The 234,923-nt window shown below is 41.5% G+C and overlaps 8 protein-coding genes and 1 long non-coding RNA gene across 20 annotated transcripts in view; 5 read left to right on the forward strand and 4 right to left on the reverse strand.

Annotated features, from left to right (window-relative positions):
* The window catches only part of VCAM1 (vascular cell adhesion molecule 1), a 10,463-nt gene extending 6,080 nt beyond the window's left edge, over positions 1-4,383 (forward strand). Inside the window, exons 5-7 of the mRNA XM_054981010.1 lie at positions 1-83; positions 1,739-1,996; positions 2,765-4,383. The exon at positions 1-83 is cut by the window's left edge and continues 184 nt beyond it. Of these exons, the coding sequence (XP_054836985.1) occupies positions 1-83; positions 1,739-1,996; positions 2,765-2,922 (499 nt within the window). The 3' untranslated portion in view covers positions 2,923-4,383. The remainder of the gene's footprint in view (positions 84-1,738; positions 1,997-2,764) is intronic.
* A 36,187-nt stretch (positions 4,384-40,570) lies between these two features.
* RTCA (RNA 3'-terminal phosphate cyclase) lies at positions 40,571-57,258 on the reverse strand. 2 transcript variants are annotated; one of them, XM_054980632.1, is made up of 11 exons: positions 57,155-57,258; positions 55,150-55,250; positions 53,507-53,650; positions 51,994-52,117; positions 51,414-51,472; positions 49,798-49,939; positions 46,619-46,743; positions 44,695-44,753; positions 43,351-43,445; positions 41,609-41,713; positions 40,571-41,123 (listed from the first exon to the last, which is right to left on the reverse strand). In XM_054980632.1, exons 1-11 carry the CDS (start codon positions 57,179-57,181, stop codon positions 41,025-41,027), a joined length of 1,080 nt encoding a protein of 359 aa, XP_054836607.1. In that variant the 5' UTR covers positions 57,182-57,258; the 3' UTR covers positions 40,571-41,024. The 2 variants fall into 2 exon arrangements, with proteins under 2 accessions (XP_054836607.1, XP_054836606.1); XM_054980631.1 differs by lacking the exon at positions 57,155-57,258 and adding an exon at positions 56,077-56,213.
* Positions 57,259-57,490: 232 nt separating this feature from the next.
* Positions 57,491-86,072, forward strand: DBT (dihydrolipoamide branched chain transacylase E2). Its single transcript, XM_054980908.1, has 11 exons — positions 57,491-57,545; positions 61,484-61,607; positions 62,197-62,272; positions 63,331-63,512; positions 66,032-66,159; positions 68,435-68,678; positions 69,777-69,943; positions 80,387-80,464; positions 81,269-81,460; positions 82,106-82,177; positions 83,968-86,072. Exons 1-11 carry the CDS (start codon positions 57,495-57,497, stop codon positions 84,133-84,135), a joined length of 1,482 nt encoding a protein of 493 aa, XP_054836883.1. The 5' UTR covers positions 57,491-57,494; the 3' UTR covers positions 84,136-86,072.
* Positions 86,073-88,076: 2,004 nt separating this feature from the next.
* Positions 88,077-102,957, forward strand: LRRC39 (leucine rich repeat containing 39). The gene is made up of 9 exons (XM_054979894.1): positions 88,077-88,165; positions 88,499-88,710; positions 89,627-89,732; positions 91,170-91,326; positions 92,146-92,282; positions 95,306-95,451; positions 98,710-98,862; positions 100,710-100,849; positions 102,873-102,957. Exons 2-9 carry the CDS (start codon positions 88,586-88,588, stop codon positions 102,911-102,913), a joined length of 1,005 nt encoding a protein of 334 aa, XP_054835869.1. The 5' UTR covers positions 88,077-88,165; positions 88,499-88,585; the 3' UTR covers positions 102,914-102,957.
* On the reverse strand, positions 101,893-114,557 carry TRMT13 (tRNA methyltransferase 13 homolog). 4 transcript variants are annotated; one of them, XM_054979890.1, is made up of 11 exons: positions 114,365-114,557; positions 113,694-113,740; positions 112,443-112,509; positions 111,827-111,889; positions 110,765-110,834; positions 110,373-110,479; positions 109,099-109,266; positions 108,762-108,828; positions 107,357-107,431; positions 106,365-106,773; positions 101,893-103,388 (listed from the first exon to the last, which is right to left on the reverse strand). In XM_054979890.1, exons 1-11 carry the CDS (start codon positions 114,497-114,499, stop codon positions 103,193-103,195), a joined length of 1,404 nt encoding a protein of 467 aa, XP_054835865.1. In that variant the 5' UTR covers positions 114,500-114,557; the 3' UTR covers positions 101,893-103,192. The 4 variants fall into 4 exon arrangements, with proteins under 4 accessions (XP_054835865.1, XP_054835864.1, XP_054835866.1 ...); XM_054979889.1 differs by having other exon boundaries at positions 110,765-110,837; XM_054979891.1 differs by having other exon boundaries at positions 110,765-110,837; positions 113,694-113,736; positions 114,365-114,522.
* On the forward strand, positions 114,509-143,574 carry SASS6 (SAS-6 centriolar assembly protein). 2 transcript variants are annotated; one of them, XM_054979888.1, is made up of 17 exons: positions 114,509-114,679; positions 123,044-123,104; positions 123,599-123,678; positions 128,482-128,586; positions 129,694-129,865; positions 130,236-130,313; positions 130,694-130,813; positions 130,918-131,109; positions 131,366-131,560; positions 135,682-135,771; positions 135,858-136,037; positions 136,429-136,510; positions 137,043-137,164; positions 137,708-137,833; positions 139,126-139,220; positions 141,824-141,926; positions 142,015-142,107. In XM_054979888.1, exons 1-17 carry the CDS (start codon positions 114,612-114,614, stop codon positions 142,021-142,023), a joined length of 1,878 nt encoding a protein of 625 aa, XP_054835863.1. In that variant the 5' UTR covers positions 114,509-114,611; the 3' UTR covers positions 142,024-142,107. The 2 variants fall into 2 exon arrangements, with proteins under 2 accessions (XP_054835863.1, XP_054835862.1); XM_054979887.1 differs by having other exon boundaries at positions 114,510-114,679; positions 141,824-141,918; positions 142,015-143,574.
* A 2,576-nt stretch (positions 143,575-146,150) lies between these two features.
* Positions 146,151-174,523, reverse strand: MFSD14A (major facilitator superfamily domain containing 14A). 2 transcript variants are annotated; one of them, XM_054981353.1, is made up of 12 exons: positions 174,295-174,523; positions 162,907-163,002; positions 160,249-160,311; positions 157,726-157,853; positions 155,712-155,826; positions 155,154-155,372; positions 154,764-154,877; positions 154,344-154,415; positions 150,575-150,687; positions 149,921-150,018; positions 148,032-148,195; positions 146,151-147,636 (listed from the first exon to the last, which is right to left on the reverse strand). In XM_054981353.1, the coding sequence occupies exons 1-12, from the start codon at positions 174,379-174,381 to the stop codon at positions 147,430-147,432; spliced, it is 1,476 nt and encodes a 491-aa protein (XP_054837328.1). In that variant the 5' UTR covers positions 174,382-174,523; the 3' UTR covers positions 146,151-147,429. The 2 variants fall into 2 exon arrangements, with proteins under 2 accessions (XP_054837328.1, XP_054837329.1); XM_054981354.1 differs by lacking the exon at positions 174,295-174,523 and adding an exon at positions 167,837-167,959.
* Positions 174,524-174,740: 217 nt separating this feature from the next.
* On the forward strand, positions 174,741-184,920 carry LOC129331252 (uncharacterized). Its single transcript, XR_008597112.1, has 2 exons — positions 174,741-174,807; positions 184,590-184,920. It is a non-coding gene; the product is annotated as an uncharacterized LOC129331252 (long non-coding RNA).
* Positions 184,921-187,630: 2,710 nt separating this feature from the next.
* Positions 187,631-229,221, reverse strand: SLC35A3 (solute carrier family 35 member A3). 6 transcript variants are annotated; one of them, XM_054981167.1, is made up of 9 exons: positions 229,200-229,221; positions 212,643-212,764; positions 205,078-205,282; positions 203,995-204,149; positions 203,784-203,906; positions 199,163-199,334; positions 194,949-195,067; positions 192,621-192,754; positions 187,631-188,782 (listed from the first exon to the last, which is right to left on the reverse strand). In XM_054981167.1, exons 3-9 carry the CDS (start codon positions 205,262-205,264, stop codon positions 188,692-188,694), a joined length of 981 nt encoding a protein of 326 aa, XP_054837142.1. In that variant the 5' UTR covers positions 205,265-205,282; positions 212,643-212,764; positions 229,200-229,221; the 3' UTR covers positions 187,631-188,691. The 6 variants fall into 6 exon arrangements, with proteins under 6 accessions (XP_054837142.1, XP_054837140.1, XP_054837141.1 ...); XM_054981165.1 differs by lacking the exon at positions 229,200-229,221 and adding an exon at positions 222,619-222,712; XM_054981166.1 differs by lacking the exon at positions 229,200-229,221 and adding an exon at positions 222,332-222,603.
* Positions 229,222-234,923: the final 5,702 nt, after the last annotated feature.

The raw sequence follows: 234,923 nt of genomic DNA on the forward strand, positions 1-234,923 counted from the left end.
CCGTGATGATGCTGGAAGCTATGAGTGTGAAGCAGCAAATGAATTTGGGAGGAGGAAAATGGCAGGAACATTAAGCGTGGAAGGTAAGTTGTTCTTGTTGTGTATTATTATACTAAGCATTTGATATAGCATTTCTCCATGTAAAAGTACTTCACAAGCACAATTCTGCTAGGTCTTACAACAATCCTTTAAGGTAGGCTGGAGTTACATCTGTTTGTGTGTTTGTGTACACTGAATGCAGACATGGGAATGGTAAAAAATTGCATCTACTTGGCCCCATCCTCTGCTTCTTCCTTATTCAGCATCAAACTAGCACACAGTTTATGTGTGTTATTAACTGCATGTGTGTCAAGCTCCGTATGTAATCAGGAGCCCTGTATTTTCAGGGCTGTTTGTTGTGAGGGTGGGGGCGTATAATCTGTGCTGGTCCAAGCACTAGATGCAGCTTGGCTGGGGGTTGAGCCAGAAGTCACAGTCCTGTTCCTGCTATGTGCCCATTTGTTCATATGTATAATCTGTACAAGCTTGAGTTTAGATATAGCCAGGGCTTTTTTTCTGGGAAAAGAGGTGGTGGAACTCAGTGGGTTGCCCTCGGAGAAAATGGTCACATGGCTGGTGGCCCCGCCCCCTGATCTCCAGGCAGAGGGAAGTTGAGATTGCCCTCCGCGCCGCTCTGTCTGGAGATCAGGGGGCGGGGCCACCAGCCATGTGACCATTTTCAAGAGGTTCCGGAACTCTGTTCCCCCGCATTCCCCCTGAAAAAAAGCCCTGGATATAGCAGGCTATGATGTATTGCTTTAATCAATTAAACATTAATTTAACATTAATTGTTCTAAAAGGTGTTGTTTAGATAAATAAAAATTTAAACTTTCTTCAAATTTTGCACATTCAACCATATTTTAAATATATGTGAAATTTCATTTTTGTTTATAACACATTTCTGCCTTCTTTAAGGTGTGGCAGCGTCTGCTGCCTCATTTAATGTATTTTAATATAAAATAGTTCTTTGAAGAACCAGAGGAGCTAGCTGTGTTAGTCTATAGTTGCAAAATAGTAAAAAGCCCAGTAGCACCTTTAAGACTAACCAACTTTATTGAGGCATAAGCTTTCGAGATCCACAGCTCTCTTTGTCAGATGCATCTTTAAAGAATGCTCTCTCTTACGTTGAGAGGGAGAGAGGATATTCTAGAAGTCATTTCTTGCCTGCAGCTACAGAGGAAGGAATTGAGCAGTAAAGAGAAATCAGATTTTAAAATGCACAAAAAGAAGGTTGTAGAGTGTCCTCCTGTTATCATAAATGAATCTTCTGTTTAATACATTTTTATGTCGCTCTTCCTCCAAGGAACTCAGGTTGGCATGTGTGATTCTCCCTTCTTCATTTAACTTCACAATGCCTCAGTAATGTAGTTTAGACTGACAGCAAGCAACAGTTCCAAAGTCACCCAGTTAGTTCCATGACTTGGTGGGGATTTGATTGAACCTGAGGGCCAAGCTACACATGACGAATGACACTTGAACAGCAAGTGTATTTCTCCCTGTTCACTTGCCCTCCACTCAATCCACTTGCTGTTCAAGTGTCATTCGTCATGTGTAGCTTGGCCCTGAGTCTCCTAGATTCTAGTCCAGCTCTCTAACCATTACACTACAATGACTCGCTTTCTTCCTTTTCGATGATCAGATGTTTATTATTTAATTAGATTGATTTATTAACACCACTAAATATTTTTTTTCTTCTCAGCTCTTTCCTCAACTGCCATAACATTGACCAATCAACCAGAAAATGTTACTGAGGCAGAGGATTTTGATATTAAGAGTGCAACCTATAATACGCCACATCCAGAATATGAGAGTGACATTCCGGAAAAGGAAGATTCGCTTACACCAAAGACCAAAAATTTCACATTGTACAGATTATCAAAAAATGATACCATCACATATGCAGCGGAGGTTCTTGGTGCTGTCACAAATGGTACAGAAGAGATTGAAATTATCATAGGTATGTCATTTTGTGCATTTCCCCTGGGTTTTGTGTCCTGAATAGTTTCTGTCCATAGATCTCACTTATTCTGTTTCTATCCTGCCTTTCTTCCGTCATGGGAAGCAAAGTAGACCCTGCAGGAGTTCCCAGGAGGTCTTCCATCGAGGCACGAATCAGACCTTTACCCACTAATCTTTAGCTAGGTGCCTGTTTGATATCCCTTTAAACTGTACCCAACCCCTTGCATTCTGCCCTTCTTTCAAGGAACTCGGGCTAGTTAAGCACATTTTGCACCTATCTCCAGGTCATGCCTGGGCAAGTGCTCCCCTTTTCCTGTGCTAGTTTTACCACTGGAATACAGAACATTGATAGGCCACAATCTATCCCAAACCCCTATGACCCCAGGATCCACCCTTGGGTTGCCAATTATGGGTTGGAAAATCCCTGGAGATTTGGTGGGTGGAGCCTGCAGAGAGTAGGTTTGTGGAGGGGAGGAACCTCAGCAAGGTATAATGCCGTAAGGTCTACCTCCAAAGTAGTCGTTTTCTCCAGGGAAACTGATCTGTGTTATCTGGTGATCAGTTTTAATTCTGTGAGATCCTACTCTACTTCACCCTCAAATCTCCAGGAATTGCCCAACCCAGAGTTGGTAACCCTATTTCTGGCTAATGATTATAGCAGGAAGTTTCCTGTAGTAGCCTTTGATCCTAGTGTAGAATGGCAAATGTAGGAGTTTTACCTTTTTCACTTATCTTTTCTCATCTCCTTTCCCCTCTATTTTTGCAGTCAAAACAGAACAGGATTATGTGACACCTGTGATCATCGCAGTTTTTTCTTTAGCAACAGTAGCAGGCCCCATGGCAGCAATATTGGTTTACATTTCTAGGAAGGCAAAGATTAATGGATCCTACAGTCTTGTAAGCTCACTGAAACCACAAGTATAAAGAAAGATCAAAGTGACTACAGATTTTCGAGAAGCTCAACAAAAGGACAATGATGTTATTGCTCTGAGCCTTCAGTGTCATTCAGTGTGAGATGCCTTGACTTCCTCTGCCTTGCAAAATCATGCACTTTAATAAGAATGTAGATTTTTAATTAAGGAAACTGAGTGGGAGGTGATCCGTGGATGAGAAGACTGGCGATGAACAACAAGAGAATCCTTTCCTAATAAGCTGTCGGCAGAGAACTCCAGAGAGCATTCAACATTCTTACTGTATAGTGTATACAGAAATTTTACAGAATTTCCTGAACTTATTTATCATAAAATGCACAGAACTGAAAATACATTTCAGAACTTGCAAGATGCCTGTGACTACTGTACATAGGAAGTGTCTTCTATGAGAACTGAAACAACAGTTGACAAAGTTCAGAAAAAAAGCATGATGTTTTAAATTGTTATGGAGTGTTTTTCTTTCGAATATGGATGCAATCCAGCCTAGATGAACACACTAAAGTCCCATTGGTTTCAGTCTGAGAGATTAAGTATGCACTCAGTTCCTCCACTGAGATCAATAGGTCTTTACAGTACAGAACATTGGCCATCTATGTCCTATTAATATGAGTTCATAACAAGCTATCTATATACATATCCATTCTCTCCTTCATTTGCAGTCCTATAATTATAGTATTTCCAGAAGTTATGGCAATATGAGCTACAGTTCTCTAAGAATTCTAGCCAGGATTCTTTAGGGGAACCTACAACAATTAAAACTGGTATAAAACTGATAAGTTTTACAGTGCAATCCTGAGTAACTCTGCATAGGATTGCACTATAAGTGTAGGTGTTTCCTATTGTTTCTTTCTACATAGGTGGCTATAAATAAAGCTGGAATCCCTCTGAAAGTGGGATTTACTTCTAAATAAACACATACTGTTGCACAGCATGTATACTAAATGGAGCCAATATCACAGAATTAGAGTTTAAGGACAGATTATGTCTTTAAAGTGTAAAACAATTGAATTAACTGTGGCCAATTACTTTTGAAGTTTATCCTGTATTTTACAAAATGGAATTTACATGTTCTAAATGTGAAACTACCGTTTTGTCACCATTCGAAGGAATGTTCTCATTTTTTAAAAAAATATGATAACACTGTATGTTCATGTTTTTGGTACTTTTACTACTTGTACAATAATATTTAAATCTGTTAAAGTATAAAATTGTCTTCTGTGATAGAGCATACTGGTATGTTGTTTTTCTTTCATTTCCTGTATATTAATTACAGAATTGCCAACTCCCGGCTGGGAAATTCATGGAGATCTGAGGCTGGAGCCTGGGGAGGGACCTCAGTGGGGTGTAATGCCATAGACTCCACCCTCCGAAGCAGCCATTTTCTCCAGGGGAAGTGATCTCTCTTGTCAAGGGATCAACTGTAATTTCAGAATATCTCCAGATCCATTTGGAGGCTGGCAACCCTAGTCAATCCAAGTTTCTCCTGGGCAACAGAGTAGCCAAAATGCTGTAACTTGATGTTTTAGTTTTGTAAATTAAAAAATCCTTTCCTTTTAAAGATTTACTTTATTCTATGTGATTCATACTGTTTCTAGAGTTTCTAGGGTAATAATAAAAGGGCACTTTCCCCCTCCTGCCATGGGTGCCAAAAATGTTTTGAAGTGGCCTTGACAAGGATGTTTTTTTTAAAAAACATAATTAATTTTTAATTAATTTTTCAAACAAAAAAGAAACAACCACCATCTGAAATACAGACATAACAAACAAGATTATACAGAGAAGGGAAAAAAACATAGAATTGTTGAATCAAATAGACAATGTTGAATCAAGTTCTTGACAGCGGGCTTAATATTTAATACATTTTTCAAATTTATCTTGCAATAACTGCGAGTCTCTCTACATGAGACACCTGCGTGCATGTTCGTCAAGTGCCAGGATTGTAATGTTAGCCAGGAAGTGTAGTTTTAAAAGACAAAGACAATGGAGATCGCCTTGGAAGGGATGGATTCTCTCACAGCCCTCTGCTGCCTCTGGCGTGCCAGACTGTCTCCGCTTCGGGAGCCTTTGCCTACTGCCCTTGCTGCTTAAAACTTGGAATTAACCAATCCTCGGCAGGCCAAAGGTTCCAGAAGTGGAGACAGTCCAACATTCCATGGGCAGCAGCGGGCTGTGAGAATCCATCCCCTCCGGAGCGATCACAATCGGCTCTGTCATTTTAAACTACCCTTCCTGGCTAACATTGCATCTCTCGACATGTGAAGAACACGTTTCAGAAATTTTATGTAGAGAAACTGTAAAAGAGGAAATCATTAATGGCATTAATGATGATCTCCACCGGCTCTGTCATTTAAAACTACACTTCCTGGCTAATATAGCATCTCCCAACATGTGGAGAAAACAGATCCCTGTGTTTTTCTCACCCCACCTGTGCACTTAGAATGTGCCCTAGCTTTCTCTGGATACCAGAGATACACCCTTGGTAGTCTCTCTGTCTCCCAAACTTAAGTTATCAAAACCATCCTTCTGCTCCAGGTCAGCATGTAGCTCAACCTCTTGAATATATATCTGCGTGTATCTGAGAAAAGGTCTGGAGTCTGTACCTCACCTCCTTTTTCTCAATCTATATGCTAGCATGAGCTTCCAATGTAGAGTTTCCAATGTAGGACCGAATACCCCAGGGTATTCGGTCCCTCATCAGTTCCGAATAGGAGGCCGGGGGGGAGGGGTGGCAATCCTTGTTCGAGAGTCTTTCTTCTTCAAGCCACTCCCCACCCCTGAGATCTCTGGCATTGAATGTGTAGGCCTGGTGTGGGGTGCCAAGGAGAATTTGGTCATCTGTCTGGTGTACCAGCCACCTAGCGCACCAGCAGATACCCTGTCGCGCCTGCTAGAGGTGGTGGCGGGGTGGGCCTTGGAGTTCTCCAGAGTGTTGGTTTTGGGGGACTTCAATGTCCACGCTGAAGATGCCTCCTCTGTGCAGACCTGGTAGCTTCCATGGCAGCACTGGGACTCTCCCAATTTGTATCGACCCCCACACACAAAGCGGGCCACACACTAGACTTGATCTTCGGTATGGGGCTTGATGTGGATCTAAAGGCAATAGAACCAGTGCCATGGTCAGACCACTCAGTTTTGAGGGCTTGATTGGGGATGCCACACACCCCTCGCAAGGGCGGTGAGCTGATTTATGCTCACCCATGGAGACTTATGGATCCAATTGGTTTCCAGAATGCTCTGTGGGATCCTATGCGCCACAGCAGTTTGTTAGATGAGCTGGTGGAGGACTGGCAATGCCAGCTCTCCGAAGCCATCGACAAAATCGCCCCCCATTGCCCTCTTTGCCCCCATGCAAGACGGACTCCCTGGTATACAGAGGAGCTTTGAGAAAAGAAGCGGGAGCTAAGATGGCTTGAGTGAGTGTGGCGGCGATCTCGTGACGAAGAGGCAAGATCATCTTATAGGATGTTTATGAAAGCCTATGAGATGGTGGTGAAGGCTGTGGAAGAAGGAGTTTTATACAGCCTCCATCGCATCAGCTAGCTCACGCCCAGCAAAATTGTTCAATGTGGTTCAGTCATTAGTCTCCCTCCCAGGGGGAGGCCGCCAAATTCAGAATTCGGACATCAGCTGTGAGGCTTTTGGGAGCTTTTTTGCTGAAAAGAATTTGTCTCTCCACCATGACTTGCCAGCCACAGTTGATACAGTGAAGGAACTAGAGACCCCTTGGCTGTCTTTAGGGTCAATATTTGATCAGTTCAGTCTACTCTCTGGGGAAGAGATTGACAGGACCCTGCAATCAGGCCCATCATGTGCCCCCTGGACCCATGCCCATCGTGGCTGGTAAAGGCCAGTGCCAATGGTCTGCGGTCCTAGTTGGAGGCCATTATTAACACGTCCTTGGGCACCGAGGTTTTTCCCGGGCCGCTAAAGGAAGCTGTGGTGAGACCTCTCCTGAATAAACCATCACTGGACCCCACTGACCTGGTCAGTTATCGACCAGTCTCAAACCTCCCGTTTCTGGGAAAGGTGATTGAACAGGCAGCGGTGGAAAAGATACAGGGTTTTCTGAATGATTTCTTTTTCTTTTCTTTTTTTAATTTTTATTGGTGAGCCCAAATTTAAAAAATGTATACATACAATCAATCCCCTATTAATTAATTCTGACCCCCACCCTTTCCTCCCCCCTCCCTTATCGACTTCCAGCAGCTTTCCAACCCCTAATCTCTCTTATTACTCAACTTATTTTCATTAATATTCTTCCCTAATATATATCCTAACTCTTATTCTAAGCATATTCAAATTCTATTATATACTATATTATACTGTATTCTATAAAAATCCATTACAATATTTATTATACTTCTCATTAATTAACTACATATCTAAATAAAATTCCTTGCACATAATACTAACTTATATATATCCCTTTGTCTCATAGTTAATCATTCTATCTAGAATTTTCTTACACATAAAACTAGCTTAGATTCTAATAGTTAAATTCCCCCTTAATGGTAAAGTCACTTCTCTCTTTCATTTACAATATCTCATTTTAGTAGTTCTCAAACTGCCACAGTTCTCCTTTCACATCCCATTTTTTTTCTAAGTATTGTTTCAACTTCCCCCAGTCTGCAATGTATTGTCCTGGATCAAGATCTTTAAGTTTTCTTGTCATTTTGTCCATCTCTGCCATGTACAGCAATTTGTAAACCCAATCTTCTATAGTTGGTACTTCTTGCACTTTCCATTTCTGCGCATACAAAAGTCTTGCTGCTGTTGTCATATAAAATAGCAATGTCCTGTACTGCGTTGGAACACTTTCCATTCCCAAGTTCAGTAGCAACAATTCTGGGTTCTTGTTTATTTGAATTTGTAAAATCTCATTTATTACTTCAATTATATCTCCCCAATATTGCTTAGCTACTTCACAAGTCCACCACATATGATATAGCGATCCTTCGTGCTTTTTACATTTCCAACACTTATCCGACATATTTGTATTTCCAAGCGCAATTTTCTTTGGCGTCAGGTACCCATCTATATATCATTTTGTAGACATTCTCTTTGATATTGGTACATGTTGAAATTTTTAGCGTATTCTTCCACAAATGCTCCCATGCTTCCATTGTTATTTCTTTGTGAAAATTTATTGCCCATTTCACCATCTGGACTTTTACAGTCTCATCTTCAGTATACCATTTTAAGAGTATTTTATAAATCTTAGAAATTTCTTTCTTACCTTCTTGTAAAATCACTTCCTCTAATTCCGAGTTTTCCATCCTTATTCCTCCCCTTAGGCAGTCCGAATTATAAAGGTCTCTGATCTGTCTATATTGAAACCATCCATAACTAGGAGACAATTCTTCTTCTGTTTTAATTTTGGGTACTGAATGTTGTATCTGTATTATCTCCTTATAAGTTAAACATTGCTGTTCACTATCAACAGTTCTCGGGTCTATTACTTCATACGGAACTACCCATGAAGGAATTCCCTCTTTCATGTGAATCTTATACTTCTTCCAAATGGTAAAAAGGCTTCTCCTAATATAATGATGCAGAAACATAGAGTCCGCTTTTATTTTATCATACCACAAATACGCGTGCCACCCAAATATTTTTTTATGTCCTTCCAAGGCCAGCAACTTACGATTTTTCAACGTTATCCAATCCTTCACCCATGTCAAACATATTGCTTCATAATATAGTCTTATGTTGGGCAGCTGTAAACCACCTCTCTCCTTCGCATCCTGCAACACTTTCATTTTTACACGTGGTTTTTTCCCTGCCCACACAAAGTCAGAAATTTTCCTTTGCCATTTGTCAAATTGTTTGGAGTCTCGTATAATTGGAATTGTTTGCAACAGGAACATCACTCGCGGTAAGACATTCATCTTTACTGCCGCAATTCTTCCCAACCATGATAAATTCAGTTTATTCCATTTTATCAAGTCTCTCTCTATTTGTATCCACAATTTCTCATAGTTATTCTTAAATAAGTCTATATTTTTGGCAGTTAGTTCGATACCAAGATATTTTACTTTGTTTGTTACCTCACAGTCTGTAATCTCCATCAGCTCCTGTTGCTTCTGTTTAGTCATGTTTTTACATAATATCTTCGATTTCTTTTTATTTACATAGAAACCAGCCAGATCTCCAAATTCTTTTATTTTCTTTATTACCTTTGGCATATTATCAATTGGATCCTCTACTATTAACATTATATCGTCCGCAAATGCCCTGACCTTGTAGGCAAATTCCTTTATTTTTATACCTCAAATTGCATCGTCCTCTCGAATCTGGATCATCAATATTTCCAAAATTAAAATAAACAACAATGGAGATAGAGGGCAGCCTTGTCTCGTACCTTTACTTATTTTCAGTCTTTTTGTCAAGTCATCATTCACTACAATCGCTGCACATTGGTCTTTATAGATTTCTTTAACCGCTTGTATGAACTTTTCTCCCATTTGCAGCTTTTCCATAGTGGCAAACATAAAGTCCCAGTTCAAATTGTCAAATGCTTTTTCGGCATCTACGAAGAAAAAACCGACTTCCTTGTCACAATGTTTGTCATAGTACTCAATAGCATTTATCACTGTCCTTAAGTTATCCTTGATTTGTCTATTGGGTAAAAACCCAGCCTGTTCTTCTGCGATGAATTCCGACAACCATCCTTTTATCCTTTCTGCCAATACCTTTGCAAAAATTTTATAGTCATTGTTCAATAACAAAATTGGTCTATAATTTTTAACATTAGTCACATCTTGCCCCTCTTTCGGAATCAATGAAATATTGGCTTCATTCCACGTCTCAGGAATCCTTTGACCTTGCATAGCTCCATTCAACACTTCTTTTAAAAAGGGTACTAATTCATTAGCCATCACTTTGTAAAATTTTGCCGTTAGTCCATCTGGTCCCGGGGCCTTCCCTAATTTCGTTGACTGTATTGCCTCTTTTATTTCTTTCTCTGTCACTTCACCATTTAATTTCTCTTTCCATTCTTCAGAAATTGCCGGAAGTTTCATCTTATCTAAATACTCGACTATGGATTCTTTATTCACCTCTTTTCTTTGATACAGTTTGGCATAAAATTTAAAAAAGGCTCTACTGATGACAGCTTGATCCATAAATATTTTATCATCTTCCCGAATTCTAGTTATGGTTTTCTTCTCCTTCCTTTTTTTTAATTGCCACGCCAAGTATCTCCCAGGTTTATTTGCCCCTTCAAACGACTTCTGATTCATTCTCTTCAAGTTCCATTCTATTTCTTTGTTGTTCATTGCCGCCAACTGTTCTTGCAGTATTCTAATATCCTGATAAATTTTCTTTTTCCCTGGTCTTTTCTTAAGTTGTACCTCTTTGGCTTTTATTTTTTCCATAATTTCCAATCTTTTCTCCTCTTTTTTCTTCCTAGCTCTTGCATTCAAGTCCATCAGTATGCCTCTAATCACAGCTTTATATGTGTCCCAAACCTTATTAGTCGACACCTCTTTATTCAGATTACTTTGTACAAAGAATTTGGTCTCTCTCCGCAGCAACTTGACATTCTCTACCGATTGTAGTAGGTCTTCGTTTATTCTCCATCCTCTTCTTTTATTGTTTTTACCAAATCTTCACATGATTGGATTATGATCTGAGCTTACTTTAGGCATTATTTCCACATCTCTAGTCCACAGTGCTAGTTCTTTGGAAGCCCAGATCATATCGATTCTCGATAAAGTAAAATGTCTTGCAGAGTAAAATGTGTATTGTCTATTTTTAGGATTCTGTCTTCTCCATACATCTTCTAGAGTCTCTTGTTCCTTTAATGCAAAGAACGACTTTGGCAATATTCCTCTTTTCTTTTTCGCAGTTGTAGACTTCTTATCTTCTTCTATGTTGGTAACTCCATTGAAATCTCCTGCCAAAATTATCTGGTCATAAGACAACTCATCTAAATGTTTCCCCAAGTCTGTAAAGAAATTTTCTTTTGCACCATTTGGCGCATATATTCCAATCACCAATATCTTCTTTGAGTTCCAAATTATATCCACTGCTAAATATCTAGCTTCCACATCGCTTAACACTAATTTAGGTTGCAGCTCTTCCTTTATATACAGCACAACTCCCCTTTTCTTCTTTTTTGAAGCAGCTACAAACTCATTTCCTAGTTTTGCACATTTCAAATATTTTCTATCTTGCTTTTTAATATGCGTTTCCTGCAAGCACACTATGTGACTTTTTTGCTTTAATAGCCAGTGGAAAACAATCTTTCGCTTACAAGGTGAATTTAGTCCATTTACATTCCAAGATATAATTTTACACTCCATGATCAAATTCTCATGCGTTTTGGTAAGTCCTTTTCATTTTCCCTAATAAACACTTCCATCTCATGACCAGATCTGACAAATTTCCTTTCTCCCCCAAACTCAAAGGCCAGTCCTTCCAGTATTTCCCATCTGTATCTAATTTTCAAGTCCTTTAACATCTGGACCAGCTCTCTGTATTTTTTCCGATCCAACAAAACTGCTCTAGGTATTTCCTTCATAATTCTCACCACTTTCCCATTGATTTCTAATGGATCTTGGAATTGTTTGGTCACAATTTGCTCTCTTGTATTTCTTGTCGTAAATTGCACTATCATATCCCTTGGTAGCTTCCTCTGAGCCGCAATTCTTGAATTAATTCTGTATACCATGTCTAGAAGAGCTGCAATTTCCTCTTCTTCCTTCCCCAGGTAAGCTGCCAAAATTTCTGTGATCTGCTCCTGGGCTGTTTTTCCCTCCGTTTCTGGGATCGAGCGAAATCTAAGTTGCTTTTCCATTTGTTTACTTTCTGCGACAGCGATTCTCCCTCTCATTGCACTCAACTCGGTTTTATGCACGTCCTCTAGAGATTCAACCGTATTTTCTACTACATTCACTCTCTGCTGTGTAGCTTGTAGATCGTTGTGTATTTTATCCACACCTTTCGTCAACTCTGCCATCTCCGACTTAAGTGTCTCTTTAAAATCTTTAAACTCTCTTGCCATCTCTTGCATCATTTCCTTAAGCTCTTTATTTCCCTCTGCAATCGCCGCCTGCCACTCCTTCTTTGACATCGTGGGGCTAGCTTTGCTCCGCTCCCACGAGTCCGCCCTCTTTCTCAAATCCGTAGCGCTTGTCTAATATTTTCTACTATTTTTAAAAGTTCCCAATCAATTAAATCTTATCCAGAGCTATTTTACACTGTCCAAAATGTCGGGTGTTTTTTCTCTATGGTTTTATATGAAGCACTCACCCATACCTTCTCCAAGATGGCCTACTTCCATTTCCACTGAAGCCGCAGTTTGCCCTTCTGAAAAATGGCGATCTTCTACTTCCGGAATCCACAGAAAACCGCTTCTCTCAAGACTCTCTATGATCTTGACATACTTCCTGTTCCTTTACAGTTCACAGCAACTCTCGCGATAATAGAACTTTCCCACAGTCCGCTATCTCTCCGCCGCCGCAGGTATGTAAACAATAATCGACTTTCGGTGCTAACTTCACTTTACAATGTCTCTTTTTAAAATTTTTCCTTGCCGGAACTTCCCCTTTTAGTAATCAATCTGTTGCAGTTTTTAAATCCTCCTTAGTATTTTATTTCTTGTATTAAACTGTCCCGTTTTGAGAGATAGCAATCTTTACCTTCTTAGACGTTTCCTTGGGTTGTAATCGCTGCTTCTGTTATCAAATCAAATCAGTTCCCCTTGCTGCTTTGCCAGGGCTTGGGCATGTAGGTCTTATGCCAACAAGTATGACTCCAGAGCCACTGCAGAGATCTTAGCACACCTATCTTTGGGTGGGACCTCAAGGGCGGGTGAGAGTTCGTTGCGCAGAACCCCCCCCCTCGCCCGAGATCAACGCGCCCTCAGGTTAGAATGCGTACTTGCCTGTTCTCTGCCTGAAAGCAGGTGGCTGCGGGCTGACGGCGCCTCTCCAGCCTTCCAAACAGCGGCCCGGACAGCTCAGCTCTTAGAGCTGCGTCAGACCTCCATGGATCCCAAACCGGAAGTCCTGAATGATTTCTCAGCCCTAGATCCCTTTCAGACCGGGTTCCGGCCAGGACATGGGATGGAGACGCTGCTGGTCGCCTTCACGGACAACCTTCGCAGACATCTGGATGGGGGTGGTTCAGCGCTGCTGATATTGTTGGATTTGTCAGCAGAGTTTGACACAGTCAATTACAATCTTCTGACTCACCACCTCGCCAATGTGGGGATATGAGGGACTGCCTTACAGTGGCTTGTCTCTTTTCTCCACGGCCGGGGACAGAGGGTGGCGCTTGGGGAGAAATTGTCACCCCATCACCCATTGATGTGTGGGGTCCCGCAGGGGGCAATACTGTTTAACATACTGTTTAACTGTTTAACATACATGTGCCCCTTTACTGTTTAACATACATGTGCCCCCTTGCTCTACGCGGGCCTACCCTTGAGCCTGACCTGAAGATTACAGCTGGTGCAAAATGCAGCGGCATGCATCATTATGAAAGCACCAAATAGGGCGCATATTACACCAGTATTGTGTGAACTGCATTGGTTGCCAGTGGAGTATCGGATCAGGTTCAGGGTCTTGGTATTGACCTATAAGGCCCTGTGCGGACTGGAGCCCGCATACCTGAGGGACTGTCTCTCCCCGTATATTCCCCATAGGACCCTCCGATCAGGAGAAAAGAAATTGTTATCAGTCCCTGGCTCCAAGGAGGCCTGTCTGGCCTCGACTAGAGCCAGAGCTTTCTCAGTCCTGGCTCCTGCCTGGTGGAACGCTATGTCTACCAAGACCAGGGCCCAGCAGAATCTACTATCTTTCCGCCGGGCCTGTAAGACAGAGTTGTTCCGCCAGGTTTATGGCTAAGGTTGGGCCTCCGCTGGCTGGAGGATACAACATCTACCCCCCTCCCTGTGAGAGCTGCCCACCACTGTTCTTAAGCTGCTGCTATATTCACTTGTACTGTTGTATTATTTGTTATTGATTGTATTGCCACCATCAGGAAAAAGAGTGCTGCTATTCTTTATGCTATTTTGTATGATGCTTTTAAATGTTTTAATATGGAATGTTTTTAATGTTCTTAATGTTGTTATACGCCCTGAGCCTGCTTGTGGGGAGGGCAGAATACAAATACGATATAAATAAATAAAAATATCTTAAGAGGGGACTAATTTAAAAAATCTGTCAATCAAGGGATCAAGTTTTATTCCTAAGCACATATAAAAACAGACATTGAGATGAATCTACAGAAAGGTGAATACAGGAAATTTTAAAAACCTTGCTCTTCAGACATCTGTCCCCCTGAGAGATAGATCAGGTTTTCTTCCCAGCAAGCATCTAGATCTTGCAACAAAGACATAGGCACGCACCTTTGGGGCCCCTATTTCAGGGTTTCTGGGTGTGTGTCTGTTCAATACTCTTGCAAAAGCAGGTTTTAACCAATACTTTTTTCCTTAGGATCCTAGAGAGTTTTGTGCTTGGATTCAAGATGCTGAGGTGAGCTGAGTGGAGCGAGGAAGGGACTTCATGCTTTAGTATAGTTCCAAGGTACTTATAAATATTTTAAAATATATATTTAAAAAAAACAAACCCAATTTCTCGAAATGAGTCTTCCACAGGGAATTGACCTGGCTGCAACTGATGCATACATGATAAGTAATCAACTAAAGCACCTTTCCTGAAGCACAGATGACAATAAAGTAGGTCATGACCTTCACACTGTCTTCTGGAACCAGAAGGTTCAGATTTTCCACCAGGTAGAATGGGCGGAGTTTGATGGGAATAAAAGGGAGAATAATTCTTTTATTAGTAATCCAAGTTACCAGATGCTGGGAGGGAGGGGGAAACAACTGTCTTGGCACCTTCCTTGGCTGAAAGTGAAGGTGGATGTCATGTGACCTCTAAGAAAACAGGTCGTCAGGAGATGATTCACTTCTTAATACGGACAAAAAGATGGAAACTAAAATTTGGTCCTGCTGTTCTAAAGGATTCAAGAAGGGGAGCTTTGACTTGACAGCTTATACCCTGAAAAATCTCATTGGTCTCTAAGGTGCTGCTGGACTTAAATCCTGCTGTTCTACTGCAGACCAAAACTGCTACATACCTGAAACTAACATTTTTGGGGAACTCTCTATTCGACTAGGAGAGTTCAGTTCCTCCACCCTCTGATGGGTATTTGATAAAGCTATGAAGGGTCATATCCTAAAATGGCAGTAGACTGAGGAATATGAATACCCTTTTGATCTAGGCTCTGGCTCCCACCTTAAGGATAGACCTGTTTAAAGTAGTCAGACTCCAAACTCACAGCAATAACTTCTAGTGACAAGTTTTATTAGATTTCTATTTTATTTAATTAGGTCTATATTTCTATTTGAATATCCCTCCCCACTACTACCTTTAAAACATTCCTATTCTTTGGCTCAGTTGGGATTTATTAAGAGATTTCACACTTCCTCCACCACCACTGTTGAACTGGGACTTAGGATTTTTAACTCACTGTGATTGGACAGAGGGAAATGCCTTGTCCCTTTAATAAAAATTTTTATTAGTGGAAATGGACAGTTTGAACTTCTCATGGTGTGAATGACCAGATAATTGCTTGCAGATCAAGCTAATATTAAAGGCACAGCTATTGGGACCAGTTTAAAAGTTGGTAACCTTAGTATTAACTAGTTAAGCATAACTAGTTGATGTCTGTTTATATCTGAATTTTATATTTATATCATTATATTTCACACTGTACTTCCTGCATTTCATGACCCCTTGACCCTGCTTCTTCTTTTTTTCAAACTTTCCTGCATAAAATTACTGCATAGTGAGGATCCACCCATAGGATGCAATCCCAAGAACACTTCCTGGGAGTAATCCCTAGGAGTGAGCCCTGTTGAATAAAATGGGACTTACTTCTGAACAGACCTGCTTAGCACAAACTTTAAGATGCCACACGGCTCATAGTCTTTGTAAGGGGGATAAAGTTGGATAGAGGGGTTAATAAATTGTTCAGCTATGATATGCCTACCTTTTCTTCTATGGCCTGTTCAGAAACATGGAAGATGGAGTTAATTTGGCACCCACCACTGTTAAAGATTGATGGGGATTTGTAAAGGAAAATGGGGCTGCCATGTCCTCAGTCCTGTCTTATCTCCATCCATCTCAACACAACATATCCCTCTTGTTGATCTTCTACCTTCTCTCTGTATCAGATCAGTCCCCAGATATTTCACCTGAAACATACACTGTTGCTGTACACACACGAGGATTATAAATCCATAGGCAACTTTTAGACTATCTCAGACCTTCCATGTGATGATAACGGAAAAATCACAAACAGCCACAAAGCATTTGCGCATTCACATAAATGGCATTGGGTGCGAGAGTGATGGGTAGTGAATTCTGTAGTTGAAAAGTCAGTCATATTAGCAATAAGGATAGGAAGTGGAGCTGATAGTAAATTACATTTCTCTCTCTTTCTCACTCACTTACATGACTTGAAGTAGAAGGTAACAGATACCATTACAGCCATTTTCTTTCATGTACACTGTACCATTCCATGCCATTTATTTTAATACCTGCCAGCAAACTGATTTCAGGGTGAGTTTTGGTGCATATAATGCACCAAATCTTTATTTCTCCCCTTTTCTGCCATGTCCCATAAAAGGGGTAGTAAGGGTCTTTATTGCATTTTCTGGCAATTTACAGGCATCTTAAGAAAGTTTTTAACGGGAACAAATAAGTAAGAAATATAATTTGATGAATTTTAATGTAATTGCACTTATATTCCACTCTCCCTGCAAGCAGGCTCAGAGCGGATCACATCAGAGTATAAAAACAAGGTAGCAAAATAGATAAAACAATTCCATCTTATAAAACTCAGCAAAATTCATGTTGCACTGTCCCTCAGCAGCCAAAAACCATGGGGCTGGTGGCGAGCGATTAGATGTTATACAGACTGGGGGAGGGTGCAATGCCCCCCTCCTGGCAGGAGGCCAGTTTGCCTATTCATTCTGTGTAGTAACAAAGGGGAAACCACAAATCAGACTGTTCATGGCTCACAGAAAAGATGTAGCTAAATTCCAAGTATTCTAAACAAACAATCCTTTACAAAATATGTGCATGGGATATGTCAAAAGTTGCAGAGAGCTGATGCCAGCATCTTGTGAGATAACAGTGTTATCATTCACCCACCAATGTAGCAACAAAAACAACTCCTTGTCCAATGTGCCTGGGAAGGAAAAGGGGCAATAGTTGGCTCATAATTCCAGAAGCCTTCTGGCCTCCAGTGATGTTTTCCAATAATTCTATAACTATTAAAAGTTATAAAAGTCTGCAGCAGCAGAGGATGGGCCAGAATAATTCTCTTTCTGTATATATATATGCATGCTCTTCTACCAGCATCTGACACAAGATGCGATTTTTAATATGTAAATAACCTTAGTCCTGACAGTCTCTATGAATGTATTTACCCCCCCCCCCTGTGAAACTTTCTGACAATTTAGACCTGAAAGTGGGGTGCATTTACATTCCCTCACATTGATGGGATGGGAACCCAAGGCAAGGTTTCCTAGCTTTGGCCCAGCACTTTAAAACTCATTCACATGTTGTCCAAGACTGTTGGGTCATCAGACTGTAAAATAATTTTTAAAAAGATAATTCCCTGCCTCAGTCCATCCCTTCAGACTTGTGCAATCCCAAGGGGCTGAGAGAGACAGAAAACACTTTCCCCCACACCCTTCCTTTCCTTTAATTCTGGGCAGAAACCATTACACATCCACACAAGTAATGCCACTATCACACTGCCCCAAATAGGTTCTTTATTTTCCTACATCCAAGAGATCCTTAAGAGGCAATCAGTGTAATAAACAGTATCCAATGCAAACAAAAGCATTCACAGGCTCTTCCTCTGGGAAAACCAAAAGGCTTTATTGGAAGGGAAGCATCACTGCTTGAGAGGAAAGAAAAGGGGAGTGGGTAGGGTGATACACTATGACAATGCCCAAAGATAAAAAACAAAACTTAACACAAAGCTAATACTTTCCTTAACTTTAGTCCATTGATCTGAACACTGCCTCCCAAGTATAGACACATCCTTGTTTTCCCATTTTTTTACTCCATGCTGGACTTCCAGTTATGGAACACAGTGGGTAAGGCAGTGGAGAGTTCAGCTTCCTTGATATATGCACACTTTTTGTTGTAAAAAATTGATACTTATCCATAAACTTCTTTACATATGAACAGGGCTGACATGCAAATAAACCTGTTACATATGGTAGGGCCCAAAACATTCAATCATAAGGGAATAGGCAGTCCTTCAAGTATGGTAATCCCAAGCCATGTAGGGCTTTAAAGGTCAGCACCAGCAACTCGAATTGTGCCTTGAAACAGATTGGGAGCTGGTGTAAATGTGCCAAGAGTGGAACAATATGTTCCCTGTGACTTACTCCCTGGCTGCAGCATTCTGCACTGATGTTTCCAAACACTTTTCAGGGGCAGTCCTACATAGTGCACATTGCAGTACTCTAATCTAAATGTAACCAGGGCATGCACCACAGTGACCAGATTTTTTCTGCTCAGAAAAGGCCACAGCTGGCTAACCAGTTGAAGCTGGTGAAAAGTATTTCTGATCACTGCTGCCACCTGAGAGTGGGAGATTTGGCCTGCCTTGTATTCCTATTTAGCAACATACTGATTTTTCCTTTGCAGTCTTACAAACATTTATTCTTCTCTGGGGACCATAATTGTCCTGCCAATAAGCAGGTGGTCCCCAAAGTGAAAGAAACCAGAAGGTGGAAATTTGAACAGCATTTCAACACTAAGATGATTGGCTGGATTTTCTAGATAATATGTTAAGCTGAGGGAATGCAGAGTTGGGAAATCTGTTTTGTATCTTTGCATGCTGTCAACCAGGAAGAAAGGAAAAAGGTCAAAAATTGGCAACAATCCCATCAGAGTGAAGGTCTCCCTTGAAAGTTTGTACCATGCACCGGATATTTCACATTCATTTATAATAATATGAAGGTGGCATCAAAATGTATATGAAAAAATTGATAATAAATCTCCACATAGCCTCTGTTTCTATGTTTCCCTGCTGAGTGACAGAGATCAGAACTAGCCTCCACTTTGTCTTGGCTCAGAATATGCACCATGCTCAGGCCATAGTCACTTGCCCAGAAGCATAGGACATGTTCCACTACTCATGGAAAGTGCAGTGACTATTACAGGTGCATATGAAGTCATGGTGAACTTGCTGGAACCAAAAGAGCAAAGGACAGCCCGCCCCTATATTTCATCTGGACTACTCCTGACCCTGTGTATAAAGCATACAGCATCACTTGAACTGGCTCCCCTTCCTTCCAAGCCGCAGCCAAACCCCATCCCTTTCCCCTTCATGTGAGAGGGGTGGGGTGGAACAGACTTTCTTTGGAGTAGCAAAGGTCACAAGGAGATTCGTGGTCTCTTACGCCATAATAAATGTGTTAGTTTTGAACAAGCTGCAATACTTTTTATTCTTTCAGTTAATAAATTGTTCACCTTTCTTTTTCATAGGGCTGCTCACTTTCACTGTAGAAAGAGATCCATTTTTAAATTAATTAGTCAACCTAGCCCTTCTTGTGCATGTAACTGTATGAGCTGCATTCTTGTGAGTTGCATGCCCAGGACAGGATCCTTACATAGTACAATCAAACCATTAAACTCCCCATTTCTGTTGTCCCACTGGACTTGCTAAGGACTAAGCGTGTAGCTCATCCACACCTCGTACCACTTCTGGGTCGTTAGTGGATATCATGTGCCAAAATTGCTCACATTCTGAATTTTAAGGCTTGGACTCAGAGAAGGAAGTAGAGCCACTGGATCCTCTGCATCCCATAAACGACCTCCCTGCAGGCCCCAGTACCAACTGGCACACCAGGAAGAGGACATGAAGAAACCTGCCTGGGCAGCAAGACCCACAAAGCTGCCTTAGTCAAACAAACAATCCATAAAGGTCAGTCTTGTCTACTCTGATGGGCAGTGATTCTCCAGGACGAGAGCACATCCTTTACCACCTGTTGCTTTACCTAGAGATGCCAGGGATTGAAACTGGGACCTTCTGCATGAATACTAAATTCTCACACACTGAGCCATGGACTCATCCATAGGAACTGTTCCATCCTGGGAATTATAGGGGTTCCATCAACACTGCTGGGGCTCACCACCCCATTCAGGATTCTCCTTGCAATCGATCTGAAACACCCCAAGATCAGTGCAATGGCTAAAGCCCAGAGTAGAAGGCAGAGTGTTTGCTTGAGAGCATGAGGTCTTCTCGCTTTTATCCCACTTGGAGGACAGATGCCAGATTTGACTTCAGCAATACCAGGCTCAGTGCCATAAAGATGGGCCTGCAGGGCTAGCTATACAACATTTCAGTAGTCGCCTACACTCTGCTGCTGCAACATTTCCTGACAGTGGCTCCTGTTCTGCCCGGATAACCCCAGCTATTGGACTGGACAGCACCTCACCTGCTTCTTGCCTTGAACCTAGTTGGATAACTCCCAAGTGCCTTCAGCAGCTCCTTGCTTTGCTTGACCTGTCCTACCACTAACACCAGGACTTTGAGCTACCTATCTCCTGCACCATAAGAATGGGACAACACCCTGCACGTTCAGCTCTGGGGTGGGACAGGACAGATGGTTTGCTTGGTAGTAGATGGGCACAAACTTCTCACCCTAAGGTAATGGCAAGACGGGTTGAAGTGTTCTTGGCCTTATATATGGCTGGTTCAGTGGGGGGGAAGGGAAGTTAAGAGGAACCCTACAGGGATTCCTCAACATATGTTTACCTATGAAAGTTGGAGATAACAAATCATGCCCTTTGTTGTATAACTGGTGAAGGCCTATTTTAAAGGACAAAGTTGAGAATCAAGGTCACACTTGTTTATCTTTGACAAACTATTTCTGTTCTAATCTGTTACTGTAATAAGGAAGGAAAAAGAAACGACTAAAGATAGGAATGGCTGGTAGCTTGTGTTTTAAAAAACTGTAACTTAATTTTCTCAACATGGCACCTACACTAAACTTTGGGTAATATGCACGTTATCTAAATGCAATTGATGGATTAATTTGTCAGGAAGCAGATGATTAATCAACTACTAATTCATGAATCAATTGGCTACTGTTATTTTCTTTTAAAATACTTTGGAAGTTGGAATTGCAAGCAAGCTATACAACTAGAAAGACAATAATATGACTCAGTCCAACCTACTGACATTATTCAAGGGAAACAATATAAATCTTTAAACAGGAACAAAGAGGTGCTGAAAAGAAGTTGTTTTCTTTTCCTGACAGGTCATCACGTCCACTGTGGTAAATTGGACAATAGTGGAATTAGTTTGTTAAACTGTATGGGGGCTTGTGCTCTCAAAAATGCTTGTGAGAAAATATAAATTGTGACTATATCTAATAATACACTGGCTTGTTCCTGTACCAATCATGAAAGCAGCAAAACCAGACCACCCACAGATAAGATATGGGTCTGTACATTCTATAGGGATCCCCAGGCATGCAGAAGAATATGACTCAGCAAGTTAATCTAAAGAGAGAACCCAGATCATAGTCCAGGAGGCAGAGAATGTTGACAGCAGCGGAATCTCAGGGCCAAGCTCCACAATGTGCCTGACATATGCCAGATTATGGGTACTCAACCAGATCGCAGTCAGAGGTACATGGGGGGACCTCATCTTAAAAAGCACTTTTTTGCTCAGCACTGCAAGTAGAAAAGGAGCTTCCACTTTCCCTCCCACTTTCACCAGTGGAAAGGGTGGTGGTAGAGGGTGTTTTGCCTGCCACTCTTTCTGCTGGCAAAAACAGAGTGAGAGGAAAAAAGGAAGCTCCTTCTTTCCCCTCATGGCGCTCCTTCATAGTACTGGTGAATGAGAGCTTTTTAAGGTGAGTCCCACCCCCACCCCCGCCCAATGTACATCTAACTGCAAGTCTGGTTGTTCACCTGTGACCTGGCACATGTTGGGCGTATCATGTAGGTACACCCTTTGTGAAAGGGCAAAGGCTGAGGGAAGGAAAATGAGCATGGTCAAGCCACTGAAAGTATATATAATCCCTGAGGGAAAAATTTGGAGGTAGGTAAGTGGGTATTTCCAAATTGTTCCCATGATTGTTTCCACAGCCCCCTTGGAGCTTGTAATCTATAAATATAGGCCGTTTTCACACGTCTTACCGACTCCGGTACATTGCACAAAGCTCCCGCAAGGACAGTGTCTTCCTGGCACAATTTCTTGCAAGAACCGGGAAATCGCACCAGGAAGACGCTGTCCTTGCAGGAGCTTTGCACGATGGACTAGAGCCGGTAAGACGTGAAAACGGCCAATAACTCACATTCAGAGTATTCAGATTTATTATACAATCAAAGACCAGGGTCGAATCCACATTCACCCATTACCCGCATGTTTATCGGATATCTTCCATTTGCCTCCAATCCGCGATTTTTTCCTCTTCGTTCACATTCCTGCTTCCAATCCGTCTTTCTTGCGCGTCCCTCTGGTCACACGGCTGCTCGAAAACCGCTTTTTGGGGCGGGACCTTTTTTTCCCGCCCATTTTTTAAAATTATTTTGAGCGCACTTTTCCGTTATTTCGATCTTGCCTTATAAAGAAACATCATTGAAGATAACGATGCCTCTCTTTCCCCCCACTGACAGCACTGATGGCTCTCTCCCATTTCTTTTTGGGGAATTTGGAAGCATGTGGGAAGCTTTCGTGGGCATTTCCTACGCAGGACAGTTCAGTGCCTGAATTTTACTGAAGTTTCACTTCCTTGGAGTGTCATTATTTCAATATTTCATAATTTCGATATTACAGTAATATAAAATAAAAAAAATAAAAAACAGTTAAAAAGGAAGTTTTGCGAGTCCGTTCTGAGGATGGATTCACCCCAAAATGATTTTTCAAACTACCAGATTTGATTCAGAAACAGCATAATCAATAAATCCAATGCTATGAAGTCAAAAACAGTCTTTTGCAGACTACGGAGCACTTGCAAGTTGAATCAGCCAATAGGAACTCTCGGAACGGCCGGAGAGACAGGAAGGGGAGTGGTTTTTAAAAAAACCACGTAAATTGCGCATTGGCCCGTTCACAGCCACCGTGAAACTCCCGTTGAAAACCTGTGACCACATATTTGGGAGAAATGCGAATGAAATGCGTCTGTTTAATGAGGTAATGTGACCGGCACTCGGGATTGCGTGGGGAATGCGGGAAACATGCGACTTAGAATGAGTAATGTGGATTTGACCCAGTATAAAAGAAATACTACAAAATTACAGAGTTAAAATTATTAGTAAAAATAGCACAAAATTAAAAGAGTTAATTAAAACAGTAATATAAAGGGTGGTATATACATAAACTCTGATAATTATAGCATTTGACAGTTTTTATAGGCTGTTACACAAAGTTTTGTGACTGAGGTTGTAAACATGTCCTATATCAGCTGATCAATATTGCTAAAAGTGAATTTATGTTAAAACAAAGAAATACCTCATCTCTCCTTTTTAAAAGGTTGAATTGCTATATGTTGAAAAATGATTTTCTATTAAATGTATGGCTTGGATCCTAACAACCTTTCCCACTTGTGGAAAACACTTCCTTCCATATGTAGAAGAGGAAGAGGGTGATTTTCAACAATTCTCCGCTCCCAGTGCATGTCCCTCACTGTACCCCCCACTCTGTCCTTGGGTGTTCATTGTCCCATGAGGGCACAACTCTGAGGGGCACAACAGGCTACAACAGGAGCAGGGAGGAAGGAAAATTTCCTTTCTCATCTGGCATAGCTCTGCTTTTATTCCAGCTCTTGACATGTTGACATTTGTGAAGAAATAAACTATCTCAGTTACACACATTTTCAGTTGTGTCTATGCATCTCGATTTTGATGTAACATCGTGCTGTGATCCGGCATTCTATTAATGTCTTTAGGATCTCATGCACTATCTTCTCCCCCCAACCACTGAGCCCTCCCACTCTTCCTGGTTGTCAGCAAACCAGGAAGAATGGGAGGGCTCATCTGAGTGTTTCATCGGAACCATGGCTTGTAGCTCCTCTTCGAACCAAAATTGCAAACCATGACCAACATTGTTTGTAACCAAATCTTTTGTGCTTACTTGTTTGTGTATCTCTTATCGTCTTACTTTTACCAAACTTAATTTTTTTAAATACTTATATGACTGCTTTGTTCTGGTTTTACTATTGCAGTTTACAGTTTACTGGTTTTAGCTGCTGTTTCCTACCTGCCATTTTTATGGCTGTTTGTTCGTATCGGATTGTTTTGTAATTTACTATGAGCGGAACTACAAGTGACAAAAGGCACAGATTGGACACTTGTCAGCTTCCCTCAAGTTTTGATGGGAAATGTAGGCAGCTTGGCGGAACGTTGGGCAAGTGACAGTTGAAAAGTCCGTTGGACAGCAGTCAGAGAGCCAAACTGCAAGTCTAGGATGCCTACATTTCCCATCAGAACTTGAGGGAAGCGGACAAGTGTCCAACCTGTGCCTTTGTCACTTGTAGTTCCGCTCTATATTCCATTTTCAAAGTATTATACAGAGAAATGGCTTATCTTATATAATGGATCCTTTTCGATTTTGTTTGTGAAAAGGGAATCACAAACCATAGTTTGGATGAAATAGTGTGCTATGGTGTGCTGAAAAGAATCAAGAAATGGAAGAAGGCCAGAGGGCAGAGAGGGAAGAGTTGCGAGCCTGAAGCTCATTGACAAAGATTACAAGCTTTGGTTCTTGATTGGGCATTATATCTGAATCATCACTTGATGATCCTCAGTGGAGCAGGACTTTCTTTGCCTTCTGCTGTAGCCCAAAATGCTGCTTCTGAGGGACAGGAGACAAGAACAGCATGGGAAGAAGAGCTTAGTGATCTTCAGCAGGAGAGCAAGACTTACAAAAGTTGTCTCCTCCCCCTTTTCCATTAGTGGAAATTTCCACAGGATCCCACCCATAGGGTGCTGTCCTAAGAACATTTCCCTGGAAGTAAGCCCATTTTGTAAAACAGGTCTTACTTATGATCAGACATGCTTAGGATTTCTCCCAAAGATTGTTTATCGAGGCACAACATTCTTGGCATCCTACTTGCCCACTCAGCTCAGTCAAGTATAAGATCATGTTTTCAGAACAATAGGAATGCTTCTAGGATCCACAGAATTGTAAAAATTTGCTCATTATTTAGGATGCTAAAACTACGAAGCAGGAGCAGGACCCAGTCAAAGAGAAGTTCTATTACTTTTCATGGAAGTGAGTTACAATGCAGTGCTAAGCAGAGTTATACCGTTCACATTCCAAGTTTAAGCTTCCTTTAGACGGGATCACATCCCATAGTTTTTGTTAGGCTTGTAATTTGCAATTTAATTTACATCAGGCTAACTCTAGCAAATGTTTTCTGCACTCCACAGCTATTTTTGCTGATGTGCTGTAAAGCATAACTTAAAATGTTTGTGAGCTCCATATACACTAATTCACCTTTTCCAGTGCATATAATAAGTGTATATGCATGTTTATGTCTGACAGCCACCTAAAGGCCACCTTTCCAAGATTGCCTGTGCAGAAAGTAATGTTATTGGAAAAGGCTTTCATTGAAGAGGGGGAAACTTCTTTCAAGACCATATCTGGAATGATGTTCATCATTTAGAATGGAGAGCTCAGCATGTTTTCTCATTATCTTCCCTGGCTTAGAACTTTAAAAGGGGAATTACCAGTGAAAATGGCTTTCTTTGGAGTATTGTCTTGAGTTTAGAATGTAGTTTTAGTGCTGTAAGTATCTGGTTTGATAAAGAAGAAGCCAGGATCTGGGCCGTCGTCACACGGGCATCTCTTCCATTAAATTTACAGCATATAGCGTCCTACCTGTTATCGGCACAGTAACGTTTCTTTGGGTCACCTAATGGCTCTTCGCGCCACCAGCTGTCCACACCGAAGCACTCTGTTCTGTTCTCTCTAACCGTGCAGAAGCAGCTCCCCCCCCCCTTTTTTATCATTCTGGCGTTTAATTCCGCTATAACGGAATAACAGCATATAAATATTCCGTTAGAGCAAAACATTAGGACCCTTTTGTTTTTCCAACGTTGAAATTATATAAATAGCCCTTTGCCCGCAGAAAACTCCCTGTCTAACGTGATCCCCATCGCTGAAGGCTCTGCCATGGCGATTGAGTCATTTTTACTTTAGCAGAAAGTTTGCATTGTGTTATGGCGTTATGGCGTTATAAGGACATAATAAAATAAAAAAAAGGGGAGTCGTAGGAAGAAATGGATTCTGGGATTGAAGGGAGGGCATAGGACGTTGCGAGGTGAAATACATCGATGTGAGGCATTCACACTGAGGCACAAAATAGCGCGACTATCAAGCAAAAAGCAGAAGAGAGAAAATCGCTACAGTGTTGGAATAAGGTGGGTGTTTGCCGGGAAATAGCGCCATTTTAGCGCTAAATAAAAGCCTGTGTGACGACGGCCCTGGTCCTAGGTCATTAGAAGGGGTGTGAGTGCATGTGCGTAACAGAGACATCTGTCTGATGATACCTGTAAACAGTGTTCTTTCTTTAATCATCGATGTACCAAGCCAGTTCTAGCAATTCCCACAAGATGGGCTGAATATATCTTAAAGATTGTTTGTTTGTTTATTTATAGCCCACTTTTCTCACTGAGACCCAAGGCAGATTACAAAGTGAAAGTCAGTAAGATCAACAGCTAGGGCATTCACTGACAATTTTGTATGAAAAGCTTTCAGTTTTATTCAGACATCATGTTTAACTGCAATTAAATAAAGATCTGCACCAGTCTGGTTGGTTTTCTGGGCTCCCTCCCCCACATCTATTATGTTAACCTGAATGTAAAGCCAGTTTAGAATCTCACTTAACATAAACAATCCCTTAGAGTGGGATTGGAGTGGTCGAGGTCCTGTCAGTCATTTATGTATGTTTAAAAATCCCTATTTCATGTGAGAGACTGTTTTACCTTTTATCTAGTTTATTGAGTTTCTGCCCTGGTATAATTTCTATCATCACGGTTTTCATTTGCTCCTGAATTTATGATTGGGTACAGCTGCTGTTTTGGGCAAGTGCTATTTTGTATTGCTTTTTACCTAGACTCCAAGATGATGCTAATGTTTTGTGCTCCTGTTCTTTACTGTTGGAAATGCGTCTTGTGTACAGAGAAGGCAGAAGACACAGAATACCTGCAGAGGGACAGCAAATCTGACAGTTAGATAGCAAAATAAGATCCTTCTTTCTACCTCTGTTCTGTCCTTCTTGCATGTCTCCAACTGGTATTCTTGGGCTACTTCTTCCCGGAAGTCCCTTTCTCTCAGTTTAGTGAGATAGTATCTATTCTGTTTTTCTGCTTTCTATCAAAGTTGTAGCTCCTGAATAAACTCTCTTCATTCATTCCTTAATCAGACTCAAGATCATTCCTAAGATATACCATACCTTACATTTACTACCATTACAACAGCCAGTTTGGTATAGTGGTTAGATCCAGCCACCTGTTTTGCTCCTGTTCTTGTCAAGTCTTCTTCTTACTCCAACCTCTGTCCCATGTGGCTTTTCCTCATGCAGGTCCCATGATTCTCAGAATTGCTTTCTTTAGGTGGCCCAACGGGATCCCTTCTCCTCCTCATTTTTCAACATAGAAAAGGTGGCTGGATCCAACCCAGTATTATGACTAATAGATACAATGACTTGTGTCTGATTATATTTAATTCATTTTTTATTCTTTTACTTTTATAGAGTGGGTTTTATTTGTGTGAAGCCTTGAGGACTTTAGAAAGATAATGACACAATAAATAAACAACGCTCTAGCCAGCCATTCCTCAGCTTCCACAGGCCCCTTAGGTTGCTGTCAAGTTTAAAATCCAAGTGTAATTAACTTCTCTGGAACTTCTGTACCTGTCACCATCAGCTTTTGAGACTGCAAGAAGCAGAGTTCCCATCTTCTCCCATCTGGCAGGCTGTAAGCACAATTGTGCATGAATACAAAATTTAAAATTGAGTTAAAAATAAGCTGTTCCCATGGAGATGTGTCTCCCCCTCCCCCTAATCTATATTTTTATGCTTTCTTGTAGCAACATGGTGAAATCAAGGTTTTCCATAACTGATACTCAAGGGAACAACATTTCTAGAATAGATTCAAATGGGGTTAGACATTACTGTCCTGGCAGAGAAATATTATTGGTCCACTGTTTTTAAAAAACCCAGCATTTTGCAAAAATAATAGCAAAAAACCCAGCTATTTTGCTGTACAAGCTCCATAAAGTACATTTACATTGCTATACTACAACCATTCAGGAAGCACTATTATGAGCAAAAAAAGGAATATTTTACAGCACTGCTGAAAATTGCTGTTTGAGATTCATTCGCTTCAGAGATATTTATTATCAGGGCCTGAAATACAAGGTGCCTGGTTGCTCAGATGCATAGAAAAATGTTTCCGACATTTCAGGGAGGAAATAGAAATATTATTCCACCTGGGATGTAAAGTGTTAGTTCCTAAAAAAAAACCCTGAAACTTAGGAATCCAAAATGGGTATAATCTAGCCACAGCTATGTATTTTAAGGTCCCACTAATTTCAATGAATTAAACATGTGCTTAACTCTTTTTTCATAGATCAAAAGGGCTTGAAAATACCTGGTTTTAGTTCGATTGTGTATGTATTTTTCCATCTCTATATTGCATTAGTGTGCAGAAAGCAAGTGTTGTCCACATATGCTGTGTTCAGAGAAGGCTGCAAACCTGTCTATATAGGATTACTACTGTTTTCCCAGAAATTACTCTAGTTCTAGCTACTCAGTCCTTGCACATAATAATAATTTTATCTGGCCCTATCAATTTTTAATCAAAATTTGGTCTTTTTTAAAACACTCACTGTTATGCTTGTAATTTAAAGAATGAAAACAATGAGCCCTCCTCCCCCACCCTCCAGTACAGGTACTTGGTATAACTATTTTTACTGCATTGCTTCACATATATTTTCCAGTGAGAACAAGCAGTTAGAAAAAAGACAGAATTTTAGCCTAATAGTGCAGCAGTTCTCCTGGGATTCTAAGCGATCTCTAGACTACTTAGATCAGTTACCGTAGGGAAAAATGGCAGCTTTGAAGAGTAGATTCTATAGCATCACATCCCTGCTGAGCTCCCTTCCCAAACTCTACCCCCAGATCTCCAGGAATTTTCTATGTCCTACTGGATACACTGGGAGGCCTCAGAGTCTCAAAGGAGGAGGGCATCATGACTAAGTGGGATGTGGCCAGGTGATGTCATAGGTGGGGCGGGGACAGGTGATATGCTTCAGGGGTAGTGTTGCAAGGTGCAGCCTAGTGATGTCAGGGGTAAGGTCTGGTATAGTCCATTTATCTGCAAGCAAGGACCATTCTGGCTCATGTATCTTTTTGAGGTTTGCCTGTGAACCAGGTGGTGGCAGATATGGATTCCTAAGGAACAATCATGTGGGGCTGGAATTAGGATCAGTTTCCTTGTCATCCATAGCTGATTCTTTATCCCTGTTTTGACAGGCCATTAATTCCTTCTATTCACTTCAAGATTTGATTCAGAAGCAGAGAAGCTTCAAGGGGAGAGTACAATATGAGATTGCTGAATCTGAGCTCATATGCATATTTAAGACCTTCCTGGGGCTGAGCAGGAACTCAGGAGTCTTCTCTCACTACAGGTGCTAACTTCTGCTCCAGTCAAGGTGCATTATACCTTTGCATCTGGATTCCCTTCTTTGCAACACCCCTCCTACCTTCTAACTGGTATATAAAGGCTCAGGGATCTCCATTCCTACTTGTATCTGACAAAGGGAGATCTGACTCTCAAAAGTGTATACCCTGAAAATCTTGTTGGTCTTTAAGGTGCTACTGGATTTAAATCTTGCTGTGCTACTGCAGCTCAACACAGCTGCTACCTGAAACTATCTTCTTTTCACTTCAGAACTGTCATTTTTTTCTTCTGACAGCAGCATGTTCATACAGCCATCTGGACAGAACTTTAGAAGAGCAACCCATAGATATTTCTTTGAAACACATAATAACTTATTTATGAGTCACCCCTGGAGTGAAGGAATACTTCTATGCTTCATCTGAACACCTGCAGTGCTTTCTGCGTGAAATCGAGATTGGCACTAACTACCTGAGCAAATTCAGTGGCACGTTTATAAAGAAGGTGCCTCATTTCTCATGCTGAGCAGAAGGTTAATGTATTCTCTACACAGAGTTTAATCTTGTTACCCCCCCAATAGCAGATAGACAGTTTGGTTACCTAGGGATTAGGTATTACTAACTGAAAATCTTATACTAATACAGGAAAGTTTAGAAGTCAAAAAAGATTTATCAAAACTAAACTGTAGCACTCACTATGTTAATGCCAAATCAGTTTGCTTAGCCAAAGTACAAAAATATACAGCATGAATTCTAGAGAAATGCCCTTAGTTGGGCATGGTCCCATCAAAGTTAAACACTTAGAAGACTCATTGATTTCAGTGGGAGATACTTCAATAAGCATTTGACTTTCCCATTCCCACTGAAGTTAATGGGATATAAAATTGCATCACTTTTGGAGGATTGCATCCTGTGTGATTTGTGAGGGGCTTATGTAAAGGGCTCTGTTCTTGTTGGGCAATTTTTAGGCAAGGCCATTTGACTCAGCCTTAGTATGTCAAGGGCTAACAGAGATCTTAAACAGCAGCAAACAGCAGGATTCATGGGTTGGGTAGAGAAGAAATATTTCACATCTTGCAAAAGCAATCAAAGATCTGCGCGTCTGGCAAGAACGATCTGTATTCCGGTGCTGAAGCGTGTTTCTTCTTCCCAAAACCTTTTTTCCACATTAGGCTAGAAACTGGACAAATCCAGCCTGAAGAAACCTGCCAGCTCAACTACCCCAGTTCTAACTGATATCTTTCAACACTGGGCTGTCCCCAGTTACTAGTCCTTCAAGCAGCAGCTGCTGGTGCTACCAATGCTGTAACACTTGTGCTTGCCTGATGGTATGTGGACCTTGAACCCAGTGGTGGCTCAGTGGAGGGTACTACCTGAGGCCACCTTCATGGCCATCCCTCTGCTGTCTTCTCCCCTTCCTGCCCAGGAGCAGAGTAGCTGACACTCTATAGGACCCTGAAATGCCATGTGGGAGGCCGTGCATGCCCAATAGAGCATGTGTGGCTTGCTGAGCTATGTTTTCAACAGACCTGGGGAATGGGGAGGGATGGGCCATTCACTGCAGCTCCTGGGTAGGGTTGCTAAGAGCCACCATGGGCCCATGGACAAAAATTCCATCTCCCTCCCCATTTGAGTCATAGGGGGTACTAAGATATAACCCTGATCCAAACCAAATAGCTTAGTTTCCTGTTACTGTAAACAAAATGATAATTGTTCATTAGGGAAGAAGCATTAAAGGAAGAGAGACAGGATTATTAAAGAGCAGACTTTACTTATCAGTCTCTCTCAAGTAGTACTAAACTGAAATAAATACTTTATAAATGTTTTTTAAAGAAGGAAAGGGAAAACTGGGGAGACATGAAAAGTTGGTTTTATTCTCCAGGGAGAGGAAGCAAGTGAGCCAAGTCTTACATTCCCCTCCCCTCCTGCTGTTTGCTCCGTAGAGAGAGAGAGATAAAAAAGCCCAAGAACCAGGCAGACTGGACAATTGAAATGGCCCCAGTAATAATTTCCAGCATGGCCTCATCCATGCTTTTTATCAGATTGATCCTTAGCAGATCAAACGGTCTAGACACCTGACTAGATCTTTTGGGAGCAATCCTAAGCAGGTCTCCTTAGAAGTAAGCAATGGGCCTTACCCGTCTTCTGTTTCTCGTGCATATATGCTTTTAAAAATGTAACATATAATATCAATTATAAAGTATCAGAGCACCATAGCATGCGTTTTAAAAGGCATTACATCTGCTTTCCTTCATTTTTCCATGTGCATGGCTATATCTACAGATGAAAATTTACTTCATGCATCTGATTAAATAGATTCTAACCACAAATGCTGAATCGACAGTGTATCTTTTTTTAAAAAATGGTGGCTCAAGATTCCCTTTTGGTTTGCCACCGCAGACTAACATGGCTACCTCTCTAGAATCGGTCTCTTCTAATTAGTCAGTTTGTACCAAGATTTCACTAGGGATTCACCCAAGAATTTGTTCAGCATGGGCTGAGTTCTGGAAGAAAAGTACCTCTGTCCTTGCACAGATTTACAGAACGACTTTTCCTTGACACTGAAAAGCTGCCGTCTCTTTTCTTCCCACACACTTTAATAATTCAGTAGCATATTTAATGATACAGATGATGAAATGGGATCTCTGCATTATATTTTTTAATCCCTTCGTAAAAATGAGGATATGGCTCCATGCCCTGTACCCTTCATACAAATAAAATAAGAGGCTTTGCTGGATCACACCAGTGGTCTCTCTAGTCCAGCATCCTATTTCCCACACTGGCCGGCCGGCCAGCCAGCCAGCCAGCCAGCCAGATGCTTCTAGGAATCCCACCAGTAGAGAACAAACCCAACTCAACCCAAATAGTTGCCCCCAAAATTGGCATTCAAGAGTATACTGCTCCAGAACATGGAGGTTCTCTTTGGCTATCATAGCTAATAGCCACTCATGGACCTGTCCACCTCCACAAATCTAATTTTTCTGGGGCTGCCCTCGGCCATCTGCTATACCCATATACGGACTCCCAATATTTGTTTAAATAACCTGCTCCTGGACTATTTTAATGACTTTTTAAAAATTGATTTTATGTTTTTGTGACTTTTAATGTATTTTTTTAATGTTGTTCGCCGCCCTGAGCCCATTTGTGGGGAGGGCGGGGTATAAATCAAATAAAATAAATAAATAACCCCCTTTCTGAACCAGGGGACATTACCTCTTATAGTAGTTAACTCAATAAGCCAATTATGCAGCATGTGATATAGTACTTCCCTTTGGCTGTCCAGCCAGTGAGGCAGACATAAAAATTCTCTCTTCATTTTCTTCACATCATTCATGTGTTTATAAGCTCTATATTTATGTAACTTACGTATCTTTGCTTTGAAAGGAGGCTTTTGCTTCTTTTAAATGATCATCTGTATTCAGCGTACCTTGCACCTCCTGAGACCTTGCCACATATGGAAGCATCAGCTGTGCCAATACCCATAAATACAGCAGCAAACTGCACGCAGCCATCTCCCATTTTCTCATGCACGGAGAAGGTAAGAATATAGTACAGGCATCTGTGCATCCATTCAATACCAAGATCTACAAGAGCAAGTTTCTGAAGGCAGTAACCATTTTTCCCCTTTAGCAGAATTTTAAAACCGTTATAATTTGATTGCTGCTGGATGGACTGTTTGTCAGAATATAAACTCACTTGCACATGTGTAAAGGCTGTTGTGCCCTTTAACATAGAGCATAGGGTGAGTCAGCAATTTCTCTGACAGTTCACACCTGATCAATTAAGCTGGGATTGCGGCATGATTGCATCAGCCGTGTGCTGGTTGGCTGACTCCAACTCACCCTATAGGCTAGTGGACACTTAAAAGTCCAGCCAAAGGTTTGTGCATTGCTGATCTGCTCAGCTTGGTGCCTGGTGCAAACCTTTGTCGCTCAGAACAATCTTGGATAACTCTGGTAACTGACCTAAGGACTGGACTCTGGTTTTTGCTCTCTCTGTATGTATGTATGCTGAGCACTTTTGCACCTGTAATATATGGACTTGTATAATACACCATCTGCACTTCATCACAATGTCTTGGCTCCAGTGTTTTTGTTGTTGGGCAAAGCGGGTCACTTGGCAGCACTAATTACAGGCGGTTATTCCATCAGGGTTATGGGCCCAGCACGCTTCCGCTGCGCCAGTGTACCTGCCGCCTGCAACTGAACCTGTTGGTTTGCTGGAGCATCGTTTGGGTCGTTGTGTGGCAGCTCAAGGGTTGGAACAGACGCTGACTGGTTACAAGCCGGTGCCTGGACCCGTTAAGGCAGCTGTGAGTGCGGTGAGTGCATGGGAGTCCTGCAGAGTGCAAGATAACAACCATGGCACAAATGGCTCTCATGCCGGCTGAAAGGCTGGGAGCCGATAACTATTTTACGTGGGCAGTATGGATGGAACATTATCTAAAAAGGGAAGGGCTGTGGACTGCTGTAAGCAACCCTCCCGCTGCTCCCACACCTGCAGATCAGACTAACATTGAAAAAGCCCTGGCCACCATCGTTTTGAGTGTGGATAAGACTCAGCTTGTCCATGTGATGGGTGCTGCTTCTGCCAAAGCTGCATGGGACGCTTTGAGAAGGCTACATGTGAGGCAAGGAGCGGGCTCACTCATTACTCTGACAAGAAGGCTTTACCGGTGCTATCTACAGCCGGGGGAGTCGATGTCTTTTCACTTGACTCGGATGGAGGGCTTTTTCCAACAGCTGGCTCAGAGAGGAAAAATCCTGCCTGAACAGGACAAAGTCTTCGCCCTGCTCAGCTCTCTGGATGCCAGGTTTGATAGCCTCATTACAGCCTTGGAGGCAAGAGACGTGGACAGTTTAACGATGGGCCTCGTCTCTGGGTTGCTGCTTGAGGAGGAATCAAGGCAGCAAGAAGCGAAGACTGCTACGACCTTAAAGAGCTCTGCAATCAACAAACAATGCGGAGGAGTGTCCCAGCACCTGCCGGAGAAAACTTCCAGCGAGGAAACTGCACTGCGTGTCCGTCATTGCTTTGCCTGCGGTTCTACACAGCATCTAAGGAATGCCTGCCCATCCAGCCGGAGGAAGAAAAAGCAGCAGAAGTCAGCAGGAGTCGCAAGCAGTGGTGTGACCCAGCGTACTCAAACAGCACTCGTGTCTGCTGGACCCTCTGTGTCTGGTGGGAGTATCTGGCTAGTCGATTCGGGCGCTACACAATCTTTTTGTTGTGAGCGTGACTTGTTGGTCACTGAAACAGAGCCCAGGCTCAGCCATGTCTCCCTTGCAGACGGCAAAGCTGCTTCAACGGTCTGTCAAGGGGAGATTTGTTTTCCTGCATTGAAGCACTCCCTGGAGGGGGTGCTTTGTGTCCCATCCCTGCAAAATAACTTACTCTCTGTAGCTGACCTTGACAAAGCAGGCTTTGCTGTTTGCTTTGCTAATGGAGAGTGTACAATTTCCAGGGACGGAGTGGAGCTGCTGTCTGGACCACGAACTAACAATGTTTACATGGTTAAGAACTCTCCTACCATTAGCCATGTGAGTAACCGCCCTTACCACGATGGGTGTATACACTTTCTCCATCGCAGGTTTGGGCATGCTTCTTTTGGGGCTTTGGAGAAAACTTTGGGACTGCTAGGGGTAAAGGTGAAGCCTTGCAATGCTTTCCTAGACTGCAATATCTGCAAGGAAGTAAAAAGCAAGGCAGCCCCAGTAGCCAAACACAGCCAGAGGCAGTCAGCCAAGCCTCTTCAGCTGGTTCATATGGATGTGGCTGGCCCCTTTCCTCAAAGTGTGTCTAAGAACCAATATGTGCTTGTAATAGTAGATGACTGTACAAGGTTTTGTTGGGTGTATCCCATGAAACATAAATCCGAGGTTTTTAGTACACTCAAGTACTGGATGAGCAGAGTTCAGAGACAGCTGGACACTGCTGTGGTATCTATCCAGTCAGATAGGGGGGGCGAGTTCTGTTCAAACCAATTAAAGGCATGGTTGCAAAAGCAAGGGGTTGAACAGAGGCTTGCCAACACTATGTCTCCTCAGGAGAATGGTGTGGCTGAGAGGTGGATACAGACTCTCAAAACTAAAATGCAAGCCCTTTTGGCTGATAGTGGTCTGAAGAAACACTTCTGGGCTGAAGCTATGAAGGTTGCCAGCTATTTGGCCAACAGGACTTGGACTTCTTCCATACAGGACATTCCATACCATGCCCTGTATAAGAAGTACCCTAACATAAATCACCTCAGGGTCTTTGGGAGTAAAGCCTTTGTAAACGTCCCTTTGGGTAAGAGACGGACCCTGTCCAAGAAAGCCAGGGAGCTGGTTTTTCTTGGCTATCAGTCAGGTTCAAAAGCCTACAGGTTCCTGGGTGATAGAAATGAGGTGATCTTCAGCCGGTCCGCGGGGTTCAAGGAAAATTCTCGCTGGGAGAGGCTAAGTGATAGCAACCACTCACAATTGCTATTGCCTCTGGCCCCTCCACAGCAGGAGGAGAACGTCATCACTCCAAAAACTCCCAGCCCGAAGAAACGGCATGCTTCTGTGAAGCAAGAGGAGGGTGAGTCGGCTGTCAGCCGATCTCCCCCTCCTGCAGAAACAAACAGTTCCTCTCCCTCCTCCAGCCCTGCTCAAATGCAGGCTGTGCCGAGGAGGTCACAGAGGGAAAACAAAGGTGTGCCGCCAGACCGGCTGGGCTATTCACAGGCCATAAATTATGTTTACACCTCTGAGCCAGAGGATTTTTGGCAGGTTCAACAACTGCCACAAAAAGAGCAAGAGGGCTGGAAGGCTGCTATGCAAGAAGAATACCAGTCCCTCATTACCCATAAGGTTGTGTCACCAATGTGGCTACCCAAGGGTGAAAAGGTAATTGGGTGCCGGTGGATTTTCAAAAAGAAACCACTGGAGGATGGTTCTGTCAAATACAAAGCAAGACTGGTCGCTAGGGGATTCTCACAAGTAAATCAGATACACTATGACCAAGTCTTTTCCCCAACAGTAAAAACCGAGACTTTCAGAACTGCATTGGCTGTAGCAGGTTTCAAAGGGTGGAAAGCTTTCCATTTTGACGTAAAAACTGCCTACCTCAATGCAGATCTTGAAGAAAGTCTATACCTGGATCAAATTCCAGGTTTTCCCATGGGAGAAAAAGGTATGCATTTAAAACTGCACAAGGCTTTGTATGGGCTGAAACAGAGTGCCCGGCAATGGAACCAATGCCTGCATCAGGCACTAAAAGCTCTGGGTTTCAAGCAGAGCAACGCTGACTCATGTCTGTATACCTTACAAAGGGCAGGTAAATGGGTGCATTTACTGGTTTATGTAGATGATCTATGTCTCATAACAGAGCATGAGAAGCACCTAACATGGTTCCAGTGCAAGCTGCAGGAAAGGTTCCAACTAAAGTACCTGGGCCCCTTAAGACACTACCTAGGGGTGGAAGTGACCAGGCACTCAAATGGAACCTATGTTTTGTCCCAAGAGGGAAAAATCCTGCAGCTCCTGGACAAATTTGGCATGGCAGAAGCCAAGCCAGTTAACACTCCCATAATTACAAATAGCTGTGATGAAGAAGGTGAGCTTTTTCCTCACACAACATTATATCAATCACTAGTGGGATCTCTCCTGTATCTGTCCTCCTGGGTTCGGCCTGATATCGCGTACGCTGTACACCGTCTTTGTCAGAAGAATGCCAGTCCTAGGCAATCTGACTGGGTGGCAGCCAAACGAGTCTTGAGGTTTCTCAAGGGCACTAGCAACAGGAAACTAACTCTGGCAGCCAGCCATACAAACCTGTTCGCTTTTTCAGACTCCAGTTGGGGGGACAGGGAGCAAAGGAAATCCACCACTGGTATAGCTATTTATTTGGGTGGTGCCCTGGTTCAGTGGAAGGCAGTAAAACAAACGTTTATATCCCTAAGTTCCGCAGAAGCAGAATTTGGTGCTTTAAGTTCCTGTGTCACAGAAGTGGAGTGGTTTACTTCGCTATGCCATGATTTTGGTATAGCCCAAAACAAGGTCATTATACACTGTGACAACACGGCTGCTATTCAGTTAGCTAGGGAGCAGAACTTTAAAAGTCGCTCCAAGCACATAGGGATCAGGTATCAAAACGTAAAAGCAGCTGTTGACAAAGGGTTGGTGGACCTGCAATACAGCAACACTGAACAAAACATAGCTAACATGTTTACCAAAGGGTTGGATGTGATAAAACATAACATATTCACTGAACGGTTGTTTGATGGTGTAAATATGTAAGGTCAGCTGTGTATAATATATATAAATGATATGTGACATGTGGCAAGGAGTTTAGCAGGAGTGTCAGAATATAAACTCACTTGCACATGTGTAAAGGCTGTTGTGCCCTTTAACATAGAGCATAGGGTGAGTCAGCAATTTCTCTGACAGTTCACACCTGATCAATTAAGCTGGGATTGCGGCATGATTGCATCAGCCGTGTGCTGGTTGGCTGACTCCAACTCACCCTATAGGCTAGTGGACACTTAAAAGTCCAGCCAAAGGTTTGTGCATTGCTGATCTGCTCAGCTTGGTGCCTGGTGCAAACCTTTGTCGCTCAGAACAATCTTGGATAACTCTGGTAACTGACCTAAGGACTGGACTCTGGTTTTTGCTCTCTCTGTATGTATGTATGCTGAGCACTTTTGCACCTGTAATATATGGACTTGTATAATACACCATCTGCACTTCATCACAATGTCTTGGCTCCAGTGTTTTTGTTGTTGGGCAAAGCGGGTCACTTGGCAGCACTAATTACAGGCGGTTATTCCATCACTGTTAAAGTTGTAAGACTGTGAGATGCGTAATCCTGGTTAAGTTCAAATCAGAGTGGAAATCTTGTGTGAATAATGTAAGTAATTATCCCTTCCAAGGGAACAAATTATTTTTTAAAGACTGGTGCTTAACAGTACAATCCTAAACAGAATCATACTCTTCTGAATCCACTGAAGTAAATCTTCTGTGAAAGTTTTCTTAGGATTGTACTGTAAATCTCTAATTGGCTGCATTCAAGGAGAATTCCAAAATCAAGCTTTTGATCGCTTCATTTGTAATGCTATTCAACCATCTGGCAACCAATCCTTAGGCTCCTCTTAAATGACAAGTCAGCATTACAAGTACCTCTTATGTAACAAAAGGGGGTTCAGAGTTGTGCTTGTCTCATCTCAAAGCCCCTGGAACAAGGAGAGAAGTCCTTCATAGTGCGTACATGGTGCAACAGCTGGAACATTGGATAGGAGCCCAAACCTCATTTGAGAACCCCTTACGAATGCTCCTTACAACATTATCTGAGTCCTGGTCTGTTTTAAGGTTACTGCTCCCAGTGCTATGCATCATTCATAACGGCATTTTGACTTTACAGAGCATTTCTGCAGCCTCACTAACAAGCTTGTTAACTATCGGTAAAGGTCTGGATGGGCGTGTAGAGAGAGACTTGCCACAGATAAATTCACATCAGAGGCAGGCATTAATCCACATCCAGTGCTATATCCACTGAACAGTCCAATGGTAATAGACCCTAAACAAGGTAAAGGTCATCCCCTGTGCAAGCACCGAGTCAACACTGACCCAGGGGGGGACGTCGCATCACGTTTTCTTGGCAGACTTTTTGTTATGGGGTGGTTTGCCATTGCCTTCCCCAATGGAGCCTGCTTTCTTTCAAAACAAGTATCAAGGACATCTGTTAAGGTGATTTGATCAATATGAGGCCCTAAAGGAGATCAGAGAATTGAGGGGAAAACCTGAGTGTTTTGTGCCAGACAAGAACAGTACAATTGTTCATTTTGGAACTACACATCAAAAATATAAATACACTGTGATTATCTGCTGCCCCCATCAGGCAATCCCCAACATTAGAAATACTTCTGAACAGCTGATTCTTTTTGTTGCAATCAACTCAGCCTGTTTCTGTTACTGTGCTACGTGATGACATGTCAGGCAAGAGAATTCTGCCAAGCCTTGGGACCAATATTGGGAGATGGGAAGGGTGGCTGACACATGTGCAGCCACAGGACAGTTATGGGAAGGAGTTAGTCAGATAGATACTGCTACTGAAGCAGAAGTCATCATTCCTACCTCAGCTAAGTTAACTCTGGCTACCAATGGGATTAACTTACAGGGGATACAGAAGGCAAGCAGAGAGTGTAACACCACAATACATTTTACACCTAAAGGCAATCAATAGTCCCAGTGCTGGGCAGGAGTCAGAAGGTGTAAGAGTCAGTTTGTAACAGCTCTGAGGTTTCCCAGGGCACCTTACGGCCTCACATTCTACAAGCAGAGTGAAGGAATGGGAATTGACCATCAGCACCTCATATTTCATACTGGCTAAACCTACTGGGAAAAGAGACATGCAAGGATTTTTCATGATTAGTCCTGAGGTTGTTCTCTGTTTGCTTTTTGTTTTTTAAAAACAAATGTTCCATGCAGATATTTGTGGATGAAGACAGGCAGGTGAAAGATGTTCAAGTTTTTTATCTGCTGATCATATCTACTCTCTTGGGTTGAGGTGTTATTGGGCCTTTTCTGGTCACTTTTGTTACATTTCAGGATTACACGGGGTGCTATTTTACGATTATAATAATAATAAATAATAACATTTGATTTATATACTGCCCTTCTGGACAACTTAATGCCCACTCAGAGCAGTTTACAAAGTTTGTCATTATGCAAGTCACCTCAAATTGGTGGGGACCTGGTTAAATTTAAAATATTTCCTTTGTTCTAATATAGTAAAAAAATTCAGAAGAGAATGGCGGGACAGGACAGCTAGTTTCTGGGGAGGAGAGCAGCCACCTCTATACTCTGTGTACATTTTCACAGCCACTCTACACCCCTTATCTGAAAAATCTGACAAATGAAATAGGATACACACAGACAGTGCCCTTATCTGAAATAACCTCTGACTTTCAATGATAAAAAAACCCAGCAAACATATTCAGTTCACTTACTGAGACTGTTTTATTATTTTGTCAGATATTATGATAAACAAATACTTAACAGAAATAAAAAAAACATAAGTGGATGGATGCTTTTTTCTGTAAATGATCTTTTGTAAATGCATATACAGGATTTCATGCGATCAACTCTAAGGGCACAAGGGGGTGACAATCATTTTTAAAAGCTAAAATGATAATTTTCTCCATCTCTGCTGTATCTGTAGTTAACAGCTGCTCTGGGTTTTTTACTTCACACTGTCCTTTGTACTTGTGGTTTTCCACCCCCAGAAAATACAATGAGCTCTTGTCCTCTCCTCCCCAAATGGCCAGCCTTCATGGAAATTAATTCAAAACCACTACTAGGCACAGCTCCCATTTTTCTCAACCGTGTCAGCTGAAATGTAGTGCAATCCATCACTCAGATTATCATCTTTTTTTTAAAAAAAAAGAAGAAATGCTACAAGTTGGCATTTAGCATCCCAATTCCTTGGCACTCAATAAGGTAAGCATCCTTGGGTGCTTCTTCATCTTCTGATTTTGTCACTGTAAATTTAGCCTGCAACAAAATTATTTGAAAACTGTCATCCAAAAGCATTACTATTATATGAAAAACCTTTCTAAGACAAAGCAATGTGCAAAAGTTAAAATGTGAAAACTCTAAAACTAGCATGGCAAAATGCACTATGAAAAGAAGTGACTGAAAGGCAGCCAAGAACTCAGTTATTAAACGCTTGGGAAAGCAAAATAAAGTTCTCCACCTGTAGTTTATAAATTTGGAACATTATTTACTTCTTTTCTGCTACTGCACTGAAGGCAGTTTACAATCCAAATACCCACAATATATCACACATCTCTCTCTCTCAAAAAAAGAACAAAACGGAAGAGGTCCATGAGGAAATTAAGGCAGTAATGCTTAGGCTGGCCTCATGGACTCTAACCGTAGCAGCCCTATTGGAGAATCATAACCCTAAAACCAATCCTGACAATGGCTACACTTTGAATACTGACTCGCCAGCGGGCTTTAAATATGTATGCACTCACCTTTGTCAGCTGTTCTGCAAAGTGTATAGCAGTTTGTGTGTGAAGGGTAATCGGTCCAGTTTTCACTCTAGAGACGCCGTTTGCTAAAGCCATGAAAATTATCAGCTTCAAGAGGGAGGAAAAATGACGAATAATCATTACAGATACGTAATATTATGCTTCAGACAGCTAAAGAAAATCAAACTGATGTTCCTCGCCCATGATCCCTGGTAAGCCCAATTGGACGTGACAATGTCATGCCCAAAAGGGCTCAACTGGGCCTGCAACACCGCGGGATGAAGCATTCTTGTCCCCCCCCCCCTGCACCTTATCAAGTGTCACTTTCTGCACCCACCCCCTGCCTTGGTGCTTGAAAAGAGCTGAACGGCATTTAAAAAATGATTTTAAATGGTGGCAGCAGCCTCATGGCAGCCATGAAGATGCTGTCATGTCTAGTTTGGCCCTGAGAGCCTCGCCACAAGAGACATTTTACACATGAAGGATAAAGGATCATTTTCGCAAGTCTTTCTGGGAACTGAAGTTCCTCTCCCCCACCCTTCCTTTTGCTCCTTCCCCTTGCTGCCTGAAGAGACAGAGAAAGCCTGCGGCAACAGCAACTTTTGCAAATCGTTCCTCCATTCACAAGCCTGCTCTCAATGATCTTTGGGGCAGGCAGCTGCAACTTTCTCAGCTTTCTCCGGAACATTCCCCCCCCCCCCAACAAGATGATTTGCAAAAGCTGATGTTGCCGTAGGCTCTCTCGGTCTCTTCAGGCAGTGAGGGGAAGGAACAGAAGGAAAAGGGGTGGGGCAGAGGAACTTCAGTTCCCAGAAAGACTTGCGAAAATGATCCTTTATTCTTCACGTGTAAAATGTCACTTGTAGCAAGGCTCTCAGACTTCTGTTATCTCGATTAATTCTATCTAGATTTGTCATTCCTATTTATAGCAAGTGCCTTCCCTGAAGAAGTGGTATTATATTTAAAAATCAAAGAACTGACTAAAATCCACTAAAATCCACAGTTTTATCAGTTTAACCTAGGATTCCAAAATGGTAGTCCAAGCTTAGACTTACATGCCATTTCAAAGGGGGAAAGTCCACAAGAGCCATTTAAAATGCCTCTGTGTGTCTTCACTATTTGTATGGTTCCTTATGATTGTAAAGTAGGCTTGAAAGTACGTGTTCAATGCCCGATGAAGTCTCAGAAACCAGAAAAGAGACTGAATATGGTAATGAAAGAGATCTTAAATAACCTTGCTTAGTTTCCTGCCACCTAAAATGAAGTGAAGCAGAATAAACTATGCAAAAAGAAATCTTAATTTGCATAATATATACATGTTGTAGAATCTGCTTTTGCTTGGGGCTAGATTTTTTTGTATGGAATATGCACAGCCATGGTTATATATCAAAACTGCATATTTGATACACCAATTTGTGCCCATAAATTAAACAGAAAAAAAATTCAAATACTGATGTTGTATGTTTCCAAAATGCCAATCCTTGTGAAAAGAATTAATGATCTTTCTGATTTTGGTAAGCATCTCCACCTGCAGTTTTCACTAAGTAAGAGTACTACTATATTTATTCAGAAAACTTCTATGCCACTTCCTTAGGAAACCAGCCTGAGACAGCTTACAAAACAAAACATAGTGAAAATCTAAAACACTGTAATAGTTATTAATTGATAGTCAGCACTAAAACCCAGACAAAGCAGTTTAAAGTGAGAGTTACACATTTTTCCAGGCTCCTCTATGCAGTTCTTACTTGGTCTTGCAGATAATCATCCACAGCACCTCCATGTCGAAGGTTTCCAAGTAACATCTCAGCAGCTTCAATTCCAACTTTGTCAGAGTTTTTACCTAGGTGATAAAAAAAGTGCACAGAAATTTAGCAAAAACTCCTAAGTATGACTGCCTCTTTAAAAAATTAAAATTTTAATAGCAGACTGCAGCTTTATGCTGAATATTTTCAAATTGCAGAGCTTTGTCCAAGAGCACCTGGGGCGACACAGCTGATAGAGATGATCTTGCTCCTCCACAACACGTAATATCTGAATATATAGAAGTTCATCTTAACTGGTTCTACATCTTTAGCAGTGGGGGGCTGAAGAGGAGGGTTCTACTTGTGGCAAAAAGACTCTGATGCATAATAGCCATTTGTGGCATGACCAAGGGGCAGTGAGACATCTTAAGTGTCTTCCATGGTCAGAGGAGACTAACCCAGACTCAGTGATGCTCATTAAAGTTCCCTTTATTGACAAGAACTATGTCCACACAGGTAACCACACAAGCACAGTTCCCTTCATCCACCTGCTTTGCCCTTTAAACCCTCAGGGAGATGAGTTGTGCCTCTGCCATGGGGCACTTCCACCAAGCCTGTCCAGGTTGGGTTACCCTATCTTGACCAAGGCCTCACCTTCTTCGCTAGGCTCCTCTTAGTGCTTTCTCAGTCTTTCCCAACCAGTTTGCCTTCTTCCCCCCCTGCCTCTCTCACCTCTCTTTTTATCCCTGGGGGCTCCCTTATACTGGGCACAACTAGCACTGTTGCTTCCTCTTCTGAGCCTAGCTCATATCTGAACCCCTTCCTTTCCTTGCTCCCCCAGCTGGGTTTGCATAGGGCTAGTCAGAGCCCCTTTCTGCCCACCATGCCTCAAGCTAACACTGAGTTGACAAACCTCCTGCCCCCGCTGCTGTGCTCTGCAGCTGCTTTGAGCAGGAAGACTCTCCTGAAGGCGGCACACCCCCAGCTCCTGCTGGGGCTACTATGCTGCTAATGCCTTCTTGAGCAGTGCCCTGCCCTGTCCTGAAATGGCTGCTGCCTTTGGCCCAGTAGGTGGGGCCTCCTCAGCCACCTCTGTGCCCCACCATTTCACACATTATAGTTATCATGTGAAAACAGAATCCTGTGAACTGGACCTATTTTGGGAAACAAGCCCCGGAAGTGGAATTCTACTGACTATGGTTATTAAACCATATCGGCCTCTCACATGGATAAGGAAAAAGAAGAAGTCACCATTAAATATGTCATAACACCTCATGATGATGATGATGATTTTATTATTGCGGTCCTTAGACCAGACATACCTCATGATAATAACAAAATTCTCACCTCTTTTACCGAGTGATGAACCTGCCAGTAGGCAGCCTGTCGAAGTCTCTGCAACAATACTAAACAGGAAAAAAGTTGTTACAGATTAAAACATTTATGTGCAGAGTGCACCCTGTGGTAGGAACTAAAAAAAAAAAGAACAAAGGTAAAAAAATCTGAGTTATTCAGGGCCGAAATCAACTCCTATTAAAACCCAAATGCCATACATAATCCAATGAAGAATATAAAGCAGTTTCCACATGGAGACGATTCCCTACTCTGCTCCAATTGCTGCTGATCAGTGGCAAAGATACTTCCACATGGAGATTTACACCATGCTTCCAGTAGCAAAGATACTTCTGCATGGGGATTTACACCATGCTTCCCCACCCCTGCATTCCTCCCACCCTGCCAGGCTTTTTACCTTAAAAAAATACTGGTAGTCAGGATCTTGATAATTTTTTTTAATAAAAAGTAAAAAGCCTACCGGGGTGGGGCTGGAAGTAATGGTGCCAAATGCAGTGCTAGATAACAACAACAACATTCAATTTATATACTGCCCTTCAGGACAACTTAACGCCCACTCAGAGCGCTTTACAAAGTATGTTGTTATTATCCCCACAACAAAAGACTCTGTGAGGTGGGTGGGGCTGGGAGAGCTCCTAGAAGCTCCTAGAAACAGTGGCGGACCCAAGGTCACCCTGTTGGCTTCCAGTGGAGGAGTGGGGAATCAAACCCAGTTCTACAGATTAGAGTCCTGCACAATTAACCACTACACCAAACTGGCTCTCAGTGTCGGTAGGTGTGGCAATTCCACACTTTCCTAAACGTGCTTCTATATGAACTACCAGGAAACAACATAAGAAAGCAAGTCTAGGAAAACTGGCTAGAGAGCTTAACCTGGACAGTTGGCGGGAGCATGACAATGTCTTTTGGAAGTCCAACTGAAAACTGCTGCAACTGGGGCAGAGAGGATTCATTTGTATGGAAGTGACCTACATACCTCAACAAGTCATTGAGTTAGCCCTTCCACTGAGCTCAGCCCTGCCTCCTGGCTGCTCAGGCCTTTAGAAGGAGCTGCAGCCTGGTGCTCTTTTATACGTCATTGTTTGAATATTGGTTTGCATTTTGTTAGGATGTTTTATATTTATTAGCTGCCTTGGATGTTCTTTTTGAACAGAAAGGTGGGTGGGAAATAAATACATATATAAATGTTGTAGCTAGCTCTCGTTTTAATACATATTGATTAATGCATACTATATAATACTGGCACCAAAAGAGGCACTATTTCAAACATTATTTCATTGCAGGATAAAAAAAAATCTCCTCTTGACAGTTTTTAGTTAGGAAGCATAACCTTAGATAGTCACAGATCAAGAAAGCTGAGTAAGTAATTACAAACACCCACACCCAGAACTTCCCTATCATAGCACTCCACACCATTCAAAATGCTAAAACCAAATCTGGAGACCATCTAGAGTGGCTTCTGAAGTATGATGAACTGCATTCAGAAGACGAAACGGTATCAGCCTTGGAATGCACATATTGTATCTCTGTACAAAAAAGTTGGTCTATTTTGCTTTTTACACTAGAGACCCCAGTTATTCCCTTTTGCTAGGGATTGTATGGATTAAGAGAAGTGCAGTGATCAAATCAATAATCAGCATGCTTCTTTGGTTTTCCAATTACTCAGACTTTTCTTTAGTTTTTTGATGTACGTAAGTTCCAAGAAAAAAAATCAGACTACACATCGCCCTCTTTTTTCAAAACTGCCTACTACATGCCCCATGCCCCATAGAAGCTCGTTATAGTTGTTTAAATCCAACTATGTCAGCTCAACTTTAGACACCTGAGTTAGAATAAACCACTTTGCAGCCAAGGCTGAACTTGGCTGCTGACTGGCTTGCCCAATGAGCAGAACTGCAGGTAATTTTAATCTACTCACATTATTCCACTTCCAGTTCCAAAGGCCTCATTATCAGGTTCTCGAACAGCCTGAATGTTGACATAGATATCCCGGATTTCTTTTCTGATACACCTCACCGCTGCTGATGACATGTCTTTTGCTAACTAACACACCAAACAGAAATAGACCAATGATTACGTTGTGCTTTCGAGACCACAGCTGTTTATTGTATAACAAACATTTGGTACAGATGGTCATTTTTCAAAACAAAGAGTTAGCCACTGTCATTCATGCCTTGATAACTTTCAGACTGAACCACTGCAGTGCACCCGATGTAAAGCTGTAAACTTCATCGAATTCAAAATGCTGTTAACTGTATTTTGGCTAGTATAAATTGAAGGAAATGTGTGCTCCATCGGGATGCAGGTCGCTGTATGTTTGCCTCCAAAAGACAAACAGCTGCTCACCAGGGCTGTCTGTGGGAATGGCTAAATGTATTATCTGAAACTGGAAGCGTTAGACTTACTAACCTAGGTCTTAATCTGTAAAGAGATGCTTTCCAGCTTCTGCAGAAGATTTGCCACTTATTCTGGGATGTTGGGGAGGATGTACTGTGACTAGTAGCAAAGAAAGTGCAATTCCAGCATGCTCATAGCCACCCCATTAATACTCTCACATTTCTACTGTGTTGGTGCTTGAAGCACTTCAGCTCAATAATCCATACAACAACCCTGTAAGGGAAGCCAGTCTTCTTAACCATGCACTCTGAAGCTGAGGTAACAATTACTTTCTTAAGGCTGCTAAGTGATTTCCTATTATTTATTTATTTATTTGATTTATAGCCCGCCCTCCCCAAGCAAGCTCAAAGTGGGTTATAATAAGTGAAATACAGAAATACAGTAAAATCACAGATTTCAAACACAGCATTTCAAGAAATCCACCTGCTCACCATATATAAAAAGGGTGGAGGACTGGATCGATATCTTATGGCAGCTCATGTGTACGGGGAGGGGGGGCAGATGGCCATATAGCTCCCCCCAGGTAGGAGACCAGCAGGGAGGCTCATTGATGAATTTAATGTTGGCCTCAACCATATGCCTGGTGTAACATCTCCGTCTTGCAGGCCCACCGAAAAGATGGAAGATCTTGGTGGGCCCGAGTGTCTTCTGACAGAGAGTTCCACCAGGTCAGGGCCAGGACCAAAAAAGCCCTGGCCCTGGTCGAGGCCAATCTAGCCTCCCTGGGGCCAGGGACCACCAGCAGGTGTTTACCTGCCGATCTCAGCACCCTACGGGGCATATACAGGGAGAGCGGGCCCTCAGGTATACTGGTCCCAGTCCTTTTAGGGCTTTATAGGTTAAAACCAACACCTTGAACCTGATCCAGAACTCCACGGGGAGCCAGAGTAGCTGCTGCAAGGTTGGAGTTATATGTGCCCTGTAGGGTGTACCGACCAGGACACGTGCAGCAGCATTCTGGACCTGTTGCAATTTCCAGATCAGACTCACGGGAAGCCCTGCATAGAGCGAGTTACAGTAGTCCAATTTGGAGATGACCATTGCGTCATGTCGTTAGGTCATGGGTTGAACAATAGGGTGCAAGCTGCCTGGCCTGCCAAAGGTGGAAAAAAGCAGACTGGGCAACTGCTGCGACCTGGGCCTCCAATGAAAAGGAGGAGTCCAGCGTCACGCCAAGACTCTTGACCGATGGAATGGGAACAAGGGGGGCCCCATCAAAGGCCGGGAGCTGGATCCCCCACCCCCAACACTCCACAGCCCAAGTACAGGCCCTCCGTCTTCATGGGATTCAACTTCAGTCTACTCAGTCTTAGCTGACACAAGGGGATTTCCTAGCTACCAAGTCACTATACGACAGCAAGGCTGCATCCACACAAACTGAATACTGTGCTATCATTGCACTGACACTATAATTTGCAACTGGATTTCCCAATATGAATGACTGCTATAGTGCAATAACAGTGAAATATCCAACAATGTGGGGATGCAGGCCAACTCTCTCTAGATATTATAAATCGTGAGCTATGGCACTCAAAACAGGTAGCAGAGCTGAGCCCTGGACACATTGGAATTGTGTTACTCCTTATGGCCGCCCACTTATTAAGGACAGGTACTATTCCCATTTTGGCAACTGTAGCAACTGACTCACCTGGTCATATAACATACAGCCCACTACTATGCATGTTGACTGAAAAGATTCTCACGGAGTTTAACAAGCTAACTACATGCATGTGAGATAGAAAGCCAGTTTTTTAAAGAGATTAGTTAATAAGAATCTAATGATATTAAACTGATTTACAATTAGAGATGGGAACGAACCGCATTACGAACTTCAAAAACCCACGAAATCGGCAATTGCGCAATCGCAATCCGGCGGTTCATGATTGTCCACGGCCAACGAACCAGCATTTGGGAGAGGCCTGGTTCGGTGCATTTGGCTGCGGTTTGGGAAGCCAGACACTCAGGCGCCAGCAATCAATTTCCCTGGCAACGGAGCCGGGGGAAAGCCTGAACTCTGTCTGCGCTCCTTCTGTCACCCTGGAAACCCAAATGGAAGCCCAGCTTTCCTTGATTGGCAGGTCAAAGCGGTTACAAGTTAGGAGAAGACACCCAGGGAAGGGAGGGGGAAGGGGGTGTTCTGTAGCCATGGGCACTCCAGTCTCATCCCTGCAAACCCTGATAGGCAGCTCTGATGGCCAAACACAGACCTCCTGCGTTGCTCAATGGGACCTGTGCTTATAAATAGCCATGGGCTCCCAGGCTGGGTTTCACTTTCAGCGAGCAGTGGAGTAAGACAGAGCTCTTGCTTGCCACTTGCTAGTCTTTGGGGAGAGAGACTGAGAGTATAATTGAGCTTGGATTTTTGTGGGAGTTTCCTGGGGGCTTTGGATTGGAGAGGGTATAACTCCAAGATCCCTTTTGCAAACTTGTCCAAATTTGGGTGATGGCTGTAGGAGAGCCTGCAAAAGATTCCCTGGGAATATGGGCTCTCTAAGTACCACGGGGTCCATTCCGCACCCCACGAACCGCAAACCAGTTCGGCAACGGAAAATGTTTGTTGCGGTTCGCGACTTCGGGATCGTCGTCGGCACCGAACCATGAACCGCTGGTTCATTAAATTTTTTTAGTTCGTGCCCATGTCTATTTATAATATCTGTTTTAATACATGCTCTCCCTCCCAAGACTATAATAAACACTTACTTTAATTGGCAAAGCTCCAGCCACAAAGGCTCGTCCATGTATCTTGGTCACGGTGCCACGGTCAGTTAAATTGATTGGACTTAGCTGTTTAGTAGGTGATATTCGGACTCTTACTTCACCACCTCCTTTCGGGTAATAACCCCTGTTAAGCACAATAATTGAACGGGATTAAGTTGTCAGTCGAAGCAGATCAAATCACAAGTAGTTACAGTCATTTTATCTGACATGTTAAGCTTTTGATGTGGAGGGATTTTGGGGAGTTGTTGTTTTGTATGGAAGCGTGTTCAATTATCTGAGCTCCTGCTTGCGGGCAGAAATGGTATAGAACAGTCACCGATCTATCACCTCTGTGAGAATGAGGTCTGGGTGCTAAAGTAGCACAGGATTGATGCAGCAAGGCTGTTCTCAGGATCACAGCAATCAGACATTAATATAAATGGCACAAGAAGGCCAAAGGTAATTAAGTGTTCTGTGTAAAAATCCCTAAATATTTTGCTTGTTAGCATGGGTGTTTTATAAACATTGTATGAACAACACTGATGTGTATGTGGCTTTTGCCTCATAATGCATAGGCAAGAAATCTAAGCTAGAATGGCTATGTACAGCATACAACCAACAAAAGATACCCTTCAATTGATATCAGCGTTGTCAGAGCACTTCTAATGGTATACTGATTTTTGTGAATCACTTTTCTGTCCCGGCAATCAAAATCAGGCTTGAAAATAAATAATTTTTCTGGTCACCTGAAAAGTGAGAGTTCCCCATATGAACAGGCAAGGAAATGTTTCCAAAAGCTGGAGGGTCACACATTTTGATGATCGTTGGCAGGCAGGCAAGCAAAATTTGTTATGGTCTAAGCTGCAAGATGATTTACAACTAAGCCATTTTAAAGCAACAATTCCAGCACAATCGATCTATAACTGACATTGGCAGCAGGACAAATTTTCACACTTATCCAAGGAAGAGCCAGCATTACCATTTAGGAAGAGCTTCTTCTGCCACTGCTAACACACACATATCCCCAATGTCTGAATAAAATAATCTGACTAGTTGAGTCTAACATGTATAGAGCTTCTTCCTGATCTCATTTCTCTGGGAGCAGTATTACAAGCATATTACACGGTCAGCGACTACAGCCTAGAGTTGTTGTAACCCCTTAGCGGCCATGATTTATGACAACACAATTAACCTTGAGATTAAACAATGCAGTAAGATCCTTTCAATCCAAAGCATAACCATGTAACATTTTAATTGTAGTTGCATTACTAGGAAACAGATTTTTTAAAGTTAAAATTGGTAGTTTCTCTCATTTCTTTAACAGGTTATATTTGTACCACTAGATTTTTCTTTCCAAGGCTATGCAATTGTAGCTTGACAAAGCCTCGGCTGGCACAGAATCAATGACTATGTCAATGCCGCAAGTCCTTTGCCCTGGGATTGTAAATGCTGAAGAATTGGGAAATGAAACCCACGGTGCAGTCCTAAACAGTGTTACACCCTTCTAAATCAAGGGGTTCAAAAGGGTGTCAGTCTGTTTAGGATTGCACTGCCACAACTCTCATTTGTCATCCAGAGTGAAGGCATATGGCCTCAGGCCACAAAACACTGCAACTAACCTCCTCTTGATATCGCAGTCCAATGTCAAATTGAACTTCTCAATTATCGGTTTGAAGACCTAGAAAGTAAGTAGATAAGTTAGAAAACACAGATGTGAGTAGAAGATTCCCCCCCCCCAGCACACTACCAAAGGAAATGGAAGGAAACACTAGGATCTATAACACTAATCATTAACCCTTTTTAGGCGTGGCCATTTTCCCTTGACCTCTTTCACCATCCTAGTAGTAGCATCCACAACCCTTTAAATTCAAATATATTTCAGTATTTAAATAAAAATTAGAAGCATGTGTCTTTCAACGAGAACAGGGTTTCTTCCCCGCCCCCCTCTTCTAGGCCATCCATATACTACAAATGACAATATGTATAGCCAGGTGAACTAGTAAAATTGCTTTAGTAACTTCTGTGGGTTTACTTGCAATATGTCCTGTTCCTCCATTCATGCAATCATCTCATAATGATCTATTTTAGATTTACACCAAGGCTGAAGTTCAGTGACACGATGCAGAAGCAAATGATTATTTGACCTTTGTGGCTGAAGGGACAACATCAGATAAGCAGACCCCCCCCCCCCCGCCTTACCATCAGTGTATAGTCGATTTGGGGAGCCATTTCTGCATTAGTGCCACCTTTCAAATGAAGTTCTGAAAGAGAGTCAGCAAACAGCACACAAGGCATTGCTACTTGCATCAGCAGGCAAACGCTCCTGCAGAGGGAATGTGAGAGAGACAAAATGCTTTATTTAACATGCAGCTTGTTCACATGTGCAAAGGACACCTGCCACCCCTCTGCATATCCCATCCAATCCAATCACACCTGCTATCGTCATTTACTGGCTATTGTCATTCGACACCTGAAATCACTCCTCTCCGCAAGATATAAGAACAGATGGATTCATATTCTAGCTTTATCTGAAGAAGTGATCTGTGACTCACGAAAGCTCATACCCTCCCACTAATTTTGTTAGTCTTATAGGTGCTACTGGACTCTTGCTCTTTACTCAACAGAGGAAGGAGTCTTTTGGCGATGCTGAATTTAAAATATCATTTATTAAACCAAACCTAGCACATTATTAAAAGGAAAGTCCATCTTCAGTGTTCTCGCTCTCATTCTCTCTAAGATCAGAGTAGTTGATTAATTAGACTAGATTACTGCAACACATTGTATGTGAGACTGTCTTTGGGATGGTTTAGAAACTGGCAGCAAGGATTCTGAATGGACCCTGCCATATTGCTCCTGGGCTCTGTCAGCTGCACCGATTGCCAGAATGCTGGCATTGACCTTTAAAGCCCTAAATGGCTTGGGACCAGAATTTACTTGGACAATCTCCACCCCTATGACTCAGTCCACCAAGTATGATCATCTTCTGGTTCCCCCATTGCTATGTACCCTCGACAAAGGACGCAGATAGAGCAGTATACGGAGCACAACATTTTCAGTGATGGGCCCCAATTATGGAACGTCCTTCCTCAAGAATTTCGACATCTCTCTCCTAGCCTTCCTGAAGCTGGCAAAAGGCCTTTCATGTTCTCTTTGATTATTTTTTTGCCAACTCATTTTTATTGTTTCTGTGCTCATAGTGTTTTTATCTATGCCATATTAATTATCTCCAATTGTTTCAGATTTTAATTGCTATTGTTTTATGAGATGTTATGTTCATTTTTATTCCTGTTTATTAAGCATAATATTAATTGTTTTTATGGATGGAATTTATGGATTATACTATTATCTGCTGGCAGGGGAGGGGGTGATGTAAGTGAAAAGAATATACGTTCTTTTAAAATAAATACAATACACTTCTCTGTAAGCAGTTGCCTCCACATTGCTATTCTGTGAGAGATATAACTTAGGAGTTATAACCTAAAAATCTTATCTGTCTTTTACTTGCCTCATATGGGGAATAACTGTCCACCAAGATTACTAATACAAGGATAGTTCCAAAAAGCTTGTTAGTGTTCAATACTCATAGGGTAAAGCTAGAGTTTCTTGACCTTAATATTAAAGTCCTCTGGTTGTTGCCATTTTTAAGACATAAAATAAGGTTTCTTAAGAAGCATAACTGCTTTATCAGTACAATAAACACCCAGTCACATACCCTGCTGTTCTGGTGTCTGCTACGTGGGTTCCACCCTTGATCTTTCCAGGAGTGAAAGTGATTTCTGTTGACCCGATTTCACCACCTTCCAGCTGCCCATCACACAACTCTCGAACCATCTCCAGTCCTGACAGATGCTGAGGCCTTCAAAGATGGAATATGGAATATAAATGAAGCCTGCCTGTATGATCGCATCACAAAACATACTATCTTCTTGTGTTGCTTCTGTGGTCACTGCTTCAAAGATGTTATTAGTTACTGGTATACAAATAGAAAGGTTATTTATTTATTAAGCAGCCTCTTTTTGATGAGTAGTCTTTAGTTTCCTATATTTGGAAGGGAAACATGCCAAACACCCAGTCTATGAATCTCATAAAAAGAAATGTGTATTGCAAATTGCTGAAAAGTCTGTCCTCGATACACTTTGCCAAATCATTAGATGCTTTGCCAAATCATTAGAGCACTAACGCCAAAGTAAGTTCTCTTTGCAGTAGATATACAGAAGCTCCATTTATCAAGAGAAAAGCTGCTGATTTGCAATGGTGACCAGCTGATTTAAAGTGTCATAGTTGTGTCCACTGAGATATATTGACTTCTGAATAAATAAACATATGTATAATGATAAAGGCTGTTGAAGGATGAAGGGAAATAAAAGGGTGTTTGAAATCAGTCTTATAAACAGCCATTGGTCTGGTTTTCCTATGGTAAGATTCATCTCCAGACCACCAGAAGGGAAAATTCTCCCTGGGGTTGCCAACAAGCCTGGATAAAAATGTCCTGCCCTTTTACTAGAGGCTTCCTGTAAGGAAATGGGCAGTTGAAGCTTTTCATACTATGGAGGTTAATAACATCACCTGCTAAATAACATCTACTAAGCCTCCATTAAAGGACAGGACATTTTTCTCCAGGCCTACTGGCAACTCTGATTACACTCCAATTTATATAAGCTGTTTTTCTTTTATGCCACTGATGTGCCATGAACTACTGGCCCTAGGTATGTCCAGGCTGGTAACCTCTGTGGACTTATTGACAAGCCTGGGGAAAAGAAAAAGGAGAGAAGGAATAGGGGCATGTGGATATGTTCCCTAAATATATTTATGCATGAAATTATATGCTATGCTACACATACTATACTATCACAAAAATTCAGTTAAATATAAATAAGGTTCAATGGAACAAACCTCAGAGTTATCAGTTACAGAGTTCCATACAGCACAGAAGAGAATATAAAGGCCTCAAAAAGATGGAGAACCAGCTGGATCTGCTTTATACTCATTTCAGACTGTTGGCTGTGGATGCAAATGATGGAATGTTTTCTCCTGCCCACATAAGAAAAATTCCTGCACACAGAAATCTAGTATATCAGGGGGCAGACTAGGCTAGAATCTACTTGCCCAATATTTAATAACAGTATGCTTATTTCATTTTCTATACTAAAAAATATACAGGAATTTTCAATCATGCGAGCTTCTACCAACAGTCAAATGTGGTAGTCAAGATACAACTTTACTACATTAATGAGGCCTGAGAAAAAGATTTGTATCGACAAATATCAGCTTGTGATGCTATAACATCAATTTCTAGTTTTTCACAAATGAAAATGTCTCTGTTGCTTGACAACAATTTACTAGGCTGATAATCACCTCAGGCCTGGCTGACTTCTGCCGGCTCTGATATTTTTCACTTGCAAAGGTTTTCTCAGGAGGCAGCTCAAGGCAGTGGAAACACGCAGGATCTGGCCACCCTACAAGGGAAAGACATGATCAAACATTTATTCCTTTCTTCAGCTATAAACCACTGTTCTCCCCAACGGGGACCCAAAGCAGCTTACAATATCATTCTCCCTTCCTCTCTTTTATCCACACAACAACCCTGCAAAGTAAGTTAAGTTGAGAATGAGCCCAAGGTCACCCAGCAAGTGTCCATGGCAGGGTGGGGATTTGAACTATGGTCTCCCAGATCCGAGTCCAACGCTATAACTATTAAACTACAAGTGTGCCTCCCTGTGGACAGAAGTTGCTATTCACAGCTTACTCTGCCAGGGCCTTGTAAACTAGGCCCGATCACAGAAAGCCACCTTTATAGGTACATACATAGCAGCATCCTTGCTTCATTGTGGAGCAATCACCGCGTATATCGTCTCTATATTGTCTCACAATTAAGCCGCTAAGGTCCCAGGGCTTGACATCCCGCACTTCCCTTTGCAGATATTAGCCTGCACTCGCGCTGAATGATCCTTTCAAAAAGCTTTTCAACCACAAGTCTGTTCTCACGACACCCATGCGAAGTAGATCACTATTATTCCCACTAGGAAACAAGAGGATTCGAGACATTTCTTTTTGGAAAGACAAAGCCAGAAAGGTCAGTTTTCCAAATCCTCCCCGGGGGGCTCGTCTCAGAGAGGCGACTTTAACTCAGACCCCCTCGGAATCCAGTCCCGCGGGGGCTTTTCCGCCGCTGCCCCCGCCACCCAGCCTCCTTCCCTTCAGTCATTCATTCAGACCCGAGGCAGGCGCGACTGTTCCCCGCACGGCCTCGCTCCGTGCCTCGGCCTCTTTCTGCCGGCTCACCCCTTCCATAACGCTGCCATCTATCTCTACTTTGTCCCCGTCGCCCATGATGGGCCGCCGTTGGAGAAGCCGCAGCCGGCCCCAGCAAGCAGAGAGGAAGGCCCGCTGGATCAGCCCTTTCCCCAGGCCGCCGCAAAGCCCCGCGAAGGAGGCGCGGCTTAAGCTGCGTGGCGGAGGGAGCGCCGCCTCCCTCGTCTCAGCTTCGGCTTCGGCTGGAAGGCGGCCGGAGCGGGCGCGGAGCTAAGCTGCTTCTTCCTAGTTGCCCGCGGAGAGCTTCTTTGTCGGAGCAGCAATGCTGGATCCGCAAGTAGTTGAGCAGCAGCAGCAGCAGCATGCGAGTCCAGCGGCACCGTAGAGACCCACAAGATTTTCAGCGTGAGCTTTCGAGAGCCACAGCTCCCTTCGTCAGTAGCTGGATCGCTTTCATAAGTATTCCTCCTGTCTGGACAGGGAAATATCCAAATGGCGAACCTTAGCGCAACCACCTTTGGATTCAATTTACACTTAGGGCCAAGCTACACATGACGAATGACACTTGAACGGCAAGTGGATTGAGTGGAGGGCAAGTGAACAGGGAGAAATACACTTGCTGTTCAAGTGTCATTCGTCATGTGTAGCTTGGCCCTTAGTCACAGGAGGGTTTTCTGATCGCCTGAAGATTAAAATTCGTCCCCTACCCTCTACTACAGGGGAACCTTTTAGTTGGTGAATCGGATGCAGGGATGGAAGATGAGGGTCCCTGATGGGCCTTGGGAGTCGGTGGGGGGGGGGGGTCCCTGAAACTAATCTGAAAACAGTAACTAATGGAAACCCACGCAATAAAACAACGCACCATGCAATCCTAAATAGGCCTGCTTGAAAGTAAATCCAACTGCATTCAATAGACTTCTTCCCAGGTAAGTGCGCATAGGTCTGAGGCAGCTTTTGAGCACTTTAGAGACCAACAAGATTTTTCAAGGGTATATAAACTTTCGAAAGTCAAAAACTCCCCTCTTTTTCAGGTATATCCTTGTTAGTCTCTGAAGCGTGACTGGACTCAAATCCTGCTGTTCTACTGCAGACCAACACGGCTACCCACCTGAAGCAACCAGTACTGGCCTGCCATGTCGCAGCAGTCTTTTTATTAGGACAGGCATAAGCCTGCTTTTTTGGAATGCCTCAAGCCAAGCATTCTGGCTAAGAGTTCTGTATAGCTCGAGGGACAGACTTTAGCTACTCCCTGTCTAAACAACTCCGCTTTTTTTAGCCTGCCTTTCCAAACGAAGTGACGCTCCCCCCCCCTCAGCCGCTGATTGGACACTGGGGAAATAGGGCCAGGGCAGCCTTCCGATTGGCTAGTGGGTGCAGAATGCTCGATCCGATTGGCTTGCAAGTGGGAGGGGAAGGGGGTGTGTGGGGACCTTTCTTTCCGGGATAAGATGGCTGCAGTGTGTGCACTTAGGAGCTACTGCCGCGTCGTGGGGCAGCTGGTAAGGGGACGGCTGTGGAGTGCCGTGCCTGAGAAACGGGCGCAGGGGGCTGCTTAGCGGGTCGCAAGTCTCCGGTCTTATTTGGGTCTCCTTTCTCTGCGGAGAGCTCGGAAGATCTGCCTTGAGGGCTGCGGGGAAATCTGTAGTTTGTATGCACTTGGAATCATTGGGATTTCCCTCTATCCTGCTGGCAGAATTCGGCACTAAAGGGTTCGCTGCCCATCACTGCTCTCCTTACCTGTACCCTCGCCCTTCCTTGCCCTGTTTAGGTTGGAGTATCTCTTTATTCAAACCTTGCCATAGGTGCAAGGTTGGCCTTCGCTCATTTTTACAGCATCAAACGCCTTCCACTGTCAGTATCCCATATGCATGTGTCTGTTGATAGTTTTTTGAAAAGGATTAAAGAAATTAATAGATAATAGATCTCTACCAACACAACTCTTTGCTGTGATTTATTTCTGTGTACAGGGGTAGTATACCTTCGTGATCAGATGCTGGTACAAAATCAGGAGATGGTTATCATTTTCATGTTCTGGCTGCGAATTTCCAGAGGCATCTGATGGACTCTGTTGGAAACAGAACATTGGAGTAGATTTATGATCCATTGAGGCAGATTTTACATTCTACTCCATCTTGCCTTTGACATATAAGATGTGATCATAAGATCACTTAATACAGATTAGTTAAGATTTACCTAGTCTGCCTAGTTTATTGTTGAGATCAGAAAAGGTGGATTTCTTCTGCCTTAGATCTGAAGAATGGTAGTCATGATACATTAATGGATGCAAAACACAGTGGTGTGGTATTACATACGCAAAATTGGAGTCTTCTGGAATCTGTACATTTCAGCACGTCTGCTGAAATGACCTTGACACCTAATTGAATCTGTGATACAGTCTTACTTTAAAGAACACCTTTGTTACTCCTTATTTTTACAATTCCATGGTTTCCCCCCACACATTCCTAACTTCTGGGTTTGTCTTCAGCCATGCCCAATAGCTACTACAGCCTTTTTACAGAATGAATGACTGCTAAGGAAATCCCTGATGCCAGGAAATTCCTGGGATAATTGAAAATGACTCCTAGATCAGCTGTTTAAGCTACTGAATTCCAGTTATTCCAAACAGAACATCATAGAATAATTCTTAGTCCATAAAACATACCTTAATTTTGTAATAGAAGCATCAAAATGTTTGTCTTTGATTTGTCTGTAGCCTCATTTAAAATGTAAACATTGGATGGATTAAAAAATCCTGAATTCTTAGCTAAGCAGATAATTTTTATCAACATGGTTTTGTTCTTGATCAGCTCACTGAGTCTGCCTTTTTGAACCCCTTATCTTCTTGCACTCTTTGTACCAAGTTATTTCCAAGGTGGTGTTTTCAGCATAACTATCTTCTTCTGACCTCCGCTGTAACTGTGTATTCACTTATATTCAATGAACCATGCACAAAGGAAAGTGTGTGCAGGATTGTAGCCTGAGAAGCATCATCCCATATATAAGAATGGATATAAGCGCATGCATCAAAATGGTAGTTTCAGTGGGTTTAGGCTGGAGAAACTCTCCATAGGCTTGCACTACTCTGGATTTCTGAAGAGCTCAGAGCAGTTGACATACAGTTCCCAGACATTCTGTCATTCATTCAGTGCTCAGAGCACACCTGCTTAGGTATTTGATGGCTTAGATATATTTGTTATCTGGTCTGACTTGGACTATATAAAATATTTAGACAAAAGTTGATTCACAAAGTAGTAAATACACTTGTAATAGTATGTAGTGCTACCTTCATACATTGTTGGTTTGAGGGTATCATGTTTACATGTGAGAAATGCTTCATTGTGTAGGGATTAAAAGTTTTAGAATTGATGTTATGTTCTTATAAGAAACAAACCTCATCTTTTAAAGGAACAATTGGAGTCCTGTGAAAAAGCAGGTATGCACGGTAATCCTAAACACGATTACATCCTTCTTAGTCCATTAACTTTAATGGACGGAGAATAGTATAACTCTGCTTAGGACTGTTCTGTTAATTGCTGTTGAGAATGGCACTGATTGGCCATAAAATTCATGTGATCAGTAAACAAGGGCGTTACATTAAGACCAACCAGTTTTCACAAGTTATAAAGAACTCTTCTTCAGTACTTTCTTAGGTACTTTTGTTCCAAGCCATTGGTGCTGCAGAACTGCAATGTGAAGCATTTGCATAGCACATAGGCTCCCATCAATGGTGTAGTCTGTTTATTTTGATGAAATGACTGCACATAGCAGTCTCACAATATGGGGGACAACTTTGGCATATGATACAGTTATAATACGTAAAAAGTGTAACATAGCTGGCGAAACATCAGGAACTACAATGCCAAGACTACGGCAATACAGCCCGGAAAACCCACAACAACCATTGTAACATAGCCCTTTTCCTTAAACTGACAAGATTGTATTGTTAATATCACATATTTCAATGAAACTTACTCTCAAATAAGTGTACATAGGATTGCATCTCCATAATTTAGCTGTTCCAAAATCCAGCATAAAATATGCTTCAATCTTGTTGATTTCAATTAGCCAGCTGTGATTAAAATATGCACAAATTACACCATGTTTTCACTTAGAAACATTATTTTTCCCCTTAATATAACCGAACTTGGTGGATTTCTGTTGGTTAGTAAGTAGACCTATATGGTTCTGTCTTACTTGCCAAATTTAGGATGCTGTTTTGATTGCTGGTATAAGAATCTGAAATCGTGGAGAGTAGCATGAAATTAAATTTCTTCCTAGAATAGGAAAAGGTTAATGAGTTTAAATATCTTTACGTTAAAGGGTGAATTGTCGCATTAAGAAACACAACGCAATTGCTACCTTTCCCATACAGATACTCTGATTTCTGGATCTGCTAAGAAGCTCATTTCTAACTTTTTACTATCTGAAAGGTACATTGTAGACCCTGATATATTTTCCAGTAGAAATCTCAGTAATTTCTTTTTAGTAATTTTGTTGCCTTTTAAAGGTGATTTTAAAAACCATTTATCTTTTGAGAAGCTTTCCAAAAGTAGCTCTATGGGGATTGTGTAGTTTAAAATGAAAGACATTGCACTGAAAATGATTCTGCGGAGGTTCTTGATTGGTGGGTGACTGCAAAACCAGTGTGATTGTGGCGTGCCACTACCAGCTACTTCGCACAGTGGGTTAATTGACAGGGAATGTTGCATCCTTATGGATGATCTCTTCAGTGTATCAAAAGAAGAGATGTCATTGCATGGCTTGAAAGTCCTAGCCTAATCTCTTAAATTATCTTTTCGGGTCATTTAATTTAAGAGTAATATGCATATATGTGGAAATTCCAACCAATTAAAAATAAAAAGAACAATGGTGGCATTAAAATTAGTGAGTCCTTTAAAATATTCAGTGAGCCTCACTACTGAATAATTACATTGCATAAAATTGCCACTGTCACTTTGAATTGAATCACAAAGCTAAAGCAAGTGTGATTTCTTTCATATGATGAAGAGCACGGTACTGATTTAAAATGTTGCAAGTGCCAATCAAGATCAGGTTCCTAGAAATCTTGCTGTAGTGAATTTCACACAGGCTTCCTTCTGAAGCTCTGCAGGAATCTGAGTGATTTGTGAGCTACAGGTTGGCTGTCCTTTTCAATTTGGCTCTAAAGCATGCACTGGGGAAGAGACACAGAGGTGCGGACTTGCCATTCTCTTTGTTGAAGGATCTGGGGCACCTTCTGCGGAGCTCTAAGTTCGTTCTAAAGTGCATACATGTGCCAGTGATGGCAGTCATATGTTTAAAATTAAGATCTATATAAACTATACTTAACTGTCTGAGTTACTTAACTTATACCTTACTGAGTTGTCTCTGTCCTTTTAAAATGTTAAAAGAAGAGCTGTCATTAATAATAGTGATTTTTTTTTCTTTCCCCCTCCAGCTCTGTGCTCGCCATATTAGATTGTGTAGTAGCTTTCGTCTGCAAAAAGCGAAATACATTTCTGGGCTCAATAAGTCTACGTGGCAGGACTGGCATCAGCACAGACTGTTCAGAACAACTGTTGGTAAGTTTAGTTCTTTATTTGATACTGTTTGGACATTTATTTATTATTAACATTTATATATGTTAAAAGGCAGATAGCCCCCCCCCCCCATTTTATTCTATCTGATGTTCAGTCTTTTGAAATGTGAAATATTTTTGCGAAGCTTGAAAGTTTCCTAAGGTTGCAATTTTATGTACACTTACTTTGGAGTAAGCCTGCTTGAACACAGTGGAATTTACTTAAATGTAAACATGCACAGGATTGGACTATACATAAAATAATCCAAGGTGTATTTCCTACAAGCACTCTTCTTGTTTTTCTTTTCTGTTTTCAAAATTGCTGATGCTTTAATTACAAACCATATTAAGTCATTGCGGATTAAACACAGACCAGTTATCCATAAATCAAGTTTTCTATCATTCCTTTATACACTGATATTTTAGAAGCCCATTTTCAATATTTTCAAGTAGCCATTGCTGGCAGCCTATAGTTGTATTTTGGAAGAAACATACATAAATCAGTTTGATTTAGAACCACTTCATCCTCGAGTAACGCTTTAGTTGATTTTTTTTAGTTCAACTCTCTAATTTGTCCCAGTGTCTTTTTCAAGTTTCACATGGCCAGATTGTCCAGTTCAAGCTCTCTGATATTGGAGAAGGAATCACAGAAGTGACTGTGAAAGAATGGTAAGTTAACTTGTATTGGGCTGCAGAACAAGCCATACCCTAACCAATCAGCTTCTGCTACCCTGAAAACTTGTTATGGGGAAGGAAAAGAAAACCCCCATTTTATTGTTATGTCAGAGAAGGTCCATCAGTCAAGAAGAACCACCTCATTTTGAATTGATTTTTTAAAACCTCTAGGGAAAAGAGGTCCTACATCAATGTTGTTAATTTTGATGTAACTGAAAGTTGGCTGATGAGAGATTTAAAAAAATTATCTTGATTGGAAAGTTGGTGGTAAGGGTAAGAGGAATGAATTAGTATTATTATTATTCATTACGTGCATCTGTACTGGTTATCGGAGCAGGAAGCAGAATTGTTTAATTGAGCCTATGGATTGATTTTAAAAGCAGTAGATAAATTAGTAAATGTGGACGTTGGGGCTTTATCTAGTGGAGTGATCTAATTCTCTATGTATGATAGTGATGGTGTATTAGGACATTACGGAAGGATAGAGGGGGTGGAGCATGACAATTTATTTACGTGAGCACAACCAAATTTATTTATTGTAAGTGCTCTTTAATCCAAATTGACTTGCTGCATACCAGACCATGAAAATTCCAGTTTTCAAGCTACTTCATGGCATGGACAATGCAGAGTAGGCTATCCTTAAAATGGAAATGGGATATTCTCATCCAATCAAATCATTATTTGATACCCACCATCCTGTGAAAGCACATTCACAAGTGTTCCATAACCTGAATCTCTATTGGTTGTTTGTATGTGGAGATAGTATAGTGGTAGTGGTCACACATGAATCATGATTACTACAGCAGCCAGAGGGAGGGTGAGGCCGTGCAACCTGGGGTGAACCATTCTTGGAGGCTCAGTGAGCCACTGACATAAACTCTTAGTGCTTCAAAATTCTGCCAACCAATCTCTGTAGCATTCTACTTGTTTCCACTTGTGGTACCTACTTTTGAACACAAGCTTTCTCTTTCTATATCAGAGCACATCACGCAGCCTTTCCCGCTCAACCAAACTTTAGTGTCATGTATATTATTTCTTTTTTTCCCCCTTAGGTATGTAAAAGAAGGTGACACTGTATCTCAGTTTGACAGCATCTGTGAGGTACAAAGTGACAAAGCCTCAGTTACAATCACCAGTCGTTATGATGGTGTCATTAAAAAACTCCATTATAATTTAGATGAAATTGCCTATGTAGGGGCACCTTTGGTGGATATAGAAACAGATGCCTTAAAAGGTAACGATAACTAATTTTCATCATTATGTCATTATGCGATTCTGCATTGGTACCACAAACTTAAATATGGACAAACATGTATTTTTAAAAAAATAAGTTCTTGTTTCAGAATGCTTGCAAGTCTTCAGCTAATTTGGAGCTCTTCACTTGGCAGAGCAAAAGTAAAATAACACCATATATCTGTGTTTTGTGTGCAATTCATTTGGATAATATTGGGCCTTAGCCTCTAACACTAATTGTATCACTTAAGGTTCTAGGACTTTCAGTTTCCACCCATTAGGACTCTTGTCCTTTTAAAAATCTTTGAAGAGCAAGGAAGTTATGCTTTGTCATAACTGATTTTGAAGGTCCCCTCCGTTTCAACAGCAGTTTGCTTCATGGTGTGGCACGGCAAGCTGCTGTTGAGAAATACAAGCTCACAGTGACTTGGGATGCATGAAATCAGTTGAACAATTATTGGAGTCCTGATTAAAGGCATTAACTGAACAAGCTAAGAACTATTTTAGACTTATCTGTGATAGCTGGGATGTCACTTCTCCGTGATGCTTCCCCATGATACTGCGCTGGTGTGAGTATGAAGGAGCTACATGGCCACACAGTGTAATTTGGCAACCTCATTTCATTCATGTTGATACTGGTTTTTTTTAAAGCTTAAGATACTTACTCATATGTAGTGAACTTAATACAGGGAAGGGGCAGGTAAGGATGAAGCGTGCTCCTGAGGATTTGGTTGCCAGGGAGATGAGAGAATGTTGGGGAGTGACTGTTGGAAAGGGTTGTTTGGAGAGCTAGCAGAGAGGAAAGGAGAGGTAATCTCCTGAAGGAGCTGAGGACATTATGCATATACAAGTGGGGAGATGCAGGGGCAGGCGGGATCTCATTTCCCTTCCCCCTCCATGTCCTATTTCCATTTCCTGACCACTCTATAGCTTCTCTCCCTTTTCCTGCTTCCTTCTGTCCTTGTCAGCCACCCTATCTTCACCTTTCCTCCTCCTCCCCGGCAGCTTCTCCTCTATGGCTCAGTTGTATGGTGCCAGCTGAGCCAGGCCCAGTTGCATGGTGGGGGACCTTCAAGGACTTGGAGGGAATACTTCACTTTTCCTTGTATCCCCTTCCCCACATTATTTCCTCTTCTTTCTGGCAGCCTCCATATGCTCACCTTTCCCTATGCCCTTCTTTCCTTCAAACTTATTAACAACTTATCTTTTATCTCTCCCCCGCCACATTTTCATCTATATTAGCTCACATCATTCTCCTTGGCTCCATATTATCCTCACAACAATCCTGAGAGGTAGGTTAGGCTGATAATGTATGGTTGGATCTGGGTCTCCCTGAAAAGGGCTGTCCTCCTACCTTTTCCTGCCAGAAACCAAGCCTGGAATACTGGTTGAACTGTTATGGATGCCTAGCAACAACTCCTGAGGGCATCTAGTTAAAACTAAAGGCATTCCTTTTATCTTTTGGGGAGTTATTTATTCATTTATTTATTTTTAGATTTCAGATTTTTCTGCAAATCTGGGCATTTTTCAGTGAGAAGAAAGATCTGCCTTGTCCTTTCATGGCTCTGGATTTAAATACTCAGGATCAGGGCCACTTGGCTATTAGTATATAAGATAGAGGCAGATGTACACAAGTCTGACTTCCAGACAGTGGGCTGGGTCTGCAAGAACAGCAACCTTGTGAGATGAGTAACTGACACTGAGTTGCAAAGCAAAGAAGAAGCTGGGAAACTGTTGCCATCGGCTTGGAGAAAGAAAATGCCATGTCAGTTTAAAAAAATGCTTAATATGTTGTTATTTACCAGGTGATATTATTTATGCTGTTTACATTCATGCCATGAAAAGCTTCAGCTGCCTATTTCCACACACTAAAAGGACACGGCGTTTTTCTCCAGGCCTGTTGGCAGCTCTATAGACTGAGTCACAATGAAGCCGTTTGAACAAGGCTGTTGTTGTTATACATAGTATAATGTTAGATGATTAATACATAATACTCTGTAATTCCTAAGAGCACTTTCTTGGGAGTAAGCCTTATTGTGTACATTTCAGTCAGATTCTGAGTATACTGCTTTGGATTGCACTGTTAAAGTCTGGATTTATCCAGTTTTTTTTAAATCCCTACATTAGTAACATTGCCCTCCATCATTAAAAGACAAGATATATACATTCGGCTCCTGCAGGCCATTGTGACAAGCTATGAACATACACACACGCCCTACAAATGAAGAGAAGACTTACAAAAAGAACCAAGAACAGCAGGAAGCCACTACTCTGTGACGCTTTACCTTAACAGTGCAGTGAAATGTGCGTGAAGAAAATATATTTCCATACAGTGTAATCTAAATGTGAGAATAGATCCATTTAACTCCTTTTTATACTTAAAATTATTTTACAGTGCTTTTCTTTAGCTTGGAATGTTTTCTTATGCAGCTGTGAAAACTGATTTGTGACTGAGAATACTGTGTTCATGTTACATATGAAAACTATTTCCCCCTCCCCCTTTTTTGGTCCAATTTGCAGATGTAGCTCCTGAAGAGGATGTGGTGGAGACGCCTGCTGTGTCCCATGAAGAACAGACGCACCAGGAGATTAAAGGCCACAAAACCTTGGCAACCCCTGCTGTTCGCCGCCTTGCCATGGAAAACAATGTGCGTTTGTTTGGTAGGCCTTCTTCTCTTTGACTTCTCATAAATACAGGGTTGGATCGCACAGTTCCATTCCACTAGCAGAAATGCATTCTTCCAGCAGAAGGGACCTTCTTCTGATGCAAGATGCATTTCCTGTGTGTCTTGCATCAAGGGAAGGCTCCTTCTGCCAGAGCAAAGCACCTCCCCTAGCAGAACAAATCTGCAGGACCTAACCCTCTTTGTTATAGAAATTATGTGCTTATATATGATAATGATAATGATAGATAATGATAACAACAACAACATTCGATTTATATACCACCCTCAGGACAACTTACTGCCCACTCAGAGCAGTTTACAAAGTATGTTGTTATTATCCCCACAGCAGTAATCACCCTGTGTGGTGGGTGGGGCTGAGAGAGCTTCTAGAAGCTGTGACTGACCCAAGGTCACCCAGCTGGCTTCAAGCAGAGGAGTGGGGAATCAAACCCAGTTCTCCAGATTAGAGTCCTGCACTCTTAACCACTACACCAAACTGGCACATAATGTTAATATAAAGAGTTGGCAGCTTGATTGCGCTCTTTTCTTTTTTCTTCTATTTATCTTGACTGCCAGAAAACCCAGCCTTTTGGTAGCTTGGCATGCCACTACATCTTATATGGTAGACTTGGCTTGTGGTCAGCTTTTCTTACCACCTGATACCTGATGTTGAACACAGTAGGGAGTGAGGTGTTGTTGGAGAGATGTGGGCTTAGATGCTCCAGGTGGCCCACAATGCATGGTTAAGCTGCACCTCTACCTCCATCAGATGCTATATGGTTTTTATACGGCAAGCAGATGTTTTACTAGAAGGCTGTGTTAAATTATGGCGATTTTATCTCTGTATATTTTATTTATTGTTGTGATCCACCCTGAGCCCGCTTGCGGGGAGGGCGGGATATAAGTAGTAGTAGTAGTAGTAGTAGTAGTAAAGACACAAACATGGAACCCCTCTTGAGGATGGCAGGCAGCTCTTCTGCCCCTATTTACATGGCTAGCACAACACTGACCTTGTGCAGAACACTTAAGAGACAACAATTGTCTTGGTAGTTTAGCATATGCCTGTGTGGCTTTTGATTCTGGGTGCCTATGAAAAGCTGCCTGTGAGCACAGGACCTCCTGTGTGCCATTCTCCTCGAACCATTGGGCCACCTTCTCCCTCCCCCAATTTGGAGAACAACCTAGGAAGTGGCTTATGACTCAGTGCAAAGAGCTGTAGCCAGGCAGGAAAGAGAACTTGAACAAGCCCACCCTGATGTCCTTGAGGGCACTGAAGGAGCTCTTTGCATCACAGATCAGAAATTCTGCAGGTGCTTAATCTGAGGATGACAGAATAGTTTATCACTTAAGTAACTTAGGGATGCAGCCCACAGCTCTGCTTAGCAGCATCTGAAGCCTTCCTCTAGTGTAAGGAACTGTGGAGGAGTCACTTAAGTTACACTTTACACTTTACACTTCACACTTTACTGAGTGGTGTGGTAGGATACGGGTCACCGAGTCCAAGCAAACTCATGTGTGTGGATTCCTTCCCCTAACCTCTGCTACAGATTTCTTGAGCAAATGCTTGGGTTCCCTGCGCATGAAGTGGGTAAAATAGTATCTTGCTATTTACTCTGTCTAATTGAATGCATACATACACACCTTTTAAAAAGGCATTTTTATTATACTTATAACCCTGTGTTACGTGGCCCACTATCCAAGGGACTAGGCAGGTCCATATCTGCTTAGTTTCAGTAGCAATTCGGTCTTTGATGCTTCCAGACTGGATCCGTAAGGATGTAGTGTTAATTGAGGCCATCTAAGATGGCGTCTGCGTGTTGGGGGATATTGTGCTGTTGTAACACTGCATCTGTACAAGTCTAGTTGTAGTACAGCACTGCTGAAGATAAACAGGTTTGAACTTGTGAAAGTTACAACAGTGTTATATCCAGCAACCTGTGGATCTAGGTTAGGGTTGCCAACAGGCCTGGAGAAAAATGACTTTATAGAATGTGTAGAAATGGGCAGGTGAAGCTTTTCAGGCCATGGCGGTCAATAACACCATTTGGTAAATTGTACCCTATTAAACGTCTATTAAAGGGATAGGACATTTTTTCCCCAGGCAGTTGGCAACCTAATTGAGCCTAACTATCTGCACGTACATGTACCTCTTCTAATGCTTCACTGTCAGGCCTTGCTTTTCAAATCCAGTTCAGTAGGGTTTTCCTTCTTATGCTCTCTAGATTCAGAGTTCTTTAGCTCACTTCCTATCTTTCAGATAAAACTGAGCGAAGTTGTTGGGACAGGGAAAGATAACCGCATCCTCAAAGAAGACATTCTCAATTATTTGGCCAAGCAGACAGGAGCTATTTTACCTCTGTCACCCGAACCTGAGTTGATCCCACCTTCGCCAAAAAGGGACCCTGCACATGGCAAGTTGGAAGAAAAGACATCTAAAATTCCAACACCCGTTTCCGTACCCAGAGACATTTCAGGGAAAGATAAAACAGAGGCCTTATCAGGTAAAAGAAAAATCTTGTACAGTTTTATAATAGCATAAAATCAGTAAATTGTAATGTGATTGTAAACAATATTTTACTTTTTCAGTGACTTATCAGTTTCTGCACTCATATTGATTCACACAGTTAATGCTTTTGTCTTCTTCTGGGATGCTGAGGGCCCCATCACATGCATCTTTTCCCTATGATGAATTCAATGTTCGTATCAGAAGAGACATAGGAAGTACATGAGCAAGATTTGGGTCCTTAAAGACAACTAGATTTCCAGGGGATGAGGTTTTGAGAGTCAAAGCTTCCTTAAATGTCATCATCCTAATCCAGCCAGAGAGATCCATATGCTGGAGTAGATCTCTGCATATGGAGCCAACCCAGTTCTGAATCATGGTGCTCTTCTGGGCACCATTGGAAAAGCTGGGTGCATCTTTAGTGTCCATGAGGATGCATATCCCCGGTCTGGAGCCAATATTTGTGTGTGGCTAGAGGTGGACTTGAGACTGGTCTGTGTGTAAATGGCAAAGCAGTGGAAGGTTTGCTAAAGTGCATTTATGCAGCTGACATATGTAGTGGCTTCTAAGGATGGGAAGATGACATAAAACTGTTCCAGAAATAAGCAGGCATGACCAAATTTATTTCCCAGAGAATTAATCCAGGCTGGAAGACTCCCCAAGGCCCCAGTGTGCAGTTATATCATCAGTATGTGCCAGAGCCTGAAGAACAAGACGTTGCTGCAAGCTTAGACAGAAAAGTAGTTACCATACTACTTTGTGCTGCTTACTTGAGGTGGTGGGGGCAGTACCATTCATGGCTTGAAGGCCATGACAGGGTCCCAGGAATCTCCCATCTAGCCACTGATCAGCAGTACTGTAGTACTGGGTGCTCCCAGTCCATTCGGTGGAAAGAGTCGTTCTTAAGCATGCTGTCATTCATGTTCAGATGAATGTTTCCCTTTACTATGAGCTGTTTCATAGAGTTGCAGGATTAGTACCCTTTGCAGTAAGAAGACTGATACCAAAGGCTGATGGTTTTGATGGAAAATGGCTGAGATAAGGAGAATGGCTAGATATCATTTTCTAGAAGTCTCTTATCTTTTCCCTCTTCCAGGATTCCACAAGGCAATGGTGAAGAGCATGACTATTGCTTTGAAAATTCCTCACTTTGGTTACTGTGATGAGGTTGATCTAACACAACTCATCAAGCTGCGGGAGCAGTTAAAATCTGTAGCAGAAGCACGGGGAGCTAAACTCTCTTTCATGCCCTTCTTTATAAAGGTGAGCCATAATAACAGCTATAACTAGTGTATAAAGCAGCCTGATTGCTAAATTGGACCATTGAAAAGTGTTCAGATTAGCATGAAAAAGGGGACTGTTTTTTACCCCCCTCAATGTTATCCTTTGTGGAGGAGTACAGATTGAGTACATATTAAAAATGTTGCGTCACAATTTACCGTGCAGGTGGATTTTGTATTTTGATTCAGTATTTTTCTGTGACAAATACTTCAGATACATTGCATCAGCCCAAGATTACAAAATATCCACCTTCACCTCCTTTATTGGCAGTATCTTGATCATCCTAGAGTCATTCATCCTCTCTCCCGCTCTGTTATTTGCTCTAGGCACAGCAAGTGGCTGAGAGAATTTAGTTGCTGAGGGTGCAATTTGGTCTGGGATAACAGCCTTGTATGGGAAACCCCTCCCCCCCATCCACTCCTAGGTTTTGGAGTCCTCCAGTAGAATCTGCTGCCTTTCTCTAATATTCTGCTGCCCCAAATCTTCGTAGGGCCTTGAATCACCAAGAAGAAAGATGTGCATAAGCTTGTCCAAGCAATTAGACAGGTGGCCAAGGATTCAGTGCAATCCGAACACCAGTCACAAAAAGGCTTTTATATAACTAGTATATACTACTAGTGTATATGCATATTAAAATTCTAAAATATACCATATTATTTTTGATATAGAGAAACAGTGGTGTAAGTCATATGTCTAATTGAAATACAAATTTACAAAATAATATTCCAAAGAAAAATTGGCGTTATGGTTCACTGTTTTTGTTGTATTAAACTTGCGAGAATAAATGTGGCCACACAGCAGAATGTGATATTTTGGGAAGTTTACAAAGGGTACATTACTGAAAATGGCACATGGTAGTATTGGACTCTCAAATGGGAGGGCTGCATTGTAGGGATGGGGTCTCAGGTGCTTCACTAACAAGTTGGGGATCATAGACTTCATCACCATTTTTGCCTTATATATTATCTGCTGCTTTAAATATGTACTCCTCTGTGCAACCAGTGTTCCATGTTGTCTAATGTTAGTCCTAGAATTGATTATGTTTTGCTCCAGTATTTTTTCTACTCTGTCTTGGATCCTTGCTAATGCGATGTCTTTTAAACTTGTATCTGTTTACCTTATGGTATTGTATTGAAATGTACTTGATACTGATTATATTAACCTCATACTCGAGTCTCAGTGAGAAAGGCGGACTATAAATGACGTAAATAAATAAATAAAAATAAATAATAAACAGTGCAGCATCCAGTAAATGTTAGCAAATGGTGACAAAGTCTTAATGAGATCTTCAGCTATAGTCAATACCAGACCCTATGTCAGGGACCTCATCCTTGTTGCGCCTGTGGGCACTCTTGGACTTCTATGAGAGGACAGAGGGCACTAGCACAAAACAGCTGCCATGGATGGCAGGTTCAGCTCTTCACTTTGGGATAGAGGTTGGGAGGCTTAGTCTGCTCATGCACTCACAGTGCTGATTAGGGGTGTGCAGTTCGGGTTTTGGAAACCCGAAAAAAACCCGAATCACCCCAATTCAGGTTGATTCGGGGAAACCCGAATCGATTCGGGTTTTCCGAATCACCATAACCCGAATCGATTCGGGTTGATTCGGGTTTTTCAATGGGAAAATGTCTCCGTCTTCCCGGACGCCTGGGGGAGGCATTTTCCCATTGAATCAAGCCAAAATTGGTGGGGACCTTCCTCTAACTCCTCTCTAACAACCCCCCAAGTGTCAGACCGATTGGATTTTGGGGGGCCATGTTATGGCCCCCCAAACCAGGTCCCCCCATCCTCGCCTAAGAAAGGGAAAAGTGAGCGTCTTTTTAGCTTGCTGCTGCTAATCATCTTCATTATTTCCTATGGGGGAAAAATGAAGAGGCAGGCTTCCTTTGCCAGGGGTGGCATTTTGCATGCAAAATGCCCCCCAACCCTCAGGGGCCCTTCTCCCACCTCTACTCCCACCCCCCACCAAGGCTCAGCCTGCTCCCACTTGGGGGGGGCATTTCATGGCCTCCCCAAGTAGGTGTTCTTTTCTCTACTACTTACAGCTGGGGGAGACTTGTCTTGCCAGGGGTGGAATTTTGCATGCAAAATGCCCCCCAACCCTCAGGGGCCTTTCTCCCACCTCTACTCCCACCCCCACCAAGGCTCAGCCAGCTCCCACTTGGGGGGCATTTCATGGCCTCCCCAAGTAGGTGCTCTCAGCCCCCAAAGTCCACCCCCTACAGCCCCACACAAACCCAATTTCCCCCAGCTGCCACACACAGACCCAAAATCCCCACATTAGCCCCTCACAGACCCAAATCCACCCCCAGCAGCCCCACACCCATAACCCCAGGAACAGGCTGGCAAAGGCCAGCCCTCTCCCTTTGTTCCCTATGCTGGGAACTTCTAAACTCTCTTTCCCTGGGCAATTCTGCACAGCCCAGGGGTGCCACAATGGTGGGCACACTTCTGAGTGCCAGCTGGTCCCTGTGAAAGAGCACCTGAACCACAGACACCCTCCCTCAAATTCCCCCACCACCTACAGAGATGGCTGGCCAGCCAGCCCCATTGTTCCCTATGATGGGAACCAACTGCACAACAAAGAATAAAACAAGAACAACACAAAATAGAGTTTTTAAAAAATTATTTTCTCCCTTTCAAAGTACAAGTAGGCAAAGCATTATGACACATTACACCAGCAGTCCCCCACACAGAAAAATAACACAACTCACTTAACATCAGAGAATCACAAAAGCACAATTCCTGTCAAAAACACTTTATTTCTTGAACAGCTTTAGGTTACACAGCAGGGGGGCACACCAAAGGGCATTCCAGCATTCCACCTCACAAAAATAACACAACTCACTTAACATCAGGGAATCACAAAAACACAATTCCTGTCAAAAACACTTTATTTCTTGAACAGCTTTAGGTTACACAGCAGGGGGGCACACCGAAGAGCATGGCAGCAGTATCTTACACAAAAATAACACAACTCACGTAACATCAGAGAATCACAAAAACACAATTCCTGTCAAAAACACTTTATTTCTTGAACAGCTTTAGGTTACACAGCAGGGGGGCACACCAAAGGGCATGGCAGCAGTATCTTACTGTCTAGAACAGTGGATAAGTGGCTAATTAAGTGCACCTGGTGGTTGTCCTTGATTAGGCGGCTCCTCCCCCAGGCTTAAGAAAAGGCGGGGGGGGGATCGAAAAGAAAGGAGGAAGAGGCTGAATCACAGGAGCATGGAGGTTGGGTACCTATTTGTCTAGTGGGCTTTGTTTTAGCTCAGATTAGGTCAAGCTCTTTTTTTATTGCCATTGCTTTGCCTCAAGAGTGAGTATGGTTAATTTGACTGTTCTCTTGAGCTAATAAATAATTATCCTTCCTGTGTCTTGAGTGTCTGCTTGCTGTGCACAAGGGCTTCCAGCTAAGAACCCTGAAACCTGTGAGTCTGGTATAAACAGGCGGGGCATACTACTCTGGGAGAGCTTCTGGGGTACTGTGTGGCTGTTATCAGCACCAGAACCAGGCCCAGAGGGTTTGCCCACTCTTTACATGGTGGCAGCGAAAAAGGGAAGCTGGACAAGGTGTGGCACAGCAGTAGTACTCTTTCCAAGACTATAGTTGCTGCATAGCAATTGGCAGGTTTGTTATTTTGGTTAGATAAGATGAGTCAGGACAGAGACCTTGACCGGGCCGAGTCCTCGTTGGAAGCGGAAACTGGAGACCAGCCCTCGTCTGGAGAGAAAAGTCTTAGAACTGACTTGCTTCCTGAGAATATTGTCGGAGCAGAAGGAGGTGCTCCTGTGGATTACAGTTTACTGGCTTCAGTAAGTGTTTATAATGGAGAAGTTTTACATTTGGGAAGAGATCCCTTGTGGCAGGATCAAACGACAAGAACTGGAGGGATGCTGGAATGCTCCCCGCTTAGACACTTTTCAACGGCTCAAGAGGGCAGCCGGACATCTGGAAGTACTCAGCCGTTCTCCAGCCTGCATGGAACAGCCCAAGGCAGAGCGTCAGCAGGTGAGACCCTGAGGGGACAAGATCAGGCTAGAGCTCCAGGGAATGGGCAGGACTCAGTGCAGCAGCAGCTTTGTGCCCTGATGACTCAGGTGTTGGCACAGAATGCCCAACAAATGGCACTGCTTCAGACTCAAGTCACTGCAGGACAGCAGAACTGTTGGGCACGTATGAGATTCCCAGAATATCAGAAAGGGGAAGATATTAGTGCTTTTTTTCATCACTTTGAGGCAGTAGCTCAAGATGTGGGCTTGTCTGAGGACCAATACATGGGAGTCCTTAGACGTTCCTTGCATGGAGAAATATTGGAATTGATGGCGGGCTTAACAGTCCAACAGTCTAGAGACTATTGTTACTTTAGGACCTTGGCCTTACAGCATTTCGGCAGGTCCAGTGAACAGCTGCGGAAAGACTTCAGGAATGTTACTCCCCAGCATGGAGAGACGTATGGCCTGTTTGCAAGTCGATTGCAGAGGATGGCTGTTAAGTGGGTAGAGTCTGCTAATGTCCACACTTTTGATGGGTTGTTTGACCTGATGCTGAAGGAGCAGATGTATAAAGTTGTTCCAGCAGAATATGCTATGCTTGCTAGAGCTCAGAGACCAAGGACTGTGACAGAGTTGGCTCAGCTACTGGACGAAATTGTAGCTGCCAGTCAGGTTTCTGTGGAGTGCTGGCATTCAATTTCCAAGCAAGTGGTCCCTACTCCTCCAACACTGAAGCCCCGACCTTTGCCTGTGTCTGAAGTAGGAAGGAGGGAGCCAAAGTGTGGGGAAGGGCAGAAGCCAAGACAGAAAGAAACTGTGTGTTTTGGTTGTGGTCGGTCAGGACATGTGCGCTCCCAATGTCCTGATTTGCAGCTTAAGTCGGGACTGTGACAGCCTAGAATGCATTTTATTTCTAGTGGAATTCAAACAACTGCACATTCACGGGACTATGTACCTGAAGAAGATTGGGATTTACAACAACAAAGAGAAGAAGCAGGTACTCCTGATTCTGTTGCTTCTTCTGGAGAGATACTCCAGCCTCAACTCGTGAGTAGATGTGTGTCTTTGGAAGGGAAGTGGCCAGCCCAAGTTCGTCAGTCTAGAAGGGACCAGAGCCTGCCCCAAGTTGCCTCACGAGAAGGGAGAGAGAGGATTAATATGAGAACTGTTCGGATGCTGGGTCGTAGGGGAAGTGCCCCAGTGGACCTGAGTCAGAAGCATGTTGACTGCCAGGTGGAGAAGGAATTGGCAGAAATTAAAGAACAAAATTGCCACCAGCAGTTTCCAATAGCAAGAAAAAGAACTAAGTTTTTGCAAACAGCTGTTAAAGAGTTTCCAGTTATTACCAGAAGCAAGGCAAAGACGTTGCAAGAGATTGCTGTAGAGCAACCTGGAATCAGCAGCCGGCAAGCGGAGAGTCAAGCAGCCCCCACTTCAGGAATGTCCACCACCCCAGCTTCAGTTGTGGAAGCGAGGGGGAGAGGGGGGGAGGAAACTCAAGCTGCTGCAGAAAGTAAAAGGCAACTTTTTTTCTGTGAGGACAATAATTATAACACCCAAGAGCCTGTTAAGGGCATTCTGCCGTCTCACACTAAGCAACATCTAGCACGTTCCCCTGAGTTGAAACCATCTAATTGCATTAAACCCTTTGTGGTGAGAATAAATGCTTCAAAATGTGGGATAAAGGTGTTGTTGTTTCAGGAAGGCCTAGATAATCGTCTCTGTCCGATAGTGTGCCTCAGTCGTAAACTTTGGCCTAGAGAGAAGAGGTATAATTTGTATGAAATAAAAGCATTAGCTTTGATTTGGAGAATAAATAAACTTGAAACATACTTAAAGGGGACTCATTTCCATCTTGAAGTAGATTACAATCCTCTTATATTTATTCATAGGATGAAGAAGACAAACCCCAGAGTCATGAGGTGGGCTTTAAGCCTCCAGAACTTCTCCTTTGATGTTATTGCATTAAGGGGAATGATAATGTCCTAGCTTATGCCCAGTTGAGAGGTTATGATGATATTGAGTGAAGCTGTAATATGATTGCATGTATCCATCCTGAACAATCCAGTTATTTGTAATTTGCAGTTTGTAATCAGTTGTATTTCTGCCATATTTTAATTGTGTATTTTAATTTGCTGACCTTTGTATTGATAACCTATGTTGTCTGCTCACTTGTATGCTGCAGTTATATGTTTGGAGGCTATCTTGCCTAATTGGTTTGAATTCTCCACCATGCTCTAACAACCCTGTTGGAGAATTGGGGGGGATGTCTAGAACAGTGGATAAGTGGCTAATTAAGTGCACCTGGTGGTTGTCCTTGATTAGGCGGCTCCTCCCCCAGGCTTAAGAAAAGGCGGGGGGGGGATCGAAAAGAAAGGAGGAAGAGGCTGAATCACAGGAGCATGGAGGTTGGGTACCTATTTGTCTAGTGGGCTTTGTTTTAGCTCAGATTAGGTCAAGCTCTTTTTTTATTGCCATTGCTTTGCCTCAAGAGTGAGTATGGTTAATTTGACTGTTCTCTTGAGCTAATAAATAATTATCCTTCCTGTGTCTTGAGTGTCTGCTTGCTGTGCACAAGGGCTTCCAGCTAAGAACCCTGAAACCTGTGAGTCTGGTATAAACAGGCGGGGCATACTACTCTGGGAGAGCTTCTGGGGTACTGTGTGGCTGTTATCAGCACCAGAACCAGGCCCAGAGGGTTTGCCCACTCCTTAAACTTACATAAAAATAACACAACTCACTTCACATTAAAGAATCACCCCCAAAAAATAGCTGTCAAAAGCACTTTATTTCTTTAACTGCTTTAGGTTACACAGTAGGAAGGCACAACAGGGCATGAAAGCAGTGTACTACACAAAAATAACACAACTCCCTTCACATCAGAGAATCACCCAAACACAATTGCTGTCAAAAACGGTGAAGTGGGTTGTATTATTTTGTGTAGTACACTGCTATCATGCCCTGTTGTGCCCTCCTACTGTATAACCTAAAGCTGTTCAAGAAATAAAGTGTTTTTGACAGGAATTGTGCTTTTGTGATTCTCTGATGTTAAGTGAGAGTTGTGTTATTTTTCTGTGTGGGGGACTGCTGGTGTAATGTGTCATAATGCTTTGCCTACTTGTACTTTGAAAGGGAGAAAATAATTTTTTAAAAACTTTATTTTGTGTTGTTCGTGTTTTATTCTTCGTTGTGCGGTTGGCTCCCATCATAGGGAACAATGGGGCTGGCTGGCCAGCCATCTCTGTAGGTGGTGGGGGAATTTGAGGGAGGGTGTCTGTGGTTCAGGTGCTCTTTCACAGGGACCAGCTGGCACTCAGAAGTGTGCCCACCATTGTGGCACCCCTGGGCTGTGCAGAATTGCCCAGGGAAAGAGAGTTTAGAAGTTCCCAGAATAGGGAACAAAGGGAGAGGGCTGGCCTTTGCCAGCCTGTTCCTGGGGTTATGGGTGTGGGGCTGCTGGGGGTGGATTTGGGGTCTGTGAGGGGCTAATGTGGGGATTTTGGGTCTGTGTGTGGCAGCTGGGGGGGAATTGGGTTTGTGTGGGGCTGTAAGGGGTGGACTTTGGGGGCTGAGAGCACCTACTTGGGGAGGCCATGAAATGCCCCCCCCCAAGTGGGAGCAGGCTGAGCCTTGGTGGGGAGTGGGAGGAAAGGTGGGAGAAGGGCCCCTGAGGGTTGGGGGGCATTTTGCATGCAAAATGCCACCCCTGGCAAAGGAAGCCTGCCTCTTCATTTTTTCCCCATAGTAAAAAATGAATGAAGATCAGCAGCAGCAACCTAAAGCTATACCTTTTTTTAGGCGAGGATAGGGGGACCTGGTTTAGGGGGCCATAACATGGCCCCCCAAAGTCCAATCGGTCTGAAACTTGGAGAGTTGTTAGAGGGGAGAGAGGAAGGACCCCCACCAATTTTGGGTTGATTCAGTGGGAAAATGCCTCCCCCAGGCTTCAGAGAAGCCTGGGGGAGGCTTTTTCCCATTGAAAAAGCTAACCCGAGTCAACCCGAATCAACCCGAATCGGCATACCTGAATAGGTTGGGCGATTCGGGTTTCTGCTATAGCCGAAATGGCTTCTCGATTCGGGTTTGCCAGATTCGGGAAACACGAACCAGGGTGCCTTTGCACACCCCTAGTGCTGATGCAATGCTGTCACTTCCGGGAAGTGATGTCATCGCGCCGGCAGCAGGCATGCTCCCATGGGGTCAATTCAGCCCATTGGAGGCCAGAATTGACCCAGCAAAGCACAGGAGCCTGCCCACTTCCAGGTGAGATGACATAACTTGAGGAAGTGATGTCATCATGCCGGCTTGGAATGCACCCACTGCATGCTTGCCCTGGAGGTTCCTTACCTCCGAGGCCCTTTCTCCATGCTGTTCCCTCCCCACATGAAGGCAAGGGTGGGGACTGAGGTTGGGAGCAAAGGATTCCCCACCCCCACCGAGGGAATGGGATCCCTAGTATGGCTATAGGGAGAGGCTGCCTAACCCATAGAGTTCTGTTTCCATGGCCAAGTCATGACACACGTGTAGGATTATCAGGTATTGACTAGCAACCTGTGGGAGAGTTGGGGAGGGGAACAGTATCCCAGAGGAAAAATTTAAAAGAAAAATAAGTCCTCATCTACTTACAGGACGTTGTTATATAGTTTTGGCAATTCCTAGAGGTACTAGGGTAAGAACTTCCAGGTTTACCATGTAGCATTTCCTAGAGCTACCCTTTGTTACATCCAGGTAGCTCTAGGAATTGCCAGAACTCTCTGGTAAGAACTTTCTGTAAGTAGCTAGGGTTGCCAGGTGTCTGGTATTCACCTGGACAGTCCAGTATTCTCATGGACTGTCTGTGGGAAATGGGATTAAAATACCGGATGCCTGGCCAGCCAGCCTCACTCTGGTGCTCCACCCCTCAGTGAGGCCGGCTGGGCCAGAGAAGTAGCCAGAGTGGTCTGTACCAGTTTTGCTGTGCCGTTCCACCCCTTAGCTCTGCAAAACCACCCAGATTAGGGGATGGGGTGGCGGATGACGTCAGACATCATCACGTCAGGCCCAGGAGCACGCAGACTAGAAAATTTCTAAACCAGTGTCCTTCCCCCCCCACCATGCCATTTGGCAACTGTACAAGTAGATAAAGCCTTATTTTTCCATTTAACTTTTCTCCGGAAGCAGCATCAGGCAGTGAGACCTGGTAGTGGGGAATCCCTTGCCCCCACCAGGGGCTCGGAAGCCTTTCACATCTGGTTGGAATAACTTTTATTAAGCATTAATTGAAGTTTGCAGACTTGTTGTCAGTCATATTAACAAGAGTTTTGATGATCTTCAGTATGGATCTTAGAGGTCTGAATTTGTTATTAATAATTATGTAAGGGAGTGCAGGATTAATATTTATTACCATTTGTAATGTATTGTGCAACACTGATCTTTGGTAACTATCTGCCAAATAAACTTCAGTCCATTAATGGCTGTCATTATCATTGTGCTTGTCCTTTGGCTGGAAGCTGGGGTGATAATAACGACATTCTAAAGCAGCTGTTAAGTCCTCTTGAAGTTGCCATGCAAGCCCTAAATAAGTGGCAGCTGTCAGCATCATCATAGACCCTTGAGCATGTTTCTAATACAGTATATTGGCACAAGTAATTAGCTTGCATCCTTATCGTAGTTTATCATGGTTTTACCAGGAAAAAAAGTAGTTTACATTGGGCTATACACTTTAATTGATTAGTTAGTCAACTGAAGTTTTGATTAATTATGGAGGGCCAACTTTAATCAGTGAAGCCATGGGCATACTTTATTACTTGAAGTTGTTTTGGAGTAATTATAACATGGAGTGAAAAACAAATATTAAAGATCACTTTCTAATCAAGGCATGGTATTTTTGGAACCCCAGTCTATGTGTGATGATTCAGAAGTAAATCCCACTGGGATTACTTCCAAGTAAGGTGCAACATTAGATTTTTAAATAGTACCTTATATGTCATACTTTCCCAGTATCTCAGCAACTTTGTTGAAGTTTTGGAAATATGCAGGTGGACTAAAGTGGAAGTTGTTTAATTGAAGATAGATGATAATGAACCCCCCAAAACTTTAATCAGCAGGCAGACAAGTTTATTACAGAGCCTTATGTTGTCAAATTGCTGCCTTTTAATTTCGGTTTGACTCCGAAAGAGAACTAACCTTTAAGAAAAAAACTTAATTCTTTGATTCTCCAAAATATTTTAAAATCTTTAAGTTCGTTCTCTCTCAAAAATATTTTTTGCAGCAGATTACTAGATGGAGGATATGCAACATACATGATCATGAAGAATACATTTAAGTGAAGAATATCACTGATCAAAACACACACACAAATGAACACTCTGAGTACTACAAACTGAGGTATTTGGTTTATTGCTTCTTGGTTCTAATATTAAAATACATGTCTCTTATTTTTGACAGGCAGCTTCTTTGGGTTTATTACACTACCCTATTCTTAATGCTTCTTTGGATGAAAACTGTCAAAACATCACCTACAAGGTTTGTAGAAGATAAAGCATCCCAGTTACATCTGTGACTGCTAGTAAGCTCTTCAGCTTTGTTTAGTTTTATGAGCTTAAGCAAAAGTATGTTTATATTTGTACTGCAAGCAAGAAATAACCACAGATGGGGTGCCTTAATGTCCTCAGTGTAAGTTTTCTTGTCTTGTGTTTGGTTTTTGAAAAATCATCTTGAATAACTTCAGTTTGTCACCAGGGGCACAACTAAGTCTGGGGAGCGAAAAAGAGAATATATAGGGAATTAATGTGCATTTATTTCAGTTGCACAGACTTACGTATCGTTTCAGTAGGAGACTACTGAATGCTTTGTGGGAAAGATGGGTTTTAAAGGCAGAACAGCAGAAGTCTAGTCCCAAATGAGTTACTCCAAGTCTTGTTATGAGGGACAAAATATATCTTGAATGAAATTACCTTTAAAAAAGATTAGTATTTTATCTTGCCTGAAACAAAAAATAACTTTTAAGTATTATTTTTGGCATGTTAGCAGAGTTTGTTATTTTTAAAAATATTTTTATCAAGAGTTTTCCAGATAAGACAAAAATAAAAGAAGCATGGAAATTGAATAATCGAGAGAGTTTCTCACCAAGAAAGTAATGTATATAAATCAATATACAAGGCTATAAAATATTGCTACGTATATCGTACAAAATGTAGCATTGACCATATGGCCATAATACACATTTAAAGCAAGGAAAAAATGTAAAGCCCTTGATGTTTTCAATAAACCAGCAACAGTGTCCATACAAAAAGAACTCTTATTTTTACCCCTGAATGTGTTTTCCAGGCTTCTCACAACATTGGAGTTGCTATGGATACAGGACAAGGATTGGTTGTCCCCAATGTAAAAAATGTTCAGATCCGTAGCGTGTTTGAAATCGCTTCAGAATTAAACCGCCTGCAGAACTTGGGATCTGCAAATCAGCTGGGAACGAATGACCTCACAGGGGGAACTTTCACACTCTCCAATATTGGCACAGTGAGTTAAATAGAAATTGAAGTCTAGCTTTAAAAAAATCTTTCCATGTTTTATATTGTTTTAAAAATCAGGAGCATCTTTTTCCCCAGTGGGGAGAGGTCAGGAGCATGAGTTGCTTGTCGGTAGGGACTCCATAAGAAACTGTGCATAAGTGGGCCTTAGGGTTGCCAGGTTCCCTTACCCTCCAGGGGTGTGGGGGGGGGGGAGGCAGCACTCACCTTTCTTATTCACGCATGCTTGTTCCCAGGACTGTGCAATAAATAGCGTGGGAGCTCTTCCATGCCCTGCCAGGAGATATCACTCTTAGGAGGCCTGTTGCCTTGCCTCCCCCACTCCATAGGCCAGCTGAATGGTGGCGGGGGATGGAAGGTGGGAGTGGGGGATCTTCTGCCCCAGTGGACCTGGGATCCCTAGCGGGCCTTCTTTGAAGAGCGTTTATTGGGGTAGTGTAGGGCATACACTGTGTAGTTAGCCAAAGACCTGACTTAGTTCCAGGCCTTTTGCACAACTGCATCTGCAGGAAATGGCTGAGGTATGGATCATTTCTTTGATTTATTAGTTTACCAATTATTTATTGCCACTCTCCCCCCAAATTATGATGTTTTTTCCCCTGTACCTGCTTCCTCATCTTTGTTTATTTCCTAGATTGGTGGTACCTATGCCAAAGCAGTGATACTACCTCCCGAAGTAGCCATTGGAGCTCTTGGAAAATTACAAGTATGTTTATTTTTAACTACAAAGATAGAATTTTGGTAGTTTTCACTTGCCAAATGAAAAATTCCATTGGTTTTATAGCCTCTTTTTTGTTTTAAAGTATACTTAATGGCAGTCCACAAATATTTTTGAGTGAAAATGGTCTGTTGATATTATTCTTGCAAAGAAGCTCAGTAAAATTATTAGCCCCCCAAATCTCTGCCTGGTCCCTGGTTTGGCATAAAGGATGAGGCATTATTCTGCATGATATGATAAAATCTCCTCTACCGGCATACACATTTTATAAACCACAGTTTGTCATGTTTAATCAACAAGTGATGAAAATATGGAATTTGCTGCCTGAGGATGAAGTGATGGCCAGAGGCACAGATGCTTCAAAAGAGGATTAGGCAGAATCATGGAGGAGAGGTCTATCAGCAGCTATTAGGCCTAGTTACTAATGGGAAGCTCTCCACATTCTGAGACAGTGAACCTCTGAATACCAGTGCCAGGTGGCAACATCAGGGAAAAGCCTCAGCTTCTATGCCCTGTTGTTGGCCCTGCAGAGCAGCTGGTCAGCCACCTTGTGAGACAGGAGACTGGACTAGATGTTCCACTGGTCTGATCCAGCAGGGCTCTTTTTATGTTTTTAAGTATGATAAATAAAAATCATTTCCAGGTGACTAAGGCACAGTGAGTAAATTCCATTGAACACGGTTGGATTTGCTTCTAATAAACCATGCATAGTCCTGCTGCACATGTGATTAGAAATACTGGTCCTTTCCTCATGGGTTATCGGTCCAAGATTCTATACTGGTAGGAAGCAGTTTTTCCACCCCCTGCTTCCCCATAGCATCATGGTGCATTTGTGTATCTCCCAGGGCTTTCCTGGTCTTTCTATGATCTTTCTCAAACCTGCTTAACATTAACAATTAAAGGTAAAGGAAGTCCCCTGTGCAAGCACTAAGTCATTACTGACCCATGGGGGGGGTATGTCGCATCATGACGTTTTCTTGGCAGACTTTTGTTATGGGGTGGTTTGCCATTGCCTTCCCCAGTCATCTAAACTTTACTCCCAGGAAACTGGGTACTCATTTTACCGACCTCAGAAGGATGGAAGGCTGAGTCAACCTTTAGCTGGCTACCTGAACCTGGCTTCCGCCAGGATCGAATTCAGGTCGTGAGCTCGGGCTGCAGTACTGCAGCATAAGTTCTATTCTGATATTATACCTATTCTTATCTTTAACAATATTTATATTCAACAAAATTATCGTAAATAAAAGAATTTGTGTTTTTGCTACATTAATAATTTATTAATAAGCTAAAATATTCCTCTTTAGGAATCACCTGTAACATCATGTCATCATTACATGTTAGGTGTTCTAGAATTGGGAACCACAGTTCCAAAAATTGAGATTTGTATTCTTGATTTTCATACTGAGTACACGGTCTGCTAATTTCTCCATTATAAAGTTCCATATACAGCTATACCAATATTAGTTGCAATTTTGATGTTTTCTGCTAATTTGCTTGGAGGCCTCTTTGAAAAGTCAAAACTATCTTCTGAAGACCTGCAGTATTATTATCTGTTGATTGTATTGACCCACACTGTGTAATCTGCCTTGAGTTTCAGTGAGAAAGATAAATAAATAAATAAATAAATAAATTTGAGGCCATTAAAGTGGAAACACTCTGGTCAAATAATGACTGGAAGAATTTCAGGAGCTCTTATATAATGGCAGTAAAGTAATTCTCTGGTATTAATGCACAGTGAATACAAGTAATTTACTGTTCTTTTGTTCACTGATTTCTAGGTCCTTCCTCGATTTAATAGCGAAGGTGAAGTGTTTAAAGCACAGATAATGAATGTGAGCTGGTCTGCTGATCACAGGATTATCGACGGCGCAACAATGGCACGGTTTTCTAACTTGTGGAAGTCTTACTTGGAAAACCCCGCTTCCATGCTGCTGGATCTTAAGTAACAAGATGAATAGCTGTTCACATCCATTCACAAGTTGGGGATGATACCAAGCTAGCTGTGCTAGCAAGTATCCTTAATATACATTTCATAAATTGCTATTACATTGTGAGACTGACTGGTCCCTTTAGATCTCTGGTCAGTGTATTGATTTGCCATGTTACGTTCTGTTCAGATAATTATTTTAGCTGTAAGTTATTTGACTAGAAGTTGTTATAGGTCATGGGACAGGATCGTCCCTGAGTAAAGGCAGTGGGAAACTTAATGACGAGAAAAGTACTGTACTTCTGTAAACTGACATTATCAGAGGAAGACTGCTGATGTTATTTGCAGTATTTTTGTTTAAGCTGCTTGCATTGCATATAAAATGAATTATGCCAACAACTGACTGGAAAAGGACTATTTTTGACAAAACATTAAAAGGATGTTAGAATTTCTAATGCAATTAAGGGACAAATTATGTTCAAATAAAATGCCTCTGTGCTTGCCTTGAAATATTTGGGGATTGACTTTTCTCAGTAAATAATGGTGCTTTCTTGTTGTTCTATTTTTTAAATATCCTTTGAAAAGATAATTTTTGAGTTCACCATTAATTACTGAAATTAATTGCATCATGCCCAGACACCATGGATACCTATAAGTGTATAATCATAATGTATGAAGCAGGCAATTGCATATAAGGCTGTGGCAATTCCAAGGGATGTTTTCCTCCATCTTGCTAATGGCTAGTCCATGTGTTGTGTTTGCCCATATGAACGTGTACCTGAAGGTGTTGCTAGAAGGTTATGAGAAAGCAGGAGAGGTGTACAATAGTAGAAAGGCATTTTTTTAAAAAAATAAATACAATTAATACTAATCCCTGTTTTAAAATTCCATTGGGCTCAAAAATGGTAGCTGACATGATCAATTAAAAGATTTTTACACTGTAGCATTGGGATTCACACTCCTTTGGTCCCCTCCCCACATGCTCACTTGTAGACTTGAATGCATTCTGTGGGCTCTGCCTAAGAGTGGATGGAACATTGGATGCCGGAAGATCCTGGGCTGGATCCCGCAGATCTGTTCTGCCAGTGGTGGGACTTCCTTCTGGTACAAGGAACAGAAGAGGGAGCCTCTTGCATCGAAGGAAGTCTCTTTTTGCTGGAGGAATGTGGGACCCGAGCCAGTGTTTTCAGATAGCACACAGACTCTTGTAGGTCAAGATTAAAAGGAGCCTTAAAAGCCACTTATATTTGTTTACAGGCTACAAATAGAACTGCTGTGTGCCTTAGAAGAGAAAATTTACACTTCCAAGAAATAATATGGTAAATAGAATAAAGCTCAACAAAAACTTCATGTAATGCATTTGTAGGGGTTAGTCTACAATCATATTTGGCTCCGTAACCCTGTAAAGCAAAGAAACAAACAAAAAACACTGTGGTATAACTCGGTAGGGAAAAGTTGAAGCAAGGCTCCGTCTTTACACTTTACAAAGTCATCGTGCTTGTAGGGGAACAACAGGCGCCATTGTTGCTCTGTAATAAAAATGGGTAGCTATGCATAAGTTTCACAATGGAATGGACCAAATAGCTGCTCCATGGGACAGTCTGAGGACACATGAACACCAAGAGGAAGGGGAGGGCTACAGCCACTTCTCCCTGTGTGTTGTGATCGCAAGCAGGAAAGAGCTGGTATGCTCCTGGGAGAAACTTCATTACAATGTGGTACAAAGTCCTCCTGTTGTTGTCCAACAAACACAAAGACTTTGTAATGTGTAGATGGATCAGAGTGGAGAGTCTGGCCCTATTTTTGTTGCTGGGAAGAGCATGGGAATGAGAGGTCAGCTACTGCTTGTGTCTCCTGTACAGTCATGAAATCTTTATATTAGCTTTTACTGATTTAAACATTAATTATACTTTATAAATTTGTTCTGATTTCCGTTCTTTAATAAATCCTGTTTTATTACAACCTCTGCGGTTTGAGACTTTTATCTGGTGCTATTATAAGGCTTTGAAGCCTCCGGGAACATCAGTGGTGGTTCATGGATAGGAAAAGGCCACACAGTTGCTTTCTCTGCTTGTGAGAAAGCAGCTGTTTGGGCTCATTTACATAACTATTGAATGTTGGTTTCAATTAAAGGTTTTTCCACAACCCCATTGGGGTTTGACTCCCTTTCCCCTGTGCATTCAGTTGTAGTTATAGATTATTTATTATAGATAATAATTATTATAGATTATTTATTACATATTCCACTCCTTCCGAGGAGCTAAGCCGCTTACATATGGTTTCAAGGAGATCTCCGATCCACGTAGCGTCCTGGACAAGATGAGAATACAACTATCAAATAACCATGCGTGAACGCTCATTTCTCAAGCAGGGCTCTTGAACATTCAAAACCTGTTCCTTAAAATAAAAAAGATCACAAACATTCTGTGCATGCGCCAAAAAGGGGGCCTATGAGCCTACTGGGCGGGAGAGCTGTATAACTTGTCTCTGTTCTAGACTTGCTCATTTCACCCAGTTGACTTGCCGTTTGTTACATCATAAGATGGGTCAGGCCCGATTGCAAACACTTTGAGCATGTGCATTATCACGTTGCTTTCCTTATAGCTGTCCCCTTCTTCATCCTCCATCAGTTAACCACATGAGAGGACAGGAAAAAATATTAAGAAAAATATTAACTTACAAAATAGGTGCTTTTTTGGTTGTATCAATTCTAATGTTCTAGGGTGAGCCCATTTTGCCTCTGAGCTGCTTGACTCCCAAAGTGAAGTGAGTTCTATTTTAGTTAGATCATATTTGTGTGTTTTTGCATTGTTCTTGGGAATTGCAGTTCTGACCAGTAAGTTCTAAGCATGCCATTGACTGCTGAATTCCCTCAACTGGGCAAGTGCAAAACAGCTCATATTCTCTAACACGGCTGATTCTAAGTAATATATGAGCTGTCCAATGTGGAACATGCATCATATACAAGCCTATACATTGGGACCTTGCATCAGAGATTATGGCTGTGTTCTCCCACCCCATCCCCACCCCCACGCCATATAGCCCTGGCTTCTTGTGCTCCTTTGTTTTGTACAAGAGTTTGGGAGGAGCAGGAGATGGCTGGGAAAGAAGGATGTAGATTGGTTAAAGCAGTATGGTTTTTTTCCTCCCTTGCTCTATTCTGCACACACACAGTGAAGCACATTTCTAGGGGGTTCAGGAGACACCCAAAAAAAGACTTACCACTCACAAACTCAGGGTCAGGGTTGCCAAACTTGCCAACTCTGGCTTGGGAAATTCCTAGAGATTTGTGGGTAGTGCCTAGGGACGGTGGAGGTTCCCTGAGTCCACCCTCTGAAGCTGCCATTTCCTCCAGGGGAACTTACAGTATATCTGTAGTCTAGAGATCAGTTGTAATTCCAGGAGAACACCAAACTCCACTTGGAGGTTGGTAACCTTATCTCTGGGATAAGGCGGTGGCCTGAATATGAGCCACTCCTCTTCTGCTCCAAGCCTGCCACCTTTGAGATTTTGACAATCCAAAGGATTTGGGCTATTTTAGAGCATTAGAATAATATTTTTCTTTTCCAGGTAAAGCTCATTGAAAACATTACTTTTTCCCCATAAAGCAATTTATGTTTCTTGTTATGGCACACTGTATTTTACGGGTAGAAATAGGTTTTCTGTCCTAATTTTTTGTTTATTTGGATTCCTGTCACCCACACAACTATAGTAATATTAAATATTTTCTTCTTGGTCTACCATAGTTTCCTTTTTCTTGACTAGTGGAAACAGACCTAAATTCTAAAAAAAAAAAAAAAAGAGGACGAGAGATTCCAAGCAGACAATTCAGGGAGCTATGCAGTCTGGTCACGGCAATACTTGCTATTCTCAGCAAGAGTCACAGGTTAAAATTAGAACTCAGCTGGAGTTACATTTCACTCTTGTCATAGCCCACGTGTGGCTTGTTAATGGCTTTAGCAAAGTGGTCAAGATTCATGACCTCTTGTCGTTGCTGCACAGAAATCAACAAGCTATGGAAAACCAGCTAATATGGTCCAACACTTTGGGTAAGGAGTTATAAATTGCTTCTGTTAACCTCCAGAGGTGAATGTGTCAACAAAGGGGTTTGTTGACACATGGAAGGAGCTTGTTCTTTATGACTAAATCTGGCAGTGCTTTTCTGAAATGGCAGTTTCATAATGTAATTGCATTTGTTAGAGAAGAAGAAAGAAAAGTAATGTTTCTTTATGTTGCTTGAATGCCGAAGCCTGCATGTAAGGCCCCTACAGTTCCGGCATGCAGAGTTTCCTTCTGGCTTGGCCCCCGTTTTTGTTGTGGATGTTCCTATTGCAAGTCAGAGTCCCAGAGATCTAAGATATCGCTTCTGACACTTTCATCAGGGTTTCCTCTCTGATACATGAAGCTCCTGCATATGAGAGCAATGCAGAAAACCAAAACCTGATGCTGAATTGGAATGCTGAAGAGTCATGACTGAAACAGCAGCTTGTGCTAGCTCATTTACAGCTGTGAAGGCACTTTGGGAAGTCAGAATCCAAAAAATAAATGACCAGCTCCGGAAGGAACGGGAAATCAGCCAGAGGGCTGCAGAGAGGTAGGTAATAAGTAACAAAAGCCCTTTTAATCTTAATAAGGGCCTTAAGTATCCTTCGAATCTGATTTCTGTTTCATTTTTATCCCAACCTTCCTGCCACGAACTCACAGAGGCATACACAGGGTCCTTTTCCTACCCTTTTATATTTCAACGAACTTGTGAGGTGGGTTAGATTGAGCAGTAAATAACATCACCCAGTATGCTTCCCAGCTGAATGGGATTTGAACCCAAATGTCCTATATTCTAGCGAACACAACATATCTGCTCCCTCAGCAATCTGTTTAGTTTCTCAGCTCCGTAATGGGATTTTTAAATTTAACTGCCTGTTTAGCAGTGTAGGGTACACATGCAATGGAATAAAGTGAAAGAAAAGACTGCATTGCTTCAGACTGCATATGTAAGTTTACTTTTTTAAAAGCTCCCCTGTGTAAACCCTTCACCCCTCTGTCCCTGCAAGCAGAAAACTAGCACAGCAGAGAGCAAGTTGAGTTAGAACTTTGCTTGCAGTATTTTTTTTCATGGAAAATCTCTGGCATCTCCAGTTAGTCTCCCAGGCAGCCGGTATTAGTACAATTAGTGACATGAGGATCTCAGAGAGAGCTGCTGCTGCTGTAGCCTGATCTGCTGGATGAAGTAGCATAGTCCAGAATTCTGCATACTCTTGCATAGGTAAGGCCTAAGCTCTCATGGCAAAGGTTTTAAATGGTGTTTCACTGGTGCAAATTGGAAGAGTGGTCTGGGGATCTTTTCCCAGAAAGAGGCTGATGTCATTGCCTGATGTCATACAGGGGTAATGATAATGCATTTCAGGCTCTGTCTTTCATGTGTCTTAGATTTTGTTCCTTGGGACTGCCCATGTATCCAGTTGTAGGCAATAGATGGGATATCACAGTTGAAGGATTTCATTCTTTTCTAGGCTGACACTTGTTTGGGAAGAGAGGGTCGGTCTGACCAAGCTCAAAGAAAAAGTAATCACTGAAGATGGGAGAGTTATATTAAAAATTGAACATGAAGAATGGAAGGTATTTTTATTTATTTAACATAATTTATAGTCTGTCTTTCTCACTGAGACTCAAGGTACTAACACTGCAAATTAGTACAGTCAATTTCAAGGACATTTCAATAAACAATATAATAGGATATAAAAATGCAAATCTGCAAAGATTTAAAACCAGCAGAAACCCAATACACAGAGTTGAAGAAATGCTGAAATGGAGCATTAGAAATTCTAAGACTGACACAAACAACACAGAACTACCCAGTAGGATCATTCTTAGGGCAACAGATAGTATATAGTAGCACACAGTAAAGTCTATGATGCCTATCTCGTTATTGACGCATCTCTTTGAGACCCTTACAGTAAAGCCATCCTTTCTGAGTAAAAAGCCTCTTGAATAATTCAGTTTTGCATAGTTTTTGGAAAGGCAGGCGAGTGGGAGCTTTCCTGACCTCTTCAGGTAGGCTGTTCCATAAGGTGGGTCCCATCACAGAGAATGCATGTGTACAGGCAGCTGTTGATTTTGCCATGTGCGAGGTGGCACATACAGAAGGCCTTGTTCAGATGAGCAAAGCTGCCATGGTAGAACATAGGGAGAGAGGCAGCCCAGTAGATATGCCAGACCAAGACCATAAAGAGCATTGTGTGTGATAGCTAATACCTTCAATTGAGCCCGGTAGCTGATAGGCAGCCAATGGAGTGACTGTAGAATGGGAGTAATAGTCATGGTCCTCCTAGCTGCCGATAATAATCGAGCTGCAATGTTCTGTACCAGCTAGAGTCTCCGAGTTAACTTAGAGGGAGACCTATGTACAGTGCATTATAGTAGTCAAGTCTCGATGTTACCGTGGCCCAGATTGAGGTGGCCACATCAGCTGTATCAAGGTAGGGGGGCATCTTCCAGGCTAGACTGAGGTTGCTAATGAAAGATTTAAGCAATTGGACCCCATTATTTCATCTTTACTATTTCACTTCATAGGTTTAGACATATTCTTACATGCTCCCTGCTTTCTGAAGCAGCTGGGTTAAAGCAGAACTAATGCTTAAATATAGTCCCATTATTCTTTTTTGTACGTTTAATGCCATGCAACTGCTGAAGCTGCTTAACTCTTTGTCTGCTAAGAAAGATCATATATGTTCAGCTGCTTTTGCTATTGCTATCGATGGGGGAAAGATATGGGTAAGATACTGGGTCAGATATTGTCTTGCTTTGTGTGGTGGTGGGTGGGGAAGGGGAGAGAATCAGTCAGACACATATCAACATGTTTTTTCTCTTCATTTTACTTTGGTTCATTTTCTTATATTGTCTTGGTTGGTTTTCTGTAGGATTCTTTTAGTTTTAGTTTAAGGAGGGCATCACTTACCACTAGCTTTTCTGCACTAATTAAAAAAAAAAAACATGCTTGGTTTGGCTTGCTCAGTGATTTTTTAAAAAATGCATTCTTTGTCTTTGCAAATTTAGACACTGCCTTCTTGCTTATTGAAACTGAACCACCTCCAGGAATGGCAGCTTCACAGAATTAGTTTAGTAAAAATACCTGAATTCATCAGTCGGTTTCAAAACCTCATTGTGCTAGATCTGTCTCGAAATTCCATTGTGGAGTTGCCTAGGCAGATTGGTGAGTATGAACACCGTTAGTTGTTCTTTCCAATCCTTAATTATTGGCTGCTGCCTTCCCATTTGCTCAGATTAGGGACAGACAACTTGCAGCACCATGGCTCAGTTTGATGCCCAGGGAATTCCTATCTGTTCTGAGCATCATGGCAGATGGCAAAGACACTTGCTGGTGGGCAAGGGGCATGAGGAATTAGAAGCAACACTGAGTGTCCAAAGTTAGAACTGGCATGCCAAAAGGTCACAGACTGATAGTCCATCTGTCAGCAGGAAATGGTAAGTCATACATGCAGGTGGGCATGGAGAGTGAGGGAGCGCAAATTCTTACTAATTATGAGAACCCTGTATCTTACCTACCTCTGCTGCCAAGAATGGTGCATGTTCCATTGGCTGATAACCACTCCAATAAACCATCTCTTAGTGTACCCTGCTCTTGAACTTGCAGTTAGCTTGGAGTTTGGTTTGTTCTGTGGAAGGGGGATGCTGTTTTAGGAATAAAGTCCACATAAGGGTTGTTATTGAGGTTGCCAGCTCCTGGAGGCTCCTGGAAATTCCTGGAGGCCTGGAGAGGGTGCAGTCTGGAGAGAGGAGGGACCTCAACAGGATATAATACCGTAGAGTTCAAAGCAGCCATTTCTCCGTGTGTGTGTGTGTGCGTGCGCGTGCGCATGCGTGCATGCGTGCGTGCGTGTGTCTCCAAGCCCCACCTGGAGATTGGTAAGCCTAATAGTTACTTTACAAAAGAAAGAGAAAAATACTTTGTTTATTGGTACTTTGTTCACATTCTTGACATCTCATATGAGGTGATTTCTAACTTTTGCAGGTCAGTTGTCAAATCTCCAAGAGCTGAACCTCAGTTACAATAAAATTAAAACAATCCCTAAAGAGCTAAGCAATTGTGTCAGCTTAGAAAGACTGGAGTTGGCAGTCAACAGAGACATCTGTGAGCTTCCCCACCAGGTTTGAAAAGACAATTTTCTCTCTTTCTTTGGTCGATATGATAGAGGGCATATTAACCACTATGTGTTTAATTCCAGAGTAACAAGTATCAAGTCTATTCCTGCTTGAGAGTTCAGACTTTCAGATCTCCTCCTACCCCAAGCATGAGTGCTTCCAGGCATCCCAGCTTTGCTTTGCTTGCATCCAGACATGACTGTCATGGAAGCAGTGTGCCATTTATGAGACTGGCTTCCTCTTGGGGGCTGTACAGGCACTTACCACAATTTGACCAACTGCTGCAACTCTTTTCCAGGCATATTGTAGTAAGAGCACATACAGGCTCCTCACAAGAGGAACTGCTACATTATGCACTGTTCCTACAGAAGCCACCACATGAACCAGTTCTTAGAACCAGTTTACATATTACAGTATGAGTTGTCACTGGCTAAAGGAAGTGATTCAGTTAATGAAGTCTGCATACATTTTCATATTCAATAATAGCTTTAAAGGGAAATCATATATTATGGATGAAGTGTAATTTTATAGGAACTCTGCTTGTATTAAGAATAATTAACCCTTAAAAAAGAAAAAAAGTGTTATCCAATTAATTAGAGGCACTTTCCCCATCTATCAAAAGCTTTTAAAGCAATAATTAACTGTTTCGGTACTACCCTAAGTTACACCCTTCTAAATCCATTGAAATCAATGGGTTTAGAAAGTGTACCTCTGCTTAGGATTGCACAGGAAATATTTCATCCCTTACTTGCTTGTCTCCTCCTTTTTATTCTCACAACAACCCTGTGAAGTAGGTTAGGCTGAGTGTATGACTGGCCCAAGGTCACTCAGTGAGATGCTGGGGCAGAGGGGAGATTTGAAGCTGGGTCCCCAGATCCTAGTCCAACACTCCAACCACTACACCACACTGGCACGTGGAGTTTCAAGAAGAAAATGCAAGCAGCCCTGATCTTTCTGCTTGCTTCTATGTGAATCTCCCATGATAAAATCTGTGATGCCTTGATTCAATAGGGGTTCCGTTTTTCCTACTTTGTAACAAAGGTCTAAGTAGCTAACTAGCAGGTTAACTAGCTCATTTGGGGGGAGACTTCATAGAGGCTGACCAAATCCAAGGAAAGGCCTACAGTTATCCTGGAATTACAGCTGATTTCCAGACTACAGAGATCAGTTGCCCTGGAGGAAATAACTGCTTTTGAGAATGGACTCTGACATCACATCCCTTCTGACTTCCTTCTCCCCAAACTCCACACTCCCCAAGCACCACCCCCAAATCTCCTGAGATTTCCCAAACTGCAGTGCGCAATCCCTATTCACATATTTCTTTGTCGAAGTTTTTAGTTGTTTTTTTCCTTACCTATGTAAATGTATTGAACTTTGAAAAAGCATTTCCATATTCTCTGCATGTTGTTTTTTCCAGAGCTATGTGATTATGCAAAGGTTACAATCACATGGCAAACTGGTACCTGTGGTCAGAACAGGACAGACTAGATTGCTGGAGCAGAAAATCGCAGCAGATTACTCAGCCACCTGCTTCATAAGCACTCTGTAGTGTACACTTACATTGTCGACTAGATACAATACTAAAAGTAGCTCCACAAGAATGCAGCCTAACTATAATGTTTATGATTCTAGAATAGTGTTGTTGGCTTCTAAGGGTGTAGTGGTTCAGAGTGTGTGACTGTATTCTGAAGAACCGGGTTTGATTCCCCACTCCTCCATTTGAAGCCATCTGGGTGACCTTGGATCAATTACAGATTCTAGGAGCTCTCTCAGCCCCTCCCACCTCACAGGGTGTTTTGTTGTGGGGATAATTATGACATACTTTGAAAACTGCTCTGAGTGGCATTAAGTTGTTCTGAAGGGCAGTATATAAATAGAATGTTTACCATCATCATCATCATCATCTAAAGAAAGTGATTTGATGCAGGGATGGTAGCAGCCACCAGCAAGGTTGGGTACATAACTGGGGCCAATGGGTGTTTGAAGGCCCACATGTAGCTGCCTTGTACTGAATCAGACCATTGGTCCATCAAGGTCAGTATTGTCTATTCAGATCAGTAGCGGCTCTCCAAGGTCTCGGGCAGAGGAGTTTCACATCAGCTATTGCTTTGTCCTTTACAAACTGGAGATGCCAGGGATTGAACTTGGAACCTTCAACATGCAGAGGCTCTTCCACTGAGTCACATTCCCTCCCCACTGAGCTAAGTCCTGAAAATATTCCAGTCTTTAGGCTTCAATTCCTGATTCTCTCCCACTGCTCATAAGACCAGTGTATATGGGCATGGGGATGTGGTATTTTGTTCCCTTTATGAGACTTGTATATTGCTGCCTCACTGCCTTCCTTAGTGTTCCTCAAAGGCTTTTGCTGCCACCGAAGGCTCTCACCTTAGTTCTCTCAATCTATAGTATAGAAAAGCTTTATTATATTTGGTAGGGGTGGCTGTGTGATAAAAGGGGATCCTTTATTCTAGATAAAACAGACATTTTACTTAAAATAAGAGTTTATTTAGAAGTACATATGCATAATGGTTTCAGAGTAATTCATAAGTGTATTAGTTTCAGGGTAGTTCATAAGCATAATGGTTTCAAGATAGGTACAGGGCTTCAAACGTTTCTAAACAGACTCAGTCACAAAAACTTATTTCCTCCCAGTTGCTACTTAGCCTAATAATATCCACAAAGAAAAGAATATGCAGACCTCTCTCAGATTTCTGCACTTCTTCTCCCGCTTTCCCCAGAACAGTTCTCTACAACACTTGGACATCACACTGAATTATTTCCTTCTGATCCACTCTGACTAAACTGCACTTCACTTCACCCCTTTGGATACAGCTACCATCCAATCACAGCATACTTCAATCTCTCACATTACAGGGAAGATGATTAAAGATCACAGAAATAACATTAATAGTGTACCTCTCCTGGGACAAGGCCTAAGTCTGTTGCCCAGAATCCTCAAAAATTTGATCTGGCATGACAATTGCAGCCCATGTCCTATCTGACAGTTATCAGTTCCCTCTTTTCCTCAGCTCAGCAACCTGAAAAAGCTTTATCACATTGATCTGAGTATGAACCAGTTTACCAACTTCCCATCAGTCATCCTGGAGATGTCACATCTGGAATGGTTAGACATGGGGAGCAACAAACTGAAGGAAATCCCTGGCAACATTGACAGGTAAATATACATCTGGAGAAAAATCCTTCCTCAATTATTTGGCTGTATCCAGTATTTTACAGTAAGAATAAGAGCCACTAAAATCAAATGTCTTGTTATGCATATGGTAACATAGAAATGCAGTTCTTTTAAAGTAAGCTACATAACTGGACTATTTACCAGAAAGGAAAAGATGTTCCCTAAACTGTGACTGAAAGATCACATCAGACATACTTGAATTGAATCCATTTTAGTCCTATTAGTAATATTCCACTCATTTATGGACTGGGCTTACTGGTCTGTAAGAGCTGAGCCCAGTGGCACGTTTATAAGCTTTCAAGTCAAAGCTTCCCAACTCTCAAAAGCTTATACCCTGAAAACCTTGTAGATCTTCTAGGTGCTATTGGGCTTGGATCTTTCTTTTCTCCTGCATGTCAACCCAGCTACCTGAAACTGACCTATAAAATGGCACACTGGATATTTTAATCTCATGGGAAGGATAACTATATTGGGTAGGATCCAGCAGAAAAGCTCACAGAAAGACGTGGTGGACGGAATCTTTCTCATCCTTCCCGTAGCATCTTGTTGTTTGTCCCAGAAATCCTCACTGTAGATTGGAAGAGCATTACAAACAAAATCCACTGCTGCAGGGGACACTGCAGGTACTAGGAAGAAATCAGGTAAAATCACCTTCTCCTCCCTCTTCTGCTGATGCCCCTTCAAGATACGGCTTGCTAATTTAGTTAGCATTTTCAGGTCCATAAACCAGCAGGTTCCTAAAAGCTTTCTGGGATGAGGGAAGATGAGCTGGCGAATAACAACTATTGTGGAGGAAATGTATCATTGACCATCTTTTCTTGTAGAAAAAGTATAAACCTATCAGATCAGTTATAAAGACCTCTCACCCAGGCTGATTCTGCACACGTTGGATAATGCACTTTCAATGTACTTTATCAATCGTTTGAGGTGGATTTTTTGTTCCGCGCACAAAAAAATCCGTTCCAAATGATCTATAAAGAGGATTGGAAGTGCATTATCCAACATGTGCGGAATCACTCCCAGTAAGCTGGGGAATTTTTTTTTCTTTAAGAGCCAATGCAGTATAGTTGTTAGAATGCTAGGTTAGGACTTTTCCACATGGCCAATTTACGGCGATTCAGATTTCATTCTGCTTCTTAATTGCCAGAGTTACACACAAGAAAAGGAAGCATGAGATGCAGAATCAAATTTTCCCTGTCTTTTCCCCAACTTTTTTCCCCTGCGCACATAAGGCAACTTTTTTTGAAGCTACTGTTGGAGTCACCACTGACGCATCTTGTGTGTGTAAAATTCTTAGTCTTGTACTGCATTTCCCTCCCCCCTTCCTTTCCCTGAGCCCTGATTGGTTGGCCACCTGGTGGAAGCCACTTCCTTCCTCCCCAGCTTTGCACCCCCCTTTTTCTAAATGAGGGAAGGGTTGTAATGCTGCAGCATAATTTCTCATATGGCCATATTGGGAAATCAAGCCAGCAAATTCATAACCTTGTTAACTGTGCCCGCAAATTACATTTTTATTATCTGACCAACTCTTTGGCATTAGGAGAAGCCTGAAACAAACCCAAAATAACCAAGCATCCACCCCCCCCTTTTTAATTAGGGAAGTCACAACACTGTGATGTTTGCACATTGTACCCTTTTAAGCACAATGCCTGCCCATTCCCTGATGGCAATCCACATTCCTCACTGATCACTTGTTGGGTTTACTTTTTTATTTCCTTTCTTTACAACTAGCGCTTATAATCATGGTGATTTGGAAAAGGGGTGGAGGGAGGTTGACTCAGCTCAAGAATCCCCATCCCAGAACAGTCATGTGATGTGAGGAGGCCAATGAGACTGCTGTTTTCCTCAGGTAGCAGCATTTTAACGGTTTGCTCTGGCAGACAGGTGAGGTTTTGGGCCAAGCAGACAATTCAAACTGTATCAGAGTGATCACAAAGAACTGCAATGGCTACAACCTGCCAGTGCAACAAACATGAAACATACTTTGTAGGTTTCTCCCCAGAACTCTGCTGCCAACTGCCTCTCCAAAATTTTTTTTAAAAAGGTGGGCATGGTCTGCCCAATCAGTGAAGACAGAGAGGAGGGAGATGGTGCACACACTGGGTTCTAACATTGTAATGTTATGATGCATGTGCTGAATTTTTTTTTTAAAGTGACATTGGCTCCAGCCCCCACAAAAGATGGCTTCAAACAGACACATTTCAACATGTCTGGAATAAAAAAGTAGACGCCAAATTGCTTCAAAGTCATACAGTGCAGAATGCCAGGATCCCAAGGCAATTCATCACTAATCGGAGTGAATACTCAGAAGTTCTGGCTTAAAGTATACCATGCAGATTGGGCCTAAGAAGACCCCCCCCCTAAAGTTTACTTGGGCAATCTTGAGAAAGCCTGTCCTTCTTTCTCAGCCCTACTTTTCTCACAGGATTGTTGCAAGAATAAAATGAGTGGTGGGAGAATTATGTGTATCACCCTAAGCTCTTTATAAAATATTGGCACCAGTGCTCTGAGATCTCAGAAGTCTTTCTTCCAATTAAGATTTTTCATTGCCTTTTCACGTAAGATAGTAAATTTAGCAACTTCTTATCCTACCACCCACCTCTCCCCCCACCCTCTTCCCCAACACAGCCCATCATCAAGACAGCAAAGTAAGTGCTGCATACACTCAGGCTAGAGAGTAAGAAAAAAAAGGGGGGGAGGGAGAAAGGGCTGGGGGGAGGTGAGAGGCAGTAACATGGATCTAGCTGAACAAGGTGTGGAGAGGTGAGGCATCACTGCTCAAAGAGATATAGGAAATTTTGCCAGACGGAAGTGAAGATCTCAAGAGCTTCTTGTTTGTTACATACAATTCTGTCTCTTATATATAGATCTAACATATCATTGGCCCAATCATCTAGAGGGAGGAATACGAGAATTCCAGTACTGCAAGATAATTCACTTGGCAACCAAGGCTTCCCTTTGAATCCACAGCACTTGATGTTTGGGGAAGTACCTATAGAGATGTATATAGCCTAGGGGGTGAGGCATAATTTGGTAAATAATGTAAGATCAATCCAGGATATAACATCTTGCCAGAAATGTGCAATATTGGGGCTGTCCTAAAGCACGTGGACCAGATTGACTCGTGGAGTTTGGCAGCACCAAAGTTGGTCACGGGACTCCCCATCTGCGGACATACTGTTACAGAGATATAGCCAGAGTGCTGTCGTTCATAATTAATATAGCTGTTCTTCTTTACAGAATAGGAAATCTACATACTCTGTGGCTCCAACGAAATGAAATCACTGATTTGCCAGAAGCCATTTGCAAACTAACAAACCTAAGTACTCTTGTCCTCAGCAATAACAAGCTTCAAGATATTCCTGTTTGCATGAAAGACATGACAAACCTGAGGTAAAAGGACAGCCACTTCAAATGCTAGAATGTGCACAGCTGTGGGCAGATGCACACAGCCTTGCTGTTGCTTTTGCGGAATTAACATTTCTTTCCAAATTAATGACCCAGACTCCAAACCCCATTCCTTAAGCTACCAAAAATCAATGGGATCACCAATCAATGCATTTGTTTCCTTATTGGCAGTCTAGTCTAAAGTGTTCAAGGGGCATTCAGATTCGGGGGGTGGGGTGGCAAAGTCAGCATTTAACAGACTGTCATTCCAATAATCAAAAATCAAAAATAATAAAAAAATCAACTGATCTTATAGGCGAATGAAAGTATGATAATAGATGTTTCTTTCTTCACTGTTTCTACCAGTCACTGCTGACTCAGTGGCTGGGAGAAAACGGCTTTCTTGACTCAGAATAAGCAATTGCTCAAAGTTCCCTCTTATGTCTGAGCTAGTCCTGTTGTCTTTTGGGGTTATTTCTGGTGCTTTGCTAATTAGATTGTTTCTCCTTCATTTCCAGTGGTTGGCAAGTTCAAGACTCTCTTTCTGTGTTATGATTCAGTGTGTGGACACACACATACCTATTTACAAGTCAAATTATTAGCACCGAGCATTTACCCTCGGTTTTATGTAGTCTATCTTGTATGAACATGGGATGGAGAATTGGAGTTGCCCCTAGGTTCCCAAATGTAGTTCTGTAGCCAGCTGGCTGTCTTCCTGGAGGTCAAAGCAGGTCATCTGCCTCTCTGCCCCCTCTAAATCAGCCTTGCTTTCCTAGGGTACCCAAAGTGCCAGCCTTTAGGTGCTTACTATTATACTACGGCCTGTCCTGCCTTCCTTAAGGTTCCAATGTATTTATATTTACAAAACATACACCCTGCCATTCTGCCCTCTGCAGAGCCACCAAGACGGCCAACAGATTTAAAACATACATAATAAAAATCATTACAACCAAACAAAAACACATCATTAAAACAACTGAAATCAAGCTAAAATACATGTACAAAAACATAAAACCAACAAAACATGAAGCAGGAAGGAGGGATCACTTACAGAACGTCAGATGAAACAAAAATCTTCAACTGCTGGGAGAAGACAGCAGAAGGGGACAGATGAGAGTCCCTAGAGAGTTTCAGAGTTCTCCTAGGTTGCCACCCACCTGATCTCAGAAGACAAAGGAACACAAGGCAGGGCTTCAGAAGACGACTTTTGTGATTGGAGAGGTTCATAAGAGAGTAGGTGTCCTTCAGGTATGCGGGCTCATAGCCATGTAGGGCTTTAAAGGTCAACACAAGCACCTTGCATTGTGCCCGTAAACAGACTGGGAACCAGTCTAGATGAGTCAAGACTGGATTGATATGATCCCTACTACCCACTCCAGCATTCTACAATTGAAGTTTCCAGAGTTTGGGACCTAGTTGCCTGGAGGAGATCTGTATTCACTGCAGCTGAGCTTCTGTTTACTAGCTTGGCTTAAAACTGACTTCAATAGCCAACTCAGAATACATTTGCCTATTGCAAATGAATACAATTACATGAACAATTTCAATTCTATACTCAGTAACTATACTTATTATTTCTTAACTAGCCAAAGTCAGTTGTTATATAGCCTGGCTAAAAACATAAGGGGATCTTATAAGGAAGCGCAAGTTTAGAATGAAGTATTGGAATGGACATGATAAATGCAGGATACAATTCTATAAAAAGCTGAAGGTTATGCAGTACCCACACCTGATTCAAACAGGGCTTGTGCTGTGCTCAATTTCTCCTGAGTATCTGACCGTTTTGCTTGAAATTGTTCTTCCTGTTTTTTAATGCAAAATCATTGCATTAATGCATTCTCATAAATTACTAGATTTGTCAACTTCAGAGACAACCCACTGAAACTGCAGATTACACTCCCTCCGTGTGAGAATGAGGAAGAGGAGGAGGAACGAGAACTGTATGGAATTCAGTTCATGCATACATATATTGAGGAATCGCTCAGCAGAAAAGGTATCTTTGCACATTAAAATGAACTGAATTCTGGGAGGAAAGCAGGCACCTCTCTTTTGAGGTAATAGGACCACCTTTTTACTTGCATCTCCGAGTACAGCTCCTTTGGCCCCAGGAGGAAGTCTCCGCCAGCTTAGGTTGCTGCTGCCTCTTTTCCAATGCAGAAGGAATGTAGTACATTCTTAAATGCTTTTGCGGGGCAGACAGGGGAAACAATTTATGGTGCTAGCATGTACTACTTTAATGTTTTGACCTCTTAGGAAATAAGAGATTGAACCTCATCTAGTCCAAGCAGTGCTAGGTGAAGGAGAATGACCCCACGCTGTAGCCTGCTCTACATTGACCCCAGTGCAGAGAAGTGAAAGGCAAAGTTTCGTCTGGGATGGCACACTCACCAAAAATTGCCCCCCTCCCTACAGACAGGGTACGATCCAAGATAAGACTTCCCAGCGGGGGATGGGAAAAAACTAAGGAGGTGTGTAAGTACTCAGTTCACATTGGGTTGCAAGTTAAATGAACAAGTGTCTACTAATAGGAATGAATGTACACTGATTAGGGGTCAATCTACGTGCTCCTACAATTTTTCTCCATATAATACTAACGGTTTGGATTCAATACAGATTTCCAGCCACAAACTGAAAATTCCATGCTTCTCCTCAAAACCCAAAATACCCTCCAAAGACTGTTCATGGTAGAAAGGGAATACCAGGAACAGCATGAGGACAGTGCAGGTAAAAATCACCCCCCCCCCATCTGTGTAAATCCTCCATGGGATCCAAGCCACTGTTTCTTACTAGAAGATCAGGATCCTGGTACAAGATATTCTTCTTGACTTGTTCACTTCTAGGAGTCCAGAAACCTTAAAGTAGGATCTTGCTATCCAGGCAGGACTTCAGAGCAGTGGTTCCCAACCTGGCGGTTGGAGACGCTGGGGCGGGGGGTGGGGCACAGAGTAATTGTAAGGAGTCTACAAATGTGCACTAGGCATTGCTATTTTTATCATTTTGCCATTACGCATTTTCTCACTCAGTGGATACTAATAGTACAACTACTATCATGTTTATTTATTTACATTATTTATGGTCCATCTTTCTCACTAGGACTCAAGGCAGATTACAGAGTATAAGTCAATGCAGTTAACAGGATGACACAACCAATGAACAATGCAATAGAATTAGAACTGTTGAAGTCTGGAATCAACTAGAAAAAACAGAGGGTTGATTCCATTACATTTGTTGATGTTAAAAATCTCATAAAAAGGTTGGAAGCCAGTGCTTTAGAAATTTAGAAAAAGGTGGGTGTAGTAGCACACTTTTTCTCTCTCCCTCATACTTTCAGTTGGTAGTATAGGAGATCGGTATTGCTTAGGTACCAGAAACTAGTCAGCTCATGCTAATTAAAATGGTCTGGAACAAAGGAATTTTAGACGTGGTGCTGAATACTACTCGGTAATACTATCCAAGCCAAGTAGTGAAGAAAAGTACCCATCTAAGAAATCCTGCCTTTTGCTACATTTTACAAAATTTCTGGCGGTTTCCACGTGGAGGTTTTGCTCCAGTTTGGACACCAAGCTAGAATAGGGTTTTTGGAACACTAACACAGCATCACCCACCTAATAATCCACTTTCCATTTTTTCTTCTGCTTTGCTGCGGTATAGTAAAGAGTGCAGTAGCACCTTTAAGACTAACCAACTTTATTATAGCATAAGCTTTTGAGAACCACAACTCTCTTTGTCAGATACATGCAGTAGTTTCCAAACTTGGTTGGTTATGATCTTTTCAGAAGGACTGCGGTGTTTGTATGCCGTGTGTATAGGAAGGTCCACATTTTTTCAGGTTTTGTAGGCTTACACAGAATGCTTTAATTCAACGTAAGTGCACTCATGAGTTCAAAAGCAGTTTTTAAAAAAGGGAGTAAAATAATCCCTACAACATATATCTGTTAACAAGTTAGCTGAGACTGTAAACAAGGTATTGCATATAAAATGTGTGGATTCTTCTATTTCAACCTCTTGTCTTTCAGAAAACACAGGAAACAATATTGCTGCCATCAATAACAAGTGAAAATAATTCCTGCTACTCTGCTTTTTGCTACTACTGGGAGGTAACTATCATGCTTCTTCCAGGTTCAGGAAAACTGGAGAACACCCATATTTACTGTGACAAAAATGCTGTGATATTCTTTCACTGTGAGAGGAATGCTTTCGTGCTTTGTTCTTCTGCTTCCGAAGGCGACTGTAGAAGCCATATTGATTTGTTAAGCTCAATACCAGATGTTATCAAATCTAAAAAATGTCCACACTAGCACATGTTCAGCCATTCAAAAAGGCTTCCTCCCCCACTTTAAGAATCTGAGTGAGATAATGAAGACTGATGTGGTACTGCCGTCAAGAGCACATTTTCTAATGACACGTCAAGATCTGTGTAGTACTGCAAGACAGCATCATACCCTCTTTGCTGTAAATATTCAATCCGGCCATGATCAAGCAGCAGTTTACAAAGGCGACCTATCTGCTTTCGTTCCTCAGTGGTCAGCAGCCTAGAACCAAATGAAAAATGGTGCATTACAACATAACAATAACATTTAAAGGAATCAAAATAGTCAATCAGATTTAGAACATTTCAATGCAAGCACAAGGTCAAATTTTTTTAAAATGTAAAACCTTGTAATATCTACCTTCATTTTGACAGAGAAAATTGGATCTCAGAATCTAGAATGTTTCCAATTTGAAAGACTATCATTGTATGGCAAAGGCAGCAGCTCCTTCCTGGATCCCCAGGGGGGGCTGTCCTTTCCCCAAGGGTGTCAAAGACCAAAATTCAAAAACTGGCAAGTGAATCCTCACTGGCCATGGTAGGGTGCCACCACCAGCCTCAAGCCCTCTGGATATTAACAAACAAAACCAACTTTGCAAGGTAGGCTCTTGCAGGCTGAGTTCAGAAAACAACTCTTTGGGTAGCTTATGGCAAACTGGCCATAATTAAATCCAAGGTACTGGATTCAGACTGAAGCTGTAACAATGTATTAACTCCACATCAGTATAATTAATAAGGCTTATTAAAGGATATGCAAAAAGCATAGAAGAGTGAACTCAGGAGAAACAAAAAAAAACCCAGGCTAATTAGCTAAGCTAACATACACTTACAATCCCATTCCAGATGTTACTTTTCAAGCAGGTCTCAAGATCCAAATGGGAGATTTATGCTCTTAGGTCCAGAAGTCCAAAGACAGGATGAATGCTAGCTAAAGGACTCCACCCATGGCACAGCATTCAGAAGAGTTTGATCCTTCAAGCAGAAGCGGTCCCAAGGACAAAAGGTAGACTAAGAGACAACTTTTTAAAGGCCAACTGCCAGCAATATGGCCTCAGCAGCTAAATCAAAAAGGGTCTGTGGGGGGGGCGTGGCATCCATGGAGAGGAGGAAGGATACTTAGTACAAGAGTTCCGTCTCCCCCCCCTCCAATTCCCCTTTTAAAATCGTCACAACGAAAAGAAACGCATTAATTATGGGAAAGCAGATGTCCGATAAAAAGAGGCACCAGGTAAAGGCAATAAAAAACGTACAGAACTTTTTTCTGAACCGGGAAACAGCACTAGAGCCAGGGAGAAAGCAGGGAGAGGAAGACAAAATGGCGGGCGCAACTAAAACTGCCAAAATAAGCTCACCCTCCCAACAGGACAGCTTTTCCCGATTGATAAAACAAATGGAACAAAATCTGCTTGACAACATAAAAATGTCGTCACAGCAATTTACAGCGCAATTTGCTGAAATTAAAATCGAAATAAATAAAGCAACCCACAGTGCCAGTAAAGCGGTAGAAATAAACAATGCAACTCAGATAGAAGTCAAAGAGCTTCAGCGTAAAAATGCGTATCAACAGGAAAGATTATTAAGGTTGGAAATGACCATAAGACAGAGGAAAGTTAATTTCAGAGGATTTAAAGAAAATATTAATACAAATGAAGAGCTGCCAAACTTTTTGGCGTCATGGCTAATAAAGCAACTGCAGTGGAATGAAGACGAAGATGAGGCTATAAAAATAGAAAATGCTTATAGAGTGGGATCAAGAAGCAGCAGAAAGAACAAGTATCCCAGAGACATCATCGCTACCTTTCAAGATGGGAACATTAAGAAAAAAATTCTTGCAACTGCCAGAGCGAGGGCAGCTCTTGACTACAACGGAACCCCAATATTAGCCTTCACTGATTTACCACCAGAAGTACTGAGCAAAAGAAGAGAACTGAAAAGAACATCTGAGGCTCTAAAGAAAGCTCAAATCAACTATAAATGGACTAATCTTGTTCATCTAGAAGTCACACATCAAGAACAAATTTACAGAGTTATTGATCAAGAGTCTGGAGAAGCACTTCTTAGAGCCATTGGAATTGACCCCGCAATAGAAATGGAGAGGAACACTCAGAAAAGAAGAAGGTTATCTACCTTATCTCCCATTAAGAATAGCAAAATACCAGTTCGTTTGAATTAGAGGATTGTTCCCAATAAGCAGGACATAATTTTTCACGTTGTGAAGTTAATGAAAAAAACATTTAATTAAGATACCATAGGGGATTGGGGCGGTAGGGGGGATAGGGGGTAATTGCACTTAGCCCTCATTGTCTTTTCCTACACTTGGAATTGGTATTTTATACCAATAACATGTTAGGTATTACCTACAGGTCACCGTGTCAGGATTGTCTATATGTGGGGTCAGGGGAAGGGTAGAAAGGGGAGGGGGGTGAGGAGGAAGGGAAGAGAAAGTCAGGAGAATTTATGGTTGATAACTATCTTTAGGGGGGAAAGAAGGGGGGAGGGGAGGGAAAAAGGATTTGGTCTGGTAATGTTGAAATGATTCAATGATAGTTACATATTATTGCCTCTTTTCTAACTATTTTCAAGCCCAAGTTTATGACTAAAGTTTACCTTTTGTGAAACAATTTCAGACTATCTACTAGAAAGTTATCTTATACTGTAAACCACAAAAGTTTCACTAAGATTATTTAAAAGCTTTGTAACTATTTTGTATTGTAAGCATTATTAACATCAATAAAAAATTATTTAAAAAGGGGGGGGTCTGTGACAAAATGCTCTGCAGTCATTCGCCTTCACAGGTGTGTGTGTGGGGGAGAACTAATCACTCCACTCGCATAATGCCAAGCGTTAATGAGATGGAATGCCAGTGCCAACCTCTCTAAAGCTTTGTCCTGGGAGTTGTTAAAGCATTAGCGCCTGCAGCACCAAGGCCTCTCCTTATCTGGCTGGAAATTGACACTTTGACAGTACTATCCAGCTTCAGTGTCCCAAAAGAAAGACTTCTCTTTCCCCAGGGCTAATAAATCTATCTGCATCTCAGTTAGGCCCCAGGCTTAATAAATCCATCTGCATCTTTAGTAGTCCAAAAGCCTTAACCGAACTGTTTGAATTAAACCAGAAACAAGCTAGATAAGCGAGTTTCTTGATAATCACTTACATAAAACACATTTTGGGCAGAGTTGTATTGAAAATGGCCACATACCCTTGCAGACTATCTGAACTGCACTCCACACTTCTGTCATGAGGCTCATGTTCTTCGCTCTCTGTTTCAATTGTAGAGGTTAGGGGAGAACGTTCTCTCATGCCACACGTGGCCCAGCTTGTCATTCTTTTAAAATAGTTGAATTCCGTCACCCCGAGCCCTACTGTGGTAAAAAACTCTCGACCCACATAATGCTTCCAGTCACACCTGTGATGGCAACACAGCGCAATAACAATTCCAGCCACAGGACTCCAGTTTTCAGCTACAGAATCACTACACGTTTCACTGGGAGAATTAGTAGGAATTCTGCTGGTTCTCTCAATCTTCAAGCGTTTAGCTTCTGGACCTCCCCTTCTATCATCATCAGAAAGATTTGCATAGGTTTCAACCAAACATCTCAGAGCGAGATCTGTGAACATGTAGACAATCGTCGTCAGAATTGAGGCTCTTTTACTCCACAACATAAATAACATATGCAAACAATTGTTACAATATTTTAAGATAATTGTTGATGTTTGAAATATCTTCTTTTCTGATGTTATCTATACATATTGGAAAAGTTTGGCTCATTAACAGATTAATGAGGCAGCATTTTCTCGGTTCGCCATGCCGCTTAACAGCCAACTTCTGTGTATAATTGTTCAGAACACAGAACTGTGGGGTTTCAAATGGACTTTCTACCAAGTAAGTGTGCACAGAATTTCAGTCCACATAGATTGTAGTAATTTATTGTCTATCTTTAATTAGTATTTGGTAAAACTCATTACGCTGCTTCTTCAGGTTATTTATGGTCACCTTTACGTAAAGTTAATATAGCTGTTTTAAACAAATCCCATGCATTCAGAATCAAAAAAGTAACAGAAGAGCTAAAGTCAAAGCCTTCCCTGTCATGTGACCATATGCCCTTGTGTCATTTTAAGCAGTTAGCTTTCCCAACATGTGCATTCACCTGTCTTCCTTTCACAAATACTGATAGCCTGTGCAATCTGTACCTGTTGCAGAGCCACATACATGTTTTCCAATGCCTACTGCAGGTAGTTTCTCTTTTACAAGAACTGGTACCTTATCTGAAAGAAAGAAACCCAGTCCAAATCACTTAGTTTAGCCTGCCTCCTTCTGAATAGTGTAGATACAGCACATGCACGCAAAAGATAAACTACAGGTCGAAAAAGCAAAACAGAACAAGCACTACTGAAAACCTGTTCAATTAATCAACAAACAAATCAGACACAGGATCGTAATAAAAGATAACCAGTGTTCTAACTTGATAACAGCACCTTCAATCCATGTTGTTCAATGCAATTAGTTAATTTTAGGCTCATGAAAATATTTCACAATTATTATTTACAAACTAGGAATTTCTGAAATCAGTTAGAAAGTTCAAACTGATAAATACATTAACTCAAAACAGTTTCACCCATTTTTATATTTGACTTGGCTTCTGATTATTCAAATCTTTATGCTTCCTGTACAAAAACAACTAGCCCCTAAGGGTGCTTCTTGCTCTCAGGGCCTAGTCATCTGTTTTCATCAAGTGATTCTGGGCAGGATTCAGTTAATGAAATTTGTCGAAGGGAAAGACCATCAGGGCCACCATCAAGCAAAGAGTGATAATGGCATGTCCATTACCATTCCACTTAGCCAGTTTTGAAGCCTTCCCCCAGCCAAAGGAGTCTGCCTCCAACTTAACTGGCTGTTCCTCCAGCAGAAGGCTTCTTAGGCTGGAGGAAGTCCTCAAAATTGGCTACGTGGAGTGGCTACGTGGATTCATGTCAATGGCAATATCTGCCTCATCAACAGGCTTAGTTACTTGAATTGTGGCCAAAATTACTCTCCTAGGGATCAAGATTCAGAATTACCCTTGTAAATGAAAAATTGTTGCTTCATCTCAAAAGGCATTTACTGCAACATGGTCATATTATTATTTGCTTCTAGTATGCTCCAGTTCATGGAAAGGGAAGCATCCACATGCCAGCAATTCCTATAAGCTCAGTCCTGTTTTTCTTGCCTCTCCCCTCCTTCACTCCCTTCTATGCACCCACATGGATCACAAGGCACTATCAGAGAGAATGGAAAGTACATATGCGACTCCCAAACCTCCATCCAACATGCAAGTTATTCATAATTTAACATGCTGTCTGAAAAAAATAACTCTGAAACAAGCACAGCTGACAGATAATGTCAGGCATCCCAAGTCACCCTGGTAAACCTTTGAAATTGGCGCCCAAGTGCAAAACTCTAGTTACCAAACCACAGTGACTCTCTGTCTTAAACTGAGATTAATAAGACTGATCCTGCCTTAACCTGTTCCAAAAAACCCCAGACATTCTCCTGCATAGTTTTCTAAAGAAACACTGCTATGTAACTGAAGGTTAAATGAATAAGCAAACTACTTACTTAAGCACAAGTGCTGTATATCAACTTGAAGCCTTTCAAAGCCATTTTTTCTGTGCTTCCCATCCACCTGTATAGATAGAATAATCTGTGATTATAAAGTCAGAATCTTATTTAATATTCTACTTAGCAACTTCTGGTTCTATTTTATCACTAGCTGTTTGGAAACAAAAAAAATACTAAGCAGGATCAAATACCAAGAGTTGTTTATTACTATGATAACTTTATGCCTCTGAAATCACTTATTTTATTGGCAATTTTCTTTTCATAAAATAAACCAGTAAGTATAAGAGATGGCACAATGTCAAAAAAGAAAAGAAAGCTTGCAATAATGTTGTACCTTAAATCTGGTAGTTGCTCTTTCAACAAGGAGGAAGTGAACATCTTTAGCATCTTGTAAAGCTATATCGACCCAGTGAGACAACTTTCCTCGTCCAGCTCCAAATTCAACAAAACATCTCCGTGGTCCAAGCAAATTTAATCTTTCCATGTTACCTAATATAGAAGCCTACAGACTTCAAAAGATTATTTCGTAAACCTAGGAAACTAATTTTCTGTGATTTATGAAGGAAAATAGTCTCTACTATGGCTAGCTCTTTTTGAGTTTTTAAAGCTTTATACACAAGTAAACATCCATAGAAAAGATAAAGCAGATGTATACACACAAAATCAAATAGCAACTGAACATAGAATTTACTGAATAACTGTATTCTTCCAGACCTTTCTCCCATTTATAATCACCTTGATACCTTCAAATGCCATGAGTTTAAACAAAGTTTTAAAAATTCTTAATTTCCACCAACTATTCTTTATTAGGAATAACTCTGTTTCCAAACCTTCACAAAAACACTCTAGGAGCAGTTATATATAAAGCAACAACTTGTTCATCTCATGATAAAGAAACCACATAATTAAGGAGAAAAAACTCTGAGGTACATGGGATCAACACGCCTACTCCTGTCAATAACACAGCAGCAACCATATCCCAAAATTATTGGGCACAATGGCCATTCCATTGCAGATGTAAGAAATCAAGCTTCCCAACAGCTCAGAACTATCAACTTCCTTCCTGATTCTGATACATCCTTGCTGAGGCCAAGGTGATATGTGCCACTGATCTACTATAGCTAGTTCTGATGTTGCCTATAATTATGGGAGGACAGAGATAACAAAAATCTTTGGAATCATAGATGTCATAACTTTCTGTTCAGAATTTCATTAATTCCTGTGCAACAAGTCCTGTTACAAAGGTAGTCTCTTATTGGAGATGGGATTTCAAGATCAGATGACTACATGATTTAAGATAGTAATAAACTGCAGGCCAGTATCTTTTTGATTATTACATCCTTAACGATACAGCAGTTATTTTTAGCTTCTACTTTTAAGAAGTGGATTTATGGTGAAAACTCAGAACAAACAGAAAAATCACAAAAGCCCCATTAAAAAAGAAAATTAGATTCAGCGGCACTTTCATGACATCTGCAACTAATGCATAAACTGAGCATGAACTGTTAAAAGAGAAGTGGTTTAAAGGACAACGACTGGTAATGTGAATTGAGAAAAATAAACGCAGTGATAAAGTCAGCAACATTAATACTAAAGATGATACTCTACCTGCTGTTTCAAATGTTTAAAAGCAGCATCTCCATTTTTTGGGTCATTTAGAGCTTCCTGTAAGGCCTGATGAGAACAGGTTTGGTCTTTAAGAACAGATTTTATATCTGTAAAAGAAAATCTGAAGTATTCTTCTGAGCTTTATCTGACATAGTCACAATCCTGACACTCATATAAATATGTGACATTTGAAAACTTTCTTCAAAGTGAATATGTTTAAGTGTAAACTTCCTGGGCCAGAAATCATGAAAAGCTCAATCAGGTTAATGTATATTGTAGCTGTTGTTCTAGTTCTATCCTCACATATTTCTAAAACTACCACAAAATTTTAAGTATGCGATCTTCACTGGGCACTCCATATAAATTCAATGTAACAAATAAAGCAGACTCACCATTACTTGCTTTTCTCAGCTTTCTAATTAAATCCTCCAACTCTTCTTTAGAGAGAGCAAAAATGGGAACCTGCTGGAGAGGATACAGAAAAACATATACTATTCTTTTCTGCTTGTTTATATAACAAAAAGGAAGTTTTCCTGAAGATTATGGCTACCAGTACAGGACAATCAAAATAAAGTTCAAATAAGCAGCAGAGAATTGGGACAGATCCAAATGATGCAATCACCAGAAAGAGAAGAGCCATTTATATTCTGTTCCCTGGGCATGACACTCAATCTTTTACAATTAGACTCGGAGTCACTAGGAGGAAAATGAAACAGAATCCACACATTAAAACAGATGGAAGCAGTTCACCCAGCTCTAAATTGGTGAACTGGAGCTGGAGAGGGCCTATATAGCTTGTAAACGTTGGCTATTTTTGACAACAGTATGCTTTATTTTTGACAACAGTATGTTTTATTCTCCTTACTGCTTTTTTTTTTTAAAAAACCCAAACTGAAACCCAAATGTTGAGTGTACTGCATGCAAGGAGGACTGCACTAATCACATATCCTGCATGAACATTTACTTCTATTTAGAAATGCATAGGATTGGACTACCTCAGATCTGTAAAAGTCTCTGGACTGCACTAATCACATATCCTGCATGAACATTTACTTCTATTTAGAAATGCATAGGATTGGACTACCTCAGATCTGTAAAAGTCTCTGGTGATATGGGATGAAAGAGTCACAAGAACATGGGTGAAACCTGCTAGACCAAAAAGTCTATGTTCCGAACAATGAGTAAACTATGGATCTGTCCAAGAAAGAGCTCAATCCCAACCATTAAGAAATGGGACTTCCTAAACTTGCGTTTAAATAATGGGCAAGCTCAATCAATGTTATACCTTACTGTACTGCCAAAATCTTGTGCAAAAACACGATCATAGTACTGAAAAAATGGACATTACTGTCAACATCCATGAGACGGTTCTCCCCCCTATATTTATTATTATTGCACAAGAGCACACTGTAACTGACACTTGCAATAAACATGCATATAATATAATTATTCACCTTTTCCTCAGGCAGTCCTGTTGCCTCTTTCAATCCCGCATTAATATCTCTAGCAAAGTAGACCTTCAGAAAATCACAGGAAAGACATCATGTTAAACTCCAGTTATGACAGAACAGCATAACAATAAGCCAATCTCACTGTAAAAGGATAAATGGGTGGGGGGCTATTTATTTCACTGAAATAAAGACAACCACAATGGTCCGATTGATGTTGACAGTGCTCAGGGACTTTGCTGCACAGAAGAAGGTGAACAGAAGAGTATTTCTGCTTCATAATGAAAATAAAAAGTCCTTCCTGAGAACACAGGTCAATGCTAATTCATCTTTCATGGTGCGTTAGTAGCTGAATAAAAAAGATTTACAATTTATTCTTATTCAAAATGGATTTGTCCCTAACCCCATTTGTGCTTTTGTTTTAGCACTATCCCTTTTATTTTATAGGTTTCTTATTAGGTGCTTCTGCTTTCATCTCCTGAGGAAATCTCTGCATAATCCAACACTCTGTCCAATATTCCATAAATCTTTTTATTACTGTACACACAAATGACCATAACCACCAGGATGCGGTGTATCTGCCACTTTAATTCCTACAAACAACAAATCCAAGTACACTTACAGGCTTTGGTTTCTCTCTTGAATTACATTTTCTTAAGTGTTTTTGTAGCTGATCTTCATATACAGTGCTAAGAACCAAAACAGAAAGAAAATAAGATGTTATATTTATCATGTGTAGTTAAATACACAAACACATACACATATACACACTCTATGATTTCTGCCCCCCCCCTCAACTGGCCCAAAGTGAAATAAACGTAAAATAAAGATACAATATCAATAAAAATGCAATAAAAAGTAAAAAGACCATCAAACTAGATTAGCGCCTCTCCCCCCACAAAATTCTCTAGAAAAGAGCAGGTTTTGACCATCTTCAAGAGAAAGGGAAGTAGCCTACTGAGCCTTCCTAAGGAGGAAGTTCCTTAACAGGAAGGTGACAAGCAAAAAGCTATTGCTTTTGATGATTATTCATCTAGCTTCCATAGGAAGGTAACTTGAAAGGTTTGTTGGTTCATAGGTCAGTTGCTCACCTTTTTGCTGGAGCAACTAAGTTTGTGCAGATGACAGATAATTTTGAGGCATTGTTATGAGCTGTTTGTTTTTTTTCAGACTCAGTTCAAGGTGCTTTTAAAAATATGTTTAAAGCCCTTCACGACCTGGGACCCACATACTTTAGAGACAATCTCTTCTTGTATGAACTTGCACTCAACTACATATTTTGAGACAATACCTTCGTATGGTCCATCTCCTGGGGTTTACCACTTCTGCAGTTCCTTCATGGATTGCAGTAGCCCCCACCCTATGGAATTTATTTATTTTATTGATTTAATTTATGCCCTTTCTCCCCAATGGGGACCCTAGGCAGTGTATGTCATTCTCCACACCTCTGTTTTATCCTCACAACCACCATGTGAAGTAGGTTAGGCTGTAAGTGTGTGACTGGCCAGGATTAGCCAGCAAACTTCCATGGCAGAGTGGGGATTCAAACTTGGTCCTTCCAGTTCTTAGTCCAGCACTCTAACCACTACTGTCTCAAGAAATCCAAAGAATATCTTGCCTTTCTGTTTTTAGGAAGGAATGTAGGTATGATTTTTAAAGGGCCTTTGATGAAATTAACCGGTTGGAAGCTGAAGAAAATTTGTATAACATGAGTATTTCATTGCACTTTTTCACAGGTTTATGGAATTTTAAGGTGTCTTGTATTCGTTTGATGATGTAAACAGTCTTGAACCCTCTTGGGGAGATTAAAACGATTAAATAATAAAACAAAATGAGAACCACCACCACATTAACATATATTAAACTTGCTTACTGTTTTGAATCCAGAGGGCACTGAATTCTTTTCCTGTTATTTTCTTCCTGATTCAAAAGAAAGTTTTAAATTTGAAGTATGCAGTCACTCTTTTTAGACTACTAGTATGCAATGCATCTGTAAATTTCTGAATTCCAGAGTTATATATTAAGAACTGGCCCTGCCAGAAGTCTCCCACTGATGGGATGAAGCCACATCTACAAAATCAGTAGCTGTTGCTAAGGAGGCAGGAGTCTAGGCAGAAAAAAACTAAAGAGGTTACACCAAACATAAATCCAATGGCACTTTAAGATAAACAATATTTTATTTCAATACAAACTCTCGTGGATTACAGCCCACTTCTTCCAATGCGAAATCCAACAAAAGTTTATGCTGGAATTAAATTTTGTTAGTGTAGCCAGAGTTTATCGTGGCCACACTGGGAAGAGATCTGGATTTTGTGACGGAATAGAAAGTGACTGAGCATCAGCCCATCTTTATAAGAAGCGCTATGTTCTTACTGCACATTAAAACAAAAAACTAGCTGGGGTCCTCAGCAAAGTCTCGCTAGCGTCGCTTTTTCTATGACACCAAACCAGAATGAGGCTGGCGCCCTGGCCGCCTCTCTTTACAGCAACAAGCCCCGGGCTCGTCGGGTTGGCTGCAGCCTGTGCTTCACCAGTCGCCACTACCTCCAGGGCGCCGTGTTCCCCACAAAAACGCTTTCCGCGTGCCGGCACCATCTTGCAGAAGCGTCTCTTCCGTTCCACAAAATAAGCGCATCGCTCAAGCTGAGGGGAAACCGACGCCGCCAGCTTCTCCGCCATCTTAATTCGCGGCTGCCGCTGCTCCTCCTCCTAACTACACCGTCAGCTCGTCTTTCGGCCCTTCCCTCATCTTCCCCCCCGCGGGAATCCGGCGCCAAACTCAAAGCGTAAGATGGCGACGGAAAATCTCTTCAGCCAGGTAGTGCCGGTGCAAGTGAAGGGCCAGGGCTGCGAGGAGAGGTAAGGGGCTGGCGCGGAAGAAAGGGGGTCCCGTGAGGGCTTTGTTTGCTCGTGAGGTGAAAGCCCAGGAGCTGCTGCTTCCCTCGCTCGAGCTGCCCGGCGCTAGCGGCATGCCTTGCTTTAGGTGGCGGTCTGTCAGGCTGGGAGGAAGGCGGTTGGCCATTCCCTGTCAGGCACGGAGCAACTTTGAAGTGGGGAATAGTCACCTTCCTCCGCCAAACGCCGGCGAAACGTTCCAGCGCTACTTAGGAAGCGGTGGGGGTGTAAAATATGGCAATTCCTATGTGCTTTCCGGTAGAAGTTCCGTCCATAGATGTGCCTCTGTCTAACATATTGTCTGTCTTTCTGCCTGTTTTTTTTTATATAGCAATACAGACTCGGGTAATCTGGAGCGTATATCATTTGTCTGATAAGGGCCTCTTTAAGAATTGCACTATGAGCAGAAGTTCAGTAGTCAAATTTCTGCCTGCTGTGCAAACAGTTAAACTTAGTGCTGCCAGAAACAAATATCATAAAATACACTCAGGGTTTTCTGTTCTTGTTTTTGCTTGTTTGATTTGTTTAAAACATTTGTATGCCCGCCTTTTCTACCTCGACTTTTGCAAAGCAGTTTAAAAACGGAAATAAAATACGTATTTGTTGTTTAATTTACATTATTTATAGTTTGTTTTCTCACTGAAACTCAAGGCGGATTACACAGTGTAAGTCAATACAGTCAACAGGATGGCACAACCAATAAACAGTGAAATAAGACTTGGATGGCAGAAATCTGAAAAGAGCTGAAACGAAACCTAAATATTAACCTGAAATGTTAAACAATGCAGAAATTGAATAGTAGCATCATACATACAGGAACAGACAATATACTGTTTACAGTCTGTCCCTTTACCAAGCATCTTTCTGAACTATTTTTTTTATACTACAGTCCTCTTACCTATATAAAAGCCCTCCTGAATAATTCATTTTTGCATAGTTTGCAGAATGCCAGGAGAGAGGTAGCATTCCTGACCACATCAGGCATGCCATTCCATAAGGAAAGGGCCACAACAGAGAATGCATATGTACAGGCAGATTTTTTTGCCCATTTGCAGGATGGCACCTGCAGAAGGTCCTCAGATGAGCAAAGCTCTCATGGTGGAACATAGGAGGAGAAGTGGTCCTGCCCATATGACAGACCATGGCTGTGAACGGTTTTGTATTTGGTAGCCAATCCCTTGAATTGAACCTGGTAGCTGAAGTGCCAGCCAGTGGAGTGACTGCAGAATGAGAGTAATATGTGTCATAGATCCAGAGGAGTTAGCCGTGTTAGTCTGTAGTAGCAAAATCAAAAAGAGTCCAGTAGCACCTTTAAGACTAACCAATTTTATTGTAGCATAAGCTTTTGAGAATCAAGTTCTCTTCGTCAGATGCATGATCCGACGAAGAGAACTTGATTCTCGAAAGCTTATGCTACAATAAAATTGGTTAGTCTTAAAGGTGCTACTGGACTCTTTTTGATTTTAGTAATATGTGTGTTTGTCTAGCTCCTGGTAATAACTGATCTGCAGCATTCTGCACAAACTGGAGCCACCAAGTGACTTCAAGGGAGACATATTACAGGATAGTGTGTAACAGTAGTCTACTCTTGATGTTACTGTAACATGGATCCAGGTTGCCAGATTGGCTGTGTAAAGGAAAAGGACCATCTTCTGGGCTAGATAGAGTTGGAAGAAAACATTTTTTGCAGCTGCATTAACTTGCTTCTCCAGCAGTAATGTGGGATCCAGTGTTGGATCCCCAGGCTCTTGTCCAGGTCAGCGAGGGTCAGCGGAACCTCATGTGCTGTCTGGCGAGCCTCCCTATCAGTCTTCTGTTTGAGAGGGGGCTGTGTTATCATCTTGTCCTCCCTTATGAATCAGTCCGATTCGAATGTTGCCCCTGCCTTCCCTTTCTTCCCCCCTATGTGCTATTAACAGGGGTGGAGTCTAAGGATGAGGAACACCATCTTGGGGATTGCAAGCTGTACATTTTATTGTGTATTATGATTACCTGAATTTATTGTGATCTTATTCTGTATTTTATATCTAATGTAACCTGTCCTAAGCCCATTCGCAAGGAGGGCAGACTAAAAATTGAATAAAGTAATAATAATAAATAATAAAATAATTAAAAGAGGGAAGCAAAATATCCTTCAGGATCTCTGCCTTCCCAACCAGCATTACCTCTGTCTTGTCAGGATTTAATTTCAATTTGTTCACTTTTAGCCTTTTAACCATGTTAAACAGGCAGTGATTCAGGATCTTTATCGCCTCATGAGAATATTTCAGTAAGAAGATATAGAGCTAGGAATCATCAGCATATTGACAGCTTGACAGTGTTGTGCCATCTTCTGGGCATGGAGCAGGGGTCACTGGGGATGTGAGGAGTAGTTGTGAATCTCCTGCACTGTGCAGGGAGTTGAACTTGATGACCCTGGAGGTCCCTTCCAAACCTATGATTCTATGAAATCCAGAACTACAAATGATTTGGTCTAAGGGCTCTACAGAGAGGCTGAAAAGCACAGGGAATAGGAACCTCATGGGATAGGTCCTACACTGATGATACCTGGTTTGCAATGATAACCCTTTGAGTCCATTCCACAAGGAATGATTGAAACCAGTTCAGGGCATGTCCCCTGATACCTACTTCTGCCTTTAAACCCATCAATAGGATGGCATGGTCCACAGTATCAAAGACTGCAGATAGATCCAGGAGGAGCAACAGAGAAGCATGGCTTTTGTCTACATTCAGGCAGAGGTCATCCAGTAAGGCCACCAGAGCTATCTCTGCCCTGTAGCCTGACCTGAAACCAGACTGAAAAGGGTCCAGAGCACAGAAGTTATACAAGAAATCCTCAAGTTGGTCTGCTAATGGTCTTTCAATTACTTTGCCTATAAAGGGCAGATGAGAGACTGGGTAATAATTGGCCACATCAGTTTTGTCTAGGGATTTTTTTTTTAAGTAGTGGACAGATAACTGCCTCTTTCAGTGGCCAAGGCAAGGTGCCCTGAGTTAGTGATTGATTTATGATACACTCAAAGGGCTTATTGATGTGGTCCTTAGATTATTTTAGCATCCACAATGGGCATGGATCGAGGGCTCAAGTTGTGGCATTTATAGGTCTGTCAACGTTCACCATGAGAACTGGGTCAAAATGGTCGATAAGTTGACCAGCAAATGTATTAGGCATTTCTTCTCACGAACCTGTGTTACATACACAGGCATCCAGACCAGATTGTATTTGCGATATTTTATCAGAAAAGAACTTTATGAAACCATACAACTAATTGTCTTTTCTTGAGACAATAAAGGCTCAGATTTACAAATAAGCTGATACCAAGCTACATTTTACAACTGGGATGGTTGTGAACTAGCTGATGCAGGGCTAGCATAGAAGTATTATTTTTTGGGAGCTGTTAACTGCTGCTTCCATAGACTATAACACAATCTGTCCGATTCAGTATGAGTCTTCCACCAGTATTGTTCTAGATGTCTCTTGGCTCTCTTCAGAATGACCAGCTCCATGGTAAACCAGGGGGCCTGGTTCCATCCCAAGGATGGGAGAGGTTGATGAGGAGCAAGCTTGCCCACGTTCCACGATCCCACTGCAGCCTCAACAGAGTATGTGTTTGGAATCCAAAAATCCCCTACAGTGTTCTGGAATCCAGTAGGATCCATGAGCCTCCATGGGCAGACTATTTTAACCAGGCCCCCCTTTCCAGCAGGATGTCAGAGGCACATCCGATGTTGCCTTGAACAGATATATCCCACCTTTCCGTGGCTCAAGAGATCAATAATCAAGAGATCAACAGTAAAACTACTTTCTACAACTTGGCGAAGATCTGCAGCAATAAGTAAAATAAGTCATGATTTTGCTGAAAAAAACAAAAGAGCTTTTGGGGTGAACAACACCAAACAAGTAGTTCTGGGGAGAGTGATCCACAACTGAGGCACCAACACAGAGCAGACTCTATAGTTAGTTGTTTAACTTGAAAAGAGTGAACACCTGGAATCTGACTTCAGTTCATAATTTCATTGTGGGTTCATAAGGGAAAAGGTGGTGATTAATTTGGTATGGAAGGTCAGTATTGTTGAGTTCCAGTTATTTGCCCTTTAACATCCTTTCTCCTCATCTCTTACATGGTCAAGGTGGATAAAAGACAAGGAAACAATAACATTTTATCCTTTCAAATGCTTGCTTATGAATAAAGTAGACATTATAATCAGTATAAGTAAACCAATCAGTGGCATTTTGCATTAATTATAACTATTGTATAACTAAGAGTTAATAAGGTGTGAACTTCTACATGAGCTTACTTTACTACCAGCATGAATAACTTTTCCAGTATGTTTATTTTGGGGCAGTAGTGTTAGAAAGTCCAAAAGCTGTAGAGTTAGCAACTGCAGTTGTATTTGTGAACATTATAGTATCTAAAAATGTTGCCCAGGTGATAAGGAAATGTATATTTTGATAGCAAATATTTCAGAATTTCGATCCTAGTCTGTAAAGGCAGGAGAAGCTTATGTGAGGTTGTTAAATGTGTAGAAATAGTGAAGCTCTTCTTGCCATTTGTGAGAGGTTAGATAGAATCATCACCTCATTAGGCAGACAAGGCTTGTTCGGTCTGTTTACACTGTTATGATAGTATGAATATTGCTGTATCATTGAATGTAAACTAAATGTCCCAATTCTTAGCAGACACATGTTGGAGGCTAAACTTTTAGGAATCATTCTAAAGTAAGCTCCACTGAACTAACCTTTTCTGAAGGGTAGTGCTTTTGCAAGGTACATTACCATCCATTATTATTACATCCATTATTTATGCTTTAAATGTCTTATCATAACCTGATGTCTAGTGTGGTGGATTTACATGTTTTAAGTCCATATTAGTCTCCTTGAAAATTTTTGGGATTAAATTCTCCACTTGTACACATCAGCAGGGTTGCAGCCTTGTTGAATCTTATGGGAACATGTATAGAACTGAAATGCACACTTCTTTTTGAGTTCATTGTGACTTGGATCATCATATTTACTTAGAAGTCAGTGCCACTACTGCTGTTGTAGCACTTTGCAGAGGGGGCAGGTAGCCTATTTTTGTGGGCTGTTCTGGAATTATGCAGTTCCTGAGTTAATGAGTAACCTGCTTGGGAGAAATAAAATGCAAACAATGCTTTGAATTTTTTCACTTTTTTCAGATGTATGGAAATGATAGTCATTTAAATGTGCAATTATAATTAAAAATTATAATTAAAAATTCTTTTAAATTTCATCGCTATGCTTGACTTTATGCTTGTTTTCAAATTTCCTGCTACCGTACCCTATTGTATCTGTTCAGTGAACATCCTAACTGTTGTTCATTATGGTACTTGCTCAGTGAATGTCCTAGCTGTTGATTATACTGCATCTCACTTGCACTGTGTAATTCGCCTTGGATCTTGGTGACAAAGGCAGACTATAAATGAATTAATAATAATTATGACAGTTGGCCATTAGTGTGTTATTCGAATAAAGTGGAAATGACAACTGTGAGTTAATGAACTCCTACTAGAAGGTGGTTCTGTGTTTCATTAGATTGTGTAACAAATTGTTTAAATATTGTTGGTTATTCATATCCTAAATGCTTGGATTTGAAGAAATGCAAACAGAAGTCTAGGTGCAACAGATCCTTCCATGTCCCCCTAAAGACTCCTGTGCCTATGCTGTTCCCACATAGAATTTGTGTGGGGAGGCTTGGGAATGGCACAGAATTAGGCATAGGCTACTGCAGCTCTAGTGGGAAATATGCAGATACCATAGATCCTACAATTTTTGGGTTACTGGAAGTTTCAGCGGGGTAGTTGTGTTAGTCTGTATTAGTAAAACAGGTCCAGGGCACCTTAAAGATGAAAAACATTTATTCCAGTTTGAGCTTTCATTATTAGGAGCTCACTTCCTCAGATACAATGAAAAGAAAGAAAACAGATTTCTTCACTGTTACACAGAAAATTACAGAAGAAGGTAGGAAGGAGGAAAAATATTAAAGAGTCCAGTAGCACCTTTAAGACTAACTAACTTTATTGTAGCATAAGCTTTCGAGAACCACAGTTCTCTTCGTCAAACACGGCTAACTCCTCAGGAAGGAGGGAGGAGATGAGCAAAGACAGGTCTGTTATTATAGTTCAGTTGTGATTATGTCAGAGACTTGAAGTGCTTCAGTAGTTATAACTGATGAAGGAGGTCAGAGGTTCTAGCCTCTCACATTTGCTGAAGATAAACAAAAGTGAAATAAAGTATGGTAAATGACAAATTAATTGGAAGTGCCTTTTGTTTGTGAGAGGGCTAGTTTGAATCTGTTCTAATATCTACAAACTTTTTAAAAGATTAGTCTTGTATTGATAATTGCATGAATGAACTACACAGGGTTGCAATATTAAAGTAACTTTTAAAAGTGGCATGTAAGAATTATGAAGCCACCGCTCATAGGAACGTATCTATTATCTAAGCTTATTTTGTGTGACTCTGGATTTTAACAGAATTTACAATAATGCTGAGAGAACTCTCTAGCTTAATTCAGTCAGTCAGAATTTATTTCTATACTAGATCAGCTCTGGAGAGTCAGGAATGATGTTGGTGTTGGTGTTGATGTTGATGTTGATGTTGATGATGTTGATGTTGATGATGTTGTTGATGATGATGATGATGATGATAAAAATAGGAAAGGCAAATACAGAGCAATGAGTACAGAACAGTGATTGCAAATTGTGGGGGAGACAGAGAGATACCTTCCTCCGACAAGGAAGTAAGGTTATTGAGGATCAGTCAGCCACTTGCGTTTCCCACATGCATGAAGATAAAATTTTGCAACCTTATTAGTTATCTCCTAGGAAGAGTCTGCAAGCAGGAGGGAGACATAATGTTTTTCAGATCTTCCTGGAAACATTGATAAGATTGGAACTATTGGATGTCATTATAGAATGTGCAGTGCAGCAAAACATGTTCAATAGATTCTACATTCTCTGTATGGCATGGGCAAAGCCATTGAGGAAGTGAGACACAATGATATCTCCCAGGAGGGCTGAAGGTATAATGTTGAAGCATGCAAGGGTAAAGCTTCTCTGATATTTGGAGATTTCAAGGGATCTAAGACAATATGCTTGTTGAAAACATTTGGCACACTGCAGAGTAGTTGGATATTTCTGTATCTGTGCCCTATCTGATTGTAGGGCATGATCCCAGAGCCACTGTTTAATTGTTTCTTTTGCATTTTGGTACTGAAGATGCAGTAAGACTTGAGAAGAGAGGCCACGCTCCTGGAGTTTCCCTTCAATTGCTCTTGGCAAGGTTGAGGGTGACTATTGGCAAGGATCAGAGGTCCTAGATCCACCAAACTGAAGATGAGTTTTAACCAACAGGTGGATGCAAGTAGCCACATGTGTCTCCAAGGAGACCAGCCCAGTCTGTAGTCTATAGAGGGCATTCGGGATATACTGAAGAACTCCAAGGATTTTTTGTAGAAACTTGGGCTGTACTGCTTCCAGTGAGCACCTTTCTTTGTAAATACAGAGCTGGGAAACATATAGGAGCTGATATATGACCTTTCCTTGGAAGACCTTGATTGCTGCAGGGATAAAGGAGGCTCCTTTTGTGAAGCAGACTCATAGAATAGTGGAGGATGCTCTACTGGCAGTCTCTGCAGCGTGCAATGCCTGAGCTCTCCAATGTTCAGAAAACTGGAAGACTATTCCGAGATAATTAAAAGGTTTTGTTTGTTCAATGTTATGGCCCCTTATTTGCCATCTATGGATTTGATGTTTTTTGGTAAAGATGAGGACTTTTGTATTTTGGTAGTTTATCCCAAGCTGCTCCTCTTTACAGTATATAGTGAAGGCACAAAGTGCTCTCCCGAGGCCCACTTGTGAGTGAGATAAGATAACAGTATCATCTGTGTATAGCAAGTCAGGAATAATTTTGTCAGCAATCTTTGGTGAGTGGGAGCTTAAACTTCTTATGTGTTGCACCAAGGAGTTGATATACTAGTTAAAAAGTAGAGGGGCCAGGATACAACCCTGCTTGACTCCTTTGTCAAGTGGGATCTTATTGGAGAGATGGCCTTGAGGACTGTATCTTACTTTTAGGAAGTTTCTTTCATGCATCGAGTGAATAAAGTCTTACTCCAGTTTAATTTAAATAATTTAAATGCCCAGGCTTCAACTTCCACTAGTAGAATTTTATTAGCTTAGTTTTTCCTGTAAAAAGTTGATCCTGTAGACTGAGCTGAAGTGTAGATTATTTTGTTTGATAACATAAAGAATAAATCGCCGGTACTGATTCGGCAAGGTGCGATTGTTTTGTTTTGTTTTTTGCAGGAGAATAAATGTTCGTGTGAGTATTGAGCTCCAATCAACTTCGAATCCAATACATAGGAAGGTTTGTATCTCCTAAGGCTTGGGCCTCACTTGTCATGTCTAGTTTTTGGTGTAGAGGGTTCCTGCAGTTGCTTAAGCTTGTGATCGTGGTTACTTCTGCAAGTGGACTTGTTGATGTGGCAGTTGCCTCCAAAGTAAAGTATCTTGCCAAACAACAACCTTGTTGCAGGCAGTAAACTTCTAAGGAAGACTTTCAGCTTACCCCCCAAAACTGCAGTGCAACTTACAGATTTCCTAGTTATAGAATTTTTTTATGGACTCGCATCATTGCTGTCTCCTCTGGAACATTATGAAAGAGCATTTCCCTCAAATTTAATATTTGTTTGGCATTTTAATGTCATTTAATGCATTATGTTTGTGTATATATTACATAGAAGGTTTTCCCGCTTCTACTAAAAGTTTAGTAGGCAGTTACTCAGTGCATTAATGTATCAGTAATATGTTGCTCTGGCTAGTTTCATAGACTTTTAAAAAATTCTGAACTCTGTTTTTTAGGAATTGGTTGTTCGCCTAACGGAGGATACTGATCCCTTTTTTCTGTATAATCTTGTTATATCTGAGGAAGATTTTCAAAGGTATGCTTTCATATTAGATCTACTGATTAGGAAATGTTCGGTATAAAGGGTATGATCAAAGTAGAGATACACATTTTAAACGGTCCTGGCTATAAGGATAGGTCAAAACACTTCAACCTTTTGAGCTCAGAAGCTTATTCTACCTTCTGTGTGGCAACCATCTGAAGATAACATTACCCTCAAGTGTGTACTGTGCTGGCAGAAAGCAAGTATTATCTAACACTGGCATTAGAAGAAGAACTTGTGCCCTTTCTAAAATCCCTCTGGGTGAATGAAATGGGGGAAATCTACTTGTTTAAAAATAATTATAACACCTTATCTCCTTAGATTCAAGGCAGCATAAGCAACATTTTGCAAATGCATAAAACACAATAAAACAATCCATCAGCAAGGTAATAATATGAAAGATAAAAAAGCTAGATCTGCAAACTACTTACCCATCACCAAATGCCTTCCTGAATCCAGAAAGTGAAAGTGCCCTTCACTTTTCATAGAATCAGAATCATAGGGTTGAAAGGTACCTCCAGGGTCATCTAGTCCCACCCCCTGTACAATGCAGGAAATTCACCTCGCCCCCCCCCCCACATCCCCAGTGATCCTTGCTCCATGCCCAGAAGATGGCAGAACACCATCAGGATCCATAAATACAAATATAACTGTTATATTTATATATAACTGTTTATAATTTATAAATATAACTGTTGTCAAATGGACAGACCTGAGAGAGGGTACGAGGAGAAGAAGGGTGTCTGAAGGTGGCTCATAGAAGCATACCAGGTTTGATATTATGGGAGCTGTAGGCTGTAAAGCAGGGGTCCCCAGCCTTTTTGAGCCTGGAGGCACATTTGGAATTCTGACAGTGTACTGGGTGCACCTTTAGTCACACAGTGAAGATCCTTGTGCTGTGGAAGCAGCTTCTGCCAAAGTCGTATTTTTAAAAATCTGCATATTTACAATGACTAATCAGAAGCCATGCTTGACAAAAACCCCACCTGGCCCTACACACTTTCTAAAATTCTTGGTGGGCACCAGAAAAGGTGTTGGCAGGCGCGATAGTGCCAGTGAGCACCATGTTGGGGACCCCTGCTATAAAGGGTTTTAAAGATAATAACAGAAGCTGGAATTGGGCCCAGAAGCAAATAAGTAACCAGAGCTATTAATAGAGTGCTAAAGTAACATATTGCAAGTGGCTAATTCCAGACTTTGTACTAACTAAAGTTTGTGATTTTTCATCAAAAGCAGCCTTGCATACATTAGTTCAGTCTAGAGGGCATGGTACTGTGGATCAGCATGGCTAGAACAGTAGAGTCTAAATAAGGGGCCACTTACAAATGAGAGGTAATTGAAGAATGGTGCTCTTAACAATAGTGCCAACTAGAAGTGTGCACCCCCAAAAGATTTGCATTTCCCGCTTCATGTTTACCCAAAGTAGGGGAAAAAATCTGGAAAACCTGAATCCTGAAGCAGTTCGGGTATTTAAACAACTTCAGGGTTATTAGGGAAGATTCGGCCCTTGTTTCCAATGGGAAATGCCACTCCTGACTATCCAGGGGTCTGGGCGGTGGCATTTTCTTCCCTAATAATCCCAAATTTGCAGGGGACCCTCTCCTAACACTCCTCTCATGACACCCCATGTTTCAGGGAGATTGGACTTCGGACCCCAAAGAAGGTGCTCTTACATTTTTCTTTGTGTGATGATTCTCTGGTGTGAAGGTTGGTCCTCATGGGAAACAATATTGATTGGTGGTAGATAGGGGCACCTTCTTTGGGGGGCCATAACATAGCCGCCTGAAGTCCAGTCTTCCTGAAACTTGGGGGTCATGAGAGGAGGGTTAGGAGAGGGTCCCATGCAGATTTGGTGCATTTTGCTTGCAAAATGCCAACCCCACCCACCTAGGACCCCCCCCCCCCATTTTCCCCATATGGAACAATGGAGATAGCCGGTGGATAGGGGCACCTTCTTTGGGGGGGGGCGGTCACCCTCAGCCACCTATGAAACCCCACTAGCAGTGGAAGCACTGTTTCCTCTTGGCATTCCTTAGGAACAGCAAGAGAGAGACTGCTTTCGCACTACCCAAAGCTTAATGAAGCGTTCCAAAGCGCTTCAGTAAGCCTTGCTTCGGCTTTCCTGAATTGCTTCAGCAATGCTGAGGCTGATTCGGGAATGCCAAAACATCCCAAATCGGGCCCAATCCAGGTTAAAAATCTGGAACCCAAAGCGCACATCCCTAGTTCCAACCAGTTTAGCCATCAGGAAGGCTGGGTCCAAGAGCACCACCAAACTCCTAACTTGATCTATTAAGGAAAGCATCTATGTCAGTAAGTTAGTACTAACATCCTGCCCTCCAAGTTGGCTTCACCTTAGTCTTGTCTGGATTGAGCTTCAGCTTGTTTGACATCAGCTGTTTGAATATGGAGACACTGACTCAAAATGTGCACAGCTGCTTCTGGAAGCTTAGATAATGCATAAACGTGGGAGTCATCTGCCTGTTGGTGACAACCCATTTTTTGTTTCCTGTCTACAAAAAGAGAATGCAACCAGCTTAGGGCTGCCTAAACATTGATTGTATCCCAAACATTGATTGCAGTCAAGCCACCAAAATATTGTGGTTGACAGTATCAAACACTGATAGATCTAATAGTATCAATGGAATGCCTTCTCCAATTGTAGCCAGAGTTAATTAGCTACGGCCAGTACTTCTTGTGAGGCTCCCTGGGGATAGAGACCTCTGCCTACCCATCCATTGTGGTGCCACCACAGTCCCTGGCCCCTTAGGCTGGCTCCTGACCCTGGCTGCCTGGTTGGTCTTCGTTCCAAGGTTCATCCACCCATTGGAGGGCTCCCCTGAGTGAGATTGGATTGTGAACCCCTGAGAACTCCTTCCCACCTGAAAGGCTGCCTTTAGCAAGCACGGTCATCCCTCTTATCCCCAGCTGGGTATTTGAGCCCTCCTAAAATCTCTCCCCTCTAATGCAAACCCTGCCCCGCAAGTGCCCACCCGTATGGTGAGGCCCAACACCTGGGCTAGGGGCTGCCTCTGTTCCACTTTTGCACCCTATTGAGGCCTTCCTCCTGGCTTTGCCCCATGGCCCTATACGGACCTGGTTCCTGCTGGCCATGGCCAGTCAAGGGCCAGAAGTGGTTGCTGAGCATCACCCCTGCCCTTGGGTGGAAGCTGGGAGTGCTGGCTTCGGAGGCTGCTGTTGGAGGTGGATGGCAGGCTGGAGCTTTGCTGGCTCAACAGAGGTGGCAGTCTGCACTGCCAGGGGCCCCAGCAGGACTTCTCCCCAGGCTGCTGGGCCCCACTGCCTTGTTGGCGGCCTGGCTTCCCTGCTGGTGGCATCCCTGGGTTTTCTCCCTTTGTCAGCCATCGGGCCAGCCCTCACTGTCATTCTAGTCAGGACTGGCCTGGTGAGCCTTGGCATTACCCTGGCTGCAGGGCTGGCCCCAGACACTTCTGTTTCATTCCTGAATGTGGTTCTGAAACCAGATTGAAATGAGGCAGGGGCAGATGTTTCATTCAGAAATGTTTACAGTAATGCCACAAGTTACCTACTCAATCACCTTTCTCAGAAATAGGTGGCTAGACAGAGGACAGTAATTGTCTATTTCCCTCTTATTCAAATACAACTTTTTAAGAGGTCTAATCACATCTTCTTTCAGCTGTAAGGGAAACACTCCTTCTGAAAGGAGCACATTATTAATCCTTCTCAAAGGAGTATCCACTTTCTCCTAGCATGATTTTAATAGCTGGGACAGGCAAGGCTCCAGTTTGTAGGAAATAGCCGCAGGCACTCTGTAGACATGGATCAGAGAAATTAACCAGAAACTGTCCATGGAACTCTGGCAAGAGATTGGTGCTAATGCCTCTAACACACTACCTAGTCTAAAACTCAGACCTGTCTGACTCAGGTCTGTTGAAAGAGAATTTGTCGGCAAAAATTGGGCAAAAACTACTGCAACTTATATTCAAACTGAAATCAACAGAAGACCTAGATGACATTAGGACCCAAACCACCCGAAATAATTTTGCAGCATTAGATTCAGCCAATGCAATGCTGGCAGAAAATAAAGCCTTGCTTGCCACCATTGCTGCCACTTCATAGGTCTTCAGATGAGCTTTATAATGTCGTCTGTCTGATTTGGCATGAGCTTCCTGGCAGTGATGCTCTTGCTGTTTCCCCAGCCTAATCATGTTTCCTGTCTTCCTAGTAGATCAAGGAGCAGGAGCACTCCTTGGTGGGGAGAGGGTCCAAGGAGCACCCCTGTCAATAATTTACTGCAAACCAGTATTCCATACTCTTACGGGGGTCATTATCTTGGTTCTCAAAATTCCCCAGGACTGTCTGGACCATCCTGGGTGCCCTTCTGTCAGACCATCCTAATTGTTAACCCGCTCTTACGAAAGGGAGATCATTCGCAACCGTTGCTTTCAGCAAGTAATGATTTGACTACTGTAAAGCTCTTTAGCAGATCACCAGAAATCATTAAAACAAAGCAGTAGCTCTTCTCAAATCTGTGAGAAGATGTGATGATGGAGCAAGTGCTAAGGGGTATTTAATCTTATCAGTGCCAGAATGAGAGATGGATATCATTACACAGTGGTACGGTAGGCAACTGAAATGTCTGTTTATTGTGTGATGGCATTCAAAAAGGTGCTTAAAATTTATATGCTCTATTTCTGTTTAAGACCTCAGTCATGCCAGTATTTCTGTTCTTTAAAAAATGGAGATTAGTTGGTAGCAACAACTTAATCTATATTTATAGATACTTTTATTTTTTCCCCCTCTTTGTATATGTAGTTTAAAACTCCAGCAGAGTCTTCTGGTAGATTTTTCTGCTTTTCCTCAAAGATTTATAGACCTTCTACAGCATTGTATACAAGAACAAAATAAAGATATCCCAAGGTAAGTGAAGAATATAAAGAGGAGAATTATTATCCAAGGGAATAATGTACCAGTACCATGTAAAGCACTTATTTGGCTATAATTTCATTTCAAGTAGAAAGCAGGATGCTGTTTGTTCTGTTTTGCTTTACAGTCTTAGTATTACCCATCTATTTTGTGTACTAGCTAGAATACTGTTAGGGAGCAGCTGTCTTAGTCCCTTTTGCCCATCTTTCTATCATGCCTGGGATACCATCTTCACTGTTTGCTCTAAACATTTTTTGCTTTTTAGTGATCTCCAGTGTGAACGTTTGGTAAAAAGAACCAGGCATTACTTTTAGTGACTGGTAGTCACTGGTAGACATTAGTTGGGTGAGAGCAGAAGAAATGAGGAGGTCACTTTTACACTTGTTATTTGCAACTGATGTAGAACAGTTTTTTCTCTGCTTCTAGGCAGCATTACGGTGCTCTATTCTACCTTCTGGCTATTCCTCAGCTTTCCTGCAATCTTTCCTAAATATGCTTTATTTCTGTGCGGATGGGAGAATGGATCTTTTCTGGTCCCACCCCCATTGGTGTCATTTTCACTGCCCCAGTCCCTCATAGTGGCTATCCCGTGCCACTAGAGGGTTTTTTTGTGTGCTTTAAAATTCATAGTCGACAACTTGCTATTGTATTATTATGGTTTGTTAGGGCCTTTGAATTCTTGTTTTCCGTTTTTAAAAAAGCAGATCTTTACTTTGTGGGGATATATCTTTCCTCTTATATCTCTACAATAAAAGGGCTAGGGCTTTAAAAAATGAAAGCTGAGAATTGAGGACCTAATAGATAGGTTGTTACAATGTTGTAATACTATATCAATTGCTGTTTGTTTTTTTAAAGCACCTCCCCCATCCCAACCCCTCATGGGGGACTCGGGCAGGGAAAATGCAGGTCAACCCACTGGATGGAAGCCTCATTGCCACTGCAGTGAATTGGCAGCTGCAGTGACAATGAAAAAAATAGAGAATATGATTTCCCTATGGAAGTCATAGTAATTCCCCTTTAATTAGCCTATACTTCCATACAGAGGTATGCTGCTCAGGGTTAGCTAGTTCATTTTGTAATACATTGTTTCATTTTTTTCAGATTTCTGCTGCAGTTGGTTTCATCAGGATCCCATCTTGATCACACCCCTTCTTTTTTAAATGTGATAGAGACAAACCCATTTAAACATCTTACTCATTTATCGCTAAAATTCTTACCAGGAAGTGATACAGATATCAAGAAGTTTTTGGCAACCTGTTTGAAATGTGTTAAGGTAAGATGAGGATTTGAACTGCATAATGACTGTTGTTGATCATTTATTTAAATGAGAAATTAAAATTTAAAGTTGCAGGCTTCCCCACTGCATCTTTTGCTGATATTGTGCTTTAGATTTCCCTTTTAAAGATAGGAGAATGGTAAGATAATCTCTGGCCAAGTTGTTCATGCTTTTAGAATTGACTAGGTGCCAGCACATTTTTCAAAATGATGGAAAGACACGGGAGCCCGGAACTTAACTAACCCAGCTTCTGAAACTGGTGTACTGGGAATGTGTGTTTGTATCTAATATGCAAAATAATGGTATAAATGATTTTCCAAAACTAGAATCGATTTGCATTAACTTCCAAATTATCAATTGTTCATAGAAAGAAAAACTACAGCTGGAACAAAGACTTAGAAAGACAGAAGAGGATCTTACTCGACAGCTCAATTATACCCAGCAGGTAATAGCAACATTTCAATGTGGGCCATTTCCCAACATTGCTTCTGCCTCCAGGAAAATTAATAGCTGCTTTGCTCTTGTTCTTTGCATCCCTATCTAGACATTTTGATGCTTTCAAAGAGCTTTCTGAGTCTCGTAGCATCTTCAAGATTAACAGCTTTCTTGTAGTCAAAAACCTACTTCATTAGATATAGGCACTTCTATGATTTTTCCAGGAGGCAGGTGCAAAGTTGGAAAATGGTCTTATAGAACAGTTTCTGTTTTGAGATATCTTCTCAATAACAGCAAACCCTGTCCATTATCAGTATTTATGCAAATATGTATTAAATGAAGACTTTTCACCTCCTTGAGAATCTACCAACCAACACTTTATTTTTTCAGAACTTGTCAGAAAAGAGCAGGGAATTGGAGAAATTAAGAAATGAATGGACATCAAATACAGCATCGCTAAGCAACAGGCATACTCAGGAATTGACGAATGAGAAGGAGAAGTCTTTACAGGTGTGTTTTTTAAAAAAGGCTATATACATCTAGTGGAAACCATCAAATGCAGTACTTCTTTAAAGTGCTTGGTTTTTTTCTATCTGAATTGTTTTGCACTGCAGATGCAAGCACAGTATCAACAGCAGTACGAGCAACAGAAGAAGGAACTTGAAAGCTTACATCAGAAAACAATCCAGCAGTTGCAAAATAAGCTGAAGGAACTGGAAATTACCAATAAGGATCTAACAGAAAGGAGATATAAAGGCGATTCTGCCATCAGAGAACTTAAAGCAAAACTGTCAGCCATAGAAGACGTATGAATCATTCATTTACTGAGATTTATATGTATCTATATTAGCACAGAGTTAATTATGCCTACAGCCTCTATTGAAAATGTAGCTAATATTCCAAATTATGATAATTCAGTATTGTAGATTAGACATTCTGTTTTAAACTCCTATTTGTATTACTTTTCATAATACTATACTTTTTAAAAACATTGCATAAATAATTATTACTAACTCTTTTTTTTGCTAAGAGTATTTTAAAAGTATTTCTCTAACATGCTAGGAGTGTCAGAGAACAAAGCAGGAAGTTCTTGCACTGCGTCGAGAGAATGCTACTTTAGATGCTGAATGCCATGAAAAGGAGAAGCAAGTTAATCAACTGCAGACACGAGTTGCTGTTTTGGAACAGGAGATCAAAGACAAGGACCAGCTTGTTATTAGGACAAAAGAAGTACTGGATGCAACTCAAGAGCAAAAGGTTCTTAATCTCTTAATTTGCTTAGCTTGAAGTAAAGCAATAAAAGAGCTTAACTATTGGAAAAAATGAGTTAAAGAACACGAGCAGTCTCCCAAGATCAACTGCTGGCATCTTTTAGGATTTGCATGTGCCCTGTGCAGCTTGACTCTTCTGATTTGAACTGTAGTTCAGTTTACTTTTGCAATTCCTCTCAAATTTCAAAAGCAATTTACCCAAAGCATAAAGCAATTCTGAGTCACAGTAATTTTGAGAAGCACACGTTCAAATTGATTCTGGGCAGAAAGAACTAACTGGATGGATCTCTGGACTGTAGTCAAGTTTAGAAATTCCAAGCATACTGCACTGCCTATGTTTTGATTAATCTTTAATGATTACAAGGGGGGGTCTGCATAAATCAAAGGGGAGATTGCAGGAAGCCACACTAGGTTTCCTCCCACCCCACCAACCATCAGGTTCAGCTTTGCTGTCATCACAATGGCAGCAGCTTCTTCCACCCAGTCTTGGTGTTGTTGCAGCTGCTGCTCTTCTCTGCTCAGACAGACCCCTGCTTTGTTTTTGTTGCCACATTTTTACTCCCCTCTGTCTTGTTGCATCTTTGGCTGTCTCCTGATGCTTCATTGTCTCAGTAATGGCAGCTCTGTTTCTCCCCCACACTTGTGGGTTAGCAGCAGCTCCCCCTACCCACCCACAGATTCACTGCCCAGTGGACTCCATGTTGGCAGCAGTAATGTCTTCACCCTTTCCTGCCACTCCATGTTCTCTGTTTCATAGAAGGCAGTAGTAGGCATGTTCACCCCCCGTGGGCCTCCCCCTAGGCTCAAGGATAGCAGCAGCGTTTGTCCCCTATTCCAGTTGAGCATAGCTTTGCCATTGGGATGATGATGGTAGAGATTCCCTGTGTGTTCTGTCCAGGCGTCTTGTGTACTACATGTTTGCCACTTCAACTGTGGCTGTGGAGACTGCAGCATTTGGCCCTGCCCCATGGCGGTGAAGGGGAATTTTGCTGCTGAAAGGGCATCTATCCTAGCACCACCCAGGCTTCCTCTCAACAGAGGCAGTGGCAGTGATATTTCCCCCAAGCCAGGCTTACTGCAGCTGCAGTGTCTCCCCGTGGTAGTGGAAGTAATTGTCTGCACAAGTATGATCATAATCTTGGTTTTGGTGGGGTTTAACCCCCCCCCAAATGTTTTTTTTAAAAAAATTATATTTTTCTGCAACCCTGGGGTGTTCCCTAAGGTTGCAGAAGCATCTGCTTTGTAGCCAAATGCCCCCAAATAGCAGGATTAAGTATCCATGGGGCGGGGCACTTGGCTATTAGTATGATTGTAGTGAATAGGTACACTATATGAGGTTGGGGATCCCAGTGGTTATGGGACGAGGGAGGTATGGCGGTGGGGCTAGGTATTATAAGGGAAGAAGCCAGAGATATGGTTATGCTCGGGTTCCTTCCAACCTTTGCCCCATCCCAAGGGATGCTGGTAGCGGGGCTAGGGCTCAATGTCCTCTCCCATCACTGCTGCTGCGCAACGCCAGGTCCATTAATAACAAGACCACAACCCTTCAGCAATATTTTGCGATGGAAGAGGTAGACCTGGTGTGCGTGACCGAGACCTGGGTATGGGAAGGTGAAATGTCAGCCTGAAAGAGCTGGTCCCCCCAGGTTTCTCGGTCCTTCACCAGTCACGGGACAGTGGCCGGGGGTGGGGTGGGGTGGCGGTGCTCATTCGAGAGTCTTTCTCCATCAGGCTGCTCCCCATGCCAAAGATTGCCGGCATTGATTGTGTGGGCCTGGTGTGGGATGCCGAGGGGAGTATAGCCATCTGTCTGGTGTACTGATCACCCAGCGTACCAGCAGATGTTATGCCTGGCCTGTTGGAGGCGGTGGCTGGCTGGTCCTTGGAGTACCCCAGGCTTCTGATCTTGGGGGACTTCAGTGTCCATGCCGATGATGCTACTCACGGGCCATGGACCTGATAGCCTCCATGGCGGCATTAGGACTCTCCCAGTTTGTATCAACGCCCACACATCGAGCATGACACACGCTGGATTTGATCTTTGGGGTGGGGATACAGGTGGATCTGGATGAACCTATAGCAGTGCCATGGTCAGACCACCTCGTCCTGAGGCTTGTCTGGGAACCATGACAACCCCCCCACCCCGCTGCTTAGGCGACGAGCTGATTTATGCTCGCCCGTGGAGTCAAATAGATGCAGTTGAATTCCAGAACACTCTGCGGGATCCAGTGCCCCCTGGTAGCTCATTGGATGAGCTGATAGAGGATTGGAATGCCCGTCTCTCTGAAGCTATCGACGAGATCGCTCCCCGTCACCCTCTCTGCCTCCGAACTAGGGTAGCTCCTTGGTATACTGATGAGCTACGACAAATGAAACGGAAGCTGAGACGGCTAGAGCGAGTGTGGCGGCGACTCAGTGACAAGAACATCTTATAGGACGTTTATGAAGGCCTATGAGATGGCAGTGAAAGCTGCAAAGAGAGGCTACTGTGCAGCTTCCATTGCGTCCGCTAGTTCTTGTCCAGCACAACTTTCTAGAGTGATTCGGTCTTTAACGTCCCTCACACATGGGATAAATAAAAATGTAAATTCGATAATAAGCTGTGAGGCTTTTGGAGACTATTTTGGAGACCCATAACCCGGTGTGGGCGGCAGTGTCCTTTACACGCAAGGTGCAAGGTGCGTGTAAAGGACACTGCTGCCCACACCGGGATGAATGAATGTATGGCTGGTGCTTACTTTTACTTGGTGGTTATAAACAGAAGCTCCTGAAGAAGCAGGCGTGAAATCTGTTCGCAGCCGGCCTCAGATTGAGAGATTGAGAGCGTTCCAGGGGAGAGCGTTCTAGGGTGTGCTGTCCCAGGAGGAAGCACCCCCCAGCGATTGTTTCCTCACTGGCAATTACATCTGCACCATGCTGGAATGAAACAACAACTAAGATATTTCTACTTCAAGTTATGACAACATAGAAGGATAAACTGACTTCAAACAAAGACTCAAGCCTATGTAAGCTATTCTCTCCCGGAAAATATTTCATGAACTGGTTATCTAAATGGTATCATTTTCAATTCATCCTACCCTGTAAGATTGTTTATGTAATATGTATTGAATCATGTATGGAGTGTTATGAGCACGTTGCATTTTTGAAACTTTGAAGACACTGTATGAAGTGTTATGAGCACATTGCACTTTTGGAATTTTGAAAATATTATATAAAGAATCATTTTTTGTATCCTGTAGGGTTTTGCCCCCCTTTTTTCCTCCCAGTTTATTACAGGTACAGCCACCTATTTTGCATTTGGTCCAGAATGCAGCGGCATGCGTCCTTACCGGAACGCCAATCCAAGCGTTCCGGAGTTCCGGATCTGGTTCAAGGTGTTAACCTTGGTGTTTAAAGCCCTTCACGGACTGGGACCTGTATACCTGTGGGACCACCTCTTCTATTACGTCCCCTGCAGGGTGTTGCGCTCTGCAGACAAGCAACTCCTGGTGGTTTCCGGCCCGAAGGACATCCATCTGGCCTCAATCAGGGCCAGGGCTTTTTCTGCCCTGGCCCTGGCCTGGTGAAATGCATTCCCGCTGGAGATCCAGGCCCTGTGGGACCTGTTACAGTTTCACAGGGCCTGTAAAATGGAAATGTTCCGCCAGGCCTTCAGCTGAGTGCCAGCAGGTGTCCTCCTTCTTCCATCTAAGACCACCACTTCTTCTGGGGCTGCCCTCGGTCACCTGCTATGCCCATATACGGACTCCCAATATTTGTTTAAATAGCCTGCTCCTGGACTATTTTAATGATTTTTAAAAAAATATTATTGATTTTTTGTGTTTGTGATTTTAATGTATTTTTTAAGGTTGTTAGCCACCCTGAGCCCATCTGTGGGGAGGGCAGGGTATACATCAAATAAATAAATAAATAATAAATAAATATTTTTAGGAGAGGACAGTTTTCAATGATTTGCTAACATTTCAGATTTCAGAATGGAACTGTAAACCAGTGTTTTTTGTATATTTTGAAAATGATTGATCCATATGAGACATAGGCCTACACTATTTCTTTCTGTGCAAACGGAAGCTCCTTTAATATGAGGCTTCTTCCTTTTTTTTTTAAAAGGCAATCCTAGAAGAAAATACAGAAAAGAAGCAAATTCAAGTAGAAAAGTTAGAAGCAACATTGAAGTCATTATCAGCTGAACTCCTTAAGGTTTGTTCAAACATACATTTGCCCATGGTGATGAGTCTTTGATTTCATGCAGTCTTAAAATTCTAAAGTATGATCTTGTTTTTTAGGCTAATGAAATTATAAAGAAACTACAAGGAGACGTAAAAACTCTAATGAATAAATTGAAGCTAAAAAATACAGTAACAATTCAGCAAGAAAAACTCTTGGCTGAAAGAGAAGAAAAACTGCAGAAGGAGCAAAAAGAACTGCATGAGGCAGAAAGTTCTCTTCGAGAAAAAGAGCAAGAGGTAACTTAAAGTTCAGAGATATCTAGGAAGTGCTTAAATAGATTTCTTGGATTTATGCTTGAAATGGTTTGTATAAATACAGTTTGCAGGCTAGACCCTATGGATCTGTTCCACAAATAGCAGGGTTTGCCTTTGGCAGAGGCTCCTTGCATCAGAGGAAACTCTACCATAAGCAGAGCGGGTTTGTATAATCCAGTGTGTTATACTTGTATTCTCAGTAGGTACATCAAGCAGTGTTTATATTTGTTTCCAAAAGCATTTCATTTGATACATAAGAAAGATTATATTTGGCTTTAGTGATGGTGACATTTCAACACAGAATATACTGTTGAGTGTGACATCCTATTTGTTTGGGTAATTAATATGGACCATTAATGTGGAAACATTTCAGGTCTGTAAGCTGCAGGAACAATTGGAAACCACTGTACAGAAGCTGGAAGAAAGCAAGCATCTTCTCAAAACAAATGAAAATGGTAACTGTATAAGATCTAGTGGCCAGTGTATGTGGTATCCTATAGATTCTTCTGAACATTTCTAATCAAGCTGACCATCTGAAAGATTACCTTGGTACTGGGCATTCTCTGCTTATTTATACTTTCTGAAATTTTTTCTCTTTTGCTTATGTGTAGTTTTAGATCACTTGGCACACTATTAGATGTCATTCTTATTTCTTCCTCTTTTTTGCCACAGATTTTGACAGTAGTGATAATAGATTGCTGTGGTTTCCTTCTTTGCTTTTCAAGTCGTTCACTGGGCTCTCCTTATAACAAACAATTTATGAAGGATTTGGTGTGTGATATGTTCATCCCTAGTATGTAAGGCTAATGGGGTGAGAACTCTGCTAGGCAGCCATAATTTTAAGCTTGTTAGTCTTTAATTCAATATATTGGAAAACAGATCCTTCTCATATGGATTCCCAAGCAGATTCTCAATTACAATTTAGATTTGAAATAGTGATAAAAGGAACTGAAAAGCAAAATGCTTGTCTGATATTTCTTTGTGTAGTTATCACATGGCTAAACAAGCAGCTGAATGAAATTCAGATGACAAAGAAGCAAGAAGTGTTAGGAACATCATCTCCTCCTAGTAATACCACTGCAAGAATTGGCATTTCACCTCACAATATGGTAAAGTCATTACCTTTTTAACAACTGTTAGTATGTTTGTAAACATGGCAGATTGTGATCAGAATACTGCAGTCCTGTTGTTCAGGAACAAATCCTACCGAAGTCAGTGGGGCCTGATTCTTAGAAAAGAGGCATAGGATTGGGCTGCAGTAAAGGATATTTTGCATATATATCCTAAATGAATGGGCCCTGTTTAGATTATACTTTTCTATATGTACGGTGACAGTTGGGAGTGAACTTGGGGCTTTTTCTTGCTGAGCTTATAAATGGTAATCTTCTGCATATGCTCAAAATGGATAGGAAGTGTGTGGCCTGAGATCTACTCCCAATCTCATCGCAAGGAGGAAGGCCTTAAGCAAATGAAAACAAACTGAATAAAGATGGTCCAAGACTCTGCTTATGAAGTTCTATATATGTGATAAATACTTGTTAATGAATCTCCAGTGGGCTTGGGTTTAGAGGGGAAAAAGGCATAAATAAACTTCAGGAATTGCATTTGTTCTGTCCCTGGTTTGGCTTTATAAGTTTCATTCTGCTCAACAGATTAACAGCAGAATCCCTTTTCTGAACTCAGGACTCAGCTATCCTATTTCCCCGTTGCTAGCTTTTCAAAGTTTCCCAGATACAGCATCTGTCAAAAGTGCCAACCAGCAAGCTTCTGGAGCAAAGGTAAGCATCTAACCGTGAAATCCTAAGCAGAGTTACTCAGTCTAAGCCCATTGACTTTAATGGGGTCAGACTGGAGTAACTCTGCTTAGGATTTCACTGTAAATCTTTTAATACTCAACTTTACATTCTTTTCAGTCTTTTCAAACCAGTTTTAGGTTTGCTATTGGTGTGCAGTTCAGGATTCTGATTTGGAAAAAAAGCCCAAATTGGCCCTAATCAGAAAGATTCAGGATTCCCAAATTGGGCCCAGCATTACTGGCCTGATTTGGAAATACTGAATCGCAGCTTTCCAAAGCAATTTGGATTGCTTCGGAAAGCTTCAGGTTGGAAAGGGGTGCTTTCAAACCCCATGACTGGCTCCAGCTGACCGGAGGAGGAGGGGTCTCCCCTGCTGGCCAGCTGAAGCTAGCTGCGGGGTAAACTTACCGCCCCAGTGCTTATTTCACCCGATGGGAGAGGGAGGAGGGAATCTCCTCTTCCCCCTCACCAGATGGGAGGGGGAGGGGGAGGAGGGAACCCCTCATCCCCCTTCCATCAGGTGAAATAAGTGGCGGGGTGGAAAGTTGGTTGGTGTGCTCTGAATCTTTATGGAGCATACCGAAGCAGGTTAATAAGCAATTTCAGAAGCTGCTTGCTGCTTCAGAAATCACTTATTTCTGACTCTTTTTCCCGCTTTGGAAATTCTGAAGTGGAAAACTTGAATCTTTTTTTTTTTGTTGCACACTCCGAGTTGCTACACCTTCAGCAGTTAGCGTACCCGTATATACTGAGCATACTCAGTATGCTCATACTACTGAACATACTCAGTAATTAGCATACCATATGCTATAGTTGTTATTCAAGTTAAGGAGATAATTCCCTTTTTCTCTTAACATGAGATGCAGGGAGGTATTATTAATGCTGAAGTGTGAGGAAAAGAGATGGATATGAATAGAATATTTGGATATGTCCTTGGATACGAATAGAATATTTTCATGCAAAGAAGCAAGTAGGCTGCATGAGAAAAGTTTGATTTGCCCTGCATGGGGCCTCTATTTGGGAAATTTGAATGTTGTAATGATGACATCAAGCAATTACCATGCAGTGGTTCAGCACATATGTGAAGTACAATTGGGAAACTTGATTTAAATTGGTCTCTTGATGATTTTTTAAAAAACTGTTTAAATTACTCCACTCTGCCTTCAAGGCATCAATTTGTTAACACTGTATTTAGGATGAATCTCTTCAGGGTTGGTTAATGTATGACCAAAGCATACTTCCAAAATAATGTGAAATGTATACTGTCACTACAGGTTCATTTCAATATGCCGCTTTCAGAAACACACCAATGTTCAGAAACGCAGCCAGGACTTAATGTTGTGACGAGTCATTCAACAAATAAAGAAAAGTGAGTGTTTTAGTTAAACTTTTGGATTATTGTTCTTCTTGTTGCTGTTAAATAAGTTTCACTGTACTCATATTCTTGGTTTAAACTGGACGTAATTGTTGGGGTACACTCAGCAAGTCTGAACTCAAATATTGATATCTTTACAATTGTATTTGTTAGTCAGTTCTATTGTTTGACAGCTTTATTAATTGAATATTTTTTCCCAAATACAAAGTAACAATAGCAGCAGTGCTTTTAGAGAGTTAATGATCCATTCTCATGCTTGGAACTTCGTGAATTTGATGGATAAAACATCCATTAATTGATTTATGTCTATGTTCAATCTCCTTAATTAGATTCTTTTATGTGGGGAAGGTATCTTATCCAGTATAAAGTAGTAAATCAGTGTCCAGAGCCATCTGATTGAAATCTAGGGATCTCTGTGCAGACTTTGAGATTTTAGTAGTCATTGTTTCATATTCCATGTTGCTCACACAAGTTTTGGAGTGTGTTGAGATAGAATCAAGGGTCGCTGCTTGTGTGAGAAGTAAACCAAAAAATGTCTTGACATGCAGAGTTAGTTCTATGCATTCAGATTCCAGTATTGCAGTGATCTGTATAAGCTGGATTCACGGAGATGTTTTACTTGGGTGAACGAGAGCAATATTGTCTTCATGGACTTTTAATTATGTTACCCGAAGAACTTTTCTTTTCAATTCAAACAGACTTTATTAATTAAATAAAACATCCTTATACATATAATGATAACATTTGATAACATGAGGTTAACTGATACAAAATGTTGAACACAGATTTTGGCAAATTATATCATTACAAGTAGGTAACTCTTGTTCTGGAAAAGCTTTACTACTATAAGTAGTAAACATGTATATAAAACATCATTCTTCTAAAATAGTTTGATATAAGAAACTTGAAGGCTGCATGTCATTTTTATCAATAAATTCGAAAAAGGGCGTCCATTTTTCATAGAAATTTTTTTTATTAGATGAATTTGAACACTGGATACTTTCAGTAATTTTTTCAACTATAAACTGATCCCAGACCTGGGAATAACATTGTGTTACTGATGGAGGGGTGTGTTTGTTCCAATTGAGTGCTAGCAGTGACTTCGCTGCATTCAAGAGACTTGATATGTTGGTGCATATTTGGAATCTGAACTGCTGGCCAAAGATCTAGAAATATTAGTTGTGGATCTAGTGGGATTTTATATGAAGTTATATGTTCTATTTGTTCTAAAATGTCTCTCCAAATTTTTTTGACACTACAACACTCCCACCAGCAGTGCACATATGAACCATCTTCACCGCATTTTTTCCAGCAAAGAGGAGAATAGGACAATGTGATCTTTGAAAGTTTTTTGGGTGTGTAATACCACCTCGTAATGATTTTGAAAGTCTGTAATCTAACATTTATTTCATGAGATTTTAATAGAGAAGATGTCCAGATGTGGGACCATTGTTCTTGTGTTATTATTGCCTTACAATCTTGTTGCCAGCTGTCTTGGTCTGAAGAACTTTTCTATTTGGAAAAGCTGTATTCTAGACAGAGCCTCTGTTATAGAAGGAATTGATGCAGCTTTACATGAAAATGTTGCCCCCTCCAAAATTTGCAGAAAAATGTGCCGTCAGGTTTTTTTGGGTGAAGATGTGATTCTAAAATTAGATGCCTATCACCGTGTTTTGGTTCGCTAGTCTTACTAAGTGGCCATAAAACCTATAGACCTGGTGTGCACTGATAAGAGCTTTGCGAATGAGGTAGGACATATGATGGATTGACCTATGGATCCATTCTACTAATGGCAGTGCCTTACACTGGCTTCCACTAAAAGGAAAGGTAATCTAAAAATACACTAGAAAGAGGAGTGACAGAAAATAAAACCAACACTGTGGCGGCAGCTACAACTGAGAGCTAAGCTACAAGAGACAAATTACATGAGGAGGCACACGTAAAGGGAGTCGCAATGTTAGAGGGGAAGCTGAGTTTTAAAAGAGATCAGAATGCTTTGTCAATTTCCTTTCTCTACAGATGGCTGCTCAGGTTTATTTCCTCTTAGCCTCTTAGAAGGGGGGGTGAAACTGACAGAGCCTTCCAGAGGCAAAGAGGAAATTAACACATCCTCTGAGCAGCCATCTCCCTGGCTCTGTAGAGAGGGGAAATTAACAAAGTCTTCTAATCTCTTTTAAAACTCAGCTTCCCAGCTAACATGTCGACTCCCTTCACATGTTTCTCCTCATGTAATTCGTCTCTTGTAGCTTGGCTCTGAAACAGTATTTTATTCTGCACAGCTATTCAGAAGCCCTGCTGGATTCACCAGCTTTCTAAAAATACTTGGTGGGCACCAGGAAAGGTGTCAGCGGGCGCCATAGCGGCCTTGGGCAGCACACTCAGGACTCCTGCTCTAAGATAATTTAAAAGTTACCTGTCATTGTAATTTGTGTTTGGGAAATCATTTCTTTGCTAAAGGACGTAGAGATTTATAATAGAAGCCTTGAAATGTGCTATTTGAAAATTTTGTGTACATTTCAAGTTAATGAGCCTTGAAGCTTTTAGGTAGGCATACTGAAACTCATCATGTTTACTACATCTGTGCTTCCTCTGACTAGTGGTGAAAACTTAGGACTGGAAGCCAAGTATCTGAAGAAACGGGAGGACAGCATTCCTTTGCGTGGGCTCAGCCAAAATGCATTTCACAATGCTGGTACGAAAGTAAGAATATGCATTTAATTGAAATGTTCAAATTTCTCCTAAGATCTTTTAATGATATTAATATGAGACACATTTTCTTTGTGAGCAGAGCATCTGAAGTCATCAACATTGAAGAAGACACACATACCATCCAAATCTACACTACCTTCTATAGCTTCTGCATATTTTCCTGGATAGCAGACAGTATACTGATGATGGGCAATATGTTTATCAGCAATTGTGGATTATATGGTTATCATTTGTATACTATTTTAAAAGGAATATTGAATGAAGTATCAACTTTCCAGGTGAATTCTAATGTTTTTAAGTATCGTATTTTATATGGACAGTATAACCTTCCCCACGAAGATTTCTAATGCTGTTGGTTGAAACTGGTTATTTACTAATTGACCAGGCCAGCAGTACAGAAAAATATTTTGAACATCCATTATCAAAGGGACACCAATCAGTAAGGATTTTCTGTTTATCTTCCAAAGCTAATGCATTCTTGCTGATTTTAAAAGATTTACTTACAAGTTTAGGAGAACGGCCAGTATTTTTGTGGGTTTGGAGATTGTGTAAATGGTACCACCACATAGTAACCCTGTGGAAGTTCAACTTGAAAGTTTGTGATTAGTTCTTTAAGTGGCACTGTTTACATAACATCGAATCACAAAAATATTGTAGATATGTTGAAGCTTGTAGGTAGTTTACAGTACTTGCTTAACTGAAGGCAGAATATCTAAGGAATACTTATAGAAGGATGGATGTAGCTTGGCCATCCATTTTAGTGGATCATCCAGTTAATGTGTGATTTGGCATTTCAGTGATGCCAGGAGTCTGATGTTAGCGGGTAGAACTTCTTTCCAGTTCAACATCAAAATAAGCAACTTCTAGCTGTTTCTCATCAGTCTATAGCATGCATTACTTGGGCATCACTGAGCTGAGGCCTGACCATACAGTATGCATTCTAGATTTTTTGCCAGTTTTTCTGACATGCTTTTTATGTACTGCTAAAGTTAAGTTTAGCTCCATCCTGCAGAATACTAATACAGATGTTTATAGCATTTAATTTTTACAGTACACTGAAAATAAATTACTTTTTTCTATTTGGAAAACTTTCTATTGTAATATTTGAGGGTACATTATGATATTACTGAACCAGTCATGTCAAGCTACTGTCTAGCATTTCAGTTGAAACAGCTGGAAACTGTAATTCTACTGCTGCTTTTCAAACATGTTTAGTTTTTAACATTAGAATTACAGTAGTTGTAAAACATTTAGAAGCTTAAGGCTATTTTCAATCATGCCACTATCCACTTTATAAAACTGGCGTGCCTTCTCTCAGGAACAACATGCATACAAGTCCCATTGAAATGAATAGCCAAAATGTAGAAATTTTAGATATTTATATTCCAGTCTTTTGGGATAATTGGGTTGTACTAATATTGTAATTCGATTTGATGTGTGTTACATTTTTTTGACAGCTGTGATTCAGTAATTTACAAGTTGTAAATACAATTGAAATAGTTTGGGAGTTGAATCATTCTTTGCAGTGTAATATTTGCAGTGTAAAATTTGTACATTTGTTTATAATCAGAATGCAGTGTTCATCTCTGTATAAATGGTCTCATTGTAAGTTTTCAAATAAAATGGATTTCCTGACTAATAGTGGTAGAGTGAATTGTCTGTATTGAAATAGTAAGAAAAAGCATTTGTTTACTAAAAAGGCTGAAGAATTTAATAAATGGTTTGTCATTAACAGAACATTTGCTAGCTCTTGCAAGAGCACAGGAACCCAGTATATAGACATGCATATCTAATAAGATCAATTTTGTATCTGATAAAGCTACAGTTCCTAATTTTCTTCCTATTGTAGCACTACTTCTGAATCAGTAGGCCTAATTTATTCCTTAACTTTTGTATCATTACTAAGCCTTTCCCCTAACTTATAAGAGTCCTAGCTTGGGAAACCAAAAAATGTAGCACAAAGTTGAATGACTATATACCTGCACTTGCTACATAGACTGCACTGCCTTAATTCACACAGTATTGGTTGTATTAAAGTGTCTTTAGAATAATCAGACAAGTATCTAATCTCCAGTTTGGAGGGAAGGTAATGCAGGCGATAGATGAGTAACATCAGCCATTCCTAGATGGAACAATTTAATATGACGTCACTATTTTCTATCAAAATCAAAGGAGGTGGTTGAAGTGCTAAACAAATGTCTGGATTCAGTGAAACTAGATTTAATAACTTTAACTAGAAATGACAGGTTCTTTGTGCAGCGACAAAAAGGTAATAATAGGATAAGGGTTCCATTCTCCCTGAAAAACCAGGTATTCAGCTTAGGGGCACTTCTGGATTCTACATTGTCTCTGGCCAAACAAATGGTAGAAGTTGCCTGAAACTCCTTGTATCAAGAGAGGCTTGTTCCTTTGCTTGGCTTGTTCCTGGAAAAAATATGTGCAACAATAAATATATATTGTTAAACATCTAGATTTGTAATGCACTGTGCATGATGCTCCTCTTGAAGACAGTGTGGAAGTACAAATCGCAGTAGCTATTAAGGGTGTGTACCAAGAAAAAAATTGTCATTTCAGATATGGGGTTCAAGGAAGGGGTTTTTTTTTAAACCAGTATCGCTTATTTTAAGGTAGAACACTACTGGTTTGTGAGTCAAATCCATGTGGTTCCAGAATTCAGGACCATTATTTTCAATGGGGAACGTATACAAGGGTCTGGGGCAGCTGTTCATAAACATAATGGCATCAAATTTCCACAGAACACAGCCCCCCCTCTAAAGACCCACTAAAGTTTCAAGCAGATCAAACAAAGGGAGCTCAGTTTTACAGACGCCCCCAAAGGTAGGTGCCCCTTTATGTAGCCACGCTTCTCCCGATTCCTAATATGCCCTCAAGCGGCAGGAGAACTCCAGCTGTCCCTCAACCTTGAAAAACTCTATTCACTTCATTTTCCTACTCATACAGTGACTGTGAATAAATTTTACCTTTCTGTTGAAAACTGCATTTGCCATCCTCCCTTGCCCTGGTTTGTTTCCTTTCACAAAGTTTTCCATTGCATAACCGCCCCCCCCCCATCCTCTTCCATCATACAGGTATGTCATTATTCCCTGTGAAGGACTTTTTTAGGAGGGCTGCAGTAGGTTTCACCCAAAATGACACCAAAATTGCAGCAGAGCTTATGCTACCTATCCACTAAAGAGACCTCAAGTTTCAAGCTAATTGGACCAAGAAGTCCAATTCTGCAGGTTCCTGAAGAAGACCTCACCACCAGCCACCATGAACTGCAAACTATGACTCTTACTATTTCCTTTTGGGCCCAGTTTCAGCCCTGAATGGCCAGGATTGGGTCCAAAACAGCCAGGATAGGTGATGTCAGGGGGTGTGGCAGATGCAAATCAGTTATGCTAACGACACTTCCGGCGATGGCAAGAGGCGTGGCGCATGCTAATGAGTTCTAGCTCTTTTTCTACGAAATGACCCGATAATAATAATATTCGATTTATATACCGCCCTTCAGGACAACTTAATGCCCACTCAGAGTGGTTTACAAAGTATGTTATCATGTTAAGCTAGTGTTATATCTATACCAGCTTCCATTTTGTTTCCAAGCCTAATACAAGTGCTAATTTTGACCTAGAAAGCTTTTAACAAGCTTGGGCTCCCCCAAGCTGCCGCACCCAGCATTTGAACTGAACAACAGATCTTTCAAAGGGCTCTTATCTGAAGCATGGTTTGCTACAACTGTTGCTATGCCTCCTCCAGGGCTTGAAAGTGATCGTGGCAGTTTTAGAGTTCCACACCAACAGGCTTGTTAAGGGATCATCACTGCTGCTTGGAAAACAGTTTTTAGATCCTGTGAATTGCTTTAAAGTTCCTAAAAACGGATTGTAAACTGTCTTGAGCAGTTAACTTATTAACTGTTTTATTTAACACTTGCTATGGGGGATGAATACACGTGTATGTATGTAACATACTTTCTTACACAACTGCTGATTTCTGCTTTAGAAGAGACCATATAGTGCATAAACCCATAACACATTTTTCCAAACCAGTTTTTCAGATTGTACTGATGTCTATTTTTGCTTGACCTGATTAGAAATACAGAACACACAAGTAGCAGGAACAAGTAAAAATTAAATTAGTACAAAGAAAGCTATAAATTCATATCTATAAATCTGCTCATATACAGCAATGTTGTAAAGAACTGTGAAAAATCACTAAAATATTCAACTTTATTAACAATGTATTTACATATTGGCCAGCTTTTAGTCAACTGTGGTGGAAGTTAAAAAAGCTTAAACAGCCACAGCACAAGATGAAAACATTTTGAATTATACAATACTTTATACACATTTTATACAAAGGAACATTTAAATAATACAACTGGACACAAAAATATACACTTCTAGAGAAATTCACATCAGTAATTGTATAAAGCTCTCTCCTGTACTGTGGTCCTGGAACTACAGGACTAACCCTTGGCTGTGTGACGTGTTACTTGTGACAGTCCTAGAAGGCCACTATAGAGCAAGGATTGCCATTGCTGCTACTAGACAGAACTATCTGCCAGTTCTCTCTCACCCATCATATGTCACAAGTCAGTAAGCAAGAAAAGGCAGATCAACTGCCACTTATTCTAGGGTCTACACTTTGGTCTCCAGTGATCCTGTCTAACAACTGAAGTGGCAATCCTGCATGGAGCACATTGACATCCGCTTAAGAGTTGAGTTTGTATTCAAGTTTTGAGGTCCTTATGCAAAACATCCAAAGCATAGTGGTATCAAATTCTAGTTAGGAAGGTAAAGAGTTTTGGAGCCAATACCAAAATCTTAGAGGCTCATACCACCCACTTTAAGTACTACAAATGGATAGTATATTTAGTTCAAAGAACAGAAAGAATTAGTAATGCACTTAAAAGAGTGTGTACTGCTCAGGATGTGTGTTGAACACATGATTGTGTTAGTAAAAACTCAAAACAAAACCTGCCAGACACTGATTTGAAAGTCCAGGGTCAACCCAGTTCACCACCTTAGTCAAGTGCATCTACATTAAGGCTTTGAATTCTTCTAACCCAAGATTTTCAGTTAAAATAGATGGGTCCTCAAATCCTGCTCGTACGCCTCATTGAGACCAGCATGAAGAGAATAAAGCTCAACACCTTCAGGAAACTGATGCAGGAACACATGCTGATACCTTGAATATATAGATATAGAGATATATACTTTCAAAATCAAGATATAAAGATTTAATATTTACTGAGGGACTTTATGGCAAGAGTCCTACATAGAGTTTGAAAGAATCAAATAATTTAAATCTTAACTTCTTTGGAGAATTTTCCACTTCCTGGTTGTGGTTCTTAAAATTTTCATGCAAAGAAAATTTCTTAAGACCCTCTTAAGAAATGTCACTTTTGATGGAAATGGAATGTGCATCCAGAACCGAAGGTGAAAAAGAATAAAAATAAGAAGTGTGCTCTAAGAGTCCTTGAATTTTGCTGTCATACATTGGTGTCCTGCAACAAAGGTTCTTTGGCCTCCCCAGGGGCCTGTGGACTGTGTGGATGGCCGTGGCCGCCACAGTGCTTTTTCCAGTTGCCAGATCGAATATTTAAGTTGGTGTGTTCAGGAATAAACAAGGCAACAAGCAGAGCCAGTAATACAGAGCAGGCTCCAAATAAGAAAGGAGGACCAGGAATGATGGCATTCTGTAAAGAGAAAAACAAAAACAAAATAGGCTTAACACACACACACACACACAGCATAAGCTTTGTTCACTTACCTAATGCATGTTCTCTAGATTATCTAATGTTAGACATTAGTAGAAGGCATAAAAACCCAGACATGGGGTTTGTGAGAAAGGCGAAGATATATCAGTTCATTTCCACCTTTGTACTGGACTGAGAATAGAAAGCACTGACTCTCAGCCACTAAACTCACACAACACATTGTTTAACTTGCCTCTAAGTGTACCGTATCTTACTTTAAACCGCAGAATTTTTCCAAATCTTAAAGTACACCAAGATGACAGGTTAATCTAGTTAACCAGTATTAGAAAAAAAGCACTTCCATACACTATTGTTCCCTTGAAACTAGGTAATACCTGCTGCGAATGGTGTTGCACGGCCACATTATCTGCAAGGTCATTTTGAGTCTCTGGAATTTCATTCAGTTCCACATGGAAAATGTAGAATATAAAACCATAAAGTGCTGGTCCTAAGCCATTACAGAGTCCTCTAATTCCTGTTATCATCCCTTGGACAACACCTAGAAAACAATATTCAGAAGTCATCTTTACAGGCAAACACTTGCTTTTCTACACTGGGGTCATATTAAAAAAATACATCATGTTCAACATTTTTTACTGCCTTGTTTGAAAACTGCCATCTCACAACAGTCTACAAACTGCCAATCAGTCTGATTTGTTTTCAAAGTAATGAACATTTTTGTAAAATACAGTTCTCTGTTGATGCTAAAGAATACATTAGGTTCAGCTCCTCTGCTCACCAAGGCAGCATAAGTACTGACATCTGTCAAGACCCAGTGTGGCAACATCTCCAATATTAAGGACTAGAGGTGGGCACAGACCAAAAAAATGGACCAAAATTTGACATGGACTGGCCCAGTTCGGCGTTCACGAACAGGCAGGTCGTGGGATGCACGTTTTTCATGGATGTGATGACTTTTGGGCTGCTCCGTCGGTCCGTGAAACCAGACATTCCAGTTCTGAGCAATCAATTCCCTAGGCAACGGAGGGGACGTCCACAGACCTTCTCTGGCTGTCAAACAGAGAGCTCCCATTCTTCTCTATAAGAGCAAAAAGAGTAAATTCCCCCCCCCCCCATCTCTCAGGCAAGTGGTTTCAGTTTCCAGCAGGCAATAAGACAAGGAGAAACTGTAGGGTGGATTTTTCTGTCACAGAGGGAGGTATTTGAAGTTTCTGCTTGAGATTCTGGCTGCTTCTGTTCCACAAGCCTGTGAGGACTCAGAGAACGCTTTTTATATATATATATATATATAACCATGAGGATCCATGGTTTTGAAGCAATTTTTTGCACCATGGTGGTGCAAAAAAGTGGTGAGAGCATGGTTTTTTGGGTGCAATTTGTGGCAGTAGACATGATATGGGATTGTGTGGTGGATTTGGGGTGGCCCCATGTAAAAATCAAGAGGATTCATGAGGATCTGAGCTTTTGAAGCATGTTTTTGTGCCGTGGCATTGCCATGAATCAGTGGGTGCATGATTGTTTTGGTGCTGTCTGTAGACTAGGATATGATCTATAATACGAGGGCCTTTTTGTTTTGTTTCAATATAAAAATCATATGAATTAATGAGGATCCATTTAAAATAATCTAGATCCGACTTTTACCCACTCCCTTTGATCTGTTCCCAGAGACGGTCATTCCACTCTGGTGGCTGTCATTCCAGCCCCAGAGCAGTTTAATTGCTCCCAGGGACTGTCATTCCCCTCTGTGCATCGAAGCTAGTACAGAAATTACAGAGAACCGCGCCTCTGCAGAGCACTTTCCGTTCTCAGAGGAAGGTTCTCTAACTCCATTCCAAGTTTTCATTGCAACTTTTTGGTGCTGCAATGTATCTGAATGGAGCCAATGCCAGTCAATTGGCATTTGCGGCTCCTATTATATCTAATAGAACTCTCCTGGGGACAGATGCTGGGTGTTGTAACTCGGACATCCGAAACCTAATCTTCACCAAACTTGGAAGGTGGCTGAAGGAGAGCCTGCTGAAGACTCCCTGTGAGTTTGACATCTCTGAGTGTGTAGGGGGCCATCCCAGGGCCCCTAGAAGTGATGGACCATAGACTGATGAACTGGTCTGTGAACAGGGGCGGGTCTGTGAAAAGTTCGTGGTCCATGGTCTATGAAACAGACAGTTTTTCCTGGTCTGTGCCCGCTTCTACTAGAGAGAGAAGAATTTTTCACTGAGAAGCCCACATTATGAAACAAAGACGGATCATTTCAAACACCTACCCTGTTGATCAGCATCCGCCGTTCGTGAAACCAGAGCACTAACGGCTGGGAACGTGATGCTTGACATGGCTGCAACAGCCCCTGCTGCCCACATCATCCTGAAAAGCACAACTGGTAAGAGTAACCATATCAAGCTCCTATTTATAACTACCTCTTACAGTTTCAAGAGTTTTAGGTTAATTTTTCAGCTTGAGCTTCCCTAATAGTCCAGATAGGCATTCATTACTCCAAGAACATGTATGTTTTGTTTTTTCTCATAAAGCACAAACTGAAGATCAGTAGGACTGCTTTCATAGCTCTGTTCTTAGCCAATTTCAAAGGGCAAACAAAGCAGAACACAGTAGTAAAGCAGCCTGAACACAAGATTTCAGGTCTATAAGAACAATTCAGAGAATGACAGTTCAATACCGTCAAGGATTGTCATCGCAGTCATAACTGTGTCTATTAAAAGTTCAGCTACAAAGAAATCATATAACAAGAATCACTAACTGCAGCCAAGACAGTTTTACTCAGAAGTTCCAATACCATGAAAGAGGGCAACACATTTATCTATGATACATGCAATACTGAGGAATATTTTGTATTTATTTTAAGCACAGAGTGCATCCAAAATGCAACAATATTAAAAAAGCAATATGCTGAAAAATTACTTACCAAGGTTCAGAGCCAAAGCCATACCATGCAAGCTGTAATATTTGAAATCCCAGTCCCAGAAGAATGGTGTTTTTGTTTCCAATTGATCTCATAAGTAAACTCAGAACTATTGTCTGTGGGGAGAAAAATGCCAATATTTTAGTTGACAATATTTTAGATTTGACTACTGCAAATAATTAGGACACAGAGAGCGATTATCTACTGAAATGTGTGGCTAGTTCTTAATGAACAATGTAAATCTGGTTTTTTAGTATACTTACAAAAAAAAGACTTGGGACAATCTATTATAAAAAGTTCAGGAAAAGGCTCCACTCTGTTTCAGATTTAAGTACTGTTGGTTAATTCTGCCATGAGTGTATTTTTCCCACTTTTCTTCTCTAGTCGAAATGAACAAAGACCTATATATTTATTACAGTGGGTTTAAAATCTAAGGGTGCAAGTCTAAACACATCTACTAGGGAGACAGTCCCACTGAGTACAGTGTCTTATCTTCAAAGCTAAATGATGGCAATGGACAACAAAGTATTGGCTTGAATCTTGCAGTAAAACTCTGCTGACAGCAGGGATATCTGCCAGAGGAGCAAGACTTCCTTGCCTTCCCACTCCTGCTGTGGCCTAAAATGCCCTCCAAAATGCTACTCCTGGAGGACAGGTGCCCCCCCCCCCCCAGAACAGCATGAGGGGGGAAATTGACAAATGTCTTCCTCTTCCATCAACACAAATTTTCCACTGGATCTACAGTATGTCTGTATATTCACTCAGCCCCATTCTCCTCACAGGGGCTGAGGAGTAGGACAAGAAAAACTCAAACTTAGAATACCTCCCCTCCCACATACCTACTCTCCCAATGATCAACTATTTTTAGTCCCAGAATGCAAAAAAACAGTCAAACATAAAAGCTGGTAGCAGTTCTTAAAACTTTCCTCTACTGCAGACCATTGTTCTAGTCTGCCATATGCTACAGCTGCCATTTCCAAAACTGAACCTCAATGCCATCAGTACTCTGAACAAATTATATCAAATTCTCCAACAAAATAACTGAATGCATAGGGTGAAGGGAAGGGCAAAGCATTATTAGGCATGCCACTGAAACATCTGTAAGATAAAAGACAGTTTGGAAGACAGTTCTTTTAGGCCGGATTTTCCATGGCAGCTGTAACACTGGAATGGTACTGGGTAAGATTTCCTAATGTACAAATGCTTCATACCATCTACGGAGCATCTACATTATCATTTCTAATCACGTCCCATAAGAACATAATAGCAGCCATGCTGGATCAGACTATTTATTTATTTCAGTTACACTCTGCCTTTCTCTCCAATTGGGACCCAAACAGCCTTACATCATTCCTCTCTCCATTTGATCTTCACAACAATCCTGTGAGGTAGTTTAGACTGACTGTGCACAAATGGCCCAAATTCACCTAGCAAGCTTCTATGGCAGAGTGAGGATTTGAACTTGGATCTCCCAGATCCCAGTCCAACATTCTAACTACACTAGCTAGCCATCTAGTCTGAATCTAGTCTGAATCCCTCTTCCAGTAATGGTCAGCCAAATTTATTTGCTTCATTTACAGTCCACTTTTCCCAATAAGACTCAAGGCAGATTATAAAAAAAAAAATCAAACAGCACAAGACTTCAAATAAACAATGCAGTAGAATAGAATTACAGTGGAAAAAACTGGCTAGGGCATGGCATACCATATTGCAGAAAGCAGGTTACAAAGGAACAAGGCAATTCAGTAAAAGACCAGAAGCAGGTTCCTCTGGCAACACCCTTCACCTGCTGACTACTCCCCAGCATCTGACAATCAGAAGCATTCTGCTTCTAAACATGGTGATCCCATTTGGCTATCATGACTAATAGCTAGCAATAGAACTATCCTCCTTAACTCTGTTCTACTCTTTTTTAAAATCCATCAACACATCTTGTGATATTGAGTTCCACAAGTCAATGACCCACTGTATGAAATAATACTTCCCTTTTGTCTGCCCTGAATCTACTGTCAATGTCTTTTACAGGTGATCCCAAGCTCTACTATTTGGACATTCTCTCTATTCCCCTTCTCTATATCATGAATAATTTTGCACAACTGTGTCATATCACTCCTCACTTGCACAAGAAAGCATATAACAGTCTGTACAGGGAAGAGTTTCAAAACAACCATAATGGAAGATTTAACCTTGTATTTTGTCCCAGTGACACACAAAAAGCACAAAACAATGTCTATGATCTAAATAGCAAAAGCAACTCCTGTATTTCATCCTGTGTATTACTGCACTGAAGTGCAGAAGAAAAACTGATTTACTTCCACAAGCCACAGTTTAAGAACCAACGTCCTAAAATATGCACAGAATATTCCTTTCCTTTCTCTGTAACTTAACAGGCCACAAGCCATATGTCAAGTATTTTATAAATAATTTATGACTCCATGGATAAATATGGCTAGATCACATGAGCATTTTCTTATCCTGCCTCACAGCAAGATCTTTAGTTTTTGTTATTCAGAAATATTCTGTAGATGGTCAGTCCAGGGAGTAATATATTGTTTGCGAAGTAAATTGTAGCAGGGGCAGTTAAAAAGGATATGGGCAGCTGAATCAACTTGATCCATACAATGGATACAATAGTGCTTCTCAGGGGGGATTTTACAAAACAACCCTTCATCTCAGCGGAAGGTAACGCATTGCATCCGAGTGACATAAAAGAACACCAATATTTTGGAACTGTTGAGAAAATATTTAGCCGGTTCAAAATTTTCTGATAGGATAGATGAAAATAAATTGGGGAGCATTTACGATCAGCTCTGGATTTTCATGTAGCCCAGTCCTTTTTAAATAATTGGTTTCTTACATCCGGCAAGGATTTTTTTAGTCAAGTCCTCTGAATCAAGCTTGGGTTTAATATAGCAAGCTTTGAGTCGATTGGGCTAACCAAGTTTTGAACCAAGAATCCGCTATTACCAGTTACAATAGAGATGGTAAAGAATTAGATTCATGGAGTGACAATCTGAACTTAATGGCATGGAACCATGCTAATGTTGAAATTTGAGGGAGTCCGAGTTCGAGTTGCACAACAGCTGAAGGCATACTAGGAGGAAGAGGAAGTATCTTATGAAAGAAGGTTTGCTGGAGCTTATCGAGTGGATCCAGCGGTCCATTGACCCAAATTGGGGCAGCATAGAGCAATTTGGGAAGAATGATAGCTTTATATAGCATTAACAAGAGCTGGGATAAGTTGACCTCCTTTGGTGTAAAAAAATGTCTTAAGAATAGTTAATGTCATTTGGGTCTTCCCTATGGCAGGATTTTATGTGGGAGTTCCAGGTCAAATCATAATTAAACATCACACCAAGATATTTGAACCGTCTTAACTTCTTCTATGGTTTCTCCAAACATTTGATAGGGATGTTCCTTCAAGTGTCTTGACTTAGAGAATCTCAAGATCTTTGTTTTGACAAAATTTATTGCCAGTGACTCTTGGGCACAGAAGGTTTAAAAATCATTTACAAGTTTATTCAGGCCAATTGGAGTTCAACTGAGAAGAACTAAGTCATCAGCATATAGAAACATTAATAGTGGTTGATTTGTTAAAAAAAAGTATGTATTATTTATGTACAAATTAAATGTGTGGAGCACACAGAATATTCAAGGTTTCAGATGCACAGATGCCTTTTGTTCACTAGTGATGAACAGGCAGCCCTCTCTTGCAAGGATTCCACTGACAGAATCTCAGCAACAGATGCACGACGGTCAGTTGTATACTTACTTGTGCAACAATGGAGAGAATCCCAAGGACTGCTATAAATGCTGCAACACTTTCTGGTGAAAAGCTCATCATCTAGATGAGAAAGATTATTTGGTCATTTTATTTTAATTGTATGTGAACATGCTAAATCAAGATCAACACACATAAGTAACTAAACATTTTAGCTAGCTGACTTAACCAACATTTTCTAACAATTTTTTGAACAACATCAATGCTGAGTATTCTCATTTCTTCAATAAGAAATAAATTAACTTGTAAGGAATGCTAATGATTCCATGCAAGTAGTTCATTCCCTTCAGACACAACAGTCTGGGGCTTAACAAGACAAGGAAAAACTGAATCTTATCAGGAACTCAAATCTAGCTAATCATCCCTCATTTCTGTAAATTAAATTAATCAAAACAGTTAGGAAATACTTACTTGTCTGAGGTACAAGAAGAAGCTGGAATACTGGCCTGCCTCAGGGAGGTAGGAGAGAAAGACTGTTATGCAGATAAGCAGCACGATGGAATCTTGACCTACTTTCTTTAACGACTAAGGAAAGGAAAGAAAGATGCCTGTCACAAAATATGACTGCATATAATAGAACTTTCACTCTTCACTAGTACTAGAATATATACTGGACAATTAATAAAAATGAAGCACAGAAAGTTCTATATACAAAAGTTATATATACTTCTTTAACACTCTTAACTAGAATAACAGATATTTTATCATTTAGCAGTTTCTATAAAGACACTGATATGTATTAATAAAAACTCACTTTTAAAAGTCAGGCCAAAGCCTGTATCAAACAATTAAATACAGTACCGCAAATGGGTCAGCCTGTTCCCAAGAAATGGGTGCTCCCCATGATGCAGGTCTCATCTTTTCTGGCAATGATTCAGGTACAGCCACAAGGATAAAACAAATATCCAACAATGCAATCGCTGTAGCTAGGACCACCACCAGGCTGTCTCCATATACTCGACCGAGGTAGGCACCAATGGCAGGGCTGGTGACTAGGCTTGCAGCAAAAGTTGCCGAGACCTACAAACAAGTCAAAGAAAATAACTTTCAGCAAAGATCCCAAATACATCCACAATCTTAAGGATCCAGTCTTTTTATCAGAAGAGGACAAAGTTACTGCACAGTTTCCATTTCTGTAGCACAGCTTCAAACATAAGAGTAGCTCTGCTGGATCAGACTAGTGGTCCATCTAGTTTGTTAGAAAGGTGGTAAAAATATAATTTTAGAGCATTAATTTCAGTAACAGAAAAAAACTCAAATTAGACACATGTTCTATACAACAGGCTACAACATATTAAAAGAAACACTAATTACTGATGACTATTGTGTTTAAAATGTACAGAAGCTCTATAGACATACCAAGCCATATGCCATGCTTCTTTCATGTTCTTGGGTTATATCAGCTACATAAGCAAACACCACGGAGAAGGTCACAGCAAAGACTCCAGAGACAGAGATAACAGCAAAGTACCACCTAGGAACAAAAGACAGACTCAGGACTAAAGGTATTTGATTAGTGAACCGTTCAAGCATTCGCTCAGACTGAAGTCTGCTTGTCCAAAGAGTCTGTCATTTTTAATCTTACATAGGCATCCTTAATTAACATTGTAAAACAAAATGCCATTCCTTCTATGTGGATATAATTAAAACAATTCTCTCCAAAAATCCTTCAAGAATTCAGCCATGAAGCTCACAAGCCTTAAGTGACCGCTGTCTTTCAAGCTAACCAATCACAGTTTTGTTGCATGGATGAAGTGGGACAATCTCATAAATGGGTTTAAGTCAAGTGGCACCTTAGAGACCAACAATATTTTAATTTTCTTGCATTTTTATTTACATTAATTTACATTATTTATAGTCTACTTTTCCCACTGGGACTCAAGGCAGATTACACAGTATAAGTCAATACAGTAAAAAACAGGGACATTCAATAAGCAATGTAATAGGGTATGCATATAGGGTTTTCAGAGATTTGAATAGGATATGCAATAAACACTGCATAGGGGTTGCACAGATTTGAAAACAAGCTGAAACAGAACAGAAGCAATTCTAAACTTGACATATTAAACAATGCAGAAACTACCCAGTAGGATCATACTTACAGTAATGAACAGTACGTAGTAGTATAGTCTATAGCCCCTATCCCTTTTCTAATGCATCTTTTTTGAAATCACTTCCTGACTAAGCCAAAAAGCCCCCTTGTATAATTCGGTTTTGAAGTATTTATCAAGGGTGTAAGCTTTTGACAGTCAAAGCCCCCTTCTTCAGACACAGAGAGCTTCCAGATGCAGCCTATATCTAAAGAAGGGAGTTTTGACTCTCCAAAGTTTACACCCCTGAAAAATCTTGTGATTTCTAAAGTACCGCTGGACTCAAATCTTGCTGTTCTACTCCAGACTAATACCATTAACTACCTGAAACTAACCTCATATATGCCACCCTAAACTACTTAGAGAAAGGGTGGAATATAAATGAGACAAACAAAAGAGACAGAGCAAAACAAGATTAAGAACTGACACAAAAAAATTGTACTGGGCATGTCTAAAAGAGCATCTAAAATGGCTCTTTGGATCCTGGCTACTATCTTTTTACTGTTAGTGCCTTCCATATAAAGCGAAAATGAGTTTGGTACACAGTTACAGCCAAACAAGTTTTCAAACAGTTTAATATGCCGTAAACCCAAAAATGATTACAGGCTTGCAGCCCTGTTCTATAGTTCGGTCAGCGCAGCTTTCAGTCAACTGTGAATTCACAATTTTAGAGAATTCCAAACTTTACAAAGGACAAACCTAGTGAAATTGGAAAGGGGGGGGGGGTTAGATTTTTGAACTTTAATTAGAGCCTGGTTAACAGAATGAGTGTTTCAGGAAGGAAATGGACCTAAAAATAATTGAGTCAACCTATCTAAACAGGCATTGTCTTAAGAGGTGCATATTACATACATGAAGGAGACCTGCGGCAAATATATAGCTCACTTTATGCCAGTACCGCATAAAAGCTGCAAAACGAGAGACAGCAGAATCCCATGAGCCAGGTCGGTACATGAACAAGCTTAGGCATGCATCAAGTGGACAAACAACACAAAAAAACACTGCAAAACGAACTCTCAGAGTGTCGCCTTGTTAGCTTTCAACATTGTCAGGCAGCAAAACAAGGAGGGAAGCCAAGAACACAGTCTTCTGTGCCACATACAATGCACTCATTGGTAGGTGGCCTGGTACTCTGCCAACAGGCCTAATCAAGGCTTACACAAAAAGAGTTTAAATTGATCAAAGAGGAGTCTGACATTTAAAGCTAGACTTCTGGGAGAAACTTAACTGTATGGCGCTAACATGATCAACATACAAAGGCAAACTTTGAAAGGGCCACTGACCATGGGCTGATCTTCATTAGTGGAATTGGCGCGCAAGTAAAAAATACTGTTAGCAGCAGGAAGGACTTTCGGCCCCAAACATCAGACAGGGCCCCAATCAGAGGGGCACTCAGGAAAGACAACAAGCCCTGTGAAGAAAATCCAAATATTTTAAGCAAAGACAAACAAATGGAAGGAGGAAGCTTAAGACACTGAACTGGATTCTGATATCTGTTCTGCAAATGGCAGCAATGGCAGCACACACACACCTCAAGCACAAGGAGTTTTCCACTGATATAGAAGGCTTTTCGGTTTGTGGAAAATGCTCCATACACCAGGAAAGGCGCTGTCAATTGTAGAAGAGATCTGTGGGATCCAACTCAGGATCTGTAGACCTACTTTTAAACTAAGTGACATTTTGCCACTTCTGTGCAGCAATGAGCATGAAAATAAGCAGCAGCCACCATACGCTGCTTGCCATCAAAACACTCTTTTCCAGAAAAAGAAAATGTGCCACATAACTGGTATGGCATCTTTGCTGCTTAACACTAGGAGTTGCAGTCTTTGGAACTTGGGAAAGCAGTCCTGCAGAAGCCTTTCCCTATGCTGTAAAACAGGCTTGTAAGCTGCTCACCAAGCCGGCTGACCAAAGCAAGAACTGTCTCCCTTCTTCGCAACACATCAGAATTTTAATCTCAGTGCAAACATTTCTCACTCACACACTCACAGAGTGATCATTTTCAAAGCTAGGCAGTGATCTGCTTATTGGGGCAAATCAGCAGACTTAACAATGGCAGATAAAATGCAACTCAGCATCACCCTCTCTTATGAATATACAAATGTCAAGCAGTACAGTGGAATGCAGTGCAATAGAGTACATTAGAGTGTAAATGTGTGCATCTTTGTATTCAAGGACAAAGGATGTAGAAGGAGGTGGTAGTTTACTGAGAAGACAACCTAGGTGACATGCAGGCTGGAAGCATTGGCCAGCATGTTCCTTTGACATATGAAAGGCATATTTTCCTTGGAGGAAAGTGGAATAAAAGTGATTAAATTTTTAAAAGAGAGGTTTGGAGAACAACATGACTTGAGGAACAGGGCCTAGAAGACAAAAAGTTAGGAGCTGCAGGGACGTCAGACACACTTGACTAAAGTTAGCAACTAGGCTCAACTGTGGTACTGGGAAAAGAATGTGTGGAAGGATGGTAAGGGATTATTTTTACTTACTGCCCCGACAAACCAGAGATTTTGTTGGCGAAAATGTCTGGGTGAAGCCCCCGGGCAGGGACCATGGCCCTTAAATCCATTTGTATTTGATGCCCTTGGTCTAAGGCAACAATTACTTAAACTTTTCTCCCACACAAACAATAACAGTAAACCAGATGACTCGTTTGAATTGTCCACCATCAAAATGAAGAAACAGAGTTCTGAGACGTTCCAGTTTGGACAGGCCTAGTTCTCACTGAGGTAGTAAACATGTTGCTGGAGATGGAAATTCATATGCCTGCATACTCCTCAGCATACACAAAGGTATACTGAAACCCAGCATGTCAAGCTAGGATGGAGCCCTTCTTTGATGGACAGACTGCCCTGTCCCTGAAAGGCAGGTCACTCAGCTATTTCATCTCTGAACCAATGGGAGTGTTGCCCCCAGCACCTAATCACCATTTAATGGGGGGTGCAGAATGTTGGAGAAAAATGCAGCAGCAGGTCAGGTCTTCGTTAGCAGGGTAGCTCTGCCTGGCAGTTAGTTCTACATTTGGGAAAGGACAGAATACTCAGTTGTGAGCCTGTTTCTGGTGATGAGCAGACCTGGTACCATTTAGTCTGACTCTTGGGAAAGGGCAGGCTGGTGTGGGTGACTCCTGTTTGAAAGAGGATTCAACCTTATGATTAGGCAGTGAAAACCTGTTTGTAACCACAAACATCAAAAGGAACTCAAATCAAAACCTGAAGCCCTAACTAGCTTAAGTTTAAGTGCCTTGGCCAGACTTCTCTTGTGACTGACTGGAGATCAGGGCTGCTGTCCTATTTTTTAAAACCTACCTGTATGTAAATAAATCTTCTTTGTTGTTTTGTTGAACTTCCTGTTTCAGTGATCTCTGTATTCTTTAGGCGCAATACAAAAATTATCTCACAACAGCAAACCCAAAGCCTTTATACTCACTACCATAAGAACATCTAGTAACTGAGGGGAAGTTTCCAATTTCAAAACAAACCTAGTTCCCCCAAATTATAGGAGGCTGTGTGTGGGTTTCCCTCAGTTCTAAACAGAGACAGTGTACATGTGTAAAAGCACGCAGTCATAAAGCTGCTGCTTACAATCTGCGGTGATATATACTGGTTTATCACTTCAGCAAGAACTATGCTTCGGTTTCAAGAGGAAAGTACTCAGAGGATCAGGAATGTTTCCTTCTCCAGCTTTTGTCCTCACAGGTTCAGAAAACTGCAAAACGGAATAACTGCCCACAGTATACTGTAACCGCTCATTGTTTAATAGATCAAGAAATCACATTAGGGGAAAGGGATTTCAAGTTATCTTACCTTTACACCTTGGATCAGGCCATTCATTAAAAATGTGTGCTTTGGGAACGTTTTATGCAAAACCTGTGAAACAATTATGCATATGATATATTAAACAGTGGTGGAAGAACATATACTACAACATTTACAATGAAAGCCTATGCAAAGCTACTTCTATCCAGAGCTGAAATAAATAGGAAGAGGAGCCCCAGGAGGAGGGAGTCAGAGGACAATATCAGGAAGGGAGATTGACAGAATTGCCGCTGCCTCCCCTCTTTTGCCAGTGAAAAAACTCCAAGCTGATTCGCAACCTACCAGCAGGACTGACAAATTTTCCATCATGACAGAAAATCGCTCAGTTAAATGAATATACTATTGGAAGGGGGGGGGAACATTACTATTTACAAGATAATGCATGCGGGTGACAATAAAAAGTGGGCTGGAGGATAGAGGCAGCAAACACTACCAGCTGAGCAGACATGCTTTGGTTTCCATGGTATTGTGTCATACAATTGCATCACTCAACATAGGAATGGTTTCGAACATGAACAATTCTACAAATGATATATCAATTTTTGGCAGAAAGCCCAATGAAGTATCATTTGGCAGTGTATCACAACTACAGCCAATACTGGACAAAATCTTTCTTGCCCCGTACTTTTTGATATTCTTTCCCATCTTTAAAATGCACAACTGGGCACCGGCAAAGTTTTGGACTTAGTGTAATAAATTACCCTGGTCTTTTTCATTTCCTACTTGTCACAAACACATACGCAGACTGTAATGATTTCAAGTAAATGTGTGCATGTATCTTTAAATGCTTGGTGTGAGATAGGTGAAGAGTGGGGGTGAAAGAGAGGGATGCGTGAGCTATATGACTGGTTGATGACTAAGAGTGTGGGCGGAGTGAATGCAGTTTAGACTGAGAGTGGAGAGCAAAAGTTTCAGTCAGAAGAAAGCAGCCTAGCTGTGTGCTGCCTGAGGAGTTTTAAGCATCTCTGAGAGAGAAATATAGACTCTAGAGAAAGCAGGCAAGCTGTGTGCAGCCTGAGTAACTTTAAGCATGTCTGTGAGAAATATTGAGTTAGAGAAAGAGGCTAACTGTGTGTGAAGCCTTAGAAGAGATCTGTATGAATGAGTTTAAATGAAGTAACTTTATTTATTTTTATTTATTTATTTCAAATTTGTATTCCGCCCTCCCCGCAAGCGGGCTCAGGGTGGATACCAACATATTAAAAATACAATTAAAATGCAATAAAAATTCATATTCATTAAAAACAACACATTTAAAACAAGATGGTGGACAACTTTAAGAACCGAGAACTACTTTTATGAAACTGATACGCTTCTTGACGAAATAAAAGTTTATTTTGGTTTTGTTATATCCCAGAGTAGCTGTCATTGCTATATCCCATTCCTATCCTCAGGGCCACGTAGAACCACAAAGGAGCCTGATGCTTAGGCACATTACAAAAAGGAAAACTTAAATAAAATATCTTGGAATATAATATTCCTGGTGGCAGCAAACTACCCAGAGGGTGTTAAGGGAAAGTTTAAAGGCAAAATCTACCCAAAAGAAAGTAAAGGGTCATAACACAGACATAATCAAAACAATAGGCATCAAAGACTATGCAGGAATGGCATTAATGGCCAAGAATTTGCCTGCCACTCCTTTAGCTTATTTGCATGTGTACAGATTGTGGACTTTAGCTAAACCTGTGTTAAGGAAGGTATTGCCATCCATGATAGGTAAAAACTCCTAAGCTGATCTTTCTTTAAATACAAAACACAATCATACACACCAAAAGTTACTAGTATGACCTATGGATTCACTCAGACTTAGGTATGCAGAATTTTACATTGTTGCATAGCATGATTCTGAAGATTTAAAGCTAGAGGACACACCAACATTACTGACCATGACAGATTTGTACAATGCATTCACAAAAGTACACAAAGGAAAAGTTGTCACTGGAAGTTCTAATTTGGTAACAATTAAAACTTCTCTAATGGATTGTTTTATACTTCCTAATCTCCACTGTCATCAATGTCTAGTTCAATTACAGATTAGTTTATTAATAAGTTGATGAAACATATTTATTTTCAACATGGGCAACTTTTAATGTTTCATTAATCTTTCATTAAATACAAGACAAACCAGTTTACTGGGAATATTTAATCAAGCACAAAATGGTTATGTAATTAAGACAATCTCCCTTGCAGAGTTCACCCCTTTCAGACTTCAATATACATTGTTATATGAAATGTTTTCCTAAATACATGAATAGTAACAAATGAGAACACCTGAAAGCAAATTCGGCATAGTATCTTAGATACATTCCATGTTCCTTCTGGTTTGTAGAATTAGTTTTTGTGATATTCACTTGATGACTGCAGAGGATAAATGGCATCCCAGCACTGGCACCATGTTATTCTCCTCATTCCTAATTTAACCAATTGGCTAAATTAACTAATTTCAGTACAACGTATCTGAAATTTCATGCTAAAATCAAGTGCATCGAACTGCCAAGTCAAACACCTTTATTATAATAATCTTCAGTGAAGACTTAAGTCATTCACGTTGCCAATTCAGTTTGAAAACCATAACTGAAATAAAACTGAAGGCCAACTCGCTTCAATTTCATACAGGTTCATTAAACAAACAAAAAAATCACTTACCACTAAAGTAGGTGCTGTCAGAAGTCCCCAAGCAAAAAATTCCAAAAATATAACTATCACAGCATGATATATACTAGGTGAGCCTATTCCTTGAGGCTAAAAAACAAATAAAGGAAATTGTTATTGTAGATTCTCTAAAACGGTAACTTACAACAGTTCCAGGAAAATGAAAACAAAAAGTATTTGTAATAAACCCAGAAGACAGAGTCAGCATTAACGAGTTGGGACCAATTTGCTACTGAACTCACACTTACACCATGCTTCTCCCTGCTTTTGTGGAGTATCTAGCTGAAAACTTACAGTGCAATCCTAAATAGAACCACATCCGTCTAAGCCCACTAAATTCAATGAATTTAGAAGGGTGTAACTACCCAGGACTCCACTGTAACTCTGATTACCCATGATGTATGAATACAGGAACATGGATTAATTGGAGCTTCCCCTGTCCTGCCCCACAAAATCCCTCAGGGTTCTAAACTGAAATCAAACTGGTTGGAGGGTTTTTTTGGGGGGGGGAGGTGTTACAAAACCCATATGCCTGCATTGATACATTACAGGTAATGGGAGTTAGTCTCTAACTGAAATTCAACAAAAGGGAGGAGCAGGCATGCAAGCCCATCAGCAAGCTGGACACATGTGCATTATGACCTCATGTCAGTTGAGAGTTATGGCTGAATATAGTCAGAATGAACTTTAGAGCTGCAAAGCTTTCTATTCAATTCTTGCTATTTTTTTGCTATCAAACTGGAAATTTCCATATAATTTATGAAAAGCTGTATTTATTCCTATATACTGATTCTACTGTCTGCTCAAATCTTGGTCCTTGGTAACGGTCTTAGCATACTGTCTCAGAACACTTTAAAGTTGTGTTCATGACACTGGTGTGAATTCTATTTATTTACCTTTAAATTAGCACATCAAAACAAGGATATTTATTCTTTCCTGAATCCAAGACTTTTAAAGTCATTGACTGCAAAGTGCTTTAGAAATACTACTGGTCCACATCTTCACAGCCAATCTGAAACCCACCGCTTGCAATCCAAATATGATCAACCAGGAAGTTGTGCACAGCATGACACTGCCGCCAAAAGCCTAGAATGATCACTGTGTTCTTTCTGTTGTGGTCAGTATTTGAAAACGGCTTTGGAGGACTGTCTCAGGGCCTAACTACATTTATTTATTTACTTTTTCATAAGACACCCAACAAATAATACAATAGGACTCAGATTACAAAATTAGAATGACAACACAAAAGAAAAAGTTATCAGACATGATATATCACAAACAATGCAAAAAATAGAATTTTAAAAGTAGAAGCCAATACAGTAAGAAGTGACCATAATCTTGTTCTTTGTATATAAAAACATCCTCCCAAACCATTTGTTCATACTCAGCCCTATTTCCTTTATAGAAATGTGCTCCTGAACAATTCTGTTTTACAAAGAATAATAGAAGTGTGGGAGCCTTCCTGGAATGGCTTCCTCAGGCAGATCATTTCACAGGATGGGAGTCACTACAGAGAACAAACGTGTACAGGCAACTGTCGATCTTACCCATTTGCAGAAGGCTTTGCTCAGATGAGCAAAACTGTTGCATATGAGTCCAAGGTCAGGAAGGGCTTTGTGGGAGATAACAATATCCTTGAACTTAATTCAGTAACCGATAGGTAACCAATGGAGTGACTGCAGAATGGGTGTGAGATGCATACTCCACTCAGCTCCCAATAGTAAACAAGCTGTGGCATTCTGTATCAACTGGACCTTCCAAAATGACTTCAGAAATGACACATTGTTCCTGGGTCCATTCCTGGATCCACCCTGGGGACTGTCAAGTAGACGTTCTCAGATGAAACTTGATTCCAAGGTGTGAGGCACAACTGGGATACGGATCATTCAACACAGGGGAGAGGGGCTTGCCCTCATGTCGTTTTTCCAATCTGTAATGGTCCCAGGAAACTACTATTTGCCCTGCTGGAGCCACACATACACATATATCATACTTAAGTTTCTGAAATGGGGCAAACAGTGGTTATCCAAGGTCATTTCAAGTGGGGAAAATAACATGGAGGGGGGCTTCAGCACTCTCCTGCTGTGTGTAGAAATCCTGATCCAAATCAGGCCCCTGCACACCTCCCTGTGATTGCCTGCTTGACAATCCCTGAGCGTGGACCTAGAAACAAGGTGTTGTGTAGTAAGGATTAAACAGATGCTGAAGTTCTGGACAGGAATAATATATTAAGTTTATGAATGCACTGTAGATTGAAGCTGCTTATATCATCACACTGTTTAAATTGCAAGCTATTTCAACAAGAGAAGACTTGCTTGTGAGAAACGTATTAGGTTTTTCACTTTTTATCCATGAACTTTGCAAAATGCCACATTGAACTGTGATTACAAAGGTAAAACATGTTTAAAAAATTTAAGATGCTGAAAATCTTAATTGCCAGAGAATTTCAATTCAATTCAATAATTTCATTTACTCATCAGACACCATTAAGGTAAGAATGAGGGCAAGCATCACAGCACGGTGCAAATATTTAGAGCAGACACAAATTTGAAACTACTAGTTTTGTCCTCTACAATATAGGAAACTTAAAGCCTTGAGGTTCGTATTCCAGTTCAATACTGAACTGAACTGTGAATCAGCTTTGTAGTTAGGCACCTGCATGACTACCTTCGATGAGTTAAAAAAAAATCGCTTCCCATCAACCAGTTGCAGCCTTATCTGTGCGCCATATGAACTTTTTTGTAAGAAAAAAGTACAGAAATCCAAACTGCTGTTTTCTATAGGAAGTAGTAGAACTGCTGCAACTATTGCTTGCACTGTTCTCTCTCCATCTCTGGCAGAAGAGGCAAGAGAAAAACACACACATACACATGTTTGTATGTAGTAGGGAGTAGCAGTGACAACTTGCTTCTGCATCCAACTCTTTTCTGCTACAGTGACAGAATATTCAGACTAGCAGCAACAAAGTACCACTATGTTTGCCCAGCCAAGGAGACACAGTACAGCACTTTGCCTGCTGTCATTCTCATGTATCGCAGATGCAGATTTCAGAGTTGTCAGATGCAGCACCAGTTGCAGGGAGAACAGAAAAGCCGCATGTCCCTGAATTACTTTCAAAGATGCTATAAATAAAGATTAATGCACTGATGGAAAAAACGTAAATGCTCTGACAGCTCTAACTCTATGCCAGTATCAGACACCCATTAATAATTCTGGGGGTCTACTTTAGATTTTAGCAAGTGTTCTAAAGTTCAAGCACATCCTGTCACACCCATGATCAGTAGCTCATGCTTCTTTAAAGTGAAGGTGATGTCAGGATGTCTCCTGTCATACTCTGCAAGGCCTGTTTGATTCTGTGATGTTAGAAGCTGTTCGATGCCTAGAATGGGACAGCCTACGGTTATCTCTTTCACCTGGGAAGTCTCTGGCCTTGGAGTTTCTGGGGTCTGCTGCTCATCTTTAATACTTAGCTAACTGTCCTCTGAAGGGGTGGGTGGGGCTGGGGTAATAGTGTATGAACTAGTGGTTTATCAATAAAATGCTTTAACTCATGCAGTTCCTGTAGTGAAGTGTCCGAGAGTTACCTGGCAGCACCTTACAGGTCAGAACAAAAACTAGGAACTCAGAATATGAACACAAATTGTACTTTAGCAAAAGTTAAAGACTTTCTTGTTTGCTTTTCTTTGGTCGGGTTCTTTCCTTCAGCTCTTTAACAAGGAGTTTACCTTTCTCTGGAGGGAGCTAATTCACAATAACTAACAATAAGACTAGTTAGAACTAAATATTTTGCAACAGTTTTAACTGCAGGCTACCTTCATGAAGACCGCAGTGTGACCAAACACAATAGAGCTGCTGTAACATCATGTATGCCAATCAACACAGGCAATTAAGAAGACACTTGCATGCTCCCTTAGGATGTGTAACTTAGTGGCAGCATCTCCTCCCAACCAGGATTTTAAAAGCCACATGGTTTTCCTTACTCAAGGGGGGGGGGAGGGAAACAGCGCAATCCATCACAAATGCACTGCAATGCCTTTACATGAACATGTGATTCTGCTTTAGACGGAGACAAATGATTTTCCTTGCCCTGTTGCACAAAATATTTTTAACTGAAGGTTAAAAATTCTACAAACAAAGCACCTGGACTACTACAGAGTTACAGCATGTGCACTGGGCAGCGATGACAATTCCATGCAGCATCTCATGTATCAGCAGCATATAACACAGTGCTACAGCTGTCTCCTCAGTTCCTTTACAGATGGGAGTGAAGGTTTTGTCAGCAACCACTCCACTTACTCCCCAGGTGGGGAAAAAACAACAGGTCACTACTGCCAGTACTTTTCATTAAAGGATCAGAATTAGTACTGGGATATTACTGCAGTGACCCCTCCTAGCCTTAAAGGATCAAGAAAGGTAATTACCAGAGCTTTTCAAAAACCCTGTACTTAGTTACTGAAACTGTAATAAGACACTCTGATAAGGAATTGGTAAATTTTATACAATCTTATATTAGGCTTGTACCTAGAAACACGCCATGACCACCCTCCCAAGTTGAAACTGGTCAGTAAACATGAAGTGGCACCACTTAAAGCACATACAGAGCACTACTTAAAGCATATAAGCAGAGCCCCACTAGATCAGACCAGTGCTCTGACTATTCGTTATCTCCATGAATCTGTCTAAGTCCCTTTTAAAGCCATAAATGCTCATGGACATCACTATGTACATTGACTGAATCCCACAATTTTTGTTAAGAAGCACCTCATTTTGTCTGTCCTGAACCTGTTCCCTATCACCTTGGGTGCCTCCCAAATTCTAACAGAGAAGGAAGAAAAGGCTATCTCTGTCAGCTTTCTTCACATGACACACACTTTTATAAATCTCTATCATGTTCCCCCTTAGTCATCTTTTTTTCTACACTTACAAGTCCCATTCTCTTCAGCCTTCCCTCACAGGCAAGTTATTCCAACAATCCTTGGTCATTCTCTTCTGTACCGTTTCCAGCTCTGCAACATCCTTTTTGAAATACAGCTACCAGAACTGTACACAACGTTCCATCTCCTCTTTTGAAATCAAAATCGACTGCTTTGGACTTTGGAGGCAACTTTCCACAAACATGAAGGCTGAACTCAGGACCATTATGTCACTGTTCCCAATCAGTACAACAACATCTATATCTTGCACAAGATCTCAAACCCCACTCAGGAGCAAGGCCAGAGTTGCTAAACCTCCAGCTGGTTCCGTGATCAGCTGTTCCAATGTAGTCATTTATGAGGTCTTAGAAAACATGTTTCTAAGGCATAACTCAAACACGCATTTGTCCAGTCTACATGAGTGTACTTGAAATTACCAAGTATTGAAACATTTTCCTCTTTATTCACCTCCCTTATTTCCCTCTCCATCCTGAGATTCGCCTCATAGGGGGAAGGGTGAATTAAGTAACCCTTTGGGCCTGGTATCTCCACCCATAGTGATTCTATGGGGAAGTTTATTCTCCAGTGTTTCATACCTTATTTGACTCTATGGCCTTTTTGACATACAGAGCAACAGCATCCCCAATACAACACTTCTTGTCCTGCCTACAAAGTTTATATCCAGCGATGATAGCGTCCCTCTGATTTTCCCCATTTCACCAGGTTTCTGAAACTTAAAGCTGGTCTACATGAAAGTTTATGCCAATCCTTTTTCTACTTAAAGTATGCAACTTTCTGGCCACCTGAATCCACACCACTGTAACACTGAAGACTGGACTACTGTAATGTATTCTACATAGACCTCCCCTCAGCCTGGAGACTCCAATAGAGAAAAATGCTGCAGCTCAATTATTATCAGGAGCTCAGCAGAGCACACATATTACTCTTACTCTGCAGTCACTTAAATAGCTACCCATTTGTTACTGAGCTCAATTCAAGGTTTTGACTATCATAGACCCTTCATGGTCCTCGTTCCTCATACCTGTTGGACTGCCTTTCTCCCTATGCTCCACCGCCATGGCATGTTTGCTGATCTGAACAGGACCTTCTGCAGATACCACCCTGTAAGTGGGCAAAATCAACTACTGGCCATATAACTGCATTTTCTGTGGTGGCCCCAACTTCATGGAATGGCCTGCCTGAAAGGCCAGGAAAGAGCCTGCTCTTCTGACTTTTAACAAACTATGCAAAACTGAAGAATTCAGGAGGGCTTTTAAAAACAGGGCTGTGATGTGCTATAAGGAAACGGATTTGGGAAAGGGGCAGGGACTGTAGACTACTACAGTGTATTTTCTGTTGCTTTAAGTATGCTCCTACTAGGTAGTTTCCACATCATTTAATATGCCATGTTTTGTTTCAGCATTATTTTCCGCTCTGTACGCAGATTTATGTTGTTTTTCAAATTTCTGCTATTTCCTCTTGTATTATTCACTGAATGTCCCAGCTACTGACCACAAGGTTCGTGTTTAAGTTATGTGGGGGCAATTGTTTCATACAGCATTAAAATTCGTTTTTGAACTGTATGTGAATCACTGTGGCCATTTCAAACAGCATCACTTTTTCTGGTGCTGGAAGTGGCCCCACACACCCCTCCCCTAGGCCACCAGGGCTTTTGCACTTTTTTTGGAAAAAAATGGCACAGAAATATCACTATAGCTGTAATTCTAGGTGTAGCAGGTTCTCTGAATTCCCAGTTTTCAGTATTTTAAAAAAAGTATCTATCCCCTTCCCTTGAGGAGATATAAGAGAAAAGGCATACCTTTGCAAGGGAACAGACTAGAGACTTACTTTTTAAAAATATGAAAGTAGGGATTCAGAGAACCTGCTACATCTCTTATTACAATGCTATAGCACTAGTCACTAACCATTAAAAAATAGAGCACACTTGAAATGGGTGGGAAAATAAAAAAGGTAGCGCTGGTTAAAGTGCCACAGTACTCCTCAGTGAATTGGAAGCACATAGAACTTTTCAGAACAGAAGTAAAAGTTTGGGGTTTTTTTTAAAGGCTTAAACTTGTGTTGCAAGCAGCATTGTCTGTAAAGGTAAGATCTGTTATCAACTGGCAGACAAATTGGTTGTCTCTGAAATGGCAAAAGCAATCCACTAGAAACCTGCAGAAAAAATGTTTATAAAGACTGTGTGAAAAGGGCCTTACACTGTGTAATTTACCTTGAGTCTCAGTGAGAAAGGCAGACCACAAACAAACTGATTAAAGAGCATGAAATAGGCCTTTCTTGGCAAGTGCGAACAGATCACAGAGAAAAACCAAGCTTCTTGGGAGAATCAGTATTGCCTAGTGGTTGGAGTATTGGAATCTCCACTTCGACCATGGAAGCTCAATGGATGACCTTGGTTCAACCACTCTGAGTCTAACCTATTCACAGGGTTGCTGTGATGATAAAGTAGTGGAGAAAAGAACTATATACACTACCCTCAGTTTCTAGGGAGAAAGGGTGAGATAACAAATTAAAATAAATACAATTCTTATCCAATCAAGTACGTATCTTTGTTGGACAAGAAGCCAACTCTTTACCAAAATTACTCCATTTCATCTACAAGAGACTGTGAGGCCCAACTTATGCTGACTGTTTTGCATATTTAGTAATAGATATTGAACTGTAAAAGGGCAGCCCATTTTTTCTACGTGGTCTCTCTATCGGGATCTTATTGCCTCTGTTCCTTTTCTGACAATATGACTAGTTCCCGTCTATGAGGAAAAGACGTTATACATCTTTGGCTTGACAAGACTAATGAAGACTAACAGATGTTTTCTGATGCTGGGAACAGAATTACCTATGGTTTAAGGAGGTACCACATCACTGTCACTGGAAATAAGCAGTTATATTCAAGTCCTCAACAAACTACATGAGATGTTACAAATTAAGTTGATCTATTTGCAGACATGCTACTTAAGCTTTAAACGGACACAGGTAACTACCCCACAGTCCAATCTGATGAGTAAACAAACATCCCTACTTCTAATGCTCATGAGCTACCATTGTCAAGCCAGAAAGAGTATCATGATTCTCTTCAGACATAATTAAAAAATTGTACATGTGAGATTGTAAAAGTCAGTGGGACTGTTACAGGTGCTCAGCCTGCTTGTAAACAGTTATCAATGTTATATACAACCAAACAGGAATCTATTGGAACCTTAAATACAAGACTTTATTCTAGCATAAGCTTTAATGTCCCAGAGCACACACCTTCAAATATGAGTGGGTCTTTACTCTGCCACCATTTTAGGTAGGAGATGTGGAAAGAAAAAAAGCTAGTTCAAAAGGTCACAAAATACAAAAGTACAGCGTGAAACGTAATTATGTAAAATTCAGATCTAATCAAATGGTCTCTATTTTTTTCTTGAATCAATTTAAATTTTACATAATTATATTTCACTCTGTACTGTCTGAATGTCATGGTCCCTTGAATCTGCTGTGTTTTTTTTAAATACTTCCTGCATAAAAGGTCTTGTCTAATGAAAAACTATTTGTTGCTACTTGAAGAAATGAGTTCTAGCTATGAAAGCATATGCTGCAATAAAATTTTTTTAGTCTTTAACATACCACTAGACTCCTCTTTATTTCTGCTGCAACAGACTAACACAGCTACTTCTTTGGAACGTTATGCAGAGTATTTTGCAAACATACAAAATCCAGATAAAATGAGAATTAAATAACCTTAACATACAACTAATGACAAGGTAAAAAAAAAGTGTTGCTGACCATTTATATGGTTCTTTACTGCAGGGCTCAACAAATCCCAGGTGCTAGGTCAACTGTGTTTGCATAGTTGTGTTTGCCACAGTAGCACAAAACTGAACCACAGGTGCACGTACCTATGAATAGTCAGGGATACACAGAAGGGAACCCAGAATGGCTGCAGTTACTATGCATGTCAACTTTGGGTTGAATTGCAAGTATTATGAGTAGAGCTACACTTTCCTACTTTACTCACCATGCCAGTCTCAACCCAGCCCATGCAACTCCTGGGCTTTAAGAGATTCCCAGAAACAGCTCTGGGCATGATAAGGAAAAGGAGAATAGACAAATTTGCTCCCCCTGCCAAAGTATCCTGCTACCAGCAGAAAATGAGCATTGGATCCAACTGAAAGCTACTAAGAATATTCATCTCCTATTTACACACCACACAATTATCATAAGAAATATTGGTGGGACCACAGCAAATACAACTGCTTAATTAAATCTGAAGCAATTTTGAGCCCATGCTGAGCATGAGAAGGAATATGGACTCAAACTGAGTGCCAGTGGGCCATTCATGCTCTTGGTCAACAACACTAACTTTGCTCAAGTCCCTAAATATATAATGAAATGCAGTAACACTTAAAAGTATGTCAGGTACACCAGACCAATGGTATATTGGATGTATCAGCTACGTAAAGGATATGCAAATTAAAAAAAACACTTCAACTACTGGGAACACATTTGTTCCCATAATACAATTATCCCCATGCAGAACAAATATGGCGCATTAAACAATCCTCCAACAGTGGCCCGGCATGTTTTAGGGAGGGTCTCAAGAAGCCAACTGTCTATAGGAAGAAATATGGAGGGCTGAAACATTCCTGATCCACTCTCCTCGCATGCATATTGTTATTGGCTCTGCTTTTGGATTTGGCTGGAGAGGTGTTTCCAGAAAGGGCCTACTCATTACCACCAAAGTTGAGAAACCATGAAATGCCACAAACACCATCAAGGGAGAACAACAATTCCATTAAGCTCCTTCTTCTATCTAGCTTGTGAGGATTCTAACTACTAACAAGCCACATGTCAAGCAGCAAGAGCTGCCACCACCAATATCCTGACCTCTTCTTATTTGTTTTGTTCTTCAAGTGGCAATTGTTCACGATGGACACATGCTTTTAGTGACAGCTAAAAAGGCAGCACCAAAGGACTTCATTGGGGGGAATGTCAGAGGATATTGGCTTTCTGTCATGGTCCTTTGGTGGTGGAGAAATCAGACATGGCACAAGGGAGTTTACTAGTTTGTTCTGGAGTGGCAGATCTACATATGCAAACACACCAATGCAAGGATTAAAAACATGTTTGTTGAAACAAAATTGCAAGCTGCGCTGAACAATTAATTGGTGGGAAAGGCAGGATATACACAAACAGTAAATAAGTGGAGGATGATGGCAATATCCAAGCTCTGATAACCTTAAACCTCTGCAGCCAGAAATAACTCTTTGGAAATCAAAATTGCAGCCATAATTTCAGCTTGTACTACTGGTGCATCTCAGATATCATGTTTTATGACAAGACTACAATAAGATTCTGCAAATGGAGGCTCTTGCAACCAAACAAAACTTCTCTTCTCCCCAAAGTTGCTGCCTGCCTCTCCCCTCCAGTTAATCTAGAGACGTAAAAGAAACAGGCTACATGTAACTGCATGCGCTTACAGGCCATCATGGAGTCTGGCAAGGTGAAATAGTGCCCCTCCACCTCACACCTTTTTGAAGCAATCCTTCGGGTAAGCCAGTTGATGCTTAAGGGATCTACCGCAGAGATATTGCAGGACCCTCAAATTTAAAAGTGTCTTTGGAATTGTTATTGTGACTTAGATAGGGGGCAAATATACATTTGTGCACACTTGCCAACATTTCACAGTTGAAAACAGGGATGCCCCTATACATTTGTAGCATACCTATTTCCAAACTAAGGGGTTGAGTACTTGCCCCTCCCCACCAAACACTACTCAAAGCTCTTCTTGACCCGCTGTATTCATTCCTTCACCAGCAAGTATGTTCTACATACTAAAGGACTGGTATGCTGACAGTTAACAGCTTCACTTAAAACGAAAACTTCAAAAGTTCATTTTACACAACGTTCAACTTCACGGTAACTCTGAATGATGAAGTGCACACTCTGCCATCTGGAGAGGCAGCTTTTAGACTGGTGTACAGAAAAGAAAGCTAGTACACATGGCAACGAAGTATTTTAAAAAGATATCCATAAGGCATCTCCCTCATGGGCAGCCAAGGAATAAAACAGAGTTTCAGGTGGGTAGCCGTCATGGCCTGTAGCAGAACAGTAAGATCCGAGTTCGATGGCACCTTAAAGACTTGTGTCCGACGAAGAAAGCGTTGACTCTGAAAAGCTTATGCCATAAGATTCTTGTTGATCTCTAAGGTGCCACTGGGCACGAATTTTACTGTTTTACCAGAAACAAATTAGGAGAAAAAAGGGGCTTGTGACTGGTAACCGAGAACATCTGGGTTATCTGTCTTTAGGGGAACTCTTAACACTTCGAACTGGTTCAAATGTGCAAAGTTGGACACGTGAGTATCCTCACAGGTCTCCCTCCCCTTCCCCTTAACACAGGCCCGGCAAAAAGTTCTAGCGCGCCGCCGCTTCCTCTCCCTCCTCCCGCTCCTTCCCACAGGCCGCTCACCGTGCCCCCGTCCTTAATGATAATCTTCTTGGCCAAGAGGATGCTGCGGTTGGCGGCCCTTTTCTTCTTCTTCCCAGCTTGGGTCATTTTAACATACCGTGGAGGGTGGGGGAACCGACCGGGGGGGAAGGGAGCGCGGGAAAGCCTTTCCCGGCAGAGGCAGGGCTTCGCTTCCTCCTCGTAGCGACAGCTCCTCTCAGGCACCCGCCGGCGCCGCCATCTTGTCAAAGGGGAGGGAGAACAACAAGCAGCCAGCAACAGCCGCGGCAAGAGAGGCTCACATCACGCGATCACCCGATTGGTCGTAGAGCTGTACACGTGACCAAAGAGGCGCCTCCCACACTCTGTGTTGAAAGGGAGCCAATAGGCGCCTGCAGCTCTTTCTGCCCCCCCCCATCTCAGCGGGAGGGGCATGTGAGGGTGCTGGAAGTTCCGCTGCTTGCGCTCGCTTCTGCTGGGTGTGACCGGAAGAGGGGGAAGGGGATGGGGCCTTTCCCCGCAGTTTTTGGAAAGGTACTCTTTAGTGGTCTCTAGTTCTTCTCATTTATGTTTAAACATTTAAAATGAACATTTGATTTTTCAAAAAAAATATTATAGTCCGCTTTCTACATTCTGTATGTCGTGAGTCCTTGACCCTGCTGCTTGGTATTTGTTTATAAGCCCTCCTCCCAATAAAAAGTCCAGCGGCACCTTAGAGATTAACAACATGTATTTGTTTGCAAGCTTTTGTAATCGACGTTGGAATAAAATGCTAGTCTTTATAGTGCTCCGAGATGGTTTGGAAAAAGGGATCAGAGCTCAGAGTGGCTTCGAAGGGTATATATTGCCGGGGTCCCGGCAGAGAGGGAGGTTGTACAGGCGTGCTTTGGAATTCCACATTTCCCTGCAACATGCAGTCCTAGTTTCAATTCAAACCGCATTATAAAGAAAGACTGAGCCTTAGGCCTTCGCCTCACACTAGGGTTGCCTACCCAAGATTGGGAAGTTCCTGGAGATTTGGGAGGTGGAACCTGGAGAAGGCAGAGTGTGGGGAGGGAAGGGACTTTAGCAGGGTATAATCCCCTTCCCAAACAGCCATTTTCTTCAGGGAACTGATCTCTTTCACCTCCAGATCAGTTGAAATTCTAGATCAGCCACCACCTGAAGGTTGGCAAGCTTATCTCACACTATTTTCTGGACCCGAAACACCATGAGGCTTGAAGATATTTGCCTTGTGGGGAAGTAACTCATTGCCCCATCCAATGGAGCAAATAGTGCCCCAGGGCCTTAGGGTTGCCAGCTCCAAATTGGGAAATTGGGGGGGGGGTGAAATCTGGAGAAGGGAGTGTTTGGGGAGGAAAAGGACCTCAGCATGGTATAATTCCTTAGCATCCACCCTTCAAAGCAGCCATTTTCTCCAGGTGAACTGATCTCTGTGGCCTGGAGATCAGTTGTAATTCCAGGAGATCTCCAACTACCACCTGGAGGCTGCCAACCAAATGGTGCAGAGCAAAGGTCTAAACCCCCTATTTATGTGTGCTGTGGCCCTGATTCTAATTTGGCCTCGGTGTGCCTGGCAAGTGCATAACTTAAGACATCTCTCTGATCTGGGGACAAGCCCAGGGAAAACATAACATATAATTAGGCCCTTAGATGCTGATTATTCACTCAGAGACACTCCAAATCCACCATCTCATTGTATATCACATGCTTGTCTGTGGCCTGACTCGTAATAATTGGATAATGCCACCATGGTGCATAAGCCTAAAGTTGCAGTTCCACATGATTTTTGCATATGGAACATCCCCATCCAGTTTATAATCCCAATACACATCTATGATGCCAGATGACATCATAAAAACTCTGGACTCAAAGCTTTTTTTTGGTGCTACTGTAGCATAAATACCTAAATCCAAGGCATTATTATAAGTTGACTACATAATCCACCATCTACTCATAGTCATAGGTCATTTCTAAGTGGTTGAGTAGTACTGTGAAAATTTCAGATCCAAATCATTATCATACCTGTCTGGTACAAAACCACTGGTGTGACTCACATTTTCTCATAATACACAGGCTACAAAAATCCAGCATGTAATTACTACTGCTCACTTACGGATATATTCTAAAGCACTGTGGCTCCAGTGTTTTGCGCTACCACCAAGATGCAAAAGCAAGGGTCTAGTGTATGGAGCCTCATGATTGTTATCAAGGAGACTTCAGCCACCCCACATCTAATCACATCGTTGCCCAGAGGCTATACCTTAAAAATCACAGATGCAGTTGATTATGGTATTGCAGTGGAACAGAAATTTAGATCTGAGGAATATATCAGCTTACTTTCTACATCAAGACCACAGAATCCTTTAACCTATCCACAGCTTATATCCGTGCCCACCTACTACATCACAAATTGTAAAAATCATAAATCAACCACCTCTTAAAGCTCCCATGGTGCAAAAGAGGGGGAAAAAGACTGTAATGTATCTTCTTAATTCTTACAGGCAAGACTACAAAAACAGATAGTTCATAGTGCTACCCACAGACTACACCATGAAATACACTGATTTTTATACATTATTTTATAGACAGATGCCCCCAAATCACAGGGTAATCATAGGGGATATCAGTTTCCTATAACTGGATTGTAAAAATAAATTCATCCCTTGACATGTGGCATCAAAACCTAGATCCAAGTAACAGCATCCTCATAATTTTTACATGGGGTCAACATACAACATAGGAGGCAATTAGGTTATCAAACTTTTATCCAGAGCAAATGGTGGATGGTACCAGTACCAAATAATTACATAAAAATATAAGGACTGCATCCCTACTTCACTGGCAATGTCAGATCACCTCTGTTAGCCTCATGCCTTAAAAGTTTGCTATGACTTGATGGCACTTTTCACCACCATCTACACCTCACTGTCTAAACCCCCTATCTATGTGCACAATGGGAAGGAGGGGATTGTACCTGCCAGCTCCTACCCTACCCCTGAATACATTTTGTATAACATTTAGGAAAATGCCTGTGTTCAACTTGTATGTGCATAGGCTCTATTTTTGTGGTCAGGAACCCTGAGAAGGTGGGATTCTCAATTTGCATAAGGAATCTGTGCTCATAATTTTTTAATGACTGTATCTGTCTAAAATGTTATGCCACGATGTCACAAAGGGACATGCAAGCACAATCTCCCTCCTCCTTCTATGACTGTGAAGTGTACACTACCCTACCATGTGTCTCCACTCTGATGAATTGAAGGATGTTACCTTGGATGTTGCATGAAAGCAAATTCAATTTAAAAAAGAATCAAATTATTAGTGTCTTGGGAGGATAGGGCTTACGTTAGTAATATGAGGATCTCTTACGTTACTATTTTCTAAAAAGTAATTATGTAACTGCAGCATTCCTATTTGTTCATTTCATGAAGGCATTCACAGTCACAACTCTTCACTTCCAAACAACAGCACAAGCCTATTTGCAGGGAAGGTAGGCAAAGCCACTGAAAACTGCCCTCTGGGTATTTGTAGTCTAAAATGTTGTTGAGAGCCTTACTCAGTATTTATTTTACTGCCTATGTTATACCAATACAAAAATACTGTCTGAAATTTTTATTGAAAAGTCAAGCTATGGAGGCAATCTCCATAGGTAGGTATGATAATCAGTTACCTACTGATTTGAACAAATATGTGACATAAAGTTGCTATTTTGGATCTAGTAGTGTAAAAACTGCTTTTGGAAAGATATTTGGTATTTTCATTGGCTGATTTCTCTCCCTCTCTTTTGTTAACTATATTTTTTATCATTTGCATTTCCATTAATTTTGTCATGACTGATATCAGCAAATCAGCAAAACAGGGCAGATTCGCAGTTATAGGGGCGACACCTTGTGGCTATACAGAAAAGCGTTTAAAGGTCTCTGCAGCATATCCCCTTTCATCAAAAGGGAATGGCAAAACAGGATGTTCACAGCTGTATTTCATTGTTCCGTTTATTGCTTTCTATGCTTTCACAGGAGCCAGTTTGTGTATCTGGCCATCTCCACTTAACACATACAGGACCACTAGTGACTTGGCAGGACCCGCAGGCATGTGCTGGTTACACAAACTGATGCTTCTGGGTGGCAATAGTTCCAGAGAGGCAGCTCTGTTAGTTTGCTGTAATGAAATTAAACAGCAGCTTAGCAGCTGCTGGAATAAATGCTGTTGGTCTTTAAAGTTCTACTGAAGTTTGTGTGTGAACATACATTAGCATGCATTCTGGCAATTGCTACCACACCAGCACCCCCCTCCCCCCGTATCCTTATGTAGGCATTCTGGCTCATACAGCCAGCAGCTCTATGCGATTCTGGCCAGATAGTGTACTGCTTTTCCCCAGAGGCCATCACATAGAGAGCACTACTAGGTGTATGAAGCAGCCCATCTGATGACACATGCAGTATGCAGAACAGTATCACAATGCCATCCTAAGCATAACAATAGCCTTCTAAGCCCATTGACTTCAACAGCCTTAGAAGGGTGTAACACTGCTTAGGATGGCACTGTTGGACAAATTTGATCCTGAAAGAATAGTCATGCTCTGTAAGTGACCAACAATATAACATCCCCAACAATATAATCTCTCTTAGACCAACAATATAACATCAGAGACCAAAGAAAGGGGGTGGTTCTTTTGTTTTACTTTTAGTTGGCCTCTTTTAGGCAGGACTTTAGTTTGCTGGTGTGATTAGATTGGGAAAGAACTGCTTATTGCCTTTCATAAAGAGCAATTCCAAAAGCATAGACATGTTAGTCTGCTGCAGCCAAAGTATCAGAGATGCTTGTGGCACTTCAAAAATTAATGGATTTATGTGACATACACTTGCATGATGAAGAAAAAAAAAGAGCAATTGGTGCAAAGGGAAGAATCTTTCATTGTACACCCCAACTTTACAATTATTAAAGATCCTTTTGCACCAATTGCCCTTTTCTCCCTTCATTTTGCCTTGGTGCACCGCCCCCCCCCCCCGCCCCCGGTCTTCTTCATACACTTGCATGAGCCACAGCTCACAACTTTCATGGGCTCTAGCTCATGAAAGCTTATGCCACAATAAAATTGCTGGTCTTCATCAAGGTGCCTCAAGACGCTTTGTTACATGAAGCAGTGTTTCTTAAACTTGTGATCTCTGAGGTATTTCTCCCCCTGAATTAAGTGAGGCACACCTCACTATTACAGTTAAAAAGGCTTATTTTTAGTATGAGTAAGAATTACTCTCCCTCAGAGGAGCTCCTCTTCTGCATTTGGAGTGAAGTAAGCACAAAGCCCTGATTTATGCAGGGAATCTGTAAATTCACTGGACCTTGTAATTATTTTTAGTGGCACACAGCGTAGGAATTGCTGACAAAGAGATTCTTAAAGTTTTAATATACTGAAAGGGACCTATTAGAAGAATTTTCCAAGCATGTCCGAATATTTGACCCCTGTCTGAAAGCAAAACCTTTTAGACACTGTTGGGATACTAGCCAGTTGCCCACAAGGGAGTTGCATTATTACCAATCTAGGAGGTTTTTTAAACAAGTTCATGTTGGATTTGTATAATGAAGACTTATTATATGCCTCTATTACAACAGCCGATGACAGGTTAAAAAACATTGTAATTGCCTCACCTGTCTGCCACTTTGAGCTGTGGTCACATATTTCTACACCTAATACTCACACAAAAGTGTTTAACTCTGTCTATTTTTGTGGCGGGGAGGGGGAGACCAGAAGAGTAGTATGATGACAGTATTGGATCTCAGGTTTTTGGTTCTTACCATAGGTGGAAAGATGAGACAGGACACTAAGATGAAAAATTCAGTAAGCAGGCATGGTAAAGACAGGGCCTCAGCTCTAACCATGATAGAGAGACTCCCTCATTCTTCAGAAAAGTGGCTAGATTGCAATGGATTCCCCACCTCCAGGACCACAATGGATGATTCCATCAGGCAGTGGTTTGGGTAGCAGACTAGAGCAACCTTCTCACACTGAAGCAGAGAAGCCAGCGAGAGAGGAAAGGGAAGTCAGCTCTGAGAGTGCCTGCCCCATAGTCCAAATCTTCAGAGTACAATCTGCCCCTGCTCCCCTAGGATCCTTTGGTGGGGAGCAGTGTGTGTAAAGATCACAAGGGGAGGAAAAATTGGGTTCCCTTGTCAATGTTAATGAGTCTCCTGCCCACTTATTGTTTATTAATCTTTATTATAGGTAGTATTTATATATAATTCTAACACATGGTCAAATTTATTTATTATATTTCTATACCACTTTTCCACACGACTCGAAGCAATTTACAATAAAACAAATTAATTATAAATTATAATTATATTCCCTCCTCTTCCCCCTGACATTTCCAATGTTAGTCCCAAGCACTGGGATGTTTGTCTTTTTAAGCCAGCAGCAGGAGAGCAAATGGAAGCAACACCTCCCCCCCTCCCCCCGCCCCAGACCAGAATAATGGCCCTGTGTAAAACTGCTCCCCTCATTCCAAAGGCAGCTGTGCCTGGGTCAAGAACCTCATTGTGCCCTAATATGCTCAACAATATAAGTAAGTCAGGCAATGAGGATGTATGCTAGTGTTTCCCATTTTAAAAACCAAACCAATCACACAAAAGACCATCTCTTCCACCTGCTGTCTTCCCTACACAATCTAAACGTTAACAATCTGTTCTGCAGGTGACTCCGTGAAGCTGCAGTCATGAGACTAATGCTTGCTGCTGCATGATGGAGAAATAGCTCTGTTATATAATGCAGGAATCCTCTCTAAATTACTGAGGTGATGGCTACACAACAGCAGAGCTCAACTGCCAGGAGGGAGAGGTGGTTCTATTTTGTTGGATCCTCTCTCCTTTTTTAGGAATTCTGCCATGTGCAGCATGCCTCACCCCTTCTTTGGAAAATCAGCACGCAGTTACAGGGCCAAATATTGACCAGAACAAAGCGTCTGGATCCTCTCCTTCCCTGGTTCTCTGGATACCCCCCAAGATGTTCTTCACACCAGTATTCTCAGTGATGCAGAGCTTATCTCCACAGCGAATCAGAAGCAAATTCTGATTATATAGACTTTCAACATATGGAAGTCAAAGGAAATCTGGTGTTGACAAAAAGGTATTCAATAACTGATGCTACCAGGCCTCAGAGATTAAATATGTTAACTAAAATTTACTGTATGTAGTCTGAAAAGCACCTTTTAAAAAAGCAACACACTACCCATGTTATAAATATCAAGAAATATTTATCAATTAAAAAGAAGTAAACAACCCCCCCTCCTTTTTACATTTTTCTTAATGGTAGCCATAGAAGCCAGGTTCAGGTAGCCAGCTCAAGGTTGACTCAGCCTTCCATCCTTCCAAGGTCAGTAATATGAGTACCCAATTTCCTGGGGGTAAAGTGTAGATGACTGGGGAAGGCAATAGCAAACCACCCTGTAAAAAGTCTGCCAAGGAAACGTTGTGATGCAACGTCCCCCCCATGGGTCAGTAATGACTTCGTGCTTGCACAGGGGACTGACTACCTTTACCTTTTTTTTTAACCATAAAAATCCATCTATAAAAAACCCAACATGTATGCTTATAATTATTAATTAAAAAGCAAATATTTGGGCCAAATACACAGTCCATATTGTAAAGGGAAGATAATGCAACAGGAGAAATCACAGTATGGAGATGATATTTATAACCAGAGACAAAAGCATTTGCCTATCCTGTTATATGAATGGCATAAAACATTTGGTGGGGAAGCAGTGACATGCTTCTTTGGCTACAACAATAAAAGTTACAAGCATGTTAATTTTAATTTCATGGTTTTATAAGAAGCTTAATGTCCAGTCTTGTACACGTAACCATAAATCTGAACTGCAACTCAATCCCATGTCAGTTAAATGTTCCAAAATAGACTGTATATGCAGTGGTGCACATGGCCATAGTGTCTCTTTACAAGAGAAGTTGACAATGGCTATTGTGGTTCTCTTGATAAAAAGGCAACAAAGGACTATTATAACTGGCAGCTCCAGAATATTGGATCTGTTTTAACAAATACAGATTTTCACTGGTGGTGAGTCTTTTTAATGACCTCAGATACTTGGCCTCCTTAACTTTGCTAATACTGCATGTCAACTTAGACGAAGGCTTTATTCAGACATCACACAAACAGAACTTGTTTTTTATGACAAGAATGACCCCAGAGGTTCTCAGGCTCACATGCTCTTCCTCTTCACCAACAGCTGGGGAACTGAAAATTTCCTGGTTCAGAACTGCAGTTTGTAATTTCGCCTGATTCAGTTATCACTGTGCTTTGTTCACTTGCCTGGAAAAAAAAGACAGTCTGAAACTGTTGTTTAGAATTCTGGTTTATAGGCATGAGGGATCTAAATATCAAAAGAAACTGCAGTTAGTTCCAAACGAGGCAGGTTTCAATGTATCCTACCACACATGAGGGGAAGGGGAAGGTAGTGCATACACCCAATGATTTCCTGGCTCCTTCTAGCGAAGAATAACTCATGGTTTGTTTATAAAGCATGAATATATCCCAATTCTTTGCATCAGTAGCTGTCATCTTATGTTACTTATTCAAAATGAATAGGACATACACATGCATGATCACCAAACCAAGTATCACACATGTTCTAAACATAGTTTATAAACAGTGTATTTAAAAATTGAGGTATTTATTCCCAGGGTTGACTTCAAGCATATCAAAGCTGCCTTGAAATATTTCAAGGAGCCTACTGTTATATAAATTACAAACATAGGCAGCTGGGATGTGCTTTTTTTTTTAGACATAGCTATTGCCTTTCTGTGGGTTCATTCCAGGGTTCTGCACTAATATTTAAAGGCCTGCCATTGTGTGGCTGGGACCAATAATCTCTCCGGATCCCAGCCAGGCAATGATTGCCTGCTATAAGAACGCACATGATTTGTCCCACTAGTGTAGTGGTGGGTCTTTAAACTCTACGACAGCAAAATTGCTCCTTTGCTACTTCAGTATCATCGAAGTGCCACTTCTCTTGAAATCTTGTCTTATGGCTAGAGAAGAGACATATTTCCTCACTGCTCTATCACCTGGTGCTATATGTGATGAGCTATGAGGAAATGTGCCACTCTTCTCTTGAACACAGGAAGTCATGAAGCAATGACTGCATCTATACACAGGAAGTCAAGAGGGGTAAGCATGACCATGTGTTAGCCCTCTATATGGTTATTATTGACCTAAGCAGGAAGGGGATCTGGGAAGCAATATGACCACCACTCCAAAAATGCTCGAAAGGGCTTTCATAAGAGCTACTGCAATGTTACATTTCTAAAGATTTCTCATTTCTTCTCCATATTCTAATTAAACTCACAAGTTTGGGGGGGGGAGATTGGAAGGGCCACACCAAGAATCAGAAAAAACAGTTCTTCTAATCTCAGGAGGAGCTGCTGTGATCTTGTGCGTCTTCATAAGTCACAGCACTCATGTGGACAATTACCTCCAGAGATTAGGTGGCTGTAGCAGTGTTTACATCATCTCTTAAAGAAGCATAGATATTTAGTACGGATTTAGTACAGGGGGAAGGGCCATGGCTCAGCGGTAGAGCATCCGCTTGGCATGCAGAAGGTCCCCGGTTCAGAATGTAGGGTCTCCAGTTAAAAGGATTAGGTAATAGGTGATTTGAAAGACTTCTGCCTGAGGCCTTGGAGAGGTGAAGCCAGTCTGAGTAGACAATATTGACCCTGATGAATCAATGGTCTGATTCAGTATAAGGCAGGTTCATGTGTTCAGTCTGAGAGCTAGACTCAAATTATTCATCAGTTAGGAAGTCACAAGGATAGATTTTAAGCAAAGCATTCTCCTTTATTAGTTCTCATCTGTAAAATGGGATTTAATAGAAACATAATTCACAGAGGTTATAGATCAAAATGGGAAAATATGTGGCATTTTGTGGATGCAAAACGTTATACTAGTCCTTGTATTCATCCCCCTCCTTGCCCAATAGTTTCCACCAGTCTTTTAAAAACTATTTCTTCTTACTCCTACAGGCTCTCTAACACAGCAGTGGCATCAATTATTTCCTCAGAATATGAGATTAAATTTACCAATGTAAACACACATTCAAGTAGTTCAAAATAATAACCACTTCCTCTCATAGACTCATGTGGTATTTCTATGTACTAATCAATCACTTATTACTGGTGTAACTTTTAAATGGAGAGAGACTGAGATCAAAATCAAGTATGTGCATTGATATGATAAAGTGCTTTAATAGCCCTCTGTTTGAGAGCTGCTAAATAAACTCACTCTTTTATTAAATCCCATTTTACAGATGAGGACTAATGAAGGCAACAGAAGTAATTTTAAGAATGAGACACCCAATAAGGTAAAACCAGACAATGTAAATCCACCCATTTGTATTGGTGGTTATTTCTAATTCTGAAAGCTCGGTGGCATTATTTCCATGTTTTAAAAATAAAGGATGTCTCTCATTCAGGTCACATAACATCCAAGTGGCTACTGCTGGAAGACTTGAAAATTGCAAGCGTCTTGTTTAAATATTTCTCATCAGCAAAAAGCTCAAAACATCACTGTAGAGTCTGTTGTAAAAGTTCAGACATCAGAAAGCAAGCACACAAAAAATAAAAGGCATTTTAAAGATGTGTGACAGTTAAGATCTTTAGGAAGAACCTTACCTGGGCCTCGTTTATCTCACTTGACTGGAAAGTACCAGTTTGGATCCACAAAAATCAACTCTTTCCCTTACATATACCAATCCTACATACCACAGAGCCTTGGATCAAAATATCAGTTCCCCCATCACGTTCTTAAGTCTGCCTTGTACAGGAGGGCATCTATTGAAGGCCTCATCATACTGTAGCTGTCCATCATTCAGTTTTCAATGCATTCAAAGACATAGTGGAACAACATATATTGCTTACACTGTAGTCCCATCCATACAAATCTCCATATGGCCATAAGGAGGTATTTCAAAATGAACGAGAGCAGCTTTATACATGTCTCTGAATTTTAGCAGTCATTTGTAGAACATTTCCCAACAGAAGGGCTACTGACTTCAATTTGTTGTTTTTTAGCCTTGTTCTATATATGCAAACGAGGGTGACACTAACACTTGCATCAGTTTCCCAAAAGTAATGCTGCCAACTTTGGTTTGGGAAATTCCTGGACATACGGGAGACGGTGCCTGTGGAGGATGGATTTTGGGGAGAGAGCTCAGCAGGGATGTGGCACCATAGATTCTGCCCTCCAAAGCAGCCATTTCCTCCAGAGGAGCTGATCTCTGTAGCCTGAAGATCAGTTGTAATTCCAGGAGAACTCCAGCCCCCACCTTGAGGTTGGTAAGTCTAGACAAGAGCCACCTATGCCAATAATGGTAATGCACGAGAATTGGATTAATAGGAAAACCTGTCTTTTCAGTCACTAGGTTTTTCAGGCTTATTGACGGCACAGATCCTAAACAGAGTTATACTCTTCTAAGCCCATTGACTTCGACAGATTGAAAAGGATGAAAGTCTGTTTAAGATCCAGTTTCATTCAGTTCCTTGAATCTCGACTGGCTTTATTTTTACATTAACAACAACTCAAATAGATTCATCTGAGAGGTGTTTTTTTATTCCAAACTTGAAGTAAAAAAGACTAAAACTTTCCATATTGTAACAACTTGGATTGAAAAAGATTTTTTTCACCCTTTGATGTTCCCAAAGTGTGGCTTAATATAGACAAGGAGACTTGCGGAAAAACAATATATGACAGAGAAGAAGGAGCACCTGAACTACACAAATGTAAATGCTGCTGGGTTTTATTAACTGGAATTGTTTTTATTACGCTACCTTGTTTTTATATCCTGATGTGATCCACTCTGAGCCTGCTCTGCAGGGAGAGAGGAATATAAACAAACAAACAAACAAAAACAAAAGTTCCACTCATCCTGCCACACAGATCATCACAACACATTGTGGGTATCGTTTCAGCTAGGCCAGCACTATGGCAAACGGAGAAATTTTCCAGTTTTCCCTTCTTGTAACAGTAAAAGAAATGAGCCACAAACTTCCTTATGTCAATACACAAAAACACTCGAAGCTGCCTTACAGACAGTGAATCAGGCTGTAGGTTCATCAAGACCAGTATTATCTACTCAGACTGGCAGCAACTTTCCAGCATCTCAGGCAGAGGTCTTTCACATCACCTACAACCTGTTCCTTTCAACTGGAGCTGCTGGGATTGAACCTGGGACCTTCTGCATTCCAAGGAGATGCTCTACCACTGAGCCATGGCCCCTCCATTGGACTCGCTCATTTTCTTTCAATATTATTTTCCGTGAAAGCACACACTCATAAGCCTCCATTTTAATTTTGAAAAACATTATAAATCTTTTCTACCATCATAAAACACTTTATTTCTTTTCCAGGACCAATGTATAGAACATCAATTACCTTTTATCCTTAATCATTATGATAATCAGCAATTCCTTTAAAAATTCATCCTTCACCAATGTTTTAAAAACTTATGTGTGATATCACTGAACACTAACCTAATACTTTTCTTACAAACTTTGGCTGAAAGAACACCTTGATAAACGTAGTTATAAGCTGAATAGAGTAAGATTTTTGAAGCAAACCACTTGTAACCCAGTTCAACTCACAGGTTCCCTCAGAATACTGCAGATATTTCCTATTTTTATGTGTTACTATAAGCAGTTTATCAACAGATTTTTCTATGATGTTGAGCTAGATAACACATTTTTTAAAAGGCTCCACACACTGTATATTATTTCCAGGGAGATACTGCATGGAGAACCACAGTATGTTTAAAAAAAAACAGTCACAGACATACCTTCTCAGCAATTCCAAGAGCTGTAGCAGGGTGTATTTTACTATTGCAATCATAAGAATCAGCAACAAGAAAAGATGACAGTATCTGTGGAGGACTTGGTTCAAGTGCTACAATTCTCCCCAGAAATGCATGGGAAAAGCCAAGATGCATTGTATACAGCCCTTCTGTGGTGTGTGAACTATTATTTTAAGTACTTTTAGAACTTTCATTTGTGAAATCTCACTCCTCTCCCAATACTACAGGCATGATCCCTACCAGTGCAATGAAGGTCAAAAGGAGTCCTCTCTCTCTCCACTCACCCCATGCCAATTACCTGGAATGGAAACCCAACTAGTGCTCTCTCTTCAATGTGTGTTCTGGCCTGAAATTTACTTCAAGTGCAAAGAAAGGGGGACCTATGGCTGTCCTTCAACAGCCACAAGCAAGGATCATGCCCTATATTTATTGCACAATCATTATTCTTCATTTCTTGGTTAACATAATTCTAACAACAGAAATTTCAAGACTGAACAGAACCACTCTTAGTTAAGTAGTTTATGATTATTTTTTTAAAGCTCTGTCATATAGTACAGTATATACACATTATATATCATCCAAATGGCTCCAAAAGGAGCTATTATAATAACTTTACACATTGCATTTTTAAAATCAGCCATGTAAATCTTTAAAAAATTCTTCAAATTAAGTTTTTAAACAACGAAAACTACAGTTAAGTTAATCCCAAGACCGTTTGCTTATCATGAAAAGAATTGTTCTCTGAACACACTCATATATGACGGCAGCATTGGTAGCTTACCATGCCATTGGTAGAAATGGGGTAGCACACCGACAGGCCCTGCACCTCTGCAGCTGCCATTCATTTCAATGGGCATTCGGTGCAGCTCCCACAGATGCTTGATCCCTTTACATACACAATACTTTTTATTCGATTGACAAATGGTAAAAATATCAAATTCTTCCCCTCATCAATCATAACATATCTCATTATTGTATGAAAGTTCATACAACACCAATTTCTGTTTATTAAGTCAGCTCTCTATATAAAAAATCCAGAAATGATAATGCCTTGTAATCATATTCAATATTTTTTTAAAAAAAGAGGAATACCTAATTAGAGCCATCACTGTAGAACTAAATCTTATTTTGAATTGATTGGATATTTATAGATATTCAGTAAGTTCATACTTACTAAGATGAAGCAGTCAATTTGTAAAAGAAAATTTTATATGATTCAACAAATATTGTCGTGCTCTTTCAAGAAGAGTGCATAGGACATTTCTGCAGCGGTCGAACTCGTTAAATCATTCTGATGTAACCTCAGAGTTCAATCTGGAAGCATTTCTAACTGCAGGTGCCAGAAGCAACAGTTTTCCTTCAAGCTTTGTACTAGACCATCCGTTTCCCTCAGAAGAGCACATTGTTTCCCACCCTTTTTGTTCCCCATGAGCCACATCACATATTGTTCTTCAGATACAGTGTAAACTCTTCTGTTCAGTGCTTGGTGAAGTGCTCCGTACAGAGTTATTTGGAGGTCCTTGGATGAAGAGTCTTGGCAAATCAGGCTGGTGTGGAAGAGTCTGCTATGCTTTAATAGGATTCCCTGCAGGCTTTGGATCATAACCATATAGGAATGTGGCTGCTATTACAAGAACAGCTCCAAAGAAAAAAACACTAAAGAGAGAAGGAAAAGAGAGATCATAAAAATGGGGCATGCATACATTTTTTACATTTATAAACTGAGTATCATGTAATTTGGGAGATATTTGCTCTTTAGGACTGGACTACTCATTGGTATTACTCTTCTTTCCCGTTCTTTAAAAAAAGGGCCCTAATTTTTAATTTGTTCCATAAAAACTGTTTCCATAAATAGTAAAGAGTCCAGTAGCACCTTTAGGACTAACCAACTTTATTGTATAGCATAAGCTTTCGAGAGCCACAGCTCTCTTTGTCAGATGCAAGAGCTGTGGCTCTTTAAAGCTTATGCTACAGTAAAGTTGGTTAGTCTTAAAGGTGCTACTGGACTCTACTATTTTGCTACTACAGACTAACATGGCTAACTCCTCTGGATCGGTTTCCATAAAATAACTGTAGCCCATTAAATGAAAGGCAAGGAATGCTTGTTAGAAAATTCAAATAATAGCTAAGAGACCAAAAGAACACCTTAGTCAACTGACGCTTCTGCATGACAATGTGATATAATTTTTCAGTTTGTAGATGAGTATTTTAAAAGGCCCAGTCAAATTATGTTGTTGCATGAGATAGAATGGAAGGTGGGTTTTTTTCCCGCTCTGGAGCACCGCCAAGGAACTATTTAGAAAGCTTCCACTCAGGTTGAGAATCCAATGTATCTGGGAGAAAGAGGAGCTATTTATTTTAGAGATTTTTAACTGGCCTTTCTACCGCATATGGCCAAGGCAGTTTACTAGTCCAGGCAACGGAAATCCTTTCCGGGTGGTGCTACAAACTGCTCCGTTGTGCTATATCCAGCAGCTTACAGATGCTGTCTCTTTCCCTTTCACACACACAAAATCCCTTTCTTGCCTTCTTATCAGTATCATAGACATGCTTATGAGTTGGTTTCAGGTGGGTGCCTGTGCTGGTTTCCCATAGAAAAGTAAGACTCAAGTCCAGTAAAGATCAGCACAATTGATTAAAGATCAACACAATGTTGATGGTATAAGCTGTCAAACGTCAAAGCTCTGACAAAAGGAGCCTGACTCTCAAAGGATTATACCCTTAAAATCTCAATAGTCTTTAAGGGCTCACACCATGATTAGGAGCTGCCTCAGAAGGGAAACTTGTTCCTGAAAGTTAGGAAGGAAAGGAAGTCGCCCTCTTTTCCTGTTTCCCTTGAGAAAGAAGGGAAGTCTTTGCTAGTTGCTTCACTCTGCAGATGCTTACCATCCACAACTGATGAAAGCAAAGGACTACTTGAAAAATCCTGCCCTGAAGTGTCATCAGTTCCTTTAGCAGAAGGTAGCCCCCCAGTGATGCTAAACAGAGCTTTCTGCGGCAGTACTCATTCCGCACATACGCACTTAAGCCTAGCACTGTTAACCACTTTTAAAACATTGTGGCCAGTACACAGCTGGTTCACCACCCAGGCAGTTCCTTGAGATGACAAACTGACAGAGGCTGGCACTTGGGAGGAGACAACAGGCATGCTTGCACCAGTCTTTGCTGCCCAGACATGTGCTGCTGCTGCCTAGGTCTCAGTGCAGAGCACCTCTGAAGCCAGCCTTGGGAATCTGCAGGGGTGGCAACAGAGGAAGCACTCCCTTTGGTCATGCCACTGGGGCCCAGTTGAAGGAAGGCTGTGGAGTGCCCTTTCAATCTGCCTTGAATCTAGCAGGGGCAGGTTGGAAGGAGGTTCACCCCACCCTCGTCTTGTGCTGCTTCTGCTAGGTTGGTCGGGCAGCAGATGGTGTGAGTAGGCCTGAGTCTGCAAAAGGCTTGGATCAAAAACAGTTTCGGAAAAAGTTAATACAGCCCTAGGAAATGCCACATACTTTTTCACAGTGTAAGGTAAGAACTGTTTACAAGACTGACTAAAGAAAAACCAATGCAAGAGAAGCACGAGAGGAGTGGCAAAAAAGGTGGAGAGTTAACTTTGAAATGGTCCAGGCATTTGGAGTGGTAGCATAAATGTGCATTCTATAAATTCTGATCAACTTCTAATGCAAAGCTACTTTGTGTAGTCTATATAAAGGTGACTTCTGCACAGTGGCAATTTTCAAAAGTTTTCTTGCTGCTGCCAATTCAGTGGCAAAGCAGCTTCCAGCAGGTTGTTTTGCATTTTCCTTGCCCCAGACCCCCTCTCCACACTACCTGGGGACTTTTTGGGGGTTAAAAAAAATCTTGAAAACTTTTTTAGAAACCTGAAAAAGTCTTCCAGTGTCATGGGCGGCACGGTACCTGGAGCAGAAAAATACCGCTGATGTAGGCAGAACCCAAAGAGATCCATACTTTCTTGTCCACACAGCAGCAACCCTAACTTTGCTACAATCTTTCCAAAAAGATCTTAGTAACGCAGGTTTAGAAAAGATGGCAGAAAAGCTGGATAGTGCACAAGAGCACCACCATGCTCCGTGATTGTGGGAGAATAATCCACTTCCATTAGCATCTGAGCTTGACCAACCACCCGGCATGGAAGCAACCAAAGACAGAAGCTCTATCAACCTTATTATTGTGCAGCCACTATAGCGGGCATAAGTACAAAAACAGCAAACCCACATCAACCCACAGATAAGGTAAAAGTTTCTAGATACCAGGGGGAGGGGGAGAAATATGAAAAAATATGACCTTTCTAGATACTGGGGGAGGGGGAGGGGGCAGCACTGGAAAAAATACGACCTTTTAACTTAACCAAGAAGATGGACCACCTTGCTCCAAAACCCAAATGAGGGCTGGGCATGCTTCAGAAGACGTGGAATGTGGAGAGTAGTTATGGGTCAGTAAAAGGCATAAAATGGAAGGAGATGGGGAAACTGGTCTGCTCAAGACCCTGAAGTTTTATTGAATCTTGAAGAGGTAGAGGATAAGAATTGTGAATGTTGGAATTGTTTATCCCTTCTCCCTGCAACTCCTTGTGGGCCACCCAGCTTGACTCACTTAACGGTTAGGTGCAGGAGCAAATAAATGGGGCCCACAATGGGGGCTGGATTTTTAGCATACTCAAGAGAGTCCCTAAATGTACACAAAAAAATTACACTGTAAAATAAATGGAGAAAATCTCTCCAAAACCCGCCAGATAAATACCAAATATGATCATTGCCCTCAGAATATTGAGAGCAACTGACTCTCATCAGATGAAGGGTAAAAAAACAGGTCAAGTGATGATAGTAGGATAGATTTTGGTCAGGTATGGAACAGTTTCCCATAATTTATTCTTCTGCTCCCATGACTCTTAGCAATGCCACTGATATATATTATATAAGTATATTATATTATATATATTTATACACTCAAGCATTTAAAAACTATTTAGCTCTAAATTGTCAATACCCAAACCAAGCATTTAGATCTTCAAATTACAATGAATGTTTTGTTATCAGGCACTCATGAGGAATGGGCACTGCTCGTTAATAAAGTATGCTGGATACTCAAGCTTACTGCTCTGCCCTGCCCCCCACCTTAGAGGAATCGGCAGCAACCAAACCCTACCCCACCGGGAACACCAGGACCCTTCCCCCCCCCCGCCCAAGTCAGACAAACAAGCCAGCTTCATGGGAGCCATCAGGCAGAGCTGGCTACTGCTGCTCAAGGCAGACTGCGTGGGAAGGAGCCAACCAAGGACAACGCAGGTAGCAGTACTGTCAGAAACCCAGCAATACCTGGAGGCATCAAGCTGGCCAGCTGGAGGAGCAAGAGTGGGGAATTAGTGTGCCCAAAAATGCAAGGGTATGGTGATTGAGAGGAAGGAGCTTACCCTCTGGGTGATGCTAGTTCAGTGAGCATTCTGGAGAATCATGCCACATAACAAAGCTTTTACCCAACTAGTTATTCTTACCTTGTAGGGACAAAGTCTTGCAGCCAGAAGTATGAGATTAATGTTGACAATATAATAGACAAAGATGTTGCAAATCCTTTTAAAATGTTGTCTGCATATTTTATTACAGCAGCTATTACAAGGCCTCCAAGTGCCTGACAAAATATTCAAAAACAAAATCTTAACTGTATGGGCTTTAACCAGCTAGATCTGCATACTATAACATTTACATATTGCAGGAAACGATGGCTCTGATGGGAAAAAATAATGTTTTAAGAAAATGTTACAGTAAATATTATTTTAGAAGAGGCATTCCCTGCATTTGAGAGAGGAAAAAAACTCTTTAAGAGGGCACATAAACCTACATCTTTTGTAAATACTTGTATTAAACATGTTTTGTTTTATAAAATCTGCTCTCCAGTTAATCGTGGACATCTTCTACATTAAGCTAACAAATTGATGCAGTCCTGTTTTTTTTTTAAAAAAAAAATACTAAAACAGAAAATGCTAATATTTGAGGGCTTAGTCAGGAGACCTCTGGGGGCTCTCAGACTATCTAATACATTTTTATCCCATACTCCTATTCTCACAATAGCCCTGTAAGATAGATTAGGCTAATAGTGTGATTGGGCCAAGGTCACCCAAGCAAGCATCGTGGCAGAGCAAGGATTTGACCCTGAGTCTCCCAGATCCTAGTCCAACCGCTACCCTGGTTCTCTGTAATTTTCCAGGACACTATCTGGGCACCTCCATCAACATCTGTGGGGAAAAGAACAGGGGAATGGCATTCAATCCTGCCTTAATTCCCTTGACTTTTCACAGCTGACTAGGGGTGTGCGATTTGGGTAAAGTACTGAACTGGACCCGATTCACAATGATTCGGAAACCCTGAATCAAAGCTTCCCGAAGCGATTCATATCGCATCAGGAAGCTTTGGGTCAAGGGACATTTAAACTCGTGGATCAGCTGTTTAGCGGGAAGATCCCCTCCAAGCAGTTGATCCGGGCCTTCCCCGCTGCCCAGCTGGCCACTGCAGTGATGGAGGCAGCGGTGCGGGCCGCGCAGGAGCCGGCTCCAGGATTCCCTGTCGCCCAGCCCAGCTCCACTGCTGCAGCGGTGGAGGAGGCGGCGCGGGTCCCGCAGGAGCTGGCTCCAGGCTTCCCTCCTGCCCAGCTGGCCGCTGCGGTGGCAGCAATGCAGTCCCAGAGGAGTTGGCTCCAGCCTTCCCTGCCGCCCAGCTAATTGGCCTCCCTCTCCCTGCCGGCCAGGTAAATGGGGTGGGGGGTTTGCTCCCCCTCACTTCAGTATGCTCTGAGTCTTTATGGAGCATACCGAAGCGAGCTAAATACCAGAATCCCGAAGCGGATTGCCACTTTGAGGTTTTGGTAATTCTGGATTCCCCCCCCCCCAACTTCTGGTAAACCCGAAGTGGGAAACCCAATTTTTTGGGGGGTGCACACCCCTACAGCTGACGTGAAAAGGCTAATTTGGAAGGACATGGTTTGGGGAAAGCATATGTTCTCTTGCATTTGTTTCTAACTTTGAAGAGTAGCCACAAATACTGTGATACTGGGAAGTATCCATGCATATACTGGAAAGATCACTGTTATGTCAATTCAACAAAAAAAACTACTTTAAAGTTGTGAAACAATTGTATAATTAATGAAAAAAATAACAAAGTTAAAACATGGGGGGGGGGCGGGCGGGCGTCCCAAGCATTTGTCAATTATTGCAGGACTTATGCACCCAATGGCCAGATACTGGAAAACACTTTACATCTTAATCGGGAACCATCTCCAGTTCCCCTCCCCCTCTTTATATCTCTAGGTGCAAGGCCTAGAAACTTTTAAAAAATAAAATCTGTGAAAATTATGGCCCTAGAACATACCTAAGGAGGGCAGGTTCTTATAGCTTATTTTCTTCTGCCAAAAAGCATTAGGTTGTAAATCAGTAATTAAATAACAACACTTAGCAACTTACTCCAAGGAAAGCATTCTTAGGATTGCAGCCTAGAGTCTTATCTAAATCACCTAATGAGTAACAGTTGGACTAGGGACTTCCAACTCACACTTGTAGACACTAAACATGATTTTAAGTATAGTATTTAGAAGAAGCTGTTGAGCAGCTATGCATTCACATATCAAAACAGAAACATTGGCTTTATTTTTTACATTCAAAACAAAGATTTTATGCAACGTTTAATAAAATGCTAAGGATCTATTTTAGTACCACTATGTGGGGCAACAAAGTGCCAACAATAATTATAATTTGCAGTGTCACTTTTCTCATACCAGCGGCAGAATTATTTTCTGTCAGAATAAGCATGGCTGATTTTTTTGGATACATTACCTGAAGAACTACAACTACCCAGGTGAGGTTGTTATAACCTTGGAAAAAACCATTCTTCGATACCAGTTCCCCATCGTAAATGTACACACCCATCAATCCAAATAAGCTGCCAAAAAATCCTGAAACACAATGGAGAGGCAATGGAATAAGCAGCAAAAGAAGGCATTACTCCTCTATTCAGATACATGCAGACACACGGGCCAGTCACTTCTTGTAACACATTGCTGTAATGAGCTCTGTGCCTGCCTATCCTTGAAAATGGTCCGCTAGAGCAGAATACAACAGCCCATTCATTGACAGTGGTTGACCCAGGCACTCTCAGTGGTCCAATGAGGCCTGGACCACTATCAGTTTTTGAAGACCCTAGGAATAATAAAAGTGATAAACAACACACATGATGTGCATCAAAACAAGTTGTGAAACCTATCAGATGGCACCAAAATTTAACAAGTGTCAAAATGGGAGGCTTTGAACCTGATGCCCAGGCCAAATGGCCCTCGTGGCCAGTCCTCTGACTGGTCCTGGGTTGACAACAGGAACATAACACGAGTGCCGTCCTAAGAAGACACTCGTCTAAATTTATTGGCTTCAGTGGACTTTCAAGCATCCAAGTCTGCTTAGGATGGCACTGCAAGCTACTGGCCGTCTACTTGCAACTATGCCTGGTTCAGGTGCTTGTTATGAACTGAGAACCACTGTGGTGTAATTTGAGTCCAGTTGTACTTTAGAGATTAACAAGATTTTCAGGGTATGAGCTTTTGAGAGTCCGAGCTTCCTTCTTCAGATATGAGTAGAAATGGGGATCCCTGAGCATTTATAACCCAGCCAAAAGGTGGGAGGGATGTTGCAAGGAAGGGCATCAGAATGCAAAGGTACAATGCAGCTTGAGTAGATGGGAGGGGTATAGCAAAGGAGGGTGTCAGGATGCAAAGGTACAATACAGCTTAGTTAGATGGGAGGGGTGTAGCAAAGGAGGGTGTCAGGATGCAAAGGTACAATGAAGCTTGGTTAGAGCAAAAAACAGCATATGTAGTTAGATAAGAATTCTAAGTCCCTAATCAGTCCTGGGTGGGAAGGTCCATTGTTTTGAATTTGTGCGTGTACGCTTACCTTAAAAACTGGGCTGGAGAGCATAAACCATCTCCCGTGTGCACACAGAAGCAAGAGGAGAGTCTTCATCCCCTCCTTTCCCTCCACGCACTTTAACCAGCTGAGAAAGGAGGGGGGCTATTTGCATTATACTGATAATTCTATGCATCTGCCAAGGATCGTCCCCCATGGTCTAATCATGCATGGACAGGCACATGGAACCAGGAGCTAAGTCAAATAGCCCTCCAACCAGTTTTTCTTGTACAGGAGATGATTTGTGCCCCCTCCCTGTTTTAAAGGTAAGCTTACAGTCACACATTAAATGCAAAGTGGGATGGGGTTCCATCCAAACAAAAGTTGAGTTTGTGTAATATGTAAGGAGGCTTGCAGCCTTACGTATCTCACAGAGCTGTTGTAAGGATAAAATGGAAAAAGGAGAAACCATGTACAATGTCCTGAGCAGCTTGCAGAAAACACAAAGCAAAAGAAAAGAGAGTTACGGGTAACCAGATGCCAAAGAGAAAAAAAATCCCCTGTAACTGTCTAATTGTAGAAATCAGTATATATTACAATACAATACACAATTAGCTCTTAATTACAGTAGATAACTATAAGTGATTCTGCACACGTTGGATAATGCACTTCCAATCCTCTTTATACATCATTTGGAATGGATTTTTTTGTGTGTGGAACAAAAAATCCACCTCAAACGATTGATAAAGTGCATTGAAAGTGCATTATCCAACGTGTGCAGAATCAGCCTATATCAAACCAACAGCTTCTAGAATGTTGATAGGATGACAATATAGAATGTGTTTCATTTTGGAAGCTATTGGTTTGATATCGTTATCTACTCAAATTAAGAGCTAATTGTGTATTGTGTTGTAATATATACCGATTTCTACAATTAGACAACTGCAGGACACACAAGGCAAAAATGTCCAATACACAGATAACTTTAAAGGTCTGAGCAGCCTATGCCAAGAGAATGTCTCCTTCCTTATGAACCTCCCCATTTTTCAAGATCTATCCATCAGATTTTTCAAGATCTATCCATCATTTCTCCAAAGAGCTCAGGGCAGCATACACAGTTCTCTTTCCCCCATTTTTATCCTCGTGACATCATGCTGAGGTATGTTAGGCTGAGAGAGACTGATCCAAGGTCACCCAGTGAGGTACATGAAAGAGTGGTGAGTTGAACCTAGATACCGCCAGCTATAGGCTAACCAATACACTACATTGGTACCCTTTGGAGAAGCTTCACTTTGGGTTCCTCCTCTGCATAAACTCAAATCTCCTGTGATCTGGGGCAGGATGTTCTCTGTAGTGATGATAACCCTTCCTCCCACCCACCAATTGCCCTGAGAAGTTAACCAGGCCTCCTCAATACTAGCATTTAGAAGCATTTAGGCACATTTCTATTTTCCTGGACTTTTAAATAGCTGTAATCTTTGCAATTGCCTCTCGCTATTCTTGCTAGTATGCTACCTGTTTTAAATTTTACTACATTGCCATAATTCTTTTGAGCAGAAATGTAATAAATGCATTTAAATTAGGCCTTCTAAAGCAGCTGCGAGGATCAGCACTAATCCATGAGCTGCAGAATAGCTTTTCTATAGACATTTGGAGCAAAAGCTGCTGGCAATAATGCCATTTTTTCCCTTTTAAAATGACAGTCTATGAACCTGTGATTAATCATGTCTTTGTTCCTTGCATTTATATACATTGAGGAAAATTTCTTCAAAACATTCAAAAACAAAAGTATCAGTGAGACACATCGTCATAGACAAGTTCATGCAAGTTACGATGGAGGTCCATCAGCAGCTATTAGCCATGACAGCTAAACGGAACCTCCACGTTTAGAGTCTGTAAACATTTGAATACCAGTTGCTTTGGCCTCTGTGCCCTGCTTGAAAGCCTGCCAGGGACACTTGGCTGGCTACTATTGAGAAGATGATGCAGGACTAGTAGTTTATTTTCCACGGTCAGTGACCAGCAATTTACAAAAACACCAATAAAAGGTACCACAGAAGAAAATAAAACATCAATAAAACCATTCACAATGCCTGGGTAAAATCATGCATGATACAATAGTATAAACTTTAAAATTCTCAGTGGTACAATAAAATCATTCACTTAGACACTAAGGATATCCTGATCCTTGAAGCAATCCAACCAAATCTGGCCACCTGAAATGTGATCTTAGGATGTCTATCTGAAAAGAAACCCCTCAGAGTGCATATCCTTTGGCTACGGGTAAGGGGCAAAGTTGAAAAAAAGAGGAAGAGATTTGCGAAGATGGTTATACACCTTGCAATCAAATATAATGTGTTCTAATGATTCTATCCCTTCCTCACAACAGGGACAAATCCTTTCCTCATAAGGGAGATGCAGGACTAGATGGACCTTTTGCAGGGTTCTTCTTGTGTTGTTCTTACCATACATGGGTCCTGTGATAAAAACAATGGAATTCAAACTATAAATTGGAATAGTCAAATTCAATTCAGGTCTTTACTGTAACTTTATGCAGGGCCTGGGCACCTCAGCGGATACCTTTCCCATGCCATATTACAAACTGCTTTTGAGTTTCCAAGTGAGTTGGTATCATACCGCTTGAAACGGGGGGCAGTTGTTTGAGAAAACCAAGGCAAAAGAGTTCTCTTGAGCACACAGAATCAGTTGCACGATATTCTGTATTCCAGCTACACAATCTAGCACCCATTTCATGCTATCACAAATCAAATAAAACAAGCTGATGCACCAACAATGAATGAACAGCAATTATGGCCTGAGCAGGATGTAAATTGCTGGAGTTCCTGTTAGCAAAAGTTAATAGCAAACTTGGCACCTGCTTCTGTAATAATAAAGTTGCACATAAAATGTTGGGAGTGGTCTGATCGTATTATGACGCCGATAACTATTTTTATATTCTGCTTCTCCATTGAGGGATGTTGTATGGATTTTGGCTGCTGATTTAAATGCTGATAGTTTTGTGGAGGTTACTTTATGAATTTATTGCATTTGGTTTGACTTGGTGAGCTGTGTTGAGCAGATCTCTGGAGAGACCATATATTTTTTTTCTAAATTAGAAGTATCTGTTCAGTTTCTCTTCAAGTAAGACTTACCCAGTTGAATATTCCTAATCCATACTGATTGTTTGGTTTCTTTCAAGATTTTCTCAAAATAAACTCCAGCAAATCCACTTGAAAAGCAGGCTATAAGGACTGCCACAAGGCCCACGAACTGGGATCCGGCTGAAAGTTCTTTAGTTGCACCCGCTTGGGAATCAGATGGCCACTGTAAGAAACAAGCAAATGAAAAGTGTCTGTTCTTAATCCACACAAAGTTATGGAACAGAATGAAATATTTTGTTTGTTGCTTACAAAAAAGCCAAATACCAGTACAATATCATAAGCATTTCCCATACAGCTGTCACTTAAGGTCAGTTTACAACCTTTCTAAGCATAGTCCTAGTAGTATTTATTGTATTGAACCAAAGGCTGTTGCAATTAGGACATAAAAGGAACTTAAGCAAACCACAACAAAATAATTTGTTCTTTTACAGTGGTTGTGGTCAAACCTATATAAACACTCGGCCGCTATGGGTAGAAATGACACATTTTCTGATTGATATTTAGGTATGTGATCATTTTATTCAATCATGTTTTAAATGAACCATTATACAAATTTTATACAGGGACTTGGCAACCCAATGGGATTTTTTTTGTAAATTAAAAAGGTTTAATCTAGTTGCCAAACTACTGGATTGTATAAATGTCATCCTCCTCAAGTCAGTACTTTTTAGCTTACAAATATGTTTTCATTTTAACTTTCAAATAATGTCATTGCCCAATCAGTCACTCAGATTTAGGTTGTGCAGGTTCTGTTATGCTACTGGCATCAAATATTGTTGAACTGCAGAAAGATGCAGATCAAATTCTAACTGGAGAATTATGCATGGTCTGAAGGAGTCATCAGCTGTATATTGACTATGCTAAGGAAAATATACCTCTAACTGTCCATGTTTTCTAAAATATAGCTATATGTGAATTATTTCACAAGGAGAGCTCACTACCTCCAAACAGATCAAAGTTAAGAGCTAGTGACTTCCACACCTCTCATAGCTGTTACTGTAGGCACATATCTTTCAAGCTATTTTACTTACACAGAATAAATGTTATTTAATACCATAAAGGGGACAGTGACTGCATCTCCAACACAACCTGCTCTGGATGTTTGCTCCTCCTCCTCTTCCGACCTCTTACCTTTGCCAGACAGTATATACTACAGTGTTGAAAACTGGGCAGATGGAATCTATCTTGTTCAGCTAGAGACTAGTTCTCTTTAACATGCTATGGGGCCTTATACTGAGGCCTTATACTAGAAATTTCAGAAACACTCGGTCAATCAATTACCTGAAAGCCAACTAGCCAAAACTTAATATAAGGCATGACATCAATCTTTAGAGAATGTGTTCCTTCAACTGGTGCTTGGCTAGGCCTGCTTGTGCCAATAAAGTATCCAAATTGAGTTTAACTGCATCTCACAGGTCTCATAGGTATAAGAAGGCATAAATATTTGCGCTTATCCATTTTCATGAAAAGGATCAATTGCAAATCTCATTGTAATGGACCAGGCCCAATGGACATGGCTTTGGAGTTCAGTATCCTGGGATAACTGAAAAATATCTATTCTATATGCTCAAGAATGGTATGTTCATGGTGAGAAACAGAAACAAGAGGGCATCATTGGCATGCAGAGATAGCTTAAATCTTGGTCTACTAGTTTAATGCCTTATATAGCATAGGTGAGAACTTCTCGTGTGATGTCAAAAAGGATCAACAAAATGGAGTATCTCTACCTAATGCTAGAAAATGGTAGGAAGGGGCAGATCGAAAACTGTTAAGTTATGAAATACAAAATGGGCAGCTTGTATATGTGCATTCACATATGAATGCACATATGATAAATGCATCTTGGAACTCAAATAGATGACAAAAGTCCCAGTGGATTCTGTAGAAACATTCTCTGTAACTATTGGGACAATTAATGACTGACAAGGCCTCCTTTTCTCTGCTGCCAATATACTGAAGAGGAACTCAAGGAAATCTGCCTCTTGCTGTTTGGGAAGGAATCCTACCTGCATGGAATATGTAATCATTCTATGGCCCTTTGACCCACGTGATGACTTCCTGGAAGTGACGTCATCACACACGCCAGGAGCGCGCGCATGCTTTGTGGACAATCTACAAAGACAATCTACAAAGACAAGGACAATCTACAAAGACTGCAGAGGGTGAGTTTGAGGTTCCCAGTCCCCCACCAGGGGACTCAAGGGACCTGGCAACCCTATTCTGGAGATAATACTCCTATGTGCCCCGGAGAACACTCTGATCAGCCAGAAAACATCTGCTGGTGGTCCCTGGCCCCAGGGAGGCTCGGTTGGCCTTGACCAGGGCCAGGGCCTTTTTGGTCCTGCCCCCAACCTGGAGGAACTCTCTGTCTGAGGACACCCAGGCCCATCAGGATCTTGTATCATTTCGGCGGGTCTGCAAGATGGAGATATTCCACCAGGCGTATGGTAGAGGCCAGCATGAGATCCTTACTGAGCCTCCCACAGGTCTCCCACTAAGTGTGGGGTGATACAGTGTCCACTGGCCAGCTGCCTGACATATGGGTACAGCACGGGGCTATGTAGTGCCTGTTCGTTAGCTGATCCACATGTGAGTTGCAGTATGTTATCTGTCCGCTTCCCTCCCCCTGTATGTTGATGGGCAGGAATCTGGAATTGACCCCGTCTTGGGACAGTTATTATATGTTTGTTGATTTTATAATATGAACTGTTGTTTAATATTTTATTGTATTTTTATAACTGTTGTACCTTGCCCTGAGCCTGCTTGCGGGAAGGGTGGGTTAGAAATGTAACAACAACAACAACAACAACAACAACAACAACAACAACAACAACAACAACAATAATAATAATAATTTTAACTGGAGATAATACTGCTTTGATTTGTCTTAAGCTAGTAGCAGCCTACCTATTTTTCCCCAGACTTTCAATAGAACTCCCAAAAGCATACAAGCAAAAAATAATCCTGCTCACATGGCACTGATTTTCTCCATAATTAATTTTCATTAATTCCATTGGTTTACAATTATAACATGACAGATTATTCTGCAGTGGAGGTTCTAAATCTCCAACATTCAGAGAAGTTTAAGGGTGTCCACTTCCTCTGACTGGTTTGGATCACAGCCACTGCTGTCTAATCAATTTAACTGTGTAGAGTTCTGGCATTACATTTCAACTGAGAGAATATGAAAAGAGGCCACCAGCAAAACCAGAATCCCAGTGCAAAGTTCTCCCTCCACACTTTGTAGCACCATTTACCTCATGCCCTCTCAGTACTATGCTTTGCATCTCCCTGCCCATCAATGATATGGAATGGTGGCAGGAAAATATTCAGAGTAATGATGTCAGGATATGGGATAAGCTGTATTAGACATTATGGAGGGATGGGGTGGGGAAAACTAGAGGTTGCTAAGTTTCTTGTAATATTTGCATCTGCTGTTAGCTTACTAGATGTCCCATCCTGTTGACTGTATTGACTTACAGTGTAATCCGCCTTGAATCTTAGTGAGAAAAGTGGAGCGTTTATGTATGTATGTATGTATGTATGTATGTATTTATGCATAAATAAATAAATAAATAAATAAAGAGAAAGAAAGAAAGAAAGAAAGAAAGAAAGAAAGAAAGAAAGAAAGAAAGAAAGAAAGAAAGAAAGAAAGAAAGAAAGAAAGAAAGAAAGAAAGAAAGAAAGAAAGAAAGAAAGAAAGAAAGAAGGAAGTGAGGCAATATTGAGAATACTGCCAGATTCTAAATGTCTAAAAATACAAACAAAGGAAATACCACCTGGATGGCATGATATAATGACATACAGTTTTAAAAAATATTTATGGAAATGAAGAAAACACCTAATTACATTAAATACCAAGCTGTGATATATTTTAAAACCAGGGCTGATTCCAGACAGCCCTCCCCATGCCGAAACGTCGTGCATCGTCGCGCGTAAAACGCGACGTCGCGCAAAACTCGCGCGAGAAAACGCGATATTTCGCGTTTTCCGCACGACGACGCGTGACATTTCGGCATGGGGAGGGCCGTCTGGAATCGGCCCTGATCTCAAGAACTACACATTAAAAGCTTTTTAAATTAAAATTTTGGAAAAAACAAAGGAAGGGAATCAAGAAAGTGCACAAGCCAGACAAATATACCTGTTCTCATATCTTTTGCTCTAGAAATGAATATTTTTTTAAAAAAACACGTAATTTTCAGACTATGCCTCTGGAAGCTTTGGGAGACCTCAAAGGCTTTTCAGTGGTTCCTCAATGAGAATACCAGTAATGGTATACGAACATTCAAGAATGACAGTTTGTCAGTCACTACCAGCTCTTGCAAAATAAGACCGTTGGGTGTGTTCCAGGCCATACCCTCCATTAGTAACTATAGCAAGAGTCTAGATGCTTGGTAGCTCCCCTATATCCTCTGGAATACATACAGGTTTTATGACAAATATAGAGAGGTGCCTCAGAAGACAAATTAATATGAAGAGTTCCTTAAAGATAGAAAGTATGAAAGCTATTTGTTTTTCTATCACATCATAAAAACCTATCACCCATTAGTAAAACAAATGAGACCTTCACTATTCATATTTAGAAGAGTATCTGTTTATATGAAATATTTACCTGTACAAATGCAACGCCAGTCATCAAAATCACTAATGAAAGCCACTGATATACCCCTAATTTTTTACTGAGCATAGAAACAGAGAATAAGGCGGTGGTAAGAATTTTCAACTGATACGTGACCTGCAAAGACAAAGCTCAGGGTTACTAAAACAGCTTATTTGTCTGTAGAGTTAATTTTTTTTAAAAAAAAATCTAAAGTACACAGTACCTGGTAAGTGGCTGCATCTAGATTTGACAAGGCGACATACAGGAGGTTATTCTGTAGTGTGTAAATCCCTGATGGAATAGCAAGTTTTAGGGTCTCCATTGGCTTGTTAAGGATTTCATCATGTAACACTCTGTTGAGTGCTCTTAAATTGCACTCTATGCAAAGAAAGAGAATTACAAAATCTTTTAAGGTTTCTGAACCAACAGCTTAGAAGAGGTAGGGTTTTTGTTGTTGAAAACTTTGCTTTCAACTTGCAGCTTCTAACTAAAAATTATATGGGAATTAAAAATCAGGATACAAAGCAAGATGGTTTTATATGGCAAAGAAGATGGATATTCCTACGCTGTAAGTGTACAAAGCTCTAATAATGCACAGAGTGGGCTCCACCACTGAAGATACAGCTACTTCCAGTCCTTGCTGCTGAAGTGACAAGTTTCTCCAGTTCTGTACAGATTTTGTCCCTTCAGCACTGAGAGCTAGTTCATAGCAAAATCAAGGCATAAGTCCTTGTACTATGCATTTCCCTCCCTGATCACAGATCCCTTTCTTTGGGCCCTGACTTAGTGTTCCTACTGTGTCCTAAATACAGGGGTCATTTCGTAGAAAAAGAACTGGAGGACCTCATTAGTATAAATCATTAGCATAACTCATTAGCATGTGCCACACCCCTTGACATCACCAGAAGTGTGTTATTAGCATAACTGATTTGTATATCCCATACCCCCTGACATCACCTATCCTGGCTGTTTTGGACCCAATCCTGGCAATTCAGGGCCGAAATTGGGCTGAAAAGGGGCCCAAAATGGTCAGGATCGGGCCGCTGCTGAGTGGGAGAGTGATCCACCATCCATCAGAGGCCCGATCTGGGCCATTTCGGCCCCAATCCAGGCTGAAACGGACCCAAAATGACCGAGAGTCAGGTGGGCGGGGCCACTTGACATGTGACCTCTTTGGGAACTGCCGGAACTGCGTTCCGACGTGTTCCCCCTCGAAATGAGCCCTGCCTAAATACAATATTACATGCTGAAAAAAATTAACCTTTGCTAAGGTTACAAGGGTGGGGGCAGGAAATCAGACACCTACTGCTGTCTTTGTAAACCAACAAAATGCAGGCCATAATCTTCATAAGCTCAGCTATAACTACTGCTGTTGAAGACAAATAGCGGGGTCCTTCCTCTTTCAGCGTCCGAGAGTAACGCATAGTCAAGACCAAACTTGTTGTCTGGAAGACCAATATCCCCAAGGAAAGGTACTTTAAGTTGGTAGACATAGCTTGAATTTCACTTTTCTGAAAACCAAAAAAAGGGAGTGGGTAGACATATGCATTAAAATGTAAAGCAAACGATGTATTGAAGTCTATTTAGGAAAAGAAAAAAATAACAAAGAACCAAAGCATTATAATAAATGAAGATATCACAAGTATATGCAGAGTAAACAGTTCCTAGTGACAGTACAGAAATCAGTGGAACGATATGTTCATGTGCCCGCTGATTTGAGCTGTACTACTTTTAACTGAAGAGTCAATTAATTACCCAGCTACCCTATTAATTACCCAATTAAAATTAGAGAATCTCAATAGAAGTATCATTTTAGAAACACCTAGTGGTAACAATCACAACTTCTTTATAGTTTGGAAAATCTAACATTTCATGTTTCTAGAGAAAGTGCAAATTGTGTTGCCCTCCCATAGCACCCTCAACCCGCCCCTCCCCCATATCTTCATGTTCCGACCTTCTCCAGTTGCTCCCATAGGAAGTAGCTTGACTGAATACTACAGGGGAACACTAATCAAGGCTCTTTTGTTTAACCCTCAAAAGTTCTTTATGTCCATGGCCATGACCCAGGTTTGCAGGATGATAATGAAAGCTCCCCAAATCTACCTTACAATACAAACTTCCTTGATAATTCAATCATAAGCTCAGGAAGGGCATCAACCCTATAAGTAAATGCACAAGTGCACATTTCCACTAAAAAAAAATTACAAAGAAAAATGGTTGAACTCTACATGATGCTGAAATATGAGCAGTCGACCCCAGGCTCTGCCATTTTTATAGCAGCTTATGATATAAAATAAGCCCCCCTTTTGAACCTGATGCTCCTTAATTCACATTAGAGTTCCAGCCGGCTGAGCAAAGCGTTGCTGAGTCCTGCCCAGGAGAACAAGTCATGAATGGAATGGGAATGCAAATGCTGAGCGATCGTGCGTGATTGGCTCCTGCCCCTCCAAGCTGCAGAATGTGCAGTCTGGTCAATAAGGGTACTCGGTGAGTCACTACCCAAACATTCCAATCTCCCCTCTTTCCCCTGATTGAATACTATCCTACAATCGAAGGCCATCAATCTGCTCTGATAAGTTTGTAACTCCTTTCTGGGAACATCTAATCAAGGATCTAAATTCATTAGCCAGGCTTTGGGGACATTAATTAGCAACTGTTCCTTTGTAAGGCACCAGGAGGAGAGACCAACCCAATTCTTTTGCTACACCTCGGTAGCACCAATCAAAGGTACTCAAACTTTTGTCATTCCCCAGAGGTGACCTTTAAGGTCTTTGTCCTAACTGCCAAGGCACCGTCCCGCCTCAGGGCTTGATTTGCCCTATAAAAATATGGGCTTTGCCCCATTCATTGTGCATGCTTCTTCGGATCTGAGTGCTGTACCCTTAGGGTCTCCTTCCCTAAGCCTCTCCTGGTCAAGAATGCTGGTTGTTTGAAGCCCTCTTCCCCCATGGACTACTCTGCTCTTCGGATAGGTAATTATCACCCCAAAATCCCTCAAGCGTATTCCACTTTCACCACTGCTTTTCCTAGGAACCTTGTATGCTTGTGAGTTACTTCTTGTACGTATGAGTTTTCACCTTTAAATAAAAAACACTCTTTAATTGAAGAACACCATAAAAACTGGTGGAGGATCTCACTTTGTTACCCCTCTCGCATAGCCAACTTCTTGCTGCTAGCCCCACCCCACACACACTTTACTCACAAGGAGACCCACTTCTGGTAACAGAAAGGCCCATATTTTCAAAATAGAGTTGCCATCAAATAGTAGGAAAGAGAGGTGGCCAAGGGATATTGAACCCTTTTCTCACCAGTTGCTTGCTCCCTGTAACCTCTGTAAACTAGGTTAGGCTGAGAGTGTGTGACTGGCTCAGGAATCGGATTACCAATGAATTTAATGGTGGATGGAAGATTTGAACCCAGATCTCTGCAGCCCTGGTCCAAATCCTCCTTTGTGTCTGAATATACACCCTCCACAAATACCCTACTAGTCCAGTTCCCAGTCTCGGAACTCAAGGTTCCCTGTTCAAGCCCTGGGCAAAACTAGCATTAGGCCCGTAGTTCACACTGTATCTGACATGGTCCACAAAGCTATCTCCCTTTATGAGTAACTGATTCATGCTGTTAGCCACCCAGAGTTAGCACGCTGTTCAAACACATTAGAAACAACAAATTAAAAGGACTATAAACTTTAAAGATGTGATCCAACAACTGTGCATGAGCAAAACAGGATTACAACTGATAGCTCCTCCTCATCCCAAAATGATATCGGAACACGTTAACAGACTGATCCATTTTGGAATATTTATTTGGCTTTCATGCATTTTATTCTTTCTTCCCAACTGACAGCTTTGGTGATACTTTCAAAAGCATAAGGAGCTCTCTAAAGAAATGCTAGTCCTAGGGGATAAAGGATCCAGAGGAACAACATTACGGGGGAGGGGGCAGTCTGTAGTATGAAGAGGGAATTGGTGGAAACTGGCAATGAATCTGGATCCAACTTAATGACCATTTTAAACTAACCCTTGTAAATCATAAACTAGATCTAAGCATGCATGCTGTCCTGCTGTGAACTTCAGATTAACTCTATAACTCAACCTCAGCACGCTGTAATAACTTAGTGGTATGAAACTGTGGCAAGTTATTGATTAATAAAAAAATCTCAGATTGGTATTGGAATCAAACATAGGGCTATAGGGAATTTTATTTATTTTATCGTATTTGTATTCTGCCCTCCCTGCAAGCAGGCTCAGGGCAGAAAACAGCATTAAAACATTTAAAACATTCCATATAAAACATTTAAAAGCATCGTACAAAAATATTTAAAAAATAGCAGCACTCTTTTTCTTGATGGCGGCAATACAGTTAATTACAAATAGTGCAACTGTACCGTTGAACATAACAGCAGCTTAAGAACAGTGGTGGGCAGCTCTCATAGGGAGGGGAGTAGATGTTGTATCCTCCAGCCAGCGGAGGCCCAGCCTCAGCCATAAGCCTGGTGGAACAACTCTGTCTTACAGGCCTGGCGGAAAGATAGTAGATCCTGCCGGGCCCTGGTCTCGGTAGACAGAATTCCACTAAACCTATATTTTTAATGGATTTAACCTGTAGATATTTGCATATAACAACAAACAAGAAGTCTTAAAAATAATATAGTGAGTTGGTGCACTCACATGTCACACAGCAGCTATTCCGTACTGTGTGAGACAAAGAGGGATATCTTTTCTACAATGGTGTACACCACCCACAATTTTTCTAAGACCTTGTATTAAACAAAACATTCACTTTAAAAAACTGCTGCTGGATTTATCAAAGATACCTTATCAGTTTTTCAAAGTAATGTGGATTTAGTATTGGGGGGGAAGTCAGTGATTGGTATGGATTGTTTATTTCACAGGGCAAAACAAGGAGCGATCACAGTACACCTGTCACAGTCTACTATCATGACAGGTGTTTAAAAATGGGTGCTGCTGACTGGAATCAACACTTCAAGATGTGCCTTCTTTCATGTGATCCTTTCTGCTTTAGTCAGCTCCCTCTCCTTTCTCATCATAACACTGCCATGCTCCTTCTCACAAAAAGAAACAATCTCAACCAGAAGAAAGAGCTGGTAAAAGTTAATGACGGGTGCAAACACACACACTGTCACAAAAGCTTATTGGGCCTGTCACACTCTAACCTATCTCAAAGGGTTACTTTTGCACAGATAAAACAGGAGAATGATGCTGTAAGCCACGGGAGAAAAGTGAGGTATGCATATAGGGAGGGAGGGAGGGAGATCATGATAAAGGTCACCAAGATGGATTATTGGGCATCACCTGGGGTGACTTACTAGCCTCTAGCCCCCAGAATCAAGCCATACTATAAGGATATAAACTATTGCACTGCTGAAAAAAGTACCATTTCATAAGTTCACAATTATATGTTCCAATTTAATTAAAAACAGGCTATTTTTGAAGAAAAAGATGATAGCTGAAACAATTTTTAATGAATCTGATTGTTTTTAATCTATTCTTTTTCAAGCAAGGAACTATTATTCTAAATGCTCCCATGTTAGAGTCTGGAAATGGAACTGACACCTAGTCTGTATTTCATCATCATCTTCAATTAAGTTTTTAAAAAGAGAGTATTTGGGGATTTGGGAAAGCAGCTGTGTGGATACGGTTGCCAGGTGTCCAGTTTTTACCTAGACAGCCTGGTATTTGGGGGGACAATCCGGGGAAAACATTCCCCAAATACTGGACACCTGGCCCCTCCCCCATTGCCCAGCCTCCTGCAGCTGCACAGAGATACCACCAGTCCAGGGAAGTGGCCAGCAGCAGCCCAGACACCTGGGCAGCCTCCTGCAACTGTGCGGCACTGCCCAAGAATGGCCAGTAGCCTAGGCGGCCTCCTGCAACTGTGCAACCTTGGCGGGAGTGGCCAGCTAGCCTGGGAGATCGGAAGTGGATCATTGCAATGATGTCACATCCAGTAGACGATTAAAGAAAGGTTAGTTGGATATGGGAGGATAAATGTGGGTTTGTACGTTTAAGTAAGACAAAAGGAAAATGAGAACACTGGACTGAAAAAGTGTTTTGAAAAACAGAAAGAAAGGCTTGAAAGGGATGTGTGTAGGAAGAATTTGAAAAGGGTTAGATTTACCAAAGGGAAAACGTTAATTATTACCAGCCATCCTAAGCCTTTAGTATCTGGTAAGATTTAAGGAGAATATTAATATTATTTAATTCATTGTAAAATAGTTAATTTCATATAAGCAGATGTGTTTCCCATCAACTATTTTTGGAGTTTGAACCCACTATGCATTTTGACAATGGAACATGTGACCTAACTGTTCTTAGAACTTTCCCTACAAACAGGTTTTTGTCATTGTTAATACTTTTTTTTAACTTTTCACTCAAAAACAGCAATTGCAGAAATCCTAAGATAAATATCAGCACATAGGACCAATTTATGTCACTTTCATGAGATAACACATGGGGTAACTAATGTTCTTTAGGCTATTTTGTAATTGTTGGCTTCAACCTAATCAACAGCCTGGGGGAAAGTGCGGACTGTTTTTCCTGAATGACATGTTGTACAACTTCTGTGCCAAACTACCCAATGAAGACCCTTGGTCCAGTTTTTAACAAACCAAAATATGTTCTCTCAAAGACTCTTGAACAAACGATGTTTAAACATGAAAGGAAAGAAATGAGAGCAAAAAGGAAAAAAACCCATATAGCAATCTGGTACATATCTATTTGCTAGGGAAAATCAAAACAAAGCTAAACACTGATGCTTTGCAATCAGGGTTTTGCATTATGACAAAATCTTAGATTATATATTAATATTGTATACTAATATACTAGATAATCCTAACAATTCTCAATAAATATTTAGCCATGCTCACTCATCTACTAGTGCTGTTGATCCCATGCCCCCCCACAAATATCCCAGTAACAACTGCAACATTAAAAAGAAAACAATGTTGTCTGAAAAATTTGATCTCAGAGGCTAGTTCACTCAGATGCCTAACTTGGCTACATTTCTTTGTCTACAATATATTTTGGAAGGATCTAATAGATCCTAATGTTTTTCCTAAATACACATACTTCCAGAGGTAACATGATAAAATAAAAGAATTTCACTTCAAATCATTATAAATTGGGCGAGAATTCCCTGCAGACTCCCTGGAGGGATGACTTGAAACGCCACAGGGAGTTTGGCACATACCCCAACAGCTCGTCTGGCTAACAGCCGCAACAATCTCTGGTTATCTCTCTGGTTGGGATGGGTAACACTGCAGGGTCTTTGCCTGTCTAACATCAAATTACAGAAGTTTCAGAATGCAAGTAAATGTGGTCGTACTCAGCTTTGTTCTGTGCTTAGCTCTGCTTCTATATCCCCAAAGCAACCTATTCCAGGCACTGGCTTTGGAGGTTTGCATTTCTGAAACACTCTTCCCCTTATAACGCCAAACAGAACTTTCAAAATTAGTCAGATGCTTTTTAAAGAAAAAAGTCAAAACTACCACCAGACATGTCCAAGCCCTTTTTGGCTCTTTGGATTCTGTTCCCCATAAGAGTTCAGCTAACAGGAATGTTATTAACACATTCAGCACAATGTATTTCCTCTAAAACCTCCTCAGTAAATACACAAGCACAGATTAGAAAACTGTAAAAATGCATAAAGATATACCAACTTCAAATATAATCTTCTCTCCACTGGTTGCCATGATTCCGAATTTTAAGAGCATAACATTATCCAGGGCTGCCAAAAGGGCATGTGTCAGTTGATCACCTTAGCCACCCGTGAGCATTATTCCTCAGTCTCACAATAAAGTACTTTTCCCTTTGCAGTTACCGGCTTCTCACATGCCACTTTTTAAGGCTAGCATTCTTCACCACGTACTGAACTTCACAGCGTATGCAAAATGAATTCATTGTTGTGGAGGAAATCTTTCCACAGTTAAAAGCTGACTTTAACAGATTGATTCTATGAAGTTTGTCTCCCAGGCAGACAGAAACAAACCAGTACACTGAAATGAAGTCCACGCTGTATTTAACTTAAGGCAAGTGACGTGTCAAAAGCTTTACAATCTACTTGTTCCGCAGGAACAATAACCCTCCCATTATACAACACAATGAAAGTACAACAGTTTCCTTTTGCTTCCCCTAGCCCAGAAATCTTAGATTGAAATCTTCAACATAAACTTGAAATCAGATTCCAAAATAACCACTGCATATATGCTAAATAAAGATACATAAAATATATTTCCAACATTTTAACATTCAAGGCTTTCCCCCTCTGGACTCTGAATGAATTCTAATTTTAATTCCCAATCTCATTATTGCTAAAAAGCCAACAGGGAACCATTCCTGTAACCAATATGCCCAATTGTTCTTGGAAGGGGGAAGAGATTAAATACCTTCACTTTAAATCTTAAACAGCAAAATGGCCCCATTTGCTATTTGGCTCCACTTCCTTCCCCTAGAAACACTGGTAAGACATTAGAAAAGTGACTCTGATCAAATGTCTTTTTCTAAACAAAACTTTTCATTAAAACAGCCCTGCTGGATCAAACCATGTGTTCCCCTAGTCCAGCATTCTGCTTCTCACAATGCCAAACTGAAGCCTCAAAGAAGCCCCCAAGAAGAGCGTAAAGGCATCAGCCCTCCCCCCACCCTGTTCCCCAGCACCTGGTACTTAGAGGTAAACAGAGATACACTGCTCCTGAATATGGAGGTACTATTCAGCAATTGTAAGATGTATCTTCCATGAATTCGTCTAGCCCGTTTTTAAAGCTGCCGAAGTTAACAGCTACCACCAACACTTTTCAGCCTTTCCTTGTTTGTCATGCAGTAATCTAAAGGGACATATAAAATTACAAACCTGAGTGCAGGTAACAGTATGTAGCTTCCCATTTATAATGCTCAAAGACACATTAGTGGGTCCAAGTTCATTTTGGAGATTGTGACATCCGTTTACGCTTCATAATATTTGTGTCGGAGAATCTGAAAAGTGGCATTTATTGTGTTAGATTGCTTAGTTTATTTTATGTAGTATTTCTTCTCTGTTTAATAACTGCTTTTGAAATCATTCCAAGTATTGTGCTTTGCTCGTAGAGTTCCTTGTATTTTGTGTTCTCTGTAGACCAATTATATCTTCCTTCTTCAAGTTCAGAGCCAGTGCTCAGTTGATGGCTTTCTGCTCTTCAACTGATTCTTCATTTATTTTAAAAAAGTCACCAAGTTAGCCAACTTAATTTATGTTCCACGTGCAGTCATATCTCATTGTGAATCCAATCCTGTTTATTCAGACTTTTCTGAATCATAACTATTTTTTTGAGGGGGGGGGTGCCTTCTAGATCTTCAAGTAAGTAAGATTTTGTTGTAACACTTGTAGCCCAGTCTAAAGCTTAATGACTCAAAGGGTAAGTCCTTCCCAGCTCAATGGGACTTATTTTCAAGTAATTTTACCCCCAAACCCTACAAGCCCAAGGTCATATGATGCAGGGTGCAGGAGAATCCATTTTGGGACAGATAGGGAATTTTAATCAGTGCTTTGAGGAAATAAAATCAAATAAAGTGTGAGAAACTCCACCTTGCCTAAGGGCTTCCCTTTAGACTCCAGGAAATCATCACCCTAAAACCAGACTAACAGGATGACTGATCTTTACGAGATATTAACATACATTCCAGCACTCTTAATTTCCAAAATAATACCAGGCTATCAGATAGGAAGGTAGCCTGATGGTTGTGAGTTAATCAGCAAAGATAAGACCATCTCCCAACACTATTAGCATAGATCCCAGAAACAACTCCCAATGATGTAACTTCTGAACCACCACAATTATCACAAGATTCAGGAAGTGTATGGATTCAGGAGTTAAATGGGTCTGCTTTTAGGCTGGCAGTGTCCCAGAACTGCTCTCCACCAACCCAGTAATGGACACCTTCCATACTGCTTTGAAGGTCTGACCCTCTCTCGATCCAAGCCCCTTTCCCATTCGCATTCCTCACTGAGCAATTCGCCAGCCCTTGGCCTTCCATCCTCAATTCGTTCCCTTCATCCATGGCCCCCTTTCTTTGAACTATCTGACCATGCTCTGCTGCCTCATATTTTTTCTCCTTTATCTGAACCCACCCACCCGCCTTTTACTAGACTGCTTTCACAACACTCCCATATTCCTTTCTTGCTTGCATCCAGTCACCTTGCTTTTCGTCTTCTCTGTATTCAACCCTTTCCCCCACATAAAACTTCTTTCTTGGGTACTCAATACATACATGGATTGGTTTTATTTTGGACTATCTGTTAGCATGAGCGACAAACCTTTAGATACTATAATTACTGTTACTAGGATTGTTTTAAGGTGTTGTGGCTTAAACTGTAATTTTTTAAATTATTGTCTCTTGCTAGTGCTGTTTCTATCCCCTTTTATAGTTAATAAAGTCGACCTTGTTACTATACCCTGTGTATACAAGACTTAAAATTCCTGAATTTGGAGGAGGTGCACGTGAAGGGACATTTTCACATGTAACTTCTTTTTGCTAGGTAACATAACCACAAGGATTGAAATATTTCTTTTACCATGACGTAATTCTATAAACAGGCAATAAAAGAAAATATTTTAAACACCTGAAAACAGAACCCAATATTTATTCAAAAGAACTTCTAGGTCTCCTCAAAATGCACTCTTGCCTATCTTCACAGCAGCAGGCAAATTTTGAGAATCCCATTCAGTTTGGAGTTATTTCATAATTTTGTCCGGTTCATATAGTTTGGACAAGATATGGGACCCTTGGTGCCTCTGGTTCTTTTGCTACTACTTAAACTTGTCCTACTATACCAGGGCCATTCCCACACGGCTTACCTGAACCTGGAATGCTGTGCAGCATGCCGAAAAAAACGCGAAAAATCACGTTTTCTCTTGCGGGTTTTGCATGATGTTGTGCAACATCGCGCAAAACTCACGAGAGAAAACACAATCTTCCAAGGTTTTTTTGGCATGCTGCGCAGCGTTCCAGGTTCAGGTAAGCCGTGTGGGAACGGCCCATCACTCTTCTATATTACTTCTCCCCTAGCTATCCAACAATAGAAAACCCATAGGCTAGATCTGTGTCTTGAAGTCTCTATGATGTCTGATAAGGTGGGACACTAAACTAACAATGAATTCTTCTAAGTAGTAATAGTAGCAGTAAGAACAAATTGATACAGTACCTTACCACTAATGCAAAACAGGATTTTTTTGGTATTCCAAATAAATAAAAGGATTTACATTAAAGTGTGACACAGGGACATCACACAGCTTAGTTGGAACATAGCCTGAAACGGTTTCCACAAAACACTTGACAAAGATAGACATATTTTCAAGATGTGAGGATAGTATCAACAGTACAACTAACATCAGAAGACAATTATCAGCCCTACTTCTAACTGTACCTCTCCCACACTTAAGCCACTGAGTCATTCACTCCATCACTTTTCATCTCACCACGGACACTCTTTTTCATCCTTCTGTTATTTTTAGTAATGCTTCCTTGGCGTTAAAAAAGCATCTAAAACAAGTTCTATTTCTTAATCCTGCCATGCCATAATTACTCCATAAAGAACAGAAACATATCCTGTACTCTTACTTGATTTTACTTACATAAAATCAAAATGTTTCATTTATTATTTAGATACTTCCTAAGTAGAAGTGCATACTGATGCTCATGTCCTCAAATATCAGCAATCATGACAGGTTTTGGCAGGTGGTGGTTGGAATGAACAGTAAAAGCTTCTACTCCCCCACCCTTTTAGCCTGCTCCTCCTCTTTTAAACCTGTTTTGTAACAACCCTGCCCCATCCCATCAAAATGTAAATAATCCCAACCAGAAGCATAGAACAGTCATTTCACTATGGGACTAAAATTAAATGTTCTTGTTCAACGATAAAGGTCATTAATAATTATAATTAGTCATAAATTCTTATAATTAGAGCAATGTCTAACCAAATTACATCCCACACAGCCTTTCAAAAATTCCTAATTTTAAGAGAGATTTTCTTTAAATTCAGATTTCATTTTAAATTGAGCTATTTTTAAAAGAGAAAGTTATAGCTGAAGCTTTAAAAACAAACAATATGAAAAAAAATAAAATATGGTTTTTAATGTTTTAAAAAACTATTTAAAGAGGCTCCCTTTGGGTATACTCTGATTTAAATGTTGATCTAAGAAAAAGCAAAGCTGAAATAAATCTCACATATACAGTTTAAAAATAAAGCAAGCAACACTATAGTTTTCTCTCTTTAGACAAACTTTATTATGAATAATGTATTGTCGAAGGCTTTCACGGCCGGAGAACGATGGTTGTTGTGGGTTTTCCGGGCTGTATTGCCGTGGTCTTGGCATTGTAGTTCCTGACGTTTAATTTCCTGACGATTAATTTCCTGAGGAAATTAATCATCTAAACCACGCACTTCAGGCAAATGGCTACTCCAGAAATGAAATCCGAAGAGCGATCAAACCCAGGATGAATCAAACAACCAAGGAAAAACAGTCTCCTACAGGAAAAGTGTTTTTGCCATATATCAAAGGAATTACTGATCAGATGGGAAAGCTTATGAAAAAGCATAACCTTCAAGCAGTATTCAGACCCACCCGGAAAATACAACAGATGCTACGATCAGCAAAAGACAGTAGAGACCCCCTCACCTCTGCAGGAGTATACCGTATACCCTGCAGCTGTGGACAAGTTTACATCGGGACCACAAAGCGTAGCATCCAGACAAGAATAAAAGAACATGAAAGACACTGCAGACTTGGACAACCTGAAAAATCAGCAGTGGCTGAACATAGCCTAACGCAAACAGGGCACAGTATCTTATTCCAGGACACCAAAATACTGGACAACACTTCCAACTACTTTGTCAGACTGCACAGGGAAGCCATTGAAATTCACAAGCATAAGCAAAACTTCAACAGGAAAGAAGAAACCTCAAGAATGAACAGAGCATGGTTTCCAGTTCTGAAAAACACCAGGCTAACAAAACATTCTATCCCCGACAATAGCCCTGCAGAGAAGATTAGCACATCAAGTACCAATCCATATGCAAAAGAACCTCCTCAGGACACAGTGAAGCCTCCCGCCATTAGCATTCCACACCCTGGGAAACTCTTACAGGATGACTCAGCTCAACCCCACCCCTCCTGAGTAGATACAAATGACCTACATCTTTTCCACACTGTGACACTGAGAGATCTCTGTCTTTTGGTGCTACACCTCTGAAGATGCCAGCCACAGCTGCTGGCGAAACGTCAGGAACTACAATGCCAAGACCACGGCAATACAGCCCGGAAAACCCACAACAACCATTTATTATGAATAGTTGTGTCATAAAGATATACAGTGGTTTTTATTACTGTGAGATATATCTGTATTAGATTTTATTGTATTTATGTATATGCTACATAAATACAAAGTTATATCAACTGACTTTTTGAACATGAGACAGATCAGGCACATTTGTTCAATATAACTTGTGATTTATGTGTTGAATAAAATTTTAAAACTTAAAAGAAATAAGGTATGCACATTGCACGTAAAAGCATAATTGCTATTCTTTCTATGAGGAAAGCAAAAACTCTCCAGGCCTAACACTGGCTGACCCAGCCTTCACTGATGGGGATCCCAAGGACAGGGTACAATGTGTGAACATGCAGGTACCCCACGGATCCTTTTAGCCTGCTCTGTAGCACACTCCCCCCTCCCAACCTCTCCCCACCCGTCATGTTGATGGGCACAATCCCAGTTAAAAATAAACACTGGTGGAATTGCCCCAATACATCTTAGCTCAACCTGTTCAGGCAATTGGGATAAGATACTAAGAAAATTCTGCTGGATCAGATCATCTCCTCTAGCATCCTGTTTTAAACAGTGGCCAAACAGTTGTCCCGGAGGACCAAAAATAGGGCACAGAAGCAAGGGATCTCCCCTTATGTTGCCTACTAGCACTGGGTTTCAGAGGCTTACTGCTTTTGAATATGGAAGCTCCCCTTTTACCCATCATGGCTAGCAGCTTCTGACAGCCCAATCCTGGCTAACCTTCCTTTAAAGCCATCTATGATCATGGATGTTGCTATATCCGGTGGCAGTGAAATCCACAGTTTAATTACTCATTGAGTAAAGTACAATTTCATTTTGTCTGTCCTGTACTTATTGCCCATCAACTTCACTGAGTGCTACTGAGATATCTTATTATGCGAAAGAGAGAACAAGTTTCTTCTATCCACATGCATAATTTTATAAACTGATACCATGTCCCCGGCTGTATTTTTGCTAAAATAAAAAGTCCCTCATAGAAAAGTTGCTCCAACCCCTTGATCATCTTGGTTGCCCTCTTCTGTACTTTTTCCAGCTCTGCAATATCATTTTGACATGTGGTGACCAGAACTGTACACAGTATTGCAAATATGGGTGCACTACTGATCTATACAAGGAAATCATAATATTAGCTCTTATTCTTAGTAACTGTCCTAATAATGCCCAGCATGGAGTTTGGTTTTTCACCACTACCACAAACTGAGTCAACATTTTCATTGAGCTATCCCCTATAACCTCAATCTCTCTTTCAATCTTGGTCTCAACCAGGTTAGAACCCATCAGCATATATTTAAAATCAGTTTTTTTGTTCCAATGTGTATCACTTTATACTTAACAACACTGAACTTCATTTGCCCATTTCTTGCCCACTGACCAAATTTAGAGAGATCTTCCCGTAGCTTTTCAAAATTTACCTTGTTTTTCACTAGCCTACTATATAAAAGACAAGCCGTATTGGCGATGAATCACTTTTTCTCCCCACACAGGCGCACTCTGGCTTGTGCGAGGATAAAGAGTTGTTGCCAACATAGCTTGCTTAGGAGGTGGTCGGGAGGGCCAGTGCGCCAGCACACCCCTCCCAAAGCTTCGCAGCGGCCGCGGGAAGGCCTGGCGTGGTGCTACTACCCAATGCGCCGGGGGGGGGGGGGCGCACTCCCATGCTGGCCTTCTCCATTGCTGCAGCAGCCTCCTCAGGGCCTTTGGAAGGTTGTGTTGCTGTGGCCACCAAGGCACCAGGAAGGCCTACCATGCTGGCCCAGCCCTTGGTACACCCCAAGCAGTCTGGGGTGTCACGACGGGCCATGGAGTGCTGCTGTGCTCTGCACTGGCCCAATTTCTGGCTGTTTGAGGCCAAACTGGGCCAGTGTGGACCACAAGAATGCTGCTGGGGTGGTGCGACGGGCCCTGGAGTCCTTCTGTACCCTGCACCAGCCTGATTTCCGCCCATTTGAGGCCAAATTGGGCCAGTGCAGAGTGCAGAAATGCTGCTGGGGCCGCGTAACTGGCCCTGGAGTGCTGCTGTACTGCACTCTACACCGGCCAGATTTTGACCCATTTGAGACCGAAATTGGTCCGCTGCTGAGTGTAGGAATGCTGCTGGGCAGTACATGTCCTCACAAGGCCCCGCTAGAGCCTGTTGCTAGACCTAAATAATTTGGTATAATCTGTGAACCTGGCCTCTATGCTGGTCACCCCCAACTTGAAATAATTTATGGACAAATTCAATAGAACTGGTACCAACATCGATCCTTTTGGGACCTCACTACTCACTTCCTGCATTTCCTCTCTGCTTCCTATTTAACCAAGTTTTAACCCATAAGAGGACCTGTGCACTTATCTCATGACTGCTAAAAAATGACATATGATTACCCACCCCAAGTTTTTGGGATAGGGTAGAGAAATAAAACATTTTCCGGCTGGATCTCTATAAAATTAGTTTCTTCTGTATCTGTATGCAACGTCATGGCAGGTCTATGGTAGTTAATTTCCATGCCAGAAACTTGTCAACATCTGTGTTTTTCCCTAAATATTTTTTTTGATGGGAAACGGGAAGAGGACCATTCCTGTTTTTCACACTTTCAACATTTACCAGAAACTTTGAAATCAGAATATATTATGTTAAACCATAGATCTCTTTTCCCTCGTCTCCAGGACACAGAAAACACCAAACACATTATACAAAAATCTCATAAGATAACTGTCACTAAAGGTGGTCAAATAAGAAAAAAATCAGTATCCTGGAACACAGGAAATTCTGTACCTCACTCCGTTCAACATGAGTGTTGCTTGGCTGATTAAGACTTACTGTGCATACACAGTGATGCAATAGTTTTATATTGACTTAGGAATTTCGGTGCCAAAATCAACAGCAGAGTATGTAGATCAAGCTCCTCTCTCTTTATTAATAAGTGGTGCGTACACTGTTTTCACTGTGTACACATCACTCACAGTCTTCTAGCAGCAAGGGGCCCCAGTTGGCAAAGTATACACAGCAACCGAAAACTTCTCCTCAAATTTGGTACAAACCAGCCATTTAATTCAAGACCATTAATACACACATAACAGAACAAAAAAGTCCTATGCTTCAAAATGAAAGTATATCCAGAGCATATTAATGTTGGTATGGTAAACTTAGTTTGTTGCTTTTTTGCTGTCTGTATCTTTTTCATGCTGCCCTCTATGCCTGGAATAACAGTCGTCTTTCATGGCACCATGACCACACTTCCATTTTAAACGGTTCCTCAAAAATTGCTGTTTTTACCTCCATTCCTGTACTCCACATTTCTAATTTGCAAAAAGACAATTGACATTAATTTTTAATATAAAACTGCAAAGCTTCTTATTTAATTTTTTAATCTATTATCTCCCTGTTCTTGCTGCACTCATTTGCAAATTACAAGAAACTGCAGTCTGGGACCCTGCCCATGAAAATTCTGTACAATTTATTCTCTGCTTTATTGTCTAAACCACTCGCTATAGAATAGTATGTCTGTTTGTGTTTGTTCTAAAGAGTCATTCAGCATGTCAACAAGCCACAACCTTTTGTGCTAAATGGCAAGAGTTCAATGTGTTTTCTTTACTCTTGGGCAAAGTCTAATTCCAATTCTCATCCTTTCTCAATATATACAATTTCAGTAATAGGCTATTTCCAATGGTGAGTCTTTCATTCTAATCATATATTGTGCCAAAACTCTTCACACTTGGTTCCTACACCTCACAATGGGCAGCAGAGAAGCCCAAATCAAATGTGATGGCAATGAGAAAGAGCTTACCTCTAAAACACTGCACACACCCAGCATCTCGTTTAACTAGGGCCTTCAGATGCTACACATATGCAGCATTAGCGCAGTGGGACAGATCTATGGTATGCTAAAAATGTATGCAGAGTGGCTAGAAATCCTCTTTAAGAGAGATACTGGCAAAGTTACCCCCAATGGTAATTTGGGTGGGTGGGGGGTTTCAATCAGCACAAATATTTAAATTGGGCCTCAAGTTAGGAAGGACCCCGGGTTTTTCAGGTGAGACCTATCCCCTGAAGCAATCGATCGTATAAGTTTTAGGTGATCACCTGATTAAGACTGCATACAATTGCATATGAATAAAAACTTGTTATCTGAAGAAAAACACATTATGTTCTTAAACAATAAAAGACACGTGATGTAGCATACATCATCTTAAAAGAGGCATGAAGAATGAAAAAGCAGCTCCGCTAGCTCTGACCAATGCTTCATCTTGTCCAGCTCTGACCAATGCTTCATCTGACCAATGCTTCATCTGACCAATGCTTCATCTTGTCCAGCATCCTGCTTCCCATGATGCCCAAGAAGCCATGGAAGACAAGGCCTTCCCATAGCCGTGGCACCCTAAGCAAGTGGTACTCAGAGGTCAACTGCCTCCAAACATGGGTGTTCCATTTGTTCATTATGGCTAACAGTCATCGACGGACTTAACCTCCATGAATTTCCTTGTGTACGAGAAAGGGAAAGGTCTCTTTTAAAAGGGTGCCCATCATCCACAGCTTTTGTCAATTCTTGCAGTAAAAATGATTTATTTTATTTAAAAATATGTCGCTTGATTAGTCAGTGAAGTCTTTTTATTCTAACAACAGTATTTAACATTTATTCACTAATGTTTTCCCTATAAAAGCAGTTGCCAAGAGCTTGCAGGCTTTCTCTTGTCTTTTGAGGGGCATACAGCATCGCCACCCCCTTAAACCTGATCTACCCCATCCTTTTTACATGCCTTAGTTCTAAAGTATCACAAACTCATAGACTGGAAAGATATTCCTTATGCCCATTATTTTTCATGTTGATAATGCAATCCCATCATACTTTCAATTCGTAAGAGTTATCTTTTCATTTTGTGGTCCCACCTGGCCGACAAAAGCAAAACACTGCTTCCCAAGTTCCACAAAGCCAAGACCTATTGCTTAATTTCTAAAATAACAGATATGGAGCGTGAGCATGTTCAGACTGCCCAGCGAACCTGAAAATCTAGATCCTTCATGCCAGAATTGACTCTCGTTGCTCGGTAGTGAGAGGAAAGGCACTCCGCATGGGCTCAGAGGATGCACGCTCTCCTCTCCCCTATCACACATCAAAGGGCACTTGATTCTAGCATTGAGTTCTAAAGTTCACTGCCCCAGCGCTGCGTCCTCTGCCCGAACTCGAGTGCCCTGTCCCTGCCCTGATCTCAAAGGCTTCATCTAGCCGTGGTTACCTGGCACCGAGGAAAGGAACTCTACGCGTGTTCAGAGACACTCTCTCCCTCAGGACTACTTGTCCTATCGTAGGCATGGCGCCCGAGCCACTGAAAGCTGGGCTAGCTCAAAGGCTTCCGATCTCCTTCTGCACCCGTCCTCTGGTCTGTCTGTCACCCTGGCTACCCCATATCAAACGAACAGCTCCCGCTTCCCTCGGGCCACCTCGGGCTCTGTCCCTGCCGAGACGCCCTGCTCCCTCTCTGCGTCCACTCCGCCCGGCCGGGGCTTCCCTTCCCATTCTCACCTGCCGCGCTGGGAGCCTGGAGCGCTTCCCTTCCGGGTGCCTCTTCCCCGGTCCCGCCCCGACAAGACTCCGGCTGCAGCCACGACTCCGCCCGCTCCGTTCCCAGCGCCTCGGCCCTTTGCCTTTTCCGCCTCCGCCACCGCCGCGGCCCAGCCACTCGGGGCGGGCGGAGCATCGCAGAACCTGCAAAGGATGCCCGGCGCCAAGAGCGGCGGGAAGGGGACGGGGACAGGAAGCGGCTGAGGGGGGCGACGCACATCGCGGCAGGGCGCGCTCTCCCTTGGCGCCGCTCATTATTTGTCGAAAAGAAGAGCTCCCACCAATGCGCCTCTTTACAGCATCATTTCTCGGGGCTAGAGTTGTCACTGACCCTCGCAGTCTTCCTATCGCATGCATATAATCTCAGGAACCATGGAAGAAAAATGACCATTTTATAGCTGAACTGACAAAAAGAGACCATGTAATGGTTATCTTGTAACGGTTAGGCTTGTTTTCCATTTTTCTGCTACTGTTGTAACTCTTGATCGTGCTGTATTTTGCTCAGTGAATCCTAGCTGTTGATTATATCGTGTTCACTTGTACTGTATAATCCACCCTTGGGTCTCAGTGAGAAAGGTGGAGTATAAATTTAAAAATAAATAAATGGGTTTCAGCCTTCTTTATTTCTAGTCCTGGTAAGGTGCAGCAGAGTACATAGGGATGAAAGCCCATTATATGGTCCAAATGTGTAATTCCCCACCTCCTCATATATGTCTGCTTGAAACCTTTTTAAACGGTTTCTTGCACAACTTAACAACTGAGGGCCAAGCTACACATGACGAATGACACTTGAACAGCAAGTGTATTTCTCCTTGTTCACTTGCCCTCCACTCAATCCACTTGCCGTTCAAGTGTCATTCGTCATGTGTAGCTTGGCCCTAAGTTACACTCCCATCTGTATTAGGAAACCTCCAACAGTATCTCTTCTCCCTCCCCCTTTAGCTGTTTCAGGAGGGAGGGAGTGACTGGATGCACTTAATGGAAAAGCTGCACACGTGTCTTAATTATATGATACAGTGATAATGCATATCCTCCTCCCCAAATGTGTGGTTAGTGGGCTCCTACACTGTGCAACCAGAAAAGCAAAGTAAATGCTGCAGAGGGATTTCAGCATGCAAGAGAATTAGATGGTACAATGCTGAGGTGGCAGAATTGTCTGCACTGCATCAGGCTACAGGTGAATGATACATTTCAGAACGATCTTTAAAACTCCCTGCAAGTAGAAAATCAGCACAACAAGCAAAGAAAGGTGGCAGAACTTTTCTGCCTGCTATGTTAGTTTTCTATTGACTTGGCATTTTCCATGTGAATTAGCATTCAGAATCAGAATCCACCATGCACAATGATGTGATCTGTTCTACAAGTTCAGCATTGAACCTACTCATTCTGTATATTTAAACCAGGCTTTAGAACAGAGAAGTGCAGAAGAGTGGATCGATTATTCCTCCCCAAAGTTTATCATGCATTTTGGAGATGGTTCATGTTTGGAACCCCACAAGGAGAAGAGTGCCAGAGAAGGTAATTTGGAGCAAAGAAGATAGTTTCAGGTGAGTAGCCGTGTTGGTTGGCTGTAAAAGAGCAAGATTCAAGTCCAGTAGCACCTCAAAGACTGAGAAGATTTGCAGGATATAAGCTTCTGAGAGTCAAAACTCCTTCAAATACGAAGGGAGCTTTGACTCTTGAAAGTTTATAAACTGGAAATCTCATTGGTCTTTAAGGTGTTACTGGACTTGTATCTTGGCAGGTGGCAAAAGGGTTAATCGTCTCTCCACTGCTTTTCTCCCAGAGCAGCTTTTCTCTTGCAAAAGGCCAGTGGGTTTTCAGTGCACACATTTGCACCAGTAGTTAGGTCTCCAGTCTCACTCTGTACAAAATAGGCCCATGGCCAATTTACAGGATCTCTGGTTTTTGTCTCTGCATTCCCAGTTGCTCATGTGCATGGAGGGTTTCTCTTCATGTGAACCTTAAATTAGGTTGTGGTTAAAGCTGCAGTCTTATGCATATCTACAGGTAAGAGCCACTGAACTCGGGTTGTTGGTTCTGAGTAAACATGCAAACATCAAGCTGGTAACTATAATGTCAGTGTAAAATGTATACTGGTGAGAATGTACATCCCATTTTTTCTTTCTGTTAGTGTTAGAAATCACCCCTCTGGTTAAGATAAGAGGATAAAAAAAGAGCTGCTCCCAGTTATTCTGCAGCATGGCAGCAAATATAGCGCGGTAGGTACCCATGTTGTTTGGGTAACTCAGGAATTTCATCAGGATTTGAGTCCAGTGGCACCTTAGAGACCAGCAAGATTTTCAGGGTATAAGTTTTCAAGAGTCAAAGCTCCCTTTGCATCTGACGATGGTCTTTGAAGAAGTTCAGGCTTATACTCTTGAAAAACCTTGTTGGTATGTAAGGTACTATTGGCCTCAAATCCTGCTGTTCTACAGACCAGCACTGCTACCTACCCGAAACTATCTTCCCATTTCAGTATTGCTCCTCTTGATCAATGAGCCAATGTTGGCATACAACGAATCTGCAGTATGTCCTCCTACAATATAAACGAGTGCTCCTTGGGTCTGGGTCAAATGTCATTTCCAAGGAGGGGTAGAATATCTGCTTGGCATGCCGAAGGCCTCAGGTTCAGTCACTGGAATGTCCATGTAAAAAAAATCAGGTGAAAGTTCTCTCTCTGGGACCCTGAGAGTCTCTGCCAGTCCAAGTTTAAAACAGTTATCTTAGCTGACCAAAAGTATGATTCAGTAAAGGCAGCTTCCTTTGTTCACAGTTCAGTATCTTTAAACTCTTTGGTTTCCCATGTAGTTGGTGTCATGCCCAAACTTGTTTTCCATGTCTAGGCATGTAGTGTTAATATACCAGCACAGCATACTTCTAGCCACAGCTCCCTAAGAACATGGATGCTACATGCATTGTTGCTGAGGCCGAATTTAAATGTGAAGCTAGCCATGAGGAGCACTGCAGGGGTAAGCAGTTTTAGTTTATTTAAGCCCTTTTCAGTAGTTACATTTCTAGGTGCTGTTTCTGCATACAACAGGAGAGCACACCACATGTTATCTTCTTAATATATGCAATCGCTATTTTGTTTCAGTTGGGCAGTGCACATATATTCCAGCTTCTGTACACATGATCAGAAACCCTGATTTTTAAGGTACACATTCATGCATTTACCAACATTTGAATATAGGCACATTGCCCAATTCAGACTAAAAGTTGATTGCATGTATCAAGGTGATCTCTTGTGGCACACTCTCCCTGTACACATCATAGGAGAGCTGGAAAAGTAACAGTGCTTAAATTGGTTGTAATGTCCTGATGGTGCAGAATAAGCCATATTGCAGTTACACTTCTAGTGTAATGTATGAAAACTGAATTTGCCCCTAGTACAAGAGCCAATGTAAATCTTAGGGTGAGGGGTATAATATGTTGAGTTGGTTCCAGGGCTTTTTTTCTGTCGGAATGTGGTGGAATGCAGTTCCAGCACCTCTTCGCACTGGGAGCTGGAGGCAGTGGTGGTGGTGGCAGGCAGGCGCCCGCACAGCCTCTCCACTGGACCCGCCGAGCCACCTCTCCGTCCCAGCGCAGTAGCTGGAGGAAACGGTGGTGGTGGACAGGCAGCCAAGTGCAGGTGGGCAGTCGGCTACATGATGCGCCCTGGCCTTGGCTGGCTCACATGCTTTAGGGTTGCCAGCTCCAGGTAGGGAAATTCCTGAAGATTTGGGGGCTGGCACCTGGAGAGGGTGGAGGTTGAGGGTGTCTGCTTCCCGCTCCTGAAACTCAAGCTGTATTCTGCCCCTCTCCCATCAAGTCTGTCCCACATTATTACACCCTGGTATAAATGTTAAGGAAGTTAGGTTCTTGTTTCTTAACACTTTCAGCACTGTATCCAACTTCTGGTTGTTTTCAAATTTCTGCAACCCATTCCCTATTGTATTGTTTATTGACTGCTCCATTCTGTTGATTGTTTTGATTTACACTGTGAAATGTGCCTTGAATATCAGTGAGAAAGGCTGACTATAAATAATGCAAACAAAATAAAATAAATAGCAACCCTACAAGGTTTTTAAGGCAAAAGATGTACAGAGATGGTTTGCCATTGCCTGCCTCTGCAAAACAACCCTGGAGGGATCACCTACTTAGCTTCCAAGATCTAAGATCAGGCTAGCCTGGGTTGTCCTCGTCTGGTCTCAGATGGTATACTACCCCTATATGTGGAGTATCCAGATAACTCTTATGCTAAAATAACTGTGAATAGACCTTTCATCCACACATTTCTCTAATCATTTTAAAGTCCCTAATAGCCTCTAGCAGTTGCCACATCATGTGGCAGTGAATGCCATATATTACAGATGCACTCTTTAATATCCAGAGGAGTTAGCTGTGTTAGTCTGTAGTTGCAAAATAGTAAAAAGTCCAGTAGCACCTTTAAGACTAACCAACTTTATTGAGGCATAAGCTTTTGAGAACCACATGCATAAGTGGGTGTCCTCAACATATTGATGGAACCCAGTACCAACGCCTCAGACAAGCCTTTTAATCAAATGGATTCTGGTTTTGGAAAAGGCATGCTCAAAACTTGCAAGTTGCTGCTCACAAAGTAGATTTCTGGTTCACAACACTGCACCGCTTAGAGGGAACATTGCGAAGGGATGGGGAGGCGAGCAGGCCCGAATTGTGGGAGTGCTCCCAGGGAGCGGCCACACCCTGTGCAATGACATCACTTCCTGGAAGTGACATCATTGTGCAGTACCATGAGCGTGCGTGCATGTGGAACCAGGAGCATCACCTCCTGCCAGGAGTTGTCCCAGGTGCTGGCAACCCACACTACGTCACTGAGTTCCACCACCTCTTTTCCCAGAAAAAAACCCCTGGTTGATTCATACAATTAAAAATCACATGCCATGTATTCTCATCTTGTGCATATAGTAAGGGCTCAGCTACACTACACAAACCTGTCCCCTGGACTGTTTTCCCATCATGAAACAGCCTTGGGGAGCTAGTGTTTTCTTTTTCTTTTTTTTTTAAAAAAACTTTTTAATTGAAATTTACAAATACATAAACATTATAAATATTTAAGCTATTTGTCATTTTACAATATTGAATTAACAAATTAGGAGGTTACTAAACATAAGTGAAGCAATACAATAATACCAGAACAGTTTGCTTAAATAACAATAAAACCATAAGTTATAAAATAAGCACTATTTATGTTAAACTATAAACTACTAACAAAAACCTGTAATATGCGCGATTACCTTAATTTTAGTTATAGATCCAGAGGAGTTAGCCGTGTTAGTCTGTAGTAGCAAAATCAAAGAGTCCAGTAACACCTTTAAGACTAACTAATTTTAGTTAAAGTCATATACAGTAAATGTTTGAGAGACTGTAGCTCATTAATTGTTAAATATTCAAAAAACGGATGCCATTTAAGCATAAAGTCAGTTTCTTTCGGATAATATAATGTTTGATATATAGTATCATAGATTTTTTCTTGAATATAATGACCCCAGATTTTAAATAGTCATCTCTCAATTGCGGGAGTTTTTGGTGATTTTCAATTAGTTGCTATTAGGGATTTAGCTGGCATTAAAAGGCTAGTGATTAATTCTTTCCTAATATTGGGGATTGTAAGAGTATCCCATTGGTCTAGGAAAGTCAGTTTAGGGTCAAATGGAATTGAGTAACCGTGGAAGCCACTATTTTCTGAGGGGCTACCTGCTAGTTTCCCCCAGCCAGGCAAAGAGTGGATACTCAAGGCTGTTTCAGGTCATGATAATGTCAGAGGAGAAAAATTTAAGCCTCTGTGCTCCACAGTTACAATATGGACCGGGTCCCTGCCTGCCTACAAGTTAAATTTCAAGCACAGAACTCCCAGCATACACCTGGTTGCTGAGAACCATAGCAGACATGGGGCGGACACAAGTACTATATATCATGTAGTTACCCCAGCACCCCGGATATAACACAAGACAATAAATAGACACAATTATATGGGGTCAACTAGCTTGTTATGACCTTTACTTTCCTTGGGGTAGATGTTTCTTTTAATCTTTCCCTTACACCCTCTGGGTAGTTTGCTGCCACCAGGAATATATTATTCCAAGATATTTTATTTAAATTTTCCCTTTTGGTAACGTTCTTAAGCACCAGGCTCCTTCATGGTTCTATGTGGCCCTGAGGATAGGAATGGGATATAACAATGACAGCTACTCTGGGATATAACAAAACAAAATAAATGTTTATTCTTCAAGAAGCGTATTGGTTTCATAAAAGTAGTTCTTAGTTCTTAAAGTTACTTCATTTACTCTCATTCACACAGCTGGCCTCTCTTTCTCTGAGTGTCCTTTCACAAACATGCTCAGTTCATGTTCCACACAGGTTATATTTCTCTCATAAACACTTCAACATCTTCAGGCAGCACACAGCTAGCCTGCTTTCTTCTGACTGAAACCTTTCTTTCTTTCTCTCTCTCTCTCTCTCTCTCTGAGCCAAAACACACTAGAAGAAATACCTAGATTCAGCACGTGTTCTCTTACCTCAAGGTTTGCCGGGATCTGTAGGCGTCCTGGAAGCTTAAAGTTTAGCGTTTACAGAGCAGCAGGAAGGGAAATACAGGCACCTGTATTTCCCTTCCCCTTCCTGCTGTGCTGAATCTAGGTATTTCTTCTCCTGTGTTTTGGCTCTCAGTCTAAACTGCATTCACTCCGCCCACAATCTCAGTCAACCAATCATATCGCTCACTCATTCCTCTCTTTCACCCCCACTCTTCACCTAGCTCAAACCAAGCATTTAAAGATACATGCACCCATTTCTTGAAATCATTACATAGCCTGTTTTATTTATTTATGTATTTAAATATTTAAACAGCTGATCTACACCAGCACTTATTTAAATATAAACTGATTATTTTGAGGGAGGGCTGCACTAGGTGCCCACCAGAAGTCCACCCTGGCTCCAAATTTGGCCAGCAGTTTATCCCAGCCTGCACAGCTGTTCTGTCCAGTGATGTGCCCAGCTTCATTTGATGCCCCTGAAGGGCTGCAAGGTACCTACAACATCATAGCACCTGTACACATCATAGGAAAAGCTGGAAGAGTAACATTTAAATTCAGTTGTAATGTACCAAGTTTGAGAGATGATATTCAGCACCAAGGGCACTCCTTCACAGTGCTACCTAGTCACACAGCCTGTTCCAGACATGGCACATCACCATGGAGCCTCAGGCAGTTGGCCAATCAATTCTACCTATCCTGAATAACCTGCCTGCTTAATAGAGGTGCAGCAAGATAAGTAGCCTCCTGCCACCCTCCCGATTGGCTGATCCTCTCGCTATCTCACCCATGATGCTTTGTGCCACATCTGTGTTAATGTGGGCTGAGGCAAATTAGCCTGTGACCTTAAAGCCATAAGTCCCACTTGTGCCCTTAAACCTGGGCAATCATGGATTACGCATGGACACAGGATTCTGCATTGCCCTTGTCAGCACTTTCCATTAAAAGCAAAGACACACAAGCCCATGCCTTGTGAATGAATTTCAAATTGTGAACTACAGGAAAAGCCAGTTTGGTGAATAAGCATCGCACAGTAAGATCTGTTTAAAGACATTTATTTGTTTTATAAGAAAGGATGGTAGTTATGTTAGGAAATAACCCACACAGCTACTGCTGAAAATGCATCTGTCCTGGCATAACTATAGCTTTTACAGAAATGACAGAGGCACATTGTACTCTGTGGTTCCCAGACATGTAACAATGGACACATAAATTTTTATATATGAGTACATACAGACTTCCTTTTTCCTAGGCAAAATCCATATGGTTTTTGACCTGCCAGTTCAAGTGCTACAGCCATGTATTAGACATTTCACTACATTCTCCTCTTGCATAGACTCAGGCAGACAGCAAATAGCTGGAGCGAGTGTCCTTGATGAAAAAAGTGACATTTGGAAAAGGACTAAAGATCCTGTTTACCTGCAATTTCATACATTTTAGTAAGTTGCCATGTTCTCTTTACAGCTGAAAAATTAGCTAATTTTCAGCTGTAAAGAGAACATGGCAACAGTACCTTTAAGTGAACTAAATACCATTTCTGAAAGTGTGCAAGCTAGATTTTTAAAAATGTAGACAAAAGCACACTTTCAGAAACGGTATTTAGTTCACTTAAAGGTACTGCATTTCATGTTTTGCTCCTGGCAGATTTTTAGTCATAAACATAATTTTGTGTACAAGCTTGTGTCAGATAGGCTTTCAGCATATCTGCCATGCATCATGCATCACATGTATTTTGCTTTAGTGCCTCTGAGTATGTTCAGAGTAGAACCAGATTTGTGTAGTCTTGTTGCTAACTGCTTATCTTCCAGGCAAGGTGTTTTGGTTACAAGTTCCAGCAGAAGCCTGAGAATGTGACCTTGGATTTACTACAGAGACTGAACTGAGCTCCTCTTCTCCCCTCTCTTGTTCCCAGGCGATGCACGCCAAAACTCCTAACTGCCTCTCCTTCCTACTGGAGGGTGGGGGGGAGGAGACACTGACCTACAAATGATCTTGCTTTACCACCTTTAGGCATTCCAGTCAATTCCCTTGTTACATCTTGATACTGGTATTTACGCTAATAAACATTTTTAACTCATGCACTGGAGTGATGCAGTAAAGTGTTTGGGAGAAATACCTGGCAAGACCTGACATTTTGACTGGAATCCCTTTTTCCTTCGGAACCAGAGACCTGACATCCCGCTACCTGCACCATGGCAGAAAGAGTGGGCAACGGGTCCCTTGAGAATCCTGAGGGACTATCAAAAGACCCCACAAAACCACGAGCTTGGTGCGTGAGCTCAGTGGAATGATACCAGAACGAGGGAGCAGTACCCCACCGTGGTTGGCAACTACGCCTCCATGCTGGACTCCGCGCAGGGCTGCAGTGAAAAGCGAGAGGGACTCGATGGAGCGCTCTGCCAGCTTACCCCTGTGGGAGGCCAGCTCCATACCTTGGTTGGAAGATACCCCGCCTGGAGGAATCCCTCAAGGGCAGTGGACAGAGGGATGAGAAAACGGAGAAGTCAATGGAGGAGTATTTGTAAAAGGAGTCTGTTCTTAGACAGAGGATCCCCCGGAGAGGAGGAAGAGGAGCCGGTGCTGGGGGGAAATGGGGTGAGCCCTATGGCAGTGTTTCAGGAGGAGGTGCAATCTACTCACCCTGACAGGACTCACTCAAGGCTTGGTGCAGGCGTTAGTTCAAACCACACAACCCCAAGGGCCCCCGGAACCACCAATGGGCACCCGTAAATGTTCTGTGAGGACCGAGAGCACACGGGCCACTACTGGAGGACAGCAGCAGCAGAAGGCCACTGAATGGGCATGAACCAGGTCTGCATGCCTGTGAAGGATCTCCTCAGTGCAATTCTCCCTTAATAATTGCACTAGTGTAAAAGCCTTTGCAGGAAGTCTATTTTTATCAAACCTATCCATGTTCCTTAATGAGAATTATACAAAATACCCATAAAGGGAGATTTACCACTATTATTTCAAAAATGCTTTGTGAACCCCTCCACAATGAGCGCACACACACATAAACATGGCGATTTTATGAAACAAAGGGTAAATTTGTTAAATTGGCTTATTACCAATTCAAATTAACACTGCATAATTGTTATGCCTTTTAATGTTGCATATATAGCTCCATTCTGAATGTAAAACTTATAGATAGAATCCTAAAAACCTTATTGAAGTATAAAGATGGTTTTGTTGCCAACTGTATCCCAGCACTGGAACATGTTATATAAAACAGCAAAGGTGCAAACCTACAAGTAGCATATCCTAAGTATGAGATCCTACACACAGCTGCAAGAAAGTCCCATTAATAGTATTCAACTTCTGAGTAAACATGTTTAGGATTTGACTGTTGAAATGTAATAGAATTTAAGTTCATTCTGAATCTTCTAGATTTATATGTTTACCTAAGATGCCAAGAAACTTTCTCTCTTAAGGGCATTCTTATCTAGTACTATGAAACAGTAAGATATTCTGTCATATTAAGAATGTATATTCTATCAGCTCCATCCAGAGAAACTAGCATTTAATAGGCATATTGATTAAATTGGAAATAATGCAAATTTAAACTGATTTATGAACTAGGGTTGCCATTCCCCCACCCGGGGCCGGGGGATCCCCTGATCCCACCCTTTCCCCCCCGTGCCCACTTACCTGCCCGGCAAGGGGGGGCACGCTCCCTAGGGTGCCCTCTCTCCGGGCGGTGTGGTGCGCCCCTGGGCAGGGGGCATGCTCCCACACCACAAGAGTGGGCAGTGGCAAGAGCAGGCAGCGGTGGTAAGAGCAGGGCGCTCTCGCTACCACCACCGCCTGCTCTTGCCACTGCGGCCTGCTCTCATTCACCGCACAGGGGTCACAATGGCGAGAGCAGGTGGTGCGCGGTGGTGGCAGCAAGAGTGGGCAGTGAGAGCAGGCGGCAAGAGCAGGCCACTCTCAGTCTCACTGCCACTGCTGCCAGCTCTCACCACCGCTGCCGCCTGCTCTCGCCACTGCAGACCCTGTGCGTTGAACAAAAGCAGGCCGCGGTTGCAGCAAGATCAGCCTGCACCGGCTGGGACAAGGGCCTCCTTTGACCCAGGGGCACCCTTTGACCCCGGTGTGATGATGTCACACCCAGTAGTGACATCATCACGTGAGCCAGGAGCACATGCGTGCACAAAGAAGGACGCTGGGGTGGGATAGAACCTGGCAAAGGTGAGGTTTGGGGAGAGGAGGGAAGGGAAGGGATTTCAGCAGGGTATAATGCCATAAAGACTACCATCCAAGGCATCCATTTTCTCTAGGGGAACTGATCTTTGTTATCTGGAGATCAGTTGTAATTCCAGGAGATCTTCAGGCATCACTTGGAGGTTGGCATCCCTAGCGGAAGGGCTTAGCAGTGATTTCAAGGGCCAAAGAGCATAGTAAGAACTGGAGACAAAATGTTGACATGCTCAGTTTAATGTGACTAGGCACCAGGACACAGTCACGTAATTTCCTGTTTTGTGTCTTGTTTTGTACTACTAGATAGTGATCGAATACCTATGTACCTGGCTTGTATCCTACTACATTGCTTAGCAAAATTTGAAGTCTTCTTCCTGACTAAAAGAGACTTCCTTTGATGGAATCGGTTCTTCCCTCCAGTGGAAAAGCCACTTCTGTTCGAGGAAGGCTCTCACCTTTGCTGAGTGGCATGGTAGAATACAAGCCACTGTTTTAAGTAGAGTTCAATGTGTTTCAATAAATGCCTTTGAATAGTCAATCAGTGTCGCCACATATACATAATATATAAGGTTATGATGATGAAAAAGAAATAATAATAATTTTTTATTTTTTATTTTTTCATCTATTTCTTTTTAAGAAATATCATATGCCTAACTGCACAAAAATTTATTTCATAGTGCACAATTTTTGACACTGCACAAAATGTGTCTAGCTGCATAATAGAATAAACCATGTAGGGTTATCTTGAGGATGACAATCTTTTTTCTTGGTATACTATTTTAGGGTATCATCTCAACCATTTAGGTACAGTTGAAGAAGACACCGCAAAGGCACTCAGAACACTGAAAAGCAGCAAAAGGCTGGAGGTTGGCTGTTTCCCAGCAGCATTCTATAAAAGGAAAGAAAGTGTTTTATTTTTCTTATAGGAAAAGATTCTTAGGTAACCCAACACAAGCAACTTCATTGTAGTTTATTATAATAATAATGTTTTCATTTTCCTATGACTATTGTGTTCGAGAGCATCCTCTTGCATTCACAGAGATACTGTGCCAAGGACTGATCACTCAATATAGGAATGTATGCGGCTACTCAAAGAAGAATATAGGCATTGCCATGTTGGAGTACATCAAGGTCCATTCAGGACAGCATTCCGAAAGTGGCATGCCAGATACCCCTGAACACTCACAATCAGGACATGAAGGTTTCCCTGATGGTCTCAGAATCTCCTATTCAAAGGAATGCTATATTTGAACATGGAGGCTCTATTTAGCCATCCAGGCCAGGATCTCTCAATAGATCTAGCCTCCATTAATTAGGCTAATTTTTAAAGACACAGTGCTAAGCCTATTCTCTTTTCCTCTTATCAGCCAATTCCCTTTTCACCCTACTGGTGCAGTTGAGAAACCAGAAATAACCAATCAGGTCCCTTGGCAGGGACGATTTTAGCCACTGGGCATCCAGGGTAGCTGCCCCAGGCTGGGAAGGGCCCCACCTTGCCATGGCCATGCCCTC

The sequence above is a fragment of the Eublepharis macularius genome, chromosome 5 (assembly GCF_028583425.1).
Source record: "Eublepharis macularius isolate TG4126 chromosome 5, MPM_Emac_v1.0, whole genome shotgun sequence".
NCBI lineage: Eukaryota > Metazoa > Chordata > Lepidosauria > Squamata > Eublepharidae > Eublepharis > Eublepharis macularius.

Excerpts from the sequence above, each read along its gene's own strand:
- RTCA (XM_054980631.1), bottom strand. The coding sequence starts at position 56,124 with ATGGGCGACGGGGACAAAGTAGAGATAGATGGCAGCGTTATGGAAGGG. Across the intron at positions 55,251-56,076 it reads ATGGCAGCGTTATGGAAGGG|GGTGGCCAGATCCTGCGTGT; the intron begins GTGAGCCGGCAG and ends TTTCCCTTGTAG. Across the intron at positions 49,940-51,413 it reads GACTGCGATATCAAGAGGAG|GGGTTATTACCCGAAAGGAG; the intron begins GTTAGTTGCAGT and ends TGTGCTTAACAG.
- DBT (XM_054980908.1), top strand. The coding sequence starts at position 57,495 with ATGGCTGCAGTGTGTGCACTTAGGAGCTACTGCCGCGTCGTGGGGCAG. Across the intron at positions 57,546-61,483 it reads GCCGCGTCGTGGGGCAGCTG|CTCTGTGCTCGCCATATTAG; the intron begins GTAAGGGGACGG and ends TTCCCCCTCCAG. Across the intron at positions 80,465-81,268 it reads GTCAAAACATCACCTACAAG|GCTTCTCACAACATTGGAGT; the intron begins GTTTGTAGAAGA and ends TGTGTTTTCCAG.
- LRRC39 (XM_054979894.1), top strand. The coding sequence starts at position 88,586 with ATGACTGAAACAGCAGCTTGTGCTAGCTCATTTACAGCTGTGAAGGCA. Across the intron at positions 92,283-95,305 it reads TCTGTGAGCTTCCCCACCAG|CTCAGCAACCTGAAAAAGCT; the intron begins GTTTGAAAAGAC and ends TCTTTTCCTCAG. Across the intron at positions 98,863-100,709 it reads AAAGACATGACAAACCTGAG|ATTTGTCAACTTCAGAGACA; the intron begins GTAAAAGGACAG and ends ATAAATTACTAG.
- TRMT13 (XM_054979889.1), bottom strand. The coding sequence starts at position 114,499 with ATGGCGGAGAAGCTGGCGGCGTCGGTTTCCCCTCAGCTTGAGCGATGC. Across the intron at positions 110,480-110,764 it reads GCTGAGAAAAGCAAGTAATG|ATATAAAATCTGTTCTTAAA; the intron begins GTGAGTCTGCTT and ends TTTCTTTTACAG. Across the intron at positions 107,432-108,761 it reads TATACAGCACTTGTGCTTAA|ATAAGGTACCAGTTCTTGTA; the intron begins GTAAGTAGTTTG and ends TCTTTCTTTCAG.
- SASS6 (XM_054979887.1), top strand. The coding sequence starts at position 114,612 with ATGGCGACGGAAAATCTCTTCAGCCAGGTAGTGCCGGTGCAAGTGAAG. Across the intron at positions 123,105-123,598 it reads CGAATCCAATACATAGGAAG|GAATTGGTTGTTCGCCTAAC; the intron begins GTTTGTATCTCC and ends TCTGTTTTTTAG. Across the intron at positions 136,038-136,428 it reads TTCGAGAAAAAGAGCAAGAG|GTCTGTAAGCTGCAGGAACA; the intron begins GTAACTTAAAGT and ends GAAACATTTCAG.
- MFSD14A (XM_054981353.1), bottom strand. The coding sequence starts at position 174,381 with ATGACCCAAGCTGGGAAGAAGAAGAAAAGGGCCGCCAACCGCAGCATC. Across the intron at positions 160,312-162,906 it reads TGACAGCACCTACTTTAGTG|GTTTTGCATAAAACGTTCCC; the intron begins GTAAGTGATTTT and ends ATTGTTTCACAG. Across the intron at positions 147,637-148,031 it reads TGCAACACCATTCGCAGCAG|AATGCCATCATTCCTGGTCC; the intron begins GTATTACCTAGT and ends TTCTCTTTACAG.
- SLC35A3 (XM_054981164.1), bottom strand. The coding sequence starts at position 211,506 with ATGCTCTTAAAATTCGGAATCATGGCAACCAGTGGAGAGAAGATTATA. Across the intron at positions 203,907-203,994 it reads TAGATGCAGCCACTTACCAG|GTCACGTATCAGTTGAAAAT; the intron begins GTACTGTGTACT and ends TTGTCTTTGCAG. Across the intron at positions 192,755-194,948 it reads GGGTAGTTGTAGTTCTTCAG|GCACTTGGAGGCCTTGTAAT; the intron begins GTAATGTATCCA and ends ATATTTTGTCAG.